At 42.0% G+C, this 261,164-nt stretch overlaps 8 protein-coding genes across 19 annotated transcripts; 3 read left to right on the top strand and 5 right to left on the bottom strand.

Moving 5' to 3' along the window:
• Nucleotides 1-17,731: 17,731 nt before the first annotated feature.
• CMAS (cytidine monophosphate N-acetylneuraminic acid synthetase) lies at nucleotides 17,732-30,251 on the top strand. 3 transcript variants are annotated; one of them, XM_082280041.1, is made up of 9 exons: nucleotides 17,732-17,940; nucleotides 20,585-20,727; nucleotides 20,954-21,109; nucleotides 23,625-23,758; nucleotides 24,628-24,722; nucleotides 25,402-25,573; nucleotides 27,071-27,221; nucleotides 27,990-28,272; nucleotides 29,533-30,251. In XM_082280041.1, the coding sequence occupies exons 1-8, from the start codon at nucleotides 17,780-17,782 to the stop codon at nucleotides 28,262-28,264; spliced, it is 1,287 nt and encodes a 428-aa protein (XP_082136167.1). In that variant the 5' UTR covers nucleotides 17,732-17,779; the 3' UTR covers nucleotides 28,265-28,272; nucleotides 29,533-30,251. The 3 variants fall into 3 exon arrangements, with proteins under 3 accessions (XP_082136167.1, XP_082136168.1, XP_082136166.1); XM_082280042.1 differs by lacking the exon at nucleotides 29,533-30,251 and adding an exon at nucleotides 28,379-29,523; XM_082280040.1 differs by lacking the exon at nucleotides 29,533-30,251 and having other exon boundaries at nucleotides 27,990-29,523.
• Nucleotides 30,252-35,184: 4,933 nt separating this feature from the next.
• On the bottom strand, nucleotides 35,185-43,215 carry LOC309572722 (sulfotransferase 6B1-like; the record flags this gene model as incomplete). Its single annotated transcript, XM_082281159.1, has 6 exons — nucleotides 35,185-35,303; nucleotides 37,416-37,602; nucleotides 38,639-38,733; nucleotides 40,905-41,031; nucleotides 42,085-42,269; nucleotides 43,071-43,215. 6 exons carry the CDS (start codon nucleotides 43,213-43,215, stop codon nucleotides 35,185-35,187), a joined length of 858 nt encoding a protein of 285 aa, XP_082137285.1.
• Nucleotides 43,216-63,987: 20,772 nt separating this feature from the next.
• On the top strand, nucleotides 63,988-67,105 carry TMEM52B (transmembrane protein 52B; the record flags this gene model as incomplete). Its single annotated transcript, XM_082281063.1, has 5 exons — nucleotides 63,988-64,035; nucleotides 64,629-64,672; nucleotides 65,364-65,402; nucleotides 66,294-66,460; nucleotides 66,855-67,105. The coding sequence occupies 5 exons, from the start codon at nucleotides 63,988-63,990 to the stop codon at nucleotides 67,103-67,105; spliced, it is 549 nt and encodes a 182-aa protein (XP_082137189.1).
• A 6,950-nt stretch (nucleotides 67,106-74,055) lies between these two features.
• On the top strand, nucleotides 74,056-83,597 carry GABARAPL1 (GABA type A receptor associated protein like 1). Its single transcript, XM_082280535.1, has 5 exons — nucleotides 74,056-74,811; nucleotides 78,430-78,508; nucleotides 79,483-79,601; nucleotides 80,916-80,977; nucleotides 81,735-83,597. The coding sequence occupies exons 1-5, from the start codon at nucleotides 74,722-74,724 to the stop codon at nucleotides 81,745-81,747; spliced, it is 363 nt and encodes a 120-aa protein (XP_082136661.1). The 5' UTR covers nucleotides 74,056-74,721; the 3' UTR covers nucleotides 81,748-83,597.
• Nucleotides 83,598-109,105: 25,508 nt separating this feature from the next.
• STYK1 (serine/threonine/tyrosine kinase 1) lies at nucleotides 109,106-122,792 on the bottom strand (the record flags this gene model as incomplete). Its single annotated transcript, XM_082280985.1, has 10 exons — nucleotides 122,608-122,792; nucleotides 115,571-115,675; nucleotides 114,560-114,703; nucleotides 113,396-113,644; nucleotides 112,974-113,155; nucleotides 111,109-111,192; nucleotides 110,665-110,873; nucleotides 110,400-110,440; nucleotides 110,017-110,113; nucleotides 109,106-109,310 (listed from the first exon to the last, which is right to left on the bottom strand). The coding sequence occupies exons 2-10, from the start codon at nucleotides 115,635-115,637 to the stop codon at nucleotides 109,106-109,108; spliced, it is 1,278 nt and encodes a 425-aa protein (XP_082137111.1). The 5' UTR covers nucleotides 115,638-115,675; nucleotides 122,608-122,792.
• Nucleotides 122,793-134,361: 11,569 nt separating this feature from the next.
• Nucleotides 134,362-150,750, bottom strand: YBX3 (Y-box binding protein 3). Its single transcript, XM_082280493.1, has 9 exons — nucleotides 150,496-150,750; nucleotides 146,807-146,870; nucleotides 145,068-145,101; nucleotides 140,196-140,285; nucleotides 139,413-139,535; nucleotides 138,124-138,215; nucleotides 136,313-136,484; nucleotides 135,150-135,250; nucleotides 134,362-134,732 (listed from the first exon to the last, which is right to left on the bottom strand). The coding sequence occupies exons 1-8, from the start codon at nucleotides 150,704-150,706 to the stop codon at nucleotides 135,185-135,187; spliced, it is 852 nt and encodes a 283-aa protein (XP_082136619.1). The 5' UTR covers nucleotides 150,707-150,750; the 3' UTR covers nucleotides 134,362-134,732; nucleotides 135,150-135,184.
• A 23,134-nt stretch (nucleotides 150,751-173,884) lies between these two features.
• PACSIN2 (protein kinase C and casein kinase substrate in neurons 2) lies at nucleotides 173,885-227,914 on the bottom strand. 9 transcript variants are annotated; one of them, XM_082280250.1, is made up of 12 exons: nucleotides 203,146-203,379; nucleotides 202,481-203,060; nucleotides 200,200-200,310; nucleotides 189,244-189,400; nucleotides 188,274-188,509; nucleotides 187,447-187,602; nucleotides 186,226-186,401; nucleotides 183,637-183,757; nucleotides 181,426-181,550; nucleotides 180,638-180,754; nucleotides 179,502-179,698; nucleotides 173,885-175,708 (listed from the first exon to the last, which is right to left on the bottom strand). In XM_082280250.1, exons 3-12 carry the CDS (start codon nucleotides 200,257-200,259, stop codon nucleotides 175,596-175,598), a joined length of 1,458 nt encoding a protein of 485 aa, XP_082136376.1. In that variant the 5' UTR covers nucleotides 200,260-200,310; nucleotides 202,481-203,060; nucleotides 203,146-203,379; the 3' UTR covers nucleotides 173,885-175,595. The 9 variants fall into 9 exon arrangements, with proteins under 9 accessions (XP_082136376.1, XP_082136374.1, XP_082136382.1 ...); XM_082280248.1 differs by having other exon boundaries at nucleotides 202,481-203,042; XM_082280256.1 differs by having other exon boundaries at nucleotides 180,638-180,751; nucleotides 202,481-203,042.
• An 8,283-nt stretch (nucleotides 227,915-236,197) lies between these two features.
• Nucleotides 236,198-253,322, bottom strand: TTLL1 (TTL family tubulin polyglutamylase complex subunit L1). Of its 2 annotated transcripts, XM_082280033.1 has the most exons (11): nucleotides 253,239-253,322; nucleotides 249,665-249,796; nucleotides 248,287-248,495; nucleotides 246,937-247,117; nucleotides 245,734-245,868; nucleotides 245,460-245,568; nucleotides 242,385-242,528; nucleotides 240,550-240,636; nucleotides 239,268-239,431; nucleotides 237,592-237,747; nucleotides 236,198-236,485 (listed from the first exon to the last, which is right to left on the bottom strand). In XM_082280033.1, the coding sequence occupies exons 2-10, from the start codon at nucleotides 249,775-249,777 to the stop codon at nucleotides 237,618-237,620; spliced, it is 1,272 nt and encodes a 423-aa protein (XP_082136159.1). In that variant the 5' UTR covers nucleotides 249,778-249,796; nucleotides 253,239-253,322; the 3' UTR covers nucleotides 236,198-236,485; nucleotides 237,592-237,617. The 2 variants fall into 2 exon arrangements, with proteins under 2 accessions (XP_082136159.1, XP_082136158.1); XM_082280032.1 differs by having other exon boundaries at nucleotides 236,198-237,747.
• Nucleotides 253,323-261,164: the final 7,842 nt, after the last annotated feature.

Genomic DNA, 261,164 nt, shown 5'->3' with positions numbered 1-261,164 from the left:
AAAGTGAACTGTGAGCTGAGGATGGAGTTGGATGGCTGAGGCCAAACACTGCCGGATTTATCAGAACCTTGGCAAACCTGGACTGCTCCTTTTTCTCTGATGTTTCAAACCTGACTGTTGTAGGGATAAGAAATCAGAAACCTCAGAGCTAGAGATAACTAGTACCTTTTGTTAGCTCCCATTGATTTGAAACACCAACACAGCTTTATGCTGAGCAACTGAGAAAGACCTCAGCAGTCCTCCAAGGCATGTGAAATCTTTGACTTGCGTTTACTTTTTTTTTCTTTTATTTCTTCCCTTTTCATGTATCAAATGCTTTAGAAAAAAGATTGTGGATTGGAAGTCTCTGAGCTCTGCTATATATCTATGTTTGTTAAAGAAGATTAAAAAAACCAGTATTTAACCTATCTAATCACCATCTGAAATAGCATTGTCATGTGATGTTTTTGAAAATACATACAATTTCTGACAGAAGTGCGTGACATTTATGGTCACGATTTTCTTTACCAAAACATGAATGTTTAGTTCATTGTTATTCAGCTCTGTTCTTTCTACAAAATTGTTTAAACAGGAAGGAAAAAATAAAGCAAAATGAACATGGAATCAACCAGCATGTTTCATTTTGCTGTTTCTAAATGGGGCACTTTCATTCCTCTACATGACAAGCTAAAATGCATTGAAATGCATTTTAAAAGGATTAAGAAAAATGAATGGCTCTGAAATGTCAGAACACTCAGCCCGGATCTGGCATTTTGTATCAGGGCTTTTCGATTTGCCAGGCGGAGGGAGGGGGGAAGGGGGGGGGGGGGGGGGGGGGGGAGGTAATTACAGGAATTCAAAATATTTCAGGGAATGTTTGGACCTTTAAATGACTGGAAACAACCACAGGCCGATCCTCAGGTACCCCCACGTCCAGCACGTCACCAGAAGACGAGCTCTGGTACCAATATCTCCCCACACCGGAGCTTCTTCGGCTGCAGAGCTGCCAGTGGTGCGGGACCGAACCGGGCACCGGAACCGCGGGACCGAACCGGGAACCGGCACCGCCAGCACCGGGACTGCCGCCCGGGCAGCGGGTGCGGGGGGGGGAATGCGGAGAGGGATGCGGGGAGGGATGCGGGGAAGGATGTAGGATGGGTGCAGGGAGGGATATGGGGAAGGATGCGGGGAGGGATGCAACGACGGATGTGGGTAGGGATGCGGAAAGGGGTACGGGGAAGGATGCAGGGAGGAATGCGAGGAAGGATGCGCCACCCTCTCGGGCGCCCGCCCCCGCCGCTCCCCGGGGCACTCACCGGCGGCGGGGGTCCCTCTGCGGGCTGCTGGCCCCGCGGCCCCGGAGCGAGAGGAGTGCCTGACCATGGCGGATGGGCAGCTTAAAGGCAGAAGCTGCTTCCCCTGATGGCTTTGGGAGGGAGAGGCAGAATGCAAAACATTCTAAGCGGATCTTAACAGAACCTCTGAGTTTTGGCTCCTTCGTTCTGTAAAATCCACAGCCCAGCTGGCACTGATTTCCACACCCTGGTGGGCTTCCATCAGCTCGACCAGCTGAACTCAAAGAAACCAAAATGGTGGAGGAACAGCGTGTGTGGGAAAAGATTTTCACAAATTAGGACTCACCGATGTGAGGAAAATGACCCGGCAAGCGCTGCAGCATGGATTAATTGATGAAGTATAACAGAAGTACCTTAGATATACCCTACCGCAGGTCCTGGGTGAGCACTCTCCACCTGAATTGTCTTGGGTTATTGAACTCACTAACCAGGAAAGGAAAGGCAGCTGCACTCTGGACAGCGTTCACACTACAAGCTGTTCTGGATTCAGCTGCCAGCAGCTCTCTCTGCCATTTTCCATATTGTGGACCAATCCATGGGTCTCCCTCTACGTGTACTTTATGGCACTCCAACACTTGCAATCCAGGCACGGGGCCCTAACAAGTTCCCATTTATTAGCCAAGCTCAGGGAGCTGCCTGCAGGCTCCTTGTCTTTTCCATTTCTTTGGTGAAGAGCTGAAATCACCATCATTTCATCCACTTGTGCAGGTTGACACTAAAGTAGCTGTTTTGGAGAAAACCTCTCATTGTGCCGAGCCGGATAAATCCCTTCACCGATTTTAAATCAACTTACATAATTCATACCAGGGTTTTATTCTAACAGAAATACAAAAAGATATTCAGAGTAGATTCTATAAGTTATGGACAATCAAGTCTTTATTTTGCTTCTAAATTTGTCACAGTGACAGAATCCCCACAGTGCTGTGTCAGAACTCGTGCCACCATATAAAAAGATCAGACTGACACAGCTTTCAAGATTAACTTTACTTACACTTGCAACCCTACCTAAAAAAAAAAAAAAGTTCTGTATTTGTTTTAATTATACATTGCTCATTTTATCGAAGAAAAATTAATGGATCTACCAAGAAAATTGTAATGCAGTAGCAAAGACTTAATTTTTAATTTTAATTTTTTTTAATGTAGTAGAAAATGCAGCCGGGTCTTTGGATAACTTCTCTGTCTGTTTAAAATACTTATTGTTATTAAGCTTGGAGTGAGGAAGCAGCAGAAGCTTAGAATTATTTGAAATATTTTCCACAGCTCTTTTTAAAAGTTATCATGCCTGGTTTCTATGGGGAAAATTGTTGTGGAAAATATATACAGCAAGATTTCAACAGAGCAATCTAAGCAGCAAAGAACTCTATATGGAGAAGGACGACAAAATCCCAGACCTCAGAGCTCATCTCTATAAAAGGTGTAGAAAGCCACAGGCCTTGAACAGGGATTTACAAACCTTCTGATCTTTGAGGGACAACGGCGCCATGGTGGAGTCAGAGGCACCAAATGCAATGCTACCATTTGCCTTGGTAGCTCTTGATCTTTGAAAAAGTTAGATCCTGCACACAATACAAATTTTCAGATCTCCAGGTTTATTTGTTCTGTTTGAGAAAGGTTGTTTTATTAAAAAAAACCAAAACAAACAAACCGACCTGGGCAACCGAACATGTGTGGTTTGCATTACACTCTTGTTTCCTTCAAAAACCCCACAAAATCTGAGAGCTATTCCTTTAATATTAGAGGGCTTTTCAAGGCTGTCAGGAATAATGCAAGATTTCCACATCCTCTGAGTGTAGAGGAGTTGCATCATAAATATCACAAAGTAAACCTTTTGTACTATAATTTAAATTCTACCAAACCCATAGACCCACTTGTATTATCCTTAACAATGATTTTGTGGATTTTGCATGTGTGTCTGTGTGTGAGGAACTGGGAAAAGGGGGATTCTTTTTGTTTTTAAAGAATCACAGAATCATTAAGGCTGGAAAAGACCTTCGAGGTCATGAAGTCCATCCTGTGACCAGTCCCCCACCTTGTCACCCAGCCCAGAGCACTGAGTGTCACATCCAGTTGTTCCGTGGACACCTGCAGGGGTGGGGACTCCCTCCTCTGTGCTATATTGAATTTGAGTGCTCTAGGCTGACACTGGACAGTTCAAGCCATTCTTTTGTGTTGCACAGAAAATCTTCATTATTTCTAACCCAGCAAACCCACCAGTCAGATTTTAAACCCTCTGCAACCAAAACAGAACTAATGTAGGATCAGGTTCATTTTCTCCCATTAAACTCAACAAGGCACCTACATTGTTTAATCCCATTTACAAATGTTGGCTTTTAGAGATGTAATAGTCAGAAATAAAAATTTTAGGTGTTTAATTTCAGACTGAATGCCTGAAAGGGGCACTAGATACTAAACACAGAACTCACCTCACCCAGGATTAAATGGCAGATACTTGATTGCTTGTGTCTCTGCCTGTTACTAGACTCCCTATAGAGCATTTGGAGAGAAAAATACATTTTCAGATGATTATTCTTCTCATCCTAAACCAGGTATAGAAGATAGTGGGAACTACTTCCCCACTGGATATGACAACGTCACCCCGTGGAGAATGACAGTGTCTACGTGGCTAAAGTTTTGAAAACTTTACTTGTATCTTTTTCTTTTCTTCTTCTTTGATGTATGGAAATAAATTTTCAGCCTGATACATTTTTTGCGTGTATCTGCCTTACTTTGTACAGCAAGAGAATATTTTAAAAGGGTAATAACCATGACAAGTGTCTTGTAGAACTCATCCCCACCATTTTTACTAGAGCTGGTAGAGCCCACACAAAATGTCTCTCACATCCCTTTCCGTCTCTGTAATTCCAGAAGTTTTCCTACTTGAGCCCTGCCACATTCTATGTTGGGAAAAATGCATAGCATAAGGGAAAACAAACCATCAAAACTATAAGAAATCTCTTCTATAGGAAAAGAGGAAATTCATTTGCCCATAGTAACCCTGAAATCTGACATCTGTTGCATAAAAAATATGGTTTGGGTTTTTTTTCTGTTATTTGCTCCATACAGAATACATTCTTTAAAAATCCACTACCATAAGAGGATGTATTTCATCCTTAAGAAGATCCATATCTTTTTTTGCAGGCAAGATATGTAGCGCAGTGCCTTGCTTTCAGAGAAACATTCAACCATAAAGGGTCCCACATCTGCCTTTTATCTAAATCCTCATCCTCCAGTCTCTGGAGCTGCATATCTGTAAGCTGGAAGCTTCTTAACAAATCTCTGTTCAGACTTCTGGGAACAGAAAAGAACTTCTGTTCAAATCCATTTCCATAAAAAGGACTAACCCCAAACACATTTAAAATTATTGTGATCACATTTTATGTTGTATTTCAGTTAATAATATGTCATCCAGGTAATTCAACTGCTGCAGATTAAGTGCAGTAGTTCAGGATTTAATACACACTGCCCTGTTCTTTGTGTTATTTGATATCCCTGTATTTAGCACAAAACACTAATGTCCTGGATCTGGGATCTTTTCTTGTTCTCTTCTTCATGATGCATCTGCTACACTTGCTGAAATAAGGAAATGGTAATGTAAATCTAAAGTCCATTTTATAGCACACAGAACTTTATTAAATCTCACTTTACATGGATTAAAATTGGGAATAAAAAATTAATCAAAAGATCAAGATTAATTTAAAATAACTCTACCCCATTACAGTAGGAGGTGTTAATGGCCCAGCAGTGGAAGGCAGTGTCTTAGCAGAAAACAAATTTGAAAACAAATTAAAACTTCATAAATTATCCAGTAACCAGCATACTGCAGAAACTTTATGTCTCAAGGAATGTTGCACCCACAGACTCTCCCAAAACACTTTCTGAAGCTCCTGGGTAGGGTATATCTAAGGTACTTCTCTTACACTTCATCACAAGCCTGTGACAACAGTCTGACAGTGTGGTTAAAGGGTTAAAGGGTTCATATAAGTAAAGAAAAAATGGGAGAAATTGTTACAACACAATTGGTCCAGGTCCAAGACAGCAGCAATACCATATGGTACAGAAATTATAGAAAATTAAACAGCCTTTGTGGTGAAAACTGCAGTTCCCGTAGAACAGCAGTAGCAAAACACCTCCCTGAAGTGCACAGTGCTTCCAGGCAGACTCTTGGCAGACAGCGTAAGATTTATCAATGTGACTTCAGGGACATTTACATCAGATTTGCTGTAATAAAGCAAAGGGTCTGAGAAATGTCAAAGGGAATTAAACAGACTTTCATCATTGTTCACTCTCTATTTTACATCTTGTGCCTGTAGCAGCCAAGAGCAGCACCATATCATTTCAAGAGGCCCAATGGGTTATTTTGCAGTTTTGCATATGAAATACTGGCACACTGAGGCAATCTGGACACCACCAAAATAATATGACCAGAACCACCCTAGCCAAATCTTCACTTTGTGAATTGGTATGTAAATGGGCTGCACTCAGCTATTCTGATGAAGTAATTCATCCCTCCTCCCAATTATCCCCAATTCCCTACCAATGGGGAAGACCCCACTGGTCTATGTGCATTGCTGTGTGTAACGTGTTAAGCATTGTCGCTCTAGCTGCAATTAAAAATGAACCTCATCTGTACAACCCAGATCCAAATCTGGTCTGTGCATGTACAGACATGTACATCATCATCCAGCAGTTGCTTAAAATTATGGGGTTTTATTTACAATGAGACAGATTCTGTGAGCCAACTTGCAGCAACTAACTATGAGATGGGACTGAGGGATTTCTGAGAGCAGTCGAACGTAACTGGGTTTAAATTTGAACCATAAGGCAACAGCCACTAGTGGTAAGAATCATACATGTATGACATGTTGTGCCTGAAAAGAATAAATGATACCTTCAGAAGGTCAAACCCCCCTTTCCCTCTTCAGAAAATCCTAGATGGAAGTACAAGTTTGTATGTCCAATACTCATTTCATACATTGTAGGGTGCCCTGAGCAGCTGATGTGAGTGTGCACTCTTTTATTTAGACTAAAAAACAACCCACAACAAACTCACTTTATCTGTTGCTATGGCAATACTATGTTGGAAAAAAGTAGCTAATGATATTTTGATTCATGTTGTTCCACAGAACTGAGAAAGAAACTGTGAGAAAAAGGAGAGACGCTTTAGAGGATGTCTCTGGGAATATTTTTGTCTTTCAGAGAAAACACAGCTGCACATCCTTCTTACCTTCTTACCTTATCAGACAGACCCCTTGTGGCTTCATCTGAACTGGATATTTGGTTAAATCACCACTCAGCCCAGGTAGTTGGTGTTTAATTAAATTGGTTCAATGCTAGTTGATAGGAAAACCACAACTAGCAGAATTGGTTGGAATTTTATTTTGAAAAGCTTTTGCCGTTCTGCCTTTCTCATTTAAAAACAAACAAAAAAGCAAAGTATTTCTGTAATGTATTTACTTTTTGCTTACAAAAATACAGTATTTTTTCTCATTTCTACCTGTTTCTCCCTCTTGTATTTCCTCCCTCTGTTTAGAAGCAAAACACAGAGCAAGAAATTGGAAAATCTTATTTTTAAATCTTATTATGGACACTTCTAAGGTCCATAGTACCTCGTATTTGTTGAGATGAAAATTATGATAACACTGTGAAAAGCCTTACACATGAAAAATTTATCTTTCTCTTTCCTATGACATTTGTTTCAGCATTTTCAAAATGCAATATCCTAGGCCCCATATTTTGAAAATTTTAACTTGTCTTCTTAAGAGGCAGTGCTAACAGTGCTCCTACTGAAGCTGGGAGGAGATGCAGATTCCTGAACCCTTGAGGAATCTTCCAGACCTAAAAAGAGAGATAGTAATTGAAGTAATAGAAGATGGGGAATATATGGAGGGATGCAGTTACTCAATGTATTAAAACATTTTATGATGTCTGGGGAACCCAATAAAATGAGATCCTGATAAATAAAACAAGATGAAATGCTTATTCACCACAATTTCTGGACACACTTTGATCAGCAGAAAACAAGACTCTTGTTTAGAAAGCTTTCTCTCCTGCAAATAAGCATTTCAGCTTTCACCAAGAAAATTTACAAGGGTGGAACAGTTATCAAAATATTCTGTGCTTTGGTATCAGATATCACCAGTAAAAGTGACACCACAATTTTGAAACAACCTCCTTTTCACCCTCAGTTGGAAGCATTCAACACTGGTACCTGAACAAGGTGTACCAATACCCAGGCATCTTCCATCTACGTAAGGAGCTGTGGGAAGAGTGATACAGGGGCAAGTTCCTCCTCCCTACTAAAAACTCTTGTTTTCAGACCAATGGCTGTCATTCCTCCTGAGCCTTAAGAAACACATCAATTAAGACAGAAAGTTATTGGTTTGAGCTCACAGAGTACTTGATTAGGGAAAATGGGAACACAGAAAGGAGGAAAATCAGCCTGCAATTTAACCTGGAGACAAAAATGGTTGATGGAATAGTTGTGTGTTTGTGGTCAGTGTGGCCATGGTCAGTGTCAGGAGGAGCTCTGGCTCCAGAACAGCATCCCCTTGAAGCTACCTACACTTTCTGCCTCAGTACATCTAAGCCAGCCTAAGAAAAATACGTATTTCCATGTCAAAGACATATATTTTAGGTAGTTTTCACAGGTGGTGAGGGCTAAAGGAGATGTAATGCATTTCAAACACTCTAACAGGTAAGAGATCTGATTGGCACCATTCACAGTACAGGTCTTGCAAGTACTGTACTGTCAATAGTTACTAATATTTTCCAGGAGTCCCTTCCTTAGAGACAAAGCAGAGGTGTGATGTCTGATTGTGGTTTAGAGTATGATTTGAGGTTACATAGTAGGACAGGTTAGAGTCCCCCATTACCAAAACCTCCTGGACTGGTCTCATTTTGAAAAATGACAAAAACTTGCAAAGGCAAGGGTAAGAGTATCATAATATGGAAGATGATAAAACAACTAGATAATGTCTGTCTCTAAAAAGTAGAGCTTTCTGTGTCCCACTATTTTCCAAGACTTAGCAAGGAAAAAGTCCAGGGTACGAGTCACCCAATGTCCTTTTAGTCACCTCTTGGCCCAAATGGTCACCCCAGCTTCCTGTTTCCCCTCAGGAGGTACTTCAATCAAAATTGCATGACTGAAAGTACTTAAAACTAAAACCAACTATAAAATCATTTTATAGTACAGATATTTTGAATGTTCTGTGTCTTCATTAAAATATTAAACCAATTACTTACTCCACAATCAGCACAGTACTACTTTTTGGTAGGGTTAATTTAATGAAAAATCAAAATTTATGACAGATGTCCTATGACTGTGTGCCTCTAGAAATACAGATTCAATTACTCACTTTCCCAGCAGCAATTACAAGTGAAATGTGGTGTGTGGGCACGTCTGGGTAGTCCAAAATGAGCCTTTGCTCACTGGTGAGTTGGACTGTGAGAACCATCTTCTGTAACTTTCCATGGTAGTGACATGGGAAGGCAGTACATGCAGAGCTGAGCTCTGCAATGCTCTCAGCAGCAGCGTTGAGGCAAGTGACCCCGAGGCAATGTGACACAAAATATCTGAGAAGACAGCCAGGCCCACAGGGGCACGAGAGCTCTGGGAACTCTCTGGCTCTAGCAGCCATTGTGCAAGCCATGGGGAATGGGAAGTGGATTTCCTAACAGCCTGAATTACAAAGGTGGGATCAGGAGCCCCTGATTGCTGCCTGATCTTTTGTACAGCCTTCTGTAATTCACATGCTCATAGAGAAATTATGAAGACGATTATTCATCTGACCCTGCAAATTTATGCTCGGCCTGCGCACGTGATTCCATCCCGGGCCTGCTCCGTGGGTCACCAGCCAGCCATGAGACTGCAAACAGGAACAGGGCCAAACAACAACTCTTCCCTTATTTTTTTCCCATTCAGCTTGGGGCCTAGACACAGGGAGGGAAGACGCACTTTGAAAGGAAGAGGAGTAACATGCATGCACAAGGGATTCATTTCACTTAAAGGGAAACGACCACTGCTCTAGACCTGTAAGAACGGGAATTCCAACTCAGCTTAGCCATTAAAGAAACAAAAAATACAGTGTAGGAACCCAGAGTGCCGAGAATATTTCTCTGTCTGTTTTTAAGGGTTCTTACCCCCCTGAACAACACTGTTTTAGCTTCAAACCTTGGAAAAAATTACGAACAGTCAGACAAGAACTAGAAAATACAGTGGTGTGAATTAGGTGATAGACTACTATGTAAGATTGTCACAGGGTGAAAAATTTAGAGGTTTTGGGCTTCTCTTTGTGGTGAATAGGTAAGAGTAAAAAGTATCAAAATGCAGGATTGTTGTTCTCTAAACCTGCTTCTTCTTCTACTACTCCATGTTCTGCAGTAAAAGTAGTTTGGAATGATTGGATAGAAAATTCCACAGTTCCTAGTCATGTTACTGAATAATTGGTAGGAAAGTGAAAATAAAGTACGTTTTTAGTAACTATTGGTTAAAATATCTTTAAAAGCTGTGTAAATCTTGATAACTAGAGCTCACTCCTGCTTTTCTGTGCTCTATGCTGTACCTGGGTCACGCTAGTGGCTCTGTTCCTCTGATAAGACTTAATAAACAACTATCTGGAAGCATTGAAACTCAAGGAAAAGTCTCAGTTTATCCTTGAAACTCCTTGCAAGGACTTTCAGCAAATTCTCTCCCATCAGGAGGGACTTGATTTACGGCACGGTTCAGTGTCAATACAGTAATTAGAAACTGCAAGCAGTAATAGCATAATGGCATCTGCAGAAGCTATTCCTTGTGCAACAATATTAGATAACTGTCTGGAAATCTGTCTACAGTAAAAATAGTGATTTTGCTGAGTTCTCTGTGGACACATTTTGACATCACTGTTAAAGTAAGAAGGGTAATTCATTGCACTTCTGATGATGATTCTCTCAGTTGATTATTACTTGCTGCTGTGCCACATGGTGTTAATGCTGCTATAATAATGGCACTAGACGGTACTGGTCCCAGCAGCTGCCAAAATGACATGTGAACACTGCTTTGGGTTGCTAATTCTGAGTTACTCAGGGCTATACCAGGCTGTGCTACAGCAGCAGTTTCAGAAGGCATAGCAGACTAAGAGCTGTGTGAATCTATAATTAAACCTACTGCTTTAGACAGACAGAGGTATAAATGGCTTTAGACTAGGCACAAATAAAGCTCTGTTCTGATTAGGCCACAATTTCAAATTGTGGATCTCTCTCCTACTCAGAAGCAACATACAAAGCCTTGCAATTGGCAGACCAAAACCATTAGCAGCAGCCAGGGATGTCTGGTGTCAGGCAAGAAGGAGGCACTATATACACGTTCCTGTGCTTCAAGTGAAAGAATTTGTTAATGTGTAAAATAAACATGCATTTCATAAATAGTTTTGACATATATTGTGGGCAAACTGCAGCAGCAGATTGAGGATGTTTATGCAGTCAGCCAGTTTAATGACCCAGCGCACAGATAAAATGAGTGAGCTGGCTGCTAAAGTGGCAGAGATTTATAACAAACATATTGAGAGTGTTATGAACACAGGATGAATGGAAAAGCATGTACGTGAAAGCAGCAGATGAGAAAGCAGAGCAAGGGGTAAAAGAATAGCCTGTTCTGGTAATGAAGAACACCACTTCCTTGACATTGTTCCCAGAACATTGTTCTCAGCAGTAAAATTGAGTCATGTCATGTTTAGGGCAAGCCCAAAAGGCCTGCACTGAAGCCCACAGGACAAGATGACTTCACAGAAGAAGATGCTCCAGCATCCTCACAACAGGATGGCAACAAGGCTGCAGCCTTCTGTTCCCCATTGGCCTGTTGGAAAAACAGATATAAATTTCAAACAAACAAGCAAAAATGGGCAAAATCAGCAACTTTTCCAAAGGTTTATGGAGGCTGAAGTAAGCAAGAACCCGAAACAACAGACTGCCCTATAACAAACTCTGACTTCTAAAGGTTAGCAAAGATCCATCAAAACCCCAATCACTGTCAATCAAGAAAAGTGCCAGAGAACACATGACAGACAGTGTCCTTTGCTATCTGTGCTGCACACAAGTGATCCTTGCTGGGGTGACACACGTTGATGCTTGCAACTGTGACATGGGACTGTGAGTGAGTGAAATGTTTGAGGGAATGTTAGTGCAAACATCAACTTATACAGAGATTTAATAAATAGGCAAAAAGTTCTCTTTCTCTAAGATTCTATTAGGTTGAATTTTCCTTTTTGTTTTATATTTTCATGTCCCTTGATGTCTTCACCCCTAGCATTTCTAACAGCTGGCCTGAATATGCCATAATATAACTCATGCTTGCAACTTGTCCTAAACAAGCCATTGACATGACAAAGATTATTTTCTGGCAGAAATCTTCTACTTGTGTGACAATAAATATCAGTTCCTCTCTCAGTTTCTACTTAAAGAGCTCCATTTCCCTCAACAGTTTTTCACAGTTTCATTATAAGAAGGAAGACCAGGCAGAAATTTTTGCTTTACCAGCTGTTAACAACTTTTTTTTTTTTTTTTTTTTTTTTTTTTTTTTTTTTTGGGGGGGGGTGGGACATTTAGAACTCTTAAGGCTGGTTGATGGAGAAAAGCTATAAGAACAATAGGCTAGGAAAAAAAATAATTTGTTCATGCATGTGATAGAGATTTACTCTAAAAAAAAAAAAAAAAAAAGAGAGAAAAAAGAAAAAACACCCAGAAAATGCTGAACCATGAAATTCCCTGACTCTGTAAGAAGATAAACACAAGCTGGAATAAAAAGAGTGAAAAGCCATGAACTACAGAAAGAAAACATCATTCCTGTACTAAGTCCCTTAAGTAGGAGGGAATTTTTGAAGGTTTTAGGGATGATCAAGATTAAATCACACTGCTAAAGAAAATTTAAAAAAACAAAAACAATCAAGGTAACAAAGACATTTGCAAGTCTGAACTCAGGGAAAAACTTTCTGCTTGCAGATCTGGCTAAAAGCTTAACCATGTCCATGTAAGCAGGACAAACTAACCTGGCATCTGAAAAAGCTGAGTATTTTGGGATACCTAGCCCTGTTAAAACTAATTTTCCAGCTGGGGAAAGCTGTTGATGTCTCCTCTCTGAGGGCAATCCAAAGTTAAAGTTGCTTTCAAATGTTCTCTACAGGTACTTCCTGAAGGATATTTGAACTATAAAGTTTAGCTGTACAAAGAACCTAAGGTATTCAGGCTTCCAGCTCATTGCCTCATTTGGATACCTGGATTTAGACAGGACAAATCTAAGTAATGGTATCAAAAAAGATGTGTAAGTGTAAATGTCTGCAATATTGACTTGATTTACCAAGGTGTTTGGACTCTTTTATAGTAAAAATAAATCAGTGTTTTTACTGCAAAAATGAATAATTATTTTATATCCAGGCAGGTAATGTCTGCACTATTTGTCAAATAGTGCAATAGTCTTGGTGGTAATAATAGTAATAATAATGATAATAATAATAACAATAATAATAATAATAGTCATAACAACTTCAGCAGTTTGAAATTACTCTTAAATATTCATATTTCAATTCTGATTTCTTCTGTGTCTATGAGATTGCCAAAAGGATCACAGTCCATCCAGTAGGTACTGAATTAAACACAGTGCATTTCAATCTGCTGCAGTAAAGTAGTTTGCACCATTTCATTTCTGCAGAAAGTCCAAGAAATACACTAGGTCAAGTGTAAACTCTGAGCAATCATACTCCTTCCTGCCTGTTTTTAAGAAATTTCAGACCCTTGAACACTTCCTTGGCCTTTTTTATAAACATGGTAACATTTATTCACCTAACTCTCATGTATGGACAAACTATATTAACCCAAGACTTGCACAAAGCTTCCAGTAACAGGAATGGGTAATTTGATAGATTTTACCAGGCCCATTCCCTGTTTCCTTTACACTGGTGTGACTCCAGCCAGCTCCACGGATTTCACTGGAGCTCTCCATGGTTTAGGACAGGAGATTTGGAATTTTGAACTTCCAGTTGCTGCAGAGAGGCCTAGAAACAGCATATCCCAGTTCACCCAGAAAGCATATCCCAGAACTTCCCACCACATGCTTCTATTGAGCCTTTCTTACCTGTTTCCATAGTATTCATTAAATTAGGTATGTCCTAGGAAAAAATAGGACCCTGCAGTTGGGGCCACCTGCACTTATGGAGCATAAATTAGACTTCATGCACACATGACCAAACCCAGCTGGGCCAACAGCAGTTTGGCCATTGGTTTTTAAAGCATTTGGCTTTGACCCACACTCCACAAGGCTCGTTGGGTGAGCTTCAGAGAACCTCTGTGACTTGCTTCTCCTGTCTTTTCACAATACAAAGTGTGGATGTCAGAAAGTGCAGCGCAGATCTCGAGACTGGCAATTTGGAAGGGCAGGGCTGATCTCATGCCAGGCAGTTCAGAGGGTGTTGGTGTGAAAGCAGACCCCAGCCACTATTACTGAGAGGTTTCTTGTCCAGCCATGCCTGATGCATGTTAATAACAGCTACACACTGCAGAAAATTTCCCTGATTAATCAGCTAAGTTCCATGATGTGCTCCCAGGTAGTAGGTTACAACTTCTGAGCATTAACACCTCAGCACACACCTACTGAACACCTCTGGATTTGTCCATTTTTTCTTACACAAGGACAGGAATGAATGGACTTCTTTCTTTAGAGAAACAGTAATCTGATAGTTTATAGCAACTGAGTGGTGGCCAGAAAGGAAACTCACAGATTTTACTATTCCCAATGGAGTCATATGGCATGGAACATATTTTTTAAATAGAATTTATTCCCATTAAATTTTACTTCTATACCAGCATTTCCTTGAAATGATCCAGTTTGGCTCTTCTTGTTCAGGGACAGTTGGGAATGACAGGATGGGGATATTAGTGAGGGGAAGGGAACCCATGCAGTTCCAAGACCTTGTCCACACCATGGGATGTGGGAATAAGTGCTGCACTGCTGGTGCTGATAGGGCAGCTGCAACCCCTCCCTCCACACTGGGAAACCATTTCATGATTCCCTAAAGCAGGGTACATGTTCCAAAGATGTGGAAAACATTATATTCTTTGTTCTGTTCTCCACTTTTCTATTATTAGAATAGCAAATGTTCTTATCTCCCTGAGTGCTGTGACCCACACAGTCCCACCAGGAGCAAGCTGTCAGTACAAACACAGAGGAAGGAGTTAGAATATGTTTAGGTGAGTAATGTGTGCTCAGAGCTGAGTTTCATCCTTGGATACTGGAGCAGGCAGCTGATGAACCCTTTGAACCAGGCAGAGCTACTGAGACCAGAAAGCACAAAATGTTCCCTGTGTTAAAAACAGGGAGAAAGGAAGAGCCTGGGGACCATCCCCTCTGTCTGCTCTGGCAAGTAGTGTCACACAGCAACAGCTTAGGTAGCTGGAGAGTCAGTAGAAATGCACTGTTGAGTTGAACTAAAATATTGATACAGATGCATTTGAACCATTAGTCGAACACTTGATCCTGGAAAAAAAAAGCTGGAATAAATAATCAAAAGGTTTTGATGAGCACATAAAATAAAGCATTAATAGCAGGCAATAAAATTTTACAGAGAATGAGTCAATCCAGTATAATTTCAATCTACAAACCCAGGCCTGTGGCTAGGAAGAGATTGAGTAGATGCCCTACATCATAAGCTCAGTGAAACTATCAATAGACTTCACATAAATAAACTACAGGAATGGGGTTTTCATGAAATTATTTTAATGTGGGGACAGGTCTGGTTGCTGTAGGAATGACTGCAGGAAACTGCCTTGGGGCACACACAGAGCCAGAGGCAAAGGCAGAGGTTTGGAAGCATCTGGCTATGCCCCAGCTCTTGCAGAAACAAACCTTAGGTCAAAGCAAGCCACTGGCTGAATTATGTCAATATTGCACAAGAAAAGGTAAATTATAGAGTTGTATAAATGAGGTATGTGAAGCAGTAATCCTTCTGCTTCACTCCCTTGCAATATCCTGTTTAATTCTGAGCACTACATTATAAGCAGCCCAGAGGAGAATAATGGTGATGATGGGAAGTCTGGAAGATCTGAACCAGGAGAAAGACTGAACTCACAGGTCTGATCCTGAAAAGGAAAAGTCTGAGCTGAGATGGGGCCTGTTTTCAAATAGGCACATGCCTGCTGAAGAAATAATCTAATCTCCAGATCTGTTTCAGATAAGACAGGAATGAATGGACTCATATTACAGAAAAGAAGATTTAGTAAAGATTAGGAAAATCTTTGCTATCGTCCAAATCTCTATATTGCCTGGACAGGTTATCCAGTTAACATTACTGATAGTCTTTAGGACTGGGTTATATACAAGTCTGTGAAAAAGAACAGAAGTATTTAAGATGCTTGTGTGAGGACCGTTTCAGCCCTGTGAGTGAAAGATTTGCTTTTGATATGAAGAGAAAAAAAAAATTAAATCAGTTTTAATTATTCACAGACCTGTAAAAAAATTCTTATTAGCTGAACCCCATCTAGCATGGCATCTATGATGTGTGCCAGATGTCCTAATGTCATTTCTTTTCTCTGTAACTGAAAGTTGAACCCAGACTCAGCTCTCTGCTTGGGATACTGCTAGACTGTGAGAAGGGTACCGAACCGTATCACCTAGCTGAAGTATTATTATTTATAAATCATAAAATTTTCACCATGTGGTGAACCAAATTACAAGCGGTTTTAATTTCCTCACTGTGGTCAAGCATTGGAATGGGCTGTCCAGGGAGGTGGTGGAGTCAAGAAACCACTGGATGTGGCATTTAGTGCCATGGTCTCATTGATGTGGTGGTGTTCAGTCAAAGTTTGGACTCTATGATCTTGGAGGTTTTTTCCAACCTTAATGAACTTGGTCTGTTGCAGGCACAGCAAACTCTGACAGAAGCATAGTGCTAAACATGTGGGAGCTTGGCTCTGGCAAAGGCTTAAAATCCTAGAGTTAAAAAAAAAAAATTAAAATAAACACATGGAAAGTAACCTGCAGGAATCACACTCCTCAGAACCTTACGGCTACTAATTTCATCTTATTAAAAAATAAAGCCCTGAACGGAGCTGCCTTGATCTGCAGAATAGAAGAGCAAGCTCTCTATTACTGCTGGGTCTCTTGGAACACCTCAGAAAATAAAACAAAGCCCCAATATGACTATTTTTCTTAAATGTCTGTCTACAGATGAATGTAAGTGGGAATGTTTCGCTTAGATAGATAAGGTCCTTCTGTTCCACAACACATCTTGAATAACCAGAGCACATCGGTGACCCACATGTGGTCCGTTTTCACTACAGACTGACACTGGACTGAGACCCTCCAGGAGTAACTCCGTGATTTCTTCAAGAGCCTCTACTTTCCATTTTCTAAACCATATTATACCCCAAATTCCCGTGCAGACTTATGTCAGCAGTGGATTACTTGATTTTGCCCATTAGGTTTCTGCAAGACAGTTGGAATGGCAACATCTTATGCTCTTATGCTTTAGTACATTTTTAGGAAGGGGAAAGGAGAAGCGAGGAGCGCTTTCCAGCTCCCCTTCTCACCACGAGACTCCGTGTGGCTGCTCTGCCCTCTGCCGGGGCTGCTCAGGAGGGAGACGCTCAGGAGAATGACGCTGGAGAAACCCCTGGAATCTGGGGACGAAAGAAACCTCTGGAATTGTCAGTCGCGGCGCTTGGGCAGCGCGCTCGGCTGCCGGGGCTCCGCGGGATGAGCCCACCGCCCTTAGAGCCACGTCCTGGGCGCCCACAGCGATGGCAGCCACGTCCTGCTAACGTCCACAAGGAATTGCAGAACCACAGAATGGTCAGGGTGACCTCTGGAGATCAGCCTGTCCAACCCTCTGCCCAGGCAGGGTCACCTGGAGCAGGTGACACAGGAGCATGTCCAGGTGGGGTTGGAATGTGGAGAGGGATACTCCACAACTTCCCTGGGCAGCTGCTCCACGGCTCTGCTACCCTCCGTGTACAGAAGTTCTTCCTCATGCAGTGCTCCTTGTGTTTAGTTTATGGCCATTGCTCCTCGTCCTGTCACTGGAAAGAGCCTGGCACCATCCTCTTGGCACCCTTTGAGATATTTACATGCATTAATGAGATTCCCTCTCAGTCTTCTCTAGACTAAAGAGATACACACCGCTGAGGTCCGGCCATCCGGCCAGCCGTGAAGGCAGGCAGACAGGGCTTTGCGGGGCACCTTGTGCCCAAGGAGCACCCTCTCCTCACCAAAGGGCAGACGATGCCCCGAAACCCCCCTCAAGCCCCCCAAACCGCGGGTCCCGCGGTGTCCCCCGGTGTCTCTCCGACGCGCTCCCAACACGCATGCGCGGCAGCGCAGGACTACATTTCCCGGCATGCCCCGGCGGGGCGGTCCGTCCGCGTGGCAGGGCGCGGCGAGAGAGGAGCAGGACAGGAACAGGGACACGGACACGGACTCGGCCATGGATGCGGGCGAGGGGCGGCCGCAGCCCCACCTGGCCGCTCTGGTGCTGGCGCGGGGCGGCAGCAAGGGGATCCCGCTGAAGAACATCAAGCTGCTGGCGGGGGTGCCGCTTATCGGCTGGGTGCTGCGCGCCGCCATCGACGCCGGCGTTTTCCACAGGTGCGCACGCGCGGCATCCCCCTCCGCCTCCCGTTCCTCTGGAGGGTCCTGGTTGGGTATGGGGGGGCCGGGGGGTTCTGGTTCGGGAGGGAGGTGCCGAGGGACCCCGGCGTAGGGAGGGGCTGGGGGAAGCCGCCGCTTCGTCAAGAGGGTTTTAGAGGTGTCTGTCAGCGTCTGCAGGGAGGGCTCAGAGCAGGGACCAGGCTCTGCTCCGTGGAGCCCAACAGTGGGACAGGGGAAACGTCAGGAACGGGGTACGAACTGATGCCCGGGAAGTTCCACCTGGACATGAGGAAGAACTTCTTTACTGGAATAGGCTGCCCTGAGAGGGTGTGGAGTCTCCCTCGGTGGAGATACTCAAAAGCTGCCTGGATGGAATCCTGTGCAACCTGCTCCAGGTGACCCTGCTGGAGCAGGGAGGTGGGACCAGATGACCCGCTGTGGTCCCTTCCCCCCTGACCCATGCTGTGACTCTGCCAATGAGTGTTGGAGGAGATCCTCACTTAAGACAAAGGGGTGCAGTTACTGTGGCACCAGGTTAAGGGTCAGGCAAGGCAAGCACCCTGTCAAGAACTCAGCTGTCCCTTCCTGCTGAGGGTGAGCAGCAGAGGAATGAAGGAATCAAAGTCTTTTAACACAGCAGTTTGACATTAAAGTTCTGATGCGTGGTTGGGTGGCCACTAGCTGGTGATGTTTACCAGCAAACATTGATGGTTTTACTTTATTAAGACATCTGCATTAAATGGAACTGCCAGGCTGGCGATGATCTGCTGAAGCACAGGATGACTTTGGTTCGTGGCCATCTTGCTGCTCAGGACTGTGTGCACTGAGTTTGGGATCTCTGAGGATGGAGACCCCACAGCCCTTCTGTTGCTTTTACTGCATTCACCCAGAAAAAGCTTCCTTGTTTTCTCTCTACCTGCCCAGCACGGAAGACAGCAGTGAAGTCGCCTCCTTGCTGAGATGTCTCTTTCAGCATCTCCTGGCATATGTCTGCTCCCAGGCCCAGTCATCGTGCTGGCTCCTGCTGGGCTTGCTGCCATTTTCCTATCTGGTATCAGGGAGCCCACAGCTGGACACAGCACATCAGAAGCATTCTCACTCAAATGTCAAGTGGAAGGAAATAATCTTGTGTGCTCATGTGACTCAGAAGAGAAGCTCAGTTTGTGGGCAAGTGCCTGAAACTTCTGTAGCAATAATTAGAGCTAGATAGAAACAAGGGTGTTGTTGGTGTTGAGAATATGGGCATTACAGATTTTTCTGCAGGAGCAAGACTGAGGATTTTCTACACATTTGCTGACAGTTAAAACCATGGTTAGGATGTGCTTAGTATGTAGCACACTTAGGGGCAGGTTCCCAGTGCAAACCTGCTGCATAATGCTCAGAGCAAGTCAAGTGGAAATGCAGCCCAGCTAGATCCAGAGCAGTCTGTATCTCATAGCTGCTGTATCGTTATTTAGCCTGGAAAACCTTTCTTGCTGTATCTGAAAAGTAGAGGATGCAGCATTCTGTTTTATTTTTAATAAAGTAGCAGACAAGAACACTTCTGACTGAGGTCACTGATAATTTCTTAATGATGGTGAATCTGTATTGCTTAATGGCCTGCTGTGGCTTCTGTTTGGCATCCGAATTTTCCCAACAGGAAGCCAGTCAGGGTTGTACAGGCTGACTTTGAGGCATGGCAGGTGCCTGGTCACCTTTGGAAAGGTGTGCAGGGTACCTGTTACACAACAAAACTCTGTTAGCTGAATGGGGAGTGTGTATTTAAGTTCACCATCCCAAAGCAGTTTATAGATAACACCTCTTGTGTGTTTGTTCTCGTGGGTGTGACTTGACATTGCTGTCGCTGTCACACATATTTTACTTCTGATGATCCCACGGTGTCTTTGGGGGAAGAAATGTAACTGCAGCACCATTTGCTGTGGACAGTGCATTGCTGAGAGAGGAAGGGTGACTTTTCATAGCTTTTGTTTTTACACCTCACATGCTTTTTTTGTCACAACGATGCCAGCAGTGGCTTCACAGTTGCTCAGTGTTTGTCATCACATGATACTCAGAATTAGCCCTTCCTTTTGTAAATGTTTGTTTTCCCTGAACGATCACAATCTTGCTTTACCAGTACTGGAAGTTTTCTGTGCTAAACATAAGGAACTCGAACAGCTCCTTCTCTGGGATTGTATGGAGCCCAATTAACACATTTTAACACACTTGCAGCATAAGCTAATCTTTAAACTTCGTGGCAGTTTTACTTGTTGTAAACTAAGCTCTTACATGATTCTGAATGCCACATCCAACCCATTCACTGTTCATTGACCTGTTAACATGCCTGACAAATTCTGTGTGCTGACACTGGCTTTTTCTGAGAACACTTTTAAATTTTATGTTGCTTAAGCTTCCAGTATGGAATGCAATTTAAGATTCAGATTTTAGTGAATGTCCATGTTTTATCTCCATTGTTCCAAGCTGCTTGTTGGACTGACTGGGGTAGTTTTATTAACACAAATACAAGAATTAGTTCCTTTCTTTGCAAGGTGTAATACATACATAAATAAGCTGGGGTTTTATTCAGGTTAAATTACAACAGGCAAGTCAACAATGATGGGATTTATTCTTTATATTAATTTCTGTCACTGTTTGCCAACAGCATATGGGTTTCCACAGACCATGATGAGATCGAGAAGGTTGCAAAGCAGTTTGGGGCTCAGGTCCATCGCAGGAGCCCTGAAGTCTCTCAAGACTCCTCAACTTCTCTAGAAGCCATCACAGAGTTTCTCAATCATCATCATGGTAAATCAGGGGTGAAATATGCTGAGCTTTTATATTGTAGCCCCAGAGGGATGATGCTCTTAGTATTTAGAAAAATAAGTAAAGCATTGAGTAAATAAAAGCTAGAAAGATTCTCCTTTTTTGGGTTTTTTATTTTTTGGTGTGTGGTACCTACTCATACCACACTTTGCTGTTGTGTTACTGAAAATATGAATTGTTTCATAAATGTCGCTTTGTTTTTCTTTAGAGGTTGATATTGTAGGAAATATTCAAGCAACATCTCCCTGTTTACATCCCAGTGACCTTATAAAAGTGGCAGATCTGATCCAGAAGGAGGGGTTTGATTCTGTCTTCTCTGTTGTGAGGCGGCATCAATTCAGATGGAGTGAGGTAAAGAAAGGAGGTAATATTTAGGTGTTTCTGGTTATAGTTGTACTTAACTTTTTATTTTTTTCAAATGCTTGCTTTTCCTACCCTTGGTATTTAAGGAAGTGATGTCTGAGGCATGGACTGAGTTCCCTGAGAGGTGTGAGATGGCTTAGAAATTCCTGCCAAGCACAGCTGTTTTGATATTACCAAGCATTGCTCAGCCCTTCTGTAACTGTTTTGTAGAAATTAAAATATTTTAACTTGTCTAGGCTGAAAATACAGCTCCAAAAAACCTGATATTTTAACTTCTTTCTAATGGGTATTCATTAGAATGACACTGAGGTCCTAAGCAGAAAATTGTTTGTTCTTGCTATGCAGTAGCTAACAAATGACCAACAATGTGAGGTAAAATCTTGGTGAGGATGGGGTGACAACCTCTTGGCCTGGGGACTTAGGCTTTGTTTCATCCTGATAATTTGGCTGCTGACTTATGTCACACTGCAGACTGCCTGTGAGTCATGAGGGCTGAACTCATGTTGGTTAGCTTATCCAGAAGAATATGACTGGTTTTTCCCAGAGAAAATACGCCTCTCAGCTACAGTGGCCAAGATGACCAGAGACTGTAATTTTACAAATAAAGATTCTACCTTGGTTTAGCTATAAAGCACCTTTTGTCCTTGTACAAAGAACTGTTCCACACATTATGTATATTGGTTTTGTTTTTGTGTTTAAAGCAAAAATGTTTTCTTCGTTTTTTAAAAATTATTATTTCAGGTACTGTCACAGTGGGGTTTTGTTGTTTTTTTTTTTAATGAAAGTTACTCAGACATTGCAGTAACTGCTTCAGATGAATTTTAGGTGAGTTTAGAAAGCATCATGCTGTAAAAGAGCACATGTAATAAATGAGGCTTGATCCGAGAGATAAGTTGGAATAAAAGTTAAGTCTTTGTTTGGAATAAACACTTGAACATTGTCGTTGTTCCTCATAAGAGGAGAAATAAATGACACTGTTTGTGCAGTATAAGAGGGATATCAAAAGCATGGGTGGCAATTTCAGGATTCTGTGGATTGCAGTTTAGGAAGCCACATGCACATCTTGAGATGCTGAAAGGGACAAACGTGAAAGAAAAAATCTCACGTGGATGTGTCATGTGGCTTCCTGAAGTTATTGGTGCCATAGGCAGATTGTTAAATTAGAAAGCCTTGAGGCCTACCTAAAAGAGCAAGTAATTCTCCAGCATAAAATGACATCCAAAAGTTTTTAATGTGGTGAGAGATAAGGAATCATTCAGCTGCAAGGACTGAGGAGAACATTGTGCCAACATGAGCAGCTTAAGGATAAATGCAAATGGCCTTTCAGGAGTGTGGTGTTTCAGGGGAAATTCACAGCAGCATTGTACAATGGTTTTTCTTCTTTTTATTTTTCCATACAGCTTCAGAAAACTGATTAAATTAAAAGAATTTCATGGGGTTTTTTTTACTGTGTAGATCTGGTGCTCCTTCTGCATTAAGGTTTAATACTGATAGATCCCGAAAGAGAAAGGTCTCTCTCTGACTGGAAATGTTCACTTCAGTGAGCACAGAGCTTTAGTTGGTTATGAAACACAAGGTGTGTTTATATCTACCAAAGCCTCAGGACATTTTGGGTGTTTGAGAATGCCCTCTAACTTTCTTGTGGTTACTGGGTCATGAGACCTGGTGAATTTTGGCTGCTTTGTGCATCTGGATTGGAGGGGCTTAAGGACAAAAGCCTCTGGTCCCTGGTTTGGTTTCTGCTGCATGTACAACTGTCATTGGTAGTAAAATGTTTATTTGTGGACACTGATTAAACTATATACGAAGAGTTAACATAATATCCTTAAATGGGATGTATTTTGGGGAAGTGCCAAGATGTTTTCACAGGCAAAAATTATTCACATATGCTCTTTTTTCACCTTGCAGATTTCAGGCTGGTCTTTTCAGGTATCAGAGTGCATTCAGGCATTCCTGTGTGCACTAGGAGATGGAGTACAGGAATAGTATTTCTTTCACATTGGCAAGGACAGTCTGCAAGAATGTCCCTCCTATTCCTTGTAGTAACCAGTTTTAGAGCCAATAACCTCTTGGGTTTTTGTTGTTGATTTTTTTGGGGTTTTTTTTTCCAAAGTTGCAATGAAAAATTCCCTTTTCCTCTGCTATACACAGTAGTCCTGCAGTTTATCCACAGTTCCAAGAGAGAGAAGCAATGCAGTGATTCCCCAGAGAAGTTGTGGATTCTGCATCCCTGGAAGTGTTCCAGGCCAGATTGGATGGAACTCTGACCAGCCTGGGATAGTGGAAGGTGTCCCTGCCCATGGCAAGAGGTTGGAACTGGATCATCTTTAAGGTCCCTTCCAACCCAAACCAGTCTGGAGTTTTTTATAAAGTTGAGCAACAAGAGGCAATAATGAGAGAAGTTGGTGACTGAATTATGCCCTTAATTTTTGAACAGAAATTATTTAGGAAGTTGAGTGACTCTGAGCAGGAATTCTGTAAAGCTTATTTTATCTTTTTTTTCCCTCTGTTAACAGAAAACAAGATGACAGAACCCCAAAACCTGAATCCAGCAAAGCGGTACCGGAGGCAAGACTGGCCTGGGGAGCTCTATGAAAATGGCTCATTTTATTTTGCCAAGAGACATCTGATTGAGAAAGGCTACTTGCAGGTTAGTACTTCTGGTTTTTCATGCTCTTCAGAATAATACATCTTCTACTCTTGCTGTAGAAGGTTCTGAATTCAATATTCTATTTTGATTTCTACTACAGTCAGTGTGAAATGACAGCACTTTGACCTCAGAACACTTTGCTAATTATTTGTAATTTAGCAGGGCTAGTTATAGCTAGAGCAGTTCCAGTAACATCATCCTCCACAGCAAATAAATTTATGCAAATTAATGTATTATATAGTTATAACCCTAAGCCAATACAATACAATACAGAGTTGAGTTTTGCATGAGTTCACTGGTGGATCTTAGAATTCATATTAATGCCACTAAGGGTGTGAAACTGAGCTTCATGCAGTGTCAGAGCCTTGTCATAATCTGTAAATTTGTATTTTCAGCCAGTTTAATCTTATGCCAATTTTGTACTGTAACTTTAGAAGTCTTTTTCCATTTCCTGATGTTTACATCCCAGTGCAGTGATGCAGAACAACACTGAGGTGTGGTGGATATTTTTCCATTGGTGATTAAGTAACAGTAAGCAAATAATAATCATAGCCTTCCTTAGCAAATGCTGAAGGTATGACTATTTTGCTGATTAGAAGATTTAGTGAAATTAGTGTGATGTAATTGCTATAATGCATAACATCTTGCACACTTTCTCTAGTTGTAAAGTGGAAATAGTTATTAACCTGAAGGTTCCTTCAAATGGTTCTGTGTCACCGGCAAAAACATAATTGATGGTTCACTTTTATATAAGCCATGGTGGCCACTGTGTAACCAGACACCTGGCTTTCATTGCATGGTCCTAAATTGTAGAGTTTTGTGTTTGGGTTGACCCAAGCAGAAAATTTCAATGGTTTGTTTTCCTTCAGGGTGGTAAAATGGCCTACTATGAAATGCGTGCAGAGCACAGTGTGGATATTGATATAGACATTGATTGGCCTATTGCAGAGCAGAGAGTGTTGAGGTAAAAGTACTTTTTATTCCCTATTTCTTTGATGTTGCTTGTTTCAAAGTGTGGTCATGTGAATTCATAATGTATGGAATGGAAGCAATGGAGATCAAAGATAATTGGGCAGCTTTATTTCTGCCCATCATTTTTTCCTATCTCTGTTGAAATCACCTGAATTACCTTTGTTATATGGCAGGGTTTTGGTAGTTTGGTGTTTTCTTTAAAGTTCAGCTTGGTGAAAAGTGTGAGCCCCACTATACCAGAGCAATGTGTTAGCATCATCTCTGGCTTTCCCAGCTGAGGTGCCCCAGATCGCCGTGCTCCACACCACAGTAACTGATCCTCAGGAATGGGAGTGTTTGTGTAGAGGGCCTGAGCTGATTCCATCTCAGCAGCTGCCTTTTCTTTGCAGCTACTCTAAGGAAATAATGGGTGGGAATGGAGTATAATTTCTGTGCCTTTGTCATCCTAGTTGTTAAATGGATAACATAGCTGAGCTGTCCTTTGGATTGTTCTGTTTGTTTCTTTGAAGAGGGAAAATACAGTTGGAGAGTGATGGTGATGAGAAAAAACATTAGAAAAGAAGAATTTCAAAGCTGTTTCTTCTGTCTGAAGATTACAGCTGTATGGGAAATATTTGGGGTTTTGAAGTGTGCAAAAACTTGCATCCTAAAAAGATAATCTCTTTGTCTAGCTTTGGCTATTTTGGCAAAGAGCCACTAAAAGAGGTGAAGCTCTTGGTTTGCAGTATTGATGGATGCCTGACCAATGGTCGCATTTATGTGACAGAAGATCACAAGGAAATGGTCTCCTATGATTACAGAGATATTGTTGGCATTGATCTGCTGAAGAAAAGAGGAATCCAGGTAAGTGCTGTTCTGAAGTGTGAGCCTTCATGTCTCATGTAACCTGCACATTAAAAGATTCTAAAAGATTATATTCTGGCAGCATAGAAGTTGAAGTTTCTTCGCAGTACTTGTGATCAAGCAGCATAATATATTGGTGGGGACAAATGTTATCCTCAGAACTCTTAGAGGAAGTTAAGAGTTTTGAGAAAGTTCTCAGTCACAGTAGTTACAGCATCTTTATCCATTTCACAGAACCATAGAATGGCCTGGGTTGGACCTTAAAAATCATCTTGTTCCAACCCCCTGCCAGGGCAGGGACACCTTCCACTATCCCAGCTTGCTCAGAGCCCCATCCAGCCTGGCCTGGAACACTGCCAGGGATCCAGGGGCAGGCACAGCTTCTCTGGGCAACCTGTGCCAGGGCCTCCCCACCCTCACAGGAAACAATTTCTTCCTGATATCCAGTCTAAACCTGCTCTCTGGCAGTGTGAAGCCATTCCCCTTTGTCCTGTCACTCCAGGCCCTTGTCTCTGTCTTTGCTGTGGGCTCCCTTCAGGCACTGAAAGGCTGCACTTGGGTCACCCCAGAGCCTACTCCTGTGAAATGGAGTAGATGGGTTTCAGCAGTCCCTCAGCTTCATTTTCTGTGAAGCCCAAGGGGTGGGAAGCTTGTAGTCATTGTTTTGTTGCCTGTGGGAGCTCATTTCCATACCTTCTTTGATTTGGAATGTTTCATTAAAAACCCCTAGGTCTTTGTGCTGCACTTCATTCATTTCTAGTGTATGTTGCTGATACAGTCCTACCTTGTGCTCCACTTCTCTTCATTCTGTACTTAAAATCAGTGCCGAGCATTTGTTAGCATTTAAAAGCAATTAGGGAAGATAAGCTTGTCTACATCTTGGACAGAAAACCTGAAGAAGTTGCATCTGAGATTTCTAAAAACCCTGCTGCAATTATCTTCTGGTTTTAGCCTACCTCGTACATCATTCCTGAAACTTCAAATTTGGAATGAACTTCCAGAGATAAATGTGCTGTGCTGCTTCAGTCTGTTTAGTGTTGGTTTGATGCTATGAAATGCTGCTGTAAATAAAATTATGTTATTAAGTGGAGGGGCCAAGTTAGAAACTTCATGTTCTACAAATACTACGGAAATCTTTCTTGGGAATTCTCTCATTCCATACCATGACTTAATTAGATGATACTGCACTAGATAGTCACCACACCACCATACTGTGATATTTAGTATTTTATTTGTATATGTTGTATTTAAAAAGACAAATGTTAATTTTGTTTTGAGCATCAGGGAGCGCTGCAGAAAGGTATTTCACTTTCCTAAAGGAACCTCAAGACTGTCTGTGGTTTTGGATGCTAATCACTTCTGCTCTGAGTTGTGAAAACCAATTATTCAATGCTTTTCTGATGCCTGGGAGAGCTTCTATTAGCAAAACGACTTTTTTTGCAATAGTAATGTTGTATTTCTTTGGATGTAGAACTTACTCTAATTTTATTTCAATAGGTTCAACTCATCTCTGACAGAGATTGTTCAAAAACACTGTCAGCCATGCAACTGGGATGTGTAGCAAAAGTTAATGCAACAAATAAACTACAGGTTCTGAAGGACTGGCAGGAAGACATGGGTTTGAGCTGGAAAGAGGTGGCTTACTTAGGTCAGTTCCTTTTCTTTTGGTATATTTTATATTGGTCTATCTTTTATTTTGCTAGATTTAAATAGTGTAGACAAAGAGAAATTTCATAGTGCTGCTGAGCTTCAAACCGCTTTTCTCTTTGTAAATACACTGAATTTAATGGGATTGGTGTGCAAATTGCAGCACACAATCACCAAAAGCAGATACTTTAAGGTTTGATAGGGTACAATCTAAATGATGAATCAGTGTTTCATTTGGTAAGGGAAGTCTTCACTGTTTTTCCAGTGGGATATAGGAAAGCTTTTGCTTTTAGGAAACATTTTGATATCAAAATGTTGATAAGCATACACTTAGAGCTGACAATTTTGAACTGATTCTAGTTTGTTTCAGAGGGATATTGTATAGATTATGTTCTGAAATGGTAGTCACAAATGGACAGAATCAGAACTGAAAGCTATGTGGCTCTGTGCTGAGCTGTATTTCAGTGTCAGGTTAAGTGTGGGGTCCTACCAGTGCTTATTCAGCTTCTCACATCATTTTACTGCTCTTAAAAGTACTCTTCTCTTGCCTGAAGATTGTGAAGTGTGATCACCATTTACATGGATCACCATGATTCTCCAACAACTGACTTGCATGTGCAAAGGGCTTTTGAGCTGCTGAGATGAAGATTGTGATAAAAACCCCCAAATTTCAAAAATCAGATTGATGCGTACATAGAAAAACACTGAGAAAAGTACTGATTCTTTCCTCTCTGTGATCTTTTGCCTTGTCTGTCATCTTCCTCCCTAGGAAATGAGGAGTCTGACGTGGAGTGCCTGAAGCAGGCAGGCATGAGTGGTGTGCCTGCTGATGCCTGTGCAGCTGCTCAGAAGGCTGCTGGGTACATCTGTAAGAGCAGAGGTGGCTGTGGAGCGGTGCGGGAGTTTGCGGAACACATATTCCTGCTCTTAGAGAAAGTGAACTCTGCAAGGAAGCAACTGGAAGAAATCAGTTCAGCAGGGAAGGAAAGGGGCAGGAATGAGAACAGCAGGAAAGGAAATAAGGAGCTGATGGAAAAAGAGTAACGCCGTTGGTCAGTCCTGCTTTTCTTCCGTAGTAAATCCGTATCCCAAAGGAATGCTTACCTTTCACATTTTACAGCACAGTGGAGTTTAAAAGGTGTCTCCCTCTAATTCCAGGTCCCACATTCATGATTATATGCTGAAAATAGGAACATATCCACGATGATTTTAAAAGCCATTTAAGTTCAATGGGAGGAATGCTACAAAAGAGCATGCCCTGTAAATCTACTCTTAATCATCACACCTGTCCTACAGGAATGGTGCATTTTTATTTCATAATCTGACTGTTTTCAGGGATCAATGATTTTGCATGACTTGTAGATTTGTAATTCAGGCTTAAAAAAACCAAACAAAACTTCTGTCAGTTTTGCTCATGTGGTTTGCATTTCTGTTACCAAGTGCATGGTGTTGTGGTTGTGTGATTGCGTTTTACAGGCTTTGTCCTTAGCAAGGAAGTGTTTTAACATATGCTGGGGAGGTCAGGTGTAAAATCCTATTAATAAAACTTCTTCCTCTGTTTTTAAACTACAACATCATTACTGTAAAACAAGTTAATATTAGTTAAAAAAAGCACTTTAGCATGTGTTCAGTTTTAAGCTCATAAGTAATTAAATCGCATTTGGAGTTGTGCCTCTTGGAATCTGTTTATTTTGGGTTTTACTGAAGTGCTTAAATTAACATTTTGCCAATTTTGGAGTTAAATTTCCCATTGGCTTTGAGATCTCTGCAGAAACTCAGTTTCTTTGTATGAAGACTTTATTGCAAGCACAAATGAGTTAAAGCCAAATAAAAGTCCTAAGTTTATTGTATGGAAAAGTAGCTGCTGTTTTAAAAAAACCCAACAAAATCCAAACCATAGTTAATGTCGGTTTATATAAAATATATATACAGACCACTTTAACATGTTAAAGCTGGTTTACATGCTTTATTTATGGAAAATAGGATTTGTATTGTACATTACAACTACCATAGTATTTATCAGAGTCAGGTTTTGTTTTGGATTATGCTAAAAAATAAAAATACCCATGGTACACAGGCAGTTACAAGTGAGGTGAATTTTAATGGCTTGTCATTTTATTTTCTCTGCTAAATAGACACTCCCAGAATAATATCATCTGATATATTGGCCTCTGATTAATTTTGTGTTTACTTCCTTTTACAAAGCAAAATGTTGAACTGAAGTTATTTACTGCCTATCTACAGTTAACAGATTAATTGTTTACTGTACTAATCAGTTCTTAAATCACCTAAATTGAAATGTCTCCTTTCAGTCACATTTTAGGGTTCTGTGCTGGATAAATCCATGGACTTTGACAAGAGGAGAGCCACATTTTGGACGTCAGTGTTTTCACTTTGATGAATTCTTGTTTAGAAGAACGTGGTATAATCTTACATTGGGAGGAACATGGAAGATAAGAGAGCTGTAGAGACCGTTTACCAAAAAAAAATGGGATATGCATGATCTACTGCCTGAAAGGTTCAGATTTGGATTGCCCACACTGCTGTGGAAAGCCTAATTATAGAGTAGGATGAGGGATGTCTTAATTACTCCTCTTGATTTTATAGAAGAGCCTCAATCATATGAAGGATTTAGGGGTCAGAGAGGCAGAGACAATGAGGGTAACTCTGTCCCCTTAGAGGTGAATTCCCAAGTCCTGGGAAAGCTTCAAATGTGTAAATATTTTTTCCAATGCCTGTTCCAGTACATGTGACACCATGACTGCCTTTGAGTAGAGGGGTGTTACTCATTCAGACTGGTCATTTTAGTTATACTGGGCTTATTTTGAAATCATCTTTTGGTCACATGAGTACTTGTTATTTACTTTAAAAGGCCTAGTGTATTCCAAAGAAGACCTTAGGTAATGTGGGCTGTTCTATCATGATTATGTGAAATGGAAAAAAAGGAAATTATGTAAATATTTGTTATAAGCTGTTATGAAAAAATAGCCGATTACATCAAATTTTAAATAAACAGCTTTCTCTAGTCTTTTGAGTAGAGAATGGTTATGGGCTGGCTTGTGGTGAGTTTCTGTACTGCAAATCTTACACTCCCAAGTTCATGTGCCACACGTGAATGGTTTATGATGGTGGAGGTGGACAGATTTAATACCCAAACTAATCACCTGCACACCTTCACCTACTTCTGACTCCATTCATTTATTTTTATCTGCTCACTCTTCTATTCAGTTTATCTTCCTCTCCAGTTCCTGTAAGGTAATGCAATGAGTTCTGACCTTAATTTTAATTCAAGTCAATATGAATCACATATATCTCAGCCTTTTGAAGTCAGAGATATTTATTAATACTTGCTGATTTCAAGTTTTTAAGATTTTTAAACCTTGAGCACACATTAGTTACCTAGTTTTTCCAGAGTCCATATGGGAAGGTTTTTGGTTTTAATTATTTTTTTTCTGGTAGTATGTTCTTAAAACACTATTTCCTTTTTCTAGAAATAGCTCTAAATTAATCTAGTTCCACCCAGCAGGAAAAATCCTCCTAATTGTCACCATTATAAGAGCAATAATGCTGTACAGAAGAAAATCACTATTATGTGTGAAACTGATGCATAAATGAGTTAGAAAAACTTACCAGTAATGCACGTGTCTGAAAAATCTTTGGATGGTGGGTTTGTTTCTCTCCCATGTTCTGGGACAGGTTGGTGTATCCCCATTTCTGATCCTAGATATATTTCTGGATGTGGCTCTGGTTTATTAGAGCATTCCCCCTGCTCTGGGGGAGGCATTCAAGAGAATGAGCAGTGAGCAATGTGAAGGCAATGATACCAAATTATTCAGGTTAGTAAAGAGAGGGGCTGGTGAAACTGAGGAGTTATATATAAAATGAGCTTGATTGAGAACCAACCCTAATGTCATATGTATTAAAATATCCATTTTCACTGACCAGTTATAATTCAGAAGAATATGTACTGGTCTGAAGCGTGTGCTAGCACTTAAAAAACCAGGAATTATTAGAAAAAGAATATATAGCAAATAGGATAAAAAGAATTAATCCAGTGTATAATTCAGTGGTTTGTATCTTGAATACTGCTTGTTTTGTTTCTTTAGTGTTGAAAAGGCTGTAGCATTCCAAAGGTTTGTGGGAGGATAAAATGGATGATGGAAGAAAGGAATCAGGTTCAGTGGCAGCAGTAACCAAGTCAGAATTCTTCACTTTGGAAGAAGGATGACTGAAGGGAGTTGTGTTAAAATATCTGTAAAATTAAGGATGGGAAGCCATGGAAAGGCCACTGAAGAAGCTAGCAGTGGCCAAAATCAGGTGCCTGAGGAATATAAATTTATCATGTTCTATGGTGCTTTCCATTTTTTCTGTGGCCTCAGCACAATTGCAGCTTGTGGATTTCCAGAGTTGGGCATGGTTACAGACATTTAATGAACCTCAGAACACTTAAAGAGGCTTTGGCCACGTGTTTCAGGAGTCTGATACCTGATACAGTTCTGGTTCTGAACCTTGGATTCTTCCTCCTATTTCTTGTGTAGGAAATACGCAACTGCATTTTATTTTCATTTCACAATGTGTGTTAGTGGTTCATTCCATGTCAACATGTGGCTCTGACACAGTGAGAAGCAGGACATGGCATTACTATTATCAATAGGAGTAATCTAATCTTAAAAACACGTGGAAAATAGGGCAAAAGTGCATGCAGAATTATGTAAGAGTACAGGTACTCTTACCTAATCAGTGGTCATTAATATCTGTAGTCAGAGATACTCACAGTAAATTGCTGGGAAAGTTCTTGGCCAAAATGTACTCAGAGGTTGAGAGAATGTTCTGGAAAATAGCACATGTTCTTCCTGATTTTTCACATGCTTTGCAGACAAGTTTCTGGCCTAAATTGAAGTATACCTGGACTAGTTAGAGCTACTCTTGTATTAAACATGGAGATAGTCCATGTATGTCCATCTCCTGGGATGTAACTTTTAACTGAGGGTATAGTTGCACACCTGTTCATGGCTAGTACAGTCCATGTTGGATTTTGTTTTTACTGTCCCACCTTTTCTTTCCTGGTTACACTTTGTCCACAGCAGTTCAGGCTCAAGCTGGGGTCAGTCATCACTCACTGATCCTTCTGAGCAGTGAGGCCCAGCAGAAGCGTTTCTATTCATTAGATAAAGCTTGGTCTAAAAAGCTTGAAAATGGGATGAAGTATCACAGAATCACAGAATAAGCTGAGTTAGAAGGGACTCATCGGAATCAGGAGTCCAACTCCTGGCCTTGCACAGACACCCCAACAATCCCACCCTGTGTATCCCTGAGAGCCATGTCCAAACACTCCTGGAGCTCTGGCAGCCTTGGGGCCGTGCCCATTCCCTGGGGAGCCTGTTCAGTGCCCCAGCACCCTCTGGGGAAGAACCTTTCCCTGATACCCAACCTAATCCTCCCTGACACAGCTCCAGCTGTTCCGTGAGTCCTGTCCCTGGTCACACAGAGCAGAGATCAGTGCCTGCCCCTCCTCTTCCTCTTCGTGAGGAAGTTGTGGACTGCAGTGAGGTCTCCCCTCAGTCTCCTCCAGCTGAACAGACCCAAGTGCCCTCAGCCACTCCTCATTCACCTCACGGCCTTTTACCCAATTTAGACAAATATAAAACACTCCCATTCATTTCACTTAATGAACTTTAAGTTTCCCTGAATATATTTATCATTATCTACCTTTGGATTAATTCTGTTCTCTGAATGCTGCCTCTTAAAGGACCTGGAGCTACACTTGTCTGCTCCTGGAGTCTGAACAGATTTTATGGGCAGTAGTTCTGATAACTTGCAAACAAGCCCTAGTCCTGACTCGCCACATGAGTATATCAACTCTTGGAGCACTTTGTTCAAAGAAAGCACACATTTGATTTCTAATGGAAGTCAAGAGGTTTCAGGGGATTTGGGGATAAAGCTGCAGGCAGTGCACAGCAATGTGGAGAACAAACTGGATCTGCGCCTTGCAGTGCTTCTGTACTGCTGCCCCTGCTGAGGAGCAAGGGAGCTCAAGTTTGGGCTGCTTCAATTAGGCTGCTGTCATTGGTGTCAGAGCTTGGACAGCACAGAGACACATGGCCTAGCTCTGTTTCATTCACCTGCTGATTAAGTCCTGCTGTACCTTTTTTTTTTTTTTTAATTGTAATCTAGGTAAATCCTTAATTCAGCCAGTAGGCAATGCTGTAAACTGATTAATTCCTCATCCCCCCGAAGTAGCTAGGGAACTAACTGCTTTTTGAGCAACACACTGTTACCTCCCTGGCTGATGGGTAGGTTTAAATAATTTACCAAGCTTACCTTGATCCACAAGACAAGTCCTCATCCTGTCCCTTCACACACAGTTCCACGTTGTGAATATGATGTTGATGTAAATGGTGCTTTATGTGTGTGCATACAATGTGTGATGCAAAAGCTGCTTACAGCAGTCTTAGTGCAGCTAAACTCCCTTGCAAACCTCATTTCCCCAAGGACCCTCTGGCTTTTTTTCCATACTCAAAGGGCCAGAAGACAATAAGTCTCTAAGTAAAATGTTCAAGCATTTTCATTAGCTGATCTCTTGGCACTTATTAATAGTGGAAGAATGACACCTGAAAGGAGGGCAGCAGTGGCATTCTGGGGGGAGAGTGAGTGATTTTAATGTCAGAAGAACAAAGTCACACATCAAATGGGTCATTTGCATAGAGCAGGGCATCATCTCCCTCCAGCCGTGTTGAATTGGTAAATGACAAAGGACTGCACACAGGCTTTTCTCTCACTCTTCTCAGCACCATAACTTCTGTGTGGTTTGTGCATGTGCAAAATCAGTACATGTTGATGCCAGCTTGCACAAACCAGGTATGAAATGAAAGGGCTGCCTGGCAAGTGTGAAGTGTGTGGCTGGAAAGAGATCAGTGTTGATGAAACAAGGCCCTACCTCAGCTATTCAGAAACAACCCACCCAGAGGAGGAGCATCCCTCACACACAGGAGTCAAAGCAGAGTCATGGTGCTTGTCTGCACGAGTTTCTTTTCAGCCAGCTTTTGTTATGATTGTTCTGCCTTGGAATGGTGTAGTTGGGTGGAACAGTCCCTGGGATGTGGACACAGACAGCTGATTCTTGGAAAATCTGTCTTACCAGGGCAGAGGGAATAAATAAGTCATGTTCAGATTAAGCTGTCCCTGAGTCGTGGTTTGGTTCTGTTGCACAAGGAGTGGGAAGTAAAATAGGTCTCATCAAAACACTGGGAACAGGCACTTTGCAGGAAGAAAATCAAATGGAAAGGAAACACATTTATGGTTGCCCAACATGTGGTGCTGAAATTTATTTGAATTTTTATCAGTTGCATTTAAAACACAAAGACTCTCTGGTACCTAACCCAGAAATAAGTTACATCAGAGAACTACATACTGTTAAAAAAAGAAAAGAAAACAAAAGAAACATTTTTGTAAACAGACTTCAGATCTTCGAATGCTGCAGTTTTCAACTTAATTATCAATAACGATGTCCAATAAAATAGGCACTTCCAAATCATGGTGTATCACAGAAGGAGCAAGTCTGGGGTCAAATTTTTGGTAATTTTCTTATTATGTGTTTTTAGATTTCTTATATTTTCAGTTTCTTAGAAGTTTGTTTTTTGCTCTTCTCTTCATATTATCTTGGGTAAAATTCCTAATTCAGGTCTACGGAGTCTGTTCATATCCCCTTGGAGCAAAAACAATAAATAAATGATGAAGTAGATTTGGTTGTCAAACACCTGACTCTGTGAAACCATCTGCAACTGCCCTTTGAGAACTGAGTTTAGCTCTGCATTGTGTCAGAACTTTCCTGTTCTCAGAAACTCCATGTTTACAATCCTTCCTATTGGAAGCATTATAAAGTGAATGGAGCACCCATTCAGAGCTTCCCCCCCAATTGGTCTGTGTATATTTGTTGATAACTTGATATGGTTCTTCACGTGGACTCAAAGTTCATAGATGAAACTGTCTGCCATCTTGCTGAGTTTCATTTTCTCATGAAATATCTCCTGAAACCTAATATTCTGCTTTGGAGTGAAGTAGTTCTTCCAATCACCAACAGCACCTAGGAAAGCAGGAACAGAAGTGAGCAATATGTGGAGCAGAAAGTGATTAAAAAACAGCCTGATTTTGTTAATGTTGCAGTTGGCACAGATATTAATACATTCTTAACCACAGTCACTGTGGTAGGTCAAGATCACAATTGTTCTGGTGAAAATCTGGTAGAAGGATCTGGATCATCATCGATACAGGCTGATAAACCCCCATCCTCAGAGTTGATTAGTGCCAGCAACACAAGTGGTGGAAGAGCAGCAGCTTTCCAAGGTGGAATTAGAGCTCCTGGTCATCTGGGCAGAGGGACATCTTGCCACGCCTTAGTTGAATGTAGGTAAAGGTCTCTGCCTGGGTTTTTTCACAGTCAGTAGAGGAATTATAGAATTACAGAATGGTTTGGGTTGGAAAGGACCATAAAGATCACCCAGTTCCATCCCCCTGCCATGGGCAGGGACACCTTCCACTATTCCAGCTTGCTCAGAGCCCCGTCCAACCTGGCCTTGGACACTGCCAGGGATGGGGCAGCCACAGCTGCTCTGGGCAACCTGTGCCAGGGCCTCAGCACCCTCACAGGGAACAAATTTCTTCCTCACATTCAACCTAAACCTGCTCTCTGTCAGTGTGAAGCCATTGCCCCTTGTCCTGTCACTCCAGGCTCTTGTCAAGAGTTTCTTTACTACATGGTCTTGTAAATAGTCTAAAAAATCATAGATTCATAAACCAGTTTGGGTTGGATGGGACCTTTACAGGTAATCGTAGTCACCATCTAAACTTATTAAATGAGTGGAAGCTGAAAAGCCACTGGCAAAAGAAGATTCCTAGAAAAGGAGCCCAGAATGGCCTGATGGATAAATCCCACCCTCACACCTGCTCCTAATCTCTAGGAATTTTTATGGATGAGATGTCCAGCTACTTAAGAGGGCAGTTAAGTACTTCTGGGTGGCCATGGACACTGGTGATCAGAAGAGTGTTTCAATGTTACCCAGTTCAAGCAAAAAGGAAATTGTTATTTAAACTAACACATTTTTATGAGACAATACTTACAGTTTCCCCTCATGTGGATGCTCTAAAGACCCTGCATCCCAAACCTGACTAAAATAGTCATCCCATTTTCTGACTAAAATAGCATTCAGACAGAAAGGACAGGAAAAGAGACCCTGAAGCATAATATATTCGTATAAATCTTCTGTAAACTGGCTGAAACTAGCTAAAAGTCTGGGATTTGCATAGGAACTACTTGTAAGTGAAACTGTTGGGATTTTTCAAAATTTTCATCCTATCTTTGTCAAAGTTCACTGACTTAGAAAAATGCATCTCATTTTTTTGTTTCTTTTTTATTGGCAGACTGTATGTTGTCATTTGTTTCTGCCGACTGGTAAAACCATCGTGAATTAACAGAAGCTACCATTTCTCTGTTTATTAATTGAAACAACTCTTAGTTTTAAACTGCCAATTATTGTTCAAAAATTAACTAAATCAAGATAATCAAAATCCATGTAAAAACAAGGGGTTTGATTTGCTTATTATCCAAAACTGTGGAAGCTTCTGAAATGCCAGAAGCAAGAAAACAGCTCCTGCGGGTATTTTAAAATCACATCTGAGCTAAGCACTGTGGAAGATTTTCCAGGGTCTGGAATTTACCTATGACCATTCTTTTGTTGTTGTTGTCAGCATATTCCTTCCCCAGGAATATTTCAATAAGATAAGGGGTGATAAGAGCAGTCTCATTCAGAAGGAATGTGTCTGGCTCTTTTTTATTCTAGTCAAGTAAGTGACCTTGGTGGGTGATATCAGAGAGACATGTTGTAAAACACTGAGGTGGTCAACTTTTAGATGAAAAAAAGACAGATAAAGAGTAATGCTGGGTGAACCTTTCGTTTTGCCTCAGCAGCTCCCACGGAGCAATATGAGTCAGGCTGTAGTTCAGACCCCTCTGTGCTTCTCTAGTACAAGTCTGAATTTGCAGCCAGTGAACTTAGGAAGTGATTTTTAAGAGGGCTTCAGCTTGAAGAATCCTGTCATCGCTTCCCAGAGCTGACCCCAAGACTCCAGGAAAGACCTGCATTGCAGCCTCTGTCTGCATTCCCACTCCTTCTGCTGGGTTAGGCACACAGGAATTTACCCTTTCGGAAGATCAGCTTCCTGTTGGATGTCAGAGCACACACGGTGTGAGTGGGATCGCTGTTCTCCTTTTCTGTGTCATTCTTCATCTCCGAGAACGAAGATTTCTCGCAGATGTCTTGGATATCACTGTCACTGACGTTTAAACTCAGGAACAAAGTGATTTTCTTTACAACCTTAGGGAGATCCTGAGGTGTAAGAAAAAGACAGTGTTTACGTTTCTGGGTGGATTATCAGACTTCTAGCTGATTTGAAAAGGATCCCTTTTATTACATAATGAGCTTGTCACACGTTTATTTGCTTTCAGGCAAAGCTAAATATGTCATTGGAGTGTGCAGATGACAGGTGCAGTAAACCTGCTTCCCCTCTTAGCTGTACTCACAGAAATGAATAAATACAGAATATGTCATATCACATACAGTCACATTGTCAATTTTATCTCCCAGTTCAGGTAAAATGTTCTCCTGTCTCTCAGAATTACTTCACTGGAAATAGAGGAATACTCGAAGCCCAGCTTCCTGTGTAAGTAGTTTATTTCATTGGAGGTTCTATATCTAGAGATCTCACAAGTGACTCAGCATCCAAAATGGCTTGGTTTTATTCCTAGTAGTGGAATTTTTTTCCCCAAAAAAATGAAAAACCTATTTTCACGGAGACACTAGAAAGTGTTTTCTATTCACCTAAAAATTCATTCTCTGAAAGCTAAGGTATGTTGATACTTTACTTTTTCTTTTTTAAGAATAGCAAATTGTCTGCATGATATTTTTCTTCCATCAAAATTGTTTCCCTACCCCTCCAGCCTCTGATTTTCTTTTTTATTGGGAACACAAGACCCAAACATGAGTAGTTCAGTTGTCTTACATCACTTTTGGAAAATTTCACCTGAAATGTCAGGCATGGCAATTAATGTGTGGCCCTCAGTGGATGTCCTTGGTTGGTCTTTCCATAGGACAAAAAAAGAAGAACTTGAAGTTCTTCCTGAGCCTGAGGAAAATTGTGTGAGTCCCATTCCTGCATCTAAGAAATGCAACTCTCACAGGATTTAATATTTCTGCAAGTTGTGCCGTCAGAATTATTTCACTAATATAGAATTCTATGCAAATATAAAATATGTCCAAAGATATATATTCTCTTTTTCCTTCTTTCTCCTTTTTCATTATAACTTCCTCTTTGATGTTTTAAGGATGCTAATTTACAAGTAATGCTTCCTGAGAGCATATTTACCTTCTTCATGTCTTCATAGAACAAGAAGAGGATGTTTTTTTCATCTTCATGTTCTTCCCAGCTTAGGAAATGATCAAACCAGGATCCACAGACAACTGAAAGGAAAACCCATGTAAAAGAGATTCAGATAAACTTCAGTCATAAGTAACTGTGATGGTATCTCACTTATTTAGGTGAATGATCCTTTTGTAATATGTACCATGTATTCCTCTAAAACAGAAGCAGTTCTTTGTGTCAAGTGACTCAAACTTATAAAAGTAACATCCAAAGAGGTTTCCATTCTTCTTGGAATTTGTTTTCATACCAGATACTATGCTGAGATATGATTCTGTAGTGGAAAGAGGCTCCAGATCTAAGGAAAGGCCAATAATGAAGGAAAATGCACTGGCCTAACAAGATCTGAACATCTCACAGATGACTGCATGTCTGAGATGTGTCCCAGAGATAGGATCACCTCAGCAGGAGGTGAAATGAGCAGTCTGGTAAACGGAACACACTGTTGTTACCTCTCTTTCATCCCAGCAGAAGGGAATCTGTATAATTTTTAAATGCTGAAGAAGAACTACATAAAGAACTTATGCAAAAGCCTCATCCAGCCAGTGACACAGATAAAGGGGTTTGTAGCTGATCTGTTTTGTCTGAATGTACCATTTGCTGAACCATGGGAACACAGCTGGATTTCAGCTTTCTTTTAAAAACCAAAATTCTGAAATCTCCATTTCAAAGGCAAGATGAAAACCTCTTGCAGGGCAATGAGAAGAGGCCTGAGCAGAGCAAGCTCAGCCAGCATTCTCCAAAGCTGTGACTTTGCTTTATAACCACCACCACCAGCATATTACTATCTTGTAATGGGCATCATTTTGGTCACAAACTGTGAGTTATAATTAAGTATGAATTATAATTAATTGCTATAATTAAGCTGGATGCTCCAGTCTGTAGCCCTCTCCAGCACATAAAGCAGTTTCTAAGTGCAAGGCATGTGTAAGGCTCCACAGTGTGCAGTTAAACCCTGCTCCCCTGGCCAGCTACTCTGGGGATGTGGCCAGTGGTAGGACAGTCCTGGTGACTTCAGGAAAGCCTTGGAGACTCCAGGGAATTCATTACAGTTGTCCCTGTGTGTCCTGGCCCTTGTTTTGGACTGATATTAACTCTGCAAGAGTACTGCAGGATTTGGATCAAGCAGCACAACCTTGAAATGTTTCTACCAGGAGTAAAATTTACCACCTTTGCCTCCACATCACCTCTTACCTACATTTCTGTTGTAACCTACATGGTTATCTATTCATGCCACACATAAGCACTTGGAAAATAGAAGGTGGCTAATAATTTACGGGTAAATAGGAGATGCTTTTAAAATTTAATCATTGAAACACAGAATGGTTCAGAGTGGAAGGGACCTTAAAGATCATTTAGTTCCAACAGAGCCCCATCCAACCTGGCCTTGAACAGAATCCTCTTTCCTTTTTTTCACTACTGTATGTTCAGAGTTGGTACTACACAAGCCAAGATCCTGCAAATCACTGGAGCATGTGCCTTAGGGCTGCTCTGAACTCAGAACACCAGACCTGAGCCAAAGCTTGGAGGAGGCAGTAAACAAATCGACTTCTGGAGCTCTGCTGTGAGCCCATGATGACTGCAGTAGCACTTTTCTTTCAGTTTTCAAGCTGACCAGTCATTATTGCTGTTATCATCACTGTGGTGACACATGTCCTCAAAGGAGTAATAAAACACTAAAAATGGGAGTGCCCAACATGAACAAGGTCCTGTTGCCAGCTGCCATCCCACCACTCCTAAAAAATCTCCCTCTTGTCCTTGGTCTTTGGACCCCATTTCTGAGACAACACGTCAGGGAGAATGCGGCTTCAGGAACGTGTCCAGGCTCCTTTGTTGGGCTGCCCAGGGCTGTCTCCCAGCCTGGAGAAGACACCAGACCTGCAGTCACAGCTGTCCCTGCAGCCTGGTGACAGTCACCTCACGTGCCCTGTCACCAACCACCGCTCTGCTCGCCCAGGGCAGCAAAAAGCAGCAAAATCTGTGAAGAGCTGTTGTGCTGGAGTGATGCAGCTGCTTCTCAGAATGACTCCTTGCCGGACTGAAGAGAGCATCCTGTTATTTGCTCTTGTTTAGCTTGGCATTAGAATTTATCCCCTCCAACCCCATATGGATAAAGAGTGCAATAAGGAGTTTTCACACAGTTCAAATTTCTTAACTCTTTCTGTGCACAATAAACTAACATGAACTGCAAGGAGAAAACATTTATCCTTACCATTGCCTTTTAAGAACAAGTCAAAGAAAGCAGTCCAGGTGTCTACAGTGGGAAGGTTTGGGTTATCTCTGTAGTAATGAAACATGGAAACTGCAGTGTCTTTTGGATTTCTGCTGATGTAGATCATCTGTAAACAGAGAAAATGTAGTTATTAATGATAATATCCTCCCTTTATTTTAGAGAAGCTCTGTGTGTAAATAGAGCATTGTCATAGGCAGTTTGCAGTGTCAAAACCTTTTCCTTTATGATTCCTCCTTCAGTGACCATGCCATTAAATTAGAAATGTATTTATCTCTATTTAGTGAGGAGTCCATAGTGATTAGTAAACAATTCCATGTGGGCAGGTGTGTGTTTGACCCAGCTGGGTAATGTTTATGTTTTATGAAAGAGTCTGTGTTAACTTTAACCTTGAGTCAGTATATTATCTCATATATCTCACATATGAAAGCATTAAGTAATTAACATTCAGAGGACAGCTGTAAAACATAAATATTGGCCTTTCATTCAAATTAGCTTTGTCCCAAAAGCCTGGATCTGAGTGATCCTGAATTTTTTGACTTTTAATATAAAATCTGAGACCCAGAGCTTATTTTTTAAAGATCTCCCACATTAGCATGGGAGGAACTGGTCTAGTAAGTGCCCCTGCCCATGGCATGGGGGTTGGAATATGATGATCTTTAGGTCTCTTCCAATCTGGGTGATTCTGTGATTCTATGAACTCAAAACTGTGATCTGAATCTGCATCCCACATTTCATTTCTCCTCTGTTTGCCCAATACCTTTATGGGCTCTTCCCAAAGCTCCAGCAGGAGGGGCAGAGTACTTTTAATCCCAGAACAGCCTATAAGTACCCAAGATTTTCTAAGACAGTAGGAAATGGGGTCATGAGGATACCCCCATTCCTAATGGGAGATTTTTGGTTGAAAGATGTTGATGTTCTGTGTAGTGCCTGGTGTAGAAATCACCCATGGGAGCAGTGGGGCAGGAGAAGAACCCAGTCCCTAGTCCAAGTCTCTGTTCCTGCTGCCTTCAACAGCTGGTCAGCTGTGTCTCCAAAATTCACAGCAAAACACTTCTAAAAACTGCAAATCATTCAAAGATTACTAAGGATAAAGAGGACAAAATAGATTCCTAGTAGACTTTCTACGTATTTTACTGCTTTGAGATCATTTTTGCCTTACCTTGCATTTCTTATTCTTAAAATTTGGAGGCAACATGTTGTAGTCTAAGTGTGTTGGGATGATTCTCTTTGATGAGAGTTTATTCAGCTCCTCCAGTTGGGAAATGTCTCCAAATTCAATGGGAGATGTTATTGTAACTTGAGTATTGTAAAGTTTTGTTATAACTCCTGCAAGCCAGTGGGTCCCTACAGAAATGTAATTTTAAGAAAACAAAACAAACAACCAAACAAAAAAGGATTAATATTTATTACTGTGAAACATGCATTGCTCACATGGAAACATCTTGCTAGTGAACAAGGTATATTTCTAATCCTCCAGATTCAAGAAACTACGTGACTAAATAATCCCATTGGCTCCAAATATATACACATTTAAAAAAATTCGGGCGGTAGATGAATTACAGTGTAACTCTGAGAGAAGTGTTAATATTGGTACCAAAACCATCTCATTAGACAAACTGCTGTCAGCTGAGAGGTGGCTACATTGTTTTTATAATTTATTTTAGAATAACCTGTTTGTTTGGGGTTTTTTTTCCTTACAGTAACTTGAGTCTGTATATTTGGAAAGTACTGATTGAGCTCCCCCTTGCTGTGTGCTCCCCTGTGCAAGAGAGGTGGGTGGAGAGAGGATAAGAAACTAATAAATGTACAGCCAAGAGCCACACAAATATCTTCATACAATTCTTGACCAATTGAATGTAGAAAGTCCTCGAGAAAATCTTGCAAGTGCAGATTTTGCTTACAGGTAAGGAATATTTATTTGCTTTCCAACATGAAAACACCTGAGATTATTTTCAGTTACAGAATCAAAATGTAAATGACCCATCTCTCTTGTAATCTGAACACTTACTGACAGAATAATATATTCACATACTCAAACATCCTTTCCTATTTCTTTCACACAGACATTTCCCAAGTAGTTTAAGCAGAGAACATGAAACACACACATGAGACTTCATGCAATTAACATTTAAAACTGGAACTTACCAGATTTGGGATAGGAAACCAGAAGGACATCATCTTCTCTAGCATCAAAAGTATCCAAGGATTTTAAAAGTTCTGGAGAAGACCTGGTGGTAAAGGAAATCCCCTTAAATGTGTGCAGGAGCTCTGCCTCGCTGGAGTTGGACATGGTTGCTTAAGTCTTGGGTTCCTGCAAATCAGATAACAGGGATATGAGGGGGATTTAAGAGTCACTTCTCAGTCAGATGGTTCAAAGTGACAAATTGAGACTGAGCAGCACAAACCTCATGCTTATATACTTTGTTACACACCACGATGCCTTATCAGATATTGATTTTTTTTTTCAGGTAGTTGATAAAGGCAACTGAAATATTAGAGCTAACTTAATAAATAACTGAAATGCTGAGTCATGAAAAATGCATCCCATTTGTCATTTATTGGCTCTCCAGATAAAGAAATGAGGTAATGGTCAGAATGTCATTTTAAAAAAAAATAGCGAGCATAAACATTTCATGGTGCCTTAAAGTATGCTTAATAAGATTATTCTGTAAATTATACTTCGTTGGAAACTATTCTTACCTTCCAAGGGAAAAGCTGCATCTTAAAATAATTTTGATTATTAGAAAAACAGTGTCTTATTTTATGTGAATTAATTTTTTTGTTTGTTTCATTTTATCAAATATACAACAGCTTGACAATTCTAAAGTGCAAATTGATTCCAAGTGCTTGAATCTTGTGATGTTAAGGAACCAGTGTTTTGAAGATTTTCTGATTCCAGCCTGAGGAATCTTGAAAACAGAGGCACTTAGAAGCACTATCATTTTTTAAGATGTTATATGTCTCTATAAGAAGAGTATAGGCAAAAAAAAGTCACAAACTGAAAACAGATATTTAAATAGATGTATTATATAGATATTTAACATGGGCTTTAATCCTGCATGTTTCATGACCAGAAGTGGTTGAAGACTTTGAAATCTTTCCACAGAATATGCAGATTTATCAAAATAAAAGTCACTTGCAGGAAAGAGGCAGTTCTCCATTAATAAGGTGGTTTCAAATGTATTTTTTGGAAAAAAAAATTGAATCTGTGGAAATTATCATTAATACTTTTCAGACAGAAAACTCCACTTTTGTTTAATGTGACCTGAAGCAACACGAATGTATCACAGTAAAATAAATAGTTATGAACCAAAACATTTTAGACTGTTTAGTATTTTCAATTTTCCTTTCAATGGCCACAAAGTAATTCACTCTTTTTTTACATTCTTTTCTTCAAAAATCCAGTAGCTTCACCCTTCCTGTTGAAAGACTCCCTCAATTTATTCAGCCAAGGCCCTTCAGTACCTTCAACTCAAGAACCTCCATGCAGATCTTGATTTAAAATGAAGCAGTACTTTGGGGATTTTCCAGCTTTACCAATGTTCTTTTTTTATCAAAAATAACAACTTGGGTTTGGTCAGAGGAGCTGATTCCCAGATGTACTCCCATGAGCCCTGGTGAGAAGTTAATAAATAGACATATCCTTCCAAGAAACACCTGAGCAGCCAGGATTGATCACAAGGAGTAAGGACACCTACCAGCTTCTAATCCAGTCTCAAGGAAAGTCAGCAATGTAAAATAGATTTTTCCCCCTTTTTCCTTTCTCAGCCTCGAAGAGAAGTGATCTTCTCACCTATAAAATACCCCTTAAAGAGTTATTGCCTGCAGAATGTGCCCTGTGCCATCAGCAAACTCTGAATTCCACTCATGCAGGTCCAAGTGGCATTGAAAATCATGGAAAACATGCTCTGGAAGGATGCTTCCTGGCACTAAGGATGAGAGGTGATGGGGAATCTTTCCAGTGGGGGTACAAGAAACACTTGGATCCTGGGGCTCAGGTAGGAATTAGGGGATCTCTCAGAGGAGCTCAACATTTTCCTCTGCCTCCCAGGCTGAACACCTAAGCCACTGCTTCCTACCTTAAGGTGTAAATACTCAAAATCTATCTTCTGTCAGCAGATTTCACCATGATTACTTCAGGTATACAAAGTATGTCCAAAGGCTTAAAAAACCCCTGTTCCTGTGTTACTCTGAATGTCTGTATTCATTTGAATACAGGGATTTCCAAGGTTTATTTTGCAAGTCATAATTCCAGTTATATGCATGTAGCACAAGCTAGTAAAACTTTATTTCCTTGGCCTGGCAGAAGTAATCTCATCGTAAAATGTTTTGCATATTTACCGTGCTTATTCTCTTTCATTTCCTCCTGCATTCCTGTTATGTTTTGAATCAGCACATTTGCCTCATCTAATAACTTAGACCTGAATTAATCATTCACAACAGAAATTGCTAACGTGTAGAACAGAAGCAATACAGTAGCCAGAAAAATCCCAGTTCTCTGAGCTCATTTCAGTTGCTTTTTTTTTAGTAGCTTGTCTTTTCAGTGTGCATAATGGCAATCCAGGGGAAATGAAGCTGAAATTTGTACTCCCCAAATGATGCCTATACTTGGAAAATAAGGCCTATCCCTGTGAGGGAACAGTATCCTGAATTGCAATAACTTAAGGAACAAGAGAATATTCAGCAGCTTGCAGGAAAAAGCTGTTATTAAAACTATGCTAACTACATTGCCATAAAAAAGTACATTATTATAGCTACATTATACAAAGAGGGCACAGGTGTAAAGACTGTGCCAAACCTTCCATCCAACTTTGATTTTCTTCTTTACCAATACATATATGTCTATGTATATATGTGAACATGTATATACAGACACACCAGGACTGCAGTACCTATTGCCTGATCTCTGCACCAGGCTCTGAGGAGCTTTTCCCAGCATCAAGTTCTCCTTGTCCTGGTCCCTGCCATCCATACTGAAGGAGTGCACAGGTTACCAGCAGGTTTCACAGGTATTTGCTTGCCAGGGAGCAGCGCCAAACTTGGATTTTGGGGGTTCTTTATGATTTGAGCAAATACAGCTGGGCAGTTGGACACTGCTGCAGTCCAGCTCTGCCTGTCTCCATGTCTGACTTACCTTCTCCCATCTATATCCTTGTCGGGTGAGCAATTTCTTTCTTTTTTAATGGCTTTCAAATTTCAACTGTTCTGTTCTTGCCTCTGCCCTGCAAGCTTCAATTCACCCTCCTCTTCTCTGCTTGATAAAAGGCAGTACCATGTACATCTCCTTCAGCTGAAGATTTCCCAGCTGAGGCCAGTCTGTTCCCCTCCAAACCCCTCTCAAGGCAGCACATGCTAAAAAGATAATGTGATATTGTGGAAATATGCAGGCAAAGCCACGTGTGTTGGTTGCACAAATGAAAATTTGCGTGTACATCCACAGGGTTTGGAGTGGTTTTAGCTAGAACTTTCAAGCATCGGGTTCCTCAATTTTTAAGTGTCCTAAAATTGTGAAATATTTCAGTGTTGTCTTAATGAATGGAGTGGTAAAACTGACATGACCAAGAACTGAAATGCCTCCATTTCATCATTGTTTCAGGTCTGATGAACCCACATGTCCCTAAATGACAAAGGATTTAGCTTCACCTGATGCACCTGGGAGAAGAATTTCACTTGAAGGGCTTCAATGAAATCCCTATTTATTTTAATGTTACAATTGAAGTGTCTTGTCTAAGCTTATGGCCAATGGCTATTTAGTAGAGACAGCCTGCAAAATATTGGATGTGAGTTGATGACGAGTGCTCGGACTGTTTGGGAAGTTAGGGCACCTCAGTGTCTGGACGCTGAGAATTTAGGAACCTAACCAGGGGCTTCTGTGTAGTTCTAAAGAAACTCAGTTGCAGGATGGGTGTAGGGCTGCCCAACACATCAAGACTCCTGTAACTCTCTCTCTGTGTACTCTGAGCTGGTCCCAGCTATCAGGGAGTGTGACTTAGCCAAGGCTGCTTTACTGGAACGGGCTGTACTGGATCCCTGCACACTTCCAACAGCAGTTCTCTTCCTGGCAGGGCTTCCCTGCAGTGTCAGAGTGCTTTCAGAGAAGCCTCCCTTCATTAACCTGTAGGTCAGCACTAATCAAGAGCCATGAGTTGTCAACTCTGAGTTCAGAAGTCTCTGACTCCACAGGCGCTGCTGTGTGAGGCAGCTCCGTCTGCGTTTAGGTAACGCTCCAAAGGAAGCCAGCCCTCTGTGCAGAGTCATGTTGTGTTTATGGCACGGCAGATTACGAAGTTCCCTGATCTTCCTCCATCCCTCTTAGCACAAGTCATTGCCCGAGGATGTTTTGTGCCACACACACGGCTGATAGAGCTAATCAGAGCAGTGCCACTGCTGCCAGCAGGGAGCTGCCCTGGCACCGGTGGCAGGCCAGTGCCACCGCTCAGGTCACCTCTATCTCTCCTGCCCTGCAGCTGCACATGACAACACCTCCGGCCATAAACACACACGGAATGAGGACATGAAGGGATGGCAGGGGGACAAGTGGGCAGAAAAGAAAATCAAATGAGGATTTTAACTTCCACTGGTCCAAAAAAAGATGATGCTGTGTGCATGCAGGTGGGCTCAGCCAGGTAAGCCTTCTCCCTTTTTTGTCAGGGTGGAGTGGCCTAGGGGCATTCCTGGGAATCCAGGGAGAGAGGACAGGCCACAGAGGCCTGATTTATTTTCTGCTTATCTTTATTGGCTTATTGGCATAGAAATTAATTACAAAAACTAATGAGTCACCCTGTTATTGCTGGTGCACAAGCACTTCAAGTGGAGCTAGGAGCTTCATTGGTGGCTTGGAATGGTTTCAGCTTGTTTTGATTTGTCAGCATAACTGGACAGTAATATTTTGAAGCACATATACAATAATATGCCGAAGTATTGCATGTGGAACCAGAAAAATTCCAGAAAAAAAAGCCTTTTGATGTGTGTGTTTTTCAGAGACCTACACCATATAGAGCATCACTGCACACAGCAAAAAGGTCTGATGGCAAATGCTATCCTGTGGGTCCACACACTGCCTTTAAATCCAGCATGTAGCTGGCCACAACTACGTCTTAAGATTATCCCTGATTTCAAGGTTCATTGAGGTCTCTCAGTCCCAAGTCATTAGACATGAGCTGTAAAATGCTACAGGAAATTCAGGAGATGATAGAGAGGAGCTGGGAAGCACCGGGAAGAAAGCTGACTCCTTCCCAGCCAGCACCAGTAGAGCTCGATCTTGCCCAAAACTGTTAGTCACTCCTGGACATACAAATTAATTCCAAAGTCCAAAGGGAAGTTATTGGGCTGGTATTTGTAACAGCTTTCTGTGATTTGTGATGGGAACAGCAGTCAAAACACAGATTCAGACTGGATAAGTGAAACACGACTTTTGTGCCAGTTCTTTGCCTTTGTGTCATTCAGTGGCTGGGTAATATTCTGCAAAGTTTGTATTTCTTCTCTCTTGGTATGAGTTGGGGTTTCTTTAATATGTTCTTGTGTTACATGAGCTCTTTAAGCACAGATGTCTCATACAGGAAAGAGAATTCCTACTGCACACTTGTCCTCTCTGGCAGAGTCAGGATGTAGCTCAGAACAAGGGAAGAACAAATCAGAATTCTCTGCCACACAGCATTTTAGTCTTAATATTGGACATAGTTTAAAAAAACCCAGATTTTTGTGGTTCTAAAGGAAGCTTTCAAAACAGATGTTTTACAGCTGCCCAGACCTTTTCCTGGGATGGAGCACAGCTCATAACTCTTCCCATCCTTGGAGATATCATTTTGGTTTAGACTAAAAGGTACAAATGGCTCCATAGCCCCTGTAGTCTCACCACAAGTCTAACACACCATGTAATTTTATCCACTTGCACCTGATCAGATGCCAACAGCCTGTTGCACACAGCTGTATTTTCCATCTAGTCATGTTGGAAGTCTTCATTCAAAAGGACAGGGAAGTCACTTCAGTCATGCCTCTCCTGGGAGATAATCATTGTCAGTTATACCCAGTGTCTCACTGCTAATGTAGGAAAGGGATTTTTCCAAATGGCAACAACCATGAATCACCTCACCTTGGGGTTTTTTACACCTTTCTGGGAAGTGCTGAAATAAAAATGGCTTAAAATCCATCATTCATCTTACCTGGATTTTCCATGCACACCATCATCCTAAGAGAAAGTATTACAACCAAGATTTACAACATACAGTGCAGGAGACTCAATGGGTCCCAGTCTCTTTGGGATTTATTTCCACCATAACTCTTGAACCAAGCAGGGACAAAGGGGGAGGATGTCTGTGGGTTTGGGCAGCAGAATGCCATGAGGAGAGCTGGCTGCCCAGCTCCAGGGGCTAAACACCTGCTGCACTCAGAGACCCCAGGTGTGATCAGGATCCTGCTGGGCTAACAGAGCACACAAACCAGGACTGGCACAGTCTGCCTGTGCACTGTCTGTGACAGAATTACCCTGGGAACTGCTGCCTGGAGTGTGTCCAAAGAGGCTGGAACATGTCCAAAGAAGGACAATGAAGCTGGTGAAAAGCACAAATCCCACAAGGAGCAGGGAGTAGCCTTTTCTCTTTTAGCCTGGATAAAAGGAGGCTCAGGGGGGACCTTGGTGCTCTCTAAACCCCCCTGAAAGGAGGTTGTAGCCAGGTGGGGGTCAGTCTCTTCTCCCAGGTAAGAAGTGGCAGGACAAGAGGAAGTGGCCTCAAGTTGCAGCAGGGGTGATTTAGATTAGATAATAGGAAATTTTTTTCATGGCACAGCTTGTCAAGTACTAGAATAGGCTGCCCAAGGAGGTGGTGGAGTCAGCATCCCTGGAGTGCTCAAAAAACACATGGATGTGGCACTACAAGACATGGTTTAGTGACAAACATGGTGGTGGTGCTGGGTTGAAGGTTGGACTTGGTGATGAATGGTCCTTTCCATGAATCTAGAAACCAGGCTGATTTTAGGCCAGGTCATCTCCTCTCTGAGCTGACGTGATCATGGTTGTAATCTGCAGGTTTAACAGCCCTTTTTCTCTATCAGATGTCTGAAATTGGGAAGGAACATTGAGTCAAACCAATCAACCCCTTCTCTCTGGTTATTAGATACTGCTCCCATTTATAAATCTATATTTATAGAATATATACATTCATGCAAACACCAATTCCAGTAGCTCTTTTGTGCGTTCAAGTTACTGCAACTTTTTCCCTCAAAAGAGACACCCCAACAATCCCACCCTGTGTCTGAGAGCATTGTCCAAACACTCCTGGAGCTCTGGCAGCCTTGGGGCTGTGACCATTCCCTGGGGAGCCTGTTCAGTGCACAGCCCCAGCACCCTCTGGGGGAAGAAAACTTCCTAAAAGCCAACCTAACCCCTCCCCTGGCACAGCTCCAGCCATTCCCTCAGGTCCTGTCCCTGGTCACACAGAGCAGAGATCAGCACCAACTTCAGTAAAATAAATGAAGTTAAAACATTGGTGGGATAACTGCCACTGCCAGATCTTTCTGAGAGGGTGTTAAGTACAAAATTTCCACGTAAATAAGCAATAAAAGAACAGCCACCCCAAATCCAACCATGGTTCTACCTAGGTCAGTTTTTGTTTTCATTAGCAATTACTTTTTTTTCTGCAGAGTATACCAGCAAATCCCCAAAGTTCACTGATGCAGAGTGGAGGTGTCTTCCCCATCCCCACTAATGAAAGATCCCTTTCAGCCCTAAAAGCCTTGGGTAAGGCCTCCAACACCTTTGTAACTTTTAGAATGTACTTAAGGAGTAATGTATTATATGCAACCACATCACAAAAACCACAATGTAACTTAGCTGAAATAATGATCCTTATTTACATGATTGAGAAATCAGGATCCAATCCAGATTAGCAAAGCTAAAAACCTTTAAAGACTGCTGGGCCAACATCCACATCAATCCTTAAATTCATGGATCCATATTAAGACCTCCTAGATGTCATCCAAGTCCCCAGGATTAATATTTCACATTGTCTGTCTCTCTTTTTCTTATCTTGCCATAATAAATTATGTAATTAAGGTGTAATATGGGGTTATCTGTGAGTTCTTATTTTTATTATTCTGCTTGTTAACTCACTGGCTTCCACACAGCCAGCCAGCTCCAGAAACTTCCATTCACAACAGAAACACCTCAATTACCTGCCTGAGTGCATAATTTCTTCAGATGCACTTTAATCAACAGAATTTTTCGAAATTCTCTCCTTCTGTCATCTTAGTAACAATGTCATGAGTTATTTTATTTTTCTCTGAAGAAAAGAAAATGCTTCTGAAGGCCAACAGGTTAAATGCAAAATTGAGCAAATTAATGCCACCATTTACAAATCTGGAATTCCAGCTGCTTTTCACAAAATTGCTCTCAGTTTCCTGCATTTTCAGATCATTATTTCTTATACTTGCACCATTCTGTTATCATTATTATACAAAGAGAAGAAAATGGAGCTGTCTGAGGAATAAAAAGAAAAGCTAATGGAAGAGAAAGGACATGCAGTTTATTTCTACATTTTGGATTGCAGTCAAATTCCTAAAATTATCCATAAAATAAATGAAATCAAATGAAGTGAAATTAAATTAAATTAAATTAAATACAGACAGCAAGTATGAATATCAAAATACAGCCTCATATATCTTCATGGTTTCAAGTGTATCCACCATTTTCCCTCAAACCCTTATAACTCATCAAAAAATATTTGTTCCTTTCTTACATGAATGTAACTCTAGGCTAAGCCCTGTGTTTTGTCCTTAAAAAATCAGAAATAATATTGGCTTTGTTTGGAACAGCATGTTTATGCATGGATGCCAGGATTTTTCATTACTAGGTCTGACTGATGGGAAAATAGGTGACTTTTAGGCTAGAAATAAAGATATTAAATGTTACCAGCTGCAATAATGTCACTTTGCAACAATTGTTGATGGCTGAATATAAAATGAAATAATTATGTGCAAGACTTCTTTAAATGTGTATGAAGAATTCACACACATATACGAAAGACGACTTTAGAATGTGGAAATGAATATATGAATATATTAAAAGCAATATATGTAAATATAATCTGGATTGTCTTTTATTCTTAAAATCAGAGAGATGGACAGGTAAATATTTATGATTTGTGCAAACATCTTACAGAGTTATTAGGTCTATTTCTTTTATTTAAGCTTGTAAAGTGATTTGTCTGGATGACAAGAAAGATTTGGCTACACAGGTCTGCCCTCATTATCTGGCAGCACAACAAGCAGTGGCTACATCACTCTCAGCTGATGAAGATGGCTTCAAATCTCCAAGCTACTTTTCCATTTCTTTGGTTGCTTTTTTGATAGAACATGAAAGAGAAGTGCAGCAGAAAAATGGTGCAGCCAGCCAGTATCAGCACCTTAATGCAAAAAGAATGCTTATTGATTTTTGAGACATAAATGTAGAGGTGTACCTTTTGTGCTGGGCATTTTGCCACTGTTTGGCTTAAAGTGAGTAGATAACACTTTGATTGGTTTGAATTAATTTATAAATAGCCCCTAAGTTATATTTATAATATTTACAGTGAACAGAAACCGGTTCTATTATAAAGGCATATTTCTTCTGACCAGCAACAAATAGCATAATAGACATTCATTCTTTAATAAATGTATAAAATCAGCTGTGGCAAACATTAGGGCTTGAACGCAGTTCCTAATCTCTCCATTTCAAGCTCTGGAATGAGATTATCCTGGTTTTAGATAACAACAGAAATACCTAATAATATGAATAAGAAGGTCAATTTAAAATTCATAAACATGTGTTTGTCTTCTGAAGCTGAGAAAGTGAAGTTCTCCCTCTGACTGACACTTCTTGCTGCTGTAGAGGCAGACCAGAGCCAGAGGGTTGTTAGAGGATGTAAAATCAGGCACTTTATAGCTGCTACATCTCTCCTGCTGTGTGCCTTCACTCATCACCTCTGAAAGTCCTTGTGCTCCTTCTCATGTGAGAGAGGGAACGAGAGGTGCAAGACCCAGAGATGTACTAGACAATTATAACTTGTCTGAAGCTCTTGGAAAGGTGTCCAAGACCCCAAGGCTAAGTCCCTTTGTCTCTTTATAAATGAGCAGGTCCAGAGTCAGTGAGATCTCCCCAAACATCCACAGCACACGCAGGCTGTGGGTTTCTGCAGAGAGCAGCTCGTGTGCTGTGGGCAGTGAAAGTGGATCAGCCCATCCTCTTTCTAGCCAGGAGACCTCCAGATTCCTGATCAGCAGAGAAATGGAGAAGGCTGGTTAAGCCATGCCCCTGCCTTGGAGAGATGCTTCCCCTGCCTTTCTTACACCTGAGACCCTCCCCACCAGCACACGCAGAATCTCCCTTTCAGATCCACCAGCAGCCTTCCCCTGTCACTCTCCTGTCCACACCAACCTCAGCCACACCTCTGCTCTTCTCCCCCTCTTTCTGGTTAGCTGCAGTCCTCATGATCCCCAGCTCTTCTCTTCCTGAATCATTTGCTAATAAAAGTACACCAGTACCAATTTTATTATTTAAAACATACTTCAAGATTTACATAATTGAAGGTGTCTGAACCCGACAGCATTTATGACCCTCTCAAACAATACTGACAGAAGCAGCTTGTGGCTTCCTTTATCTGGTTTCTACCTATCACTTCAGTGTTACCCAAGTGCAATTTAGATTTGATAAAACAACATAGCCCTTTGGACTATTCAAATCATATGAAAAACAGCATTACTGAAACAACCCTAAAAAGTCTTCCTGCACATATGCACTGGGGGCATTTTGCACAGATGGATCCAGACAGCTTCAGTCTTTTTGTGTGTCACTGCCTTAATACTGCCCTAGATGTGTAGGGTTAGCTCTGCAGCAAATGAGAAAATTGTGTCTTACATTTGGGGATCATTATTAAAATTCTGGAGAATGAGAAACATTGACAAGTGCTTTGTTTCATTTTTCAACCAAGAAAAAACCCTAATTCAAATGACCCCATTTTTAGGCTTTACTCTACAAGACATTAATATGCAAGCAAACTTAAGAGAATGAAGGATTGCAAACACTTAGAATTGATCTTTAAATTGTCTCTTTATGATACACTGATATTATAAATGATGGTGCCCTGTAATACAGGGTCATAGGCAGGATGATTTTGTGCTTGAAAAGAACAAGATGCTTTTAGGACCTGTGTCTCATACAGAGCCTAAGTCCTGTATTATCTTCTGGAGGATGCTGCAGCTGCTAGCTAGAACAATCACTTGACTTGCATTAGATTTGACAGCTATGAATGCCTTTGGTATCCTTAAAAGTGAAACATCACACATCAGTGTAAGCTTAGGATAATTTCCTGAGCTGGAATTTACAGGGGACTAAGAGAAAAATGTTTTTCCTAGTATTGGGTAACTGGGTTTATCTGAAAAAGAAGGAAAAAACAAAGTTAAATATTGAAAAGCAAAAATGCAAATATCTGACTTAATACTTCTCCCATAGTAGAGCAAAGGCACGACAGTGAGATCAGACTCAGCAATCCAGATTCCTTGCTCTAGAGGGCTGATTTGCTATTAATTTTTGTTTGTTTGTTTTGTTTTCAGAGGGCTCCATTTGATTTCTTGCTTTTCTGAAATGCAATAAAAGCTTTTTAAAAAGCTGACTGATGAACTGTAGTAGGCAGATTTCCAAAGCAGAGGCATCTTCCAAAGCCTATTGAAATGAAACAAAGGCCCTCACGTGTTCATTTGGTCCAACAGAAATATATATCTGTTGCTCCTTTATTTGGAGACCATTTGGAGACCCTATAATGCACTGACTCAGGCTGACCAGTCCTTTAAGTGCTCAGTCCAAATGAGCTTAATTCTCTTCCCACATAATCTGAATAGTGGTCTCCCTTCATCCATCCAGGGCAGGCCTATCTCTGCCTCCAGAAAAAGGATAAATCTCCTTTTCATTGACATCAGGCACCAAGAGATGACCAGCCAGGCATCAGAGTAACTGTGACAGCTGTCTGACAGATCAGTGACAAAACATACATTTTAGTCATCAATTATCTTGAATTATTTCTACCTGAATGTCTAATTTCAGCCCTGTCTTGTGCAAAGCTTCCTTCTGAACTAACTTGCATTGGGCTGATGGCATTGATTGATGTCATTGATTAGCAATGAGCCAAATGAGCACCAGGCCAGCTGAATTATTCAGTCTGGCATCCAAAGGCATAAACATGCATAAAACAGGCTGCTGACTGCCCAACACTCTGCATGGCATCATAGTTTCCCGAGGTACCTGTCTCTGAGAAGTGCTTCTCAGAACGCAGGAGCTCAGCTAAGGGGATTAGGTGTGACTGACAATCAGTTTTCCCCCACTTGAGCCCATCCGGAGAAATCCTGAAGGCTGAGCCTTTGCAAACACTTTGTTTGCCATGGTTACTCCCTACACTAAAGCTTATTGATTTTCTGAGATATCTGCTTTACCCCTTAGAAATATTCCCTGGCTGCCCACACAGCAGATTGCGCTTTGAGGCATCCAGTGAGTGTCAGAGAAGCTGAGGGAATTTCTATTTCACATCTATCCTTCTCCTGCAGCGACAAACATTTCAGCAGGAAAACCACTCAGCTTTTAAAGAATCAATTCAGATTCTCTCCTGTGTGAGCCTGAAGCATTTTGCAGGCTGTGGATTTTATACTGGACTCATGTTCAGGGCTCTCAGGTTCAGTCCTTGACTCAGCAGAAGCTGAGTGCCTGTGGCCTTTCCCCTGTTTGCACAGCAGAGGTGACGTGGGGATATCGGCACAGAAGTTCTCTGTCAAAAGATCTAAAGTCAGAAGGATCAGGTGTTACTCACTTCAAAGCAATTGCTCATGGCACCTTGTTATGTCTTTTCACAGACAAAGTGGAATTTGGGGAGTTAATTTGGGAGGATGTTTATTTCCATAATACCAAGGTGAGAGCTTTGCAGTCCTAGCTCTCTTCCCTTTCTCCTACTCCTACTTTTAGAAGGCTGTGCATATTTTAACTAGAGGTAGTATTGATCTGGTAAGACACAGAATAAAACCCTAACAAAATAATCAAGTGAAGAGAAGAAAAAGGAAACAAGAAGTGGCCTGAAATTTTCGTATAAGTGCTTGTAGTATTTCTAACGCTTTACAGAGATCAGCCTTCAGTAACCCAAAGGATAATTTTGTCCTTTGCTCTCTTGCAAATTTTTTCAATGTGCAGGACAGGATGCATGTATTTGACATAAATCAGTTTCCTAAATATAAATAATATCATTTAATACAAATAAATATAATTTTTAGCTATAGCCAGCCCAAGTTGAGAAGAAGCCAAAGCATTAATGAAAAGCAAACAAGGCAGTTTGCAAACACTTCTGAAAACAGGAACAAGCAGCCAGACACACTGAGGTTCATCTCGCCCAACTTTAGTGTCCACCAAGGGGACACTAAAGCTCCCTCTGAGATAACTGGGAGCAGCTTACAAGGTGTGTACAGAGGACATCCAGCGTGGTCACTCTCAGCTGACTTTGCCCAGGAAAGACAAAGGAATTTAAGGACGCAGCTCACTTAATTTAGAAATCGACAACAGACTGAGATAAATTGAGCCCTAGAAATGCTAATTTCTCTTTGCTGACCAGAATGGAAACTTGGGGAACAGTTCAGATAAGGACTAGGTTTAGATTAGATACTGGGAAGAAATTATTCCGTTTGAAGAGTGGTGAGGCCCTGGCACAGGTTGCCCAGAGCAGCTGTGGCTGCCTCATCCCTGGAAGTGTCCACGGCCAGGCTGGATGGGGTTCTGAGCATTCCCCAGTCCATCTGCTCCACATGTTTAGTAAAACAGGGCATACCTCTCATCCTAAAGACAGGTGAGTCCTGTACTCCATAGTCTCTGATTCCCCATCTGGCAACATATTTGTATACACAGATTTTCAGGACATCAGACTTGTTGCACATCCTTGTTCCCAGAAGGGATGGGACTACTTGTGTAGCCTAGGAGACAAATTATTTCAATCTATAGGTGTAAATATAAAGGGAAAGTCTGCAGTTTGTGCTGTCCAAGAGTCTCAGCTATTATTTGCTAAAAGCTCCGAGCCCTCCCCCTATGAGGTCACATAGGATGCTAGCTCTCCACCTCCTGCTCTTCTCCTGCAGAGGTGGGAGGGATAAATTCAAATCTGCATCCATATGAAATCATGGGAAACTCTGGAGTCTGGTTTTAGATGTTACAGAAGTTCCAGACAGGGTAGTCACCTCAGACTAGAAAGTTGCTCATTTTCCTCTGTGCTGAGAAATCTCTGGGAGCAGTTTCTCTGAAGAAGCGAGGTCAGCTTCCTGCTATCAGCAAAGGGGACCTTGACCACTCTGCATGAAACAACCACATCACAACCCAGATAGGAAAGATAGCACATTTTCAATCAATTCCTTTCCTTCAGGAGGCCCTTTACTTTTTGTGCTGTACTCCTTGTACAAACAGAATGAAGTAAAACCCTGTGTCATAAATAGGGGTAGACTGCAGAGGCATTAAGTTTATTGAGAGACAGAACAAGGGATCACAAGTCAAGGGGGGCCATGCTGACCTGTGGGTGCTCTACAGTTACGAAAGCATGGTCCTTGTATCAACAGAGAAATAAACTGTGCTTTTACCAGTTGCAATCTCACACATACAGTTCAATCATAAATAACTAGCTGATGCACCCATTGGACTATTTATTTTCAGGTCAGAGTTTCTTTCTGTGCTCCCAGGAAAAGCAACATCAGCATCATTTCCCAGGCTCATGGAGAAAGTGAATCGACCGTGTCCTGTAGCTTTTCCCCTGCATCTTTATTTCTTCATTTCATTAGGTGTGTGGCCCTCCTTGAAGTGTAAGAAAGTCTGAATTGCAATAGAAAGCACAGGAGTGACACCACTGAAGTCTGTAACATGAGCCTGGATATGTATAGCATATATTTCCCCTTGTGATGGCCTTCATAGATGAGCTAGCAGTGAATTTGTATGATCCTGTGCTCTGACTTTTCAGGATTCTTGGACACTGGCATATGCAGTCATTTCAAATTGGCTGGAGGGCTTAAAGCTCAGCTCATTAATAAAACTGCACTTGTTTTCATCATTTTGCACTAGCTAGTGTCTTGCTTTTTTGGGACTATGCCAGGCAACTCTAGTACTTGCTTTCCTTTGTGTTGTGTGGCTGAATCAAGGGAATTGGCACAACATGTGGCATTGCTTCAGTATCAGTCACTGAAGGAAAAAGCTTCATTTCTTCAACAGACTGTGTTTTCTGCAGCTTTTAGGAGGAACATTTACAAACAGGGTTTGCCAAAGCCGTTCTGGTCTCACTCCACAGAATAATTTCATATACTATTTGTCTGCAAAGTTGGCTGGGGGACAATGTTATTAAAAAGTTCAAGCTAAAGCAGTAGAGAAAGGGAAAGAAGACAGAAAGCAAGGGACTTCCCTTACCCTGACACATGGAAAAACCTAAAAATAATTTGGTGAAGTCAAAGTGGAATGAACTGTCCAGGGAGATGGCGGAGTCACAGTCCCAGGAGGTGTTTAAAGAAAGACTGGACATGGCACTTATTGCCATGGTCTGGTTGACAAGGTGGTGATCAGTGACAGGTTGGACTGGATGGTCTCAGAGGCCTTTTCCAACCTAAATGATCCTGTGATTCTGTGACTACTAAACCAGGGCTATCTCAAACATCTGGAATTACACCAGGAACCATAACTAGGACTCAGGACCCTGACTGGAATGATATACAAGTCATGATATACTAGTTAACATCATTGGTTAGTACAGAAAAACAGATGGTGTAGACTGTGGGCAGATGCAAGTGGAGGGGGCACATGCTCATGGAGACTTAGAAGGAACTGTAGATCAGAATTTTCCTTCAACAGACCCAAGGTGGGACCCTAATTTACCTGGGCTGGAGATCATTTAACAAGGTACCAGAGATGGGTATTATTTGGTGTAAAGCATGCTACACTGAAAGCCTTGAACTGGTCAAAATTGTACGAGGTAAAGAAGGACAGGACTGCAACTTTCATCCAATGATTGAAGGTGAAAATACACTAATCTGGACCCTGATAATCCAGAGGAGGCTGTACAGTTAACAACTATCTTTATAGGGCAGTCGGCCCAGATATTAGAAGGAAACTCCAAAAAATGGAAGGACTGGAGTGGCGTGACTCAGGGAAGTTGTTAGATGAAGCTTGGACAGCATATCACAACAGGGATAGAGAAAAGGGAATGTGACAGGCTGGAAGGGAAAACAAGATACACGAGAACCTACTTGCAACTCTAGAGGGTGCTAAGGGACTGTCCAACAGGGGAGGGGAAAGAGGAAGGCGAGACAGAACAAGGGGAAGGGGAGACGGGAGGCTCCCATCGTTTCCCCGACAACGATTAGAGGGAGACCAGAGCGCACTTGGTAAGGAAAAGGAGCATTGGAAGCGGGAAGACCTGCAGGCTGGGAAGCTGGACCCTGCCTCACGGCTGTTATATGAGAAGATGAAGACTGAAGAGAAACGGGGGATTCTACCCCAGCTGAGCCCCTGAGGCTGGGGAAAGAAGTGGAAGTTTTGGTAAGCACAGGAGCAAATTACTCTGTATTGAATACGTGTAAAGGAAAGCTTAGTAAGGATGTGGTAACTGTAAATTGGTAAATTGTAAATTGTAAACTGTAGATTGTAAGTTGTTACATGTAAATTGGTACATGTGATAAATGTACACAATGTGGTAAATGTAACTGGTGCTACAGGGAAAAGTGAAACTCGGTCCTTTTCACAGCCCATGAAATTTAAATTAGGAAAGAACTGTGCTACCCATCAGTTTCTATATATGCCTGAATGTCCAATGCCCTCATTGGGGAGAGATTTATTGGGAAAATTGTATGCCCAGATAACTGGAGGGGAGCTGGGAGTCCTGATGTAGAAACTGGGAACCTGGAGGAGACCTATGGGCTATTTCTCCAAAGTGCTGGATAATGTGAGCAGAGGATGGCCAGGATGCTTGCAAGCAATTGCTGCAGCTGTTCTACTGATCCAAGAGGCCAGGAAGCTCAGTACTGGACAGCACATCACTGGTTTTGTCCCTCACATGGTGACATCCATATTAGAGCAAAAGGAGGGGCATTGGCTGTCCCCCAGCAGGATGCTCAAATACCAAGTAGTGCTCTTGGAGCAGGATGATGTGGAATTAAAGACGACAGCAGCCATGAATCCAGCTGTGTTCCTCCATCCAAAGGCAGTGGATGAGGGAGCCTTGTCACAGGATTGTCTCCAAACCATGGACCAGGTATTCCAGCAGAAATGATTTACAGGACAAATCAGTAGAGAATTCCTGATTTAGAATTATTTACAGATGGTAGCAGTTTCATGAAAGATGGAAATAGATGGCAAGATGTGCAGTGGTGACTGCCACTGAGGTATTAGAAGCTCAGCCTTTATCAATTAATACATCAGCCAAAAAAAGCAGAGATAATAGCCCTAAAACAAGCATTGAACTTGGCAGTGGGCAAAAGAGTGAATGTTTGGACTGATCCTAGATATGCATTTGTTGTGATTCATGCCCATGGAGCCATACAGAAGGAAAGAGGACTGCTATCAACTCAAGGATCGTCTAATCAACACAAAGAAGAAATTTTACAACTTTTGAAGTTAAAAAACCAAAGGAGGTGGCAGTGATGCACTGCAAAGCACATCAATCTGGACAAACTAATGTTAGAGTGGGAAACCGACTGGCAGACAAAGCAGCTCGAGGAGTAGCTGAAAAAGGCATCCCAGAGTTAGTGTCACTCCAAAAAAAATTGACATATCCGAATTTAAGGCTAATTCTGACAGTGAGGATCAATATTTAGAAAATATATTAAAAGCCACTAAGAATCTAGAGGGATGGGGGGCAACAAACAGACAACAGGTTATAGTTCCACTTCCCGTAAGGAGGAAAGTAATGGGAAAAGAACACAACAAAACCCATGGGGGAATTGAGTCCCTGACATCTAGTCTCCAAAACTCTGTACTTAGTGTGGGAACGACTGAAATAGACAAATCAGTAACAGTGAAATGTCCAATTTGTTTAAAAAACAAACCCCTAAGCAGGAAAAGGCCACCTCCTGGAACAGCTGAAGACAAGCTTCCCAAGCCTTAAAGGAGGGAATGTTGCCAGATGAAGAATTGTTTGCACCTGGTCAGTTAATACAATGATCATTCTTGAAAAACCACTGGCCCATGGAACTGCACAATGCTTATTCTGTAGGAAGAAGAACTGGAGAGTAACCAGCCCAGTTGTGCCAACTTTTACCAGTTCACCAGGCAGTCAGGTTTGACTTCGGGGTCACCAACCACCAGGGACCACCAAAGAGACCCCCAGGACAGAAAAACACATCTGCAGAGAGGAGGGAAAAATATGTTAATGATTTTGGGGAAATGATTATCAAATGTATCATTCCAGGTAAATCAAGGAATATATGTGTAAAATAAAGCCTCTAAATAGGAGCTTTTACTGTACTCAGCATCTTTTTCTGTACTCAGCATGCACAGTATTTCAAAGGATATCCCCTTGTGCATCCAGCCAAATAAAGAATGCCTGCTTCTTAATGCTACACTGGTGTTAAGGAGTTTGTATTTTTACCTATTTTTGGTAACACTGGAAACACATTGTTAATAGCAATGCCATAGAAATTGAAGAAAAGTAATCAATAAGTTTCAGTAAGAATTAATTACATTGTGCTTTTGGAGAGGTCACTGTTTCATGTCACACTGCTGCTTTTGCTTTAGGGAATTTTTTGTCACTTTATATGATATTTCTCCAGTTGGATCCTTGTAGAATTTGAGATTATCATATGACTGAATTTCAGCTAAAATCAAGTGATGATCTATTGAATTATCATACTGATAATAAAAAGCCCCAAAAAACATTGGTAAATTTGTACTTCTTTTCCACATTTAATCCCACCAGTTTCAAAAGCCGTGCACACATATTTTACAGTTCTGCTGGGTCTTTCCTTCTAAGACTTCTATAATACACCATAGAATTTAGGAGAAGGAGACAAAAAGAATATTGGTCAATTCCTATGTAAATACAATGTCAGGTAGGCCATGTTTCTTTCTTTCTTATTTGTCCATCAGGACTCAGAAACCTCCTTCCAGCAGACTTGGATGGATGGTTGGATGGATGGATGGATGGATGGATGGATGGATGGATGGATGGATGGATGGATGAACGAACTACTGCTAAGGCATGTTTATACTTCACCACTACTTTTATAATTAGAGAATGGCAAACGGGTTTTAGCCTGCCTTGGGAGAATACATTATGTTCATGAATCCATTGGTTCTGCTCTGCAACTCTAAAATGCACCACCAGGGCTAATGATTCACCAGTTTAATGTGAAGGGGCTGTGATTGCAACAAAGGGCAACAAGTCTCACCAGCTGCTATCCTGCCTTTAACAAACATTTATGCACCAGTCCCAGATGGTTCCCAAACACAAATAGTTACACATTACTGCAGAGCAGTTTTTTCTGTCTCAGCTATTCAAAAGAGAAAGATTAAGAGAACACAATTACATGCCTGTAATAACACTTTGGACAGCCATGAGCACTAAGAGAAATTTGAAGCAATTCTACAAGACAGAGAAAATTAATGGGTCGTTGCATGGCACCTGTGAATATAACCAGCTGTAGGACTAATAGTATGGAGAACAGGATAATCAACACAAATTCTCTCTGCTGCAAGGAATTTCGGGGGACTTGGCTGGCCATGCAGGAAGTTTGGGAGTGGGACCTGTGAGTGAACAGACTCTCAGCTGCAGGACTGACATAGCAGGACATGACCACGATGCCTCAAGAGGCCTCCTAGACACAGAGACTGGACAGGAGTAAGGGAATAAAAGTAGGAATTTATTTGAAAGGCCTTCAAAGGTACCCCCTGGAGGCCAGAGGCTACTGCCAAGATGGACCCCAAGATGGATGACAGGTCACGAGTTCTTCGCACTTTTATAGGTTTGGTTCATTTGCATATCAGGGCTAATTCTCCAATTAAAGCTTCAGTTAATGATGTAATTCCCCTTAGCTTACTCCTCCTTTAGAAGCTCTTTGGTTCATACTTTTTGGCCTAGGATAGTATTGATGTCCTTGTAGAGCAGGCCTGGAGAGGCTTTGTTATGTCTACCTAGCACGAGAGAGCAGAAGTTAACAGGCTACAAGAAACTTCAGAGTTACACACCAGGCAGTACAGAATTTGAAAGCCATAAAAGTTAAAACCTAAGGCATCAGCCAGGTAAGAGGGATAATGGCAGAGCCTTAAAACAGGAGGTACAAGAGTTGCTGCATATGAGTATATATATATACACATATATATATATGCATACATATATGCTGCATATGTATATACATTTATATCTACATACACACATATACCTGCACATATATACATATATATATATATAAAATGCTGGATATAGTTATTACATGGCAAAATCTTTCACTTCTAAGTCAGTAGATTGGATCGTCAGAGGTAGGACAATGTGAGTGCAGGGGCAGAAAAGGTACTGGAGGATGGAGAGGAATCTGAACTCCATTTAAACAGGTCAGTAACACGACCTTCAACCCACTCCCCTCAGGGTAGAGGCGGGGAGAGAAATAATTGGGAATGAACAAACTCTGAGATCCTTTCTGCTCACAGAAGGGAAGGGTCAGGCCTGCAGAGATCTCATGATGCCCTTCACTGAACTAGTTAAACATCTAAAGTAAGAACCTGTAGCCACTGCTGTTCTCCTGATCTGACTGGAAGGCTTTAGAAATCCCTTCAAAAGGGGAAGAGAACCAGGCCAATAGAATAACAAAAAGAGACAGGCAGAAACAATCAGGAATTGCCAGTGACAAAAAGGGGAAGAGGAAAAGCAAAAACCTGAAGGGCAGAAAGAGGTAGAGTAGGAGGAAGAGATTGGATTCAACATACAGCATAGAAGCTGCTCCTTCTCCTGGCCACTGGACTGGTGAGGATGAACTGAAAATAGAAAGGACAAGAAGACTCCGAGCAGTTTGGGACACCAAGAGGCCACAGAACCACCTAACAGGGATGCATAACTCTGACATGCTCTGCTTTGTTGTAGGGAGTTTCTTATGGGTAAGTCATCTTTGACATTGCTCTTTATGGGTCTCTGCTCAGATATGGAGTTACCTTGGAAAGATGGAGGGCCATTAGCAATAATAATTTCCCTGATATTAGAAAGAACTGGCCACATAAAAGGCACACATGGACAAGATAATATATGCCGGTATTCCAGGGATGGTAACTCAGACATCAGGGTACCCAAAGAAAAGGAATGACAAGGGTAGGAGTGCTGGAGGGACAGAGCAGTTTTCAAGCCAGAGAGAGTATAATGTGAAGCAGGGTATTTAAATATTCTTAATATTTGAGAGTGGAGAAGTATCTAAATGGCTCATGGTGGAGAAAGGGAAAGTTGTGGTGAGGATGAAGGTAAGAACAGTACTAAACAGGATTTTGGTGACTACAGGGAGTTAATATATGAAACAATGCTGTTGGTAGGCGAGTAACTTCAAATCTACAGCAGAATATATGATGAAAAAAATGGGAGATAGATAACAGCAAGTCTTTACCATAGGAGATCCAGACTCATAATATAAAAGATAAAAAAGATGCATATGACAAAGATTCAATTCACTCTAGCTGTGTGTTTTCTGGTTTTCCCCTTCTAGTTCCCCCAGGTGAGAGGTGAGGAAGGCTGCCTCAACCCTGAACTGTAAGTATTTGCCAGTCTTGTTCTTCTTTTGAGAGACAATGAACACCAAAGGCAATACTGGACATGGGTGTTATGACCTGATGGTTGACATTTTCCAGAAAAGCTTATTTAATTGTATTAGCAACACATGCAAAATCAGCATTACTTTGAATGAGAAGTGTATTAATTACTATTTTTATTGATCAACATACTGATCATGTGGTACTGCTCCTGCTGCCTATTTGCATTACTGCAATAGTTAAGAGCTTTCTGGTGTAATTTCAATTAATTGGTATTATGAATTTAGAAACAAAATTTCCTTGAATAAATGGTTTGAAATATACTGCTTTGGTGAATATTACTATCAGTGATGTCATTTGTAAGAATAACTGAAATGGTACACTGACAAAAAAGAAAAAAACAAACATGAACACAGACCTCTAACATTTGCACTTGGAATTGGGCAAGAATAAATATCAGGAAAACAATAAAGAGATAAAGCCAACAGAAGGGAAATTCACCTAACAGGGATATTGATGAGGTTGGACAACTGTGTCCTCCACAAAGCACAACGAGTTTCTCATCATTGTGCCGTTTGGAATCTGCACAATAAGTGAGGAGCATGAGGGGAGATGCAGGAGGGTACCACAGGGATCTTCCCATTTATTTGGTATTCTGTGGATAACTATTTCTTGTACCCTCTTCTCTTCAGCTGTTCAGGTACAGAATGGGACCGTTTGTGGTATATCTGGTAAGATAACATATTTATTCTAAATATCTGCATCTCTAGACAATTCCAGTACCAAAGGGTGGGATTAAATGTGACTTGCTCAAGAGTGATACCACCCCCTCCTTTTCCCTGGAATTCTGTAAAGCTCTACAAGAGCAAGGCAACCCCTCAGCTGTCTCATCAACAAAAGCTGACCTACCAGCCTCCTTTTTTATTCCACATATTTAGTCATATGAACAATATTAATAAAGCATTCATGGCACAATATGCCTTTGAAAAGACTGATTTTTAAAGTAAGTTCTGTCTGATTTCTTAATCATTCCCACCAGGATGAGATCAGAATGGATGGTAGCTGTTGAACATCTAGAAGGCTGAATTAATAAGGGTATGCTAGAAGATTGCGAGATCCAATTTTTCCTCTCTGCTCATCACTCATGACAAGATGTCTGGAATATCTAGTTTTGGTCCCCTAGTACAAAATAGATGTTGAGGACCTGAAGCCAGTCCCCTGGAGAGCCAATAAAAAGAACCAGGTTTCTTGAGACTGGAGGAAGCTAAGGGGACAAGGTAATTATAGTTTTCTACTACCTAAGGGGGATCTTGAGAGAGCATAAAGACAGAGACTTCTCAGAGGTGCTCAGTAGAAGCACATAAGGTGGGTGACCAAGCTCCAGACAGGAAAATTCTGATTAGACATGAGAAAAAATGCTTCCCCTGAGGATGGTGCAGCACTTGAAGAGGTGCCTGGAGTGGACAAGGGATCTGCATCCCTGGAGACTGTCCAAACTCAGCTGGGCAAGGCCCCAGGTGACTTTGTCTAGTTTTGAGGTTAACCATGCTGTAAGCAGTCAGAGACATTAAGAGGTGTCCTACAAACAAAATCTTTCTGTCCTGTGTCCCCTCCTGCTCCAGGCTGGTGCTGGTGATCGGGGGGCTCCTGCTCCTGTGTGGCCTGGTCTCTGTCTGCGTGAGGTGCTGCTTCCACTGCCATCAGACAGGGGACGAGTCAGGCCCCCAGCCCTACGAGGTCACCGTCATTGCGTTCGACCACGACAGCACCCTCCAGAGCACCATCACTTGTGAGTTGGCCTTGCCAGATCCTGGGGACTTCAACAGCCTGTGAAGTGTGGGGGCTGCACTGTAAAGCCCAGCTGGTGACACCCCAAGGCTGACAGAGGGAAGTTCATGGCAGGATGGAGGGAAAGCGACCTCTGTACATGCTACAAAATAAGGTGCTCAGCTGTGAGACATGTTTGGGTGGAATAAGGGCAGCTACAGGTTTCAGTGGCATTTCAGGAGAGTGTAATTGTGGGATGTTGCTAGCAGGATTTCACATCCACTCCTTTTAGGGAAGACTGAAGGGGCAGGAAAAGGAAATCATCCTGGCTGTGGGAAAAGAAAACCCTGTGGATATCCTCTAATCACATGATACTTTCAGGATGAGGCAAACAGCTTTGGTCTCCTCTCTTCCAGCTCTCCACTCGGTGTTTGGACCTGCTGCCAGGAGGATATTAGCAGTGGCACACTCCCACAACACTGCCCAGGGAACACCTCCCCTGTCCACATCAGACACCCCTCCAGTGTATGAAGAAGCTCTGCACATGAGCAGGTTCACAGTCGCCAAGGCAGGGCAGAAGGTGCCAGACCTGGATCCGGTGCCGGAGGAAAAGCCGCAGGCATCTGCCGAGGGCAAGGATGCCCAGCCAGCCCTGCCAGGACACTAATGTCTGGTTTTACTAACAGCAAACAGTACAGGATAGTTACATGCAGAGAGTAATTCAGCTGGGCAGGGTTTTAAGACTTTCAGATTAACTTCCTTAGTCAATTGAGAAAAGAGGGGGGGGGGGAAAGTAACTGAAATTCCAAATATTTTCAGATCTAGAAGAGTCTAATGGCTCTGACACCTCCTTGAGATAATTTGCATTCTCCAAGCCCATTTATTACATTCACACAACACTAGAATCACACTTTGCAGAAATAAGCAGGCAGCAGGATCAAGGTGCTGAGCCATTTTGTAGGTTAGTGATCTACAGGGTGACTGCAGATGCAGTCTCATTCCTCTTGCCTTAAGCCTAAGTTTCCTCAGGATGGCAAAGAGGTCTTCAAAACATAAGAAAAAAAAAAAAAAGAAAGACATTTGCAAAGGTCTATTACGACCCAATAATAACACCAAACTTCTGGAAAGTGCCAACCATTTATAGTAAATTAAAAAAAAAAAAAAAAAAAAGTAAATCATCTGCATGTAAACAAAAGACAGCATACATACAGACAGTCTGCCCTAAATGCCCTGCGGGATACAGAGAATGTATTTGGTTCTGAATAGGATATATAGCAATTCTGAAATAGTCACAAGCTCTTATAGTTGAATTAAAAAATATTATATATGCACAGATCAAACAAGGGAAGGAGCAAGAACACTACCTCTGAAATAAAGCTCAATCATATTTTCAATGCTTTCATATAGTATCATTTATTAATTCCTAGTGTTGCTGTTAAAACCAGATCAATTGTAAGTAAGACCATTTAAAACATGCAAGCCATTTCTCAGATAGAATAATTTGTGAGTCCCTCCTGGTCAATACAAATATGTTGAACCATCCAGAAATAATGAAACTGGATGAACATAGGTATGGCCCATCTGTAAAATCTTGGACTAGGCAATCAGGAGAAGGTGAGTGTTAAATTACATCAGTGTTGTCTCTACCTTGGACTCAGCATCTGAAAACATTAGAGCAGAACAACGTTAAATATCACATGATGATTCATTCAGCCATGAATGAATGGCATGTATATGTTCATGTTGATATGAATGCACAGGTCACACCTTTTTGAAATGCCTGCATTGGCCCTTCCTGCTGAAGTACCCAAATTCCCACTTTAGTTAATATGCTGGTCTTCTTTCCTTGAAATACAGAAAATACAGTTATTTTGTAGATAAGACCAAGAACAATGTTGGACAAGGTCCAACAAGGACAAGGTCCCAAACATGTTTAGGAACCTAACTGATGATGAGATTACAACCACAGAAAATTTTAGAGAAGATTGATAAGATAGCTTCAGGGATAGAATAAAACTAAATTGAACAACTGCGGAGGACGAGGGAAGATGCGGACAATCAATATGATTGTTAAGCAAGCTTCGTTTATTAGTGATTCTGCAATTACATTTATAGCCGGCTTTATTAGCTAATCATAGTTGTCCTTAGTTGATTGGATAATTCTTAAAGGTTACATTTTCTTAGCTCTGCCCAGCTGTGGTTAGGGCTGTAACTCACATCCTTGTCTAGCTTGACCACAAGATCTTATCTTTGTCTAGCAGGCAGGCTCACGGTCATGTTGACCTTGCTCATTCTTGTGGTTAGCTGCTGAGCTTTAAGTTTTATGTCCTCTTTCTTGCAGCCATCCTTCCACAAACAACCATCATCTTTGATGATGCCCCAGGCCTTGCCCAGTCACAGGAATTTTGTATCTAAAGGAATTTAATGAGAGTCTTGATTTTGAGGCCACAAATGTCTTCCTAAATTGTCTAGTCATTATTAACTGTATCATTATCAAGTGATAAACTGGAATGCAGTAAGTAAAGAAGTGACACACAAGTTTATGTCCCTTCTGCTATTACACCTTTCTTCAACCTTAGAATTGTAGAATGGTTTAGGTTGGAGAGGACCTTCAAGATCATTGAGTCCAAACCTCCCTGCCATGGGCAGGGACACCTTACACTAGACCAGGCTGCCCAGAGCCCCATCCAACCCAGCCTTGAAGAAATAATAACAACAACAACAACAACAACAACAACAACAACAACAACTGTTTATGGAACACCTGTTAGAGTCACCTGTTTTATCAGCTGCTCTCTGAAGTGCTGTTCAGGCCTGACTTCACCAAGCTGGAGAACATTTCCTGGAAGGCTCTTGTTCACTCCACAGTAAAAGCCTGAAGCAAGCAGAGACATTTGAGTCTGCTGAACATGTGTCAAGTACTGTCAAGCCCAGAAACTCCCTGGAAGTCTTCACAGTGGTTTCCAGGGAGAACATCCAGCTCGTCCTGCCTGCGAATCCTGAGCTGTGCTGGCATTTAACACGTGATGGTCACTCTGCTCCACAGGGCAGCAATTCTGCCTGGAAAGCTCAGTAGCCCCACAGCAGGAGCATTCATTAAAGCATCTTTCAATTCTGAAAGTCTTTCCTGCAGCCAGGCTCAGCTCCCTCTTAGAAAGGGGCTCAGGACTGGACAGACAGCCTCTTTTCCTTCCTGACCTGAACTCCTTTGTCCTTGTGAGACAGTAAATATCCTAAAGCAGAAGTCCAGTTCCGAGGTAAAGCCTTCCCACATGACATTCCCCGAGCAGCCCCAGTGCTGAGCTGCACCAGTCCCTCAGCCTCAGGACAAACTTACCCAGCTCGATGTGCCACAGGAGCCTGCAGCCACATGCTTGGCACTGGGGATGGAGCCTAGACTGCAGTCAGAGCAGCATCTTTTGAGTGGTTTCTCATCCCTTCTGTTCTAATGCTAACACCATCAGATCTCTAGGCACATGCATATATTCCTTCCAATAATCAGGATTACTCCTCAAAAGAAAAAATTATATCAGCATATGGCGGGTGTCTGTTCCATTCCTTCTACAAAACAGCGTTAATTGCAAAATGGTATTGTAATTTTCAGTCCCATTAACAGGCCACTTTTCACCACCATTAAGTTTATGTATCAGCCACCAATGATCACAATACTCAACAAGTTGTTTTTGTGTCGGGGGTCACCCCTTCCAAACCCCTGACCTTTCCCAGTTCCTTAGGACACAACACAAAGGGGAACCCTTCAGGATCCCTTCTCCTGGGAGCTATGAAGGTAGCCCCACTCCTATATTTACCATCTTAGAAAAAAAGCCTCTTAGCATTTTTAAAACCTTTTACAAGCTTTCTATAACCTCTTACAGTATTTTACAACTTTTTACAACCTTTCACAAAACCCAAGCCAGTGAACATTTAAAAAACCTCTGAACTTCACACTGTAAGCTTTCTATTAGTGCATCTTATGTGCAGGGAAAATACCTTCAAATAAAGTACCTTGAGTAATATTGTATTCTTTTTCCCAGAAGGGGCAGAGTGCTCTGCTCACCAGACCAGAGAATGGGAAGGTCTCCCTGAAAATACTTCAGTGTGCACTGGAGTGCTGACAATTCCTCTGGTCTGTGGAGTTGCCACCTCTTTGTCCCATCTAGGGTACCAGAAACTGCCACCAAAAGCTGGGAAATAAACTCTTTAACCAGCTGGTCAGGGTAGAAAGTTAGCATACTTCTATTCAGTGTTGGGGTACATGGGGATAGCTCCACAGAACACGTATGCCAGTTAGCAAAACCTTTAACTATTTATACATTTGAGCAAACAAAGGAATTAAGTGTTCATTGGCTTGTAAGTTACATAGTTCTCTTCATTAATTAGTATTCTATCATCTACTGTTATTTATTTATTGCTTCTAATGGTAATTACTCCACATTTTTAGTATTTTTATTATCTTTTTCCCAGACAGAGAGAATCTCATTAATTGTCTTTGTTAGCTTCTCCTTCATCTTCAGTTTCTGTGTCTTTGTTCTGCAAAATTCTGCATTGTGTCCAGTTCTCAACAACAAATTTCTCTCTCAGGTCTAAGAGCACTGAAGCATATCAGTCCCTAAATTTGTAATTTGTTTTCCTAACACATGGACATCACCTGGATCTTGCCTGTCATCCATTATCCATTTCATGGATTAAAACTCCTTAAAGCAATTTCCCTCCCCGCATCGCTCTACAAGCTCCTTTTTAAAGAGATATTGTTTGGTAACAGTGCCACCCTTAGGTTCCCCTAAAACACGGAGTACTTGAGAAAAACCGGTTTTCAGAAACACCCCACTGGCCCCACTGTTGTTGTTGCTCCCTTGTTTTCACAGGAACAGTGATGCGTCTCCCCAACAGGCCACTCCCAGTCGTTGGCTGGAATAAAAGGATCTCAAACTCTACTTTTCAGGTCTGAGGGTTTGTCCTTTACTGCTGCTTTTGATCACGCAGCAAGATGTGCTCCTTAATCTCCTCATGACATCATTTGTATGCATTTAAGCAACTTGAGCTGAGGCTGGGCCATACAAGAAGTACGGGAAGAAAGAGAAGCTGCTTTTTTTTTTTTTTTTTTTTTTTTTTTTTAAATAAGAAACTGTAGAAAATAGAGCAGCGAGACAGCAGTCCAGCGCGGACAATACAGAGTCCTTTCCTAGAGGAAAGGAAAACATTTACACAATTAGACATTGTTTACTGGGAGTGACTAACCCTGTGCCCTCATCCAAGACCAATGTGCCCATACTGGCTCTGGAGGTACTACAGATCCAGCGCCAAGAGAAACTGGTGACCAGTCACGAGGGACATAGGAGGGACACCAGGCAAGGACTGTGCCATGGATGGCAGCAAGCAGATCAGGCATGCCATCTGTGGTTTAATGACCATTCAGACCACAAAGCACAGATTTTCTGACAAAAGAGACTTTGGTATGCAGAGTCCACACTGAAGATTAAAAAAATGAATAAAGTCTGTCTGTAGAGGCATAAATAAAGTACCCAAGGGGAGGTAATAATGCAAGAAATATCCAAGGGAGTCCAGAGTTATAAGTAGGAGGACTGTATAGTACAGCACAGGCTGCAAACCCTGCCCCCAGATTCTGTGCAAATATTTTTGTCTCCTGCTCCTATGGCTGCAGCATTGGCAACGCCTGGGAAATCCCTTTTAGAATGTACCCACATGACCTGCAGACAGCAGTACAGTACGTGCTCAGAGCTATTCTGGCACTCTAGGTTAAGAAAAAATACATTGTTTTGCCAGTCTGTGAAGGACCACTTTGTGCTGGCAGTCCTGGGTAGGAAAATTAGCTGACACCATTTCCAGTTCCTCCCTCTAGCAAACAAATCCAGAACATGGGGTTTGTCACATGCCCATGGGCTGACATTTTAACAACCCTAAGTCAGATGTTTAGGTGTTTGTCACTGCTTCTGCATGTATCATCTTCCTGCCTGTTTTGCCAGTGACGTTATTGGTATTATTGAAGCTCAAGGAGAGAGCTGGGAATTCAGTGCCTGATGAAGAAGTGGGGAAGCAGGAGGAGCGAGTCTTTGGGCCGAACATCCAGGGCTGCACCATCAGGGCAGGGAGAGTTCAGTCAGGGGATTTGTTGAGGAGAAGTCACCTAGCAATCTGCTCACAGGGCCATGGCTTTGCACCAGAACAGGAAAAACCCTGTCACCTCTCTCTGATTTGTCATGAGAAATTCAAACCAGGTGTTATCTTAGCTGCCTTGGGAGCAGTTCTGGGGATGAAAACAGCAATTCACAGGACAAAAGGAGTTTGAGATCAGTCTGTTAAAATTGCCAGAATATGTTGGTGGCTTGGGTGAAACAGGCTAGAAAAGTTCCTCTCTTTTGTCCTTGAGGAAGAGACACCCACTTCACTACAGACCTTCAGTACACCTCAGCAACTGCTATGCTGCAGGCAGTTAGGAAGCAAGGATGCCAAACATAGGCTTTATTTAAAAGGTTTATTGCCATGAAACCAGAATTTTCCTTGAGTCTAAACACTGGGGTTCCTTCAATCCAGGCTGTTTGCTATGGGACTGCAAAAAATAATGCCTTCCTTCTGACTCACCCCTCTGAGCTCCTCTGACACTACCTGGCAACTATGGGAGAATGTTTACATGTCCTAGGACAGATAGAAACATGTTGATGTTGCTTCTGGGACACACTGGCTGGTGACATTCCCACTGTGGGCTGCTTTATCCATAGGAGATTTGGTCATGCACCTGCTGGAACTGACCATCAGCAGGAGGTCACACTACCCCACACTAAATAAAAGTATTTGCTATAAAAAAAGTACTAGTAATAAAAGCTTAGAAAGTAAAGGACCTGCCAGAGTTTTTGCAGACACACTTCGGCCATCCAAAAGTAGATGTCATGATTCAGGTGAGAAAATTCACATCCCAACACACCTTTTCCTACCCTTGTTCAAGACACAGGGTTGAATTAGGAAACCTGGGCCCTCTCACCTCTGCCTTTGGTGTGCCCATGGAGAATCACCTCATGCATCTGGCTGTTCCACTCATATTCTACTACAACTAAAACACCTGCACAGATAGAAGATCAGTCTTGGCAAAATTCTGCTTCCTCTGAGTAAAGTATGCAAAGAGGAAATAATTTAATCCAATCCAATTCATTGTCCCTAGGGTAGCAGCAATTGATTTTTGTGCTGATTTGAGCATGCTGAGCCGTTCATTAGTACCTGCTCGTCTGCTGATCAGTGAATAATTGCAAGTCAATCTACTCCTAGGGGGAAAAAAACTTATATATTGTTTGTGTCAGTTGAGTAACTGGGCCAAAATTGGCTCGCTGTTTTGGCTTGTTTGCTGACAGTTACCTCGAACTGCCTGCTGTGTGCAACACGCAGCTGGTGTGACACATCACATGGCACGCTTCCTGCCACTGAGATGCTACAAACAAGGCAAAAATCCAGATCCAACAGCCACGGCGACGGTCCGAGAACAAACAATTTTGGTTTTGGGTTTTTTATGGGGGGGGTGGTTTTATTTTTGGTGTTACATCTGGCAGCCACTGAGAGCACAGGTCACATTCATAAACCCGCATTTGGACAAGGGGGGCGTTCAGGCCTCACCCGGGGAACCCCGAGCCGTGTCCCCACGCGGTGCTGGGCACGAAGGGTGCAGGAGCGCGGGTGTTTGGGGTGCCTCGATACAGCCGCTGCCGTGTTTACAACCCCTGAGTCACGCTGCGGGGGGCGGGCGGCGTTTTGCTGCCTGTAAACTGAAAAAAAAGGGAATATTATTTTTACATATTTATTTATTTATTTATTTAGGTGTTTACGTATTGCCGGGCAATAAATCGACGCACGAACAGAAGGCGCCGGGCGGGCAGGTGACGCAGCCTTCCTTGTCCCCCCGCCCTGTCCCCATCCCGGGCAGCGCGGCGCCTCCCCCTGACGTCACAGCGAGGCTCGGGGTGGGGGGGGCGCCTCCGCGTGACGTCACGGCTCGGCTCGGTGGCGGGGGGCGCCCCCGCGTGACGTCACAGCGCTCGCGGCCCGGCCCGGCGGTGGGGGCCTCTCCGCGTGACGTCACACCGCCGCGGTGTCGGGGCGGCGCCTCCCCGTGACGTCACGGCTCGGCTCGGTGTCGGGGCGGCTCCCGTGACGGGGGCGCGGCCGGAGCTCGGCGGGCGGCGGGGCCGGGCGGAGCTCTTTGCGCAGCGCCGGCCGGGGCGGAGGCGGCGGCAGCAGCAACAACAGCGGCAGCTGCGAGCGGAGTGACAGCTCGTCGCCATGAAGTTCCAGTACAAGGAAGACCACCCGTTCGAGTACAGGAAAAAAGAAGGGGAGAAGATCCGGAAGAAATACCCCGACAGAGTCCCCGTGAGTGCGCGCTGCCAGGGCGGCCATGGCTGCGTGCCCCTGCTCGGCCGCCTTTGTTTTCCGTGCCGGCCGTCGGCTGCTGCTCGCTTTATTTTGAAGGCGAAGGAAATTAGTTTAGTACCGATGATCGTGGTCTCGCTGATCTGATTCAAATCCCAGGCTGCTTTTCTCCTTAATGCAAAGCTGAGACTATTTGTGATGCGGGAAGGGCTGCAGTGTGGGTGGGTGGGTGGGTGGGTGCGGGGTGGAATACACCTTTTTCTCTGGGATCTACAGTATCTCGACAGTGGGAACACTGCTGATCTTTTCCTGGCATGCGTGGGGATGAGTGGGGAAGGAGCTCACCCTTGTCTCTGTGAAAATGGAGATCAGTGAGTGGGTTAACCGGGTACTCTTCACAGAAAACGTGGTCTGCATCCGGGTCATCTCAATACGTCCCTTTTATTTTTATTTTACTTCAGCTTGGCTTGTCTTTTCGATAAAGCCTTGCTCTTTTCCTTTGCATCAGCAAAAAAAGGATACTTCTCGATCATTTTGCCCTCCTGTTTAATCATTCTGTGGATAAAATATCCCTTGGAATGCAAGGTCATCCAGCTAAATTTTGCTTCCTCATTCTTAGGCCCCTTTGGAGTGCCTATGGAAAAATTCTGGCTTCATAATTCCGAATAATTATTGGGGGGAAAAAGAAGATGACAAATCTAATTAAGCGTGGAGTGATTTTTCCTTTTTAATAAACATTTTTCAAGTATTCTTTCTGTCCATCCCCACTGGAGACATCTGCCCTAGATTTACTGCTCAAGGGTACTGCATGCAAAAAAAACCTTGGACTCCCGTGTAAAACTAATGAGAGGGGCGGAATAGTTACACCCCATATTTTCCCTGCGGGCTAACACCATTTTTTGTCTTGGGAGTGACCCTCAAATGGACTTGAAAAAGTTTTTGGAAGTCAGAGCTTGGGTGCCTTTGTTCTCTCTGTTTTTTGGGAGGCCTGGCATAGCATAGGTTGAGCATGCAGCAGGTCAGCTTGCAGTGTATGGGGTCGGGTATTTATGGTGAGAGCTTGCAGGTCTGGAGTAAGACGAGGTGTAAATTGAGGATTAACGTGGCAGATTGCACAGCAGGCTGTGACAAATGTGTGAGGAAGAAGCCTGTGGGGAGCCCAGGATGAGGCCCAGTCTGGCAGGAGGTAAAGGAGGTCAAGATGGGGTGGGGGGGCATCAGCAGAACTTTGTAAAGAAAACCAGGACCAAATAAGGTGTGCTGGCGTTAAGGATAAATGGAAGTGATGCACGGGAAAGCCCAGATGTGAATTATTAGGGATTGCCTCTTGTCAGAGCTGCATACAAAGAAGTGAATGCAGCACTCTGCTCTTTACATCACTTGTGTGTCTGCCCTTCCTGACAGCAGGATCCTTGAAGATGTCATCCGTTTGGCTGCCTACACTGCAGTGCTGTGATACATCTCAGCATTTTGATGAGATTTTACTGCCCTGCATTATCGCAGTCACCACTGAGCAACAACGCAAGTGTAGATAGTCTGTGTTCTACCCTTAGGATTTTCCTGGTAGGTTTTTTATGTATGTGAAGGGTTTAGTGCTTCCGAAGAGAAAACCTACGTTATCCAGCAAACTGACTACAGTTGCCAGTCAGATTAGCAGAGCACCTCCATTCCTTCCCTGCATCTTCAGGGGGGAGATCTCTCTTAAGATCTCTTAAATCAGTGGCGATCTGATTTAAGTCTTTCCTCAATCTTTACCAACACTCATCTCCTTCTCATCGGCATGACTTCTTCTCCTTTATAATCTAACGACCAATCTACACCTCCCCCCCCCCCCCCCAGTCAGGTTAGTCACAGCAAGCAGTTTGGCTTGTCAGTAGTTTTTTTAATTGGAGGCAAGAACTAAAGGTTTCTCCCCACTGCAATTTGCTGTGTTAGGTCGTTGGCTGTGCTTGTAAAAAATGTGATTGTTGCTGTTCAGCCTGCACCTGTTCAGTGGGATTGTGGTACTGTCCTTCCCTCACAGCATTTAGCAACTGCACCTCGTACAGAAATGCATGTCCTGCCACAAACTGCCTCAAAGAGCTTGAGTGCCTTGTACTAACTTAGGTACGTGGAAATACTGACGTAGCTGAGGCAACCATGTTTCTATTTTAAAATCAAACCTGGGAAATTTCAGGGGGTTTGGCTGTGTTGGCCACATTCAAATGGAGCACAGGGAAGAGATGTCCTAGTTGATACCTCTCTGGTGAGAGATATTTTGCAGACACTCACTTGGCTCTAGAAGGATTCAGGTTTGCATGGCACCATGTCCAGGCTAAATACACCAAGCTCATGATAACATTTTGTTCTGGCACAGTGTCTCACTTGATAGGGCAGCATCATTTTGCTTCCAAAGAAGGCTTAGTCCACAGTAGTTCAGCCTTTTCCCTTACACAACAGCTGTATTTGCTGATTTGGGTTGCCAAAGAGCTATGGGAGCATGGAACCCTTAGAAATTAGTCCCACGGTGTCTCAGATGGAGTATTTACAATTATGGGGTCTAATGAAATTAAAAAGTTAAGGAAGTTCAAAAAAATCCAGCTTTAGATTTAGTTTAGATGGTCAAAATGGCTTCTGCAGAACAGCAAGCCACATAGATTGAAATGTGACATATCTTTTACCAGTTCAAAAATATATATCACCAAAAAAAGCCTGCAGTTCTCTCCTGAACAAACCCAGTAGTTCCAAAGGTTCCAGTGGAAAAGGAGATCAGGTCACTTTGGAATACTTCCTGTTTCTGAGGTAAACATTTTTGCCTAGCTCTGCTAACAAAAATTATCTTTTAGCAGAAGATTACTTGGTCTATTTGATCTTAAAGCTGCTGAGCTTCCTATTTTTCTATGTAAGGAAATCAGTATTTTGTGTCAGAGGTCTCTGTGGGTCCAGTTGCCCACATGGTAGGCTGGTTTTAATTATTGTATATTTATATGATAAGGAAATGTCCATAGCCATATGAAATATGGATAATAAACTTTAAGGATATGAATTTCAGAGTAGAAAATAACTACTGAAAAACTGGAGGTCTAAAAAATAACCCCTAGTGAGGTGTAGTTTCTCTTTAATTCTGTGCTTCATTCTAGAGCAGTTGGTAGTGGTGAAAGTAGAAATTAGGATGTGGGACTACTGGGAGTAGGGCTGATTTTGTGCAAGGCAGTTTGGAACTGTAACCTGGAAAGAGTTTAACTTACTTGTGTTCATGTATTAGCCTCCTGACAGCTTCTTCACACAAAATTAACCTGAATTGGGAACATCAAGGTGTCCTAATTTTTAATTTTCTTTTCTCAGCCAAACCTATTTTTATGTCTGTTCTGGACTCTTTTTTTTCACTCACCATGCTTACTGCTGCAACCCTGAGCTCCCAGCACAGCTATTGCGAGTGATTTTGAGTTGTCTTCTGTTCTTCTTTTAAGTCATCTCACCTATCTGTTCTTTAATGTTGTGTATTTCATACAGATTAAATAGATACCTAAAGGCCTGCTAGCACCTTCAGAGGGTAATATCCTTATGCACTGATGCTTTTTTGGACCATTTTGGTTTATGATACTCATGATTTGTTTCTTGCTCTCTGTCTCTTTCCAGGTAATTGTGGAAAAAGCACCCAAAGCCAGAGTACCTGACTTAGACAAAAGAAAGTATCTCGTGCCTTCTGACCTCACAGGTAACAATGTCTACCTCCTTTGTTCCTGATTTTCAATGAGATGGTCTCAGAAGTGCTTTTTACTCTGTGATCAGCACAAAGAAAATACCCAGACAGGTTCTACATGTCATTTATCTACTGTCCTTGTTGTATTTATACCTTATAGCCTGGATTACAACATGCAGAATTCTCTGAGATCTTTTGAGGTATCTCACTGGCTTAGCTAGCATGTCACAGCTGAGCTCTAACCACGATGACAGTGACTAAATTGTGTATTATGGGCAGTGTCATCATCACCAGTCAGTGATGACCTAGCTGCAGAGTTGCCAGAGGCTATACTCTTGTTGCAGGAAGAGACAAGTTCTTGCAATAGTCCCATTCTTTTCCACCCCTGTGGCTGGAGTCAGAGCTGCAAAGTTCCTTTTCTGAATGGTCATGGTGATTTTGAGAGTGATTACATCTGTTTTTATTTAAGAACATGACTGAGTTAAAGGAACAGCATTTCTTTTTTTTGCGGTATTTAATAGACTGTGAAAAAATCTCTTGTGCAACACAGTTCAAGCAAATAGTAAGGGGTTTTTTTTCAGGAATGGTACAACCATTTATACCAAGGCTAAATTCTCTAAGGTGTCTTTGATCTATAGGATTTAAAGGTTAAGCTAGTTAAAGGTCTTCCCACCAATCCCCTCAGTAGAGCATTTCGTACCATAGTAGGAGGAGTGTGGATTTAGAGAGTACATGTCACGAGGTACCTGAGGAACTGCTAGCTCTGAGTGGATTGGCTGCTCATATGGTTAGTCATGAAGTTACTGCTTTTTTATTGGTTTTTTCCCTGCATTGTTCATTTTCCCCTACTTTTTATATACAGCGTGTGACTTCCACCGCCAAAAGAAAACAGCCATGGTTAGGGTTACAATACAAAACTAAACAGCAACAACAAAAAACACCCCTCCAACATTCCTTCTGCACCTAAGGCATTCTCTGTTCCTCTTCAGTTGGTCAATTCTACTTCTTAATCCGAAAGCGGATCCACCTGAGGCCGGAAGATGCCCTGTTCTTCTTTGTCAATAATACCATCCCTCCCACCAGTGCTACCATGGGCCAGCTGTATGAGGTAAGCCTGGCCCTTTCCTCTTGCCTTTTGTTGGCAAGAACAATGTCCAGGAATGGCAGCAGGCCCAGCTTGGTGACAGATGCCTGAACACAGGACCCTTTTGCCCTGAGCTTAATGCCATCACCTGTTCAGGGGAGTTCCATCCCTTAGTTAGGAGCCTGGGGAGCCTTAGCAATTCAACTAATTGTTTGTTAGTTGAAAGGGTTGTGGCAAATAGTTGCCCCAGCAGTCATATGTTGGTCCTACTACTTAACAAAATATTGAAATAAAGAACTTTATGTTTCAGAGGAAGGGTTGGGGCTGGGGCTGGAGAGGGCAGAGAACATAGGTTTTGCTATGTATACAAAAGAGATTTCCTTTTAGCTAGTAAAAGTAAGCAAAAAGCCAGTAAAAGGGACAGTATCACTCGGCATCCATCTGTCTATAAATACTTTCTTAGGGAACACTTATCCTTTGTCTAGAATTACTTTTCCATGGCTCATACTGTATAAATGAGGATTAGGTAGGATGCTGTGAACATTGCTGCCCATTATTTCTACTCAGCAGTATTAGTTTGATCAACCTTAAAGGCATATTGGATACCCATATTTCTCAGTTCTATAGCCATGGGTGGTTTGCAGCCTGGATTGATTTCTCCTTGATTTCTCCTTCTCTTGGGTGTTTTAATAAAAGAGCTCTGGCGTGGTGCTGTAAGCCTTGTTTGGTCTGTCACTTTTTGACAATAACTGGACACTTACATCAGTCTGTGTACTGATGAAGATAATAAAAGATAACACAGGCAGGGTGCTTTCCAAATCTGAACACATCGAAGGAAAAGTGTCTGACTGTCCAGAGCTGAGGTCAGATCTCTGTTGCTGGCACTCTGCAGAATTTTTGGGTCAGTGTAATCATTTAGTATCTCAGCTCTACTGCCCTTATGTAAAACAGGACTTAGAAATCCAGCCACTTGTCAGTCACAGTGTTCTGAAAAATTAAAAATACCTTCTAGAGGTGATTTTTGACTTGTTAAAGCCTTCCAAGTGTCTCCTCTCAATCTTAAGACCCTACCACTGCTGAGATACTGGTGGACAGTCACAGCTGTTTTTGTTTCATGCTTGCAGCACAGTCTGGCTGCAGCTCTTCAAGTAAATTCCCTGTGTACAGAAATGTGTCCTGCCTGTATTTAGAAGCAGAGCTGTGGCCAGAGTTCTCTTTGGTGTAAACAGTGAAAGGGAAGTTATCTGCTCATGTTACAGTCATCTCTGGGTTGGGCTTTCTCACCTGCAGTGAGATTCCAGCTTTGGCTCCTCACTTTGTCACTTTCTCCCCTGGCAGGATAACCACGAGGAGGACTATTTTCTCTATGTGGCCTACAGCGATGAGAGCGTCTATGGCAAGTGAGCAGCAGCCCCCCAGGCATGCAGGCTGGATGGACTGATGGAATGGATTGGCGGGGAGGGGGTTGCTGGAGAGGCAGGAGGAGGATGCATGAGAAGAGAAAAAAGAGAACTGGAAGTGAACCACATGCACAATGTCATCAGCTTCCACGCATTAATTCTAACCATTATTTTCTAAATTGAGGGGAGTGGGGGTAGGGGGACAGGGTGAACTGAAAGACTACTGAGAGGTTCCACACTGGGGGATGGGGAAACTCCACTGTTCACAATTCTTCTCTTGCCACAGCTGGAAGTAGTTAGTGCTGGAGGCTGACAGACAAGCCAGTGTAGTGAAGCTCCAGGAGAGTGACTGGGCAGGAGGGCCATTTTCATGTAATCGTTTCATTGGATGAAGAAGGCATGCCATGTATTGTACACTGACCTTGTCCTGTCTTGCCCATGGCTCCCATTCAGTGAACTATGAAGTACTTCAGTCTGCCCACACAAGGCTGTCCTGTGCTGACAGTCCTCACTCCAGCTGCTACCTGTGAATTGTCCCAAGGGTATTGTGTTTCCCATGATTTCCATCAGTATTAGAAGGGCTGGTAGCTCTGTCCATCAGTATTAGAAGGGCTTACCCTGAGGGCTGGGAACTCCTCAGCTGTGACACATGAAGGTTGGGAAAAGGAAGGAAAGATTCTGCAAATTTTTTTCCTTTGTTGCTTTAATTGCAACTGCTGGACAGAAAAATCAGAGATTACCCTTTTGTTCTTTTCAGTGAAGTCAACTGATAAACTCATAAGCACAGGGCTAGAAAGGACCTCAAGAGCCCACACCAGCTCTGAGACAGGACTGAGTATCCCAAACATGTCCACCATGGCTGCTCATCAAACTTGTTCTTACTGAACTTCACTGAGGAAGATCCTGGAGGCTGCTGAGATTGTCTGTTCAGTTCCTAGCTAGCCTACAAGTGAGATTGCTTTTCCTGATACCTAACTTTAGTCACCCTTGCTGTGCATTAAGGCAACTAACTACTAGTGGTCTTGTTATTGGTGAACACAGAAAATTATCTATCAGTATTGTCCTTGTACCAGTCTTCTGCAGATTTGAAGATGGCAGAATTCCTGTGGGTTTAGCCTTCCCTTCCACGTCTCATCCCTGTACAGCCCTTGCACCACGTGCACAAGCGTAGGAAATCAGTCACTGCCATGTGTGTTTTGCTGGCTTTTTGTGATTGGGTAACAGTGCCTCTCTATGCCACAAGAGAGGTTCTTCTAGACTTGAAGGGAAAAGGGAATAGATTATCTGTAGATTTTTTTCTTAAATTATTTGATTTTAAACCAGTGTTGTTCTTAGAAGGGTGTCAGATGGGTGCTGTCTTGTGCAAGCCTTATGCTGTCATGCCAGAGCAGTTTCTTCCCAGTGGCACAAACAGCAGATTTTCCCATTATTGCCGTAACTATGACAAAGGAATGGGTCTTGGAGAGCAAGCTGACTTTCAGGAAAATTCTGGGGTCATACCTAAAAATCAGAGAACTAGGCCTGAATTACTGTAAACATTCCTACATTTAAGAGAGGGACCAAGAGGGAGGAAAAGACTGGAAGGATGGAGAGCACAGGCGAATTCCAAACTAAGTTAAAAGTGTTTGCTCAATTCACTTATCTGTAGAGTTAGATCACCGTTCACTGTGTTCCTCAGGAATGAGAAGTCAAGATGAGTGCTCCTCTGAGTGTGGGGAACAGGAAATCAGGTTTCAGCCTTCTCTGACTGTTGTCATGTGGAGGTGCATGAGGCAGGAGAGCTCATGGGAGTGTCAAGTGGGAGTTACTGGCAAAACTGTGAAGGTTGGGGAAGGCAGTGTGGTAGGGCAGGAGGGTTACTGCCTGTGTGGGGTGGGAAGTACCAGAAGAATGGGAGAGAAGGGAGGAACCACAAAGGATGCAGACAGAGTAGTCAGAATGGGCAGACAGAAAATGAGGGAGCAAAGGATGAAGTGGGTGGCGTAATGTCCCCAGTATTACATCCTGAACTTCAGGTTTGCTGTTCCATCCTGGAATAAATGTGTTTGGATGAGGTGTACCTACTGCCAGCTTAGACAACTTCAGTTTCTGCCTGCATTGCTCAGTCCTCTCTTTTAGACTCTCCTTCAACTACCAGGCTCTCTTCACATCCTTTGGGTGCAAATCTGCATCAGTCTCTTGTTTTAGGAAGCTCTGAACGTTCTGAAGCAGAGAACAGACCCAGGAGGCTTTCTAGGATAAAAGAGAAGACACAGGCAGACGGTGTGCATCTCTCTGCTGCTGTCCCACTTGTTCATGCCAAGCACGTGGTTAAGCATACTCAGGGGAGAAAGAGTTGGCATCTGGGGTGCTTGGTTTTGTGCTCAGTCCTCCCCTCCCGCTGCTGGGTTTATAAATGACACGTGGGACTAATCACAACTGTTTGTTACATGTAGAGTTTACAGTTTAATTTAGTTCTTTTACAGTTTTTTCAACCGAATTGTGGCATTTCTGTTTTTGTGCTAGTGTTGTACAAGGTAATGATGGTAATTTTTTTGTGTTGGTTAGCTGCAGGTTCTTGTAAAATAAAGTTCAGACTAGAGCTTAATCAACTTATCAATAAAGATGCATTTGAAAATCATAGGTTGGTCCAAAGTGGGTGAGTAGCATTTCTTCCCGATGTGGGCTTGTAAATAAAGGAACAGCTTTGCCAGAACTTTTGCTGCTACTTTTTCCCACAGCCACAGTTTTACTCTGTGCTGTCTACCAGGACAAGTCCCTTCTCTCCTATTTTGGGTGGTATTGTCACATGCACACCTAGCTGTGTCTTGCCATGCCACCAATGGGAACTTCAGTTAGACCTGGTGATGTGAGAAAGTCTTAAGATGAGTACACTGATGCATTTTCTGCCACTTTAAGGCCCTGAACAGTGATGGGGCCTCGGGGGCATCGCCAGCCCTGCCTGGCCGTGCCAGGCCCCTTGGGCCACCCATCCTGATGCCCGTGGCCCAGGACTGTTGGAATCTGCCCTGGCAGTGTCCCTGTCAGCCCCTCAGGACTATGGGCACCTGTGCTGGTGCTGCTGCAGCTTGGCTGGCCTGCAGCTGCCCACAGCCATGAGCCCGCTGAGGCCCTGCCCTCAGCCCTGCCTTCGCCAGGCCCCGGCCTGCCGGAGGGATTCCTGCCTCGTCACCTATGGATGGGGCTTGGCACCACCTCTGGCTGTGCCCCACTGCCTCTGGTGGGTGCAGTAGGACAGGTCCCATGTGCTGTGCCAGCCATATCCCTCACAGAGCCACTCATTCTTCCTGTGTCACCACAGCCCAGGCTGAGGTGGGACTCCCCGTGGGAAGAAGTGGGAGAGGCCCAGGGGGTCCGCCATGCCACAAGGCCCTCCAAAGGTAGGAAGAGCAAAGATAAGGAAAGCTGGGATTCCTTGAAAAGGAAACCTGCAGTAGTGACAAATTAGGCTGCTTTTTCTTACGGATATTTGTGGATTGAGAGGGAAGGAGTCCTGCTGGGAGCTGGCAAAACCAGAGGATGCCGTTTGTTCAGCACCATGATTCCAAGCCAGGTTCCGGCAGTGTGTGAAGAGGAAAGGGATGCATGCTGTCACCTGGAGAAGCAGTGACAGACATGCCACTTCCTCTCCATCTCTCCCTCCTTCCATGGCACCTGTGGTTTGTGTGGGTCCCTCTGGCTGAGGGGGCAGGAATGGGCCACAGCAGTGCTGCAGAGGGACCACTGGCTCCAGCCCGAACCCCTGAGCACCGAGCAAGAGAGTTGCTTGGAGTGATAAAGTCAAGAATTACAGCACTGAGATTCACAGGAATAAAACTTGGTATGCTTAATAGGCCCTTTTCTTCCTGCTGCATACAGAGTGGAACCACTGTGAGAGCTTCTGTTGCTGCTACTGACGGAGAAGCAGTAATTCATCCTACATTGGAGCCTGCCCATAGCAATTTCTATGCTCATATCCACTACTGTGAGTGAAACAAGCTGCCCCTGTATGGCAGAAGGGTGCTGTGACTACAGCCAGGTGGACAGAGATGCAGCTAAAAACATACACTATTAGCTGAAATAATTGAATTTCAGTTTCAAATGCAATGAAGATTTTTCTGTGTGGGTTGTGGTATTGTCTGCTGGCTCAAGTAGAAAACCAGTATTATCTAAGTAGTCTTATCTCTCATTCCCCATCTCACCCCTTTCCTAGGAAAAGGGTGCCACAGGGCTGTTTGTACCTGCCATGCTTGTTTGTGTCAGTGCATTTGCTGAGAGGCACTAACACAAGATGTGCAGGGCAGGACATTGCTGAATGTAATTCGCCTGGTCCAAATGTGAAACATCAGCTTGTGCTCCACAGCTGCTTTATTTATAACCTTGTTCTGTGGGTTATAGAAATTGTATTAAAGCAAGGCCTGGGGGAAATTATGAGCTCAGCTGGTTTAGAATGGTTAAATAATTAATACTCTGCCCTGGTCACTATCACTGCACCTGGGATCCTTTCTCCATCCTGATGCTTTCTTTTGAGGAAAATATTCTCCTGGAAAATATTCCCCTGAGAGTACCCAAGTTAAGAGATCACTTAACTTAGGGCCTTACAACATCACTGTGAAGGACATCTATGGACTAACATAAAAAGTCCCAAATCATGCTAAACACTGATGTTTTCACTTCCTGAGATGAAAGAAACACTGATTAAAACAGAAATAAGATTTCCAGAGGGAGAAAGTCCAGCTCATTGTTGTCACTCAGTCTCAGATAAATGCTTCCCCCAGGGTGAGGCACAGAGAGTGACTGGAGAGCTCATTGCTCTTGCAGGACTGACTCAAGCAGAGCACAGCTGACCATGAACAACAGCTGCTCCAGCTTGTGTTGCCAAGCTTTAGGAGGTGTTTTTGCTCCTGGAAGCTTGCAGGTGTCCCAAAGCACACCTCAGGCCTGGATATAGCTGCGTTATAGGAATTAGTTAATATTCTACTGAAAAAGCTGGATCTTGCAGCACCTTTCTGTAAAGGAAGGGTCTGAATTCTCCCTGATTTTGCACTCTGGCCAATGCCATCTGCATGTTGTATTGTTCTTTGGGAATTAAAAGATTGTTAGTAAATGCTAAAAATAGTGATACATGGAAGCAGGAGGAGAATATAAAGGTCCTAACTTTCAAGTTACTGAAAGGGCAATTATTCAAGTTATTATTCAGGGGCATTGCTAGAACTTCATTAAGATTGAATGTACTGAATTATTAGCTGAAGGAAAAACTGATTGGATTCATCTCCTGTCCACTCTTCATTCCCCCCATATTTGGGAGGAGTCTTTGTCAGAGCTCAGGACCCTGTTTTGGCTTTTTGTCACAACCCTCTCTTATCACTTGAGCTGCCTCTTACGGTTTCCACACACCGTTCAGAAACCTAGAGAGCTTTCAGGAGCTAGCAGTCCTTGTGCCTTACCATCCTTGAGCCAACTGATATCACCTTTTCAGGTTGATAAAACCTTGGGTTTGCTAGCTTGCTACTCGACCCCTTTCCAGTTTTCCATGTAGCAGCAGGCCTTTAGGTCAGTGAATGTAAATCCCTACATTAATAAATCCTTATTGTTTGCAGAGGATGTAACTCTTTGCTGTTGACTGGGGCAAAAGCATTCCCATTCAGTGTTCCCAGCACATGTGGCAAGTCACACAGCTGCCACCAAATCCACAGACTGTTTCCTTGCTGCTGAAAATCCGGCTTTGCTCTCCCAGATATGATCCCTTCTGCTAGTGCTCAGCATTATGGATGCTGTTCCCAAGGGACTGATGGAGCACGGGGCGACAAGAGGGTGGGAACTGCCTGCAGAACTTGAGAGTGTTTCCTGATGTGTCAGGGAGACCAGGAGTTCATGGTGTATTTACTTGTACAAACAGAGTTCTCCTGCTTGGAGTAAACCCTTTATGTTTTCTTCGCCTCTTGCGTCCTGCAGTACCCTACTATTCCTCCAGTAGCACCTGCGCTTTTCCCAGCAAGATTAGCATGAACAGAAAGCTTTCCTTACTCCTCGATGTCCAGCTGCCTTCTCTCTCAGAGATGACAGAAGGCTGAGATGTTTTCTCTTGCAGCAGCCATCCCCTATCTCCATGACCTGGGGTTCAAAGAGATTTTGCAGCCAGTGAGCAGGGCTGAAAATGCCTCCCATCTCACATCATTCCCACATCATTCCCACAATGAGTACACACCTGTGAGCACACCACCTTGGCCACACACCCAGAAGTGTGGTTACTTCCTGTACCTTATGCTGGAAACACCACACCATGCTCATCCCAAACACACCTGTAACACAAACATGTGCACCTTTTCTGCCACACGTCCCACCACAGAGTGGAAATCAATAGTGAAACACAGGATGGAAAAAATGCATGGAGTAATACACAGTCACAGGCTTCAGGTGATGACAGAAAAACTTGCAAGTGTAAAAGGAGGGGAAAAAGAACCTGAAGCCCTCAGAAAAGTCTACAGCCACTAAAGTGCCTCTCATCTATGGAGTGCAAAGGATGCCAAGAAAGCATCATGTCATAAGAAATCTTGGAAAAAAGGTAGCCTGCTACATACAGCCATTTTTCAGAGGTGAAGAACCCTGAAATGTCCCTCTTTCTCTACCCTTTCCACTGAAGGTGAAGATTAGAGTCTGAAAAAGAAAGATCCTCCTGGCTAGGACTGGATTGTCCTGGGATGAAAAAGAGGGAGGCAAAGCTGGTGTATTTTCAGTTTGGGGAGTGCAGATGGAGGTAGTAGCATGGTGGAACAAGATGTGGGAGGGCAGTAAGGACAGACGAGTGAGGAGACTGCAGAATATAGATGAACCTGGCAGAATTGCATGGGAGGCCCAGCACTGAAATAACACATTGGTTGCCAAGGTGATGCCTGAAATGGCCACCTAAAAAGAGGAGACTAGACAAAAATAAGGGAATAAAGGTAGGTATTTATTTGAAGGGCCTTCAAGGTACACCCCGGGCAGACCAAAGGCTACACCCAAGATGGACCCTGGGTCATGAGTTCTTCACACTTTTATAAGTTTGGTTCATTTGCATATCAGGGTTAATTCTCCAATTATAACTTCAGTTCATGTTGTAATTACCCCAAGTTTGTCTCCCTCTCAGAGGCTTTTAGTTTACATATTTTGGGACCTGGTGTCCTTGAGGTGGAAACCTAGAGAGGCCTTTTTATGTCTAACCAGCATGAGAGAACAGTAGTTAACAGGCCACAGGAAACTTCAGAGTTACACACCAGGCAGTACAGAATTTGAAAAATACAGAAGTTAAAACCTGAGGCATCCAAGGCAGGACTGACAAGGACTTAAACTAATGCCAAAGGTATTGCAGAAAAAACTCCTCCAGATTAGGTGGGTGGTTGCTCCAACAAGGCATTCAGGCTGCAGGTACAGGACATCCTAAATGCTTTTGCCTGGTATCGCATAGGAAATTCGTGGCAGAGCAAGAAGGGAACAGTTCACACAGAGATGATCCTTCTTTTTCTTTAGAGAGATTCTGAGCTCAAGAGCAAAATGAACATATAATTGAAGGAGTGGTATCACAATGCAGATATGCTGGCAATTGAATAAAATATTTAGGAAAGAAAAAGTAGAAAACAATGGGCAAAACAAGACTTTTAGAATGAGAGCCGAGAAAGGCAGGAGTGAAGCTGCAATATACTGTGTAAAAATGTATATAAAAATGATGGAGAAGGTGGTAATGCAGATTAGAATCTGAAATAAGTATTGTTCCACTTTCCAGTGGTTGTTCAGATGTAACATTGGAATATTTCAGATTTCACTTGGTGCATTTTTTCCAAGGGGCACACGGCAGGAAATGAGCAGTGACAGGTCTGATCATATTTCATTCGTTTGCATTTCACTACTTCACACTTATATAACAAGTTCTATATGCCAGTCTCAGTTCTTTCAGAAATGATTTGTTCATACTCACAGTGGCCCCGTGGGGTAGCTCTTATTGTCTCCAGCCTGCTGCTGGGGAAATGGAGGTGCAGACATGTGGACTGGCTTGCCTCAAGGCCATTCAATGAAACAGTCAGAAAAAAAAAAAAAAAGCCTTGTCTCCCTGATCTCTAGAACTTCTAATAACAAGTTTCTGCTCTCTACACAGCACAATCTGAAATGTGGATTCTGTATATCCATTTATCTTTCATTAATGAAAGAACCCCCTCATTAGCTCTAGGAACACAGCGTTGTAACATTTTGATGTTCTGCCATTTGTGGACTGGAAAAGCTCTGATTTCTTTGCCAGAAGCAGCAACAATAAGGTAGTTCCTCCTCTTGACATACTGCCAAGGAAACACTGCTGAATTGTCTTTGAGCAACAGCTCTCTTCAAAGCTCATTGATACATTTATCTGTGCCTTCTTTCTCTGGAACAAAATAGAAATCACAGTGCAGGCCTGGGAAAAAAAAAAAAACCAACATTTTCTTCTTGTCATTGGCATTTTGTTGGATTTTTGGCAACTTAAAAGTATTTAGTATCTGGTGTCCTATTTTAGTATGAACATGTTTCATAAAATTTGCAAATTTTGACTATTCCAGAAGGTAGAATGAAGTGGGTATTTGGACCAATTTCTGAGCTCTTGAAAAATCACAAAGCGCTAAGGCAGGTTCATATTTCAGCATATTCTTTTATTGTAATATTCTCATATTTTTCCAGAAAGCAGAAAACACAAGTAGGACATCTCATTCATTGTAGAATGAGCTGTAGTTTGTTGTGGTGCACTCACACTTCTCTTGACTCAGCCATTACAGGTCAGTTGCTCCCACAGCTTGGACATTTTCTCCCCTTTGTGCAGTTGGTTTTGGGTTGTCCAAACTACAAAACTACAAAAATTTCATTTGCAAAGGATTTTTGGTCAGATCTTGCTCCCCAGGGAGGATCTGAACATGCCACCTGGTCTAGCAGCATATTCTTGAACAAGATAATAAAGAAACAATTCTAAAAGGAAAGTAAGCTGTGCAAAGGAAAGTAAGCTGTGCAAAGGAAAGTAAGCTGGGCAATTCAGAGTGAGGTAGCAACAAGAAAAGAACACCACTCAGTGACTTAAAATCTAAGCTTTGCTTGCTAAGGGAGGTGGTATTAGTGGGTGGCTTGCAATTTCTAGCTGTGAAACACACACATGCACAAATAATCCAACTGAAAACTCCATTTGTGTCTGTCAGTGGTACAAGAGGCAACAAGTCCATACTGAGCAGGGTTTCTGTAGCAAGACTGCCAGGCTGCCATGTGCTGGAGCAGCCAGGGAGCTGCCTCACAGCAACTTCCAGCTAACTTTGATATGGATGTGAACAGCCCAGGATGCTCCAGAAACCTCAGCCTGTCAAAGCCAGTCAGAAGATCCACGACAGAGAGCGTGACACCCCTGCTCAAACAAATTTTAAAAAGAGCAACACCCACAAAAGGGAGATACATGAGGAGACACATGGAAGAATTCATTGCTGGGGACATGGTTGGAGATGCACCCTTGGAAGGAGAGGCCCCATGCCAGAACAGGGACACACCTGAGGGACTGTGGCTTGTGGAAAACCCATATCAGAGCAGAGGAAAATGAGCCAAATGCATGGATTGGCAGAGAGAAACCACTGCATTCCAACCTCAGCCTCCTGCACTGCCCATCACATCCTTGAAGGGACTGGGAGAGACTGAGTGTAATGCATGGCAAAAACAAGGTAAGTTGGGACCCAGAAGAATGGGAGAGGTATTGGACTGACATTGAGTTGGGAGGAAGAGGAAGAAAAAAGGTGTTTACCTAAATATTTGTTTAATTGTTTAGTTTTCCTTTTTTTTCTCAATGGCCGAGTCAGTAATCAAAATTTTGCTCTATAGGCTGTTGATAAGTTAAATTAAATAAAATTCCCCATGTCAAGGTTGCTTTGGCCATGACAAGGGCCCTTACTCCACCTGGTAAAAGTATCCAAGAGCAGCCTGGTGGCACAGCTTGTTCATGTACCATTTCCAGCTCAAGTTTAGTCTTCTGTGTGATGGGGGTCCTGCCCTCAGCAACAATTGTTTTGCTACCTAATGGAGATGGGCAGAAAGTCACCAATTTCTTCATTTTCAGGTCAGGCAAGGCTGCTTTAGCTTTCTCTAAATGTTAATTAATGGTCATTTCTGGTGTCACTAATAGATTACAAGGATGTAAGGTTGTTACGAGTTCCTCTGTGTTTCTTTCTGATCTGTACCTGAATTATCTGGAGCAGCAAGGATGTAGTTCAGAGCCTTGGCTGAGTTTTCCCCCTAACAGCTGTTTGTGCTTTCCTTGTTTTCCCTAGGACTTACCAGATTCAGGTCTCATTTTGTCTGAGTGAGAGTTCTGGGCAAGTTGCATCACATGACAATCCTAACTTCCATTTTCAAAGAATCTCAAAGCAATCTACAGAGATTGATACTAAAATGATCATCCTGCTTATAGAAAGGCAGCCGTTCTTTGAGCTGCAGAAAACAATCATGGATCACCTACCTGCAGGATAGAAAAAGCATTTAAACATCATGGCTCTGAAGCAGGAGAGGGGGAATACTCTCTGCTGGAACTGGATCAATATTTGCAGAAATACTGAAGATAATTCACTCATAAGCATAGTTTGAAAATTTTATTCTGTTTCCAAATGGCATGGTTTTGATTGGAAAAATGAAAGATGTAAGCCATGCCTAATGTGGGAGTTTTGAAAGCAGTAAAAATGAAAGACAAATTTAGATAAGGAAAGAGCAGAGAAAAAATCTCTAGGATGGCTACAATTTGGGGATAGTGCGTTTTCTTTGGAGTTTTGCATTGCCTCTTAAAAAGTACAGAAACAGAGATGGGTTGAACTAGTCTAACCTAGTGTGAGACAGAAAAACCCCCAGTTATTCTCGTTTTCCACTTTCAACAACTGCCATAAGCATTTTCTATTAAAAAACTCCTGTCTTAGTCAAAGGACTCAAATAACCACTGCTTACGTAAGATATTTATTTGTCTGCCTGATGGGGTGTGGGAGCTATGAATCTCTGGAGTGTGGAACAGAGATTATAAAGTCACCAGATGGGACAGATTCAATAATGTTAGTGCAAGACCCAAGACCACAACATGAAGTAGGATTCCCTGCTATGAAGTTTAACCAAAAACTTGACAATCCTGTGAAAGTATTTGCAGTGTCAATGAGAACAACCATATCCTTCCAGCTGGATAACAATGACAAAGTAACTCATACAGTTCTCTGGACCAAGGAGTCTTTAAAGGTTAGGAAAGAGCATCAAAGGAACCTTAAGAATTTACGCTGGAAGAAAAATCTTAGCTGCTTGTTTCTGCTTTCACTGGCGCTACAGAAAAGCTTCAGTTTGGCTTCTATCAGAGCGTACTCTGTATTTAAAATCTGAGACAAGATTCTGCTCTAGGCTACATTCATGGCACTGAGATTGTAGAGTTGCACAGTAATATCTTGCCTTGTCTGTAAGCACCAGCTTAAAATCTCTCTCCTTCTCTGGCATCAAAAGAAGTAATTTTATAAAATCAGGTTTCCTTTAAGCAATTTTTTTTTCCTGGAGGATGTAACACTAATCAAATGCATTTCATCAAAATACTTGGGAATTTGGAAAAAAACCCCAAACAACAAACAGAACAACAAAATTAATTAGCAGGTCTGACTCACCCACATGCTTTATTTGATGACAACTGACAAGACTACAGTCAAGAAGTAATGAAAAATATTTTAAAGGAATTTCAATGTATTAAAAATATCAAAATGCAAGTCTGCAGAAATATTACGTTTAATTGGAAGTTTATTTCGAACATATTACTTGCTGCTAGCTAATACTGTTGCAAAGCATATTTTAAAGGTTCAAAGTGCTAAGAACTGCCAGATCTGGAAGCATCTGCTCCTGTAGGAAGTTGATAAGCCAGGTTTTTTTTACACACATGATATTTTCTTCTGCTTTCCAAACTAGCTGGTTAAAATAACATCTATTCTCAGAAGTTCTCATATGAAAATCAGTTGAAAGTTCCACCCCAAACCAGAATAGTGGAATTACTGAATATTTCACCCTTCTAATACCCAAAATGCTGGCAATACAAAAGAAGTCAGATCACAGTGAAAAATTCCCTTCTGCCTCTGTGATTAATATTATTAAACAAAATAGACTAGAGATACAAATTCTTTAAAAAATGCTGATTATCTAACTTGTTTTTTCCCCATTTTTTTTCCTGACACTGTGTACACAGCAGAACTGCCTTCAAATTGTATAAGATACCCTAAGAAAAAGCTTAGTCATTATCCCTGAAGGCACCATAGAACAGAAAGCTAACAGGGTTTTCACCAAGACAAAAAGCAAGGCAGATATATTTAATATTCTCCCTCTGTTTTTCTGATGAGCACCTTAGCAATGTACAGTGCCTTTAAAAGAGAGCTGTGCTACATATATATATATTTTTTTTTTTTTTTTTTTTTTTAATGTGTGAACACTGGTTTCACTCCATAGCCCAAATAATCTTCCACATCTCCAGTGTTGTCAGTATAGTTTATAAATCTAATAGTTGATTATGGAAATGTCACAAAGTTGCAGAAATAACACAATCCTATTTCTTTCGTGCCTCAGACTCTAAAGGGAGAACAGGACACAAATTTCATGTGCAGAGAAAAGACTTGTATATTCATGAGGAGCCATCACACATATTAAACAGGACAGTGCTCCTCAGAGGCTAAAACAACACCCCAGGTGAGAGAAATTTAAAAGCCAAGAATCCTGCCTGATTTGCTTTACATTCTGCTAGGAAGAAATACAGAAAACAACAGAATTTACTGAAGTATTTGGAACACCTCTGCTGTTTTTCTCACATGCTGTGTTGGGTTTTGTAATTCGAAGTGAATAGCTCTTAAAGAAAACTAATGAACACAAACAAGTAACTTTGCAACATGTTAATTAATTGCTTCTGAATGGGTTACAATTTTATAATAAACTAATGTATTATGAGAACTAAACATTCTTTAAGATATCAATGAAGAATGCAGGAAAATAATAATCTATTACTCTTGCATAATTTTAATTAACCTTACATTTTTTTGAATACTAAAGGGGTTCTATGTTGGGGAAGATGAAACAGGAAAGCCTTATAAATATGATTGCCTGACAAAAGATTTTGGGAATATGAAAACTATAAGTGACATCGAAATGAAAGCCACCTTTGAGATACCAAATTAGTTACTGAACAACTGGAAAACAATGGTATGGCCGACTGAAGGTAATCCCCTCTTGATTGAACAATACCCTCTGCTTGCAGGCAGGTCCAAGGGTCAGAGCAGACCCTACTAGCTCAGCAGAAGGGGTCCAAAGAGTAGTTTGTAGAAGTTAAGATGTAACACTCTATGGTAATATAAGAACTCTTATAGGCTGTATGTAAATGCTATAGGATTTGTATCTTGTATTAGATTGGTTAGTGACAATTAGAATATTCAGTACAGAAGATGATTTATTGTATTGTAACCAGGACTTCAGACACTCTTAATACACACTCTTACTATTCACTCTTACTATTCACTCTCATCTCTACACACATTCTCTCTCACTACTTCTTCACTCTCATTCCTCTCACTTACCTGCTTACTCTCTTGCTCTCTTGGGCCTGCTCAGAGCTGCCAGCTGCAGCTCTAAGCAGTGCCCCTGTACCCACGCCCTTTGCAATAAACCGCATGTTCCAAGATCTGACTACAGAGATCTCTCGTCACCGTCTGTCTACGCCCGGTCCAGACTGAACCCAAAGCTCCCGCAGTTCTAAAGATGAGATTTTCAGAAATATTCTTTAGGCAACAACTGTTTTGTCATCTCAAACCTCCTGGGTGTTACACTAGCATCTCAATTTTACTGGTAAAAAACAGCTTTATTGCTGTAACAAATATACTTCTCCCAGCTAATTCTAATAACTTATTATGTCACTGCTTAGGGCAATGAACCTAACAAAATAATCATTGGTATTTTAAGAAATACTGTCATAAAATAACACCAGTTTATCCCTAAAAAGTTATCACAGTCATCCTGTCAGGTAGTCAAGGTGTTGTTGCACAGCACAGGACTTTGTGTAACTGTGGCCTACTTGTCACAAAAGTGGGAACTATATTTATCTGTCCACTGAATCCCATGGGAAGAAGTGCTGGATGAAGCGTCTGGCAGGACTTCTTTCGGGAGAGAGCTGTTCTGAAAGAAACTCTGAGCAGGGGGCAAACAGACCATTTAGGGGTGGTGCAGTGCACTTGAACCATGGCCAAGGTGGGTCTTAGGACAAAGGGACTGGAAGATAAAGGGCTGCACTCATTTGGTTACAGAAAAAAGTAAATTTGTCAGTCTTGAATCCCTTGGGCAGAGCTGGGGTAGGAAACTTCAGTGGCTGTAGCTGAACTTCTGCTGCAGTGTTATTGCAAAGTATTTCACCCCCTGCTCTCCTGACTCTGTTCCTGCCAGCAGCTTCCTTTTGCCCATTTATTAACTACCTAATGCATTAAGCAATAATATTGGAGCGGAAAACAGAAAAAGTGACTACTGAAGAAATTGTTAGAAGCAATTCATGTTTATTTTCATCTCAGCAGGGTAGCAGGTTTACTCCTTCGCAGCTATTTACATAGCAATGAAACACTAGAAGCCTTGCTCCAGTTTTCTCCAGGTACAAACATAAACCACAGAAGAATTTAGGTTAGAATGGTCCTGTGGGTATCATCTGATCACTTACAAAAACAGGCCAACTTCAAACTTCAGGCTAGCTTTCAGTTTTGGTGCATGTCACCAGGGTTCACAAGAGAGAGAAATAAACTCAGAGCTTGTGTGAGCTCACAGATTACAAGCTCATGTCTCCCTAGGATTTCAAAACAGCAGTAACAATGCTCAAGTACCTCTGAAAATGACTGAGACTCAGAGAAATCTCTCCTCCCCCTTCTCTACTACTTTGAAGACTATCTGTCACTAGGTGAGGGCTATGAACGTGAACATCACCAGAGTGATCCTGAATGGAGCCAGGATCCAGCAGCACTCAGACCTCCTGTGGCAGCTGCATTCATTCCTTGCACTGTGGCCAGGTGGCACAGGAGCCAGGAGCTCTCAGGAGCTTTCTCTGAGCTCCTCTCAGAGAAACTTCACAGGAATCAGGCCTTAGCACAGCTCTCCAAAGAATATCTCCTAAGGCAAGGTCCACAGAGGTGATTGAACAGATTTCTCACAGATCCATGGGGTAGGGACTTCACAGCTGGAAGCATGGATGGCACCATTCAGCAGAACAGCGCAGTTCTGCACATGGCTGTTGGAATTAACCCTGTGGGAGACAGAGCACACAAGCAGAGGCACATTAGAGAGGGATCTCCACTTTGGCAGACGGAAGAACATCTCACAGCTTTGGAGGGAAGCGATCTGCTGCAGTTAGACTTCATGAGCTGATGTCAGGGAGGATCTATCCTGGGACACAGGAGGTCTGGCAGTGGGACGTGTCTGGAGACTTGCAGATTGCCAGTCTTTCCAGTCTCTTACTGGGCTCTCCATTTCCCATCGCTAAAGAGCAAAATGTTCTGTTCCACAAGGGATTTTCTGCTGTTCTACTAAACGCATTTGGGACAGAAAGTATAAAATATCCCAGTTAAAGTATCCCGTTAAAATCATCTTTATGGGTGTGTGAAAGGTGGAAGCCTCTGCCTCATTAAGTTTATCCAACCAAGGACTCCTTCAGTGCAAAAGAGCATAATGAGGACAAACTGATAAAACAGAAATCCACAGACACAAACATTCAAGAAACAACAGACAAAACTGTCCGGGTCCCTCCCCCCTGCCATGGAGCCCTGGGAGAGGGGCCCTGGGGGGAGGTTTCCCTGCCCCCGGTCAGCCTTGTTCCCCATTGTTGTTTTGTGTTCCCCTGCACGGGCAAAGACCCTCAGGTCCCGTGACTGCCTCAGTTCCTCGGCAGATCCCGACCATGCAGCTGGAGAAATAAACATCTCTGAAACATCTACCAAGAATCAGCCTCTATCTATTTCTTTTCCATGACCGCCTTGTTTGATACACGTTACAGTAATGCCCACTGTAACAAATGGTAGAGAATGCGGGCAAGACACGGATCCCTAAGGACAGAAAATTCGTGAGTAAAAGCCACTCTAGATCTCTCTCTTCTCATCTTGGTTTGGATATTCTCTCTGGACTATGGAAGAATCGTGGGAAATGTGGCTCTCTGAGTCACAGAAAGAAATGTATCTAGAAGTTGAAGGAATCCTTGAACAACAAAACAAGAAAGTACTTGTTCCAAGAGATCTAGAACATTTTTTTAACTGACTTTTCAAAAATTTTTTCTATATTTCTTGAGACTTACTTTTTGATATTAATCCTCCTGGAACTAGTCTTGAGTGTTTTTGGTACGAGATCTGGGATAAGATAAGGGATCAAACAAAACATGGACTAGCGACAGAACCTCTCCATGGATCAATTGCAGTCAGTGAAGCTCTTCAGGAGCATTTGTATGGTCCCATTACCCCTAGAGCAGAGGATGGCCATAATCCCATGGCCGAGGCCGCGCAGCCGCCATCCCAGGAACGCGTGACTGCAGCCGTGCCGGCGGAGGTGCCTGTGCTGGATGCACCCGGCCCCCTCGGGAGCGCGCTCCTTATCGCAGACCCCATCCCTGTCTCGGGGTCCCCGGCCACACGGCCGCTGGTGAGGGAGCGATGCCGCAGGCGCCGCGGGTGCCGTGGGCCACGAGCAGCCAGGAACCGGCATCGGCGTGGCAGCCCGCTCTGAGCACACGGCTCGGAGAGCCCTGCGGAGGGAGAAGCGGCGGTTTCCACAGCGACACGAGAAGCCGCGCAGCGCAGCGCCGGAACGGGGCTGCACTCAAAGCAGCGTGGAGTTTGCGGAGTGGAACCACTCACAGGGCACGGAGCCAGCGGCGATGGCAACACGGGGCCGCACAGAGCCCAGACACGCCGGAGCAGCGCCGCTCGGAGAGCGCGGAGCAGCCACAACGCGGGGGCCCGGCCGAGACGTCGGAGTCGGCGAGGCGGCGGCCACGCGGGACCGGCAGCCACGACGAACACGCAAGCACGTGATAGGAGAAGTTATAGCAACGGAAATCACAGGAACTGTGAAATGGTACAATGTAAAAAACAACTATGGATTTATAGCACGAGATGATACAGGGGAAGATCTATTCATCCATAGAACTGCCATTAAAAGGAATAACCCTAAAAATTACCTGCAAAGTGTAGGAGATGGGGAAGTTGTACAATTTGATATAGTGCAAGGAAAGAAGGGTTTACAAGCAGCAAATGTTACTGGGCCTGGAGGTATTCCCGTCAAAGGCAGCTGTTATGCACAAAATTATAAACAATATCCATCCCAGCAGCTTCCCTGCCCACAGCCTACTTCCCCCTTTTACCCTATACCCAATACGAACCCCTTCCTAAATTTACCCCATCCTCGGTTTATTCCTAATCCGTTTTTCACCCCATGGCTTCCCTATACAATTCCCTTTCCCTACAACTCCTCTCCGATGCCGAGGGGGGGATGAAAAGGGGGAGGGAAGAAATTAAACCCTCTCCTGCCTCAGTTTCCCCACAAAGCATGCCCAGAGAGTCCTGTCTCCCTTCTGTCAGCCTTAAGATGTTCCAGAGAATCTGTCTGGACATTTAAAGGCTCAGGAGGATGGCTTGTTTTGTTTTAAAACTGTTCTTGTTATGTTTATCCAGTTGTTTTCAATGTAGTTTTAAATCTCCTTTTATTAAAATAAACGGGTGAGGTGTTGGGGTCCCTCCCCCGCCATGTAGCCCTGGGAGAGGGGCCCTGAAGGCACAGACACGGGGTTTCCCTGCCCCTGCTCAGCCTCGTTCCCATTGGTTGTTTTGTGTTCCCCTGCACGGGCAAGGACCCTCGGGTCCCGTGATTGCTGCAGATCCCAGCCATGAGGCTGGAGAAATAAACATCTCTGAAACATCTACCAAGAATCTGTCCATATCTATTTCTTTTCCACAGGCCACCTTGTCTGATACGTGTGTTACAGTAATCCCCACTGCAACACAAAACTGCAAAGATTAAAAGTCTTCAGCTACTAATTGATGGGCAGTCAAGAACCTCCAGGCACAGCTTTGGACAGGGGCACCCTGGGCTTTGTAACTGACAAGAAAGGTGGGGTGAAAGCGGAGCAGGAGGATTTGAGTACATTCAAGGTGGGCCTGTGTGCCTGTGCAAAACTCGTTGAGGAACTTTCAGAGGACAGGGAGCAAAGAGAGGGGATCAGGTAAAGCAAGGGAGGGGTCTGAGCCTCTGGGAGCAGCTGATGATTGCAGGCAGCTGTGTCACAGTCCTTTGCTTCCATGTGTGCCTGTATCTGTGTTTAGGTCTCTGGGACAGAAAACTGGTGGGACCTACAGACAGGAATGTAGCAGCTGTGTCCATGAGCCTGGGATAGAGACTCCCAGGTCTACATGCACCCAGCTGGGATCTGGCAGCTGGGCAGGAGGAAGCCCTTATCTGCTAGAGCCTATGGCTACTCTGAACATCCCTTAGCAGCTGTGTTCATTGCTGGCTGACTTCTTTCAAATACCAATGGGACTTTTCATGTAAGAGGGGGGAAGGATCTCAAACCTTTTATCTAAAAGTACAAAGGAAACACCATACTCACTTTTTGTCACTCAGTTTTGAGCCGTCTTCCCAGGCCCAGTCACCACCAGTGCTCCTCTGCAAACCAATCCAGTGGGGTTTGGTGTGTTCTATCAGGAAGAAGTCCTAGGAGGGATGCAAAGGCAGAGAGATCAGTAGACTCGGAGAAACTGATCCTAAAACGGAGAAACCCAGCCAAGTCCTGGGTTCTGAAGGGCAAAGGAAGGAGTGCTGTGTGAGAGAGGAAGTTTTGGGGCCGTCTCTCAATGTGAACACCTATTGCCTTCCTTCCTACAGGGACCTGCTTTGTGAGACTCAGCATTTCAGAGAGCCAGGCAGCTTCCCCAGCTCTGCGTTCTGAGGGCTGAACTCCTGACAAACGAAGCTCAGCTGCGGCAGGCAGAGAGAAGCAAGTCCCTCTTGCAAAGTGTCTAAGGGAAAGCCTTGTCTTGCCAATGCAGGAAGGTGGTGGGGGGGTCCCAGGAGCCTTTTACATTCTCCCTTCCGCCCAGAGGGGAGGAACTGGCCCTAACTGCCTGGGACTTGCTCCCACTTCATGCTGCCCTTGCCCCTGCAAAGGCACCCACCATTTCATTGGTATTGCTAATCACCAGGAGATGAGCCCCCTGTGCCCGGCAGGATTCCTGGCTGGAATTCCAGTCCTTCTTCTCCTTGGAGAAGGAGTAACACTTGCCTCTGTAGGTGACCCACTGCTCAGGGCAGCATGGACATGGACAGCCTGAAAAAGAATCATACATGTCTTTTCCCATTCATAGTCATAGCCTAGTTCCTTACAAACACTTTTCACAAATATGTTCTTTCAGAAGATTATTCTCCCCAGATACAGTAAAGCCATCCCTGAAGCTCTTCTGAGACAGGCAAAGAATCAGTCTCTGAAGGAATCTGTGAACGGCATCCATTTTCCAGATGGAAATAGGTGAGAGAGCAAGTCTTTTTTTAAAAAGAAGAGGTTCATGTTCTTCTTGGACCAATGAGCAGATTTCAAGAGCTCTGCTGTGCTCCCTCACAAGGTTCTAAATTCAAATGAAGTATTTTCAGTGAAGGAGATTTATTTACCCTTGGTAATAAAACCCACTGTTGTTCCCAGCAATGCCAAGAAGAGGATCCCCAGAATCACTGCAATAATCCAGCAGGTAGTAGATGAAACAGGAGAACCTAACAAGAAGAAAAAGAATATAAATGTGAGAAAGGTGAGGTTTTCTCAATGGGATCAGCTCTAAAGATATAATTCATGTCAAAATGCAGTGTCAGTTTACCTCAGCCTGCACTCATGTCAGAGTCCAGCAATGTCTGACAGGGATCTTTTCAATATTCCACACATTGGTAATTTAACATTTAATAACAAATTTGCTTATTTGAAGACATGTGATGTTTCATCAGATTCTGATTTAGCAGAATCAACCACAGCTATGTGTTGGAAGCACAACACAAGTGCAAATTAGCAGAATGTAGCAATTTCAATACACAGATGAATCACAATACAAATGTGATTCTCAGTGGCAGAATTTATGATTTGCTCACCATTGCAACGCTGGCTGGCACCAGGACAAAATACGTATTAGGCTGAGCAATATATACACTGCCCCCATGCTGGTCTGGCTAACTTAGACATTCACATTCTTTTGATTAACTCATGGACAAAAATTTACACAACCAGCTGATGGGATCAGCTGATCCACCCAGCTGATACAAACATTAATCAAAAAAGTGGTATCTCTCTGGTCCCCTTTTTTTTTCCTGCCAGCCATATTCAGTCACTGCATACTTCATGAGTACATTGCACTTTCCTCTGAAACTCCCTCCCTTGAGACTTACCCCACTGTAGGGGCTTATTGATCAGTCACAACTCAGGTTTACATCTGAAGGGAAGTCCAAATACAATGAGTGTTTTGATACAGCATCAACAGAAGTTCTTCGATCACTCTGTTGGAGCTGCAAATCTCCAACTTTAACCTACCTTGAACTGCCCATCCTTCCCAATCTCAAACAGCAGGACAGAAAGGAAAACTTTTTAGTATACAAATGCAAATCTCTGATTCAGACAGGAAATCTGCTAGACTGCTTATATGCTAATGCATGTATCTTTTCCATTAATAACAGACTTTACGTTTGTTCTTGGTGTCCTTGTCCTCCTCTGTTCTTTGTCTCCTCCTCTGTTTCTCGGCAGTTCTGCATTTCACATTCAGATAGATGTGCTCCTTTTTATTCCTGACACATGCTTTTAAGTGTTGCTTTTCTTTACTTTGCTTTACTTGGAATTCAGAAGTCCCATCCACCACAGAGCCTGGGCCTGGGTCACTAGAGCTTTCCTCACAGCACTTTGGAATCATATCTAATGACAGAGCATATTATTAGCAGAAAAGTAATATACATAAGGAATAATGTCATACATCAGCTTTTTGGAATACAAAATGGTTTAAGCAATGACAATAGCTCACAAAGAAGTCAATCTTTTGTGATTAAACTGCTGCTCTCATGGATGCTCCATAAATCATTGTTAGACAGGGAAACTTGCTTTGACAGGGGAGTGAAGCCATCTAGCATTCTTCACATCATATAAATAAGCAATTTAGGCTTGACCGAGATGAAAAAGGTGAAGAATTCAATTTCCTCATGTAGCAAACAAGTAATTCTAGTGGGGTAATTAACAGATTGCATTTCTCTCTTTCACTGCAAGCCCCGTTAATGAAAGCAATGCAGGCTCATTTGATCTCTATCAACATCCTTAATTATACCAATTTATTTATATCAACAACACAGCAAAACACGAGAGCCTGAGAACTGAGACGGGAAAATTGAGGGAGGATTACCTTAACTCCACAGGAGGAAGCTGAAATGTAATAGCAGAACAGGTGGTGCCTCTGTGCTACTCTCCTTATGTGACTCTCTGGGATGACAAAGCAACCATTACCATCTGACTGAAAGAGGGCAGCTGAGAGATGAGAAATAAGTATTGTGGTGACCCACACAGGAAATTTGAATTCTTCCACTCCAGAGCTAAGCTCTACCATTTCAGACTTGCAGTGACAACCATGACAACCTGTTCCTGCCATAGTTGCACCAAATGCTGTTTGAGCTGTTTTTAATACCACATTCACGGAGCAAGAGAATATATTGAAAAGGTTCTATCTGTAGAATCCATTACTAAAATCATATGCTTGGACTGCCAGTCTTTTTCCACAACAAAAATTTCAGTCTCTCTGACCCGTCCAACAGTATCAGCCTTTCCACTCAACTCTTTGATTTGTGTAGAAAAAAGTTGCTCACATTTGCTTAAGGATAAGTTGGGACTTCGCTTCACACGGAAAAGAGAAATTGGCTGGTTGGTTTCCAAGGATCGCTCTGAACTGAACATGGTCCATCCCAAAAAGCAGGATACAAAACAAAGGTGGCAGTGGGCCTGCATGGATGAGCAAGGGGCTCCTGACTAAACTCAAACACAAAAAACAAGTGTACAAGGTGTCAGCAAACCCAGAGGATTTCCATAACTTGCACAAATGGGGTTAGGAAAGCCAAAAACTACCTGGATTTGAATCTGTAGGGGAATGTGAAGGGCAGCAAGAAAGATTTTTACAGGTACATAAGAAAGACACAAACTAGGGAGAAAATGTGGGCCTGCTGCTAAATATGCAGTGGTCACAATGGACATAGACTCAGCGCCTTCTTCATCTCAGGTACATGAAAACTGTAATAAAGTCAAGTGCAAGGTAGACTTACCCTTGGTGGAGGAGCATGTAAGTGAAATGTGCCTATACAAGTCCATGGGCCACCAGTTCCCACAGCCCACGAGTGGAGCTGGTGTCATTGCAAGGGCACTCTCAATGGCCTTTGAAAGTTGATTGGGAGAGGTCCCTGAAGACTGGAAGACAGCAAATGTCTTCAAGAAAACAGGGAACAAGAGGACAGCCAGCCTGACATCAGGAACTGACATTTTAAAATAAATCTTTACAATAAACTTTTGGGTACTGAAGCAGACCCCTTGGGCTTGGACAGGTTGCTCTGTCTTGTGCTGTGTGGCCTAATAAGGTCTAAAGGAGATCTTTCACAGCCTCCACATCCAAAGATCTCCTCCTCCTCCCTCACTGCACTTTGTGTGGTGTGTGGTTCAAGGGGCTGGCAGGTCCATGCCATCTTCAGGGACGGTTCTGTAGGAGTGAGCTCCAGGATGCTGTTAACCCATTTTCATAGACTAATTCTGTGGCTTTCGAGATTTCAAACTCATCCAGACAGGGTAGTGATTCAGGGGGCAAAACAAGCTAGCACAGTTCCTCCTGGTAATTCTGCCATGCAGTATAACCTGCAAGATCAGAATCAGTTGTGCACACAGCAGAAATCACACAAAGGATGAACACTGACCGAAGAACTTTAGCCCTGTTTTACAAGTTTGTGGCTCCTTGTGGGCAGATTTTTGACATAAACATCAGGCTTCTCCCACTTGCCAGCAAGCTGGATCTAAATACTGCTCCCATATTCCTAATTTCTTCACTGTGCTGCTGTTGTTGACTGTATACTCTATTGAAAAAATTAAATACAGAATGCAGGGTTGAATTCAATGAGATCAATAAAATCAGTAATTCAGCATAAGAGATTAAGTAATTACACTTATTAAAACCTAACTCATCAAACTAAATGCTCCCCTCGAGCTTGGAGCTGGAGTATATTTGTTCTGAAAATACACATTCAAAAAAAAAACTTTGATCACAGACCATTCAGCTTGTATCTGGTTCCTCTTTTTTTCTCACAAACAGTAAACCACAGTAAATCCACACTTTGAAAACATAACACCAGCTCACACGAAATGCTTCTTCTGAAGATGTTAGTTTAAACCAGGCAGGAAACATCAGCTTGTCTTGAAGACAAACTGAGGTCAAGAGCTGAGAGCTCCAGCTCAGCTGTGGATGTGCTATTGGTACAGTGAAGAAAGTAACAACTGACCACAGGCAGACTCAGGCACAAATATTTAATTGCTCTCACTCTTGTTGCAATGATTCAGGTGAAAAGTAAAGAAAGATGTCTTCAGTGGCAGCAGATCTGCTATAGACTTTCCACATCAAAATATTCTCTTCTTACCCACCCAAGCCTCATCCTTCACCTCCATGTACTGACTTTTGAAGTACTAATCATAGGAAGCTGATCAAATAAACAAATAAAACACTTCTTCAAGGCCATGTGGGAGCTGAGCACATCCACTTCATTACAGTCACCGAATCAAGGTCCATTTAAATGCACAAGAGCATAATAAGCCACAGAGACACAAACCTGGTACACATAAAATAACAAAGAGAGCATTTTCCACATAATATCAGAGGATGGATGTGAAATTCTGTGTTGTTTTATTTCTGAAGCTGTTGACCTTGAAAAGATGAGCAAAATGAAATGAAAAATCAAGACAGGCAATTTGTCTTTAATGCCTTCATTATTTATCTTTGGTTTAAGATCAGCATGAAGAACAATTCTACTCAATGGTCCTTGTGGATCCCTTCCAACTCGGGGCGTTCTATGACTTCTACTTATGATTCTATGAAGTAAAATGCCTCTTGGGGAAGTGGGGGCTGTTTAAAAACAAGGCAAGAGGAAAACCCCAGGCCGCCTCCTCCTTTTGTCATAGGTAGAAAGACCTGTTAAACCATACAAAAATATGAGACTAATGTGAAACCAATGTAAAAAAAATTAGCCTTTTTATGTGTCTGGAAGATTGGGGGGGGGGGGTGTTTGTGAAATTATTGCTATTTCTTGATGGTGCAGCACCTGTTATAAATAAAACCACAACCTGTAGGGGGTAGCATATAAACCAGTGCACTCACATCCCCATGACCAAACCACAGCCCTCACCAAAAATGCAATTCTGTGAACACAGAAAAGCAAGACTACTGCTTCTGTGTGACTGAATGGGAATCCTGTGAAACATACCCACTGTAGCACTAAAAACATTTTGGAGTTCAAAGCCTCTTAAAAAGCTCATACTGCTCATATGTGGTTTCAGAAAATTCCAAGCATGGTGAAGCCCAAATCAAACCAGGAATATTTAGTATCTGTGCCTCCTGTCTGTTATCACTTTTTGGAAGATTTTTTTCACTCTCTGCCTGCTCTGGACAGGATTTCCTCATCCTTAGGAGATCTATTGGATCTAATTCAGTCTCTCACTGAAAAGGTGATCAGACGGCTGAAGAAGACAGGTAGCAGAGATAAACCTTTATGTGCAATGAAAGACAAGTAACATTTGAGAAGAACAGAGAACAATCTACCAGAAAATAACTAAATTATGCAGATGGCCCTGTCATCTTTGAGAAAATTAAATATAATAATTAAAAGTCAATATTTTTCATGGGAACAAAATATTCCAGTTAAACAACTAAAACAAAGTCTCTCTCTGAAAATTGAAAAGCCATGATTCTCCATGAAACAACTGTGAATAATTTCCACAAAGCCCTCAGTGGGTTCACTAAGGAGGAGATTCATGGGTGAGTCTACACTGATCCTAACTAAAATGGAGACTGCTGTGTGGAAAAGACTTCTGTATAGCCTACTTTAAAAAGCAGGAAGAGTAGTTAAACTAGGGCAACTCCACATGTACAATTACATTTATGCCACTATAAAACTTATTTTAATTTAGATTCAGTCACTTCCAAACCAACATAAGTTAACCTGGGGAAGACAAATCAGAGTGCTTACATTCTTAGAATGAGTAAGGTCACTTTATTGAAGGGAAATTCAATTAGATCTTATCATATAGCAGGAAAATGTCTTTCTGTGGGCAAATTCATAAACAGGGTCTTGGAGAAGATTTGCTTTCAGGGGAAACCAAACCAGATCTTTTGTTAGAGGTTGTGAGGTGCTCAGCATCCTGAATTCCCATGGATTTCCTTGATCAGAGTTTTCACAACAGAAATAAAATACAAGCATTTGTGTAAACTGGAGCATTGCTTTCTGTGCTCTAAGAACAGTGCTGCAATTGTTACCTTTAGCTCTCTGTTTAACAAGGTTTCCTGTGCATTATTTGTCAGGTCTGCAGCAGCACTGGGGATGCTTTCACAGCTCTTCGATTGTATTACCTGCCTGAAACACACCCATCTTTCACAGACAAGGCCTTTCTGAATATTCCATTCTTGAGCAGGATGTTTGAAGCAATCAAATACTTTTTAAATGGACAGTTTATTCACCAAAGATAACTGTGAATTTGATGTAATTTAGCAGGTAGCTTTGAAACCGTTTTCAAGTGAGGGAGAGAGAAGAGGGTGTTATTATTTTACCATTTGGAAAAGAAGATACCTCAATTCTCCAGGTCAGATTTACACCAACTGGTTTAGAAAGCTCCAGGTGGCAATTAGCCAACACCATGGGAAAAGTCAGAAAGCTGACCACTCCCTCTGGAATGGACTTTGCAATGTCCCAGTGTATAGTGGTCACACATGTGCTGTATGAACTCACATGACATTTATTTATGGAAAGAAACATAATTTCCTATAAAGCTTAAGTGACATAGAAAAAACAATTTCACTTCTGTCATTTTGCATTATAAAAAGGAAACTTCTCACCATTGTCTTTGGAAGAAGACCAACAAGTTTTGATGGAAACCAGAACAGAAAGAGCCATGCTAACTGGGGGGATGCTGAGTGAACACTGAATCCACTCTTCACACAGAATGGTAAAACTATTCCTTTAATGTGCATTTAGTCTTTTTTTCACAAGGATCTTTAATGCTCAAAGTGCCAAAATAATAAGAGGCAAAAAACCTTAAGGCACTCTCAAGTTTAGAAACCACAAACATAAGTGAGAAAATTTGTTTCACAGAAGGATTCAACTTCTTTTTAAAAGAAAGCAGAATAGCCCCAACTTCCAGTGCCTCTAATTTTTTAGTCTGCATGTCCATTAAAATCAATGATCAAATAATTTCAGATGAGCTTTCGAGTACTCACCTGACCTGCACAGAAAGCACGCTCTCCATGAAGATGTGTGACATTTTATGTAACAGCTTCTGAATCCACAGACATGAAGGGTTTTGCTGTTTTCTTGTTGTTGTTGGGAAAGGAGGCATGGGGGTTGTTTGTCTGTGGGTTTGTTTGTTGGAATACAGTGCCCATTCTCCCACGGGAAGCTAGAGTATAAAGCACTGGAGAAATCCCAGACCTTTACTGACCACCCCAGCATATTCCCCAGGACATCTCCTCTTTAAAATACCCAACTGATGCATTTTCCTGGGACAGAAAGGATGGGGAAACATTTCCAGATACCTCATGGTGGGTTGACTCTGGCTGAATGGCAGGTGCCCATCCAACCACTCTGTAATTTCCTCTTCTGAACTGGGCAGGGGAGAGAAAATATAACAAAACACCCCCAGGTCAAGATAAGGACAGCGAGAGATCATTCACCAATTACTCTTAAGGTCAAAACAGACTCGACTTGGGGAAAATTAATTTATTGCTAACCAAATTAGGAAGTATAATGAGAAATAAAACCAAATCTTAAAACACCTTCCTCCACTCCTCCCTTCTTCCCAGGCTCAGCTTCACTCCCAATTTCTCTACCTCTTCTCATCCAGCAGGGAGAATGGGGGTTGTGGTCAGTTCATCTCACATTGTCTCTGCTGCTTCTTCCTCCTCAGGCAGAGGACTCCTCACACTCTTCCCCTGCTCCAGTGTGGGATCCCTCCACAGGAGACTAGGTCCTTCAGGAATTTCTCTAACATGAGTTCTTCCCAAGGGTTGTTTTTCATGAAGTGCTCCAGCATGAGTCCCTTTCCATGGGATGCAGTTCTTCTCCAAAGAGGGCTCCTGTCTCCACAGATTCTGCCAGGACTCTGCTCCAGCACAGGCTTCCCTCCAAGTCACAGCCTCCTTCAGGCATCCCCCTGCTCTGGCGTGGGCTCCTCCAGGGGCTGCAGGTGGATCTCTGCACCCCCAAGCCCTCCAGAGGCTGCAGGGGCTCAGCTGCCTCTCCATGGGCTGCACCATGGAATCTCAGGGGAATCTCAGCTCCAGAGCCTGGAGCAGCTCCTTCTTCTGCTTCTGCCCTGCCCTGGGTATCTGCAAACTGTTCCTCTCACATTCACACTCCTCTCTTCCACCTGCTGTTGTGCAGTACTTTTAACCCTTTCTTAAATACATAATCACAGAGGTGCTACCAGTGTTGCTGAAGGGCTCAGCCTTGGCCAGCAGCAGGTCCATCATGGAACTGGGGGAAGCTTCTGGCATCTTCTCACAGAAGTCACCCCTGTAATCCACCCCTTGCCACACAAACCTAACACACTCCTTTAACTCAAGTTTCTCATTACATTTTCTACAGCTTCCTAAACACACTTTACTCCCAAATGACCACTGGCAGAATGATACCAACAGGTTGATTTAACAATAATGATAACAGTTTCTTGTGTCTGGCATGGAGGAGAGATTTTATACATGTTTGAAGATCAAAGGGATCCCTTCCAACATGCACACCTCATTCTGAGCTTGCAAAATATTTAGAAATGGAAAATTCTGCGACTTCTTCTCCTTTACCAAAACATAAAAGGGCCCTTCAGAGGATTGTGTATTCCCTCACTAGGCTGTGCACATCAACACCAGCAACATCAGCATAGAGTTCAGGCACCACTGGCTCTGGCACCTGCAGCACTGTGTGCCCATTGCTGGTCTTCATAGCTGTTTTCAGAGAGCACAAGAGGTGTGTTGGAGAAGGCCGGTGAGCTGCACTCCACTGCCAGCAGGACTTCATGATGCAGTACCTGTAAGGTGGAGAAGAACGAGAAGCACCAACACAAAGTTTTGCTACAGTCAAACCATCTCATATTCAAAATGTCTGGAAAAATCCTCCTTTTCTCCTTCATGTGAAGTTCTTTCAATGACCCTTTGAAATTTGCAGCCACATAATGATGTATGGGCATGAAGCTGTTTGCCAGGATGTCAGCTGAGAGTATGGGTAATCCACTTTAGAAACAGCATTATGGAACGAAAAAACTTCCAAATATTAAAAGAAATTATGTCTTCACACAAAGAAATGTACCTTAGATCTTCCCTGTGGATGCTTTGATCATTTCACAGAATATCCTACAACCTAGAGGAGAAAAATCATTCCACAGCAGTGATGCACCTTGCAAGGAAGCAGTGGAGCAGCAAAATGCAACGGCACTTAAGGAAACAGAAACAAGTGTAATTTTCAACAGAAGGAAACAGAAACAAGTGTCATTTTCAAAAGAAGGAAACAGAAACAAGTGTCATTTTCAAAAGAAGGACAGAAGGGGTTTGGCCACAGAGGTTTTATGCAGCAGAACCCAGTAAGAAGATGTGGAAGACACAAATGTTCTCAGCTAACAGGTTACTCTTAGCATAGTCTAGACTTAGAAATCTTGTGTAAGATCTCGTTTTCTCTGTCTCACTTCCATTTAGCTCTGCCAATCTCATGTTCAATTGTTCATAAAGCAAGTGGCTTACATGGCTTGCTGGCAGCTCGAGGGCTGCTTCATAATGTTCTGTTTCTGCAGGTATGATAAGATGTCAGAAGTTGGCACCTCAGGATATGGTGGAGCACCTGGAAGGGCAGAAGGAGCAATGGTAGAAAACGCTATGGCAATGGTTGCAGATAGCAGCTTCTGTGCAAGACTGGCTTCCTGCCCTACCAAAATCTGGTTTTTTCCTACCACAGTTCACAATAACAGAAACTCTAAAAGGAATCGGCAAGACTTTGCAAGCTGGAAAAAAAACAGGGTGCTTATTTAAATGGCCCAACTTTACATTCTAAAATTCGAGATTTTGGGTCTTGTTAATTTGCTGCTTCCTTACATATATATTTTTTTATTATCATTAAGTCTTCTTACCTAATGTAATCATTTCATACAGTAGAATTCCAAAAGACCATCTGCAAGAAAAGTAAACAAAGCAAAGTTGTTTGCTGACTTAAATACATAAAAACAACTAAGCATGGCCTGCAGACAGGAGAAAGTATGAGCTGTAAAAGAGGAGCGTTATGCAGAAACTCGATCTGCCTTCCTGTGAACTTCAGGACATGAAATGATACAGAAAGGAATGAAAGAGACAGATCTGACAGACAGGTGAACTTCTAGTCCCAAAATGAAGCCATACATGTCTGCCTTGATGGTAGGGGGTTTGCTCAGGAGCCTCTCTGGTGCCTGCCACTTGACTGGCACTTTCCGTGTGACTGAGCTGGCACCATGTGTATGATATTCGTAGGCCAGGCCCAAACCACAGAGCTTAGCAGTGAAGTTGTGATGAAGAAGGACATTCCTGGCAGCAATGTCACCATGGAACAACTTCTTTTCTTCAAGATAAGCCTGGGAAATTGGAAAAGAAAGAAAGAAATCCAGATGATTTTAAAAGGAAATTTAATTGATATAAATCTTCACTAAGTATGCTTGTCTTCCACACTGTGCAGTAGAGGCATGTGCTCACCAACACAATGGAAGCATATTTTAATAAAGCCTTCATTCCCAGTGCTTAGGCCACTGTGCAAACTTGTGCTGCAATCAAGCAAGAATGAAAAAATGCAGCCAATGTGAGCAGACTTACCAGAGCTGCTGCAACCTGCTGTCCAACCTCATACACCTGCCTCTCAGTGAAGTCATAGGGGACACCATCCATTGCCATTACATCCTAGAGACAAGACAGGAGACCTTGGTTCAAACAAATGCCAAAGCAGTAGGGTAGTGGGGAATGTTTCCTTCTAGTCTATTGAATCTTATGCTCCTCCTCCTCACAATTGATCATAAACTGACTGCAGTGTAAGAGGACATGGATGGGTGATGTTGATGGTGTGTTGAGTTAGACAAGTACACTAGAGACAACTGGTGGGAAAATTGAAAGGTGGGGAAAAATTCATAGGTTAGACAGAAATTGTCAGAATGACAGTGAGGAGTGACACTCCACACAGGTGAATGACAGATATACTGTAAATTAGAATGCTGAGTAGAAAAGCACATTTCTAACATATGAATGGCTACCTGCAATGAGACTAACAGTCCATCTCTCATACTGCCCTGCCTGTAACAGTAACTAGCTGGATGCCCAGATGAGAAAAAGGTAGCACACAATGTTCTTCCTGGCATTTTACAGACCACAGATACCTTCTATTTAAAAACTTCCTGAGATGGTTGTGGTTTCCGCATGTTCAGCAACCTCTGAAAGGCTACCTTCCATGATTGCATTCCGTCATGCCTTGACCTCATATGACGTTCCAGTATCCACAGCAGTCAGTGGCAAGACCTTCCATTAGTCAAACTCCTCACTTCATGGAGACCCAGCTCCATTTGTTTGTTTTGAACATGACATGTACTGGCTTTATTTGCTTCTGCTTGGACCTTCTGCTGAATAGGACAGGAAGCAATTCTACATTTAGAGTTTCAGATGTGAGAGAGTGATGGGTTTACACAGTAACACGGCAGAGTTTTGTCCCCATGCCTTTTGTAACAGGGAGTCATAAAATCACAGAATAAGCTGAGTTGGAAGGGACCCCCAAGGACCATCAAGTCCAACTCCTGGCCTTGCACAGGACATTTCAAAACTCCCACCCTGTCCCTGACAGCATTGTCTGAACACTCCTGGAGCTCAGCCAGCCTTGGAGCTGTGAGCATTCCCTGGGGAGCCTGGTCAGTGCCTGACCACCCTCTGGGGGAAGAATATCTTCCTGCTATTCAATCTAAACCTCCCCTGATATCTGGGGTCTGTTTTAGCTTGAGTTAACCTTTTCAATGGACTGAGTATTTTTATACTATCAGACCTCATCCCATCAGATTTTACTCCTCATCAGCAATGGGCAGACATGAAGCCATCATTCACATATGTGAAATTTTAACCTGTGCATTATTTAATTTTTAACTATGCTGAATTTCATCTGTTCTTTTTATTGGCAAGTCTTTCAATCTTGGAAGATCCTTCTGCAATTCCTCTGGGTCAGCCCTTGCCTTTACTGGCTGGAACCATCAGCAAATATCATCATATCACTGTCACCCATTTTTAGGTTACTAATACATGCAGTGAACAGCACCATGTCCTAGATAGCTGACCTCCCTCCAGTGTAAGTACCAACCTTTCATCTTATATTCTATTTCCTGTCTCTTACCAATTTGTTATCCTCCCATGACCTTCCCCCTGTGTGGGAATTGCTCTGCTTTCTTAAAAGCATCTGGAGTGAGACGGGATTTAAAACTTTAGAAATTCGGGTGGCTGTATGAATTCACTTTAATTCCAGTGCCTGCTACGCCCTTCAGTGGTCTGCAAAGTAGGACCTTTGTGCAGAACTTCTTTGGGGTATGGAAATAGTTTTGAGTGATACAGAGGGATGCACGGAGAGATGAAAAGAATCATCTATGATTCATGGCTAGGTATGTACTTAAGGAATTTAAGAAGTTATTCTGTCATCACTTCTTTTGACTCACCTTCCGACATGTCCACAGAAATGTCAATAGGTCACCTAGAGACACATCTTCCATGATCATATAAAGTGGGAGCTGGTCTACACAACATCCAACCAATTCAACCAGGTTCTCATGATGGCCAAGATTTTGATGGAATTTAATCCTTCCCAAGAAATCCTTTATTTTCTGGGGACTAGCCAGGTCTGAAAGAACAAAAGAAAACAAATTAAAAACAAAACAACAAATGGAAGCAGCAAAGAACAGGCTGACAGCTAAAATCAACATGGTCAGCAATCTTTAATCCTACAAAGACATTCCTACAAGAACATCTCTGACCTACTACACTGAACATGTTCTTGCCAGTACTGATGGAAAAGCTCTACCCAGCATCATATCTGGGATACAGAGACTGTACCAAGGTGGATCCTGACCATGGGCCTTACCTTGCAAGGCTTTCAATACCACAGTCTTAGTCTTCCCAGAGCTCCCAGTTTCCAACTGTGCTCTGTAGATGCTCCCATAGGCACCATGTTTTATCAGCTGCAAGGTGCGTGGTGAGAGCTTCTCTCGTGGGATCTCTAATTCTTTTAGAGTCAAGGATGCAGAATTTAGAAGGCTCTCCACAGATGTCTCACTCAGCTGGATGTAGTGGTTCTCTGTTGAGCAGGGTTCCTGCTGGTTCTTTTTCTTCACTGATAAAAGCAAATACATATGACGCATAAAAACAGACAGATGAACTCTTGTAATAGGTGGCAGTGCTCATCCTTCTATCCTCTTTAGTTTTTGCTCCACAGTGTTTTGGAAATCAGGGCAAAGTAAGGAACTGTTACTGTATCTTACTTATCCTGGCCCTTGAAAAGGAGAAAGAATTTATCTCCCCCTCTATTTGATGAAAAGACAGAACCAGTCTAGAAATTTCTCCCATGTTTAACTACATAACCTTTATAGGTAAGACACATTTGGACTTCCATCCCATGTGCTCAAGCAATGAACATTTTCTTTTATTACCAGTTCTCAATTATTTCTCTTAATATAGGCTCAAGTGGCTTTTTTCCCCTCTGCATACCCAAAATTAATTCAGAACTGTATTTTCATTTCCACACAGCCACATATGTATCAACAAAACTCGCCCTACCTCCTCACCAGTCCCTGTTCTACTTCATGTTGTCTCCATAGGAAGAGGGAGACAGCAGTTTGAAATTAAATTTCTTAAATGGCAGTATAGAAAATGGATTAACTAGGTGTGATCTACATCAAAATTACTATCATTTATAACTACCCCAGTAAAACTCTCCTTGCAGCAGCCTCCAGGAAGCTGTTACATAAATACACTTTGCAGCTCTTGTGATGCTGCCACAGCACGTCAAACAGCCTACATTGTATGTTGCTTTCGATTTTCTCAGATCCATCTACAGATTCCACTACTGTTGCTGCAAAGTGGAGCAAATCAGGGTTCCCAATTTTTCTAATATTTACTGGATTGCTGAATACCACTCAGGATCCTCATAAATGGTTTTGCCTAACAGCTCAAGCAATGGGGAAATGGAATTGACTTCTAGCCAGCGAAACCACTACTCTTTCCTCTGGTTGAAAACCACTTTTTTTACCTTGTGTTCCAGCTGGTGCTGATTGCTCCTGCTTTGCTCGCAGGCCACGGCAGTGGAGCCACAGGATTACAGTGAGCACAATGACAAAAAGTCCCACCAGGAGAACTGGGACAACGATCACTTCCGTTTGATATTCACGCACAACTAGCAGCAGAGAAAGAAAATGCAAAACCAAGGAATAAGCAGCACATTGGTTCTGTATAACCATGCAGCAACAATCCATTTCGGTAACTTTCAACACCAAAAGTGTGTGTTCCCTCCTCTGCTCCTTGGGGATAGCAACTGGACACTGTTAGTGCTGCCACCCTATTTTTCAAAGGTGCTGAGTACCTAAACTGCATGAAATCACTGACTCCCACACCTAAGGTCACTCATTTAGATGCCTTAATATGGAGGCCAGAAATTGCAGCCATTTGAAGTACCATCCACCAGTGAAACAGAAATGGCACTGGCAGCAGGACAGCAGGGAGATGGGAAGGGCTGGATATTGCTATGTCATCACAAATACATGTGCAATTACAGCTCCAGCTCCTTCCAGTAAAATTACACGGAGCATTTTAAAGGAAACGGAGTGGTCACCTTTGGAATTTGACTGAAAGACATTGCAATTAGCAAGGCTTGTGAAGGTAACTATCTTTCTCATGTCCCCCCAGATGTGGAGGTGGTCAAGACCATTTTTTCAGTTCCCAAAGATGGCAGAAAGTAGCGAAATCAAAATCTCACAAAACTGGTCCTTTGGAAAGCTGCAGGGAATCTTTAATGACTGCTGTACACCTCATTCAAAGTAGAAATTCTCTAAAATGGCTGAAATTATGTGAGATGAATCCTGCCACAGAGCCTGCATCCCCATAAACATTTCTCCCCTGAAACACAATGCAGGGAAAGTGCCATCAAGTCTTTCTGTGTGGGCTGGGGTGCAGGTGGAGGAGAAGAAAGGGCTTGGTACACTTAGTGAGGCTGGCGTTCCTGCCCAGCATGTGAAAGCTTATTAAAGGAATGTGTGAATCTTACCACATAGCCTGTCATTGCTATTGCACTCCAGCAGCATCCGTGAGAGTCTTTTCACGTCCCCTGCCATGATCAATTAAAAACAAGCAGGTCTCCAATCCCCACCTCCTGCACAGACATAAAGAATAGCAACAAAATTTATTGGGAGAAAGGATGATGATGAAACAACAAGTGAAGTGAATATGGAGCTTTCTGCCCCTTACAATCAGTCGTTGCATGAAGCAGCACTGGGATTTGGAGGTTTAGAGAATGGCACAGGACATCCACTATCACATCCTATGGATGATGCACTGCATGACTAGAGAGCATTTAGGGATAAGCTTGTTCTATAGCACTTCATAAACAAATGAGGACCCCTAGGCCTAAATGGCATATGTACAAAAATCCATAGTTACAAACCTAATTACATTTAAAGAACAGCTAATACACTCCTAGCTAACACACTTTTTAGATGCCAGAATGGCTCAGCATTTTATCTTCTGGTCCATTACAAGTGAACAGATCAGCAGCATGCATAGAAAATGTCATTCTTGACTACAGTCCTTGCCACAACTCCTACCGTTGCTGCACAAAGACAAGGAGAAAAAAGAGTTGTCATTAGGGTTCTCTGGTACCAACTTCTGAGCACTGCCACATCTGTAGGTATTCTGAAGCACAACATCTGCAACTCTTTTGCATTTGCAGCTGAAAATCCAGAGCCTGTACAAGCATGCACCTTGTTCAGTCACTGATTCTTACAAACATTGCTAAAATTTAAGACTTAACAGCTTCGCAAACAGTATCATCTAGAATATTTTATAGGAATTGTGACTTTTACCCTGTAAGTACCTATTTTGTTTTCAGCTGTAAGTTTAAGGCAATTAACCTCAGTGGCAAATATAGGGCATTGATTTTTATGGAATTTGGTGATTAAACATTTAACAGAGTTTGTTCTCATGCTTAAAATTAATGAGTGAAATTATTCTTTACCAGCTGCACAACAGAGGCAGTAGAGGAAAACAGAATATATCTGTGCTTTAAGGTATCACAAAAAGTCTGTTTCCTTTTTTTTTTTTTAATTTCATTCTTAATATGCTAGCAAATTTACCTGGTTCCAAAGTGTGTCTACACCATGAATCAGTCAAAGGAGTAATAACCCAGCAATAATACCAAGTTTTTCAGGTACACTCTGAAAGCAAGCACACTAAAATAACCCACCTCACCTCTAACACACACACACACACTTAGACACAAATACACAGGAGCAGTCCTGGCTTCCTTCATTCTCAGGTACACACAGTCTTTAGGACCATTAGCCAGCAATCATATTGTATAATCTAAGTCATGAACAGTCCAAGCTCCATCTTAAAACTTGCTAATGGCTTTGTACAGGTGCTTACCAGAAATGCACACTAGCATTTAAACACCCTGCATGCACAGGCACACAGAAGCACACACACTGCAGTTTGTGCTTACAGAGAGAGCAGCAAAGATCCATGTGAAAAAGCTCTGACACAGCAGCCATGTCTACACTGGTCCCTGTCTGTAAAAAGGATTCCTCCCTACTCCTTTATACACCTCCCAGCAGTGATGCCAGTGGGTGGCACCCATGTTTTCCAACCACACTCAGGGCAGAACTATGGGATCCAGGAATGAAAACACTGGCACTTTATTTGACCTGGCACTCCTATTGCTGCTTTTGGAGGTGTTATCACTGGAAAAACTTGACTAGAGAAGCCCATTTACACTCTATGTGTCTGTCCTCTTGCAAAACTCAGCAAGCAGAAAAAGAAGTTGTACTCAGTAAGATAATTCTGAAGTACCTTTCAGAGCTACTTTTCAGGTCAAGAGCAAATAAATTCCTGTACTAGGCTGTTTCTGCAACTTACGTTTTTAAGTCACGTTATTGCAGTTCTTACATTTCTATCCTCACAACGAGAATGGTAACTCAGAAATCCACAGAACTCACGTAATACATTGAATATTTTTTGCAATGGGAGACACACGAAAGTTATGTGGAACTAACACGTTCATGTGCATACTCAACACAGAGCAGGACTACTGACAGTGCTCAACTAGTTATTTTATTAGATGAAGACACATTTCCAGCACCAAGCCAGCGGAGGGGGCAAAAATACCTTAAAAGGTTCAAAACCTGTACCTCACTGGCATTCTGATTTTCCTTGCCTGTGTGTTACACTGTACCAAAATCAGTGCTGTCTAGATCATGTGCACACATACACTGTGTTACTCCAATTTAGAATTTGCATTAGGGAATTTGTGCAATTTCAACTAAATGTCAGCTTATTTATTCCACTGTTTTTTTAAATACCCTCTTACTCAGACTGAATTCCACTCACTGGAATTCCTAGAACCATAGAATCATTAAGGTTGGAAAAGACCGTTAAAATCACCAAGTCCAAAAGTCAGCCCAGCACCACCACCACGTTCACTACTAAACCATGTCCTCATGTGCCCCATCCACAGGTTTCTTGTACATTTTCAGGGATGGTGACTCCACCAGCTTCACTGGGCAGCCTATCCCAATGCTGAATGACTCTCAGCAAAGAAATTTTTCCTGATCTAATATAAATATCTCCTGACACAATTTGAGGCTGTTTCCTCTCCTCCTGTCCCTGTTCCCCGGGAGCAGAGCCTGACCCCCCCTGGTTGCCCCCTCCTGTCAGGGAGTTGTGCAGAGCCAGAAGGTCCCCCCTGAGCCTCCTTTGCTCCAGGCTGAGCCCCTTTCCCAGCTCCCTCAGCCCCTCCTGCTGCTCCAGCCCCTTCCCCAGCTCCGTTCCCTTCTCTGGACACGCTCCAGCCCCTCAATGCCTTTCTTGTCCTGAGGGGCCCAGAGCTGCCCCAGGATCTGAGGTGTGGCCCCAGCAGTGCCCAGCACAGGGGACAGTCACTGCCCCGGCCCTGCTGCCACCCCATGGCTGGCACAGCCCAGGTGCCATTGGCCTCTTGCCCCCCTGGGCACACCTGGGCTCATGTCCAGCCGCTGTCCCCAGCACCCCCAGGGCCTTTCCCAGCTTTCCAGCCCCTCTGCCCCAGCCTGGAGCTCCAGGGGGTTGGTGTGACCCAAGGCAGGACCGGGCCCTCGGCCTTGTTGACCCTCAAATCACTGGCCTGGGCCCATGGATCCAGCCTGTCCAGATCCCTCTGCAGAGCCTTCTGACCTTCAACCTGAACCCAAAGCCTGATGTCCAAGCCAAATACACAACAAAGACCATGGTACCTAAAAATAGCAGAAGCAGCTGCTCTTAGACAATGGGAAGTACAAAGCAAAACCTTAGCAGAAGTTAAACTGCAGTCACCAGCATTTGCAAACTGCTCCCAGCAGACTACTTGGTGCACTGCATGTGGCACAGCAGTGCCACAGCCCGGCAGCAGTGACAGGTTAATCAGCCCCCATACCTGCCCCACACCGACACTGTTCCTCTGCACACATTTGCCAACAGGATGAACACCTGGGGAAAGGTGGCATTTTGTTTCCACCCACGTTTGCTTGCCAAGCTGTTCTGCTGCCCTGGCAATTGAGACAAAGCACAGAGGGCAACAGAGGGACAGGAATAAGCAGCTAGAAGATGGCAACTGTGAAGGCTGCTTAAACCAGTTCGGGAAGCCCAAATACTGAATGTGAATGCAGCTGAGCTGAATTAAGTGCTCACCAATACCAAAAGAAGGGATTATCTCTTCTCTCTGCTGTCTTTTCATTGCTTGTTTTGCTCTCAGTTGTGCAATTCATCACATGGTAAACTGATTCAAACCACTAACCCAGCAGGAAAAATTCACTGCTCCTTTGCCATGGTCATTTCCTGCCATTTTAGTGGTCAGTATTAGTCAGGGGTGAATGGCTAATTCATCTAAAGCTGCACTGTGAAACCACTCCCTGTGTCAGCACAGATCCACAGGCACTCTGTGCCAGCAGAAGCCTTACCATGATTTTTCCAGTCCTCTGTCATTCATTCTCACATGTATACTGTCCCCTTAGCAATAGCAGAAGCATTCACGTGGCAGTGTGGTAAACTGAACCAGGAAGGTGATCTGCCCTAAAATAATCAATCCTCTCTCACTCTCAATCCTCTCTTTATGGCCTTGAAGTTCCCATCAGGCTCAAATTATCCTATTTAAAGTGCCAGGACTAAGACTTAAGAAGCCTGAGTGACAAACATTGTGGTGAAGACTGAAAAGAAAAATATCAAGACTTATATGCCCATGGAATATATGGGAACAGACAGCTTGAATACTGCCCACACAGAAGCTGCCTGCTGTTTGCTCCTGCCATGTTCAGGAGAGTAAGTTGTCCATATTCACAGCAAATACACAGTTTTGCCACTGAAGATGTCTGACTTGCGGCTACCAGCAGTTACCATCATCAGTGCAAACGTCTAAAGCCTTGTGTAATGATTAGCTAAAGGCCTAAAGAAACAGCTGATTAATTTTATATGACAAAAATATAGGCTAAGATTAATTTGGATCTTCATTAGACCCTTTAAAAAGTGCTATGAGCTGATATGGAATTAATGTAGTTATTTCTCCAGACATCCTGTCCCACATTAACTACACACCACTTTATTACAAAAATACACTTGTTTTTCATGCACTAATTGTGAGGACCAGCTGTAACACAGCTACAGGCACATAAAGAGCAGCTGAGTAATTCAGTAACTTCAGTCCCACACTGCCTGACTGATAAAAGACAAAATAAATCCTTAAACATGATGTCTTCTACTTAATTTCTTGCAGTGGCAGAACCTTGCTCTCCAGCTTTTCCAGTCACCATTTCACTGCTGCTTTTATTATTTCCCTCCTCTTTTATCTGACCTTTGAACACAGTCAACAGTCAAGGCTTTGGCAACTGCTCTGCACAAGCGTACTGTGCTGGCTGTGCAGTGGGAAGGGAGAGGAGCTACCAGGGAATTGCAGGAGCCAAAACAACAGGAAACCACCAGGTGTGGCAGGTTGTGGACATTGAATGTGAGGGAAGAGGGAGAAGCAAAGCACCATTGTAAAGCAAACAGTGAAAAAGAGATTTTTTTTTCCCCTGCCATGTCCACTGTTTACTAAAAGCAGCATTCAAACCAAATAAAAAACGAGCCTGACAGGTTTCAGCCATGCATTTGTTAGACTACATATTCTGTCTCTTCTGCCTGCAGAAGACCTTAGTGACTATTTCCAGCAGCCTGGCAGACCACGACATCTTTGCAAGGTTTTCCTGGCCCCTGGAGTCATCTCATCTCTCACTGGAAGGCACATGTGGGTACCAAGCAGCATCTTCAACTGTGAGAATGGGAAATTCTGACCAGCCACATCAGAGTCACTTCTGTCCTTGTAAAGAAGGTCTCAGCTACAAAGACTTAGCAGTATAACTCACTTTTGAAACAGCTGGTAGCTGTAACACCCTGTAAGAAAACAAAGTGTTTCAAAAATCACATACAGAGACACAAGATTGGTCCAAAATTTGAGTATCAAACCTATGCTAGCTGCTACAGAGGCATAATAAGGGAGTGAAAGAAAATTAGCCTGACCACTTTGGAAAAGCTAGACCATGGAGAAAACAGCAAATAATGAGGCCCATGCTGCTATTTGAGCAGGTGGTTACTTAGGGCAAACTTGGCTCCTTTTCAATATAGCAGAAAAAACAGGCAAAGTTAACAGTCACTACTGCACTGAGAAACGATTCAGGAGGACTCAGTGCTGCTGTGCTTTTATGCTAAAAATGTTAGTCCTAACTGGCACCATTTCATTTCAGTGGAGATATGCGGGTTCTTATGGTGCTAGGTTTTGCTTAAACTCAGATCATCTAAAAAAATTAATTTATTTGTGCTGCACAAGGAAATCTAAGTACAGAAGTGTGAAATAGTACAGAAGCTGAATGGAGATTAAGACAAAAATATTTCTTCTAATACAGACATGGCCTACTATAGTTTCTGGAAAATTAACATACATCTTGATCACTCCCACTGAGTTAAGGCCACCGAAAGTAATTCCTCACAGGTAATCTGCAGAATAAATCAAAATGATAAAAAACCCCTGAGGAATACATTAAGCTGAAGCCCTTAATGAGTGGGCTGTTAAAAGTGTAGAGACCAAACTTTCAACAGCACACTCTCACCTATGGCTTCCTTTTAAGAAGTCAAAATCATACTCTACTTTTGAAAATGTCTCCCTGCTGACTGATCTCTGATTTAGCTGGTAGCTGCCTGTACTAAGCCTGTATCATACCCCAGCACAAATACAGAAATTCTGAAAAACTGTGACAGAACGTGAGAAGAATGAAGGACTTTTTTTTCCGAAGGACCATGCATACATATAGCTCTTATTGTGCAAAACCTACTGTGTGATAACAATACTGCATGACATCACATTGCTGCTTAATGGCTTAAGAAATCCAACAAAAATCTGCTTTCATAAATTCACAGCCACTTGAAGTTGTGTAAACAACTTTAGTTTCAGTCTCCCAAGTTCTGGATGTTTCTTGGTGGATTTAACACAGATTTTGTTTATAATTTAATCAGTAGCTCATGCACCCACAGGTAAATACAGGAAAATCTAGATATCTGCACCACCTCAGGTTGGAGTTCACTGCCCTACAATCAAGCAACAGTGATAGGAGTAAAATGGTAATTAGTCTTGAATTCAGCCCTAGGCATGTATTACTTAACTAAAGACTGGACATATTTATACACACATGCATAGCATCACCCTGTTTCAGTGAACTGAGACTAATTTTTACAAAACTTAATTACCTTGTTAACTTCTTCCTCTTTAAAAAATGCCTATGAGCTATTTCAATCAAATCAGCCAGCATGTACAGGACATCCCTCTTTCATTTTTTTCTCAAAACCCCAATACCATTATGGTCACAGAAATGACTATAGGCAGCTTCACTACAAGCAGTAAGCACAGGCACATATGTACATGCACACATACACAGACACATAGACTTTACAGTACAGCTACCTTCTAATTCAGATCACATTTATGTTAATGAAAGTCTTTTAAAAAATAAATATTCATGGTTTGATCCTCCAGAAGTGCTTTCCCTCACTTACCTGAACGACACCACTTCCCTTGCCCTGCGGTTGTCTTCTCCTGCTGCGAGTTCCCAGTTTGTGAGGCCGCTCCCAATAACGCTGATGATTACCTTGGAACGACTGTAATTCTTATGACTAAGTTCCTCCTCACTGATTTTTCTACTCCAGTCCCGCCCAGCTTCAGTTCTTTGCTTCTCTAGGTCTTCTCAGCTGTCTCCCCAGGGATGTCCAACACACAGCTGACAGGAAGGCACACACTTGCAGAACGGGTCTGCCTGGCTTCCACACACCAGCTGCTCATGGGCTGATTACAGACAGGCACAGCAAGGAGCCCTCGGGCACGCACCTGCAGTGGAATTTGAAAGGCAGACCAAAACAGACCAAGAAGGATAGGTTATGTAATAAACAGAATTCATACACTTCGGGTTACAGGTTCATGTTGGAAAAAAATGGGCTCTTGGAACAGAAAATCTGTACAAAACCCCCAGGACTCCAGAGGCTGAAAAAGTCTTCCATTGGGAACACAGTGTGCAAATGAAGAAAGAGATACAAGACTAACAATTATCAAAACACACTACAGCAAAGAGCAGGAACACAGGGTTTTTTCACATTCTGCCTTGCCCCTTGGTGTCCCTCCTGCTCAGGCTGTCCATGCATTCTGCCAGCATTTTGGAAAATGGCTGGAGCCCTGTCATCAGCTTCCCCCTGCCCTTTCCTCACACCATCCCGAGCTCCCCAACCAGACTGGACAATATTCCTGAATTTTCCTGTGATCTTTTACTGGCCACGATGCCCTTGGGGTCTCCACTGTGCTCTGCTGGTATCCTCAGCAGCCAGAGGGTATAATCTTCATTGCATCTCAGCATTTTAGTTCTGGGGGCTTTCTTCCCAACTAACCCATGCATGCAAGTCCCACCTGTTGGCCTGCCCTCCCCTATCACTGATAAATCTTGTGTTAAGAGTTTTCAATTCATGAGTCCTGGTTATATGAGTCTCCACAAGATTATTTGCTTACCTACTTCATAGGAGTTAGAGGCAGTTGCATTTCAAGAGTAAGCAACATGAGACCTACTTCTTGTTGAGAGACAAACTTTATTTCACAGTCAGCAACTCGATGCACGTGGCTTTGGGAAGATGCAGCAGATGGTGTGATCTCTGCCAACTGTTTTAGCCAAACTCACCTACTCCTCTCAACATTTTGGTGCTGCATATAATCACGTTGTTGTGGGGAAAATTTTAGCTGTGGAACCATCAATAGTTTGGGTATCAAAAGACAGTAGTTAATTTAAGAGAGACTTCTCCTTAGCATTATTCTTCTGGCTGGCATTTACTACCCATGTGTGTAAAATGGTGAAAACCAGGAGTGATTTCTTCATTGCTTTGATCTCTCTACAGAGACTGGCAGGAGTGGGCAAAATAGCATCAGTGAAATAGTCCTGTGATATGGATTTTTATCCCCTGAGAAACCAGGAGAGACATCTTCTAGACTAAAAATTTTCTCAGATTAGAAAGATCACTTCAGGTGCAGAGTGTAGGTTTAGACTCTGGCTTCAGCTTCCCTCCCATTCTGGTACTAACCTGCATTGATTCTGCAGTATTTCCTCTAAGAAGGAGCAGGGGATGTGTCTTACACCTCATTCTCCACTAAACAGTAGGTAAAATGCAAATAACAGTTCCTCATTCAAATGAGTTACACTCCACAGGCACCTTCCTCAAGGGCACCTGGGAAAACCTATTCAGATTCCTGTTTAAAAATATGACAACTGAAAATCTTCCCCTTCTTTGAGTTTCTACACCTCCCTACTGTGGAAGAGAGTGTGAAAGGCAAAGGGTTAAATATTCAGGGTAAGCATATGCAAAAGCAGCAATGGCTGCTGCTTTTAATTTCCTCCACCAGTCCCTCAGTTGTGCTCCCAGTCTGACTGGTTGGATAAGGTATTTTAATGGTTCAGAGTTCAAGCTTCGGCCTATAAAATCTTCCTCATTCATCAACAAGCCTTTCCCCCTGTTTAGTAAAGTGACAAAAGTCATTTATTGTCCTGTGAAAAACAGACTTTTCCCGCTTCGTCTTGTGTTGTATGTGCATCCACAAAGAAAACATTGCCTGTTTAACATCCTCTATCCTTCCCTGCTTTTTCCTTAGATTAAGCACACTGAAAGGCAGCAGACTGGCAGTCTTATTAACATAACCATCCCCTTTATCTCCAGGACAGCTACAGCACACCTACAAACCATCCTAACCACACACAGGTGCTGCACCATAGCCTCAAGATGGGGTTCTGGGATTAAGCAGTAAAGTTCTTGACTTACTTTCACATTCTAATATAAGACTTAAAACTGTGGCTTATAGCTGATAGACTGTGAGTGATCTTTTGGTCAGCTTAAGCCCATAAGGGCAAAAACCCAGAAGATAAGGGGCTAATGTGTAAGTCACACACAGCAACAGCCAGATGGCTGCAGAGCCGGCCAAGGATTGTGGCTAATACCAAGAATTGTTGGTAAGAGCCCACTGTGAGAAAGAACAAAATGTGGCTGGGAAAGGGGCCATGGGGAGGAAGGGCAGGACTTTTCTGTGACAAACATCCTTGATGTAGTTTCTGCAGATAAGCACAACATGGCACAGTAAAGGAATAATCTAAAAGTGAAAAAAACCTCTTATCATTATCCCAAGTCTCTGTTCTGCCTCATGACCTTTGCCTCTCAAGGTAGCAGGTTTTCTTAATCATGAAAAATTACAAGCCTATTTTTTTTTTAATGGCAATTCTACTGTGATTTTTCAGTTCATTCCTGCAGCATTTGTTACTTAAAATTTCCAAAGGTAGCACTAGATGAAAAGAAACAAAGTAGAAAACTGAAATGACCTAGTGATTAGGCATCAATCTTCATCAGCCAGCTGAAGGTCCAGTAATTCACTAGCACTTCCTCTATTCACGGATTTTACTCAACTGCTTTTGAACTCCTGCAAAACTTTAGCAACACAATGCTCTGATAAATTATACAGCATTCATGCGACTTGGGTGAATAAATACTTTTGTTTATTTTGAAGACGGATTCTTATCTTCAAACCAGCTACTCAGTTGGCAGTGAAATGAGTGGTGGTTGCTAAGTGATGAGCAAGTTTGCTGTATAATGAGAATACTAATATACCAAGTAATTTAAAAACAGGACTAAGTTTGTGTTTGTGTGGATGAAAAAGGAGAACAAGAGACAGCCCAAACCATTCAAGGTTTGGATATTGATCTGGAATGAAACATGACTTGGAGCATGGACAATTCAGAAATGGGACTTAATTCTCACTCTGCTATAAACCAGATAATTCCTAGTATCAGCAGACTCTTGACAAACTTTGAGTCTCGTTGCTTTTTCTCCAGAAGATTTCTAACCTGGTTTTGCCTAGTCCTGCAAACACCTTCTCCAGTATTTTTTTTTTTTTTTTCGTGGAAGCAAAGATCATAGAATCACAGAAGAATTTGAGAAGGGAATTTTAAAGACCATCCAGTTTCAACCCCCCTGCCGTGGGCAGAGACACTTTCCACTTGTCCATACAGCCTGACCCTGAACACTTCCAGGGATGGGCATCCACAACTTTCTCAAGGCAACCTGTTCCAATGTCTCACCATCCTCACTGCCAAGTATTTTTTTCTTTCTATCTAATATAAACCTACTCTCTTCAGCTGTGAACACGCTGCTCCTTGTGCTGTTATTGCCGACCTTGCTCTGACATCTCCCTCTATCCTGAAGGCGGGGCGAGACTCCCTGAGAAAAGCAGCAGAAACACCACCCAGCTTTCAAACTTAGGGGTTAACATGTACCTTCTGCGTTACTTTCAGGAAAGTTCCTGAAACCACCACAGCCCATCGGGCGCGGCCGGTCCCGCCACGGCTTCAGCTCCTGCGGCTCGGGGGCCGGGGGCGGTGCAGGGCCGGGGCCGGGGCCGGGGCCGTGGGCAGGGAGGACTTTACCTTCTCTGCTGCGGCCGCTGGCGGTGAGCGCCCGGCCGGGCACGGGCCGAGGGGACGCGGCGATACCCGGCCCGCCCCCGGAGGCGCGGGAGACCGGCGTGGTCCTGTTTGACATTCTCTATCCGTCTCTGCTTTTTCCTTATGATTAAGCACACTGAAAGGCAGCTGACTGGCAGTTTTATTAACATAACCATCCCCTTTATCTCCAGGACAGCTATTACACACGTAGAAACCACCCAAACCACACACACGGCTCGGTCCGTGATGCCGCACAGAGCCGGCCACGGCGGCGCTGGAAGCGAGGGGCAGGAGGGACACGGAGCCGGGACACGGTGCTAGGACACAGGCACAGCCCGGCGCCGCGGGGCCGCCGAGCTCTCCCGAGCGCTCGTTTTCGTAAAACACAGAATCAACCGAGCCCGCGAGCTCGAGGGCGGAGCGGGCGGGAGGGACGGGCACGGCCGGCGGGCGGGGTTTAGTGTCCCGTTACCGCCCGCTCTGGCCGTGAGGGCGGGCGGCGGCGGCGCCGCTGCTGCGGGGGACGCGGCCCTGGCGGCGGCCGAAGGGTGCCCGTGGTGGGGGACAGCAGCGGGGCGTGGGCTCTCCAAGGGCTCCGGGGAAGGGGCTGCCCGGTTAACCTTAGTTTTACCTCGTTGTATGAAGAGCACCCAGCGTCTGAGGTTTGGCACCGGTTTAAAATCCTGTCAAGCCATTACAAACCGCCCGTCGCATTCCTTCCGCACGCATCGGGAATAAAACCCGGAAAACAGATGCCCACTGAGTCTGAGGAATCATAGGATAAAAACTACGCAGTGTGATGGATAAAGGCGCCACACTGAAGTTCTTCCATTTCCTTCTTCATAGTTCTGTCCCATCCATCGGTGGTTTTCAGAATAGGAAATTAAAGGCAATGCTTTGCGTCACATTTTCGGTGAACACTGAGGTTCTAAACTTTATTTTTGCCCCAAGCATTTTTACATCCTAGAATTTCACCCCTACAACTGAACAGAGGTTAGGGAATCATAATCACTTATCTGCCTGTATGGTGACAGAACTTAGTGTTTGCACTTAACCTGGCTGGAGCCTGCAATTGTGAAATAAATACTGGTTACAAATGGGGATTTTACAACTAACTTAGAAAATTAGGAGTTGCCCTGGGTTCAGAGTATTTGGGAGAGAAGCTGGAAGACTACTGTAACAGGGTAATGAAGTTTGCTACTGAACGGTTTGACAAAATGATCTGTTATTACTGATACAAAAAATCTTTATTTGGCACAAGCACAGCATATTTGAGCAAATTCTTTCTACTTAAATTAATTTCAAAATAGATTGAAAATAATATGCAGCATACAGGTGATGACCAGTAGCCTTAAGGTCAGATTCTTGCTGAATTCACTTGTAAATCTAAAATGTATATGCTTATTTTTATTTTATTTTTTATTGCAATGTTACTTTGTCTCAACTGTGAAAATCAACTCATTTTAGAGTAAAATAAAGTAGGAAATTCCTGGTTTCCTTATAGATGGCTGAATCAGAATTTCAGCAAGGAAACAATGATGATGGAAAGACGAGGGAGAACTTTAAAAAGAGGACAGAGGAACTTCTGGAGAAAATGGAAAATCTAACAGGTGCAGGTCTTTATTAAGAATGACATAGATTTTTGTAATAAAGACACTGAAGATTTATTTTTTATATTTCTTCCGTAAACTTCTATGTGATAGAAACGTAAATGAAGACAATCACCATCAACTAATGCCCTTGTTCTTAATTGTGAAAAAGTATGCAAATAATTTAGATGGTTCAGATGGCTCAGAACGAAAAATCGATAGGTGATGGATGCTTAAGGAGTTCAGAGTGTTGGTTAAAAACAGAAACACTAAGGTGTTTTATGTACAGTTATTAAAATACAGTATATAAAATGAGACTTAGTTCTCAAAAATTGGTACATACCACCTCCCAGGTCAGTGCACCACAGTGAATTCTTGGTAAAATAAGAGGGAATGTACGTAAGGGTACATAAGTTTAGCACATAAGTGCTAAAACTATTTGCTCAGCTTTATCAGATACTCATTCAGATACTCATATCAGATACTCATTATTTCAAAATCAATTTCATTATTTAAGTTATTCATTATTTCAAGATCAATTTCATTACTTAAGTTGTCCGTAAAATATTTCATCTCTATGTTGCAGTCTCCTTGATCTTACTCTTCCTCATCTAACCCAAGCTGTAACTGGTCTGGAGAGAGGGTTCCTTATATAATATTCATATATTTTACAACAGTCTCTTGACTCTTTCTATTTGATTATCTGTTTTATTGTGATTTTTAGGTGAAGTGTCCATCTCCCTTTTGTAATTTACATCAGTATACTTCCATTATGGAGTATTTTGAGGTATTTATAAAGAAGTAATACTGAACAGTCTATTTAGTCTTGAGTATTACTGCAGGTAGTTTGCATTTTATCTTACAGTCTTCTCTGAGATCTGAACTGATAATAATTAATTTTGTGTATTGAATCAGCCATTGCTTTTTTTCTGGCCAGAATTCCTGGTTTAGTAATATCTGTTGTGTTTGCAGTGTGGGCAACCCAGATAGTCTATGACTGCACAGCCATCCGGACCAACCCAGACCTGACCACCACCATGCAGCGCGTGGAAGATGCCTTCCTGAGGTGCAAAGAGCACATGGAGAAGAAAGGGCAAGAGGTGCTGATGGAATCTAGAGGTGAAGGGCAAAAAAAGGAATAAACTGAATTTGGTCACACTGGCAGAACAACAGCCCTTGGAAAACCCCTTAGGTCTTTTTTCCTTCCAGCTGTGGAGGTTTCCCAGCCACTGTGGGAAATGGATTGGCTTTCCTCTTGCTAAGAACTACTTATTTGTGTACATCTGTGGAAGTATTTTAACGAGATTACACATACAGCTTTGTATTGTTGAGGGTAAAAGGCAGCAATGTGTGTATTCCTATGATGCCCATCAGTAATCCCTGTAGTGTTTGCACTCACAATTTACACACCCTCTGTCCTTTTCCCTGGAAGATCATACTCACTCCATGGTCTGGAGTGAATTCGTTGAGACCTGAACAAGCTGGGGGGATGGGGAGCAGGGGTGCTGTACAGGACTATCACAGTGGCATTGCACCAGCCCATGCCTTTCAAAGAACACTGAAGAATTGCTTATTTTTCCAAATGAAAAGCAGGTGAAATTCTAGATCTGCAGATAGACTGTGTTGGTTTTATTTGGGATCATCTAGGTGTTCAATTACATAGCTTTATTATTTAGATAGATCATCTGCACGTGTTTCATTTTCTTCCATTAGATTTTTAACCATTTCTTTGAACTGGTTTCCCCAGAAAGATTGTTCTTCTCAAACCCTCGGAAGGTGGCATGACTTACTGAATTAAAAAATTTGTACCATTATAGACTGCAGTGTGTGTGGTGGCATTGCTGCAGAAACCAAACTAACCATGTTGTAAAACATGCTTCTCTCCATATGTTCTTACTGTGCAATATGAGAAAAGGACAAAAAAATTACTTTAGTCAGGATGTGGATTAAGAGCACTACCTCATGGCTTGTGGTTATACATAAATGAGTAATTTATCTGAGATGGAAATCAGTGCAACAAGTTTTAAGGATCTTCCCTTTCATTAAAATCAGTCTCTTTTAACTAGAAGTAAGTACTATGTAGCAAGTGAGAGCATCTCCATCTCCTCTGAAGAGGTATTTAATGATTTAAATCACATATAAATGATCTCTAAAAGTTTGACAATTTTTAGACTGTGTATTTTTTGAGATTGGTGGAACTAAATTCAGACAGAATGTTTATCCACGCTGAAGTAAAAAATATGGAAGCAATTTAACTTTGTTTCTTTTTTTAATGGCACCAAGTATTTATAGAGGTACAAATGGTAAAGAACAAACTTTGAACGCCACACTTGAATTTCCAGTGAGTAGGTCTTCACTTCTCCCCAAGATTTTCTTCCCAGTTATGTGATGATTACGAGAGGAAAGTTAGGGATAGGCAGCAGTGCTTATTCCTAGAAAAGCTATAAGCAAGTTATTTATACTTTTACTTTGTTGGTTTTTTTTTTAATTTAAGGTTGAATTTCTTCATTTATTGGGTTATTATTCACCATCTACCCCATTTCAGCCCCCCTAGAGCCTGCAGCAGAGCCCAGATAGCCCACATTGCAGCACCTTTATTTCCTGTCACAGGGGTGTGCCCGTGAATTTTCAGAAAAATTATGTGGAGCAACAGCCCCATCTAGTGCTCAGGTAACTGTACCAGTAAACTGGATTGCTGCCATCTCTTAATTCCCCAGCCCCCGTTTTCTGTGATGAAAAGTGTCAGCAGTCGTGTGCTGTGTAACAGTGCAATGCTTTTACCATCCATGTCACAGCAGAATTTATTGATCTTAGTTATGCACTGCATCTGTGGCAAGTGATGCCCAAGAGCCATCAAATGGAGCCACACATACTCTCAATACTCTGTTCTGGAGTTTCCATTAAGTTTTTTACCAAGAAACATGAGACTTACACAGAGCTTCCTGTGTAATTCTGATGGAAATTCTGATGGTTGAAACTCTGCCCTTCTCTCCAGTGTAAAACAACTGAAACAGGGCTGAAATGTGAACATTTCACACATCCACTCAGGCATCTTGACCTTGTCAGGACATGACCCACAGCTCTGTTTAGAATATTTATTTCATTTACTACTACTGCTCTCTAGTTCTTTATTATAGCCCCACTTCAGGTTATCTCAGAAAGGCTCAAGAGTCCATACGAGCTGTTTTACCTTTTAACAGTTTCAAAATTTCAGTCCAGATTCTTGCAGCAATTTTTCCTGAAATTGAATCTGTAACACCTCTATTTACACATACTATTAAAATAATGTGGGTTTTTTCTGAACAAGAACTGTACATAGGCACTACTGGCATAAAAGTGAATTGTAAGGAATTGTATTGAATTGTAAGGACCTTTGTGGTCCTACTAAAGTCACCATTTGCAAGTCAAAACTTACATTATTCTTCAAAGTTTGGCTATATTTTGACACTAGTCAGGAAATATAATGAAGCCCTGAGTAATTTCTATGACATTTTAAAACCTTAAGATATTAATTATTCATCTCATCAGCTGGTGGTATTAAGTCATCAAGATCCATTTTCTGCTCAGTACCATCATTGTCCTGCTCTAGGACTCAAATTTCAATCACAGCAGCCTTGCTCCACTATTGCAAACAGCTCAAAATAGAGAGTTCAAGCCACCAATTGTTTGACATAGCTTCCAAAATCTTCTCATCCCCTTTACACTGAGCAAGGATCCCACTGCCACTTGGCTCGTGCAGCTGCTTTTCCCTACAACTCCAGAGCAGGCACTTCCTCTCTACAGGATCACTGTGGTGCTGAAGGCTCCTTGGTTCTCCAAAAAAGCCAATCCAGCAGCAAGCAGAATGATGTCTCAGACCATGGCTTTGAACTCAGGATCTGCAAAGAGACTCTCTAAAAAAGCTACAATGAATAACAGAGTCAGACATGCACAGCTGATTTCACAACCCTTACAGCAAGCTATGTAGCATGGGCTTTATTTCCAAAGTTTTTTTCAACTGCAACAGAAGATGTTTCACTTCCAAGGCATTTGTTGCACCTGTGTAGTCCTCCCATGGATACAGAAGCTTACAGGACATGTATCCCTCCAGACTGTGAATGCCTTGAACTCCAATTATGTTCAAATGAAACAGTGCACAAAGGCCTACAAAACTTTCTTCTTCCTTTCTTTATCCTCCTCAAAAGTCCACAAGCCACAGGGACTGTCTTTGCAGCACATTACCTGCTCTGCAAATTCAAAATCCATGGAGCTAAATGTCTTTTCAAGAAACCAAACCAACAAAACTCAAACTAAGCCCTCATCTGAAAATAACCCATAGCCTTATTTACAGGTATATAAGCACCAGCTGCCAAGAGAAATGACCCTCATTATTGAGCACCAACTTTATTTTTTTTTTCCTGCCAAATTCAGCTAACAAGAACACAAGTGGCCTAGTAAAGGAACAATTTAGAACTAGCCCAAGATATCTAAAAATGTAATTCTAGTAAGTGCTTTAAACTTTGCTAGAGTGAAGCTTGTATTTTCATAACCAGGGAATTGAGGGATGAAGTAGGTTATGTCAGTCACTAGCTTTTGTGTTATGCAGACAGTCTTAGTACAGAGGCAGGACAGAAGTAACAAAGAGAACTCAATGATAGGACACTCCTTGCACTTCTCCCTCAGTTTCTCCTTCCATTAAAAAAAAAAAAAAAAAAAGACTAGTTAGGTACTTTTGTTAACTTGATCCAATCTGACCTACATTTTTGCAGAGATTAAGAAAATTCTCTTTAGCCTGTCAAATCTCTTTAAGAAAAAATACCTATTGAAGGCAGTTCAAGTAGTTTTTTATGACAAATTCTGCAGTAATGTTTCAGTATTGATGAATATCTTGCACCTGTTACAATGAAATTACCAACCTCTCCCCAATGTGCCTGAGCATTTAGTTCTGAACAAAATTTAAGCCTAGTAAGATCTATCCTGCTTAAGATTTTTTAAAAGGTGCCATTCCTTATGTTTTCCTCACCTTATTACATTTTATTTTGTGTCAAAACAAACGTATTTCTTCATCTTCCAAGTAAAAACTTCTTCCTCAACCAAGCCTCTGGCTTTCACTTCACAACTCATTAGAGGTTGCTAATCCCTTGCAATTTAATCAGCTGCAGGCAGTGCAACGCATGCACCACTAAGCCTCTTGTTACCCTCCCTCTCCCCAAGGCAACGGCAACAAACAGGGTGTGAGGGTCCTTCCTCACCTTCCCAGAAGCTGGAAGCAAAGGGCTTTTGTGTGTAATTATGCCCTGTACTCTCTGCTTATTTCCTGAAGAGTAACAGGAATATTTGTTTGAGAAACAAATACACTTATCTAAGGTTTGGGAATAGCAACTGCAAGACAGGAACGTGAGAAACACTGGACTAGACAATGAAGGACAAAAGATATGCACCCATATTCAAGAGCTGGAAGTAGACTGGTAACACCTGGAAGACAGCCAAGTTTTAGGGAAGAATATTAGAAAACCACTGATGTTAGCAAGACAGCTCAGTACTTTGCTCATTAACACAAGGTGGCACAGGTACTGAGATTTTACTGGTTTGCACTAAGAGAGTGAAGAAGCCAGTCGAACATTACTCAAAACAGAAGCTTGCATGAAGTGGTAGTTATTAAGCCAGTGTCCTTCTTGAGCAGAGGAGTCTCAAAACTTGGATTTTACTGTTTACAGAACACAAAAGCCTACCAAAACAGATGAGGATAAAACCATTCCAGGAACTCACTCCACATCCCCCAAACTCCTGCCACAAGACAGTAACAAGAAAATCCAACCATTAAACATTATTAGAGCCAGAAGAGAAGAGAGGACAGAGTAAGTTATAGCTCTGTTTTGTGATTTCTTTGCAGAAGTTGTTTTGTATTGAAGTATATCCACCTAACCATGCTCACATATCATCCAGCAGGACCCACTAAAGACGCAGCTCTCTTCCGATATAAATGCCAAAGGAACAAGATTAAAATAATGAATTCTTTTAAAAGCTAACATGAAAAAACACACTAAACCAGAGTTTTTTTGGTAGTTGAAATCACTTTTATTTGTGAGGAACGTCACCCATGCTGCACAGTTTCAAATAGATCTTAACAAGGAACGCAGAAGTTTGTCCTCCCCATGTCCTGCAGTGAACAGGACTGGCACAGAAAAAAAAAAAACTCACACTTGGGAGGTTTAGCACCAGCATCCAATAAAAAAAAGCATTTTATTTCAATTTTAGTTCTTTGGTTGGTTTTTTTTCCCTTTTCAGTTTGATACCAAAAGAAAAATTGAAAAAAATCAATACTAGCAAAACAGTGAAATTCTAGGGAAAAAAAACCCAAAAAACAAAAAGCCCCACAGTTGCTGTTGAAACTAGGGAGGTTGTTCTTTCTGAATCTCGCTCTCTTTCTCTCTTCATGCATCTATCTTGTAGGCGTTCCCTGGATCTCAGCTGCTGGTAAATTTTGTTTTCTTTTACATTTTGGTATTTCAAATCTTTGCTTTCGTCATCACTGTTGATAATTTATTGCTTGTGTGTTTCTTTGGTGTTACTTTTGAGTTGTATTTTAGGACACCTGTTGAAGAGCCAAATTTAAAAAAGCAATGCAGTTTAAGTTTCACTCTCTCATTAAACAGACAAGATGTCAAATGAAAAGATGATAGTTACAACAGGCAGGATAAGCATAACTGGCCTATCCTGCCCATAATCAGGATCTTTCTAAAATGAAGTAACTCATCAGCAGATGCTATTACTATACAGATCAGAGAGCTTCCAAGAAAAAAAGAAATCAATTATAAAGCAAAACTTACTTTGTGACAAACACAGAGGCAGAGGAGAGAAAGAAGAGAAAAGCAGCATCTTGGTTTGCCTATATAGCACTCTCAGAACTTATCACAAATACCAAGCCATACATAAGGGGATGTGGCCAGAACCCTAGGAGTATACACAACACTGCTTCCATTGGAAAACAGGAACTAGCCATACTCCTTACCTGAGTGATGGTAAAGGTGCCTGGGGAGCCGGACATTACTCAGCACCACTCTGCTCTGTCACTGGAGCAGGATTTTCAGCAGGTGTTTCAGTTACCTTTGTCTGAGACACAACAAACTCTTATTATAGGAAAAGGCTGACCTCCACACCCTTCCTCTATTCAGTGGTACAGCCAGCATAACCCAGGTCTTAAAACAAACACTAAACTTTAGTGTTTTCTGGAGATTCCTTTTTCTTGAATTTTTGAATTTTCTTGAATCTTGAATTACTCCTGTAATTGAGTATTACCCATCAGATTCTGTCAAGGGAACACCTGAAGTAGACACTGGATGAAAAAATCTTTCCTCAATAAAGTAGAAGCTGTGTTTGCAAGAAGTTTCCTGAAATCATCTGGTTCAAACAGTTCAAGAAATAGACCTAGAGCATTCAAATCCATCTCTCATGCTACATACAGAATTAAGGTTTAAGGAAGTGGGAAACACAACTGTTTCCACTTCAAAAAAAAGTTGTCACAGTCTGACCCCTAATTAAGAACTATCCAGAAGCAATCCCTATCCCGCTGGTGGTTTCTTTTAAGATACGGTGCTTATTCTCCAAGAAGGTCAGAACAAGCAGACAAGGACATCAGCACATCAGATTTGGTCAATCAGACTTACCCAGTACATGAATTCACTTATTAAAAACTCACACAGGGCAGAAGGTCTTGAGCATTCACCCCTTAAAACCTCAGTCTCTGCCACATAGAGTCATAAAATGGTTTGGGTTGGAAGGGGATCTTGAAGAGCACCTCATTCCAACCCCCTGCCATGGGCAGGGATACCTTGGTTGCTCAGAGCCCCATCCAGCCTGGCCTTGGACACTTCCAGGGATGGGGCAGCCACGGCTTCTCTGGGCAACCTGTGCCAGGGCCTCACCACCCTCACAGGGAAGAATTTTTTTCCTCATATCCAGTCTACACCTACTCTTTCAATTTTAACTCATTCCCCCTTGTCCTGTCACTCCATGCCCTTGCAACAGTCTTTCCCCATCTCTCCCTTCAGGCACTGGGAGGCCACAATGAGGTCACACTGAAGCCTTCTCTTCTTCAGGCTGAACCATCCCAATTCTCCCAGCCTTTGCTCCCAGGAGAGGTGCTTGTGGCTCTGAGCAGCTTGGTGTCCCTACCTCTTTGCCCTCCTGTGCTGGAGCGCTGGCAGGGCGCGGCCGGCGGCGGTAGTTGTAGGGGCGCCGGTAGCCACGGCGCAGCGGCTGCTGGCTCATGGCATTGGCCTCGTGATGGTTTTCCTTGTTTTCAGCCTCTCCAGTCGCTGGGGCAGGGCGTGGGCGAGGGGGGCCTCTGACGGGGCAGAAAGAGGTGTTAAGTATGAAAGAAGCCCAAGAAAGGCTAAACTACTGTAATTATAACCCAGCAAAACCTTCCATAACCAAGTATCATCCTCAACAGTTTTGAGCACTGACAGACCATCCCTTTGGGGTTTGGCTGGCATATAGCTGGAAAGAAAAGACAAGGAAGGTGGGTGTCTCTTCCCTGCTGAAGCTCCATCACCATATTCTACTGTATCCTGCAACGAAGATGCTGTGAGACCTTTTGAATTGCTGGCTAGGAGAAGAAACAAGCCAGTAGTGGCCACACGGGCTGATTGTGCTGTTAGCCTTGGCATGGCTATATACCAGCCCAGTTCTATTCCTCATTTATGGTGCAGTTCCTGCAATCCTCCTCACTTCTACCTGCAGACCATTCCTGGATCTTTCCTCTTTGCCTCATGTTGTCCCTCTTAACCATTTAGGAAAAGCGCCTATCACAGGTGAGCTGGACTTCATTAACAGTAAGCTACCAAGTCCATGTTCTTGATGCATACAGAGCATTTCACCTCATTTCCAGTATAAACAAAGTATGTTTATAAACTGTCCAAACACAGCTGAATTCCCATTAGCTAATCCACAGCTCCCTAGTCCCAAAAGCCAATTTAGCTTTTCCAAAGGAACATAACAAAAGCACTAGTGTGATTGGATTTAGTGCCTGTAAACAAAAGCAATACTTCGTGAACTCAAACAGAAGCATTTCTCACTGATAGGATGTACCATTCCTCTCACAGGAAAAATGCATCAGAAACTCGAAAGCTTCCATTAGTCATGGACAAGTTACTCAGCCGGTGATTCAGCCACATGACATGCAAAAGACTCACTGGACTTGCTATGGTGCTATCTCTGACTCCCCAAAGCTAATGAAGACTTTCAGGAATTAAATTTATTCAGCTCAAATGCCAACAAGCAGCAAGCATCAGCGGTATCCCATTTCCCACAGTCCTAGATAAGAGAGCCAAATTGAACATGAATATTCATAAACAGAAAAGCTCAAAGTAAAGGTGGAAGGCTTGTGGTTTTAGACCCAGATTCCAAAATGATGGATCCATTGTGCATGGAACAGGCAAGTCATTACAATTAAGAACAACCTTATTATCCCTATCAAATTCAGCTTGTTGCTGCTCTTGCACTGTTATTTACCTCTTTGTTTTTGAGCAGACATGCACGTGAAAAATGAGGATTACATCATTTCTGTAGTTCATCTCTAAATCCAGTGCTGGAATTTGACTTCAGCCCAGGATGTGGGTGGCTTTCTGGGCTGCAATTCCACATTTACCAGCTCACACACAGTTTTCACCCATGAGCACCATCCCAGATCAAGGATTTGGGTTATTGCTTGTCCAGGAAAGAATGAGTGTTCAGCTGGGAGGACATGGACCCTGCAACTCACTTCAATACGCTGCTCAGTTGTGAAAAGTAATGGCATGCAAAGAATTCTTTGCCTTTTCTGGGCCATTATGATTCTGAACATACAAGCACATGAGACAAATTTCTCCTAGTAATTAAAATGCTTCTCACTGTCCCTACCATTTGTGTAGGTGTTCCCACACGTGGAAGCCTGTATAGAACACAAAAGCATCTGTGTAACTGAGCAGAGGAACTGTACAGACCTGCGATAGCGGGGACGGTAGGTAGGATTCCTGTGCACTTGCTGAAGTTGCCCTCCTTCTGTGACCCCATCCTTGATTTCTCCCTCACCTCCCTGCCACCAAAAGAAAACAAAAGTGTTATATTTGACAGGCAGTATAGTAACCATAACCCTGAATGCAAGCTCAAAAACAATATATCAGGACAGAAACCCCAGCATATTGAGTAAAAAGAAGCAGCAGATTCTCAAAAGGCTTTAATTTGGGCAAAGTTAGAATGAGGACAAAACAAGACCCAACAGTCCTGCCCCTGCTCCTCACAGACTAAGAAGCTGTTCTTCTTAGAAACAGTTCTTTCTGATGCATATTTAGTGCATTTCAATAATGACAATGCACTGTAAGGGGTAAATATGTTATGGAGAGGCAGCTATTGATCAGGACACTTCTGAATTTGGAAAGCTAACAAAGACATCACACAGAAACTTGACACAGGTCACTTCACATTCTACACAAAGCCCCATTCCACAGGGAACCCCCACAAAAACATCAAGAAAATTTAAGATAGAAAAATTGTATTACCTCACATCACTCTTTCTACACAGTCTTTTCAACCTTTCAGAGATGCAGTGGTTATCTTTCCCCTTTAGTTGTTAATTGATAAAGCTGCATGTTGGTTTTTTTGGGTAGTGTTTTTTTTTGTGGTTTGTATTTCAAATGCCAGCTACCAGTAATGTCTGTTTCACAAAATGTTACATGACTTACAGTTCCCACTGTATTCCTCCCTTTAAAAGAAGGAATTTAAGAAGAGATCTAGAAAAAGAAGTGCATCTTCTGCATCCGACCCAGTAGGAAGGAAAAGCTGTAGCCTCCTGACAGCCCGTGGTAGTCTACATTCAGTTTGACATGTATCCTTCCCATTCTGGACAGCCGTTTTAACCACCACAACCATACTCAATTAAAAAACCCACAATCATCTGTGATGTTCTCTCATGTATAAAACTGATCAGGATAAGTAAACATCCAAAGGAACTAGGATAGATAGTAGGAACAGGCAGCATTTGACAGCAGTCAAGGTATAATTGAGAGACTCAGAACTCAAAAAAAATTACACTTCTCAGTTTACAACAGCCTTATACTACTTATCCACTTTGCAACATCAATCTGTTCTGTTTTTGTCAAGATGCTTTGTACACCATAACTTGAAAGTTTATTAGACCTATGTTGCACAGTCAGAAGTGCCTCAGACAGTCAGATGAGAAACAGCTCTGCCTGCATTGTGTGTGGCAGCAGCAATGCAGGGAAATTGAACTCACACTCCGAGGTGGTCCCCGGCGTCGGCCAAAATAGCCCCGTCGATAGCGGCGCCGGTCTGCAGCGTAGCGGCTGCCTTCCACGGGGACTCCATCTGGGCCAGTGACATTAGCTGCTTCTGCACCCTAAAAGGACAGAAGAAAGGCAGCCAGAGGGGTGTAAGAAAAGAACAACCATCTACAGGGAGAAGTTGCAACAGGGAAGAGGCTTTTTTGCCTAAGTTCTAAGCTACAGTGATTCCTTTCTCCCATGTAGTGAAAAAGCAGGTTTGTTATTCCCAACCCCTTAACCAAGAGGTATTATCATGACTTAAGATACTGAAATCCTATCTAACAGGCTGAGTTCAGAGGAGGAAGCAAGAAGTAACTGATTACAGAGACAAAAAAAACCCCAAAACCTCATAACCCTCAAAAATGTTCAAGAAAGAAGCATAAGGAAATTGAAAGCTCTTACAGTTATTAAGCTACCACACTCCAAGACAAATTCTTCCGGGCCATATATGCCTCAGTTAGTAATTACTGGGCAGGCTGTAGGCTTCAAATGTTCTATCAAGTAACAACTGCAGATTCTAGACACGCTAGGATGCGGTTTACTGTAGAGTTTTGATACATACCTAGAAATATGTCTTAATGAAGCCTTTAAAAAGCAGATCTCCCCCAGAAAAGCTGTATGAATGCCATCTACCCAGGGACAAACACATCAGATGGAGACACTAGAGACACAGCTAAGGTTCTGTGTGATGTTAACTCTGTTGGACCACACCCTGAGGCTCCATTATCTCTCACCTTCTCTCCCTCGACCACATCAAATTCTACAGTCTCTCCATCACCAACACTGCGCAGGTACTTCCGTGGATTGTTTTTCTTTATGGCCGTCTTGAAAGGAAGAAGATACATAAAAATATATTATTTTATGTTATTTATCTTACACATTCATAGCCCCACAGATGAGGGAAGGGCAGTATTTTTCTGCTACAATTCCAACTCTACACACGAGAGCAGTCACCACACCAAGATATTTCAAATATATAGACATCTCTTATTTCACAGGCCCACCAATACCCAGTTCAAGGTTTCCTCTTTTCTCACTATTTATGAGTTTATAAATCAGCAGCTGCCCCAGGATCTGCTCTGTCCAGCATACTGAATATGGAAATTATTACAAATCTCCTGCATGAATAGAGCTCATACTGAGTGTTTGATCTCCTCCAAGCTGTACCAAGGCAGCTCTAGCAGCAAGTGTGACCCCTGCCTTCAGTCATTAGGAGACCTGTAGACCATCTAGAGAGAACTTAAGATCCAGAGCATTTTTGTAGAAGCATTAATTATATGGTATAATGGCAAGTCATGGTAACTAGGAAAGAATTACTCTAACTCTGGTGTAACATGAGTTAGCATTTTATCTAAGCATCATAAAGGAAACCCCAGTATAACTCGGGTTATATGTTCCTACTATATAACACAGCAATAGTACCAGAACAGACAAATGCAATTTTAGCCATCTCCTGGACAGAAGCCACAAAGCACCACAATAATAGCTATAAATAATACTATTATTGTTATATAAAAATAACAACATGGGTTTGGATCAAAGCCAGTTGTACACCTCCTCAGACCCACAGGAGCACTCAAACCTCCAGGAGCAATTTTCAGTCTGTCAACTACAGATACCTTGTACTCTGTGGAGTATTTCTAGGATTCCACAACAGGCTGTTAGCAAGACAAGCCTACAATCTGTTCATTAGGCAAAGCTTCATGAACTGGAAGATCTCAGGGAGAAAAGACCAAGACATACATTGTACAAGCTAATCCAGTAGCTATTTTCTTACTGAAAGATTATTAGCTTGCATTAGATTATTAAATAGCAATTCACATTAAGTTTCCTGGTCTGGGAATCTTTAGTTAGCAGGAAGAAGGGAGGTGCGGAGCCAGCAGAGAGAAACACACATGGAAACACAGGGCATAAATCCGGCTTAAGAAATGGGACGTAGGGCAGAAACAGAAGAGCCAGTTGCCCTATCTGTCTGCAGTTCAAGAAAAACTGCAGAATGACCATCAATGGAGCTGTTACCTTCGCATAGCAACAACATTCAGCCAACAACAGCCCAAAAATATTTCCACCTGAAAGAAAAATTTATTCAGTTTAAAGCTCATCTTGACTAGTCTAGGAAACCTATTTTCCTTGCTGCTGAATAGAGTCTCCCTTGTGCTTCAGGCGACAGACCAGCATGTCATTCTAGCCATACCTTTCCCTGTATCCTGTAGCATCCCTGAACAGCCTAAGGAAGGATGCAAGAGTGTACATACTATTATTAGCAAAAACATCCCAAGAGGTTTATCTTTTTTTAAATACAGAAACAGAATGAGCTGTTCAAGTCAATTCCTTTGGGAATTACTTTAGCAAGCAGAGACTCCACAATTAGCTCAGATAACTTTGTTTGCTTTCTGCTGACGTTTTAGTGTAACTGTCCCATTTCTAAAAATCAGAAAGAGGTGTTTGCTTTTCCATAAATGTTATATACTAGTACTAAAACACTTAATCTGCAGCAAAGTTAATGATTTAGTACTATTTGTACTGAAACAACTGACTAAAACTCATAGAAGACTTGTGCTTTGCATATGACAGATGTCAATAAGCTGTATTTCAAACTCCTTCCCCTTCCTTGTAAGCACAGAAGAAGAAAGGACTAATAAATTTCTTTTCAGCAGAGAGTTTACTTAAGATTGATGAAGCTCCTCAGATATCCTTCAAATAGCATAATGGAAGATAAAAGCAACAGTATTCCACTTGTTCTGTTCCCAGCTTTATGGCCAGAAACTTCGAGATTCCAGATCTGCAACTGCCAACAGGAGATAGAGGCTGCAGTAGGCTGGAGCTTGTTTTATAAAGGCAATCAGGAAAATTTCATGTAAATCCTAGAAATCCAAGCAGAAAATATACAGCTTTACTACTTCAGCTGCAGATAAACACTGCTGAAATAAGCCTCTAACAAGCCTAAGCTCTAAGCTTGATGAAAAGACTTTTACTCTGTGTATCCAGAGGGGAGAGAGCACTATTCTCCCTGTTACTGTTTACCAGCATCCTGCAGGCTCCAGCTTCTCTAACTCAGAAGACAGATGTTTCATATTAACAGACAACACTCAACAACAAAGCCTTTCCTTTCCCATGGGGACACTGACAAACACACAGCTACAAGAGCCTTCAGAGCTAGTTCAGGTTCTTGTTTGAAAGAGTTCTTTCCAGATGCTCATACCATCACATCATCAGCACATCCAGCATTGTCCCAGAAACAGCCAGAATTTGTTACTCCAATTACTGGTGCAGGTACTCCAGGCTGTGCACAATCAACTCATGCCAGTGAGGTCAAGAGAAAGAGAGATTAACAACTCCTCACTGCTCATTGATTTAAACTCTAATTAAATGGAACTTCCCTGGCTGCTGACACTTTTCCTGGTGTTAAATTGCAAGACACACTGCAGCCCACGAGGCAGATGGATCCCTGTTGCTCACAGCACCTGTAGCTGACTGACACAGCGCCCTGGACAGCACCTTGCACCAACCAACCAGGCAAGGTGAAGAACTGCCCTTCCCAAAAACACTGCCTGGGGCCCCTGCAAGACAAAGGGTTAACTCAAAGCAAGCCATGCATGCCCTAAAAAGAAAAGCATTTTAATCTGTACTAGTTATAAATAGCATCCAATAGCCAGACACCAAGCACTAACCCCCATTCCAATCATGAGATCGCCCCATACGGATGCACGCAGGGGAGGCAGGGAGGAAGCTCTATCTATTCAACTAGGTCAGCCTTATTCTGAAGGGATTAGGAGTGTAATCCAGCTCCTCCCAGGCACGAGGGAGGGGCAGAGCAGGCACTATGAGTGCAGAGGGAGCTTGAAGCAGGATGTTTGCTCACAGCATGGATTTGCCTCCCTTGTGGACAGCCCCATCAGGAGCTCTGGCCAGAACATCCCAGGCTCTGGGAGCAAGCACATCCATGTACAGGATGAGGAACATTCGACTGCAGCCAAGCCAGAGCAGCACTAGAAGCGTCTACTCTGCCATGCTCAGCCTGCCAGGAGGGTTAATCCGATGCAGGCCTGCACATGATGTGGTATTTCTGAAACAAAGCCAGTTTTGCTCACCCCAAAAGGACTTCAGCCACAGGAGGTGGGAAGTGCCCACCTCCACCCCCTCCACACACACCCACCAGTTTACATTTAGGGGAATAATCTTCTCTACAGGTAAAGGAGACAAAACAGCACAGATAACACTAGCTTTCTGTTTGGGTCTCAGCTGGCAGCCTTCCCAAGCAGAACAACACTGATCCATATTATCTGTCATCAGAACAACAGCCATTTTCCAGGACAGTGTCTCACAAGTATCAAGGAAACCTCATTTGTCTTTAAGGCAGTGCTGCCTATCCAGAACATGTTTCTCTTCCAGAACTCTTCCCACCCTCCTCTGGATACAATCCTATGAGACCACAGATGTGTCAGCATGCCCACAGCACAGGCTGCTAAGGAAGGAAAATGACCATTGAAAATTGGTATATGCATTGACAGCTCTTGCTCTCAAGTCCACCAGCCGAACCAGGAATGTGTACTGTGCACACTTACCAACATCATCTTTACTCATAACAGGCACTAGACTTACCCCCTCCCAGCTTCAGCCAGGTTCAGCTAACAGGTGTACACCCTATGACCCAGAGAAACAGTTACCACTATTTAGTCATCAAGACACAGGAACTAAACTAACTCTCCGTGTTGATTCATCAGCTAAGGATATGTGTACATACCCCAATCGTGACCAGCTCTGGAACAAAATTCCTGGTTACATTTGATAGAAATAGTGTCACTTATGCCACAGAGAAAGTGCATGATTTCAAAGATCACATGAGCCTGCAGACATTTTATACGGGACAAACTCTAGGGGCAAGATTGCAGTTTCTGGTGAATGATGCAAAACCAGATCTAAGCCAACTAATCAGTTGACATCAGCATGGAGACAGCAGCCTCTGTCTTGCCATTATTTGCCTGCAACCTGAGAGTCACAGTATAAACTTAGAACAGCCTCCTGACAGCCCAAGGAAAGCTAACCAATAACAAGCCGCTGGGCAAGCTCTCTCTGCTTGGGCACACTTGGCACACAGCCTTCCTTCTCTTCTTCCTAAGAGCAGCTGCCTCGTGCAGAAACAGCTGATGGCAACCCAGGCTGGTCAGGAGCCAGACTAGATCACTTTCTCTCCAATACCAGGGAGGGCAGACAGAACAGACCTGCAAAAAGAGGGTAGGAAGAAACAAAGGACACAAGGAGCATGAGAAAACAGAGGAAGGACAGACACCAAGTAGAAAGATATTCAGACCAGTCACCTCACCAAGGGGAGACAACCAAACAAAAACCACACCAAAAAAACATCTTTAGTGTTCCAACTGGAGCAGACAAAAAAGGGTTAAGAAGGGTTAAAATACCTAGCCCTTCACAGAGAAGGAAAACAACCTAATATTTCTCCCTGAAAATTTCAACATACACATCCACTCAAGTTATCTGCAGAAAATATTCTAAGGAGAAGCCAGGACAAGGTTGGGTAGCTGTTGCAGGAAGCTGCATTAGAAACCTATCATAGTATGCATCTCTAAGCACAATCACTGCTGTCTTACCTGGTGAACAAAGACATCTTCTTTTGTATCATTTCTGTGAAAAGAAAGTGAGAAGTCGTAAGAGTTTAGACTAAGGAGACTTAACTAGAAATTCCTCACTTTTCAAGTGAAACCCTCCTTCTCTCAGCCTGTAGCACATGCCCTGAATTCCATACATTCTGTCTAAGCCTATGCTACCAAAACCCTGCTCTGAACTTCTGTGATCATTTGCTTGAGAACAGAAAGGACTCCTGGGTCTTCAAAAGCGTGAGAGGATGGGGGAGGTTCTCCATAATCTTCTGGCAAACATTCAGTGTTTTCTTTTTATGCAGGGCAGAGTTAATGACTGGGCTGCTTGTTTTTCACTACTCTAACTCCCCAAAAACACTTCCAGAGGGACTGCAACCTGAGCTGTTACCCCAGAGGTCAAACAAGACTGGCCACAGCTGTTAACAGATCTCCTTTCAGTGAAACTCAAGGCAACCAGGCACAAGAGGTGTTAGGAGAGTCCACAGGAGGAGAACCCAGACATGAACATGAGGTTTTCTGGATTAGGCCAGACAGCTCAGGCTTCCACATGCAAAACACGAAGATAAGTCTGAGACCTTGAATCTGTGTTCCCACACAATAAGAAAGAGACTAAGCCCTGCCATCTGTTCACTCAATTCCTTCTCTCCAAACAGAACAGGTGGGTCAAAGAGTTTGTGAAGATAATGCATATTCCCAAACTTGCTGTCCTGGATTGAAGCAACAGTAGATTTCATGTTAGGAAGAACACTAAGTTACTACACCATAACCAGCAAAAGGCTCTTACATCAACTGCTATTACAGACTTTAAGAGGACTTCCTAATTAAAACTTTTCTTCCAATCTTGTGGAACCCTGGATAATAATCTCCAGAGACTGAGATTAATACCACAACTGGCTTCAGATCCATGAACATGGGGTCTTCTACCCCCTTCTGCACTGTCCAACTTACCCAAATCTACCTGATGTGTAACAGCTCAAGGACTTGTAGAGTGAAATAACTTGCCAGGTATGATTTTTGGAAGACAAGTGTTCAGCATGCAGGAGTTTCATTCCTCAAAAAAGCACATAAGACATTTAAGCCCCTCAACCCCAAAGATATTTCAGCCTTAAAACCCAGAGCTTCCTCCAGTAAATTGGAAGCCTGGGTCTTCTGCACATAAGGTTGCAGTATGATCAGTCTCACATACAGCTGTTTGGACTCTCAATTCTATTCAGAGGTTTATTTGTGCCCAGAGAAGAAGGAAAAAACCAAAAGATTCAAAGAGAGAATTTCTATGAAAAACAGGCCTAGCATATTTTCCGTGAGACACTATCACAGAATCTCAATGAGTATCCACAGGAGGTATTCTGAACAACCAATTAACACTAAGTTTTCCTGAAAGTATTTCCCCTCATCCTCCTACCTTTCTCAGGCCTTCAAAAAAAGCCAGGCAGTCACTAAAGAACATGCAGCTTATTAAGAGTGTAATGAAGTAAACATGAGAAACAGGTAACAGACCAAATCTGTACTGAGTTTGACCCTTTCTGTTTTCTCCCCATACACACAACCTTTGATTGAGGGCTGAGGTGTTTAAGAAAGAGTTTGCTGAGTGCCTGGCCTAAGCTGACTATCAACTGCATGAACTTGTAGTCAGGTCCTCAGACCTCTGTTACAATTAGTAATACATGGCCTATCACGTGTACCATGAGTCTTAGTACAGCATAAATACAATTATCAGAATTTAAACATACCTGTTGATAAAGCCATATCCATTTCTGACATTGAACCACTTGACTGTACCAAGAACTTTGGTGGCTGGAAAGAAAGTTAAAGAAGTTAATCTAAAACATAAGAAAGCACAGTAACACTATAAAAATACTTCTATAATTGCACATGAAGTTGCAACCAGACTTACTCTGTTTCCCTAACACTCAAAGTGTGCCTTCACCTCCCAGTTCAGTTTATTCTAATGCAATAACAAGACACAGTGCTTTAAAACACTGTTTTTCAGCCACAAGTTTACCACACAGCACAAAGCCTAGCTCTATTTTCAGAGCTGACCATCCAGCCCTTTTTTTATTTCTTATCCCAGAAATGGGCAGCAAACCTGAAAATCCCTCTGCCATTCTTCAGTTCTCTTTAGGTTAGTAGCTAGACATGAAACACAGCTGAAGGAAGCTGTTTAAAATTCCTCTCTTTCACTTAAATTTGCCCTTCTTTCTTCCTTGGAAACCAGAAATGCCCAAAGAAGCTGTAGCAAGTACTGTGCAACCCTCTCAAGTGGAAAGGCAGCACATCCTTACTCTGGAAAAGCTCTTTCTTGCATTGTCAGCATCATGCTAACCAAGTAAGACCCCACAAGACATTTTATTTTTTAGTACACCTGCTGCTAAGATAATCTGTGATTGCTTAGTTATAAAGTGACCAACTTCATGTTCCATGGCTTTCAGGATCAAGACAAGCTCCTGTCTCAACAGTAAAACAGCATCTACTTAAAAGCCACACTGCAGTGTCTTATAGGATCTAGCAAAACCTGTTTCTCCAACTTACAGGAATGTGTAGAAGGAACTCGACACTGATGGAGGCAGTTCAACTCCTCCTTACCTCACAGCAACTCGGTGGACACCACAAACTTGTACTTTTCAAACCTCTAGTAAAAGAGTTTTAGGCTCTGTAATTTAAGAGCTGTTACTCGTTACCACAGCTTGATCACAACTACCTAAACAACTTGTGCAGTACTTACTTGAAAAGGGTTCAGTCACCTACAGATGACTGCTTGCTAAAAACCTCACATACATGTTTTGGGGGTGGCAGGAACTTAAGAGGCAATTAAAAGGAAAACAGACTAGAGAATCTCCAGTTCACAAGTGCAAGCCACTCTGCTAGGGGCAAGAGCACACTGTAAATTGTTACCTTCATCTACCCTACACCTGTGTTCTTTCCTAAAGACTCACAAGGAGATGACAGAGCCAGCCAGACCTTTAGTCTCATGTAGTCTTGCCATTCTCATACACTCCTCAAGAACGTCTGGCAACAGCAGTGCATTGTAGCACTGCTGCTGTTACTACTTTCAGTAACAGGCCACTTCACATTGCCCTTTTAGAAGTGAAGTTTTTGGTCTTCTTTAATACACTTTTTAGTAGGAAATGTTCTTATTTAGAAGCATGAAGTCTTAACATGACCGAGACATTACCTAGAAAAAAGGACTCTGCCTAGTACAACATACATTCCCAAGAGTTCTTGTTTACAGGAACAGAAAAACATTGTTTCAGGGCCCAACAGTGATTCAGTAAACAGTGTTCAGCACCAGTATTTATAGCTGTGCTTTTAGGTTTAGTTTCACAGGGACATCACCACACACAGACACTTCCTGCTACCACAAAGGCATTGGCTACAAGAGCTCCCTGCACTCACACAAGTCAACAGGAGGGGTTCAGGGGGAACACAGAAACAGAGCCAACAGTAACTGCATGTTTCAGCCTGCTTTGAGAAACAATGCCAATACCACTACTTCCCTCAACATCATCCTTTCGCTCCCCTGCAAAATAGCTTTGGAATCTGTTGGCCTACTTGAACCACATTAGGAAGAAGCCTAGGAAGCATGACAAACACTCTCAGAGGGGTCAAGAGGCTGGGGAAGGAGAAGTAGTAAAAACTTACTCTGTGGCCAGCTGGCTGCTGCTAAGTGGATGAGTATGCACAGAGCTTAAAAACAACATTGTTCCGGGGGGAAAGTTCAATACATTCCCCCTAAGACAGTGTGCTAGAGAAATACTATTTCCTGCAGACATTTACAGTCTCCTCTAAGTATCACTGTGGGCCAGAAGACCCTCAGACAGCAGCATGACACAGAACATCCATGGCACAGTCACTGGCAAGCCTGAGCAGGGAAGGCTGGCAAGGAGTAGGACGAGCGCAGAGGAAAACACAATAACCAGTTACACTGGTGAGTCACAGAAGGCAGTAGATGTGCTGACGTACATCCCACCAGCAAGTGGAAGCCCAAATATTTCTACAAGATGCTGTACTCTGATGCTATCAGAGGAAACAATCATCAGCCACTCCTACCCGTGACAAAATAGCCTTTTAACAAGGAGAGCCAAAGCTTCCTGTGACCAGGAGAAAAGAGAAAGTTGAGTAACCTTTACCCATATTCCTAGAAGTCAGACATTTGGATGGCCTGAGCAAGCATAAGACAGTGCTTTAACGGGATCTCTGTAAAAGGCTTAAGTGAACATAATTACACAGGTGACCATTAACAGGGACATGTGAAGTGGACTTTAACATAAGTCCATCTTCAATTAGCATTTACAATGATCATTTTCCTCATCATTCCTAATAAAAAGCTTGCCTAGCAATAAGGCCATTGTGCAAAACCATCACCACGGTGGTTTTCGTTTTCCTGCTAGTTCAAGAACAGCACTTCTACCTTCACTTCCCCCACCCCTTCTCTCTAAGCAATAGAAATAGGTGAACCAGGTAAAAACATTACCCGAAACAAAACAAGCCACATTAAGGCAAGAAGCAGCCAGATATATCAGCAGGTATGAATGTGCCGATTCCTGTGTACTAATTACTGACAAATGAGGTAAGGGGGGAAAAAAAAGAATCACAAAAGCTGTGCCTCCAGTCTCTGTTTTGCTAGAATTCTTCCTAACTCCACTCCAGAGAAATCCTTCACCTGATTCCCCTCTCTGTTGCAGTAAGATCTCAGTCTTACCCTTTAGAAGAGAAGGTCCTGTTTATCCCTTAGGGAAGTTTGGGACTCCACACTATAAGTCAGCTTCAACTCTGCCTTTACCAAACACTTGAAGCTACACACTTATAAACAGTAGACCCTATCGGCAGTAGCTTGAAGATTGAAGTCTTGTCCTTTTCAACAGGCCGATCCCATTTAATTACAGTGAAGAGGAGCCACACTTGCTATGCACCGGGCTTGAGCACAGAAATGGCAACATAGCATTTTGTTTACCTTTTCACTGATAGTAAAGCAGAAACTAAACCCCGCCCCCCCGCCAAAACCTCAAAACAAGCAAGCCCCGCTAAACCTGGAAGCATTACTCAAGCAGGATTCTTTACGGATAGAAAACTTGTGCCGGGACCTTAATATTAAAGGGAGGCACAGAGGGTTCGGCAGCAGCCCTTCCCAGGGGAGATGCCGCCGGCAGGTGCCGGGAAGAGGCCGAGCCCGGCTGTGCCGCACTCGCTGTCCCGCACGCTCCGGGCCGATGAGGCACACCCGGGCTCCCGCCCAGCTCCCGAGCGCGTCACGGCCGGCGCCGCGCGGCTCCCCCGGCCCGCGAGGGAGGAGGCGGCGGCCCGGCCTGACTCACCGCGGGGGGGCGAGCGCGCCGGCCCGGGCTGCGGGCGGCGGCCGCGGGCGGACCCCCTGCCCCGCTGCAGGTGCGCCGCCAAGTTGGGAGAGGGAACCGAGACTCACCCAGCACTTTCTTCTCCGGCTCGGCCGCCACGGTTGTGGGGGCGGCGGCGGCTCCGGGGGCCGCCTCAGCAACGGCCGCACCCGGCGCGGCGGCGCTGGCGGGGCTCTTGGGAGCGGCGTCCGGAGCGGCGGGCGCGGGCGGCGCGGCAGCCGGGACGGGCGGCGCGGCGGGCGCGGGGCTGGCGGCGCTGGTCTCCGGCGCCTCGCTCATGGTGCCGGGCAGAGGTGTTGAGGGCTCGGCCGCGCTCGGTCTTACTGCCCCCAAAATGGCCCCGCCGAAGTTTTAACACAGTCAGCGGGGGCCGGCGCGGCACGCGCGCCGCCTCATTAGCATTTAAAGGGACCGCGCCGGCAGCCAGAGGGCGGTGCTGGGTGTGCGTCCCGTGGTGCGCGTGGGGCGGCACGGCACGGGGAGAGAGAGAGCGACAGCCTGCAGCTCCTCGTGCGCCATCTGCAACTTCTTCGTGAGGGGAAGCGGAGGGCCGGGCACTGATCTCCGCTCTCTGATGGCCAGGGACAGGGCCTGAGGAGAGCGGTGTCAGGGAGGGTTAGGTTGGGTATCAGGGAAAGCTCCTTCCCCCAGAGGGTGCTGGGGCACTGAACAGGCTCCCCAGGGAATGGACACGGCCCCAAGGCTGCCAGAGCTCCAGGAGTGTTTGGACAACGCTTTCAGGCACAGGTGTGGGATTGTTGGGAACTGTCCTGCGCAGGGCTGGGAATGGGACTCGATGATCCTTGTGGGTCCCTTCCAGCTTTGGGCACATTCCGTGGTTCGGGGACATGGAGTAGCACGGCGCGGGTGAGCGCTCTCCGGCCGCTGTCCGTGCCTGTCCGTGCGGACACGCGTGGCCGCGTGTGCCCACAGGCGTGTCCGTGCCTCGGGCTGTGCGCGGCCCCGCTCGGGCGCTGGAGGGAGGCTGCGCGGGGGCGCGCAGGCGGGCGGGTCCCTCTGGGGTTTGCGGTGCGGGTGTTCCGCGGAGGCGGGAGCGCGGTGCTGGGGGGTGCCGAGGGGGCGCGGGTGCTGCTGAGGCGCTCTGGGGTGCGCGCATTGGCGCGGTCGCTCCTATTTCTTGCCACTTTTCTCAGGTCGGCACTTTCATTCCCGTGGTGTCCTACAGTTCGCACCCCCATGGTGTTTAGTTTTCACCCCTGCTGTCGCATTTTCCTGCCACTGCCCTTATAGCTCTGTTGGCTTTTTTCCTGTGTCTTCTTCCTTTTCCCTGTCCTCACAGTTTTTGTACAGCCTCTCCGAGGGTCGTTTTGGCGATGTTTCTACTCTCTTTTGCAGTTTGCACACACCAGCACCCCATCCTTATTCCACATTCTCCCTATATCACTTTCTGCTTGTGTCCGTCGTTTTCTACCAGATGGATGCCTGAATTGAAGCCTCAGGAACATGGTCTTCAGCACTCTCTCCACAGGCAAGAAAAAAAAATGTTTCTACACTCACAAAGTTTTGCCTTACTTCTCTGTGTACCTGAACACTCAAGGGCATGGTCCTGGTTGTTTTTTCCCTCATCTGCCCTCCTGATCTCCACTTCTCAACAATTCCTTGGTAGTTCTTACAGCTGAAGTGAAGGCCTTTGGAGAGCAACCCTTGCTGAACAGCCCTCAGACAGCAATGCCAGCATCAGCTCCAAAGCAGTCTCAGACGAAGCAGTCACTGGGAAGACCTTAAACTGCACAAGTTTGAAGCTACTGAAACTGAAACCCTTCAGGAACCTTAAACCTGGATTTGCGAGTTGACAGAGCAAAAAGGAAAAAATGCTACAACGCTGTAAAACAGACCCTCCCACAAATGCAAATAGAAACTTGGCTACTGTGAAGACTGATGATGGACAGGAGAGCTGTTTTGAAATTCAACCTCCTTTCAGCACATTCAGAGGTATTTCCACCCAGACAGGCTTCACTACTCCCAATGCAATTACTTAAACCATTTGCAGTGTACCAGGTGGAAATTGCTGCTATTGCAGTTCTCACTGCATCCCACTGTACACATAAGAAACAAAAACTATTTTTTTATCCCATAGCTTTTAATCCTCAACTCTATGTTTATTACCTTACTCTAAGAATAAGTCACTCTGTTTCCTTTTTCATTTTTCAGGGTACATACCAATTTCTAAAAGGATGCTCACTGGAATTAATTTCGAGAGGAAGGTTTATTATGTTATGCCAAATGTATAATCAAGACACTGACGTGCACTTGATACACCAAATTTATTTTCAGTGAAGTTGTTAGTTAAGTTTTTCTTCCTCAAGTTAATTTTAGGGTTTATTCAAAAACCAACCCATTCAACAAAAAAACTACAGTATACAAGCTGTACTGTGATGGAAAACTGGCATTGTTCTCCCCTGGGTTTTTTCTTCTATTGTAATATGAAAAAGTAAGAATCATAGAGTAATCTCATGTTTCCTTTTCTTGCTGACAAATTACAATACATTTCCTCTGCTTCAGTATTCAAAGTCGTTTCAATAATTATATTGGAAGAAATCAATCCACCAACTCAGGTAATAAAGATCTTGACTGTTGCATGGGGAAAGTAATTTCTGCCTCTCTACATTCTTTGAATACTTCCCATCAACTTGTTGTAAATTACTATTTTATAGAATTTAGAACAATACAGAATCACAGATTGGTTGAGATTGGCAGGGATCTGTGGAGGTGATCTGGTCCAATCTCCAAGGATGGAGACTCCACAGCCTCTCTCTTTTGACGGTGGGTCAGCCTCACTGTAAAAAAGAAATTTCCCAAACAATTCCAATTTGTGGCCACTGCCTCTGCTCCTCTCACTGGACAGCACAGAAAAAAATCCTGGCTCTGTCCTCTTTGCACCCTCCCTTCAGGTGATTCCCCTGAGCCTTCTCAGCAGTCCTGAGAGAGATGCCAGGGGCGAATCCCTGCTGGCTGCTCCTACCCACCTGCTTGTCCTTCATGTGTCTGGAAATCCTGGATTACCTTTCCCATGGATCTAGGTGAGGCTGACTGGCCCATAGTTCCCTTGGTCCTTCTTCTTGCCCATACTGAAGATGGGAGTGACTTTTGCTTTCCTTCAGGCACTTCTGCCAGTTGCCATGATCAAAGCATATCGAGAGTTGCCTTGCAGTGACATCTCCCAGCTCCCTCGGCATTTATGGATACATCCCATCAAAGCCCATGGACTCATACGTGTCCAATTTGCCTGAGTATCCTTGACCAGATCCTCTTCCACCAAGGCTGCATCTCCTGTGTTACAGCCTTTCTCTCTGCTCTCAGGGACCTGGGATTCCTGAAGGCTGGTCTTCCTTGTAAAGGCTGAGGGAAAGGTGGCTTCAATACCTCAGTCTTTTCCATGTCCTGTGTCACCAAGTCCCCTGTCCCATTTGGTAGTGGGCTCCCAGCTTCCCTGACGTTCCTTTTGCCATTTACTTACAGAAGTGCTCCTTTTTGCCTTTGACACCCTTCACCACATTCATTTCCTTTTGGCATTTCTTTTGGTTTTCCTAACATAATCCCCGAGTACCTGGACAGTGTCTTTGTATTTCCCCCAAATGACACATCCCTGCTTCCACCCTTCCTCTGCTTCATTTTCAAGTTTGAGTGAGCTTTCCTTTTTGTGGTCCAGGAGCCCCTAATTTATCCACGGATCCCCTAGTTTATCCACGCATTTTTGCCTCACTTCTTGCTTGTCAGGATGCACAACTCAAGCTTGAAGGAGGTGATAGCTGAATATTAGCCAGCTTTCTTGAGCCATCTTCCCCTCAGAGCCTTATCCCATGGGACTGTTCTGAGAAAATCCTTGAAGAGACCAAAGTGCAGTCTCTCTTCAGGGTGGTGAGCTCGCATTTTGTCCCTCTCCCTGCTCTCGGGGTCTCCACCATCTCATGGTCACTGCAGCAAGGGCCCAGGGAGCCCTTCCTTGTCCAGGAGGGTGGAGTCCAGTGGAGCCTCTGTTCTCACTGGCTTCTCTCTCACTTGGATCAGGAATTTGTCATTGGTGACCTCCAGGACTACAAAAGGAAAAATTAAGAAATTCTAGGAATTAAGTTACTTGTAAAGCTGGAAGCTCAGACCCCTTAAGTTTAGGGATAATAACATATTCCTTAATTAGATGATCACAAACTCCGCCTCTCACAGGATGCTGCCTTTTTTTTTCAGCAAATGAGCTGGTTTTCAATAGTCCCTTTCATCCTCCTCACTTGATGTGCAATTATTCAACATATTACATAGCCCTCAGACTGGATGCAGAATTACTCATTCCCTTCTTTCTCCAGGATCCTGTGGGGCTTTTACCATTATGTACCCTCGGATCACAAGCACTGAGGAATGAATACATTTTATCCATCATGCAACAGCTGGGATTATCATCTCCATTCTGGAGGCAAAAAGGGATTAATGCTACTGTTTTCTTGTATCTGCTGATTGTGGGTAGCTGCCTTGAACATACATGAGTTTCTTTTCCAGGGAACTCGCTGTTTTTACAAGCACAGGTGGGACATGAGTCCTGCAGGGCTGTCTTTTACAATCCTTAGCCTCTGGAGTTCTGCTATGACCTGAAAATCTGTGCTTTCCTCCAGCTTTCTCCATGCTGGCTACAGAAAAGATCTTGAAATGCACTGTTTGAGGCTTAAATACCAAAAGACTGATCAGAAAAGCTAAAATTCATCATTGTTCTAAAAATTTCATCATTTAAACCAACCCCAGTGAATTTGGAGTGCTGGCAACTGCCAAAAGTATCCCATAAGATTTTCGGATCCCATAGTGTATTGGGTTGACCCTGAGTTGATGGACAGTCTTTAAGACCAATTACGCTTCTCCCAATTTACATATTTAAACCGCACAGAAAGGCGGGACTTCCCCTTTTTTGTCGGGGCTCGCCGGCTGGAAGGTGGGGGGGGCTCCGAGCCTCCAGGCCCCGCCGGGCCCCGCCGGGCCGGGCCGGGGCCACTGCCCCTTTCCCCCTTCCCCAACGCTGTGGCACGGACCCTGGATCACTGCGGGGGGACTGTCCCAGAGCCGCAGGCAGCTAAAACCAGCCATGGACTGCCACAGCTAAACCCATCCAGCGCGGCTTCTGGGGACAGGCGGGCCCCTCTCCTCTCCATGCGGAGCCGGCGGAGTCAACGGGAGCCGGCAGAGCCTCCTGTCTGCAGCCAGCACACTCCGTGCTGAACTGAAGAGGACACCACGCAGCCAGCAGCACAAAGGGAGTGAGGCTTTCTCCACCGTAAAGCCCGAACAAAAACACCCTTCAGCATGGCGGTGTCAGAGTCAGAGAGAAAGAGAAGTGAGTCACGTGGGACGGAGCTGGAAATGGCGACGGGAGAAAAGAGGGCGGTGCCGCGATTCTGGCGCGCAGCTTAAAAGAAACCTTCTTGCATGCCGTGGTAAGAAAGTGTAATACCACAAACTGTTTGTCTCTTTAATCCATTTGAAGAACATGGGGGGATGGAGTATCTTCGTGTGCCTGTGAAGATTGTGAAGAATGCCTATGCCAGGCTATACAGAAGTAGTAAGAGGCTGTTAGAGACTTGTGGCGAAGGAAAGCCTTTGTGTGCGGGCCAAAAGAACTTATCCTTAAAAAGATGAATAACCCCATGTGATGGCCCATGTTTTGCAGTGTGAAGGAACTGTGAGATTTTTCATGGGAGAGATGTTCTACACACAGCAGATTGTTTGTTTCCGGGCGGATCTGCTGTTAGTGGCAGTTTGGGAACCACGTGCAACTGAAGGAAAACCCTTTTTTCCTTAAGCATAAGAGAGAGACTTTTCGAGAACTGGAACACTGACTAACATCCCATGTTCTGTTATCCCTTGTGTGAGCCGGGTAAAAGGAGAGAAGTGCTGGGGGGGGGGAGGGATTTGCTTTAATTTTGTTTTGTTATTTTCTCTTTGCTTTTAATTCTATTAGTAATAAAACTCTTCAATTGTACTGCAACTGTTTAAGGTTTGTGCCTGCTTTGCTTTTCTCCTAATTCTTATCTCACAGAAGGAAAACAAGTAAGTAATGAATATTTTGAACCAAAACCACTACACTTAATTGGTGTTTCTGCCTGGTTTCGAACTCAACCCGCTACACATAGGTAGAGTCTATTTGATGATTTATGGTTATGAATAACTTTTTCTATTTATAAGGTGTCTCTTCAGGGGCCTCAGGCTCTAGTGAGTCATCTGAAGGGAAGAACAGGATTCCTGAAGGTTTTACATGGTAGGTGTTATGCAAGGTGCCTGCATTCCCCTGTCTGGAGCAGGGCACACTGATCCCATAAGGTAATTCAAAGACAGATTGAACTACCAGATGTTGTAATTACAAAACACGGTGTTCATCAACACATAAACATTCTGCAGATACAAATCAATTCCTGTAATTGTATTTATTGGGGAAAAAAATAAAATAAAAAAAAGAGATAACACCTTTCAATAAAGAAGAAAGGTTCTGTTTCAACTATTGCAAAAGCTAACATTTCAACACAGCATTTCCAAATAATTTCATGTACTGAGATTATTTCACCTATAAAAATAATATAAAAATAATATAAATAATATAAAAATAATGCTGAATTTTTTTTTCTTTACAGTAAACAGTTTTCTTCTATGGATGTATTATACAAAACATTCATTTTTCTTACAATTTTTGCAAAGGAGAGACTTTTAAAGCTGCAGAATATCTTTAATATTGGAATGGAGGCAGTTCTACAAGATCTACTGAGATGTTTAAGGGTTGGGGTTTTTTTGAAGACTTCCATTAAGGTGGGAAACCCCAAAACCTGACACTGACTTTAAGGGAAAGTATTGCTAATGTTGCAAATCCTTTAATCTAAAAGGAGTCCAAATGGTTTCTAGATTAAATATCTGCAGGGTACAGCAGTCAAATGCAAAATGCTGCTCCACCTCCCTGTCTTCAGAACGCTTCAGAGTAAGACATGAGGCAGGTAAAGGACTATTTCCCATTATAGCTGTGAAAGGTGATCTGGGAAAAAGTAACAAAGTTACTGCCAGAGGAAAGTCATTGTTCCTTGATTTTCATGTTGTTCTGCAAGCACCTCCCAGCCCACTCTGAGAAACATGAAGCTGAACCTGGGAAATAAAATTCCCACTGGACAATTTATGAGAGAATTCTGAAAATTGACATCACATTGGTCAAGAATTTTAGGCAAAATAACATTAACAAAGTACTTCAAAATGTGTCAGAGAACCTATTTGGATATGTTAAGTAGGTATAAGGTGGTCTACATACATCTGTTCCATCATGGGAAATGAAGAACAATCCATCCCAAAATAACCCTGAGCTTGGCACTAACCTGGGAATTGCTGGATTGAATTCACTCTACCACACAGAGGATGTGTTTCAAACTTGAAGAGGCCAAGAATTACTGTTCATAAGCAATTTTGGATCCTTCCAGATGGAAGGATTTAAGGCACTGCCATCAGGATTTGTGTGTTGCAAGACACCAGAAAAACTTCTGAGCAAAAAATTAATGTTGAGTACCTGGTTGTCTGTGATACATGAAGAACCTAATTCCAGGCCAGAGCTGACAGACATGAAACTGGAAAAAAAAGGTGATGATGATGATTTCTTTGCTAAGAGATTAAGGACCTGACCAGCTGTCAGTGAAGGGAAGAATTCTGTTGCTGGATTGACATCTACAAAGTTTTTGATCAGATTCTGAATATGTCAAAAACTAGGAACTGACAAGGCTTAGAGATATTGTTGTACTGCCATGCAAACACGACTTTTAATGAAGAAACTGAGGAGGGAGTGGGACTTGTGCCTGTTAAAGCTGTTCTTGAGCTCAGTCAGTGGCCAGGTGGGCAGTCCCTGGCTGCACCTTTATCCTGAGAAGTGGGGTTATTGCTGTCCACTCCTGTTCCCTGGATGCTCCTTGTGTCACCATAGGGCTAAAGGTGACACGAGGCAAATGCACAGTCGGTGGTGTTGTTCTAGCAGAGTGTAAAGTATAGCTGGAAAGACCTTATCAAGACAAGAATTAGCTCACCAGAGCACTGAGTTGTGTGGTGAGAGCCACCCTGGCTTGCTCCCAGATCTTTATTTACCATTGGAAAAAGACTGGATGCCAGCCAGCTACTGGCCCTGGGAGGAGGCAAAGGAACTGTGTTTGCAAAGGGCTTTGCAAGTGGTAATTTATGGCATAGTCACAAACAAGCGTAGTCCAGGGTACCTAAATTTCAACTCAGCCTTCCTCAGGCGCACACTCCGACCACAAACCACATCTCTACAAATAACTCGTGTAACACAGAGACCACACACAAAACCGCCCTGAACGTGCATTTGCCTGCACTACAAAACAAGAACTGAGATTGGCAGAACCTTCATCACCTCCCTGCTTGGATAGGGACGACAAGGGTGACCTGTGAGGAGCCACCAGGGGCCCGTGGGGAATCTTGTTCCAAGGTGGGAGCTGCAGATCAAACCCCAGGCAGAGCCTTGGTGCGAGCAGCTCGGCTCAGAACTGCACGTGCTGCCCTCGCCCCTCCAGCATCTCTCTTGGAAATGCTCTTTCCCTTGAATTTCGTGGTTATTTCTAAAGCCATCGGCTGCCTTCGCAATCCTGTCTCAAGTGGCATTCTGTGTATCGCCGTGGCAGGAAGGATGAGGGCAGAACGGCGGCCTGCGCCAGCGCGGCGTCGGGGCCGGCGGGGCTTCAGGCAGGCGAGCGGACACCTTCGCACGGAGCGGGGCCTCAGCGGCACCGCCCCAGGCATGGCGGCTGACCGGAACTGGCTGCTGCCAGCGCGCAAGACGGCACGAAGGGCGGAAGTCTCCCGGTGCCACACCAAAGATGGCGGCCCAACCGGAAGTAGCGTCGTTCAGCACCCAAGATGGCGGAGTTGCTGGGCGTTGCGTTGATGCCGCACTAAAGATGGCTACTCGGCACGAGGCTTGCCCGGACCTTCCAAAGATGGCAGCACCTTGCGCATGCGCCTCGGGTAGCGAGAAAAACGGCGCCCAGAAGGACCCCGCGCCTCTCAACGGCATCCATTCAATTGCCTGAACCCGACGCCGCTCTTTCAGCGCGATTTCCCGCGGCGTTTCCCGGTGTGGGAACGCGGGCGGCGGGGTCACGGGCGGGAGCCGCGCAGGCAGCGGCGGGAACGCCTTCGTCGCGGCCACGCCTCGCCGCTCCTGTGAGGACCCCACGTGGCGCCGGGTCTCGCTCCCGGCCCTCGCCGCCGCCTCCCCGCGCTCTCCCCGGCCCGGGGAAATGCAGGAGAACACAGAATCATCGAGAAAGATCAGCCACCAGAGCTGCCTGAGCCGTCCCCCTGCCCGAAGGGCGGCACCATTTCAGCGGACTTTCTGCAGTGAAACCGTGAAGGTGGGGACGAGTGCGCAACACCCTGGGAAGGGCTGTGGGTGTGCCTGCGTGGAGAGGAAATGGTCAGGGCTTTTCCTCTCCTGGCTTGAGGCCCAGTGTGGCAACACCACGGCATCGCAGTGCAGGGTCTGTGCCCCAGGGAAGGGCTCTGCAGCTGTCCTGAGCCCCAGCCTCTGCCTCAGCAGCGGTGGGCAGGCGGAACTCACCTATTTCCAGGTTCAGATCCCTTTGTCGCTCCTGCTCGTTGCTAGGCACTGAAAGCTCATTTCAGTGGAATGCTGGGCAGTGCCAGGCCCGCAGGAACATTCTGGAAGGGCTGTGCTGGCACCCCCAAATTCCAGCCAGGAATGCTGGGCACTGCCAGCTCTTCGGAGCACTGCCTGATCCAGAGAGTTTTCCCATTATTTTCTGTCGTGCTCAGCACCTGGCATTCCATTAGCGTGTACCACTAATGAAAAAGGCTGAAAATCCCATGGGAGCAGCTGGAATCACCGCCGATCACACAGAAGGCCCGGTCCCAGAGCCGGGAGCAGCCCCGGTCCGGCCCAGGTGAGAGGAACGGGGCCGCGAGCGATGGTCCCGGCGCGGGCAGGGCGGTACCGGGGCGGTACCGGGCGGGGCCTCAGGGGAGGGGCCGGGCCCGGCTCAGGTGCGCGGGGCCCCGGGGCCGAGGGGCTCTAAGCCCGGGAATCGCCTCCTTTGCAAACTGCCTGTGCCATGAGGTTTTCGACAGGAGAAATCAAGGAATTGCTCCTGGCAGGGTGGATATTAAGTTATCACAAAGGGAAGTAAAGGATAAATATTCCTGTAAGAGCCCTTGGCACCTGCAGGGCTGAATTGGGAAGGGGACATTCACTCCCTGCAGGGCAGACTCACGCCCAGTTCCAACACAAAGCACAGACTGTCAGGTAGGGTCTGACAGCAGCACTTTTGTCAAACCTCATTGTCATTCTCCTTTTCAGTGACTTTTGCCACCAAACTCTGAAGCTGACAAGCCCAAAAGCTCTGTCCAGCCTCTCAGGAGCAAAAGGATGCTCCCAGGGATGAGGCAAATTCCCAGCAAACACTCCCAACACAGCACAGAGGCACCACTGGAGCTCATGTGGGGCTGGGAAGGGCTGCCAGGAGCACGCAGCCCCCAGGTGGGGTGGCAGTGGCAGCTGCAAATCTCCACAGGCTGATGGCACAGCAGAGAGACAAAGGCCAGCAGTGCCCACGGGAGGTGCAGGGTTAATTCTGCTCCCTGTGCTGCCAGATCCCTGCAGGAAATCTCCAGGGGGGATAGAAACTCTCAGGGTGCCCAAAATGCAGCATCTGTCACCCTGATCCTGCTTAAACTCAGTGTGTGGGGCCAACCCCCCACAGGTAAGCACTGAGCTGACCTGGTCAGTCTCACACACAGCCCCAGTTCCCACCTCCAACCTGCTCCCGGGGCTGCTGCCACATTCCTGACAAGGTGCCAAAGGCCCTTTGGCCAGGGCTCTGTCTCAGGGGACTGCAGGGACCAGGGCAAGGACAGCCTGAAACCAGGGCAGATCCCTCTGGATTTGCAACACTCTGGGGACAACTGGGGACTCACCCCACACCATGGGCAGCACCAGGGGCCCTCCAGTGCAGGCTGGCGGGGCCTGAGCCCCTTGGGTTTGGCTGCTCAAATACCAAAGCTTTTGGTAAAGATGGGATGAGTTAAGTGGGTTTTCCTGTCCTGAAAGAGAAGAGAAAATGGAAATTAAGTCCATTGTGGAAGTCAAAGGCTCCTGGCTTTCCCACTTCTGTTCTGATTGCTCACTGGAGGGTTTTATCCATAAAAAATGAGACATGGCACCAAATAAAAGCTCCTTTTTTCAGCATTTCCCCCTACTTTTTTCATACACAAAAAGGATGCCCATTTTTTCCTATTGCATTCTTTGCCTAATTTTCACAAAACCATTTTTATTCCAGGCCCCACTTTTGAGTTATTCAATGCTTTGCCATCAGACTTTGGACAAAGGAAGAGAAGGATCTGTTCCACACGGGTGTCATCCAACAAGAACAGCCCCTGTACCATCCCCAGCCTGTGCTGAGCACGCTGCCTCACTTCCCCCGTTCTGGATTCTGGCTCCAATCCAGTCTGAGCTTTCCCCTCTTTTCCATTCTAGAGACAGGAAGTTGTCCTGGTCAGGGTGTAAGATCTTAAACTGCACATTGGTCTGGGGGGCTGTGACTGGGATTCCAGCAGGGAATTCACTGTTTTACAAATAGAAACTACTCCAGGGAGCAGCACTGAAACGTTGGGAGCTGCTGCTTTACCACACGGTGTCAGCAAAAGAGAGAAAACACAAGATGTGTATCCATACACAGGGATAAAATGATTCCTCCTGCTTTTAGTGGGACCAGGGCTAATTCTGCCCTGGAATGACAAAGAACTTCTCCCTTAGACCCCCAGAGAGCCCTCAAAAAGCCAAAGTGCAGCAGGGAGGGAAGGAAGGAAAGGCACCTCTGCCTCATCTGCTGGGGACAGCACAGGTGCAGCTGCTCCTGGGGACTGGGAATGTGTCTGGAGCCAAAAGCCCCTTCCCAGGCTGGAGGGGCTTTCCTAAAGCACCACCTGTGGGAAGCCAAGGGTTATGGAAGAAATGGTGTGGGAATTTACAATAATAATCATAATGTATCGGGAAAGAGCAACAACAGAAGCAACAATCATTCCAAGGGAGCAGGAGGGATGCTGAGCTTTAAAGGGGGTTTGAGTGAGGCAGCAGCTCCTGGGATTTCTAACCCACAGCTCCAGGCCTGGGATTACAGGAGCAGTGCAAGCTCCTGCTGTCCAGTCCCTGGATTTGCCTCCTGCCAGCGCTCAGCACCTCAGGTGTGTTTGGGGGCAAGGGCTCCAGTGCTGCTGCCTCAAGGGAGTGGGAAAATGGGCATTAAACCCCTTCCCACTGGGCTGGCTCTGAGCTCTGCCTGGGGAAAGTGTTTGGCACCTCTGGCATTTCAATAAAATCCATTTCCATCGTTTTGGAGATACACTGAGTAAACCCAGGGCACATAAATAAACCTTTCTCCATAAGGACAGCCAATTATTCTGATGCCTGGTCAAACAAACCAGCATGTAGGTTTTGGAGAGAGACTCCAGACTCTTGTCTCCCTCCCTGGCTGTAAAACACTTGCAGAAACTTTGGAGTTCATACAGGCTTGTCAGGATTTGGACACTTCATTTGAGTTCCATTCACACCAAGGAATTGGAAGTGCCCTAAAGGGTTTTAAGCCCTCTACCACCCATGAATGTGGATGTACTTTTGTTAGGAACACCCCACCTCTGCTTCTTGAGTCGTCTCCATATAGGAGAGAAAATAAATGTGGACAAAAGTTTGGAATGCAGCTTCCAAGTCAGGTTACCTGCTAGGAAATGACTCCAGCTCTCTGGTACCTCAGGCTGTTTAAACACAGCCTGGCCCTTCAGGGCTGCAGACTCTGAGCTACACAACTTGTGAGCTGGCAAGTAACAGCAGCTGAGGTCTGATCCCAACTGTACACAAAACCAGGGAGTGGGGGCTGCAGTTGGATACATGCAGGCAGGTTTGGGCCACTTCAGAAAGCCTCAAGCCCTGGTTTTCAGAGATTCCATCAGGGATAATGAGCTTTTCACTAATCTCTCTTAAGGCACATTAGAACTCCAGTAAGAAGATGGACTCAAACCCTTTGTTCCATTGGCCTCACACCCTCAATTCCAACGGGAATTGAGACAGACAAGTCCCTCTCCTTGGAAGGCAACAGCTCTTACCTGGGCCTGTGCCTTCCCCAGCCTTTGGTGGCCGCTGTCTCCATCCTCCCACACCTCCTCATCTTCCTCCTTGGGAGGGTTGGCTTCCTCATCCTGCAGAGCAAACACAGGGGCAGTCCCCAGCCTGCTCATCCCAAAGCTGGGCAGCAGGGATGGACAGGTGGGACCCTCTGGATGGTCACCCCTCTGCTGGCACCATCCCTGCTCCATGGTCCATTCCCATCACACAGATAATATCCCATTCCAGATGGATTGTTGGAACTGATGCCTTGGGTTTTAACTTGTGTATTTTTCAAATCCTGCACTGCCTGGTGTGTAACAGGTTACTTCTTGCAGCCTGGTAACTACTGTTCTCTCATGCTGGTTAGACATTACAAACCTCTCCAGGCTTGATCTCCAATGACACCCACACTGTCCTAGGCCCAAAATGTGTAAACTAACATCTTAAGAAGGGGGATAAATTTGAGGAAATTACATCATTAACTGAAGTTTTAATTGGAGAATTAACCCTGCTATGCAAATGAACCAAACTTATAAAAGTGTGAAGAACTCATGACCTGCCCAGGGTGTACCTTTGAAGGCCCTTCACATAAATACCAACCTTTATTCCCTTATTCTTGTCTAGTCCCTGTTTTTAGGTGGCCACCCCAGGCATCAGAACAATCAGGTAGGTTTAGTTGTGCTGGATCTGTAACACAGGAATCTGCAACACTAAGTTATTCTCAAATAGAACACTTGGTTGCAGGGACATATTCCCATTTTTCTTGCCCAGATTCCATGATTCAGACAGTATTGTCTTTCCCCAGAGCTATGACTTCAGCTGGTTCGGGAAAGCCATTTGGCCTTTGGCTCCATTGTTAAGACTGGTGGATCCAAACCCTTTATCTCCACCAAGAGGAGTGGCTTGAGGTGGACCTCCTCTTCTCCCCACTGTTTTTAAAATTGGCAATAGCAATAACTGTGCTCCCCTGCCATGGGGTTGAATAATCACATCATGTTCACGATTGTTCTCTGTGGAAAAGTGTAAAAGGAATGTAAACAAGTCTCTGACACAGCATCAATAATGCACTCAGAGAAGGGTGTTTGTTGCTGAGGGTGTCCTCTACTCATGAATGCTGTACAAAGTGAGTTTTATGTAAATACCATACCAGGATTAAGGATGCTGTGGGGTTAAGGATACTCTGACATCTCCCTATGGCACTGTTTTCTCCTCTTGCCTCCTGTGGTGATTAGGGACCACAGAGTTAAGAAGTTCCTTCTCTGCTTCTGAGTATGCCATCAGGTTTTTTCCTTTCTTGTCCTTGGGGAGTTTCATGGAGGAGGTGTGTGTCAAAGCAGACTTGGATACTGTGATTCAGTTCTTAAAGCTGAGGCCTGCCCTTCTGGAAGGAGCTTTCTCCTTTTCCTCTGAGCCTGTTCCCAACCAGCTGGAATGTAGCACATTCTACAGGGAAAATGAGTGGGGAGATAACAGGACATAGTCAGTTCAAGGGTTTGCAGCAAGTCATTAAAGGTTTTAAAAGCTGGAAGTGACAAGCGAAGAGGGGAATTGTCTGAGCCAGTACAAAAGGGTTACAATTAGGAAGGGAAGTACTGGAATAAAAAAGATAATCCTGGCCCACATGGTACCTACCCAGAGGGAGATCCCAGCTCTGCTCCTGGCAGAAGGATTCCTGCTGACAGCTAAGTGGTTCCATACTTGGCTGTGTTGCAGCAACATGGAAGGGGCTGGATTTGGAGCCTTCTCTCCTTTCCTGTTCTGAGGGGCACCAGTGTCTTCAGGTGGGTTTACCCAGAGGCTGTGTGTAAGAGGAGAGAAGAAGAAATTCATCAGGGCCCAAGCATAATAAAAACCCTTCTGGTGTTCTCCCCCTTTATCAGCAGCAAAATCAAAGCATTGAGCTTTTCTGCATGATTTCTGCCTGACTCAGTGCCCATCTGATCATTTACAAGACACTGATAGTTATAACATTACCTGCAGTTTCCTGGAGTCATGAAACAGCCAATACCTGCAGGATGTTATTCCCTGACAGCACATTCAGACAGAGACAAACTACAGGATACTCTTGCCCAAGCAAACAGTTGCTTTCCTTCACCTGAGAGAGCTTTGAGGTGCTGCTTGGAGCCATTTTGCAAGTCCTGGCTGCAGGTAAGGCCACAAAAATGTAATTGACTCTCAAGATGCATTTTGGCCCCTTTTGTATAGACCTGTTTTAAATGAAACATTGGGAGGGTTCTGGGGGGTTGTTTTCCAAACAAAAGCTTTTCTTCAAAATAAATAAATCCAAAATTATTTGTTTTCAAAATGCTGAAATGCAGTACTAAAGGGCTGACTTCTCAGTATTTTCTTCTCCTTTCTTTATCCATGATTTCTTCCCAATTATGGCCTGAGCTTACCATTCCATAAGTGTTGTTTCTCAGTTAATTATGTTTTTCAGTTAATCCATCCCTAAAGCCCTCTCTGAGGGTCCCTTGTCAAAACTTGTAGCTCTTTATAAATGAATAGAGTACACCAAAGATACTTTATCCAGGGCCAACGAAGAAGCCATTCAGTCAGAACCAGTAGATGGCAGTAAAAGATGGGGCATAAGGAAAAAAAAATTAAACCTGTAATTGGGAAACAGCAGGTGAGTTCTCCTTTCACTGCAGAGACTTCCCCAAACTGGTGCCATGCCCTGTTTCCATGCACAAAGGAATGGTTTCTTGGAGTGCCATTTTTGTCTTGTCCAATGCCTTTTTCCCTGGGTGCTTTGGGCACACAGGAAACTCCAGTGTATCTGCTCAGTAAATTCATATTTTCATGATTCAACCCCACAAATAAGATTCCCTAAAGAGGAATTGCAAGCACAGTACCCAATCCACAGGTAGGACCACACAGGAACTGCTGAAAGTCAGCTCCTCCTCAGCAGTAACAGGTGGGGGTGATCCAGCAGCTGCACAGCAGCTGATGGAGAAAGGGAAGAGAGCAATGTGCACAGCCAGCTCAGGAACTGAGAACCCACTGGTCCCCAGTAATGTCTGAGCAGCATTTGGATGAATAAATTGAATTTTACAGAGAAAAATACATCCTGAGACCTTGAGCCAGTGTGGTTGTCAAAGCCCAAACCATGCACTTTGATACAAAGCCAGAACTTGTGGAGCAGAACTCTCTGGTTTGTTCTCCTCATATTTCACCTCATAAATACCCTCAGATTATCACATGTAGTATCATGATCCAGCCATGATAAATGTAACAGTTTTGTAAAGTGCAGTGAAAATGAACACCATTATTATTCTATATTAAATATAGAATCAATAGAGTTAGTGCAATTAAAATACATTAAAAATCTAAATATATCCTGTTGGTTCTTTTCCTCTCCTTTTCACAACCATCACCACTTTAGAGCCTCAGAAAAATTTACATGGGAAGGTCATCAAGTCCCACTCCCTGCTTAGAGCAGGGCTAACTTAAACTTGAATAAAATCACTCAGATTTTCTTTTAGGGCTGAGAAATCTGATAAAACCCTGTAAGTGGGACAACCAAAAAGCTCTTGAATGCAAGCAAAGTCTCAGTCATGGCAGCTCTTTAAGCCACTCACTGACAACCATCACTCACAGTTCTGTGCCCATCACAGGCTCAGTAAAAGTCTTGTCTCTTGCCCACGTGATGTCTGACCTGCGTTTGCATTGTGCTTGTATAAAACGTGAATTGCAGTGTAGAAAGTAGGAATGCAATATTTAATACCAGCAGTGTCTTGTCTCCTGTCACCAGGTTCTCTTTGCTCTCTGCTGGGGAGGTGGCTTTGTTTGCCAGGTGCTTTCTGGAGTTTGGGGATCAGCAGGGCTCTGGAGGAGTGTTAAAAGTGAATACCAGGCTAAGGTATGGGTTACAAGAGATCTTTCTGGGGTTGAGCTACGAGGTTTGCATTTGAATTGGATCTGCTGGGGTTAACTGACAGTGCTGGAACAAGGGTTGTGGCTGAATGGCAAATCCTACCCTTAAGGTTGTGTAAGTGCTGGACAGCTGCAGGGAAATATCAAAACCATTGGGTTTTGGTCTCCATTTATGTACATTTATGTTTGTGTCATGCACAAACAGAGCCACCCAAGCCTTCTCTGCAGGCAGGGTTGGTTTTTGTGGTCTCACAATAAGGTGCAAGGGCTTTATTGACTTGTTCCTGACTTGGGAAGTGCAATGAGGAGGGCAAAGAGCAAAGATGGAATGGAAAGATGGAAGAGAGAGCCCAGCAGGCCTGTGCTTCCTCATCTTACTGTCCCTGAGGAGGATGGCATCTGCTTCCCATTGGCACAGTCCTCCAGGAAGTGGATCCCAAGCCCTCCCTCAAGTACAGAGCAGCAAACGTGCTCTTCCCATGCTGCAGGAGCAGCAGGGGCCTTGGCTATTGCTGCTCATGGGCACACAGGAAATGTCTTGTTAGCACCTGAATATCATAAATGCTTTGTTTTCTTATGTGCTTTAGTGAATAATAATAATAATAATAATAATAATAATAATAATAATAAAGCACTTTTCCTTATGAGCACTTTAGTGTTTGTCTGCTCTAAAGGATGTGGCTGGTGAGGTGGAAAGGAAAAGAAAAAACTAAACCAAAACCAAACCCAGCTGGAACTAAAGCACTCAGTCAGTGGAAACCGTTTTCAGAATTGTACCAGTGTGGTCTGGTCCTGTGACCAATTTTCCCACCTCATTTCAGAGTCCAAAAACCTCAGCTACAGTTAAAGCAGAGTTGTGCCTGATGCCAACAACAGCTTTGGAGCAGTGCCTGCTCTCAGGGTGGGTGGGTGGCAGTGCCACAGGGACACAGATCACTTTTAGCACCATGCAGGACAGGACTATAACCTGAGATTACTCAGATGCAAATAACCCCTCCAGGCTTTTACTACTACATGCAGAAGATAAACAACCAAAAACAGTGAACTCTATCAAAAGGGGTACAAGCTTATCTCATCATTCAAGAATCAACACTATCACTAAGGCAAGGAATTCTTTAACATGTCACAGGAGAGAGGACAGCTGGTACTAAACCCAATTAGCAGAATAATTTCATTCAGCAATTTAGATATCACATAACCACTTAAGCTTGCAGTATATAACTAAAAATTTAACTTTATTAAAATTTTAAAATAATAAATGGACAATCCATATCACAAAATTGGATGGAATCTGTAACTGAGGCAAGAAAATCACAGATCTTCGAAGTGTCATTTGGGGAACTTCTAGTCAATTTAAATGCACATGGTATATTATATTTACTTAAATGTGTCTTACCTTTAAAGATATTTAACAGGTCAAAAGAAGTATGCTCTGAAGTTGGTGATGGGAGCTATATTGTCTATAACAAGGATAATGCAGAATTATTACAATTCATGGGTGAGCTGTGAGATCAAAGCTGCTGCTGTTTCTCACTCTCCTTCCTCTCTGTCTTTGCAGGTCAGCAAGGCTTCCCTTGCAGCCTTATCGAGTTCTCTGTGCCTGAGGTGCTTCTGTCCCGCTGACCCCCTGTGAGTGGCAGCACAACACGTGCTAATGTGGCTTTGTTGATATCAGCACTAAATTCCTGTGTGGCATCTGCTGTGACTACAAGGAGAGACAGATCTGCTTGAGTGACCCCAGGCACCACATCCACCTTCGAGAGTCTCGCATGGGGGTGAGTTCAGGCCAGGGGAACTGAGGCACTCCATCCTCAGGCTTGCCACCCTCACCAGCTGTGGGTGGCACTTTCCAATTCTCTTGTGTTACCAATACAGAAAAAGCATCACAATGGCCTTACAGAACTACCTGGTCTCTTAGACACAGTGCCAGTGACTTTCAGGAGCTAAATACCTTATGTAAAATATCTTCTCTCTGATAGGCCCTTTCCTTGATACACTTTTTACCCCACTGCAAACACAAGTTTTGGGATCCCCTCCCCTCCACAGCCTGGGTTATCCAGTTCTCTAAATAATGAGTTCCAGATCTTTGCTCCCGCCAGCCTCAGCCCTGCACCACCTTCAGTGCCTTAAATGCAGCAGATTCCTCGTGGCCCCAGTTCTCAGCGGTCTCAGGGGAAGCTGCTGGGGGTGGTGACACCCAGTCACTGCCAGTGCTGGCCACGGTGCCTGAGGCAGCCACAGAGGAGCACAGCCCCGAGCACTCGGCATGGCAACCCGCAGCTGTGCCCTGCCCTTGGAGCTCCTGGCTTATCCACAGGAGCCAGCACTAGTTATCCTGTAGGATTTAAAAGAGTTTTTTTAAAAAGAGAGAGAGAGGGGTACAATCTTGCTATTTAACTGGAACATGTAACATGAGAAAAACAAAGTGCTGCCCCTGCTGCATGCTGAGACCCCAAAAATGCATCTCTGGGAATCCCAGGCAGGTAATACCACAGGAGGGCTGGCTCCTCTCTCCTCTGCTGGCCTTCTGCCTCAGGAAGTGGTACCTCTGTCCCAAGCTGGGATGTCAAAAAGCTGCTGCTGTTCAAAGCCCCGCTGTGCAGGCAGCCCAGGCAGCAAGAGGGGAATGAGCCTATGGCAGGGCTCACAAATACACAGCACCTCTGCCCTGAGGCCACACTTTGCAATTCAACTCTGTGGCTGTGCATGCTGCAGATTCCTGCTGCAGGCTGCAAGCTCAGCTGATTGCCAGGAGATGAGTTCTGGACAAGATGGAGTAAAAGCATTTCTGTTTGGGTACTGGAAGGAGGTCCTGCAATCACAGAGCAGCCTCCAGGCTGTGGAAGACAGGTAATCTAGGGAATGGAGCTAACATGAAGGAAGGGATGAGCTGGTCCATCTCCAGCAAGGAAAAGGCAGTACTTAAAATTCACTGGCTGCTCTGCACATTGAGTAAATAGAAAAAAGCCCAAACCAAACCCAACCAACCAAAACACAAAAAAACCCCAACTCAGCTTACCTTCAAGGGTGGCTGTGGATTAGGAGTGTTCTCTGGTGAGCAGTGCAGGTCCTTACTCAGACCCAGCAGCAGACCAGCACTGTGAGTGAGCATCGCTGACTCCCCTGGCCTGATACTGTTTATGTCCTCAACTCTCAGCAAAGTTTCATCTTGACAAAATGTATGCAAAGGCCACAGATTCCTTCACCAGTACCACTATCCACAGGCCACATGTGGACAGTGCTGGCATTTTTTTGCCATGAGAATGAACACCAATTTGTTCAAGAAATTTTGGAAATAGCCCCCATATGCTATTCTCCCCCAAATGGTGATTGCCCAGCTCCAGGGGAGAAGCAAACTGGTCTAAAGGAAGCCAACAGACTAAACCCTGAAAGGTGATGAATTTTTCCAGGGAATAGAGGTGGGTCTCATTCTTCAGCAAGTTTGTGATTTGGGTGGAGTGCAGGAAGAGGGAAGGCACAGTGAGAGAACAGCAGCAGTGGTGGGGAAGTGGCCCATGAGTGCTACTTTGCCAATTGTACCTCAGTGTGGCAGTTATCACATCTTGCTGGTGCTTTCCAAGAATGTCCAGAACACATATTTGTATTCCCAGAGCAGAGAGAATCACTTAAAAATTGCTTCCATTCCAGCTGATCTGACAAATATATACGTGGAGGAACACTGTTACATGTGTATGCTCAGAAACAAATGCCTGGCAAGTGCAACGTGTCCTGCATTAGGAGCCCTCTAAGCACATGCAAATGAGAGCAAATCACAGCCAGAGTATGATGTTGGGGATTGCTGGTTTGCAAATCAAAAACCAAGGGCTCTTAATTCACACTAACCCAGAAAAAATTTCCAATGTGATATGAAGAGAAGATGATTTCATGATGAGGACAAACAGATACTGGAGCAGTTTGCTCACAGCAGCTGTGGAAACTCTGTCCTGGGAGGTTTTCAGCAACACCCAGCAACCTGTTCCTAGTTCAGTGTTGAGCAGGAGATGGGACTGAGGACATTTGGAGGCCTTTCCTCCCTGACTGATCCTGTGCTAATCCCCCCTTTTCTGCACAGCCATTCTGAAATGGAGGCGTTCTTCCTGTATTATTTGGTGGATATACATTTTTTGGGCACAAGGACTACTCCATGAGCTGATGAAGCACAGGCAAAGTAACTTTCTTCTACTCTCACCTATCCAACTGCCACAACAAGTCTTGGGCTCCTGGAGCTGGCCAGACAGCCCTGCCAAGGCATATGAATACAAAGGAGGAGAACAATTTGGGATTATCTCTTGGGAACAGTCTGTTCTTTGGCTGACTTCATAACCAGAAATTGCCACTTGCATCTGCCTGGAATTGTGTGGAATTACAGCTTCAGTGGACACCTACTTTCTCAAAGCTCCAAAACATTTGCTGCCATTCCCATCATTCAAAGCTTTTAGCTCTGTAAAATTCTATCAGTGCTGTTCTCCAGTTATTATCAAGCCTCCCTCGTTTGCTTTCTCCTCAGGGTGCTGCTGAGAAATGGTGGAATACAGGTACAGTCCCAGGTCATGCCAGCTACATCTTCACTGGCTTTCAGTGCCAAAAGGTCCCTTAGGTAAGTATAAATTCTGCTTGATGCCCTTTGGAAAGCTTGGTCACACTAAGCACAGCCTGTCTCTGCTCACAGCTATGCTGTCAATATGTAAATATGTTGCCTCCTGACAACTGCAGTTCAGCAAGTTTCAGGCTGGCCCTCTGCAAATGGTAACCTCAAAGGCATAACACAGTCACAGATATATCACTGCATCATAAATAATTCATAGAGAAAAAGCCTTCACTAGAAGATCAAACATTCAAATGCTTCTCCCACCACATGCAAATGAAGTTTAGGATCTACATTAAAAACCAGTCGATGAAACCAGTTCAACATTTTTATTTAGTAGTAATGCAGTGTTTGTCCTGGTACTATCGTGAAGCATAACCACTTCAAACAGGTGAGGTTTCGTGGAGCTTTCCACTCTTGGAAGTGTCTACATCCTAACACCATTGCCCAGTGCAAAGCCAAACACTTGCTACAGGCTGGGATTTACAAGCAGCAACACTCAGCTGTGTGATGATGCTGTTTGCACAGCAATGCAGGGGACTTGCAAAGCTCCAGCTGCATGTAGCATCCCACTGCAAAACCCACCTGCATTTGCCACGTGATGATGTTTCATGTCTGCCAGGGCAGTCAGATTTCAGTGCTTTCTGCACAGGGATTCTAGAAGTGTCTGTCACCACAGTACTTGACAATTTATCTGCTTTTTTACCTTGCAGGCTTGGAGATTTCATGTGTCAAGATGATCTAGCAGATGTAACAAGTGACTTTGATATTCAAAATTCCTTGCTAATGTCCTTCATAAAAGCTGAAGTAAACTGCCATGAAATAAATGAACATTTAATCAGTTACTGACTACAGTAATAAGCAGTGGGAAGATACCAGTGTGTCCCCCAGAGGGATTCCTGTTTGGACTTGTAGATTTATTAAAAGGTCAAGTAGAAAGGTGGCAGTTGATTATTTACTGATTATTTAATAAGTTACCTACGATCACAGGAGTGTAAAACAGCTGCAGAAGTACCTTGCAGAGTTCTGATTGGTCTCCTCAGGACCAGCTCATTGTCCACCAGGACCCTCAGGCCCTTCTCCTCAGAGCTGCTCTCCAGCAGCTCACCCCCAGCCTGCCTTGGTGCCCAGGGTTGTCCTTCCCCAGGTGCAGGACCCTGCATTTGTCTTTTCTGGATTTCAGACAGTTGCTCTGCCCATCTCTCCACCCTGCTGAGGTCCTTGGGAAGGGCTGTGCAGCCCCAGGGGAATCAGCAGCTCCTCCCAGCTCTGTCACCACCTACCCCCTCACCCAAGGCACTGATGAATAAATTAAACAATTAAACAATACTGGGGGACACCACTGGTGACAGGCCCCCCACCAGACCCTGTGCCATTGATTATGGCCCTCTGGGATCTCTGTCCAGCAGGTGTTGATGGGGGAGATGAGATAAAACTTTCAGCCAGCCTTCACAAATGGCACTGCATTAATCACTGCCAGCCAACAAGAAAACTCAAAGGCACAAAATACTCAGATACTGTATTTAAAAAGAAATAAAAGCTTAGCTGCTCACCCACACTATCTGAGACTTGACAACACCACAGAAAGCAGCATCACAGTAGACTCTGCATACCCATAAAAGACAGTTTCCTCTTCTTCCATGAAGATTTTGCTGGAATGTTTTGCCAAGAATTCCTGTGCATGGCACCTCCCTTTTTTTGTTACTGGCACAATCCACCCATGTCACACTCCTGTTTGTGGCTCTTTTACACAATGCAGGTCTTGTCACCATGAATTGCAATGAAATGCACAGATTATTTGTTTCATAGGACTGCTTTGACATACACTGAAACAGTAAAAAGTGTATTCTGTGTATTTAAGAGATTAATAGATTTTATTGTTTTCTAAAATATTTTACAATACAGAGACCCAAACCAGTAACTCCTGACAATTTTAGCAACTGTCCTGTGGATGAACAAATATGTGGGTAAGTTTTTGTTGACAGACATATACATACATCCACTTTCTAAGCTTGCACACTTGGATTCATTGAAAATGATGACTAAATACATCTATAAGCTCAAAGATAAAGTCCAAGATTACCAACAGTGTTTTATAGTTACCTGGAAAAAGATTTGTTAACTTCATTACAGTGTAGCTTCCTAACATGGCATATCTACTTACCTGATATTTAGTTTTAACACAAATCTGCTGTAATTTTACAACCCAGTTTTCAATGTCACAAATGCATCTTTTACACAATTACAGCTGGCCGAGTTGTAACTGCAAACAAATGTAGATTGTACAGTGTTCTGCTACAATAATCCATGTGTGGACTAAATCTAGTTTCTATTTTGACTCATTAGTTGATCCACAAATACTGATTTAGAGTATATTAGTGTATTTACTGTACTTCTGAAAAATCTAATCACAGAATACTTTGTCTATGGTACAGTAATGAATATGGCAGGAAAGCAGATTTAAATATACCTAAAATTTAAACTCTTAAAATAGTCTAAATCTTATTGACACCAAAAGGCTTGATAACTAATAGCCATGCTCTTCATATTTTGGAATATCAAATTATATGTACATATACACAACATAGATAGGCTCTTAATAAAAGCATTTAGTCTATTTTACAGTCTTCTCTGTTCAAGATAATCAGCCTTCACAGATTTAACATTTCAAATCACCCAAAAATCATTTGCAGTTAAAAGGAGATTTTTTTTTTCCCCCTGCAAACATGTGCTGGAAATAGCCACTCTTCTGGGGCTTATGCACAATTTATCTTTCTTTTGAATGCCACTTAAGATCTAGATGGAAAACTCTTAGTTCAAGTGTCAACCCACATAAAGAACACTTGTAATAGAATCCCAGCCTATGACACCTGCAGATATCTCTGCTACAAATAACCTTCTGTAACAGATATTTATTAAATACAGTATTTTGTTTTACAACTCCATTTACAACTTCAAGCCATGCTGACAAGACAGAAAGATTACTACAACATGGGAAGAGATTTCATTCAGTCAAATGGTGATTAAATCTATGTCATAATTTAAGTATTAATTGATAAATCAAAGCATACAAAAAGGTGCTTAACTACATAGCATTTAAATAAAAAAATACTGCATCTTTCAGACATTGATAAGAACAAATAAAAAATTAACTATAATAATTTTTAAAATTCAAGTTGCAAGTTACTGAAGGTCACTTAAAATAACTGATTAAACAAAAGTGAGCGTAAGCCACATACCTGGGGTAGGATGAGACATAAGCATAGAAAATGCAAAAAATGTTTAGGATCCACAATAACAGACCATGTGGGAAGAAAAAGCTTAAAAAGTGTTTTTCTTATCATACTATTTTTCAACCTAACTCCTTTCCTTTGCATTGTGTACAAGTTGTGAAAACAAAGTCAAGCTTTTGTCTTTAATTCAGCCTTATTTCGGTATCAAGCTCTCGCCTTTTCATTAAAATATATACACTCTATACATCCATTCCATTTCCTCTCACTTTACCTAAATACACTGTACAGGCATACAGAGCTCTTGTGGCACTTCTGTGTTTATTTTGTCCTTTGTCACTGGATTGGTTCCACATAGTTTGCTGGGTATAAACCAACTTGTCCATTGTCCAGGCGTCCTTTGCACCAGCCCTGCTCATCCTCGTTCTCCATTTTGGTTAACTCATCCCCTGAAGAAAAGAAGGAATATTGTTAACAAGCTGAATCCTTTTCAGTAAAACAGGAAGTTATATGACAGTTACCTACATGTCCACTCTTCCTCCCCTGCCCAACCCAGGCCCAAGAAGAAATCCTCCCTTCTCTGCTCTTCATGCCATTGATACTAAGAGTATCTATCATTTACAGATTTGCATATTGGATGAGAGGTCCCCAATTTCAAGAAAATAGGAAGGATCATTACTTAGAAACTAAAACATAGCTGTGGATCATACAACTACCTCTGAACCAGCAGAATAACCCTGCATTTGTAACTCCCAACCTATGTCAGTGCAAGTGAAATAAGTATTTCATTAGGCTTATTGTCTTAAAGTTTTATGTGAAACATGGAAGAAAATGCTACAAAGATTGAGTAGTTCAGAATTTGCTTCCTAATTTACTGGCTATCCATTCAGACATTTATGAACTATAACATAAGTTCATTTTGACTACAGTGCACATCTGATACTCCACATCCTCAGTGAATACCTTGACAGTGGAGAGCCTGCAGACTCCAAGATGCTCCACAGGAGCAAGTGAAGCTCCTCCTCAGCCAGGCAAAAAAGGCCACACTGAGTAACAATTATTTCCTCCTGTGCAACTTATTTGTGTCAAGTGATTTCCCTAGATAAAACTGATTTGTGTTTTATCTTAGCAATAGGAAAGAGATGATGAAGATGTTAATCACTTATTACAGTCCCAAAGAGCAGAGAGTCTTGGTGTCATTTAGGAGAATATAAACTAGCCTAAGGACTATAAATTCTTTGGTAGAAATGGACAAGCTTTGTATTAAATCTTCTCAAGACATCTATATTTATAGTTTTTCTCTTAGATAAAAAGGTTAAAGCTTCATCTCCTTTAGTTTTTAAGTTTATCAGGAAACTCATAAAAAACCATTATGAACAAACGTTGGCACTTCAGACTCTACTTGGTTTATGGAGACATTTTACAATTTTTCCCACTTTTTCTAATGCTGCAGAATGAGAGTGTACAATTGCAAACCTTCCTATTACTTCCATGAAGTGTGTGTTAATAAAGAGTGGAAACAAAGACTACCAAAAATTCACATTTCAGTGACAGTAAGCTCCAACAAACGCATTTGTATCAAAGCTTGGGCTTGGAAACCCAGTGATGCTGGAGATCTAAGAAAATATTAACACTTTCAAGTGTCATCTGCACAGCAGTTACAGTGAAACCACTGTGATGATAAAACCAGCACACACAGTAACATGTTCTGACAACATTGCAGGGACAACATTTACTGCTCCTATTTATTCTCAGCCGTGGAGGGCCACAGGAGGGTGAGATAGACACTGTAAATAATTATGTTCCATCCTCTTACATGCTTATAAAACCTCTCACAAGATATGAATAAAGTTATTCTTCCTCTTTGGAAGCCTCCCACAGCAGTTTGCCAAGACAAAAAAACCCTAAAAACCACCAGATGTAAAAGTTCTCCACTAAAAAAAATTAGTTTCATGTATTAAAGTACATTTAATGGACACTGTGCAGAGCATATATTCTGTAACCTGTATCTAGAAGCATTTTGTAGGCAAATTCTTTGAATACCCAAGGAAAGCCCATATGAGAATATCCATGTACATTTGAACAAATCCTTAAAATGCATTAAATCCTCTGCTGACAGCTGCTTAGGAGCCTATGCCTATCTACAGAGGAACACAGGATGGAGTACATTTTAAATTGGCTCCCACCCAGCCTGGTGAGTTTTTTCCTTAGTTTTCTGTGTGTTCAGTGTAAAGCTAGTCACACTAACACTTCTGCCTAAAAGCTATGTAGCCATCCTATAATTCAGCACCTGTAAGGGGATTAATGGTCTAGCACATCATCCCTTTCCAACAATTGCATCAATCCCATAATTTGGTGGTGTAACATTGTTTAATGCTCTTCCTTCAAAGTACTAAACTCTTTTTAAGTGAAGTCTACATACATCTCACAGTTCATACCTCCTCTACTTTATTTCTACAGACCTCTCAGTGAGAGCCACTTGGTTCAATGGTTTAATGCCAGTGGCACAGCTAGTACTCCAGCACAGAATACCTAACTTTGTCTTTAACCATTACATCTGTGTATATAAAAAAATTGCAGTTTTGCCAAGGAAAGACTCGTTCCTGTAAACCCTTGCTGCTTCACAGGTACCAGACATATATTTCAAGAGGATTAGCATGCTCCCATTCCCTGCTGAGAAAAAAGGAGCAGTTGAAGTCTACAGAATGGAAAGTAATTTTTGGCTTGTGTGCATTCCACAGAAAGTACCAGATGTTTTGTTACTACTGTACTTCTGTCAGGGCACAATTCAGCAAAGTTCACGGACAAATAACCCATTCCTCCACTCTGGAAGCCTACAATACTTGTCTACAAAGAAGAGAAGTCAGATATTCAGTGGTTTTACTAATAAAAAAGGAAGGAGGTGAGTTAAAGGCAGAGCAGCACCACCTGAGCTAGGGGGCTTTTTGGTTCAGAAAGCACAAACTGCATTTAGAATATGACCTGGGGACACTGTTCTGAGCACCACCCTTTCTCCATCAGCAGAGCAGATGTCCTGCAGTTCCCTGATTAGCTACAACATTGACTGATTTCCTAACTTTTACCCCTAACATCCACGTAAGAACCACAGCAGGTGGTATAGAAATAGCACACTTCTTACTAACCCCAGCTGAAAGGGAGGCAGAACCAAAAGCTATCTGGAGCTTGTTTTAAAACACTTGAATCCTGTTTTTCTATTACAATTAATTTAGTTATTACAGGAGATGGGAATAAATGACAAGCAAATGGGAAAAGAGAGAAGCTCAAAGAATGTCTATCTCATTTGCACAAAAGAAGGTCTGTTTGCTTCTGCTAAACTACTCCAGCAATCTTGTCCTGGAATTGTTGGTTGGAAAATGTCTCCTGAAATTCTGGACAAGACAATTGAACAATTGGCTTGAAAAGCATGAACAGGGGGTAGATTTCAGCTGGAGACAGCAGCACCTGTGGTGTGCAGCCATCACACCCTCATGTCACCTTCCTATGTGTGGAAACTGTGATGGGCCTCCCCCACCAGTTGCATCTATTCTGTTCTCCCAACTCCTGTAACAGAGGGGGAAAAAGGGTTTAGGGCTCAAGGGAGATACACCACCTTAAGAAGGAAGAGGTGTACTAAGTGTACCCTAATACAACACAATACTAAAAAAACCAGGTAACGACAATTCCTTTGCTTAACATATACTGAAGAGGGGTGGAAAGAGACAGTTAAAGAAAGTATCTGTCCATGGCTAAATTTTCAACCCTAAACAGTTAGCACTGAACAAAGTTGGATGCCAAAAATTGGATGCTTTCCATTTAAACAGAGAAGCCATCAGTTGATTAAATACAATTTCATGATTAGCTGCTGTGGTATTTTCCTTTAAAAAAACAACTCTGTAGAGCTGGCATTTCCAGACAGCTAAAAGCAGCAGCTGTTACTGTCACCAAGGAAGAAAAGGGAGAGGATTTTCAGGTCTGCAGGTCATTTTGTTTCACTTAAGATGGTAAGAAAGGAGTATCTCAGAGGCAACCCAACACATTCCAAACAGCTTGGAAGTCAGTGCTGCCAAACAGGGGATACCAAGAAGCACTATTAGGAGGGGTGATGGTTATACAGGATCCTGTACGTGGAGTTGTACATCCAGAGAAACAGGTGACTTCAGAAAATAAAACCTGAAGAGAAAAAAAAATCCCCTGCCTTTCTCCTTTTTGATAAATATTTTAAAGTGAATGTTGCAAACTTACCAGCTTTAAAGCTGAGCTCATCTTGCTCCTGGCCCTCATAGTCATAGAGTGCACGTACTCTCACCTCCATGGCAGGAGGGGTATCTTCATCAAAGGGATTGGTGTCTCCATTTGCATCAGTGGAAGAGAAGGGGTTGTTGGATTCTTCATCAGACCAATCTGTAGGGTAGCTTTGGTTTTTCTCATAGCTGCTAACACTGAAAATCAATTTTGAAATTATTCTTTACTGCCTTTAAAATAGGAGACTAGAAATACCACTAAGATACCCCTAAACAAGCTTAAACTCCACTCTAAGACCCAGTTTGGAAACTTTCTTTCTGGTATTTTCTCACCTATCTTTAACTGATAATGCCTCATTAAAAAAAAAAAAATTATTGCAATGCATTTACAAAGTTAGAAAAAGGCAAAACCAACACATATCAATCTCCCCACAAGCTAGAAAAATTTCTCTATCAAGAAATCCACATAATCCATGGGATTACTTATTCTGGAATAGTAAAAGGGATGCAGTAGTTGAGGAGAGGGATTATCTGGTTTAGGATAAGGTATTTAAATTGCTTTGCAGAACCTTCCTCCCAAACCTCTATGTACCTCTACAATAGCTTTCAATGCTTTTTCTATATTGCAATCCATCAATAAAAAACTTCATTATACTGCAACAACTTGATTATTTAAAGGGAAGTTCACTGCTCAGCATGCACATGCCAGTGAAGAGAGTGGAATATCCCTAGAGTGTACATTGAACCAGCAGGCAGCTGTTTGAGAAGGTCCTAAACAAAAAAGAAAGCAATCTTAAAAGCAGGTTTACTCAGTGAGAAGACACAGAGCAGTAAAGCTCCAGAAGCAGTTTCACTAGAAAAACACATCAGTTTTAACGTTTTATAGGGCTGGTAAAGGAAAGAAAAAAAGCGACAGCAGTTCTGTTAGCAACTGCCAATAACCACAGTAGTTTAAAATCAAAGATCAAGCAACAAATATGGCATCCGTTAGGAAAGACAGGTTACAGTGTTGCTTACATAACTGCTTAAAAACACTTCATGCACTGACCAGCGTAGTGTTATAGAAACCGAAAATAGAAAACCCTGGATAGAGAAAGTGCAAATGTGAAAACAATTAAAAAACAACATTTCACCAACTTTTTGATCTTATTGTCCTCCTTTTCACTGACAGTACTCCCAGTATCTTCTTCATCTTCAAAGGGATTGTAACTTGATTGTACTGACTGCACTGTGTTACTCTGGACACTAAGACTGCTAATTTGGAAAAGAAAAAGCATTATGGTGACCCTATCTGTATAAGAGAACACTGTCACTGGTGTCCCACTAAGCAGTTTCTTAGCAGACCCCTCCTTCAGCCAAAAAAATTAAAATAAGCATCTAAACGAAAACCCAAACATCTACTGAGTGCAGCATAAGGCTCAAGAAAGCCTGGAAAGTCTCAAGAAAGCCTGGAGCATTCCTCCACAATTAGAATATCCTTTGTGGACCACAATTTCTTTTCCCTACTGCCTGCAATAAAAGGCAGTGCAATTTTTCTAGCCAGCTTCACTCCTTTTTAAAGCAGTTGATGTTAACAGTTTTGTATTAATCACATCCAGAATTCTGATGTGACTAAATGTGTTGCAAGTTAAGATCTCAAAGTATTGCTGTCATTTCTAGAGATGGGAAGGTAGCAAGAGACCATCAGATCAGCTACAGAAAGCTCAGTTTCTCATTGAGCTTGGTTTCCTTCAGCTCCCAATGGAAAGAGAGCTATAAAATGAAGAATAATTCCCAAATTAATTTGTGAAGTGCAGAGACATCACTAAAAATGCTTGCAGATAATTATCATTTGATTGAACAGTGACTTTTTGATCTTGTAGAGCTTAGTGTATTTGAAGGCAACAATCTTTTCCAATTAGTGTTTTTAGGCATAAAAAACCTACCTGCTGTGTTTGTTAGGTTGTGAAACTTGGTCTCCCGTCTGGTTAATACCAGTCAGAGTCACTCCATCAGAAGCCTTCTTCTTTTCTCTTCTACTGAGAGTGCGATTCAGGTCTGCAGACCACTCCTACCAATGAATGCAAAACGTGATTGAGAAATTTAATTGAACATGTAATTATCACATTTAATTTTCAACCTGAGTTATGGAACGTACATCCATCCATACAACACTGCCAATAATTACTTAAGATGAGAAATGTTAAATGTTTCATTTACAGTTCTCATCTAGTTCCTGCTCCAGCACTGCAAACAGGTATCTGTGCTACTCACAAAATCCCAAGGTTACCTGTACTTCCCTGCTTGGTATTCTGAACCCATTGAAAAGACTTAAAATACCAGACATCTGGTACACAACTGGAGAAATCAAAAGAGCTGGCCAGTGTGGATATTTAAAATATGTACTGTGAAGGCTCACAGTTTCAAATAACGCCAAGACATCTGGATTTAAAAGGTAACTCCTACATTTAATTAAAAAAGGTTTTGTAAGACAGGGTTCACTTCTCAAGAAGCACTCTCAGATGACTTACAAAGAAGCTAATTTTTAAACTCATTTTATATCGCTTCTCCTGTCCCTAAAATTTGAGCCCTTAAGGTACTTCACTCTAGATCTGGTGAAATTCATTGTCCTAAAAAGCCATCTATAAGAGTTAAGGCTCAAATCAACACAAGTATTGACAAGAGTCATGATGCCACTTGTAGACCCTCCTTGATGTTTTGAACCATTCAGGAGCAGATGGGACAGGCATGGTGAGATCTAAACACAACTCCTGCACCAAGTCAAAGTTAAGCTTTGATATACTGTTATACTATATATTATACTGATATAAAGCAGGAACCAACAGAAAACAAACTGGATGCAAGCAAATATCCTATGCTGAGACATGTTTCCTCTCAGAAGTCTTACAGGTAAAAAAAGAGTCAGGAGAGAGTTTGCTACACAAAAGATGGCATTTAAGGTAAGTATTTTTATCAGAAAATGAAGTTTCGAGAGTTGCTATTACTCCTGGTTTATATATGTAGCACAGTCAGTCCAGTGCTTTCTGCAGTTCTTCAAATACCTCATTATTTTAACTTTGTAAAATACATATTGGATTTCTGAGTTACCACAGTTTAAAGACCACTGACCTATGCATATTTGCAGTTTATAATGGAATTTCATAGTCATTTGATCATGACTTTTTTACTTACGTCATCCTTGTAGCATGTAAATGAGAAAAAACTTGATTAGGAAAATAGCAACAGGATTATTTCATTTGTTAATTACAATGCTTAAGAAAAAGGATGGTAATTTCCCCATGCAGAAGTAACTGCACTTCAGTGTTTCAGGCAAAGAAATTCTACTGTTCCGAATTTTCTTCCTCAAACGCTCTAATCTAAAGTTCCTCAGTATTTTGAAAACAAGTGGTGTTTTCCATTGTGGTTAATAAGGGAACAGTGAAACACTCCCGAGTTTATGCTTCCAATCCATTAATTTAATGTCTAGAATTTCTTTCAACTAAACCCATGATTCTGGTCCAACTCATTCCACTTCCAGCAATCATACACAAGTAGTATGATCTGCACTGACACGTTTTTGTACTTCTTGTAGGCTATGTTAACAGAACACTGCTTACAAAAACTCCTTTCTTTTGAAAATGGCATCCAGCAATAAAACGACCAACTGGGTCAAGGTGGAATCTTTTTTAATACAGCAGTATTGAATTTGAAATACCAATTTCCAAATTTTGAACTGTTTAATTCAGTCTCTCTCAGAGTCTTTGCAGCGTACAGTACAATTACCTGCTAACAGCAGGGAAATTCTAATTGAAGTCCAAAGTCTCCCACCAAAGGGGAGAAGTAAAACAAAGGATAACATGCAGGTGTTAGAGATGGCTGATGACTACAGTAATGACTTTAGCTTAAAAAATGTCACTGTAGTTTTCTGGTTTACCCAATTTCTCTTTCAATAGGTGCTCAACATAATCACCTCCAGAAGTTGTGGGATGAGAAGAGCCCAATGAAAACTGAGAAAAGAAAACTACTATGACTTGTAAAATGAAAAAATGCAGTGTTGGGAGCCTGAAGTTGAGAATTACACCAGAAAGAAATACTACAAAAAGCAAAGAGGAAAAAATAGACAAAACAATTCTGGGGTTTAAGTACCGTGACCTTACCTCAAACTGAGGCCAATTCATTGACATCCCTGGACCTTGATTAGCTCTAAACCACCGCAAGTCTTCAACAGCATCTGCTGTTTTGATATTCTGCTCCAGTTCACGGTAGATATTTTTGTAACTGCAAAACAAATTTGTCTTCTAATTTAGAATCATGGCAAATTCCCTGGGGAGTTTATTTTTTTTAATATTTCAAAGTTCACAATAGTATTGAAAAAACTTAGAGCAAGATAGACTTTTAAAAACTGACAAACCTGTTAACTGCCTGTAAAAAGGGAAGAGTAGTCCAACAAGTAAACTTGCTAGAAGTTCACCACACCATAAAATCCTTGTTTGCCAGATTTTAAAACTATGACTCTTGTGTAAAGAAATTTAATTGGCTGTCATTAAAAATATATATATACATGGGACTTTATTTAAACTACTGAATGCCAATCTTGAAGTTTCTTTAATTTCAAAGCTTATCTACAGGACAGTAGAAACTGTTTTTTTGCCAAGTCCATTGGACTCTGTGAAAACTCCTGTTTTAATCCAATAAGAATTGTAAGCAATTATAAAAATAAAAAATCCCAAACTTGAAGCAGAGGTAAATGGGTTACACATTTTCCTGTGCAGGTATAATATCTGCTAACTGCTTGTACTGACTGGTTTGGGTACTCTCTGATTTTACTAACTGTACTATTTATATCAAACACTATGAAAAAGAACCTCAGTACTTTTTCTTCTCTCTTACTCTAGTTGTTTTTCATTAACAGAATAGAAGTCATGCTGCAGATATAACTCTAATCCCCTGATCCTAGACCATGCACATGGTAATGTGCATGACAATACATTTACATCAAAGCCACCAATATGGTGCAATATGGAACTCAGAGTATAAAAAAATATCAACACAACAGTCACAAGGCTTAAAATAAGTGACACAGAACTGCTATTATATTGTTATATACATAGTTAAGCTGTTATTATACTCAAGATAGAGAATTTGTGAAAATCCTTCCAGACCAAATCACACAAAATTTAGAACTAGAATTCATTAGTGCTACATTGTCAAGGAGTCAAACTTTCTCAAAATACACGTCCACATTTCTCACTTTCTATATAATACTTGACTGCTTTAACATATACACGGTATGAGGTTTTTTCTACATCAGCAGTCATTTCATTGCATTTAAGCAAAAGAGAGGCATGTATTTTGAGAAAGGGAATACATCCTTTTGAATGACTCACTAGCCATCAGTTAAATCAACAATAAACTTTAGGCCTACATCTGTAGAAAGCACAGCAGGCTGTTTTCTGGACTGTGCTCTTTAGCATCATTAAAGTTAAAAATCAAACTTTCTTTTCAAGACTAATTCTACATCTTTTATCTCTGTACTAAAAGAGGCAAAGGTAAGGAAATAGATAAACAGTTACAGCTGCTTTTTTCCTAGTTTCACCCAAATAGTTCTGTTCTTTGTTTGCACCTTATTATGACCACTCCTGGAATTTTAAGTACCTTAAAATGAAATCATTGCCTTTCCACTTGGTCATTTTCTGTGGTCTTCCCCCAGCCTTGTCCATTAAGTCAACTATTTCCCATTTATTTCTGTTTTGTAGTTTCCTTTAACCTGATGAAACTGAATCAAATGGGCAGCAATTCTACCATCTATCTACTCAGAGTAAAAAGAACCTGTCTCCCACAGCAGTTCCATAAGAACTTTGAAGCAACCTAAAATGATAATGATGCCAAAATAACTGGTTTTGAGCATATCTATTGCCTGCTCTGTTTTCCTTCTTGCATCTATGTCACCCTCTTCACTCATTCCAGCCTTAGCATTTGTGTGACAGCATAGCAAGCCAGTCTGGGACACTGCTCAGGGTTAAAACCAAACTCAGTTTTTCCTTTTCTCCTTGCACTTGAAGTGCTAACCAGAGTGCATGTGATCTCTGCTATTAGAAGTGGGACGTAAAATTCCACTATTGTTACAGCACTCACTGCAAGTATTCCTGTGTCTGGAGTTCCCTAGCAAAAGTTTAGCTTTCTTGGAATACAGTGAGGGCTCATGCAGAAAGAACAAAGTACAAGACACGCTTGATACATATGACAGTATAAAGAGCAGATTTTGAAATTAAGATGGACAAGAGTTCAGCAATGGTTAACTTATGGATCTTAAATTTATCCCCAGATTAAGGTAATTTCATTACTGAACTCTAATATTTTAACAATAAATGTATTGACTACAAATTTCATGCCGTCCTACACTAATAAATTCTAGTTTGTTCTCCAATAAACATGAAAGACACATAATACACCAAAACCCTCTTTTCTCAGTCTTTGATCCAGCATTTTTTGATTCTAAGCCCTGAATCCTTTCTAATTGGAACACATTTCATTATAAAATACCACAAGAATGAAGGTTTGCTGGTTCTGGCAAATGTTAGAGATAGGTGCTAATCTCAGACAAAACAAGAATTAATCTTACACTTTCAAACTGAAGCAACACATTAGAAACAAATCAGAACTCTGAACTCTGATGTATTTGAAGCATTTGTTACTTTTCACAGAGAAGTACAGTAAGCATTAATTTTGAAGTTGTTCAGCTTTACCTTGCAACGTTGGACAAGTCAAGGTGTTTCTGAACTTCCAGTAGCACCTCTCGGAAGAAACGCAACCGTTTTTCCTCAAACTGCTGGCACTGTTCAAATACCTGCTCCATGTTCTCCATATACTGAGGAGTAGCATTATCTAATTCTTTCAGTGATTTTTCATACTTTTCTTTTGTCTGGGGGCACAAAACCAAACTGTTAGCAATATGTTTTATTACTGCCCTACAATACAGACTTATCGATGCACTAATGGCCAAGGTTTAGGCCAGAAGTTGCCAAGCTGCAATCTCTGTCCATGACCACTGTACCACACTAGGGCACAACGAGAGTTACCTAAGTAAACTGCAGAAACAGTTACAATAAACCTCCAAGCATCTTCTCTGGCTTTTTCTCAGAAATCATGACAAATGTTAATGTAACACCAAAGATAAAAACCAAAGGAACTATGGAGTAGATCAGAGCAGTAAGTCTTTCAAGTTATTGAAGGTATTTGGAGACCTTTTAAAGTGCTGCCTTTTCTCACTTAGTAGTTTACATAGTGCACTGAGTTATGACCAAAACCCCAAACGTTGTGTACATCCTTGTGAACATAAATTGCATACACTGTGAGCTCAGCTAACAGATACAACCTCAGACTCTGCACTAATCTACAGAAGCAGTCCACAGACAGGAACTTAAAGATCCCAACTGATGGAACATAACATTCCAGATCCCAGAACAGCATTCTCAAAGGATAAGGACATCCTTGAGGAGTCACACGTTAAAAGCTTCTCAGTAGCAGCCCACTGAAGAGATAAAGCAAACTGTGCAACAGAACAGCATTGATCTAAAAGAATTATAGCAGCTTGATTTAAAAAAAAAAATGCACTCTGCAGTCAAGAATGATGACGTATTTGATGTCATCAAGTTTTAGGCATCTGTCTCTCAGACTCTCAAGTGAAGTAGCTCAGCCCTCACTAATAAACAAGTGGAACTCTGCCCTAGAAGTTTGCTGGCCTACTGTGCTTAGTTCCCTGCTGAAAGTACTTAAATGGAGGCCATACATTATTAATCTTCAGAGTAGAAAAATTTGGCAAGAACACATTCTTGGGAGAAAACTGAACTTTGGTACAGGACTGTAACTAACAGAGAGCTACGTGAACTGGTGTTCACAGCACATTCAGGAGAAAAAAAGAGCTTCAATAAGACCAAGCTATAAGTTAAAAAAAACATATAGTATACCTTTAGTACGTCTTGTTTGCTTTTTTCCACTTTGTCTTGTAATTTCTTGAGCTGTTCAGGATTCAGAGCTGGATCAGCTTTGCTGTTTGTTTCTCTGGATATAGCCAGCTTCTCCTCCTTGCAGGCTGCATGGTATGCTTTCTTTGCAGCTTCCACCTACAAAGGAGATTTGAGTCTTTGCATCTGGGACAGTCTACAGCAATCATAAAATCTTTGCCATAAAATCATGTTGCAATGAAGAAACTGTCAGGTTTTGTTTCAGGATGTTTTTTCTTTTTTGGGGGCTGAAATTGTTTTCATTTAGGCCAAAGAATGAACAACACGTAAGAATCAACATAAGGAAATTACTGGAGCATTCTTTCACCATACAAGAAAGGTCATTCATACAGCTTAGAGAAGTGTTGAACAGACTCAATAAAAGGTTTACAGAAAGTCCCCGACTGAACACTTTTCCCTCATGCCCATGTTTACCTGCTCCCCTTCTTCTACCAACCTGTTACTTAAGAATAATGTTACACGAGAGGGGAAAAAACCCACAAACAATTATTCCTTCATTTATTTGAGCAATTCGTAATTTTCAATTGCATGAGATCAGATACTGTTAAAATGATAGCTTAAATTCCACTTTTTCCAGATTTTCACTGAACTCACCAAGATTAGGAGAGACCAAGAGAAAAATATTTATTTTCAGAAGAGGACAGAAAGCAAGAGATCTTTAAGAGAAAGGAGGGTCCAGCAGAAAGAATAGGGAGTTTACTCCCTTATAGAGATTTGAAACATTAGTATATTATAACACAGGATATCTAATACATAATCTACTGCTGTACCTCTTTCAGCTTTTTTGCCCAGGGTTTCTGAGCTTTCCTAAATCCATCTTCTGCTTCTTTGGTTTCCTTAAATCCTCCCATCATTTGCTTATGAAAGGCTTCCTTCTGCCAGTTCTTGATTTTTTCAAAATCTTCATTCATCAGTGAACCTTTTACTTCTAGATGTAGTTCACTCACTTTTTCAGCTTCTGACATAAAAGCACACCAAGCCCTTTCTACTGTTCCATACTGTGGGCCTAAACACAACAAAAAGTGTCATTCTCAGTAACCATCACCCACATGGAACTTATATTCCCAAGAAACTACCTGAAACTATTGACTTATATTCACTTGTAAACAGCAACGTTGATGCAAACCTAGAAAAGGGAACAATTGCTTTTCATATAAATTTAGAGTATTATAAACTTTTAAGCCAGAAAAAATAATATTCATTTAGTCTGGAGTCCTTACCCCTGTACCACAATTCTCAGTGTTCCACAAGTGAGCTCCTCTATTAACTGCCTTCAGTTTCTCAGTGTACTTTTTGAAGGGTGAATAACCGTGAAAGGACAAACTATTGCAGAATATATTACATGGGTGTCAGTTTAGCCTTCCTTAGAGCAATGTCTAGGTCTTTAATTACTGGTCTTTCCCCCACAATCACTGCCCCCTTGTTATTCAGAATCCCTTTACAAACTATACAGTTAATTATCCAGAAACAGACAGTTCTCTAGAACATAACAGCCCTGGAGGCAAGATTCATCTGCTTCAGCAAGAAACAAGCAAACTTGCAAAAGAGCAGGCCTTTGCTTGGTTGGGTTTTTATCAAAAAAAGCTTGGTCATTTGTCACATTACTGAGCCTCTTGCAAAGACTCCATTATAGGCTAAAACACACAATATTTCTACTTTGTACTTACCAAAACAAGGATATACAGAAACATTTTTTTCCATTTGAGAAAGTTGTCAGAGTTCAAACTCAGAAGGCATTACCTTTCTCCACAAGCTGCTTCCACCTTTTAGCCCATTCTGTGAGCTGCTGAGCATAGACCTTCTCTATCCGTGCCCGCTCATGAATACAATTCATAAGATCATTGCAAAGTCTGTGGCCATCATCAATTCGTTTTACTGTCCTCTTGTAATTTCCAACCTACCAAGAGACAAATACTTAATTTCTGCTTGAAAGCTCTGAAAACAAGATAAATCTCTAATTAACACAAATACTGTTAACTAAGAGTAAGATAATACAGCAGGAAATAATCCATTATGGAATTGGGTTCATTAATCTTAAATCAATTAATCATAAAACCTAACTGCAAGAATATAACAAAGGCTACAAGTTCCCCTGTAAAAAATAGTTGTTAATTTTAAAAGTGAAAGCTTTATTATATTTTATTAGGCCTGCAATGTAATTATGGGCAGTCACCACAACTGTTCTGCATTATTATTTCTTGGTGTAATGTTCTAGATAGTGGAGAAAATGAAGAGAAATAATAGAGTATTTCTTCCCCTCTTCATTGTTTATTATCAAGTACCTAATACCTTAATTTTATGCTGTGTTTAATCTTTCAGGATTAATAAAACTGCACAGACATGCAAAGGAGCATTGCAACATCTCTATCAACCATAATAATAGTTTTTAAGAATGCACTCACTGCTGACAAACCAGATAGCAATTATTTCCAAAGTATACTCTAGAATTTAATGTGGGAAGATACTGACAGCAATGACGTGGAGCTCCCATACTTAGAATTGTAAATACTAAAAACCCCACAGCTGCTCAATGTACAAGCTACAATAAAATGAGGACATGGAGCAAAATGCACACTATATAATGAACATCCACTATATAATTAACACTCCCTTTCCACTCTTGTGCACACACCAACATGGAATAGCAAATCTAAACGTCTGAAAGGAAAAAAAGCCTTACACACTGCTCCCAGAGTAACATTTCCACTGAATTCAAGGTCACTCAGCCTGGCTTTTGTAAACATTAAACAAGACCTAAGAACTCTGTTAAGAGAATTTGCACAGCCTATTAAATATCACAGCCAGTTTCTTATCTGCCCTAACCACCTGACTGAAAAATGAAGATTAGCAGCAAGGCAGTAGATTAAACATTCAAATACTCAAAGCACGCTAGTCATTCTTACATTTGAATCATATCTGCTTCCCATCTGACATACAGAAAAACACCCAACTTTTAGGTTCATTTACTCAGAATTTTGTCAGCTGATGTACATGCAAGCCATTTGCTTGAGAAAAATGGTATACAGGGGAATATTATTAAAAGGGAAAATAATCCCTATATTAAATGCTGGAAGAATACATGACTACACTAATAAATACAGACAGATGTTAGGACTTCTCATTAAATCTGGGAAAAAAATAAAATCAAAACTATCAATGACAAAACCATTTCTCTTAGACAGTGGCTTCAAAGAATTCATTTGAGCACGTTTTTTCATTTGGACTAGATCCACTTCAACAGATCAAAGGAATTTAGTTAGCATCTAAGTAATGCATTAGTTAGCAGTCACTGATTCATCTAAATCATGTAAACAAATGCATACACATACCCCCTGCACATTTAAACATAAGCCACAATAGAACTGAAGATAAGCTACCAGAGAGAGTCAATGCATCCATGTCAACTGATTGCATCTATTACCAAGAAAGCATGAAAGATAACCTCCTGTTTTCAGGAGAAGTGGAGATCGAGGAGCAGGCAGTTATACCTACGTCATCAAAGTGTTAAGGAAATTAAATACCTCCAAGAATACTTTCTACAGTCTTTGTAATGAAAGACAAATCATTCATCTGCTCAAAATTACTCCATCTGTAGGTTCACAGACAAGCAGATTTTCAAAACAGGTTAGCTTGGCACAACTACTGAAGCCTTATATTAGCATCAATTTGTGTCTCCAGCTATGTGCCCAGGGATTTATGTCTGTAACATGAACATTTCCTTTCATAAATCTTCACTATTAAATTAGCATTTTAAATGCTAATATTGAATGAGAGCTGGCTGCCTTGTGATACATTTAATCCTTTCATTTTGCATTGTCTGAGCAAACTCTAATTTCATGGTAACATCTAGCAGTTGCCAAATTTCAGGCAGGTATTCAAAGAACTGAACTGAGCTTACCTATGATGGTCCATTCACTGTTATCTCATTAGGCCACCTTTAAAGAGCTGCATGCACACCATGGATAATTCACTCACACTCCCTCCTCCTCCCAGGAGGACTGAAGGAACTCAGCATCACAGTTTAGAATCAGCATAAGGAGCAACCAGGCCTACAATACTAAAAAATAACCTAGTCTTGCAAAGAAAGCCTTTTACACTGAAATTTGCCCTATGAGGAATGCTAGAATTTTGGAAATACAGCATTTCTTCTGTGTTTCATGACAGAGAACATAAGTTATATAACTTGGCATGTAACACTTTAAAAACCTAGTGGTTTCTTTAAAAAAATTGCATTTTAAGTTATGGACACTGCAATGACAAATCTTTGAGAAGTGGAATGTGCAGCCTTGTCACTGTAGGAGATGAGGTTTGAGGCACAAGGTCCTTAGACCACAGAGCCAAGTAAAGGGAAAAGAATTCCAGCTTTTATGTCACCAAGGAACTACCAGATTAACTGTAGATAAGTTAAAACAATAAATGAAAAACCCAGAAACACACTCAAGACATCCTGAACTCTGAAAAGCATTATGTTATACATTGTTTATTCAAGACTCCTTTTTCCAGTTTCTGAGGTTACTGGCATACATTCTGCAAGACTTCCCCCTTCCCCTTCACAACAACTATTTGAGCAAATTAAAAATGAAAAATTCTTCTATTTGTAGCAACTGGCCAGGAACAACACAAACAAAAAAAAATCCTGTGCTTCTTTGTTTCAGGTTTCAGTCAGAGTCACATTTACATAATGCCCGGCAATTTTCAGATTTCTCAATGAGCCCTGTACAGTACATGAACAGATGTGATTTTGCCAGTTAGAATAACTTTCTGATCATTCTGAGCATTGGGCTATTTCCTGTTAAACAGACAGCAGACAACTAAGACATGAATGAAATTATGACATGACGTTCTAAGTTTCCATGTCCTACAAATAAAATATTTGTTTCAGAAAAGTAAATTGTAAGATTACAAACTTTCTTACCATTTCAAGAAGAAAAATAGATATTTAAAAACTATACCCTACTTTCACTTTAGTATCAACATTACATCCATCTGAAAGAGATAGTTTATTGTAGGATATCAAAATCAGTTGCTGTTTACCCTCATTTTTCAGAAACACTTCAAAAGGAAATAACCAAGAGTTTATTTCTTAAAAATACCACTATAATGGTCACTTTTTTGATGCAATCACAGTTAATTCTGTGAAAATCGTGATTCATAGTTTTGTGTCACTCTCCCTATCTGTTCTAATTTGAATTAACCATCTGTTTTAACTCTTTTCCACTGCAAAAAATACTGAGCTTTGCTACTAATAAACCTCAGTTGATTCTATTTTGCCCATTTATCTCTCACAGGCATTATAGATGGCATCAGGTCTCCACTTAATCAAGAAAGCATTCCTTCTGATTTTATAATTTCCTCTCAGGCATGAGCACAGCAATGTCACCTCAAATCCTCTGCCAAATCTAAGATTTAGGGACTCTGTAACATCCAGAAAAAAACACAGAGGCACCCTCTGATGAGGCATTGATCATCCTATAGTTGGCAGTCCAGGCAGCTTTCTTTAGACCAAGGGAGCCAAGCACTGTCACTGACAGGATCTTTAGTGGGAATATCTAAGAGTTTACAACCTCATTATTCTACAATTTCAAAGCACTAAACACAAAGGAGTCTTAAATTATGTAGGCTCCTTTACCTCAACTGTTAGACTTTTCTTTTATTTTAAGGCATATTCACAGAGCAGCATAAAAGCCTAGAGTGTTAAACATACTTTGCAGGTTTTTCTGGTACACAGAGAAAAAAGAAGAGTATTTTCATTTGTTAGCAGCCCAGAAGGTGGCAAACGTTCAGCTATTGCTAAACTCCTCTTAAGTAATTTCAGCATAACATGATAATCACTATAACCACAAATACTTCAGGAGTTTCAAATGCCTGAAGATAGAGTTGATGTCAACTCTTTTTCCAAGCTTGCAGAGCTTATTCATAACAAGTCAGCCCTTATGAACTGGAACCATTCAAAAGAAAGCCAACAAGGGTATTTTTAGGGGCAAATACTCCTAGGCACGAAACAGAATAATAAGCTCTAGAGGTTCACAGTGAAACCCACACATCAGTGGCCAGCATGGGGACACACACTATTTCCAGCATTCCATTGAACCATGAGCAAAATTTCTTTCCAGCTATGTCAAACAGGAAGTTTCCAAACATTTCAACCAGCATTAACATCTATAACCACTGTGTGGTTTTTATAAATAAAAATAATTATCCTGCTGCATAATTTGCACATACACAGTCCCAGTACCTATGAGTGCTAGCTCTGGGGAAGTTTATGCATATAAATTCACCACTGGTTACAAGAAAAATCCTGAGGAAGCTCTTAAACACACAAAATCTTAAGCCAAATACACCAGTAAAGCAAACACCTGGCACTATAAATGAAAAATATTCTGTTGCTCAAAGTTAGGAGAAGATTTAAAAAACGTCTATGTGACAGGAATCTACTATTGCAGAGTCCAAATATTTTTTATCCAGAGTGTTTCATTTGGGCCTTGCTTTGGTTGGTTTGGGGTTTTTTTTTTGGGTAGAATTTTTTTAGTGGTTTGTTTTGGTTTTTTTTAATGTGGTTAGAAGGGGGCAGGGGACAATGGCAATGCAAACAGTGGCCAAATTTGATTCACTCATCCTACACAGGGGATCAGCTTCCACTGTCTGAGGCTGGAAATCTTATATTGCAAGTGGATTCTCAGCAAATCCTTCAGAATGCAACAAAAGCCCTGTGTTCAGCACTTCGAAAAGCACACCAGGTCCTGTCCTCCAAGGGAATCGCTCACAGGACTAAAATAATCCCTGCTGCAGGTTTAGCAGCTGTTCAGAGTGACTATTTCTGTTTGGGTAGTAGGTGTTTTAAACACCCCTGCAATAAATGGGCTCCATATTGCTGATGTTAGCAGAAAGTCAGGGAGATAAGGAAGCACACCTAGGGGATAAGGAGCACACAGTCTCTCAGGGACCTAGAGCTCATTTAAAGTAAGTGCCTCCACAGACAGGGTACCTGCTCCTTTTGATGTCTTACCTTGCAAGATATGCATACACTTCCACTTTGATCTCTAGGAACACTCACTCATTGGCTTTCTTACCTTCACAGGTATGTAACTGAGCAAGAGCATTGGTCTCATCTTGCCCAAGGCACTTTTCTTTTAATATGCCCCTGATAGTGATTAGCAAGCATAAGACTGGGGCTTAATAAGCAGAAGGCAAATTTTACAATGTATTTCGTTAATTATTAATATAACAAATTCTTTCACAGGCATTCCAAAACTACTTCAAATAGGACAAGGCCAATAGGTTTGCCCACTTCTCGTGTTTCACTAAAGCAACACAATGTTGGAACTAACCAGTTTTGCCATGGTCTATTTTTGGATGCAGAAAGTGCCCTAAATAATTATGACAAACTAAGATGCATTTACAGCAGTCATGCAAAAGCTTAGACTCCATATAATAGATGAAAAAGAAATACAAAGGGTTTCAATTTGTACATTTTCTGCTTTCCCTTGGAAAACTTGCTGCGACCCTGCTTCAGGCTATCAGCAATAACCTTTGATTACCCAAAGCATATCCTTGTCAGCTAAGTAACACTGATGAAGGAATTCCTTCAACATCCTATCAACAATATGGCTCAGTCTTTCGGATTTCTGCAGCCAGAGAGAGTTATGAGCTTAACCAGACACATCAAGGTACCCTGAGGCTTGACAGAAAAATAAATTGAGAGAAACTTCCATTTCTTGAGTAATCTAAGACACTACTACAACTGAAACTTTGATGAAATCCTCCACTGTTATCATGGTAATTACCTTTCAGAAAGTATTTTCTTATTATTTTTCAATTCTTTGTTCTCCAAGCACCCTTTATTAAAATATGTACAAAATTCTCTCACTCCTACAGTAGTTTTGTTGACTAAACACCTGAAGAAATTAGAGGAAAAGGAAAGGATTTGTTCTTCTGAAAAGGATTTTATCATCCTGCTAGAAGACAAAAAGCTTTTAAGTAATATCTTGGGTTAAGCAAATAAGAAAAAAAGATTCAATTTAATTGTGAAAGCTGCTGCTGTTTCTACTGCATGCTAAACAAACACGTATAATTCTGAAAGCCTGTTTTATTCAGTCGTATCAGCTGTTCTGATGCAAGATACTACCTCTGCCTAAGCCTTGATCTACCCACATTTTTTGACTGCCAGATCTACAGCAAACCATCACCAAGAACACGAGTCCAAACAGCAACTTCTCCAATTCCCTTTCAACAAGGCAACAATTTCCCAACCACAAATCAGAACCTGATAACAATATCTGTGTTGCAATAAAAAATACTGACCTTTAGAGGAAACAAGTTACTATTCGTATTGTATTTCCAGCACTGAGCTTAACTCTCACTGCTGGAACTGGAAGTTTCCATGAACAGTATTGAAATAGCAACTTAATAAAAAAAGCTTAACAGACGAAGTAACCTGCATTGAATTGCTCCATGGACAGTCTGAGCATATGCACCCAGACAAGGTTAGAGCAGTACATCTACTACCAGGCAACGACAGACTCTAGATTCATATTTTTCAGTAAGAAACCATAGCAAAGGCAGTGACAGTTCCAAAAGAAAACAAAGCCTTCTAAAGTCAGAAAACTGATAGAGAACAAAGTTTCATTTCCTAAACACAATGAAATTTCTGTCAATGCAATGGCAAAAGCTTTGAAGTTCACTTACCAAAGTTTTATTAAGTACAGTTCTCATCAGCTCAATAGAACAACAACTTTCAACAACTATAAGTTGTTGTCTTAGTTTCAACAGATATACAGTGAGCAAAAAACAGCTTTCACAGTCAGTTTTTCAGCTAGGTCCCACAGCCAGCCACCCCACTCTATCCTAAATGCCTTTCAAGAAAAAGATGGGCCTTGTACCACAGTTCAAAGGTAAATAAATCTGAGCTATTTTGGAGGAAGGGAACAAACTCAAGAGCTTACCCTGCCATACTGTCACTTCTGTGCCACAGCCCAGTTTAAATACATTCACTGCTTTCAGCTGTGGCAGTAAAACATAGCAAAGTACCTTTTAACAAACTGCAAGCTGACTTCAAAAACAAAGAAAAAGATCTTATTGTGTCAAAAATCTTGAGAAACCTCTAACAAGAATGTAAATGAGAGAATCTGTAGTAACAAAACTTCCAAATTGATTTAAGAGTTCTTTACTTCTGTGACCTGAGGCATGAAGCACTCAGCTAGCATTCCAAATGCACCACATCTTTTTTAATTGAATCAAACAGAACGCATCGATCAAAGCTGTTTAACCCTATGGAGAAAGACTAAGACCAAAATTCAAAGTCACAATCTTCAGAAATAAAACAACCAATTTAGAACATATAAAAAAGGATGAGCTTTAGACTAAATATCAGTCAAATTTACTTTGGAAAGATGACTCCAAACCAGATGTATCATGGAATGGTTTGGGTTGGAAGGGATCTTAAAGATCATCTTGTTCCAACCTCCTGCCATGGGCAGGAACACCTTCCGCTATCCCAGCTTGCTTAGAGCCCCATCCAGCCTGGCCTTGGACACCTCCAAGGCTGGGGCAGCCACAGCTTCTCTGGGCAGCCTGTGCCAGGGCCTCACCATTCTCACAGGGAAGAATTTCTTCCTCATATCCAATCTAAACCTGCTCTCTGTCAGTGTGAAGCCATTGCCCCTTGTCCTGTCACTCCAGGCCCTTGTCAAGAGTCTCTCTCCATCTTTCCTGTGGGCTCCCTTCAGGCACTGCAAGGCCACACTGAGGTCACCCCAAAGCCTTCTCTTCTCCAGGCTGAACAATCCCAGTTCCCTCAGCCTTTCCTCCCAGCAGAGCTGCTCCATCCCTCTGCTCCCCTTGGTGTCCCTGCTCTGGACTGGCTCCAGCAGCTCCCTGTCCTTCCTGTGCTGGATCCCAGGGCTGGATGCAGCCCTGCAGGGGGGTCTCAGCAGAGCGGGGCAGAGGGGCAGAATCCCCCCTCCCCTGCTGCCCACGCTGGGGGCTCAGCCCAGCACAGGGGGGTTCTGTTGAGCTCTCACCCACAGCACCCCCAAGTCCTCCTGCCAGGGCTGCTCCATCTGCTCATCCCCACCTGGATTGAACCCAGGGGTTCCCCCTGACCCAGGTGCAGCACCAGCACTTGCTCTTGTTAAACCTTATGAGATTCCCATGGGCCACTGCCCGAGCTTGTCCAGGTCCCTCTGGATTGTCACTGCACCCTCAGCCTGGTGTCATCTGCAGACCTGCTGAGGGTGCCCTCAATCCCAATATGCCATTAATGATGATATTAAGTAACACCGGTCCCAGTATGGTCACCTGAGAGACAGCACTTGTAACTGATCTCCACTGGGATTCTGAGCCATTGACTGCTTCCCTCTGGATACAACCACCCAAGTAATTCCTTTTCCATCCAGCAATCCACCCATGGAATCCATGTCTCTGCAATTTGGAGAGAAGGATGTTGTGGGAGTCAAAGGCTTTACAGCAATCCACATAAATGACACCTGTACCCCTTCTCTTGTCCACTGATGGAGCCACTCCACTGGAAAAGGCCACAAGGTTGGTCACACAAGATTTGCCCTTGGTTGTCTCAAATAACCTTCCTGTCGTCCCTGTGCCTTATCAGAGCTTCTGAGAGGGTCTGTCCCATGATCTTCCCAGGCACAGAGGTGAGTTTGACAGGTCCGTAGTTCCCAGGGTCCTTCCTCCCACCCCTTCTAAAGACAGGTACAACATTTCTTTCCTGTCACCTGGAATTTCACCTGATTGCCATGACTTTCCAAGTAGCACTTCAACAGCAAAGAACAACCTTTGTGGTTATAAATCAAAAAAGAGAAAGTATAGAAAACCCTATATGGAAACCAACTGATTGCTATACAGAAGTCTAACATTTCCTTATCCAAGGATAAAGAAAGGTATGCTCATGCATTATACATTAGCCTACTCACATTGCTTATGAAACAGACTGCAGTCCTGCCCTTTTGGAAAGAATACACAGAAAAGTCCAAAGAAACAGACTTAAGTAGTAGTGTTTACAAAATGATGTAAAATAAATCACCAAAAGCACAAACACAAATAAGCCACCTATAATAAGCATCAAATACATTTAAGCAAATCTTCGTGAAGGCCCTCATTTAAGGTATTGTCATTTCTGATCATCCTTTATTGGATTTAATTCTTTGAGTTCAAATTTGTCCAAACATAATCATCCTAGTTTACAGAATTTTCATTCTTATTAACTCAGCTTTTATGCTTCCAGACATGATTACTTGATGGAAGACAACAGCTTGGTACGGAACAGCCAGCCAGAAATCACATTCTGCTGCCAAGTATATGATGCCCAACACACATCAAAATATCCCCTTTGGTCCAGAATTCTTTTTTTCCTGACTTGCCTCATTTTATTTTGAAACACTCCTAGCAAGGAAGCCTGCTCAGGAAGTTGCCTCAGCATAAAACAAACCATACAGTAAAATTGAGGTTGGAAGGACCCTCTGGAGATCAGGTAATCCAATCCCCTGCTCAGAGCAGGTGTGATAGCTCAGATTGCTCAAGATCACAGCCAGCTCTGTGAGAGTAGAGGTCCCACAGCCTCTCTGCAGTCATCCTACAGAGTACCCCTACAACAAAAGGGGTCAAGGCTTAGAATACAGTGATTTTAAAAGAACTTCTTTATAAATAAGACAGATATATTTAACATAATAGTTAATATGTCTCCTCAAAAAACTGTACCTGTCTACTCAACAAGAACCTCACTGGCATTAGGTCCTTTAGAAAATATATTGAAAAACCATGGGAGATCTGCATCAAAATGTAATACGCTGCCACTACAAAGAGCACAGTTTAGTGGTCTAGAAAAGCTTACATTTAAAAGGAAATACAGTACCAGGTCACCAAAATCAAGCTGTCATACACAGGTCTCTGCTAACAGAAATATTCAGACAGGTTCCCCTGAGCTGTTTTCATGTTTGCTATAGTTCAAACTCCAAAGAGCTCCCTCTCAAATGGCAGAAGTTTGTCCTACTGAATACAGCTAATTTGAACAGTGTACTTACCTCCAACTGTGCCAGTATTGACACTGTCAAACCTTTCTTTTTGCTCTAAGAAAAAATCTGGTTTTGTAAAAGTATTTCTGCTTTCTTAAGTTTCCTTTCTTTAGACCTTAAATTAGCACAGCATCTGAAAGCCTCTGTCAGACTGGGGCAGAACAAATTACTGGTATTATGAAGTACTTTATATTGTCTTTCTGCATGTACCCTTTTACATTGAGATAAGCATAACTTCTCTCAAAAAAGTTTACACTTATATCCAGATACAAACAGGAAACAGGCAGTACATTCACACACAGTCTTACACATTTGTAACTTATGTATGCTTACAGTAGCCTGCAACAGTTACTTTAGATTTAACATTTATCATTTTAAAAGCTACTCACACATGCCCTTCCTTGACACTAAAAATTGACAAAGGTTCAATTCTGAATTCCATACCTTACCCACATGGATGATCCTCAAGTTTGTGCCCATTAAAGTCCTCAACAGAACTAGGTCAAAATCCAAAAGGTAATTTCTACCCCAAAGGCTATTTCTGCAGATCACAATAACCAATGTGTCTTGTATTGCAACTCTTTCCACAATTTACAGTGCACAAAAATCAGATTTTCTACAGTGAGAATAAAAAATAAAATCAAAATATTGAATAAAACATTTGGATTACCTCCCAGAAGCTATCACTAGAAACTTCTACGCCAACGGAATCATCGTATGAGCCAGACATTGCTACGTATGATGAGCTTGTAAGTATTCAGAGCTTAAACACCTTCAGAATCTGTAAAAACAGGAAAAAAAAAACATTTATGAGCATTATTAATGCAGTGGAATTATGAAGTTATGAGAAAAAAATTATGTTAGGCAACGTCATTCAATATTCATATCTAGAGGTGCCAAATAAAAACGAGAAGTAACCACACAGGCCATTTTGGAACAGAAAACTTCTACCATACAAAGTTTGTGGTTCTTATCATGATTTTGGTTGTCCAGAAAACACTCAATGCATCTGCTTATATCACATTTCACTACTCTTGAGTTTATTTAATGATAAAATTTCCTATTACAACCAAAAGAAAAGATTGAGCAGCGAGATGCTTACTCATTAACTACTCCACTTTCAAAGCATTCCTATGAGACAATCAACTGACCTTTGCTTCTGCAACAACCACCTGCACTGACTCCTATTTCTTTTCCACTAGAATCTGTGTTATGAAACCCACCGGAAATATTTAAGGCCAAAATTTGTTGATTTAAAGAAAAATCAATGTCTTCTTGTCATTTTTCTATTTTAGCAAAACAAAAAACCAGAACTCCCATCAGCTCTGAATTCTGTACTTTATTAGAAGTAAGTAATTACTTTAACAATTCAGGCATTTTCACTTTTATTGACACAGCTGCAAGGAAGAAAAATATAATCTATCCTCATCGAAGCAGATGACTTTATAAATCACAAGCTATGAAAAAGGTTAGGGTTACCCTAAGCTAACATGTAAGATTAACATCAAAAACATAACTGAGACGAAAATCCAGGCACTTGCATCCACAAATGCAGTTTGTGGGCTGGAGACCAGGAGGTAGGAGAGAGAGGAAACAGCTGCCTCCCAAAACACATGCACAAATCCCTGTCTGATCTCTACAGATACTTCGCCAGGTTCTCCTGTTTGGATGTCTCCTGCCAAGTTTATCTCTAACTACTACCAGGGATACATACAGGTAAACAGATTTTACCACCCTTTGTGGGATGAATACTTTTATCAGTAGACTGTAAGTTGAAGCTCCCTCTCTTTTTTTGCCCTATCAATCTTGCTTCCCTTAATGGACCACGGCCCCTCAAAAGGGGGCAGAAAACGTCTTCAAACCTGACCTTGCTGCCCCAGTGGTTATGACAAGCTGCTGAGAGAAATGGCATTGAAAGCCTCCCAGGCAAGGAGAATTCAACACTAAATTAGCATTTCTGGGATACACTGACAATAACGGTGCCATAAGGGTAGGCACTTGTTCATAACAAAACCCAGCTACTGAAACAAAACAGTTCTTTGGACAGTTGCAGCACAAACATAACAAAATTACTCTGGCTGGGAAGACAAGCTGTTTCTTCTTATCAGTTTTTCATCCAATTCATTTACATAATGCAGTTCCCAAAAAGCTTACATAACCTTAATGGTGAATATGAAACTAAAAACCACAACAGGAACACCAGTTGTTAGAATTTTATTTTTAAAAGACAGCCGAAATGTAAGAAGGGTTCTGCAAAATGGCAAACTAGAAAGGAAAATCATATAGAGACAAATTATTTTTACATGTTAGTGTAACAATCTTCAAATTATTTAATTAGTAATTACCAAAAAACCAGCATTTCCACCTGTGCTTTTACTGAGCCAAGAGGGAAAAGCTAAACCACTATTCAATTGTCAGTTTCTCTAGAAGCACACCTTTACCTGGAATGTGTTCTTTCCAGATAAATTTTGTCCCTTGCAATTTTTACAATACATTAAGGTAAGCAAAGAGCTCATTTATAAGTGTTGGTATTTTCTCATGCCCTTTTTTAGACAGCTATAAGCAGCATAAGGAGGAAATCAAAGTGCAGTAAGCTTGCAACTAGCTGGACAAATTCAAAAGAATAGTTTAAAATTAAACAGCCGGGCACACCATGCGGAACAAGGGACGAATGAGGTTCTGAAGGTTGTCAGGAAGGGTTAGGGCAGCTTTTCTCCACTACACCAAGACCTTTCAACCAAAGTGCTCACTGCCATTTGGAAGAGATCTGGAAGACAGCTGTAGAGTTCAGCATCTTGGTAAAAGAAACCCTGAAGTATAAACCTGAAGGGAAGTTTCAGCAAGTCATCCACCCCACTCTCCCAAACCACACAAGCAGTATTTTTCCCCTCCGATTACAGAGAGAAAAGACAATGAAAGTGTTCTGAAGTAATAATACAGTGTCCACTTACCTTTAACAAAAGAGCTTAAACTATATCATTCCTGCAAATTTACCCTGAAAAGTCAAATGGAAAAACTGAAAAAGCTCAAACACAGGAATATTTTCTTAAATGAGGGAACAGGTTGTGGTGACTAGGTTTTTAAAAAAACCCTTTTATTCCTCCTCAACTAGAACTACGTAATACACAGAGTTATCCTTTTTTTCCATAGAAGCATGAAAATGATCAGCACTCAGGAAATACTGATGGAATTAAGGTTTTAATATGCCAAATACTATGCTGTGAGAAAGTATGAGCAAGCGTATTTAGGGAAATATTGTGAAGTCATAGCAACAACTGGTACAGAAAAACACTATTTTTTACAGCCCTACTTAAAAATAAACTGTATACTGAGATAGGAACATTAAGTGGCGTGAGTCATGCTACCCTCACAAAATAGAATTATTACAGCAGCCAGGCCTTTAGCACATTTTTCGTCAGGGTTTGGTCCTCCCATCCTCCAAGTGAATTTGCAGAGGTTTCACAAGTAAAGTTCACTGCACTCTTTTTTTGTTTTGCAGGGTCTTCCATTTCACTGTAAACATATGAACAACTACAGCTGTTATGTAAAATCTAGAAAATTTAGACAGATACAACAAGAAAGATGAATTCTGCATAGATTCTCCACAAATGATCACCTGTGTCTCCCAGGGCCGGGGGTTCTTTGGTCAGCTGGATTGCAGCAGAACCTGTAACTCCATAGGAAAGCACAGTGCACACGCCCACTTCCTATATTCCCACAACAGTTTGGCTTCATCCACTTTTTTTCTTCTCATTCCACAACTCCAGGCCCATCTCTTTAGCACCTTTTTCTTGTCTCCCAACTGCTAAGCACAGTGCTGCAGCCACCAAAAAAAGCAGCACAGAGAAAGCCTTACCAGTTCAGAGCCCCTGCTGCCTTTTGTCACAAGCACACTTTAGCCACGAGAGCTTATAAAGGCTAAAAATAAACCACAAAGTCCAACTGCAGAAAGTAACTCCATACTGAACAGTACATACTGTAATAGCTACGGAAATGATGCAAACAAACAAGGCTCCAGTTTCTTGGCCCTGGCCTTTAAGCAATTCTTGTAAATTAGGATACATTGATCTTTGACACAAGGAAATGGACCAATAAATAAATGTGGCTTTTTTTTTAAAGCTTCCTCTTAGGGAACATTCTAGCCATGCTTTATACTAAAGACCTTGAATTTCTTCCTCACTGCTAGTGCCCTACTGTGTGAAAAGAAGCGCTATAAACATCCTGGAGGCTTAACACACAAGGATTTTAGGAAATATTAACTAATAATGAGCAAGCAGACCTTCAGATACCACACACAAAACCAGCTGAACACAATATGCTGCCTCTGCTCTCAAGAAGTTGGTTTTGATGTTGTTACTTTGAAAGCAATTTGCAAAGTTCCTTGCTTTGTTCATGTTGAAACACTTGATTTTTTTTTCAGTGCAACAAATGCAGACTATTAAGAAGCTAAAATATTCCAGTGAAATCCAAAATTTCTCTTAAGGCATTTTTCAACAGGAAGATGGGGAAAAGCTTTTAAAGAAATCCTTCAGTTAAACCCCTTCAAGCTTGTAATAACAATTAACTCCGATGAACTCTCACTGTGAAACAGGTGAGGTTGTTGAAAGTGAGATTTTAACATTCTGATCTCTTTAGGAAGGTTATGTTTATTTTGAAAATATATTTCACTATACTCAAAAAGATAGCATTAAAAAAAAAAAAAAATCTAATTACAGTCCTGTGTACAATGGCCTTTAAAGCACAGCAATCACTAAACTGTGGCTCTAGGTGACAAACTGGTCCACAACAGAGAAACATCTCAGAATCAGAGAGTGACAGAAGGTTCCAAGCATGATCAGCCCAGGTTGTTCAGGGCTTTTATACAGATGGATCTTGAAACCACCAGGGATGGAGATGGCACACCCTCTCTCTTCAGCCTATTCCAGTGTTTAACTGTCCTCAAGATGACATACAGAAGAAAGAAATTAATCCGTATTTAGAAAGCCAAATGGCATTGCCATGCATTGTCTCCAAGGACTCTACAGATGCAAGCTGATACAGTCTAGCAGCCTCTAGAAGAGAAAAGCACCTGGTCACACTACCTTTTAAACTTATTTTTGGAATGACAGGATTTGTCACCATGGATCCAACCTGTCAGGATTCCAAGTCTCATGACTAAGGAGTGAGCTACTTATGTATAAGAACATGACTCAACTTCAATTAGCAGCTCCTAAGAACTTTCAGCTATAGTATTTTGCCTTGTTACTCACTGAAGTCTCAGGTTTTGTTCCACACGGAATAGGAAGGAAACGAGACTCCATTGTACAGAAACAAATACAATCTGTGCTTTAAGTGCAAACTACTGTGGTTTGCTACCAAGTGTACCCACCACGAATATGCTCAATCTCATATTCCCTGGTTAAATAAAGCAATTTAGATATTACTTTCTTTTCTATTTTGTCCAAAGAGCTTGGTCTATAAGAGTTTCCAGTTTCTTCAGGGTTCAATCTGTTTACTATTTACACAGAAAAAAGTGACATAACTTCTTTAGCAATATTGTGAAATCATGTAACAAAAGCTGTTAAGATTCACAGCTACTGACACTAAAGAGTCCATAAATTAATATGAAAAGTAAACATAGGAAAAAAAGTATGCTTTGGTTTACACATCCAAGTGACACCAAAAATTCCAGCCCCTGGGTGCAGGGAAGAAATGCATCAAACCATGATTAATCACTGCTACTCAGTGCTGTGAAGTCTTCTAATTGTGATCAGCAGACATGACTGCATTTTATTAACAGAAGTTAGGCTTTAGCTTTTTAAAGGTAGAGTCTCAAATCGATGACTTGGGCCTAGTTCTTCTTCAATCCATAAAACAGGGAGAATAGCACCCTTTTCCACGGGGATTTAAGATAATCCCTTAGTCTCCATCAAGAAAACAACTACAGCAACAAACACCAGAGAAAAGTCCATAAAAGGAAATTGAATCACTACTTCTTTGGGAATTCAGCCTCTGTGTTATAGTTGGCAGAGCCATGGACCAAATGATTTTCGGAAAGAAGTGGACAGCAACCTATTTGGTGAACCGTGAGCACGAAAGGAAGGAATCCAGGAAATGCACGCTGTTACAGACTGTGCAAGCTTATTTCCTACCAGGCACACTCCTCTGAGACTGGGAGCAATGTTTATTCCTAGATTTTCTAGTTTGGATACCTGAATTATTTGCCACCTAGACATTTTTCAGTTAGCAGATAACATAAAATGACATTAAATAACAAAAAGCTATCAGTTCATAGTAGTTATTCATAACCTTGACTAACAAGAGGCTCTTTGCACTTCTGTCAATTAAGGAAACCCCTGAGTTGAAGGTTGCTTGGTCCACAACAACCTCCTTGGTATTGGATTATATTCACCCATGCCCAAGTTTGCTAAATGCTGTGTGTGAAACCACTGAAAGTAGCACTCATTCACTGCCCTAAATATACAAGTCATGAACACACACTTAAGCCATAGTTTCAGCACACATCAGATCGCTAAAGAGATTAAACTTCTGTGATAATTACCACATGTAAAAAAATCCCACACAACTCTAGTGAGGAGACAGTCTCTAAAATTAAACTCTTCAGGCACATTAACACTCTGTGATGCAATCCTACAGCACATAAATTTCACAATGCATAATAAAAGGAGTAAGAACAGCCATTTTAGTCATAACAGTCTGATTACTTTATTAAATAAATGAAACTTAAAATTACTGATCAAGCAATTTGAATAACACACAGCACAGAAGTGTTGCAGAAGTAACACACCTGCAACACGAGGCAATGACCCAACGTAGTCAAAAGGACTCTTAGCCTGCACATTTTGTACAATGTACAAATACTACCTCACACTCACACTCTAAAGAAGACTGGCAGAGCCCTGGAGCTGGCAGCTCTTATCTCCTGTCCTCCTTCCCCATCATTAGTGGCCAGACATGCTGGTTAGACATGTTGCTGTTACACGTGCTGGTTTTTTGCACATTCACAACCTAACCATCCTGCCAGCACAGGCTTCCTCTGTGTTTTTCCAACTAACCAGGAGATAGATACCTTAAATAGCACAACACTGACTTTGGGGAAAAATTATTTTTTATTCTCAGCTTGACAAGCCAACATGTGTAGGTGTAGTACTTTCATTGTGCAATTTTTGTTCTAACCAGGGAAGCTAGTAATTGCCTTCAGAGGCTTTGCAGAGGTTTCTATTTTAAGTTAAACAGACACTGACCACAGAAATTATTAACACTGCAAAATACATACTTTAAATGGCATAGATCTACCAGCTAAGGATGCAAAGTTGACAGAGTGATGTAGGGAGCTTTAAAATACTTGCATATATCTAAAACAAACCTTAACATTTTCAGACTATACTTTTTTTTTATCTGGAGGTATGACGGAAAAATCCACATTAACATTTTCTTCACTGCAGGGGAAAAAAAAGGCACATAAAATTTGGCTTTGAGTAAATTTTGCCAGAAAACCAGCTGAAGAACTCGGGATTATTTGTCAGTTAAAATAACATCAAAAAATACTCTCTGATTTTTCAAATCAGAGGTTTTCCACTGTTTTGGATCGAGTGATCAAAATGATAAAGCGCAGGAAGAACTTTTTAATTACAAACGTTCACTCTTTTCTAACGTTCACCTTTGTAATGCCTGTGACATCACACACTAATTCATATGTCCTGTCAAAGTCTGCCAAAATTAAATTAACCATAATATCTTGGCATCCTTCCTAAATAAATAAAATTGAGATTAATATCCTTTTAGATTTGTTTCAAAAAAAACATGAAGGGGGCAAAAGACCACACGTCTTCAAATTGCAAATTACACTTTGTAAGCATTTAGTTAGCAAGAAATCTTTAAGTCTCCAGATACTTCAAAAATAAATAATTGACCCTTTACCGAGTGGAATTAGATGGCTTGTTATATACACTCATAATGAAAACTAATTTTTGTAAAATGTCAAAGGAAATATCTAAAGGATACACACTTAATATTTAGTTCAAGTAGAATTTTACAGCAGTGCACAAACAAGGACAGTGCAGAGGAGTGATACTGATGGATTCTCCAGGAAAGAAACCATGAAACAGCATTTACAGCTGCACTGACAAAGCAGTTGCAGAGACAAGTGACATGTACACAACTGTTCTAAAATGGCATATAATGAAGAAGCAAAATAGAACATTACAAGAAGCATTGCCTCAGACATCAAAACTTACTTATGTGACCACCCAGCAAGAACACTGCTCTACTTCAAAACAGAAACCCCACAAAAGGACATAAATAAAAAGCAGTACAATAACCATTCTAGAAATGATGTGTGCTGTGAACAGCAGGCTGTATGAGCCCAGAACCGTCAGTTCAAACATGATAAATGCACTCTCTTACATTCAAACAAACATTGCAAAATATCACACTCAGCCAAAAATAGTTTTGTATCAGCTGTGACACAGTAGAGTACATTTTGGTAGGAAAAAGCAACTATGACAGTTGTTTGGAAAGTCATTCCCCATTCTGTTTACAAGCTATTCACCTGAAAAAGCATGCCTTAATTCACTTGCATTTTTTCCAGCTCTGGAGCTGGGCAGCATAACTGCACAGATAACCACAGAACCTGCACAGCACTGCCTGATCTCCATTTCCACAAACACAGCTCTCTCATCAGCGTGTACTTTAGCACTTCCTGTGGGCTGATGAAAACCTTGTAGCTCAAGCAATGTCTTTTTTGCCCCCCTCCACACTTCAACACTCAAAATAACACAGGGTTTTCAGTCATAATATGGTTCTGTATAGCTGCAAAGCTGAATATTTGGTGTACTATAACCTTTAGGAAAGACCATGGATAGCCCATTTTAAGGGAAGGTATTTTTATCATACAACTGGCTTCACTGGAGGAGAGTGTTTTTAAATATCTCAGTGAAACACGTAGGCACACTTTGCAGATGCGTCACTTAGGAAACAGATGTGTTGTTTCACTGTTTCACAGTCAAAAGCTGTATTTTTCCACCCCAGGAAATACAGGGCTGTAATATTAATTAATGAAATACTGACATGCATTGAATGGAAGCAGATCTAAACCCTTAAATTAAGGTGAAACAGGGCAGTCCTCATGAATCTGAAAGTTGCACTGAGGAACTACTGTTCTTTACTTCAGAAGAGAACCAATTCAGATACCTTATTGGAACCAAATTCAGCCCTGTCTTTAACTCATACTTGTTTCCAAAGCCTAAATCACTGTTACAAACTAAATCTGTGCCTTAAGATGTCAGCATACCCCACCTTCTGCTTATCTTAGCGGGATGCAGATGACTATACTTGGCAAAAACTAGGAAGGTCGACTGGGGCAGGGGAAGCTGCCTGGGCGAACCCAGGAAAATCTGTGCACTCTTCACATATTAGTGAATTTTTCTGTCACTTTTTGGAAATATAAATAAAAGGAAAAGGGGAAGTGATGATTTCCTTACCATGGATAAAGAGAAAGCACAAACAATAACAGACCTTCCTATAGAAGACCTTCCTGTCTCAGATGGACATTGCTGAAGGTGAAAGAGAAGATCCCAAGACCCAGTAAAACAACAGACCACAATGTGCTCATGTTATACTTGATATAAACAGCAAAGAGACATCACATTTCCACACAAAACTCCTTGGAGCTGAAAGGATTACTCTCTAGTACGCAAACCCAGCAATTTTCTAGGATAGCTCCTCAACACAAGTACCCTATAACACCAGAAATTATTTGCTAGTGTAGCTTTTGCGCAAGGGACAGCCAAAGCTAGCAAAGAACTGTACCCCAGGACTTGTACCCTATAGCAGAAATTAAATGACCCCTGCCATAATTTTTGGCTTAGATCAAAGCTGTGAAAAGGCTCTAAACAGTGGCTTCTGTAATTACCAATTCTTTCTGCAGTCATTATCCCCTCACTGTCATAGCCCTGCTGACAAAAAGTGGGTCAAATCATCATGCAACATTCCTCAACCCTCAAAATACATTAAAGGGTAGTTCAGTATTTGGGGAAAACACTATCAATGTAAAAACTGCTAAGGAAGATAGCCTTACAACTTAAAAGCAACATTTTCAGCTGTGATAGTCATCAGATTATGCCCCATTTCATTAGTTTCATTTCTGGAACTGATACAAAATGTACAGACCTCTGCAAAATACAATTCATTAAATGCAGAAAGAAAACAACCAGAGGCATATTTAACTTCAACTATTTTTCTTTACAGTAAGTTAAATAAGTAATTATTCATTTAGAAACAATAAAAGGCCTGTTCAAGTGTTTCAAAATCAATGCTATACTGTAAAAGTACAAAAGAGCACGTGACTATTTCATATTTAAGATTAAATAAGATTAATTCAGATTTTAAAGCAAACTGAGTGCAGCTTCTGAAGAACTATTAGGAGAGTTTAAATTGTTTGCTTGTGTTAAAGTTGGAGAGAAGGTTACTCAATACTTCGTTGCATTAACACGGTCACTAAAAAAGAAACTCTTGAATTCTATTTAAACAGATTTTCAGCTCAGTGAATCTGAGCTAAACTTTAGCCAGGAATTCTCATGTTTCTAGGCAATTTAATTTTCTGGTCCTGAAATGGTAATTACTGCAACAAGATCAGAATACCTCTACTTATAATTTAGTAATCTAGACAACATGAGCTTCTAAGTTAGTAGAATTAAATATTCCCTAAAAACATGTAATTATTTTTTGTAATACATATAATGAACTGGCTCCTTACCATGTACTAAACTCATTGGTCTAAGCTACCAGGAAGGTCATTCTTAAATATTAGGATCAGAGATCATACTTTATGGCCTTCCCTGTATATGTAATTTGACAAGCAAAGGCAGAAGTGGAAGGGGTTGTTGGTTTTGATTTGTTTGGGGTTTTTTTAAACATACACAGTACAGTTAAACCTACTTTAATCCTAATGCAACTGAAAAACCTACAGTTTTCAGTGTGCAAAACAAGGTGCTGCTTTAAAAGAGGCACATGGGATCCAGGTTAGGCAAGAGAGGAGGTGAAAGCTTTTCTTTGGTTTGCAAAGGTTTCACTAATCTTATTAAGGGTTTAGAAAAGAAAGCACAGCAGAGCAGCCAGTCTTCCTCATGATTTTCAGCGATCTGGATACATGTTACATGAGCTTGTACAGCTCTCAAACAAGTCACTTAAATGTGGAATCCCTAAACGTAACAACGTGAAATGAATGCTTAAATTTGGCCAACTAACCTCAGAAAGAGTGGTCTTTTCTACCCTGCTCCTGCTTTTCAGGAAAAGGAAAGCTTTTTATGCCATTTTAAATTAATGCTTGACCAAAATACAAGTAGGTCAGCCATCTACTCTGCAACCTAAATTGGACTGAAGTTCAAGGAAAGTGGAACAAGAGGCCCCATTAACTGACAGTTCTTGCATCACCATCACCATTGTGCTTCTGCAGTTAATAAAGCTGTGCCACCACTGTGGAGCATTGAAACAGCAGCATGTAACCTGCACATGAGGAACAATCAGAAGACAGAAAAAAGAAAGGTAGATAATCCCAACCAAGCTCAATTTAGTGCTCTCTCAAGAGGAGAGTCTCAAAAACCCTACTGCTGAAAATTCAAGACTAATATCAAATAGGACCAAAGCTGATCACAGTACTGAAAGAAAGTCTTAGTAAAAGCATCAATTACTCAATTGACTTTTTTCATCATATATACTGCTGAGTAACTTCAGCATTTTAAATGTTTACACCATTCTCAAAACCAGAAACAATTCTTGCTAAAGGTACAATAACTTACCTTTTTTCTTTTTGAATTTAACTTAATTCATATGTCAGTGACCTCTACACTCACCAAATAGCAGTATGATAGTTGTTACAGCTGAGAAAAGCAGGCACAAGTAGCTTCAGAATAAAGTGATCAAATTTCTTAAGCTATTTAGTTTACTGCAAATCATTCTACACATGATCATCAAACTGAAAAACTGCATTATGTTAGACTCCAGAAAGCCTGGAGCCATTATATTCAATGCAATATCATCTTTTAAATGAAGATATAATTCAACAGAATTCATTTTTGCATGATGCATAGTAACATGAAGTAATCTGAATAAAGTTAGTATCATGGAATAAAATCATTCTGGAATTACAACATCGAACTTGCACACACTCAAAAGGAACAGCTTGAGCTGGATTTCTAACATGTACTTTGTGCATAAACCACATATATAATGGTCTATTTGCACACAAACATATAAACCCAGCCACTAGAGTTATAGCCTAGAGCAATGGTTAACACACTGAGATTTTCAGCCATTTTATAAAAAGCACTACCAGCACTACCACCTCCAAGGGATTTTACAACCTAGCAAGTGATCTTGTGCTTCTGAGTCCAGCTTGAATGTCTCACTAGATTCCATCCCACATTTGTCTCCCAAGGTTTGTGTCTGAGCTGACAGCTGGGATATCCCCACTCTCCTGTCCAAGGCCAGGGCAGGGTGACAACGAACACAGACAGAACTGTACCACGACACTGCAGGCAAGGCTCTGTGTCCCTGCTCTCAGGATCATCTCAGCCAGTGCTCTAGAATAGTTTGTGGTTACTGAAATGAGTCACCTCTCTACATATGACTGCCATTATAAAGCCGTATCTCCATATGGCTCACGAGTTAAGAGGCTGAGCAGCAAAGGAATCAAAAAAAGGATTAAATGGCTCAACAGCTGAAACAGCTGCATGATGAAAGCTTCAATTATGCAAAAATAACTTCAAAGTTTAACTGAAAATAAGATTTCTATTTCCCCAAGAGTAAGAAAACCAAGTGATGTGCTTACTCAATGAATAATAAATTTCACATTTAACTGTCTTTATCATATGGTGGAATAAAATAGATATATAAGATTTTGAATAGATATATAGAAATAGATATATAAGAAATACTGCAGAAAAAACATTAGACAATGAAAAATACATGACAGAAATTGCACATTAAAAGATATTATTTATAATATTTTACAAGCAACACACGATACTTCTCATAATCACACTCTTTAACATCACAGTTCAAGCCAAGAGCATTTCAGGAGAGAACACCTGTGAAACTTAAGTACAGACATTTTTCCCTTCTGGTTCTGGAGGCTTAAAGCCTTAATATAAACACTATTGGAAAAATTAGGCCCACCTCTAGAAAGTCTCCTGAACCCACAAAGCTAATGTCAACTCCAGTAATAAAGAGTACCCACGGTAACTCCTCAGTCATTTTAAGTTTTCTGGAGAAGGCCAGGAGTTTCTCTAACCCAGGAAGAGAATCCCTTCAGCAACTCCAGCCTCAAGCTCAGTAACATTTGCTTCTAATAAAAGCAGCTCAACAGCTGAACAGTCAGGGTCACAAGGAACCTTCACACAATCACATCAGGTCTCAGACCACAGCTGTTTAAAAGTTGTTTTGTCCTTACTCCTGAAGCTTAAGGGTACAGAGCACATGAAAGAACAATTTTCAAAAATATTTTTAAATATACTTTGGAGTATTTACTAAGGTTATCTCAGAACAGGCAAAGTCGTGTTTAAGACATATGTGCAATTTAAAAGGAGAACACTAAAAGCACAAAGAGATGGTGAGTCCAGCTGTATGGATTTTCTTGTCATTAAGTATTATTAACCTGTGGCACAAGTATCTGAAGGGTACACACACAAATACTCTATAGCAGTTTCTTTCTTTCCTTTTGTGTTTAACTTGAAATTCAGTTTATACTGAAAAAAACTTATGCAACTGTCCACATCTGAAAGATAAAATAGCTGCTTCACTGATGCAAAATATCTAGTTGATGCATCAGTCACCCAAAATTATGAAAACAGATAATACACTTAAAAAACAGTTCTAATTTACCACATCTAAAAAATAGCATTAGTAAAGAATGTGCTATATAGAGTATTCAACAGCTGAATAACCTTGATTCATTAGACAACACACATTTATTCTCTACCTTGTTATTTATGAAACTGAAAATGCAATGTCCAACTCTTGGCACTTTATTATCTACTTTGTCATACTATCTTAAAAAGCCTGTAGCCAGAATTCCAGCTGAAAACACCAATTTTAAACCAAAGAAGGCTAATGTTTACTGATCCTGTCATGGACCAGTGACACTTTAGCATTGGAAATTCTGCTCATTTGAGTCTGACAATTGATGATCTAGTTAACTGTGACAGAGGACAGTCTACCAGAATTTGTTTTCATCAGGAAAAAAAAATGCATTACTTTTCAGTTCCACAGAAGATAAAAGTTAGATCTGTTTGTATTTTTTATGCCAGATTTTAACTGGGAAAAGATTAGGGTTATAGTGAGGGTCACAGGATCCTAAAAACAAGTCCTGGGAGCAGATGAGGCTGGATTACACAGTATCTCTTCAAAGAGTTATCAACAGCCACACTTTCCTACAGTAATCAGATCCCATAAGAAATACTTCAGCTGAGTATTTGTCGAGTTACAAGGATCACAGAACCATGCAACAGCCTGACCTCTTTAATCCAGTCTTTGACGGCAAAGGGAGCCTTGCTGAGATTACCTAGCACCCTGTCCAGTCACAAAGTCTTCCGTGATGGGCACTCTACAATCAATTATCTACCAATTCACAAGACATCATGCAACTTCTGAAAGACAAAAACAAGAGTGCCATTCTCATGGCCAGTTACATTTCATTGGCTTCTCTACCTTCTGCACACACACAATTGTAGTCCACTTTTCTTTTTTTCTTATGCTGAAGTACAAGGCTACACAGTTGAATGTTGCAGCCAAAGCCATCCACTAATCCTTTAACTAAGAATTCTAATACCTGAAGAAAAATTTCATGGTATTGGTACAACACAAAGTTTACATTATATTTAATCCATGTAATGACACAGGTTTTTCGCTATGGTCCATTTTGCATGACATAAATTGCAGGTACTCAAGTAACTAAGCTTGAAAAAACATTCATTTGGTACACCCATGTTCAACAATTAGTCTTTGTCCTGGCCATGGTACCTCCTGGTATAATCTGTTCCTTATCATTTCAACATATTTTTATTGTATCATCCACTGGCATGAGATAAAGCTCTAAATCCAAACTACTTCAGACTTGCATTTCTACCACTGGTACCTAAAACTCCTTTCAAAGGAAGGCAGCTATTCTTTCAGAAATATTTGTTTGTCTATTCTTATTGATACACAAACTGAAGAATTTTAATGACACCAAACCAGTCTAGCCAACATTTTGTTAGAACTAGCATCCACCTGCAGTTCAGTTTCAAGAACTTTTTGTAAAAGAAGATATAGTAGCTGCCACACAAATCTTCTGTTGGTCTTCCATCTGAGGCTCTCAATAATGATGCCTGGTACTAACTGGAACAATTTAGAACTGCAGCATGCTATGTAATATCAGAAGAATCCTAAGGTTTTTTTCAAAATTCTCCCTGGATGCTTGTATGAGTATATGTGAACTGTATCCCTGCAATGTTCACCAAAGAAGTTTCTAAAGATAGCCTTTTCAACCTAAAAATAGTGCAGCAATAAAGAAGGCCATTTGAACAGGTTTAGTACTGGCTCACAGCCGTGACTAAGTCCTAGCAAAATTAACATTGAATTTACTTTTACTAACTCCCCAGGGTTCCAATTGACAATCAAAATGCATCACCACTGTCCATTTCCTTGTGTTTGGAAAGGTGAAAGTCAATGGCAGGCAGTGCCAACATAGGTTGAAAAAAGGTCCTCCTAATGTCACTGATACAAAGTAATCGGGACACAATGATATAGAAAGGGTTCTTTTAGCTATGCAAAAAGCTTCTGGCTCAAGGGATCCAATATATCCAAGTAAAAAGCCAGCGCTTTTGCCTCTAAGTTAAAGGCACTGAAAGCTTATCCAAACTTAAAAAACATTTAAACTCACATTTAGAGTCCTCTAGTTGGGACATTTCAACAGTAATATTCCAGAATATATTCAATGATTTCAGGGTTTGGAGGCAAGTCACTACTGTAAGGCTTATTCAGCTTAACACGGATAACCAGTAATTCTGCATGAAGTTCTAAATTGTAGACAAAACCAGAAGAAATCAAGTAACAGATTGCTAAATGAATTTTCAAAAACCTAACTTCTTGCTTGAATATTTAAGTTTCAGCAGGCTAGCTTTAGACAAAACTTGAAGCTGTTGCATTTTCATTTTGACACATATATGCCAAATCCCTGCTTGTACTTGTCTTTCACCTGAGATGATGATTTTTTTTTTCCCTTAGGACAGAAAAAGAAGAGTGAAAGAAGATATAAAAACATCTTTTAAAGCTTATATAGTTGGACTTCCTGCAGCCCTTTCAGTATTCACAGCTACAGAAATTCTAACGTAAAAGCTTAGGTGCAATATGCTATTCTTTGCACATTCCAATAACTCTCATGAGCCGCTTCAGCTGCATAACTGGAGAAAGTAGCTCAAATTTAATTCATTCTGGGAAGCAATGCAGAGATTCCTGGAGGATTGCAACAACAGTTGACAAAGCAATTTAACAAGAGCTGTAAGTTCTACATTGCTTATTTCTCCCCATTTGCAGGGTTGAACACTGCACAAGTTAATTGCTATTGCATTACAAAGAGTGTTTCACAAGATTTTCATAAAAGCTTTTTTTTCTGAAATGAGATTACATAACTTCATTCTCTAACTATTCATTGCAATAAAAAAATGGAAGGGTTTATGTGATACATTTTTCCTTGGCAAATTCAAAATATATTTTGAGAAGCGTGTTTATAAAACCTTCAGCTTTAAAGATCTAATTTGTACAACAGATTTTGATGGTATTTCTCCTACCTAATAAATTGTGTTCCAGTGAGCATGCTAGCTAAATTAGATACTTTACATATCCCTGAAAACTGAAAAAACCAAACACACTATAAACTTCAAACTTGAAATACTAACATCATTCACAACTCAGACAAATCATATCAAAAGATACTATACTGGCACAGCAATATTCACTCAGAGAATGTAGTATTTGATCCATGTGTATGAAATAATCCATACGTGAAATAAATACCGCAAGTGCAAAAAATAAAACCCATAAAGGGTGCCCAATGAAAATACCTTCAGAGGTACTTGAAAACATCGAAACCTGTTCATCTCTGTCCTGCTATGCAATAAGGTGGCATAAAAGCTGCTAAAATTATTACTGTAAAACTAGTAATTTTGTTCACAACACATTAATTACATGCTAAATTTAGCACTACTTTTCCTTAATTACACAAAATGTTTCTGCAATACTTAACAACAAGTAGACACAAAGGTGCTTCCTATCCAGCCTCTTTGGCAAGAAAGGGGAGGAGGGATAAAGGAGAGCTCTCCAATCACAATTTTAGTTTCTGTACAGGACTAGTAAAAAACCCCAGCTGAGTGGATCTCTGTAGAAAGAGAAACAACATCATATTTTATCAGACTGATCAAAGTCTAAAGCAAAGAACCTATAGGTTATCTTGCAGAACCCCAAATAAATTCAGAATCGCTGTATGATACTTGTTTTATCTGTGTTCTTCAGTTACGGAACTGGTTGGCACTGAGCTGACAATGATTAACATTGTACAGCACAGATTTTACTCATGACACCCATACCACTCACAGGATTTACATTCTACCAGAAACTATGATAGTTTATGCTAAACCAAGTACTAAAAATACAGTAACTTGATACAGACTAAACCCACATGTTGCTCTCTGATATAGGGATACAACAAGCCTAAGCAGAAGCAGCTGCTTAATATGCTACTTTGGACAAAGGATTTCTTAGCCAAATTCAAACCAATTTTAAGATCAAATCTCATTTCAAATAAATTTTAAGGTTCACCTACAGATCCTTTAAAACTACATGGATTGTCCTTTAATCTCCTCAAATTTGTGCATATGAACATAAATAATAAATTTGGTCCTAGCTCAATGAACAGACAAGACATTCATGATATCCCAGGCACCTTTCCCAGTGCAGACAACAATTAAACAAAGAAAACCACAAAATGTTCTGCAATACTGTTCTAAGATGTTCTCTGCTAGCCAATCTAAGCACCTGCTAAAAAAAAAAAAAATCTGCTGGAATAGTAGTTTACTGAGAATAGCCAATAAAGCAGATTGGACAGTATTGTAGTACAAAAGTAACAGGAATCCCTCTAAATCTACTTCTCGAATTCTAATAATTCTTAAAAAAACACAAAACCAACCAACCAATCAACCGAAAAAAACCAAACCCAAACAAAAAAAACCAAATGAACAAAAAAACCTCACAAAACCAAGAAGAACAAAGAACAAACACCCAAAAAGCCAAACCCAAAGAGGTTTCAATAAGGTAGGCAAGCAGTTTTTCTATTTCAGTCTAGGAAACTACATCAATGGCATGGGTTTTTTTGTACACCTAGATTTTACCCTGGGAGAAAGAAAAAAAAAAAAAAAAGGAAAGAAGATACTAACATTATAAAAACACACTTGATTCTTTCCACAAAATTGCATCAATTTTGGAAATTAAGTATTGAATTGAAATTTAAAGCTACTTCTTCAAAACTTGGTTTAACAATAATGTGCTAACAGATTAATCTAAATCATCTGCTAGGAGTTTCAAAACAATTATTTAGCATTCACTTTTTTTTTCTACAAATACTGTATTTCATTACATAAGAATAAAATATCAGCTTTAAACCTTAGCAACACCTACATTATTTACAAGTGAATATTTTGAAGGTAAAAAGGCAAGGACTTTTGACTCCTTTCTACTTGGAACTTGTTTAACTTGAAAAAGTATTTCAATTGTCTTCTGGTACTTCCACTCCAAAATATTTAAGCAAAAAAATAAAGAAAACACCAGCAAGTTGACCTTAAAATTTATTAATTTAATATAATTTAATACTTATTTTCTATTCATCCATGCATTTAAAATTGGTAAAAATCAAGAAAAGTTCATCTGCAATTCCCTTAACTGTGGACAGTGTAAGGGTAGAGTCTGAGTGAAGATGTCACATCTTTCTGAGTTGTATTTCAGCAGCTCAGGTAGCACAGCTTCAGCTGCCAGGGCAAACAATGATGCTGCATTTATATCCATTCCATTTTCCTTACTTTATTACACCCGACCATCTTTGGCATACATCTGATTATAAAAGCACTTATACAGAGACTTGTTTACATCCAACATTCACTTTACAGGTCAACTTTATAGAAATTATTCACTGTTCTACATCGCTTAGTACGTAGTCTGATCGCTTTGTTATGGCATAAATTCATTCCACTGACAGTGACTGATCTTGTTTGTGCCGCATGCCCAGTCATCCCTTCTGACCCATTCCTATGCCATTGATTCTGTTGGGGAGGTCAGGTGCTAAGCTTTATCCAGCTGAAAATGACTCTGCAAAAATAAAAGGTTTCTTGCTGAACCAGAGAACCAACCCCAGACACAGCACAGCCAGATAAACACGACCACCACGGAACACATAGCAAGAACAAATGGCTGAGCACCACCAAAAAACCCCTGATTTCCTGTTTTAGTCACAACACAGACTATCACTTGTTTTGAAGTAACTTATCACTGGAGTAGAAGTAGCAACAAGCTTTGGAGCCAGTTTAACAAGCACCAAGATGTTATGCTAACACAAAGAATAGGCAAGTACAAAGACCACACACAAGATACCCTTCAGAAAAAGGCTGACACCCTGAAAGAAAGGCAAAAAGATCTTTTCATTGCTTATGTGTAAGCAGTAGGCATACAAGTAAGAGATTATATTATTGCCTTTGGGAACATAAATCAAGCCCATTTTATAACACTGAAACTTCACTGTACATGTCACACAACGGAAGTGTTTGTACGTGGTTACGTAGGGAGAGAGGATTGCTCAAGAAACGAGTGGTGACACTTCTGCAATAATATTCATTACTCACTTGAAATATTAGCAACTTTAAAGAACATTTAACACTCCACAGACATTCTGCACCACATGAGCACTAAGTGGTATCTACCAGAGGCCACTAATGCACACTAAACAACACAGCACACACAGCTCCTTCTGCAACAAGCTGCTGTGAGAAGGAGAATGCCACATTATTGTGGGGCCCTTTGGTCCCATCCATGTATGTTCCATGTTTCACCTTCCCAACTCCAAAATTTGTATGGGATTCATAGGTGACAATGTCCTAACTCTAACAGCACACTGCATTCACCACAAAGGAACACCATGCATCCATACCTCAAAAGAGAATGGATGACAGAACTAGGAGTGACTACCTGTCCTGAGAAGCTCAGCTTTGGCGATCTGATAAAATATTACTTCAGTATTATTTTAATAGTAATATACCATCCAAGAATAACAGGGAATCACACAAGACTTTTTAATAGCTGTCCCCGAAGCCACATTTGAAGAAAACCACATAACCTACAGAAATCCCTCTAGGTGAAGTGGAAAAGAGGGGATGTGCACAGTAACAAATATAACAAAAGCTAGAAATGACAAAAGATAGCAGAATGAACACAGAAATAGTTGTATTGGTAGACTGCAATCATATTTAAAGCTCCTTTATTATCCTTACTGTAACAACCTTTGCAACAATGCTATTACTCACTGTAATGTAGAACAGAGGCAGAAGATCTATGAATACTGACAAATAATCTTATTTGAGTGATATGATTATTAGTCCTCAAACCAGAAATTAAAAGGACTTAGGAGCCCAAACCAGCTTTTGTTCAAGAATTTTAAAATATCATTTGGGATGCTCTAGCACACTCAGCATGCAGAAAAACCCTAACAATGCCCGGGCATCCCTCCTTCACGCTCCTGAAGGGAGCCTTTCCCCCATCCCTGGAAAATGACCTGAGGTGGTACAGAATAACCTCCAGGTCCTGGCCATGCCCCTCCTGCCAGTTAAATTTTACTGCAAAATTTAATCCTGTCCTGGCCAGAACCAGGACAAGTCAAAAATAGAAGAAGTAAGATTCCATCTGAGCATACCAAGTTGATAATTATTATTACATAGTAAAAAGAAAAATACAATACAACCAAATTCTTAGCATCACCTTCTTTTTATGAGGACACCATCCTGAGTGATGGTGACTATGCTGAGGACTTAAGTCTCAACACAGCGCTGACCTTGCTTTCACAAGGTATTCTGATCAAGATGCAGAATAGCACAAGCTCAGTCTGATGTTAAGTTTATTTTAAGCCCTGAAAAGACAGAGTCAAGAAATATTACAAAACTGGATGTGTTCACCAAGCTACTGCTAAGCTCTTAACCATTATTACTGGTGACCTGGGAACAGATCAGGAATCATGACTGATCTACTGCCCAGACAACCTTTACAAAAGCCTGAGGAAATAGTAAATAAGACCAAAACCAGTGCTAACACAAACCTATCTGGACTGTTTGCTGAAATGAGCATAACCTAAAGATCCTAATTTGCAAATTGCATTGGACTGTACCAAGACAAAGTTTAATTTCCCTATCTCATAAATATGAATATTTTAAGCATCACGTTTGAGGAATTCTGAAATGGAGCAGAATGCTCAGTTGAACGTGCTCAATGAATCACAGGATATAAATAAAGTGCTGTTAGGTAGGCAGCTAGAAGTGTATATTGTCTGACTATACATCAGAGAGATTACCCTGTTAGAGACAGCAGGACTAATTAGCTAACTGGGCACCTAACAGGGTTGTGGTAGACTATACATCCTTTTATTCTAAATAGGAAGTTTTCTTTGTGGCTGTATCAAATTCCAACAGGGATTCGTTCACACAAGTCCTACGGATGGTCTTTTTCAGAAAAGATCACATGATTACAAATGGTTCTTTCCTGGATTAAAATCTATTAATCATCCTTTTGCATTTCTTCTGCATGCTATTAGCACCTGGATAATCAACCTACTTAAAGATTTTAAGAGCCGCAGCAATTAAAATCTCTTTAATCAAATGATAATATCTTGAAATGTCTACAGAATGCTAATGCATGATCCACATACCAAAACTGCCTATTCATTAAAGCCATCTCCAACACATGCTCCTGAGGATACAGCCAAATTTGCACCCCATGGAGGACCCCGCAGTGCAGCCATTAAAGCCCAAGGGAGACTGTGATCCCATGGGAACCCCAGGCTGGAGCAGGCTCCTGGCAGGACCTGTGACCCCATGGAGAGAGGAGCTCAGGCTGGAACAGGTTTGCTGGCAGGACTTGTGATCCTGTGGGGGACCCACACTGGAGCAGGCTGTTCCTGAAGGACTGACCCCCTGGAAAGGACCCACACTGGTGCAGTCTGTGAAGAACTGCAGCCTGAGAGAAGGACTCATGTTGGAGAAGTTTGTGGAGAGTCATCTCCTATGGAAGGCACCCCATGATGGAGCAGATAAAGAGTGTGAAGAGCAAAGAGCAGCTGAGATAAATGTGTGAGGAACTGACTGCAATCCCCATTCCCTGTCACCCAGTGCCACTCAGGCAGAAAAATCAGGAGTGAAGCTGAGCCTGTAAAAAAGGGAAGGATTGGTCAAAAGAGTTTTAAGATTTGTGTTTATTTCTCACTACCCTACTCTGATTTGATTGGCAGTAAGTTAAATTAATTTCCCTGAATTGAGTATGTTTTGCCCATGATCATAACTGGGCTGTGATCTCTCCCTGTTCTTATCTCAACTTGTGAGTCTTTTGTTACAGTTTCTCTGCCCTGTCCAGATGAGGAGAGTGACAGAGTTGCTTGGTGGGCACCTGGCATCCAACCATGGCCATCTCACCATAGGCCATCAATGACACAGTAACAAAATAGAACTTTTTTTCACTTAACTTTCCATTTAGGACTCTGCTTAAGACAGCATGGAAGTGTGCTTTGGGAAGTGGCACTATGAATCAAACATTATTGGTTGATTATACTTTATCCATATGTGCTGGTTGTTACCACTTTCAGTTGCACAAGCTTTCAAAAATGACAAAAACGTCAACTCTCAGAGCCCTAAAATAACAGACAGTGAGATGGCAATACTCCCAGGTGTGGGTGTAATAGTTTCTAAGAATTTAATTGCCCAAAAGAGGAAGAGCTAGCCACTCAATTTATTTCTCTCTGTATCTGAATGACACTACACTGACAGCATTCTTTATATGAAGCTCTCTAACACACAAAAACTAAAGAAAAGTTGTGTAAATGAAATGGTTACCCAGTTTCTCCTGTATAAAACAGCATGTTCACATTTTGGAATGGAACCATAACCTCATTCAACACAGCAAGAATTTAAGAACAATGTCCTTCAGATGAATTCCCTCTAGAGCTTAAAGCAAGCTGTTCAGCAGCTCCTACAAGTTAAGCACAATTCTATGTTGACGAGATATCAGATGACTTTGAGTGGTTAGATTATTACAGGTAAATGAAAAAATTAGAGTTTTGAAGCTTTTATCTCTAACTATTAAGGGACAGACAGAACCTGAAGACTTTGGAAGAAATGTTTTTAAGAATATTATTCAAAGACTGTGGAAGTAAGCATGCCTACAAGTTGATGATGTATGCACGTGGTTCCATTAAATACATAGAGTTCATTTAACAGATCTATACCTGTTTATTACCCATTTATCACTTCTCCCAAAAAGAAAGCAGCATTGTTCCTCTCAGCAGGGAGGTAGGTATCTGTCAAATTGCTAAGAAAGTCTCAATTAAGGGAGAGGATGAGAGACGTAGGGCAAACCAAAACCACGTCCCGTTTGTCCTGTGCTGTGACTCATGGCAGATTATTTATTGAAATCTGTACTTCACATTACCCCTTTAAAAAAGGGCACATTAAGCATATTCACCCTGCACTTTTTATTTAACCTATTAAGTCAGAAATTAGAAAAAACCTCAGCTCATTATATTCTTTGTCATATTATTTTTAAATTAATCAAGTGTGGCTGTGCATCTGCTATTGAAAACAACAACAACAAAAAATCTTATTTCAATATTCAGCTACTATTACTATGCCACGTAAGAAGTTCTGTGCAAGTTGGTTTTGTAACCCAAAACCCTTGCTGTGAGATGCCAGGTACAAAAAACTCTGCTAGTCTTTTCAGAGCCCAGTCAACAACATTTTGTTGCTACAATCACTAGGTAGCAATACATTCACTTGGTATGTGGGAGAGATTAATGCACCATCATACATGAAAGTCAGATTTGAGCCCTATTTGTGCTACTCATGCACAAAGACACAACAAAATAAGGCAGAAAGAATATCACACTTCTGTAACAAGAGACTTCATAATGAACAGTAGAGTAACACCAAGGTCAGCCAGTTTTAGTAGTCACAAACAACTTATTACTTTATATCAAAAGCTAAGAGCTTGCAAGTACATCAGGACATTAATCACAACGGGCATAAGAAGATACTTAGAACATACTTGTGAACTCCTCTGAGTGCACAGTGTCACTTAAAGTCTGAGTGGTGCCCATTTATGTTACAAGTTTATGTCAAAAGATTACATAAAATCCAGCCTTTTTGGTTTCAGTAAAACTCTTTCAAAGAAATGCTTCATAATACCACACAGAGTTCTCATTCTCACCATTTCTGCTGTTATACTGTAGTCTGGCTTGTCGTTCACTGCTCTAGGGTATGTGATAAAAGGCAAAGAAGGTTGTTTAAAAATTTTGGTCTACAGATGCCTTGGAATTAGTTCTTAGAGAAGAGTCCTACACAAGCAAAAAGAGTTAACAATATGCACTAGCCCAAAGCCAAACAGTTCAATATACAGGTTTCCAATACTACCAAAATATTTACAATACCTTGTGTAAGCCAGAACAGTTTTAAAATATTTGCATATTCTAAGAATTTGAAGCAAACCACCTTAGTTAAAGCCCAAGAGACATTTTCTTTTTGCCTTGGAGCTGATTACTGTGCAGTGTTACAATAGCCATGTTAGTTCTACCCCTATTTACTAATTAGGGCTGGGAACTTCCTCAAATATTGACACATCCTGTCCACCAAGATCCACAGGACTCTAAGCAAGTGCACCAGTGGCTCAAGCAGAATCCCTCACACTCCAAGGAGCACTCATCAAGGCAGATTCTAGACCAACATCATTAGAGAAATTTGGATTATTCCCCTCCCCTAAGAAAAGCACCTTAAAGGATAACACATAAAGGAATAACATTCAAGTCTCGTGACAAATTGGATGATGGAGACTGCAAACCAACCCCAGAATACAGCAGCTATTTTACTGTCAACTCCAGGTTATTCTTCTCAGCCCCAGTGAGCCAACCAGCCAGGTAACATTCATACTAAATACAGCATTCTATTCAACCACAGAACACTTAGCTTGGTTTATCTCAGCACAGTTACATCACTGTTTTATTCCCTACTTCTTTCTTTTCATCTCCTGGGAATAAGCCATCATTACATTAAGTCAAAAATCAGTAACTGAGTTTAGTTGAAAAGAACAGTGTCACCTCTTGAAGTTCTGGGGATTATTTCTGGGGGAGCTTGAATTAAATCCCATGTTACAAAGAAGTTGTTCATCTCACAGACTAGTCTTAAATTCAAGCATTAGATACTTCATTCCAGGTCCCAGGCAACAAGAAAGTCATTAAATCCTAGTATTTTTTTTAAAAAGCAGAGATTCCAAGAACCAAAAAAGGCACTCATATATTAATTTATATGGATGTTTAAAAATACATATTAGAAAACAAAACAACAACAACAACAAAAACAACAAGAAAAACCACCACCAACAAAAAACCCCACCTAAACAAAACTCACCTTCAATCTGCATCTACTGTTCTCCTGGTTTATTGTATGACAAGATGCACTTTTTCCAGGAGCTGCTACGCTAAGAAAACCAGGCACCAACTCAGAAACAGAAAGCTACCTTTTAGCTACTTTGTATTACGACACAGATTTGTACAAGCACAGGCAACTTTTGACTGGCAGCACTGCTAAGCATTTCATCCAATTCCTGCAATAAGCACAGCATCTTCTTGGCCTGCATTTATAGGCATTCAACTCACAGTCACCTTCAAGCTCCTTTTAACCACACACAGGGAAGCACAGAGCTGACATATGGACATCTTTAAGCACGTAGCTCACTCAGCTGTAGAGCTGGAAAAGGTGCCCATATGCTCCACAGAGCAGGGGAACAAAACTTCTCATGCCTGACACTAAATCATCCAAACATGTCACCTGGTAAAAATAACAGATTCACTGATTTTCAGACCAACATTCAAGTGGCTCATCAAAAGAAAAGAAAGCAGACATCTACCCACTAGAAAAATATATCATCTAGGCATCTTCTGAAGGCACTGTTTAAAAGCATTCACAGATCACAACGACCTAGACCACAGTCAAAAAGCCATTTTATTATGATGGTATTTCAAAGGCATAAAAAAGAAAAATTTGATCCAGATTTGTAAACACCTTCTCAAAGGGAGTTTGGAGCACTTGACCATAGAACAGCTATGGCAAGGTGGCACCTCCACACCTCTCCTGCTCACCACACTGAAGCTGTGGTGTACCAGAGATCAGGGATCTCTAAAATGATGCTGCACTGTGCTAAACAGACATGCTCCTTATGCTAATATGTGCTCCTGCTTCAGCTGATTCAGTCATAATTGGCAGAATATAACTACTATCTTTGAAGGCAAATTGCAAGTTTGAAAAAATATAATTTCAGGCAGGTACAGGTATAAAACAGCCAGCACATCAGCCCTTGGTAATAATAACTTTAATAGTAAAGAATGCAATTAACAAGTTTTGACCATCTGAAACACAGCTGGCAAACTCTTTTAGTTACTGCTCACCTTTAAGCAGAAATAAAAGTCATAATGTCATGTGTGCCCACCCTGCCCAAGAAAGCAACAAAGTGGTGCTTGTCTCATCGCAGACATATGAGAACGATCCTTTTATTGCACTAAAATCAGAATGAAAACTCCGCTGCTTACATAACGTAGCCTTCACTATGGCTATTGTAATAATGCACTACTCCTGTTTTAACTTTTAAAAGCAGGGGAAAGGTTTTTGGCTTTAAAGAAGAGCTGATCAGATGCTGGCATTAAATCCAAATTAGCAGAAGGTTATCCCTCACCCACTCCCCAATAGCAAGAGAAAGCAGTCTCATGGCAGCCTTTTGAGCAGGAGGTCATAGAGCACAACAGAAACGAAAGTGCATAGCATATCCAAGACTCATTTCTTACCCAAATCTGGGTCAAATGATCAGACTTACACAAACAGGTACAGGAAACGTGAGCAGTGGTGTACTAGTTTTAAATTATCCTAGCTATTCTACGATTTTAATCAAGTAATCCAAGCGTTTAAAACTGAGAGACTGCATTTAGTTTTCAAACTGTTCAGTTTGCAAAGGACAGCGTACGCCACTTGTGTCTTTCTGGCTTCCTTTACTGCTCAGGCAAAAGGATGACGGCTCAGAAGACTGAATCTATCAGCTTCTGAGTCACTCCAAACAGAGACAGCTGAGAAAGACATACAGCAAGCCAGGCAGACACTGTACACATCCTGCTCTTCCCTAACCAGGTAGCCTCAATGCACATAAAGAGATGTCTGTCTCTCACACAGAAGTTTCGGTCTAGGAGATGAGGAGATTCTTTCCACAGGCCAAAAAAGGGAAAGTCAAGACAGAAGGCAGCAACGGCAAGACCAAGAAGCTTGACTGAGCTGGGTCATAACCGGTACTCAGGAGGCCCCGAGCAGTTTAAACCCTCACTCGCCCCCGTAGAAACACCTCCTCCCACCAAACCAGCATCGTTACCTGCCATCATCCCAGGCGCCGGGATTTCAAAGCCGGGAGGAAAAACCCAGCTGCTCAAGTTTAGGAGTCCGTCCTTGCCTTCTTTTCCTCCCCTCTCCAAACCAAAGCGGTCACCACCACCGACCGAGTGGGTCACTAAACTTCCCCGAGCAGGGAGCTCTCCCCTCCTACAGGAACCGAGCCAGTGTCGTCATCCCTCGCAAGCCCCAGCCCTGCCCTTCCCCTGGCGCCGTGCAAGGAGAGCTTCACCTTCCCCGCGCCCGCCGCAGCGGCAGCCCCAGAGCGCCGGCGGGGTGGGCGGCCCGCACCCAGCGGGGTCCCTGAGGGTGTTCCCCCGGCCCGGCCCGGCCCCAGCACGGGCAGCGGCACCGGCCCGGTGCGGCAGCGGCACCAGCGGCTCCCCCCGCCCGGACCCACCGCCCGCCATTGCCCAACGGCTCCGACGGGGATCCCAACCCGGCCTCCAGCTCGAGCCTCTCCCGAAGGCAGGGCCCCGGAGCGCGGCGCAGCCCTCACCTGCGGCGCCGGGACCTGCCTGTCGCCCGTGCCCGGCGGGGGTGGGGGGTGACGAGACGCCGAGAGCGCGGCGGAACCGACCCGACCCCTGCGCTCCGCTCAGCGCCGCCACTGCGGCCACCGCCCCCGCCCGCCCCCTGGCGCCCGCCCAGCCGCCTGCCCATTGGCTGAGAGCGCGGGCAAGCTCCCGCCCCCCACCGCCTATTGGCTCTCCGCGGCTGCCAATCAACGCCGCTTCCTAGTCGGGGGCGGTGAGGGGTGGTGCGCGCGCCCGCGGCCGGAGCGCGCTCCTCGGCGGCCGTCGGGGACAGCTGGAGCCGCGCGGCCCCGCCCCCCCGGCCCGGGGTCACCCCGGGAGCCCCGACCGCCCCCGGCTCGGGCTCAGCTCGGGGGGTTCCGACCACCCCCGGCCTCGGCCCGAGCTCAGCCCGGGGGCTCCGGCCACCGCGTGGGCAGCGGCTGCCCGGCCGCAGCGTGAGCCAGGTATACTGGTGTAGGAAACCGTGACAGGAGCACTGCGGAACGTGGCAGGGCGCGGCGGGTCTAACACGGCGTCCGTGTCCCGTTTCCACTGCGGGGCACCGTGAATAAGCAGATGTTGTTTCCCCGAAGCGAAACGTGAGCAAGTTGGCAGATCCCGGGAAGCGTCGGGGACTTTTCCGCGCCCGGCAGCGGTGCAGGCGCCGAAGCCGCTCCGCACAGCGCGGTGCGCTCCGCCGGCACCGGGAGCGCTCGGGCTGCGCTGCGCTGCGCTGGGCGCGGAGCTGCCCCGGGCACGGGCTCAAGGACAGGGCCACCTCTGACACGGCACTGCTGGTTTGGTTACACCGCTGTCCGCGGAGCTACGCCGTTCTCGCCCAGTACCAGAACTGGTACTCCCGCCTTCGCCTATCTTTCGGATTTATTTGTTTTAGACAGAGGACCATTTCAAGTTCCAAGCAGCAGCCACGACGGTGACCTTCTTTCGTCCCCTCAGCGTTTGCCTTCTCTGCCACTAGTTTCTGCATTTCCCTCCCATCTGCCCTTCTCATCACTGCTGTGCTTCCAGCGCTGTCCCCTGGGACAGCCTGGTTTGAGGACAGCAAGAGCTCTGGATCACTGCGTAGGGCTGCAAAACAGTCCTAAGAGTACTTTCCTCTTGGCCATGTTTCTTATGCAAGTCCGCATACAATCAGATAGACGCCAAGTCTTCCTGTACTCCTTCACTCAGTCTGTGACTCATTAACTTAGATTCACTTAGATTAGTTCAGTAGGATTTTAAGACCATAGCACTGACATAAAATTTATCTTCTGAATGTCCTTGACAAACAGATTTGAACTAACTGCTATTAACAGTACTATGAAATTTGGTCAGGTTGGTAAGGTTCCTGAGATTAAAAGTGATTTCTCCCTTCCCTACTCTCCTTTTCTTCACTCTCCTGTGTTGAAAGTTAACAGTACATGTTTGAGAGGAGAAATCTTGTAATTTGTTTCTTACACTTCTGACCAGTGCTGCACTTTAGTTTTCTACACTCTCTCTCATTAAATGAGAGATCAAGCTTTCTTTACAGAACACTACAAGGGACATATAGAATCATAAATACAGCACTTTCTGTAAGGAATTAAGCTTCCGTTTTGCCTGGAGCATTGTTGAAGCTGGAAATTCTCCGTGCCAGAACACTTAAGACTTTTTTCAATCTAACATCAAAACAGTCATTCATCTCTTTGTTTGGTCAAATAATGCTCAAACTTGTTCAAAGATGGAAGAAACAGAACAGGAATTCAGCATAAATCATAGCACTCCCCGGTAGAACAGAGTTCATACTGCGATGAAAGGGAATTCCAGTTTGGCAGAGGACAGAACCTGCAGCCTGGGCTAGACTGACACACAAAATCCCCAACTATTTCACACAGAGTTCATTGAATACAACCACCTTGTGCCCCAAACCCAGTGCTGATTGCATCTATGCTACTGCCTGTGAAAATCAGGGTCCCACATTCTTATTTTAGGCCAGTTTGGGGACAGTTAATGTAAAAGGAGCAAAAAATGTGTCTTCAAGTCCCGAGTCTGGTGGCACAAACTATCAGTCAGTCTTTTAACAATGAAGAAAATATTCTTCAAATCAGCTATTCCCATGCATTGACTTTGGTAGGCTGATATACTGCTTATACATTATATATATATATATTTATATATATAACATATAATTATATATATTACATTATAATATGTGCATGGAAATGGTATACAATTTATTACTCTATTTACATATATTTTACTTTATTTCCATATATACACTTACTATACTTTATATATATATAAAACCTATCATATACACACACAACACACACATAGAGGTACAATAAATTTAGCCCTTGTGCCATACTATAAAGGCAGTGTGTTATTTTGGGAGTCATCTTCATATGGAATTTGAACTGGTTCCAGCTTCCAAGGGAATGGAGATTGATCAGAAATGAGGAATTTACACAACATTTTTGTACAAACAACTAAACTCAGATTTTAGTACAACTTGAGAAATAACAATTGTGTTTTTCAATGTTTCACTTAAACATCTTTATAATTCACCTAGCATCCTTATAACTGCTATGAAACATATTTACAAATGCTATGAAATGATAATTTTGAAGATAAAAAAAGTAAAGGCAGGACTATTAGTTGGAAAAAAGAAAGTGTACCGAAAGACAATTTTTATGAACGTCTTAATTTAATATTTTGAGGTTTCTCAAGGTACCACTTTAGGGAATAGTATTTTCAAGCTGCTGAATATTCTTTTCTGCTTGCAAGATGTTTTCTATCTTTTTGACACTTAAGATGAAAAATGCCTGGACACCTTTGGAAGCCAGTAAGACAATAACAGAATTTTAAAAATACATTTTTAACTGTCACGTTTTTACCCCATTCCAAGTGTAGCATTTGAAACTATTTGGAAGCAACATTATTATTGTCACCTTAGTGTACTTTTGGAATCAACACTATTGCTCTTCCCGTGAAGAAAGCAGAATTTGTCTGCACTGGGGTTAATACACATACAGGTATAGTAATTTGACTTCATTACTTCCAGTAACACAGTTTAATGTATGTATAAATATATACAGGGTTTGAGGCTACATGCACTGCATAAATACATACATATATGCACTCGAAAAACTGCTTGGGGAAATATACCTCAGTGGATAATAAAGTACTATTTCTTTCAATTTATAAAATGTAAATTAGCTTTATGTATATTCAAAGATTAAGTTCTTCTTGTAGTGAATTAAAAGAGATTAGTGGTCTAATTATAGCTATCATCAGTGATGCAAGATCCCAGCATGATGGCACTATTATGATGGCATAAATAATTTACTTATGTAGAGAATCAAGCTTTACCATATTAACAATTTTGATTTTAGTATTTTGATTTTTTTTCCTAAAAAGCAGTTGTTCTCTGCACATTTTCAGTTATATTAAAAATGTGACATCCAGTGAAAGATTACCTTAATCTTTTTCCTTAGAAGAACAGCTGACAGTCTATCCAGCCCCACTGGTGAGCATTAGATTCAGACTGTTAGGAACAGGACAGGAAGTTTGTGGAGAAAAAAACAAAATCCTCTCATTTTAGATAAATATCCCACGGTTATTTTTACTTTTAACACAATCTATTTTAAAATATGCTTCTTGTTTCTTCTGCTGTCCTCAGAAATTCCATGTGTCCTTTTAGGCACTAGTACTTTCTCTGTAAAGAAATTCTGTCTCGTGTCTTCACTCAGAACAAATTTGTGTTTCTTGACTGCTGCCATAACATTTCAGCATTCTCTTCAAACTCCTCTCTTGCTAAGAAACTCCATGTGTTATACATCTTTGTTTACACTTTAAATGTAGATTTAAATCCTGAACCATATTTTGATTGCAAGTGTAATGCTGTTAGTGACTATATATACCAACCAATGGCAAAGAATTTCAGATTATTAAATTTAATTCCACTCAAATCAATCAATTTCACTGTTTCACTGCCCAACTTTCACTGAGAAAGAACCTTTCAAATAAAAGCCATGTTCTTGTCTGAAATATTTTTTGTTGTCTCCTTGTTTTTCACCTTACTGTTTTTAATTACAGTTTCATACTGTCCAAACTTTTCTATTTTACACCAATTGTCTATGACTACTACCTCAGATGTGAATGACTTGCTTTTAATAGGTATTAAATTGGAGAATAATGAAGGCACAGAAGACTTTCTGTCAATAATAAAGGTATCTATGTCATCATCATAACTGGGAAAGTTCAAGTATGGAGAGCTTGCCTAGGCTTTGATGGCAACTTAAAAAAGCTGGAAAAACATACAGTCGAGCACACACAACTTCCTACAATTCAGTACAGAACAACCAATTTTCCCAAGATACTAATTCATGTTCCTATTTCCTCTTAATAATCAAATTTTTAACAAAATCATGGCTAAAGTCAGCTTTTCCCAGCTATCCACGTTTGCTTTCTGCAGAGATGATAGGAATAAAGTTTGTTTGTTTGTTTGTTTGTTTGTTTAAGAAGCCCTAGAGGTAAGCATAAGTGGATACCTCTGTACCACAGGGCACAGATCCCTTCCCACCGACCCAAAAGCAGGAGTGAACTCTTGTCATAAAGCAGGCATGCAATGTCAGCTCCCTTCTGTAATTTCCATCCAAGTCAACTGAACAGCAACTACTTGAGAAACAGCACCAGTTTATAGTGACACAGTAAAGCCCTTCCTTTACCACAGAGATAAATGAGCTCTGCCTGACATGTTCTGCTGATGAAATGCAGAGCTGTATATCTTCTGTGAAATGTCTATTGTTTTGTTGAGTTTATAGCAGGAAGTGAATCAGGAGACAGGGACATTTTAGGCAGAAGTCCTATTGTAAAGCCAACAGTAATGAAGTAGCTTTAGGAATAATACTGTTTCTTTTATACTAATGAAGTTCCTCAAGCCATGTACAGAAGCTATTCTCTGGGAATCGTATTAATTCCTTCCATGTCAAAGAATTATTAGGGAGAAAGGTTAGTGCCCAGGAAGCAAGCCCCACTATTCAACTCTAACAATAAACTCCTTCTACACTGATCCCATTATAACAATTCCTGTAGCTGTTTAGAGCTTGTCCATTTAATTCTTCATACAATACTGTCCTTATGCCAGGGAGCACTGGAGCATACGAAGAACAGTATTTTAGAATTGAGACACACATTTTTATCAGCTCTGCCTGGCAAGTTATTATACTAGCCAAAGTCAGAACTTTTGAGAACTGTTATTTCTGATTTATTTTGCTCCCCTGAAAGCCAAAACAGTTTCTTTGTTAGATTTGGAGGATGATTGGCCCAAGGCCACAGTTACTCAGAACTAAGAGCTCGTCTGCTCGCAGTCAGATTTAAGCTCTCTCAATCGGAGGTAAAACAGGCTTTTAACCTTTTGGAGAATTAGACTCCAGCAAAAAGAGATATCTTACCTCTGAATGAGAGCATCCACATGAGGTTTGTCACCTTCTGTTACACGTCAGCATCGCTCCTGTAGTCAATTCCCCTTAGCTCCTGCGGCAGACACCTGCCTCAAGTGGGCTACACATCTCCCTCATCACCTCCGTTCCAGCTGATAGCAGGGCATGCCCCAGGCTCCCACCAGCCTGGGCACCACTTGGTACCATTAGTTCTGTCCTACTACAGCAAGAGATTTAGTTAAAGATGCAGAAGTGAAAAGTTGAAAATTTTATCTCTGAGTAAGCAATTTCCAGTTTCTCTTCCTCCTAACTCAGTTTTCACCTTTACCTTTCACAACCAGGTACAAACCAGCATCTCACTGCATGATATCCACATACCACCCTCTTCCTCCTCCCACAGAACTATTAGCTATGACTGCTTTAGTTTCCTTGGCACCCACCAAGTCTGCAGAAAAGCTGCTTTATGCACACTCATTCCAGCTAACACAAACTCTCCTTACTCAAAATTCCTTCACAAAATTTTTCAACAAGTCTTAAAAACAGACATTACGTAGCAACAGAGCTTCCTAATTTTGAGTTTCTCAAGAACATTTCACTGACATACACGAGGCCTCAAGTTCTGCATAGAAAAGGAAGAATTGCTGCTCATTACAGATTTTTTTTCCTGGGGTTTGTGTTGTGGTTTTAAGCCCAGCTGGAAATGAAAACACCACCCAGCCGCTCACTTAGCTCCCTCTCTTCCCCTCCCCACACTGGGTGGAACGGGGAGGAGGATTGAAGAAGAACTTCAATGTATGTTGAGATAAGAATAGTGTAATAATTGGAAGTAAAATAAAATGAAATAATAATGGTTGGTAATAATAATAATAATAATAATAATAATAATAACAACAGGGGAAAAATCACAAGTGATGCACAATACAACTGCTCACCACCTGCAGACTCCCCTTCCCAAACCTAAATCAGCCCTGCTGAGTAACTCCCCCAGTTTATCGACTGGCCATGACATTCCATGGTGTGGAATAGCCTGGCCAGTTCAGGTCACCTGTCCCAGCTGTGCTCCTTCTCTGTTCCTTTTGTGCACCTCCTCACTGGCAGAGCATGAGCCAAGACAAAAAAATAGTCCTGGACTTAGGATAAACAGCGTGTTATCAACACTATTCTCCTTCCAAATCCAAAACACAGCACTGCAACAGCTACTGAGAAGAAATTAACTCCATCCCAGTTGAAACCAGGACAGTTTAGTACTGATAATCAGAAAACCAATCTTAGTATATTAGAATTCCATGTTACTTCAGTTTTGTTCCTTAAAACTCCCTTTACATATATAGGTTTTTCATATATTAGAAGTGAAAATATAATTAAGCCTTCAAACTTCACCCTCTGCAAAAAGCCTGTCAAGAAAAGGAAATGAGGAGAAAGCAGTCTGATGTATATAACCACTAGACTATTATTTTAAAAAGAAAATAGAATGAGATCAGGAAGAGAAGAGTCACTGCATTTGCAGTGTCTTTGAATTCTTGCTCTTTAAAGAGAATAATGCATGACTAAATTCATGTTTGGATCAGCAAGATAAATTACTAGTAATGCATTGGTTGGAGATATAACTGTAAAATGTGAGATCAACATTTGAAACCTTCATTCTAGCTCTGAGATTATGTACTACATAGTCCAAGATTCCTGTCAGGGTTTTTTTTCCCTTTTTTCCCTAGTTAATAATATTTTAATGCTTTTATTTTGAGGTAGTAATGATAATTTACTAGATATTTCACGAAAGTATTTCATCCTCAAGGGTTTGAAATATGCTTTCTCAATATTACACTGGGCCAGAGAGAAGGATTTGCATGTTTAGAATTGATAGGTCTGTCTGCTACAAAAACATTTTCCATATAAAATACTTCTTTACAAGTACTATATTTTATTTAATGTATCTGCTATACACTGGGACAGAAATCTTTGAAAGCAACAGCAAGATTTCCAGTCCTGACTTCTGAATTACTGAATATTGAGGATGCAAATGAGCTGACCCTTTTCAAGCCAGTAGAACTCCCCCAAACAATTAAATAAGAATATTCAGTATTAGTAATATTACAGGTAGTGCCATTACTATTTTGTGTTGGTAATGTTTGTGCTCTGGAGGCCCTGATTCAACTCACTGCCTACCTGTAATAACATCAGAGCCAACAGAGAGTACCACCAACAAACTAGTCTGGAAAAAGAAGATTATTTAGATGCTGTTATCAGTATTGGGTCATTGTGAAATTACAGCTAAAAGTATCCCCTGGATTCAGTCTCCAAAGCCTTCCACAGCAATAAATCCTAATAACCCAGACCTGGTTTTGCTGTCATGTTAAGCCTTCCCAAAAAGCAGTGCTAGTGCTGCAATAGAAGATTACCACAACAACACATCCTCTGTCCCAGCCACTACAGAAATTAATGGCAAGCAGTGAGAGAAAGCTTCATTTTCCTTCTATCAGAGCATCCTTGTTATGCTACCTGTCTGTTAAACACATAATCATCTACAAAATACTATTTACTACAGGCCCACAGTCCCTAGGGCTGTTACTACTTCCCACTTTATCCCTAACAGGCAGTTGGGGGTAAAACCGGAAACATCTGCCCACTAAGCATCACGTAATTAAAACAACACTACTGATGATCAACACATCTGACTACACATCTACTTAACAGCAGCTTGACTGTCAAGGCTCAAATATACAAGCAAGACTCACAGTTAGGAACTGAGGAAAACCAAAACAAGCCGCCACCACCACCATCAACAAACCCCATAGCAAAAAACCCAAACAGAAAATCCCAACCCCAAAATATGAGACCTGGAATTTAGGTGAGCTTTACCATCCTGCAGTGATCATCTTGCCTTTGCCTTATTTATTTCAAGAGTCAACTAGAATATGCTTTTGTAGAGGCCAGTGAGAAGACTCAAGTCTGATGAAGAGAGAATCAGATTTTATTTCAATGGAATATACAAGATAAGCAAGTTTAAGGAGAGACTCAGTCTACACATTTCATTCTGTACTGCAAGGATAAACCCCAGATTCTGTGTAAGGATATTGGTCAGCCCAGCCCACGTCTGCCCTCCTCCCCAACACAAGCTGCTCTTGCCAGACTGTGTTCAACTGTCCCAAAGACCATGGTTTGCTGCCCTCTTCCAGGACGACATTCCAGAGCAGGCAAAGTGGTGCACTTGCAGGTGGTCTGGTTTAGGTGTTCAAGAAACTAAAAACTTTTGGGAGAGTTTAACTTCACTAAAAAAAAAGAAAAAAAAAAAAAAAAAAGAAAGGAGGGAGGGAAAAGGAGAATAAAACCAACCAATTTTACCATTTATAAATGACCACCCAATATCTGGTGGAAAGTCAAGTGGAAGCAACAGCCAATCACAGAACCCACTAGTTTTTATGCTCTGCTGTTAGAAGACTGAAATTCCCATTTTTATGGCAGCTAATCATCACAACTGTTGTTATCATAGCTACCAAAAATACCCTGCCATGTGCAACAATATTTTTGTTAAATAAAATATACAAAAATATACAGATATTTGACTTATATACATGCAAATATACTGAGAGGTTCTGGTGCAAATAAAGATTTATCATCAGCATCAAGCAATGAGATTTGTCACAGTATCTGGTTGCTCTGTCTGTTTTCCACAGACATGCACTATCTGAAAATAAAAATTAATGGCTAGTGAAATAGTCCATCAATACACCATTGAAACGCTCCCTTAGTCCATCAAACTTCCTACCTTTAAAGAGTTATAGCAGCTCAGAACACCTAAAGGAAATAAAAAACCCCAACCCTCAGCAGTTAAAGACTTGCTTTTCAATTTGTTAATACTGGTTATAAATCAATAGCTGCATTAACTGGCAACAGCCTCAAGTACATGTATGCTAATTTTTTCTAGTTGCTCTTCTTTTATTACAAGAGTCTGAACCATCACTGTGAAAATATTAATACTTACCACCATGGCCCTTTTACAGAATCCACAGCTCATTTATTATAGGCAGGAAGGGAGAGGCTACTAGAGGAAATAAATACTATCCAAAACAGCAAGGAGGTTTTTTCAGAACACATATTTTGAGTTGTCATCTTTATAAAGAAAGTTCTTAATAATTTCTGAGAACTAGTTTATACAAATTATATGAACATAAATGCATATACATACACCCTCTATATGTATTGTTGTAATAATAATAATAATCAGGTCAGTGTACGTCTAGTACAGTTCCTGGGTTTTGAGTGTTTGTTTCACTTTTCAAAGGCTGTATTGTCCTCTTTAGTATTTCCTACATGAAATGTAGCAAAACATAGGAATCTGTTCTAAAACTGCAAGTTATTCTTGAAGTGTTCCTACCAAGAGCACAGCTACTTTTTATGTCATCACTTCCAGGTGGTCAATACAGGCTTTCCTGAATCTCTTGCACGGCTTCCTTTGACCCCCGTGGACTGCCCAGGACGACTCCGCAGGTCACGATCAGTCCCATCACTCTGTGCCATCTCTTCATCGTATCTGGAGATAAGAAAACCCCTTCAGTGCCTTGTCCCGCTGCACAAACAGCAGTGGGTCCTGTATATTCTAGTTCTACATTCTAGTCTGCTTACTGTCTAGAACTGGAGTTTAATGCAAGCTGTTCTACGTACAGCTTTATGCAGGCATAGCATGACATACAGCCATGATTCTACGCATCCCTAATTTTACAGTGCAGATCATTTGAAATAGCTTCAACCCCTGTTTGAAAGAAACAAGTCACCTGGCAGCTTTAGTTACTCCTGAGTTTGTGAAATTTCGTGCTTGTGAAATTCCCCATGTACTTCTGCAGGTCTGTGGTTAAGCAGAACATCAGACTGCTGCCAGTTTAAGTAACTCCTGAGCTATTGCTTCAAAGGGAGGCTTGGTAGCTGCAGCGTTAAAACTCCACCGTTGCATCACAGAGTGAGAAGGGAAAGAATGAGGTGAACTAAACAGCCGTGGGATCAAACAAAATGCATTTGATGACACGTATTTGGCAACACTTAACCACAGTGAGGAGTATTCTGTAAATATCTAAATCCCTTACAGCCTCAGACAACCTCAGCACATACTGACCTTTCAGCTGCTATGCAAATTCCAAGCAGAATTTGGTTATAGATAGGTAATTGTAATTAACAAAAGATAATACTAAAATCTTTTGTAGAAAAATCATAATATACACTTAGTTATACTGCTTTATAGGTATTCACAGTTACCATGTAGATAACATTTATTAAAACTTAAATCCTAATTCAAGCCACTTATATTTAACTGCTTTTACTAGTATGGAGTAAAAGTATTTAAGAGGAGTAGGAACTGGTGGATCAGCTATGTACATAAAGTCATTCCTGACACACTGAGCAATTGTACCACTAGTGCTAGAGAACCTACCCAAACATTTTCTCAAAAAAGATGAGAAACTGTGTCAGCAATATGGTATTTAAATCAGTGTTCTTCTGCATAAGACCAATCAATCCTAGATAAATTTTGCAGATATAAAAATCTCAGTTTCCTTCATTTCTCTCCTTATAATACAGATTGAGGAATTAAAAAAAATCTGACAATTATTTATTTATTATTACATTTATGAATTACAGGGCTCAAGAGGCATTATTTCTATGAACCGAGCAAAAATTTGCATCAAATAACTTTTAAACCAGAACCAACTCTTTTTAACTGTTTAAGTACCATCTATATATCACCCTCAATACAATTAAAGTTCTGCACATGTAGAAGACAAACATTCTCTTTGCTTCTGTCCCTCAATTCTAGCTGCTGGAAGCTCAGAAGGTGCAAGGAGGGGCTTATCAGACAACAGTGTCTCTGGACATGAGGCAAGGGAATTCTGCCTTAATGCACTCCCACCTCCAGTGCAGCTCCAAAGAAATGAAGTGGTACTTTGTGCCCATTTTTCACATCAGAATGAAGCTCACCTTATCTTTTTGGTCTACATTACACATCAAAAAAAGTGAGGTGACAGAAAAACATTGGGCTTTATCTGAAACACTGATAAAACTTACAAGACTTCATAATTGCCCAGAACCTCTTTTGGTGGAGATTTATTCCATTTGCAGTCGGGGATTTCCCCATTAGGCACAGCAATGTTAAGCGTGTCATTAATAAGATTATACTTCAAGATGCGATCATTAGCGGTGCTGGAAGTAAGAGAAGGGGAAGCATTAACCTACAAAAGGAAAAAACAGCATCAGTTTTTGGAGTGGTATATAGTTCTCCAAACAGCATGTCTGATGACTATGTGTGCCACATGGGAAATTGAGACTTGGTGGCTCAAAGCACATCTTTCAGTTCCTCAGACACTGGAAGGAATTCCCCACTGGGCATTCCTCTTTTTACTTAGACAGGAAAGTACCACTCTGTTAAGTGTCTGCAGTGTCAGCCTGAAGATTTCTGTTGAGATGATTCACCAGGGTGAATCAGACAAGACAGAATTTTTGTTTCATTTTATGTTTACATGGCTACAAACCCTATACATTAGAGTGTTCAAAATTTGCCCAGTTTACATAAACATCTGTTACACACAGAAATCTGTGGCCCTCTTCTAGGTAAACAACTTTTCTCTAAGTTCTTATCTGAGTTCTCCCCTGTTATATTGTGAGCTGGAGAGTGCTCTCTATTCAAAGCACTACATTGTACCTTGTTGTAATTAAAACAGGGATTCATTTAATGTATCTTTGTTCCACATTTATTTTGGAGAAGTGGTATCAGAACAATAAAAAGATGATTTTTTAAAAATGAAGTTCACTTTGAATTAGATTGAGAAGGAAGAAGGATGGATAAAATTTATATTGAACATACAGATCTAAAGTTAATACACCAAAGAGAAATTTATGTAAAAAATAAAAAAACTTTCCAAATATCCTATGTATTCCCCTTTTGTTTCCTCTCAACCTGTAACATTAAGGCAATGACAGCATTTAAAACTTAAATATGATGTTATGCTCCATCAAGTCAATGCCAATTTTCCAGGTACTGATCCAGTACTTAACAGGGCTACTAACATTCAGACTGCCTCTGAAGTGCAGTTGTATGAATGCACTGGATTTAGAAGACAAAAGCAGAAAGACACAAACAAATAGAAACACCAAAAAAATAGGAAAGAAAAGCACATGCTAGCTTGGTCATCCCATAACCTATCTCACTTTGCAACATTTCTTTTAATCCACTTACCTGATAAACAAAAAATATTTTTTAAAAAGAGGAAAGACTACACATTGAAATCTCCTTAAGTTTTGTCCTGTGAAATTAGAAGGAAGTTTTTTCCTGTATTTTATGTAACTTTACCTCAATTAGCCAGGGTTTAAGCTTGTCGTCAATGATAATGTCATATCCATAACACTCAAAGCAGTGTTTATCATTATTCATTACAGGCTGGGAAAAAAGAAAAGACAGTAATATGTATTAAAATCAACTTTTCAGTAAGTTACCCAAAACACTTTCTTTGCTAGAAATCACATATGATGACATTATGAATCTCCTACAACACTTTTCAGTGTTGTAACTCAAATATAAGCTTGCTAACTAGTAGGTTCAGGACTGCCTCTTTTTTGAAGCTGTATGTAAATATTTCAGTACTAATGACTGCATTGATGACAAGTATTAAGTTATGTTAATTTCCCATTACATTTCCTGTGTGAAAATAAGCGTTTTCATACTTTGCAAAAGTAATATCTATATTTAAAGCCTGCATGCATCAGGAGAAAACAGAAGGTTTGAAAATTTACAGCTCCACATAATTGTGAATTCTTCAAACTTTAGAAAAAAAAGACTTATTCAAAGACTTTTCTTTTATTCTGCTGTTGTAACTACACAAAAATTTTAGGTCAAACAATTACAAAATACATTTTAAAATTATAATTACTCAAGGTAACTATAACCCCAAAGCGAAGTGAGACCACGAATCAAGTGGTGCTTAGATGCACATCTAGAGAACCAGTTGCTTTCCAGCATCTGCTAAACATTTGCAGGATGCATGGTGTAATACTTTTCTTCTATGTGAATCTCATTAGATCTTTTAGAGAAAATTTGTGAAGGTTTGTGAGATGTTTTCCCCTAGACTAATAATAAAGCTTTTCATTTCTTCAGGGACTGAAAGCAGGAAGGAAGAACAAGCATCTCATTACATGTGTCATTGACAGGACAGAGGAACAACAAATTTCATGCTCTGTAATTCTCACCACTTTTCCACTCCTAAGGTTCTGCTAACATTTGATTACATCCCTTTTCTTCTCCCAAGTTATCTTCAGATATGATTGCACAACAGAGGCCAGGTTAAGCCATGCTTCCCCACCTCCCACTGATCCTAGCTGCATGACCTTGTCCCACTTTCTCATGCTGATTCTGGTGCTCATCTGGTCCTTCCATGACTCAGCTTATTCCCCTGGCAGAACACTAAGCCATCAATAAACCAAGGTAGCAATTGTCAGTTCACAAGTCAGCTGATTCAGCTCTAAATGGTGCCAGAACCAACCCAAAACAGATGACAAGACAATGTACTTGGGACCAGGAGAGTCAGTGGCAACACTGAGCTCCTCAGTTAGCCCAGCTGACCCCCAGAGTGATACCTGCCCTGGTATGTGATCACAGAATATTACCCAAACACTAGAAAGTCACTCAAGCAGAGAACTGGCTGCTACTTCTTTTTTAAGTAAGAGTTTGTGATAACTCCATGGCTTGTGTATAAAAGAGGTGAAAGTACATTATGTAACTCTGCTGAACCAATAGCCTTAGGTTTCCTTTGATAAATCGTCCTCCAGAGATTTTTTTTCTTTAACACATTTGTTATTGCTGGAATGACATCACACATTTTGGCAGAACTTAATACTATTCACAAGGGCAGTATCAAGTCATATCAAATAGTTCACAGAGCCCTCAAGGAAAGAGATTTATTCACTCCTTCAAATACCCACAGACAGCTCAACCCACTCACCCACCCAAGATTCAGTTCCCTCATCTCAGAGAAATCAAGAGACAAGAGAACTGCAGAAGTCAGCATCAACACCATCACTCAAAGAGCAGAAAATAGATAGAGGGGTTTTAGTGGCAAGCTCACTTCCATGGTTATGGGAAGCCTGCAGCTGGAATGCTATCACTGGCAGCATTCCAGGAACAGCACTCACCGCAACAGCCTTCAGGGACTGCACAATTATCCAGTGGATTTCATCAAATAATTTGTTGGTGACTTCCTTTCCACGGGTGCTCTCCAGATACAGGCGCAAGTTACTCACTGTCCATTTGCCTCCATGGATATGGTTGTAATCATCCTGAAGAGTTAAGGAGTTCACTCAGTCTAAGATTTTGAAGCTGTTTGGTAGGTTTTTTTCATTCCCACAAAAAGCCCCCTTATACTCACAAGTATTGCTCTAAAAGCTGGCTAATTGTTCTTGCAGCTTCATGAAGACTTCAGCTTTGAACTGCTGAAAATCAACTGCTTTTAGTATAGCTCTAATATGTTTGTATCACACATTGCAAATCAAGTAATAAATCTTAGGAGAAAAAAAAATGGGTACTTTGACAGTTTTATAGTAAAGTATGAGTTATGATTTGGAAATAGAAATTTTAAAATGTGAAAGGAAAGAATGGAATGTTTTCCTCCTCTGGGGATAAGGAAAAACAATTAATGACTAATAGCAGAATTTCACTGAAGGTAGCTGTTGTAAAATGCAGCACTTTAAATAAATAAACACAGACAAACACTTTCAAGTACAACTTGTCCGTTCCCTGATATCTTCTTAATGGTGCTACTGATAACAGTTACACTCAAGAATATAGTGAAATGCTAACTGAATTGTTTGTAAAAGTTAAATTTTTCAAGTAATTCAGTACAAAAACTCATTAAGTGTTACTGAAACTGAACAGAGGAAAACAGGAGGTTATCTTACGTTCTCTTTTCAGAGGCTATCAAGGCTCTGCTTTATTTCTCTTTAAATGGAAAGACAAGAGCAAAGCGAGGGTCGTTCATACTGATGGAAAGGCACATGTTCAGCCCTCAAGGAACTCTCAGAACAGAAGTGTTGTCCCTTTATAAAGGTTCTCCTTGGAGCATTTCTGAGAATTAATGACTGCATGCCTGCTAAATTATAAAACACAGAATGCACAGAGCAGAAAAAAGCTCTCAGAAGAACAAATGCTGTCGTCCTTTAGGACAAGGTCAAAGAAGCATCTGCCTTATTATTAGGCTTTCTCCTACAGCTCCCCCATTAGAAAATTTGGAAAACTGGACTGTACAAATAAGGACCTGAAACATGGTTCTCAGGATTTGCTCCATGAAAAAAAAACGCCTTGAGACCAGAGTCCAGCAAGGGAACAGAGATCAAAGTTCCAGCCCTCTTTGCCCTTTAGAACAAGTACTCAAATCAAAATAGGTTGCAACTGGGTAGAGCTTTACACAGTCACAGTTGTTTAATTGAAGATATTAAGCAAAGTGAAAATAATTATGCATAAGAATTATTGTTGTTTTGTTTGTATTACACATGCATTTTCCAGCATCTCATCATAATTTTTATAAATTACTGACAGCTCAAATTAGGTACAGTTTTAGAAGACTAAAACTGTACAGTCTAAATGCCTCCAAAGTTACAGGCACATTTAAAAGAGAAGAACAAATAGGATGGGTAGCACTTTATGTTAAACTTCTCTTATGCCTTTCTGCCAAACTGAACAGATATCAGTTGTTTACAATTTATAAAAAGCTTTTCAAATATTCTAGTAACGTTTCCACATTTTTAGGCTGCTACTTCTATACCCATTTCTGTTGTCCTTTATTCTAAGTGACCTCACCACCACATTCACTTCTTTTATTTGGGAAACTTGAAGGCCATTCTTTAACTGGTAGAGAAGATGGAAGGGTGCATAATAAGACAGGCAATGTACCACGTGCCTCACATCTTCACTGCTACTGGCAACAGCACCAGGATTTATTCTCTAAGTTGTATGGAACCTGCTTTCACTGTAAGTAATTGTCAATGTGCCCTGTTAAACCAAAATGTGTTTGAAGCACTTCACAAATCAGCACCTGAGCAATAAAACGTTTGTAGTACTGAAAAATGCCATATTTGACCACTTAGCCTGGTTTAGAACTACCAGCATTATCATTCACATTGTTGTTGCAGCAATATCCAGACAAGAACAGTTCTGCTATGCTGCACATCTTATGGAACAGTAGCAGAGAAGGCACTTTGAACAAGGTTGCAGTTTAAGATATATTACATATATCTTGTGTGTGAGTGCAGGTGTATGCCCATATGAACATAAACAGGAGCGTGTGTGTGTGTATGTCCATACATATTTATTTTCCATACCATTAAAATAAAACTTAGGGCATTAGGAAGTGCAACAATAGAGTTTTAATTACTGTACCAGAGGCATGGTTTGTAAATCACAGACATCCGCTAAAAACACCAAAGGGACAATCATTATCAAGTCATTCCCTGAAGGAACAAGGTTTGGGAAGTGACACTTTATGCCCATCTATGTCACCCCCACCCCACTAATCTTCCCTCCCCACTGCTGAATTTCAGCCTACTTTGACATAAGGAAGTGCTGTCAAAGCTCTCATGTTTCCACATGAATATCAGCGGTAAATTACAGGACAGAACTGTTCTGCAGGCAGAGCTCCAGCTTTGTCCATTCAAGAGGAAGCCACCCAATCAAGTTTGCAACTGCACAGTCCCTTTGTTTCCCACACAAGGAAGGCAGGGGCAGGAGGTTGAGGGAACATTGGGAGAAGCTGGAAAGTTCTGTGATAAGTAAGTGCTGGAAATAAGAATTTGAATTAACTGCATGCAAGAGAGAGAAAGGGAAGGGGAGATGAGGAAGGAGATACTAAGCCAGTATTATAAAATACATACCCACATGATTCAAGCTCATTAATTTCATTGTTCAATTCAGTAAGTGAGCATATTGGCTTTTAAATGAAAGGAAATGTGAAGAACAACCCTGCTCTCAACTACTGTGAGTCAATACTGAAAATATCACCCTCTATTACAGAGCTGCAACTCATTATCTTGACTTTTGAGCTGTGGTTTTCTAAAATTTCTATATTCTAAAATGCAATTATTTCTAAGTGCAAGTTGAAGTATTTTAACTGCAAGATGATGAAGAGTATGACAAAGCCTTTTGATTCCAAGTTTTTGGGACAATTTAAGAAAATCAGTCTTGCTACACAGAAGCATGAAAGAACTCAGCACACTCACCCCATGTTTCTGAATGGCAACATTTGTAAGATGTACAAACATGTTATCCAGCTCGCTTGTACTTGGTGTGTATTTCACTGTGCAAAAGCGGCAAAATCCAAGTTTATACCTTAAATGCAAAAAGGCATTAAAATGTGTTAAACCCCTGTAAGAAACAAGGAAGTGAGCATCCTAGGGTACCATTTACAGGTTAAACTTCTTTGTGTAACATGCACATTGTTTTGACTACATTGGACATTATCTCTAAACAAAATACAAATACATGCAACCTTACATGTAACATCTCAGTGGTCGATAGGTGGACACCAAAACATAGAGACGAAGATCGAATTTCTTTCCACCAATTAGCAAGGGATTGTTGATGTAGAGTGAAATCACATAGGCTTCCTTGGAAGACTGAGATACAAACCTGAAAAACACAAATCATGTCTCACAATATGATAGTTGCATCAATATAATCCCTGAAGTCTTTTACTTCTTTAGAAGTGTTCTGTAAATTTTGAGTTGACTGAAATCTTGCATCTTTTGCCAAGACAATGTATAAAGTTGTGGTGGTTAATAATAAACACTTGGCATCAGGCACTATATACCAAAAAAAAGCTGAAAATACTGTACAGATGACCAAGATCAATTACCCATTTAAACTCACACAGTAGCTGACCAAGCCATTCAGAATGCAGCTTTACAGGCCACTCTTTTTCCCTTAAAGAGAATTTAGAGCTTGGCAAGCTCCCAACGAGCAAAAAGGATGTAGTGCATCACCTTCATTATTCAAGGTCTTGTACTACTGGAATATTTCATTGTGCTTGGTGTGCAATTGCAAACCACTGCGAAAAGTTAATATAACTTTCAGATTGTGACATTCTTCAGATTCCAAATCAAACGTGGGGAAAGATACTCAAGGGATATTCAGCCAGTCCCTTGATCACAGGAAAAAGCTTAACATTAGTTGTGTGAGCAAAACTTCTAGTCAGAGAAAAATGTAAGATTGCTAACGTGCTTCATCCATTTGGAAGGAGATCATCAACATGATGTGTATTATTTTGTGCTCCAAAAGGAAAATGCATTTATTTCACACAAATTCAAAAAGTAATTTAATATATATTAAACAGTTATTGAAATTGCTGAGGGGAAGATTTTTCTCTTGCTTCCTGTTATTTAATACTGTGAAGCAGAACAATTTATTTCTACGCAATTTTCTCCCCCACAACAATGAAAGCATTTTTATAAAGAATATTAATTGAGCAGTTCTGTGTGCCTCCTCATACCAAAACAACTCGTATTACAACCTGTTGAAGGAGGAAATGAGATAACAACTGAGGTTAAATGCAAACCTAACTACAAAATGACAAAGCAATAATAATAATAATAATAATAATAATAATAATGGAATACTTCTCCCATGCATCAGACAATCAGCATATTGATGTAGTTCACCTAGTTACAGAAAGTACAATAAAGGACTTCAAGAACTTACGAAGATGTTTTGCTGTCTCGAGACCATTTTTTAATTTGGGAGAGTTTATTGATTAGAAATATTCCTTTTCCTTGAGCTTTGCCACAAGGTTTCATAATCCATGTGCTGGAGGGATTCTTTCTGAATTCTTCAACAAAGAGATTATAATCGGCAGGAAGCATAAAAGTCACAGGAACAAAATCTGAGTAAAGGGGGAAAAAAAAGGTGCACAATTAAAGACACTGTATCTGACAAGGCTATTGACATATATATACTGGAAAAGAAAAGTTCAGTATTTTCAGTTTTCCAGTCTGGCATGATCCTCCTTCATTAAGACTCACGTTGCTTTTTATCTCATTTACATTCTAGTTTTTAACTTAAATAATTGCAAAATGCTGCACTTTGTAGTATTAGATTCTAATTCATGTGAATAGATTTTCTTCTTTCATTTATATGCCGTGCAATTAGAGTATTACATACCATTCCAACTAAACAATCAGAATTTCTCAATTTCCTATACCAACTTTCACCATTCCTTATCATGCTCTGTGCAGGCAAAATTCCCCTTTGCCTGTATAATTCTTATTTTCATGTAACTCCCATAATTCTTATTTGTTATATCTTATTCTGAAATCCTATTATTCTCCTCTGCTCCCATGCTCATATGATACCTAAAACCTAAAGAAAAACATTTTTCACTTTTTGCTATTAGATTATCTTCACTTCTGTCCTTACAGAACTGTTTTCTTACACGGATGAAGTGTTCTCATTTCACTTTTCCAAGATGTAATTCAACTCCCCATATCCCCATTCTGTTTCACTTCAATGCTTTCTGACCTCCAAACCAACTCTACTTTCCTCATTCCTGATCTATTCTTGGTTTAGTTTTGGGGCTTGGGTTTCTTGGGTATTTTTTTTTGTCTGGTTTGCTTTTTATTTTATTTTCTAGCAGTCATTATTAGCTCCCCAACTTCTCCCAAATTTCTCCTCTGACGCATTTATTCATCAGTTTTGTCCTTTCTGCAAAAAGTTTATTTCAGTTTTTGCTCCAGTGTAAGATTTTCAGGTAACAGTTTTTCACTTTTGAATTAAAGAAACCGCAACCCTCTCTCATATGAAGTAGCAAAGCCTTTTGGTTTCACCACTAATTTAACTGTAAACTACCTTAAACCCACAATTTTCCCTCTCCAAAATAATTTTTAAGAAACCCCAAATGAATCAAACCCAAGAGAGGAACAGAGCACTTCAAGGTAGCCACTTTAATGTCATAACACTCCAGAGGTTCAGTGCTTCATGCACAAAAAAGCTGGTTCAATTCCAGTTATTGACTACCTAGAAAAAAGCTGAATGCTGATAGTAAGAACAACATACCCAAATAAATATATTTCCCATTTTCATCTTTTTCTGCAAGAGGACTTCCTTCTTTCTCAAGTTCTTTTCTGTATCTCTTGATATTCTTTACCATCAAATCTTTTCTGGTCAGTTCATAGTGGTTTGGGAAATGATTGACAATTTGGTCATCGGAGAGGCGGTAACCGGCTTCCACACTGAACACATTTCTGATTGTTTGGACGCTCATCCTGAAACCAAAGACAGACACCAAATGATTTCTCTCAAGAAACACACTTCAGGAGGAAAAATTAGAGATCTTCTCACTCCAATTTCTTCATCTTTTCTCTCTATCATTTCTCTTCCTATTTAATATTTTGCTGCAGTGACAATCCAACATACCCTGAAGTTCTACTTAACAAAGCAAGGGTTTAATCAGTCCCTCTACTACTACTGAAATTGGTGCAGGAAGTGAGGCCAGGAAGATGACAAATGGGTCCTACTTGACTCTGGCTTGTTGATAATCAATCCCCAGCGGGGCCTAAAAATGACTGAAGTGCACCCAAATGCTAGAGAATCCTCTTTCTAAATCTGTTACTTCACACTCCTGAAACTCACCCTTCCTCTTCAAAAAAGCCACAAACCCAACCTCCTACTGACTGCCTTGCTACTTGGATTACAAAGAATTCAGACATATGACTTGAAAACTGGTTAAGAGATCTTGCTAAGAACACCTGTGATGTTTAGTTATACACCAGATGAAAGTGCTGCAGTGACAGAGTCATCAAATCAGTTTTCAACTACATTTTTCACAGAAGAGCAGGGACATAGATGCAAAGGATCTTCCATATTAGATGTCTCAGTGTAAAAATTTAAGAATATTTCCTCAATGCCACCAATCTGCTATATTATCATTTCAGGAAGAAAAAAAGAAAACTAACCCAAAACAATACAACCAGTCACACAGCAATTTCCAAGAGTGTTTCCCCACTCTCCCAACTGCATTCCAAAAGCATGAGCAGATTACTAGATTCTTGCCCATTTAAGTAAGTGGTTCACAAAGGGTACATCTGGCAGCACAAACTGCCATTCTGATGTATTTGACAGGAACAGCATAAATTGTTTGGTTTATTTAAAGAGCACTGTTTCTGCCAGTTAATAGATTACTGCATTCTAGGACAGCATTTCATGGTCTTACATTAGACAAACACTAAATGAGAAGATTATTTACTCTCCTCCTTTTACCACAATCTTGATCTAATTTCACATCCACTCTCAGTACTGAAATGTTGAATAATTAGCCTGAATAGAAACCATTATCATGAAAAGAAGCACAGTTTATTACAGAAGTCTGGACTCTGGTAAAAGAGCAAGCCTCTGTAACATTGATAAAAGAAACTGGTAATTGCAGTGTACTTACCAATAAAAATTCCAGTCTTCATTTTCTGCCACCTGAATCCATCCTCTTTTTTCAAAGTTGTTTATTAGAACCGATTTTTCTATGTCAGTTACCCATTTTACTTTTCCTGCCATTATATTAAAGCAGAATAACCTGTTTGTGAGAAAATTTAAAGTTGAAAACAGGGGAGGATACAGGAAAGTCAAGGCAGAAGAAAAGTGGCACCTACAAAACACTTTCATGTAAGCATATTAGTTTAAAAACCAAGGAAAATATCATCTAGGCTCAGACTGAAACCCTTCACTTTTCAGCTGGACAACTGCACACAAGGACACTTGGTTACAGAGACTTTTCACACTCTCCACCTTTTATAAATAGGCACACAACATCTGTCTTCCCTTAAATATACTACTGACAGAACCTTCTATTCTACACTGTGTAATGTTTAAAGAACCAAGAGTGGAGCACAGACATTGTATTGTTCCTAACTTATGAACATACATTTCTGCTTTGTTTTGAAGCAGGAAAGTTCATCTGGATCACGTGGTGACTTTAGAATAAAAACCCATGATTCCAAAAGAAATCCTTTACATGCTCTATCAACAATCAAGATTTGCAGTACCCCAAGGGAGGGACCTACAGCAAAGTTACTGACCTTGCAACTGATCCCATTAAAGCCTTACAGGATTTCCCCGAACCTCAGGTTGTTAGAAGAGTGCTTACAAACCGCATTTCAGCTCCTGACACCAGATGTCACTTTCTACATTAGATCTCTCGCTTGCCCAGGTCAGCTTTTTGTTAGGATCACTCGACCATTTTGGCAGGAAGGGACCTCAGCACGTCCCTTGGTCCAGTCTCCTGCTCTGTGCAGCGTTAGCTGTGAGATCTGGTTGATGCCTTGGGTTTTAACTTGGATCTTTTTCAAATCCTGCACTGCCTAGTGTGTAACTTTAACAGGTTACTTATAGCTTGTTAACGACTGTTCCCTCATGCTGGTTAGACACAACAAGCCTCTCCAAGCTTGATCTCCAATGACATCCACACTGTCCTAGGCCCAAAATGTGTAAACATCTTAAGAAGGAGGGTAAACTTAGGGTAATTACATAATTAACTGAAGTTTTAATCGGAGAATTAACCCTGATATGCAAATGAATCAAACTTTTTATAAAAGTGTGAAGAACTCGTGACTTGGGGTCCATCCTGGAAGTAGCTTCTTGACTCCCCAGGGTGTACCTTGAAGGCCCTTCAAATAAATACCAACCATTATTCTCTTATTCTTGTCTAGTCTCTGTTTTTAGGTGGCCACCCCAGGCATTATGGTCAGTTTGCTCAGAGCTTTACCCATCTATGTTTTGAAAAGCCCCAAAGACAGAGACAGCACAGCTTCTCTCTCTTGGCATCCCATTTCACAACCTGACTGACCTAATGGGGAGGGAAGGGTGTGGTTCTCCCTAAAATTTATTGTTTTCCCTATATTTGTTATTTTTACTTGCATTACTCTACCAAGAGCAAAACTCACCATGCAAAGGAGCGGGAGACAGCTGGGTTATTACACATCCACATGTAACACCATCCACTGCCCCTTCTACATATTCTTTTCCATTGAAAAGTAAATTAAAACATAAAATCACCTTTACTAAATGTAGTGTTGCAAGTAATGAATGTAGTTAATGCAATTTCTGTAGGTAACATGTTGGACTGGTATTCAAGGGGTCTTCATTTTCCAGGACTAGATATGGAGATGTACATTTGCCACCAAGCTCAGGCCCCTATTGTTTCTCTCTGGGAGGTATAACCCATATAATCCCACACAGACTATTTATCCTGTCAAACAAATCTTACAAGGCGGAAATGTTTACTAATCAACTTCAATTTTAGAAACTTTAAGACCCACGTATTTTTATTCATGTTGGCAAACCAAGCTGAAATCCAAGCTTAGATAGAAAAGAGTACATGAAGGCTCAGGGTCTGTCTTCTTGTGTGTGATTTATACAACACCTAATTTTACAAGGTCATGATCTCTCTCCGGGCCTCCCAGATATCACCAGAACAAAAGTAAATGAAACAATTAATGTATTTGTATTGAAGCTTGTATGACTCACCATCGTGACTCACTAATACCACACACCACCTTGTTGTGGTTTTAAAAGTTCGGGGATTAGTCTGCTTGCAATAAAATTGTCCCTTCAAAAGGAAGTGCATTACAGGCTACAATGGTACTAACCAACCACAATGTAAGCTTTTCAAAAGGCTTTAAAACACCTTCTTCACATCTCCAAGCTATCCCATGAGGTTCCCCATTTCTCTGACTCCTCGATCGATTCACACACAGGCAGGCGAGTTAAACCTAAATGAAAGCTAAACACTGAAGATAGCTTCTACCAGAAATAAAAGAAAAATTACAGAGAGTGTAATTCTTTTCTTGTTTTGGGAACTTGAGGCCTTACAGATCCCTCCTGCTACAGGAGGATTGAAATGACAGCAATACAACAGCAGACTGAAAATTCCTCCTTGGTTTCTGCAGACAGTTTGATCATCTCAGATGATGTTTAAGTAAGTTATTACTGTAATTTTGTAAGCAAATCTTCCAATTTTGTATAAACTGATTACCGAAACCCAAAAACAAGGACACAAAAAATAACATTTAAGTTGTACCAAAAACCTTCTCATTTTCGATAATATGATTTTAATACAATATCGTTTTCTACAGGAATCCTCTAATCTGCAAACAGGTATTCTAGATAATCCGATGTGATTGCACAGGATAGCTACACATTCAAACTTCTGGTCAGCTGAGATCCTTAGCTTCACAAAACATCAAAGAAGAACTGCATAACACAGCCCTAGCCTGCGTATTTATTGTAAGTCAAATCCTTCGCAGAATACCAGAGCTCCTACTCAAGGTATGTGACAGAGGCACAGCAGGACTGCCGCTTCTCCAAAGCACTGCTCCCACGAGCAGCAAGGAAGCTGGGCAGCAGCCTAACCCCAAGGTGAGACCTCTTGCCCTGGCACAAATTCACGAACTGAGGTCCAAAAGCAGCCTGGTCGGCATCACCGCCACTCCAGGAAGCCAGTGGCGCTGGTGGCAGACTTTTCACACAGCAAAACAGGGGTGAAGCCACGCCTGACCCAGCAAGCCCTACTTCCTTCTAACAGTACAAAATGTAACTGTGCTTCATTATCAAGTTTACTACTGGAAAATCCAGTCTGGCTGTGCCATCACAGGAGGCCACGGGGGCCTGCTGCGAGATTCCCAAAGTGTCAGGGAGGAGGAGCCCAAGACTGAAACAGACACACGGCTGCGTGTGCTTGGGGGTGGCGGTGTTTGCGGTGACGGAGGAGTGTGTGTGTGGGTGTGTACGTCTGTGGGTGGTGTGTGTGTGTGTGTATGTGTGGGGTGTGTATGCGTGGGGATGTGGGGGGGTTTGTGTGTGTATGTGGGGTGTGTGTGAAGGGGTGCGTGCAGGACACGTATGGCGCTGTGCAGAAAGGGGATGGGACTGGGGATGTGTGTAGAGGGGCTGTGGGTGTGTAGAAGGGATGCCGGGGGGGGGGTACGGACACCCTTGACCTGCCCCGCGCCCCCGCTCACCTGCCGCCGGGAGCGCGGCCGCCGCTCCCCTCAGGCCCGGCCGTCCCCGCCGGATGCCGCCATCGCCCCGCCCGTTCCGGCCCCGCCGCCGGGGAGGCGCGCGCGGGAGCAGCGGGGGGCGGGGCCGGGGCGGGGCCGGGGCGGGGCCGGGGCGGGGCCGGGCCGGGGCGGCGCGCGCGGGAGCCTCGGGGGGGCGGGGCCGGGGCGGCGCGCGCGGGAGCCTCGGGGGGGCGGGGCCGGGCGGCGCGCGCGGGAGCCTGGGGGGGCGGGGCCGGGCGGCCATGTTGTGTGTGTGGGGCAGTGCGGGGGTCATGGCGAGGCTCGGCCGGCGCTTCCCGTAGGGACAGGAACGTTCTGCAGTCCTGGCAGGAAAACCCCGAAACCCGGTCAGCCACCTCAGCCTTGTTCCTGCTGTTTGGGGACGTTTTGGTCTCAAGCTTCTGCTGTCTGCTCCATCGTCAGGAAACAAGTCCCTAACAAACATTAGTTCCTGAGTAAATGGGGGTTTGTGAAAGGCCATCGCGTGACCGAACCTTCCTGGATGTTACCAGGATATAAAACCCCCAGAGACACGCACCCAAAGCTCAAGTCCGTGTTTGAGCCCATCAGGTGCTAAAATGTTCACCACCATCCAGCTGCAGGAATAGCTGCTTTTGTATGGATACTGTTCAGAGGAAGCATGCACATTTTCACACAAAAATTTCATCACAGAACCCCAGACTGGTTTGGGTTGAAGGGGATCCTAAAGCCCATCCAGTTCCACCCCCTGCCATGGGCAGGGACACCTTCCACTATCCCAGGTGTCTCAGAGCCCCATCCAACCTGGCCTTGGACACTGCCAGGAATGGGGCAGCCACAGCTTCTCTGGGCAACCTGTGCCGATGACAACAACAACGTGATCAACAACTATAATTCACAGTGAAAGCGGGGTGAGAAAAATATAGTACATATGAAGTTATGGTTTTAGTTCTTGTGCAGAGAAGCACAAGGAAGGAATGCAAAGGAATGCAGAATTCCTTACAAAAGAGAGAATGTTAAGACACGTGACATATTAAGGTCACCGACGTTCTGTGATAGGCTTGATACAAAACCATGAGATACTACATAGAGGACTCCAGAGATCTGAATAGTCTCTGAGGGAGACTCTGTAAGACAAATTACATAGAATACTTAATTTGTCTTTGTAAGACAAATTACTCATTAAAAAATAGATACATTAAGACAGTAGCTGAAATAAGCAGTTCACAGTATGCTGGAGTAGAGCAAATTCGTAAGAGCCTTAATGTCCCAAATAACCTGAATAGAACAAATATACATCATGATTTGCCAGGTCATGCTGTGGTAATAGGCTGTTTCAAGGATGCAACTACAAGGAAAGAGTTAATTTAACAATTCATATCACTGGAGCTATTAAATATTCCCCAGTTTAGCTATGAAAGCAGCTGCAAAATGCAGTGTCACGTGCATGGCCACGTGCAGTGGAAATTTCCTAGCACAACAATACCTCTGGCAGCAGAAGAGAGCAGCCTTCACAGCCTTCTTTCGATCGAGAAGGTATGTCTGCCGTGGCAGCTGACAGCAAGAAAAGTGAGCCTGAATCTTCTCCTTGCTTGTCAATCCTTTTGTGTTCCTGCATCCATCATACCTCTGAGGAAAGCTGAAAGGAAATGCACTTTTAAAATTTATTAGGTATTTCATTAAGGATAGAAGCCGTTGGTTTGTTGTTTTTTTCTTTTTTTTTTTTAAATATGAGTCTTTTAACTTAATTCAGCAGTTTGTAATTGATGTTACAGTTCCATAGTATAAAAAGCTGTTGTTTTGCTGTCTCTCTGATATTTACATTGACAGTATTTCATCACAGATAGTAATAGATGCTGTAGTTTTCCATATAAAGGCATCTCCACTTTTTAATATTATTGTTAAGAAAAGGGAAGTGGGGGGCAATTTGAGAGCAGCTCGGTGACGCTTACTATTATTGTATCAGGAAATGCTGTGGCAGCCCTGATGTGCTATCTTTGTGACAGAAATTACTCTTATGATGACATTTGGGTATTTTATTTTAAGCTTGAGGCAACTCACAAGGTTACCTGCATGTGCAAAATTCAGCCTGGTTTCAGGAGAGGAACTATTATTGATTTGACGCAAGATGAATACAAAAATTGAAATATCAGAACTGGTGAATAGAAGATAGTCATGGCCAGCAGTGATGGTTAATTTACCTTAATTTACCAGCAGAGGTTAATTTACCTTTTATTATATTGTACCTTTGAGGCAATTTTCATCCAGCATGTGCAAATGTAAACACAGCACAGTCCTGGGCATGAGTTGGAAGATAAGCTTTGACATGTTCATTTTACAGATGAGTAAACCTCTTGTACGGAGCTTAAAGATGAGACTAGGGAGGTTGCACTGCACAGTGCTGAAAGACGTGGTTTGCATACATGCACGCATGCACGCAAACACTTGGATACATTTAAAAACTTAGCCATGAAAGTTTTAAGGACATCCCAGCTCCAGGTGGAGTGCTGTATCTATGCTGCTGTTCTGCTTCTCCTGGTGTTTACCTTCACTCAGAGAGATGAAATCATAGTATAAATAGAGGGCAAAGTCCACTCTCAAACATTAAGTGGTAAAGTCTCCTGTTTGACATGACAATAAAGTGTGGAGCAATAGGGGGGTTTGGTTCTTTAAAGCTCTTTTCAGTACACTGTGCTCTCTAGTGATGGGCGATACTGACTGAATCACAACACTGCTATCAGCAGCACAAAAGAAAAACACCGAAAGTCCCATGACCTCACTAAACCTTTTGGGCAAGGTGTCAGTAGCGTTTCAGCAGATCTCTCTTTAACCTTTCAGTAACTCTGCATTGGCTGTGCTGCCAGGGCTTTTCCTGTTCTCTGCTCCACACCCTTTTTCCTCAGGTACCCTCGAGACAGCTGAGGATGCAGGTTTATCTTAGTTGCTAAGCTGAACTAAGAGGATAGCCTGCTCCTCCCTGTTTAAAAGTGACCACCACCACCACATTTCCAAACCAAAGCCCAGCGCAGGCTCCAACACGCGGGCCCACTTAGAGACAAGGGCAGCCATTTGGAATAGGGCTCCTTCTGCAAAAGGCGTCCGCAGGGCCCGCTCACGACACTTGGCATCTCCATCGGTGCGAGCGCAAAGCTCCTGTACGCCGCGTTGGCCAGGGGGCCGTGGTGGCCACGCAGGACTCCATCCCCCGCGGCCGCTGTCCCACCGAGGGGTGGCCATGCCCGGGGCCATCCCGCCTCAGCGCCTCCCCCCGGGCGCGCACCCCGCTCCTCCCGCGGCGCTTCCCGCGGCGCCGGCAGCGGGCGGGCGGGGCTGACGGTGACCCCCAGGGCCGGGCTGGCGGTGTCCCCCCGGCGGGGCGGGGCGGGGCGGGGCGGGGCGGGGCGGGGCGGCCGGCCCGGCCGGGGCTGGCGGCGTCCCCGGCGGGGCGGGGCGGCCTGGCGGACAAAAGGGGCAGTCGGGCAGTATCGCCGCCGTGAGTGGCCGGCGCGGGGAGCTCTTCTCTGCTGATGCCCGCTGTGTGCCCGCGGCGCGGCGGGGACTCCGGGCCGAGGTGAGTGGCGGGCTCCCGGCGGGACACGGGCGGCGCCTTTCCGGGGGGGCTCTCCGGGCGGACCCGGGCTGCGCTCCCGAGGCGCTGCGGAGTGCCGAGGGCTGTCGGCGGTGCCGGGACCCGCCGCCTCACCTGCGCGCCCGGCTCCGCGGCGTGTCCCGGGATGTTTCACGGGCAGCACCTCCGCCGGCGCTGGCGCCGCAGCATCTTCGGCTTTGGGAGGCGGGATCGGTGTCCTGTAACAAACGCGGCGGGCGGCGGTGGACGCCGTGCCCGCGGGCGGGGGAACGTCCGGCCCCGGCTGCGCGGCCCCGGCAGGGACCTGTGTCCCTCCGAAGGATGCTGCGAGCACCCCTGCGCTTTTTACTCAACTACGGTGCTCTAAGCAAATGAGGAGCGGAGTGCGTGTACTTTCACTCTTAGCGAAGCAGGAAATAAGCCCTCAAAATAAGTCCAAGAAATGTAGCAAAATATGCCAGAGTTAAACATATTAAAAATTCCTGAATATCTCGTTTACTATATCTGTGTACGTTTAAAACGGTGATGTTGATAACAGGAATGATTTGCGACAGCGGAGATGGATACAGAAATCTGTACAGAAGTGTATACTCAGTAATGTTTAAGTTATTTCACAAGGAGTGATTTCAGCGGTGTGGCGAGTTCTGTGATTAAACAGATTTTGAGGTGTTTAAGTGGAAAGTATTAGCCTGAGATTGCTTCTCGAGGCCATAGCAGAAAGGCAGACACGTGTATAACAAGACAGAATAGACCTCTTTGTCATTTTTTGTCACAGGTACATGGACAAAGTTATTTTGAATTAAAGTGTTGTGGGCACTTTTTTTTTTTTTTTTCATTTCATGCATGCCAGTTGAATGAGAGTTAGCACTGAGTATAATAAAGAAGAAAATCAGTGTTTATGCAAAGTGTTTGATATCTTCTGATGTCAAAATGTCACCCCTGTAGAGACACTATGTCTCTGAAAGAAGAAATTTAACAAAATTGCCTGCTTTAGTTGTTTGGTAGGTGTCTGTGGTAGTTCTTTTTAATGATTTCTGTATCGATAGGCCATTGACCATGCTTTGCTGGGCAAAGCAAGAGCTGGTGGGAGTAGAATAGGAACTGTGAGCTTGACCCAATACAGGCAATCTAAGTAAAACTGCAAACAGCATGGCATTTTAATTCTCTATACTGATGTACAGGACAAGGACAACATAAATAGTGAGGTAAATTTGAGTTCTTAGACTTACAGTCACACTGTTCTTGCATACCAACAGTTTCTCTTTACCTTCCCAATGTGGCAGCAGTAACTGGGATTCCAGAGGCACCTGTAGAAAATGACCACCAAAGGTCATAGAAGATGATGAGCTTTCTGACCACAAGTCAAATAAAGTGTCCCTAAATGGGACAGGCTGGAGGTGCAAGGTGACAGTGTGGGTGTTGTGCTGCACAGTGCTGAGAGGACCAGGTGAGGGAAAACGCAGCCCCCACAGCTCTCCCAAGTGTGCCAGCTTTTTAATAATATGAGTTATCAAGTTTAAATTAAAAATGTTATTTGGTCTATTGAAGCTCAGCATCTGCCTCAGTATTTTTACAGGTTATGACCTTGGTGACAAGCATTCTTGAATTCTACATTTAATATCAAGGCATGAGTCTCATAATCTGCCTGCTGAAGATGCCAGTCGGTTCACTGCAGGTACTTCATGCTCCAAGTGGATGGGGTGGTTGAACAAGGTCTCTTAAGTACATCAGATTTTAATTTTTTTTCAATTTGATTGAACACATCTTAAAATGAAAGATTCAAATTTTACTATGTAACTGTATTAATAATTATGAGCATTGCACAAACTTTTCTGAACACCAGTAACAACTTTTCATCATTTATTTTAGGAGCTTTCAAAAAAATAAAAAAAACTAAGACAAAATTTTAGAATGAATGTGAACAAAAACATTCTTTCATTCATAGATTGTTGAAGTCTGTATATATGTGACAATACATAATATTGTCACGCTTACCTCCTACAACTTGGCCATGCAATTCAATAACCAATTTTAAGCAAATTCTTATTTATTGTTAAAGAATCTTGACCTTTTGGTGAGGCAGAGAAGTACAAATGGCAGAAGATGTTTTGAAAAGGAAATGTAAATGTTAGAGCAGAATCTTTCTGACTCAATCTAAACCTTAACTCTTTATAAACAAGTAAAGCAAAAGTGATATCCCTGAGGTGGGTGGTGCTGTCACAAAAAAAAAAAAAACCCAAAACAGAGCTTGGCAGAATGTATGTGTGGTTTTGGGGTTTTTTTAATAGAAATAGTTTCACTGTGGTATCAATATATTCTTCTCTTCAATGTTTTTAGTTCTTCCCATGAAACTTCTTGGGAACTGAATGTGTTCATTTTGATAAAAGCAGACACCCCTTGTTTCTTGTTTCATTTTAGAAGCCATTGAAATAGGTTTGTGAGCACTGAAGGAATCAGCAGACACTTTAAGGAAAATGATACTTTATAAGCTTATCAAATGATGGCTTTATAATGCAGATATAACTGTGCTAACTACTTTCTGTTGTTGTCTACAGTCACAGTCTCTGTCACAGTAAGAACTGGTGTTCTCTGAGTGCTCTAACAGACAACATGGAAACGTTGATGATACATAGAAAACTTGAGATTCTTGAAGTCTTGACTCAATCAGAGCCCCTTAAAGATTTTCAGCAGAGACTGAAATACAAAATATCTGTGCGATCTTCACTTTAAAAGGTTTCCTCCATTTAAAGTCTGCTATATGCATTTCTTTTGCTACCCAAGTTACAGAACTTGCTTAAGGAACACATTTTTTATGTTTAAATATGATCAAATGCTTAATTCCTATCCTGTTTTGAGGTAAGAGAACCTCTGTTAAATTCCCAGTGAAGGCATGTTATCATATGAACTTACTGAGCATAAAAACATAAATGAAATAAAATGTAAGAAGCAAATTTTTCGGATTTACAAAGTGTCCTTTAATAGCTGTTTGAGGCAATATTAAGAATTGTTTTGTGTAAACAGTCTCCAAGGTCATGGATGTTAAGCTGACTGAGAACACCATATGAGACAAAGAATTAATTTATCTTTGCTCCTTGACCTCATACTGATTTAAGAGTTCACCTTGCGCCCTGGCTTGACTAACCTGCACAAAATGAGTAACGATGACTTAACCTCTCATCTTTCCAAGAAAAACTCAGGTTGCTGATGGTTACCTTGAACCATTCTGCTATGATATGTGGTGGTTCCAGAGGCAGGTGTTCCTGTGGGGGAAGGGGCAGGGATCTCCTGGTGCCCGTGGGCTGTGGGCTGCCCATGGCTCACAGCGTCTGACCTGCAAGGGAAGAGGGCCAGAAGTGGAGGGCAACTGCTGCTCATTGACAGAGGTCATAGGAGAGTCTAAAGGAAACCAAACAAAAAAATGCCCAAGATTTTAAAGAGTGTATCCTTCCTGCGTGCCCAGTATTCCTCTGAACTAGCTCTTAGTCTTTGGTCACTATGTCAAAGACTCGTCCTTGTGAAATAGCACAGAGAGTTGTGCTCGCAGCACTGAGGATGATGTAATGTTTTGAAAGAGGTGGCTATGGATTGGAAATATATATGCAAACAACCAAGCCTCTATTTGTTTTTCATTTAAATTTAGTTTGCATGGGCAGCTGGTAGAATCTGAAACAGTTTGAGATAGGCTTTGATACTGTGGGGGTAAAGGATGAGGGTCCTGTCTGTCAATCCATATTTATGTAGGCAGGTGCTGGGAATTTTGAGCCTGAACACTGGAGTTAGGTCATGAATAGTGATTTTCTGTTTTCATATTCAGTTTTAAAACATAATAAATCATATATTGTTATTATTTATAGCTTTACTGTGTCACATCTGCATAAAATATGTAAGATTGTATGCATAAGACATAAAGTGCACGTAAACTGCATCGATAAGTTGTAAAATACATAAGAATAATACATAAACTATAACTCATGCATTTGGTGCATTATACTGAAGTATCATTATGCCTGTCTTAAAATCTGTTAACACAGCAAATCTAATTGAACTGACTACAAGTAAATTTCAGATCCTTTTGTTTTCCCCAACTCACCTGCTGGCTTGCCTGGTTTAGTAACGTTCCTTTTTCAAGAAGATTTTCTGTTCTCTTTTGCTGGGTTAAGAAACACCCTCACAAATAAAAACAACCTGACTATGCAAAGTAAAGACAGTGTCAACATAGTCTTTCAACTAAAGATGCTTCATTATTCAATCATAATTGTGTTCATAAATTGCCATAGTTTCCATCATATAATTAGGCATTTGGAGAGCTGTTTTTTAAA

This window comes from Coloeus monedula, assembly GCF_965178545.1.
Source record: "Coloeus monedula genome assembly, chromosome: 4".
Taxonomy (NCBI): domain Eukaryota; kingdom Metazoa; phylum Chordata; class Aves; order Passeriformes; family Corvidae; genus Coloeus; species Coloeus monedula.
Note: the sequence above shows the minus strand (reverse complement) of the source record. Positions and strands in the feature narration are given on the sequence as shown.

Bases quoted from the DNA above. Each gene is read 5' to 3' on its own strand.
- PACSIN2 (XM_082280251.1), bottom strand. From the start codon at position 200,259: ATGTCTGGCTCATACGATGATTCCGTTGGCGTAGAAGTTTCTAGTGAT. The intron at 180,755-181,425 runs GTAGGTTTTTTA...TTTCCAAATTAG, and splicing joins CAACCTAACAAACACAGCAG to CAGTCTTAGTGTCCAGAGTA. The intron at 175,709-179,501 runs GTAAGTTTGCAA...TCTTTTCTTCAG, and splicing joins TGAGCTCAGCTTTAAAGCTG to GGGATGAGTTAACCAAAATG.
- CMAS (XM_082280041.1), top strand. From the start codon at position 17,780: ATGGATGCGGGCGAGGGGCGGCCGCAGCCCCACCTGGCCGCTCTGGTG. The intron at 23,759-24,627 runs GTTAGTACTTCT...GTTTTCCTTCAG, and splicing joins TTGAGAAAGGCTACTTGCAG to GGTGGTAAAATGGCCTACTA. The intron at 24,723-25,401 runs GTAAAAGTACTT...CTCTTTGTCTAG, and splicing joins GCAGAGCAGAGAGTGTTGAG to CTTTGGCTATTTTGGCAAAG.
- TTLL1 (XM_082280032.1), bottom strand. From the start codon at position 249,777: ATGGCAGGAAAAGTAAAATGGGTAACTGACATAGAAAAATCGGTTCTA. The intron at 245,869-246,936 runs GTAAGTTCTTGA...TGTGTTTTTCAG, and splicing joins CGAGACAGCAAAACATCTTC to GTTTGTATCTCAGTCTTCCA. The intron at 239,432-240,549 runs GTAAAGTTACAT...TTCCTTTTGTAG, and splicing joins TTAAACCCTGGCTAATTGAG to GTTAATGCTTCCCCTTCTCT.
- GABARAPL1 (XM_082280535.1), top strand. From the start codon at position 74,722: ATGAAGTTCCAGTACAAGGAAGACCACCCGTTCGAGTACAGGAAAAAA. The intron at 74,812-78,429 runs GTGAGTGCGCGC...GTCTCTTTCCAG, and splicing joins AATACCCCGACAGAGTCCCC to GTAATTGTGGAAAAAGCACC. The intron at 79,602-80,915 runs GTAAGCCTGGCC...CTCCCCTGGCAG, and splicing joins CCATGGGCCAGCTGTATGAG to GATAACCACGAGGAGGACTA.
- YBX3 (XM_082280493.1), bottom strand. From the start codon at position 150,706: ATGAGCGAGGCGCCGGAGACCAGCGCCGCCAGCCCCGCGCCCGCCGCG. The intron at 140,286-145,067 runs GTAAGACAGCAG...CTTCCTTTCAAG, and splicing joins AAGATGTCTTTGTTCACCAG to ACGGCCATAAAGAAAAACAA. The intron at 136,485-138,123 runs GTCTGTACAGTT...CTGCCCCGTCAG, and splicing joins TACCGTCCCCGCTATCGCAG to AGGCCCCCCTCGCCCACGCC.